Below are 238,273 nucleotides of genomic sequence, written 5' to 3'. Positions count from 1 at the left end.
CTTCATCCTGAAATCCCTGCCCACAACCCTAGCCAGAGCTCCCATCTTCTCTTGCACCTCAACCCCCTGTCACAGCCCGGAGCACCACCTCACACCCTGAACCCCTCGTTTCTCGACCCACCTCCAAACCTCCCCGCCCTCCATCACCTGCGCAGCTGTGTGCCCCCCAATTGGATCACTGGCCCCTGACAGAAAAACAGTTCCCCTTTCCTGATTAAAAGGAGGCTCCTAATGAGCTTATTTAGCTCTTTCGTTCAGTCCTGGGGAGGAACGGCTTAAACCACACAAAGGCCCCTAGGGAGAGTCCACACACTTGTTAGCTGGGGCACCTGTCTTCACTCCTCTTATTGTCATAGGGCTCTGGCATCCAAGCTTGTGGCTTAAGCAGGTGCTTTCAGCTGAAGGTGACCCTCTCTCATTTGTGACAGGTTCCTGCTTCCCTGTATTCATACAATAATGAAAGCAACATTGAAAACGGCATTTCACTGCTTAGCATTCCGTACCACCCAACAGTGGCCGAAGTTAATCACTTTGAGCATCGCTGCTCTATCTGCTACATAGCTAGGCAGAGTAGGCATGCTCATATAAATACTGTTTGTTCCATATCCTCTCCACCTCTCAGCTAGCTGTCAGGAGAATGCATTCAGACCCTGCTTAAAACTCCATGAGACGTGAAGTTCCAATTTAACAAATAAGGCTGATTCTGAATCTTTTATTGTCTCTCTTATTATATGAGAGGAATGAACAGAGCTTTGCAAGTTATCCTGTACGGACCGTGTATACATGGTCTTATACATGGTTAACGAACTCAGGCTAATTTGGGAAACCCAAAACAGAGTTTGAGACACTTACGAAAAACTGAACTCCAAAAGCCTGAGTTGTCCTTAGCTTACCACTATTTTCATCTGCTTCAGATGCTTTCAGTGCTCCTGCAAATCAAGTGAAAAGTACTCAGTACTAGTCGTATCCTTTTTTGATCCAGTTTTATTGTCCTGACTTGCTAAAATATTTTTCCTTTCCTTCTTGGCAATGTCTACACCAGAGAGTTTTGTAGACAAAACGGGGGTTCCATCAACAAAACTCTCAGAGCATCTACACACAAAATGCATTTTGTCAACACAAACTGTCAACAAAAAAGCAACGTAACCATTCTGGGGGGCCCTTTTGTTGACAAAGAGGATCAAAAGATTGATCTGCTTTTCTGTGTAGACATGATCTGTTGACAGACGTTTTTCAGAACATCTCTTCCAATAGTAACTTCTGTAGACAGATGCTTCTAGTGTAGACATAGCCATAGTGTCATGTCAACAAATACATCTTGGCTGAGTCAACAATAGCAAGTTCTTTCAAAAGATTTTTCAAAAGAAGGAGGCTCTTTCGAAAGATCCCTTGAAACGTCTACACACAAAAAGCATTCTTTTGAAAGTAAATTGAAAGAATACGACGCTCCTTTTGAAAGCGTTCTTCCACTCCTGTTTCAGGAAGAGCACCCCTTTTTGAAAGCTGCTTTTGAAAGAAAATGTGTATAGATGCTCTGTGAACCCTTTTTTTCAAAAGAGCAGTCCTCATGGTGCCTGATTTTTCGATCCCTTGCCCATTCTTTTGAAAGAGCGGGGGCTGTGTGAATGCTCTCTTTGGAAAGAATAGATCACTCTTTTGATCTGCTTTTTTGTGTGTGGATGCACTCTTTCGAAAGAAGTTCTTTTGGAAGAGATCTTCTGGAAGGACTTATTTTCAAAGATCTCTGTATTGTGGATACGGTCCTCCAGCCAGTACTACGTGATATGTTAATTCTCTGACTCTTTAAATACATATTGCTGACTATTGGTGAAAGCAGTGCAGAAACATACATGCACACAGGAAAAAAAATGTGATTATGTATTATAAAGGAATCCAGTTTTGTATCATGCAGTGAACTACATACTCTAACTTCTCCTGAACTGATACAGCAAAATTCAGGTCGATGATTCTGATGTCACTTATTGTACCTGGGTGTAAATCAGAAGGAACTCTCTCTGCTAGTTGAGCTGTACTCGTACGAGACAGGTGAAAGTGATATCACAGGCAGGCCCTGGAAGTGTCTAACTTTCTGTAAAGCAAAGAATATAGTTTTGTGTGTTGCATTCATTTTAATTTTTCCCTTCAAGTGGTGGATAATCCTACCAAAGCAGTTGAAGCACAAAAGGGTGATGGTAACCAGGTATGACTCTTCACCATGGCACCTCCTGCTGGTCACTTGGGAATTAGCTCCTCCAGTCTCCTCTTCTGTTCAGTGTCTTGCCCACCATTCCCTGTCTGGTTGGTTCTCCGCTCGCTTTCATCAGACCCCGTGTCCCGCCCAGCCCATGGTGCCCTTTCCTCAGGCTACTGCCCTACCTCAGTGCCCCACACTCTGGGGTCATTCCCTCCCAGGGAGCCCCAAGCTCCCTATACGTACCTTGTCTCAGTGACCCAATGCCAGTTAGCATCTAGTACCTCACCTTGGGAGCAAACTGCAGTGTGAAATGGTCACTCATCATTGGGAAGGGATCAGAACTGCTGCCTTATCCTACCCTGGCTGCTTCCTTGCAGCCCTAGAACCATCAGGCCTTGTCTCGGGCCCTGCAGCCTGGGAACCTGCCTGGCCAGAGCTCCCCCAGCTCTGCCTGCCCTTCCATGCAGACCTGCTCTGCTAAGAAGCCTTTAGCTTTTTGGCAGGTGGGACTCCTGCTCCACACCCAGAGCACACACTGTGCCTCTCCTCCCCGCCAGGAGCCCTCTTTTACACAGCCCTCAGCTGGGCCCTAATTAGCTGCTATACATTGCAGCTGCTTGCTCTTCAGCCCAAGCCCTCTCCCAGGGCTGGCTTTAATCCTTGCAGGGCCAGAGTGGGGCAGATGCCTCATCACAATGACTTATAGCTGCAGCAATAATCTTGCCCCTAGATTCTTGTTCCCTTTTGAAATTGATGTAAACCCTGACATGTAAAGGTACTGGGTATAATTTCATTTGGGGTGTGAAGCAATTCTATCTAAAGACCATCCTTATAGCTGTCTGCAAAATGAACCTGAGGAGCAGGAAAACATGTACAGTAATACCAAACCTAACAGAGTCTCCCTTTGAGTCCTCCAGAGCATTTAAGCAGGGTTACCATATTCCACCTTTCAAAAAGGAGGATGCCCCCATGAGAGAATACATATGTATCCATATCTACCAACTCACTTTATATTAATGTACTAGAGATGCCATAACACATTAATACAAGGTGAGTTCATAGGCACCTATACAGATACACTTCCTTATGAAGTGTCCTCTTTAAACTCTCTTAGACAAAGAGTTAATGGGCACAAAACAGACATAAAAACACTCCTGATCCACAAACCGGTCAGCCAACATCTTAATGGAGTGGGCCATTCCGTTAATGACTTAAGACTTTGCGTCTTACTGAAGAGGAATTTTCACACTACTTTGGAAAGAGAGGCTGCTGAACTCTCTCTCATATTCAAATTCAATGCATTAACACGTGGTTTGAACCAGGATGTGAATTTTCTGAGTCATGATAGGGGCTCTTTTGCATACTTGGCTTAATCTAATTCTTGACTCCTCCCCCCGCCCCTCTACTCTCTGATTTGCTCACCTTGATAATTTTTTTTCTGATTTGTCCTCCTTGATTACTGTTTTTGGTTCTCTGTAACTTACATATTGAGTCTGTTCTGGTCTGGCTATGGTCCGAAGAAGTGGGTCTGTCCCACGAAAGCTCACCTAATAAATTATTTTGTTAGTCTTTAAAGTGCTACTTTACTGCTTTTTTCTTTTTGATATGGTAATCCTAATTTACGTCTTCATACATCCAGCACATCTGAAGTTTACGTTTGCTTTTGTTGTTGGTTTTTGGAGCATTGTATCAGGTCTGAGGATCCTTTCATCTTTATATACATGTCCATTGGCTCTTCTGTCCTAGGTTCACATTAATCCATATTACACCTGGTATTCCAGAGCTGATATTAAAATATAGTGTCTCTTCACTCTTAAGTATTTTAATGCTTTTGCAGACTCTTTATTACAATATTCAGGATCCACTTAGATCCAATCCCTGTATCTGAATTATCTTCCTTTCCTGAAGGATATAAAATAATACATGATTTTCTGTAATTAGAACATTATGCTGGGTTGTCTTCTATTTTGGGGCATACACTACTGCCTTTAGCTTAGCTTCCTTACCAAGCAAATCGGCCAGTTTTGTCTAGTCTAGAGACCTTACTTTTCCATTTCTTGGCTATCATTTCTCTGAGTGATTTAGCCGGAATCTCTAAACACAGTTAATTTGGTCATTTTCCCACCAGTTATTGAAATTTCCGGTCATGTTTGTTAATTCTTCCATTACCTTGAGAAAATAAGTCCAGGCAGATTTTAAGGTTGGGCTTTCCCAGCGGCTGTGGCTATGGACACCAGTACTGTGACTACATCCTTCAACAGTTAGTTAGAATATTGCACGCTCTTCAACGGTAAGAAATATAAATGCCTGAAGTGCAAGATTGTGACGTTCTCAGACACTATGACCAAGAGGGCAATATAAGTACCTACCATCAGTTGGAATAGATTGTTGGAATAAGGATGAGACAGAATAAATAAAGGAAAGTGGCATAAAAGGGAAAGGAAAGTGACAAGACAGGATGTGTTGTGGTAGGAATGGTGGGATGAGTAAAGGGGGACCAAGAAACAATGACACCACAACAAGTGGGGTGGGATGTTTGTTGTCGTTGTGCAATATTGGAGGCTGCCAGCAAATGGTACCACAGTTTGGCCATTGTCATAAGCATGAGGGTTAGCCAGCAGCCTGGGAGTAAAAGGGTTAACCTCCTTAGCCAGGTGGGGTTGGCCTACAGGAATGTGGGTAAGAGTTAAATTTTGGCTCCTCCTTCTTCTGTTCTCTGTTCCTTCTTTTTTTTTCCAGCCATGAGGGAGGGAGACACAAAATATCTCTCTCCAAGAACAGCCCTTCCAATCTTCTGTAAGTAGGGTAAAGTTTAGATAGATCCGTTAGGCTTTATTGTTTTATGGTTTGGGAAGTGGGATCTAATGTTTGTGCACTTTTTAGACATGTTCTTTTACTCTCCTTCTAACTAAGTTCTAGGCCCATGGTGGACACTCCCCATGTGTTTTACTTTGTGACTCTTCCATCTAGTTATGAGGCTTGCAACACAAATATTGTTTTAATAATAAAAGTTCTCTTTTTCTTTTTATTAACCTGGTATTGGTTAATGTTTGTGTCCTGGTTTTTACTTTTGGGCTAAAATTTCCCAAGTAGTCTCTCCCTGGTTTCCTTATTATTACTTGGGTGGTGGCAGCGAATTTTATCCCCAAAATCTAAGGTTTTTAAAATTTTTAAGGGGAAGTTTATACCAAAACCTGGTAAATAAGGTTTTGAAGGTACTTTTGCTGGCCCCCACTTCTGCATTTATTTTGCTAAAGTGGGGAAGGAGCCATAACAGCCATGTATTAAATTTTAAGAAGGTGGTTCCTGTAGCTACACTGAAAAGAGAGTTAGAAAGAAAATGGTTTAGAAATGGAACAGCTGTCGCCTGCTTAGGGCACTTTTTATATAACCAAGAAACAGAGCTCTTCACCTCAGCATTTGTGAGTCCTGTTTACTCTCCACAGCTTGTTAGAACAAAACTCAGTCAAGTAGCACTTTAAAGACTAGCAAAATAGTTTATTAGGTGAGCTTTCATGGGACAGACCCACTTCATCAGACCATAGCCAGACCAGAACAGAAGTGGGTCTGTCCCATGAAAGCTCACCTAATAAACTATTTTGCTAGTCTTTAAAGTGCTACTTGACTGCTTTTTGTTTTGACAGTGTATAAACTAGCACGGCACCCTCTCTGTTACCTTGTTAGAAGCCGATGATAAAGTTTCAATAAGCACATGTCCGCTTGAACTCCCATCCTTTTGTAATGGAAAATGGCTCAAAGGTTGGGCTTTGCAGTGTGCCAAATAGCTTTCCTAAAATCATTCGTTGTAAAGAAGCTATCAGAAACAGGAAGAGCTTTTTAAAACACTCAGTAGCTAAAAACTTGCTTAACTGATTAAAAAACACAAAACCTCCTTAGAATATAGTTGGGCACAAAAGGCAGCAAATGCTAAACAATCTGATAGATAGCTATCACTGCTGTCGAGTAAAATCCACACACTGACCTCATTCAGAACAGATAACTGTCACATGCAGATACAGGGCAGCATAAGGCCATGAGATTCTTGTTGAAGTTTGACAAATTGTGTTTCTGATTCAGCTGTGTTTCAACCAATGTTTGCAATAGAGAGCTCTCCAGAGAACGAGGCTTATCATGTTAATATTGATGAAGACTCAGCAAGGAAGGTTCGGATTAACTGTGCAATAATATTGACATCTAAGTAGGAAAAGTCACATCCCCTTTTAATGGTGCACATTAAGGAAAGTACATTAGCACTGTCTGATTCTTTGTGTGCCATAGAATCACGGCTTGGAAGAGACCTCAGAAGGTCTTCTCATCCAGCCTTCTGCTCAATGAAGGACCTATCCCAACCCAATTATTCCAACCAGGGCTTTGTCAAGCCTCACCTTAAAAATCTCTTCCAACACCTTCCTAGGTAACCCATTGCAGTGCTTCACTACCCTCCAAGTGAAATATTTTATCTTCATATCCAACCTAGACCTCCCACATTGCAACTTGAAACTATCGCTCCTTGTTCTGTCATCTGCCATCACTGAGTGTAACCTGTCTCCAGCCTCTTTGGAACGCCCTTTCAGGTAGTTGAAGGCTGGTCTCAAGTCCCCTTTCATTCTTCTATTTTGCAGACTAAATAATTCCACATTCCCTTAAACTTTGGCCGTAAGTTGTTTGCCTCCGCCCCCCTAATCATTCTTGTTGTCCTCTGCTGGACCCTCTTCAGTGTGTCCACATCCTTTCCATAGTGCAGAGCCCAAAACTGAACACAATGCTACAGATGAGTCTTCACCAGTGCTGAAGAGGGGAATAATCACTTGCCTAGATCTGTTGGTGCTGCTGCTACTAATGCAGCCCAATATGCTGTTAGCCTTCTTGGCTATAAGGGCACACTGTTGACTCCTATCCCACTTCTCATCTACTATAATCCCTGGGTCCTTTTCTGCACACCTGCTGCCTAATCAATTGGTCCCCAACCTATAGCAATGCATGGAATTCTTCTGCCCTACCTGTAGGACTCTGTGTTTGTCCTTGTTGCAGCTCATCAGATTTCTTTCGGCCCAATCTTCAAATTTATCTAGGTCACTCTGGACGCTATCTCTACCCTCAAGCAGATCTACCTCTCTCCCCAGCTTAGCGTCATCTGTAGGATGAAATCCCAAATTCCTGATGCATATTATGGTTTCTGTTAAGACCTTTCACTTTATGCCCAAATTTCACAGTCTGGTATAAGACGTAACTAACTCATAACATGTACCATGATTTACAAATACAGCTAAGGTGAGAAGGAACTTACAAGCAAGGCCATAGCTTTCTCATAGTCTGGAAAAAGAGATAATAATCACAGCAACTGTGCTCCAAGGCCAAGTCCAGGGGCTGTAAGACAAGCGTCAGCTACCAGGGATGAGAGACCCTCCTTCCTTTCAGTATTCTCTACTTTTCCTAGTTCACTAACCCAGGGGCTCCAAACACGAGAACAATGTGTTATAAATAAATGATGTTTGTTATGTACTCTCATTGTTTTATTTTAACTCCTTCAGATATGGACCTCTGGATCATACCCAATCGAACAAAGGCATCATTACTCCCATGGATACATAAGCAGGAATAGAATCAATGTATATGTTATTTAAACAGATGACTAAAGAAAAAAAAAACCTGTGTATTGTCTAAAATGTTACATGTAAATTACAGGCAGAGTCATTGTGTAACTTTTTAGCTTATTGGCTTATTGTGCTCTTCATGTCTTGCTGCCAGCACCCATCCAGGGGCTTGGGACCTGTCACCCCATCGTTTCTCAGCACCCATTGATACCCTGTATAATCTGTTGTAACCTATTGCTTGACAGTGCTTCACATAGCTTGGTCTCACAGGCAAGGTGGCGCTCCACCAGTGCTGTGTGTAATAAACCCTCCTGCTTGATTGTGCACGGTGTCCAGACTTTGTTCCTACAATTTGGGGGCAGCTCGTCTGGGATTCAAGCTTGTGAGCTGCATGGGAGCCAGAAAATGATATCCAAGAGAAGTGAGTATGTTTACTTTCTTCTTTGAGTGGTCCCCGTGGGTGCTCCACAGTAGGTGTCGGGCTCGCCCTGGCGCCGCAGATCGGAAATTTCCAGCAGTCTCTATCGGATCACGCATGCGCCGATGCATGTCGGTCCTTCGCGCACTTTTGGTCACGTGCGTGATCCAGTCCCCACCAGTTCCTTCTCAACCGCCAACGGCTGCAGATGGAATCCGCTCTGGCTCCAACGCCTGAGAAAGATAAAACTTTGTTTTTCTATTGTTAATAGTTATTAGTTGATAGTTTAGTTATTACTCTTGAAGTTGTTCTGTGTTAGATGTGTATATAGTTTAAAAAAAAAAAAAGAAAGAAAAGGAGAGAAGAGCAGAGGCGGCTGCCTCAGGCGGTCCGCTATCTTAAGGCTGCGAACGTTATCTGTTCCAGGACTGATTAGCTGTTAAGTGCTTTATTAACATTCAAAGACTTAAATGCCTGGGCAGAGGTGTCTTTGCCGGGGTTTAAGAAATGTGAGTCATGCTGTGAGGCCATGCCTGCCTCAGATGGGCATAGCAAGTGTATCCGTTGCCTCGGGGAGACCCACGTTCCACAAAAGTGTCCTCATTGCTCTAAGCTTACAGCCAGAGCCAGAAAGGACAGGGAAATGAGGCTGAAGATCATTCTATTTGATAAGGCCCTCCAACCTGGACCATCAGAGAAGCCCCATAAAGAGGGGCCCTCAGGTTCGCACAAGAGGAAGGTGGTTTCCCTAACCTCCTCTGTGCAAAAGAAAAAGAAGCTGTCCCCAGCTCGATCCTTGCTGGTGACATCCGCAAGCGGGACGAGTGGAGCACAGGGCCCTGACCCGCTGGCTGTTCATAGTGGGAAGACCACAGCACACACAGCTGCGCAAGGGCCTCCGACCATTAAGCAGTCGGCACCGAGGGCCCCGCAGGTGCCGGAATCGGCGGCACCGACTCCCATGGCACCAAGCATTGCGGCACTGATGGCACCGGAGTGAGGGTACCCGGCACGAGACCTAACGGTGCTGGAGGAAGCTACCCGCGTGGCACCGTGCACAGCAGCACCAAGTGCGGCACTGAGTATGGTGCCGAGGTCCCTGGCACCAGAGGGGGTGGCACCTGCTACTCAGGGATGGGGAAAAGCAAAGGCCAAAACCCGGCATCTCAGCCCATCTCCGGACATCATCGCGTTGCTGTTATCACCTAGCTCCCCCACCCCCGAGATACACCGGGCAGCAACTCCAACAGCCTGCTTCAGACCTCCATCCCCGTTCCTTCAACCACCATCCCCCTGGCTCAAACAACTTTCACCAGTCTCCAGCAGGGATCCCTATGAATACTATCACAGAACATCTCTGCCATTGTCAACGTCATCATGGAGGTCACGCCCTTCTAGGCACCATATGTACACGTTACGGTCGTGGTCCAGATCTCTATCACCGGGCCCTTGCCCCTGTTGTTATGGCCGTCCTTACTATACTGAACACCGGCACAGGGGGTCCAGATCTGGGGGTAGATTCCCATCCACACCTCGCCAACACCCCTTCACACAGTCTCACTCTGCGGGAAGATCACAGCTTTCCCAGCTGGAAATTGGTCCAAAGGCCCTGGACCCCCTCCAGAACCCTCAAAAAAGCAAGCATACGAACAGAGTCAGGAACCTGAGGAATTAGAGGAGGTACATCATAGCGATGCCTCCTCGTCCTCCCCAGATGAGGCGGTTGTCCCCGGGGATATCTCTCCCCCGGACGACCTTAAGCAATTCCAAGAACTGTTCAAGAGGGTAGCACAAACACAGGACATTCAAATAGCAGAGGTGCAGGAAAAACATCATAAACTCCCAAAAAATTTGAGACCCCTGGCTTCATCCAAGATCGCCATCCCACCAGATGAAGCAATTATGGAATCAGCCACCAACATATGGCAGACTCCGGCCTCCATCCCACCCACAAATAAGAGGGCGGATAAGAAATACTTTGTTCCAACCAAGGGCATGGAATTCCTGTTTAGCCACCCACAGCCAAATTCCCTGATGGTCAAATCATCACAGCATAGATCCAAGACACCCCAATATAAGTCAGGAGGGACAGATAAAGATGCAAGGAAATTAAACCTGTTTGGCAGGAAGGTCTATTCCTCCTCTACCTTGCTACTGCGAATGGCAAATTATGCCGCACACCTGTCAAACCACAACTTCGACAATTATTCCAGACTTACCTCCCTCATGGATTTCCTTCCAGAGGACAAAAAACCAGTGCTGAAAACGATCGTCCAGGAGGGCTACGCAGCCTCACGAGCAGGAGTTCAGATTGCCCTGTATGTGGCGGACACAGCAGCATGTTCCACAGCCACAGCAGTGGTAATGCGGAGGGAATCGTGGCTCCAGACGTCCGGTATTCCCAGAGATCTGCAAACAAAAATCGTAGATCTTCCATTTGATAGACAAAGGTTATTCGCAGATTCAACTGACTCGGTCCTGCACTCCAGCAAGGACTCGAGAGCCACACTTAGGACCCTGGGTATGTGCACTCCCCCGTACAGGAGGAAGACGTTTACCCACAGCAAAGGCATTATGCTTATCAACCACAGCGTACACAATATCAATGGGGTTATGACCAGGGGCACCACCAACAGCAGCAGCAGTATAGGGCCCCTAGACGTCACCCCCAGCAGGGTCACGCACCCTCCGGGCAAGCCCTGAGACAGCAAGTTTGACGGGTATGTCGAGGACTGCAATATCAAGACCACCTCTCAATACCAATCTCAGCACATGTTCCACCATCGGCTCAAACTGTTCTACTCTCAATGGCAAAACATTACTACAGACAAATGGGTATCCCGTGGCTATAATCTCCAGTACACGATCCCCTTCCAATCACTACCACCACTGAAACCTCCCACCTGGTCCTTCTTCAAGGACCCCTGTCACGAGACAAGGTTAAAACAGGAGGTAGACCATCTCATGTTTTTAGGGGCAGTGGAGAGAGTACTGGAACAATTCCAAGGGAAAGGCTTCTACTCACGATACTTCCTAACAGAGAAGAAGACAGGAGGCTGGAGGCCAATCCTGGGCTTACAGGCCCTCAACCAGCATTTGTGCAAACAGCATTTCAGGATGACTACAATTGCCTCCATAATCACGGCACTGGACGATGGAGACTGGTTTGCAGCCCTCGACTTACAGGATGCGTATTTTCATATAATAATTCACCCGGCATACAGACGTTTTCTCTGATTCACAGTACACAGGGAGCATTTCCAATACAGAGTTCTTCCATTTGGTCTCTCTTCGGTGCCCAGAGCTTTTACCAAAACGCTGGCGGTAGTATCAGCTTGCCTACACAAGCAGGGTGTGTTCATTTTTCCATACCTGGACGACTGCCTGCTGAAAGGGGTTTCGAAGGCAGAGGTCCTACGCATGATACGCATCACTACAAACACATTCGCCTCGTTGGGCCTAGTTATCAACCTTTCGAAATCAAAGATCGAGCCCACGCAAAATATAGAGTTCATAGGGGCACACACAGACTCTATTACATCAAGAGTATACCTGCCCGATGCCCGTTTCCGCGCCATGAAATCCCTGGTACAAGTAACGACGTACAGCCCCACAGTGCCAATCCTAACATGTCTACAGCTGTTGGGGCACATGGCGACCACCACGTATGTGGTACAGAATGCCAGGCTGCATATGCGAGGCCTGCAGCATTGGGTTGGCGAGCGTTTACAAACCAATAGTCCATACCATCCACAGGGCAGTATCGCCCTCAACAGAGGTATGAAGGTCACTGGCATGGTGGGCAGATCCAAAGAACTTACTAGTAGGGGTGCCCTTCCACCAACCACAAATTACGATTTTTCTTACGACAGACGCATCCCACATAGGATGGGAAGTGCACATCAGCAACAAAGTAACTCAAGGGCTATGGTCCCCTGCGGAAAAGACATTGCACATAAACATACTAGAGCTCAGAGCAGTGTTCAATGCGTGCAGACGTTTTCGAAAATACCTGCACGGCAAAGTAGTCGGGATAAATACCGACAACACCTCCACCATGTTTTATATCAACCGACAAGGAGGGGCCAGATCTCACACACTCTGCGCAGAGGTGGTCTGGTTGTGGAACTGGTGCATTGTCAACAGTATAACACTAAAAGCCTCATACTTACCGGGTGTCCACAACACGAAGGCAGACCAACTCAACAGACATTTTGTGCTCACGCACAAGTGGCAGATCCGTTCCGATCTGCTCCGACAAGTGTTTCACAAATGGGGGTTTCCCCAAATCAATTTGTTTGCCACTCACAACAACAAGAAATGCCCTCAGTACTGCTCCAGAGCAGGCATAGGACAGGGATCCTTGGGGGAATGCCTTCATGGTGCCATGGAAGGGCCCTCTACTCTATGCATTCCCTCCCACAACACTCATTCACAAGGTTCTAGAGAAAGCCAGAAGGGAGAGAGCACACACAATGCTTATAGTCCCAACCTGGGACCGACAGCACTGGTTCCCTCTGCTTCTGCACATAGCATGCCGCCCGCCACTCCCCCTACTGGTAGTGCCGGGCCTTCTCATGCAGGCTCAGGGGTCCAAAGTGCACCCACATCCTCAAGGACTCTGCCTACAGGTGTGGCTAATCCATGGCTCAGCACCTTAGCGAGCACATGTTCGGAGGGAGTGAAACAAGTTTTGGAGTTCAGTCGAAGGAATTCCACTAGAAGGACTTACGCGCAGAAGTGGAAACGATTTATCTCCTGGTGCTCTTCCAAGCAGTTAGCTCCTTTGGACATCCCTATAACTGTAATTCTAGAATACCTGCTGGAGCTAAAACGAGACGGGCTCTCCCTATCCTCACTGAAGGTCCATCTCACAGCTATATCAACGTTTCAACACAAAGAGGAAGGGCCAACCATATTCGCCCATCCTATTGTCACTCAGTTCCTAAAGGGGCTGGCAAACCTGTACCCGCCTCGGAAACCTCTACCACCGTCATGGAGCTTGGACTTGGTCCTCCACACTCTGTCGGGACCACCCTTTGAACCATTGGCCATGCTACCCCTCCGGTTACTCACCATGAAAACAACCTTCCTTCTCGCAATTATGTCAGCCCGTAGGGTGAGCAAACTTGCAGCAATTATGGCAATGCTGCCCTGCACAGTATTCTCAAAGGAAGCAGTGATCTTACGATTACACCCAGCCTTCGTTCCAAAGGTTTCCTCAGAGTTCCACATTAACGAAACAATAGTATTGCCCTCATTTTATCCTAAACCTCACAACTCCAGCAAGGAGGCGTGGCTGCACCTACTAGATGTGAGAAGGGCGTTGGCCTTTTACATAGATAGAACTAAGTCCTTCTGGAAAACGGACAGACTCCTGGTGTCCCTTGCACCCAGGTTGAAAGGGGAAGGCCTATCCTCACAAAGGATTTCAAATCACATCGTATCCTGCATAAGACTGTGTTATGAGCTTCGTAAGACCCCTTTGCTAGTTCCGCCCAGGGCTCACTCCACCAGAGCGATGGCGGCATCGACGGCCTTCTTCAAGGGAATAGCGCTGAGACATCTGCAGAGCGGCGACTTGGTCATCTTACGACACCTTCACCAAGCATTATGCCATGCACTGGGTGTTTGATGAGGATACACACCTGTCAACAGCAGTCCTCTCAAGGGTAAGCTGCACATAAATCGGGTACCCACCTCCTTTTTTGAGGTCACTGCTGGGTAGTCACCTACCGTGGAGCACCCACGGGGACCACTCGAAGAAGAAAGAGAAGTTACTCACCTGTGTAGTAACGATGGTTCTTCGAGATGTGTCCCTGTGGGTGCTCCACTACCTGCCCATCCTCCCCGCTTTGGAGCTCTGTTTCGTGTTTTTCAGAAGCATCCGGGGCAGTTGGTCAAGGAACTGGCGGGGACCAGATCGCACACATGACCGAAAGCACACAAAGGACCGATGCACATCGGCACATGCGCGACCCGATGGAGACTGCTGGAAATTTTCTGATCTGCAGCGCCGGGGTGAGCCTGACACCTACTGTGGAGCACCCACGGGGACACATCTTGAAGAACCATCGTTACTACACAGGTGAGTAACTTCTCTTTACCACCTCACTAGGTTAGGGATAGAAGTCTCTCTTTCCCTTCTGACACATCTTGGTTCTACTTTCCAAATTTAAATTAAGAGGAACCTGGATGTGAGGATCCAAGCACAGGGGTCAGAAAGGCTATCCATGGAAAGGGGCCGAGTACAAGAGAGATATACTGCTTAAGCTAAGGGGTGTGTTATGGAGGGACTGGACAAACCATCAGGGAGTAATTAAGCTGTACGCTAAACCCAGGACTGCCTGGGTACCCAAGGCTGCAAGCAGTGCGAACGGATGGTCCCACTTCCCCATTGCACCTAACGTTTTAAGTCCTAATGGAGCACCCTCTGTCAGGCACGTAACATGTGTAGCCTCAAATAGTACATGTCCCCGCTGAAGCTGACATTGTGAGATTGTGGATAGTAAGACTGCAGCATAACCTGTATACAGGAGGAAAAGAAAAGAGACGGAAAGGGGCCCTAAAGGAAAAAGGGAATAAGCACTTTCCCTAAAAAGAAAGCAGAAAAGGAAGAGACATACATCCTCAGGTTGCAACCAGGGCAATTAGACATCATGGCATCTAAGGGGGAAGCGAAAGCCGACCCACAAGAGTATTTGGAGTACAAGCTCATAAGGATTTGTCAGGCGGCAGTTAAAAAGGCAGGCTACGCCACAGGCAGACCAGAGGAGGAACTAATTAAATGGTGACATAACCAGAAAAGTGACAAAGCAGATAAGGCAGCGATAATTTTATTGGATATCCTCAAATCAAAGGAGAAAGAAAATAAAGCCTTAAGAGATGAGAACAATGCTTTGAACAGTAAATGCTTGCCCCAGAATGAGAAAAACAAACCCCAAGAATCACAACCTCTGTGCCAGGAGAACTCCCCAAAGACAGGAGAGAAGGAATTCTTAGCCAAAACATGCCCACCAACTGCACCACCGCTCCATTATCCCTGGGAAGAGCTGGCAGCCAGAGCCAACTCTCTCCCTCCATACCCAGCTCTATACGGGCCAGGAGGTATTCCAAACCCCATCAGAAATAATGGAGAGGAGGCACAGAATGTAACAATCATGGGGGGGCCCCAGTTAAAATCCAAACTCACCCAGGCTGCCCTGGGCTGTGCCACTTGAGCTTTAAAAACTTGTGAGCCATGTACTCTTGTGGGCACCCTGGTGCTGCATACCCCGCACACGCTTATTGACCTCCTCACTACCGAGCAGTTAAAATCAGTAACAGATGCCTGCAGGAGTCAATGGGAGTCAACAATGCATATGCAAAGCCCCAGTTTTTCCATACTAAGAGACAAAGGAATCAGTGTGGCTGTATATATAAACATAGAGAGGTACACAAATGTCTGGTAGATAAGGAAGAGGAAGTGATGGGAAGAGTTAAGGAAGAGCCTTTAGAAAAACCAGACATGGTCATGTATGTCGATGGATTGAGGAAATTTGAAAATAGGGTGCCAGCCACCAGCTGGGCAGTGGTAATCAGAGACAGGATAGCAGTAGCATCAGGTCAGCTGGAAAGCTCAAAATCAGCCCAGGAGGGGGAGTTAACTGCTCTCATGGAAGCTGTCTGAGCAGGGGAGGGGAAAAGAATTACATTTCACACAGACAGCAGATACGCATTTGGGGTAGGGCACGACTACATGGATGTGTAACAACTGCCAGCAAGCCCATTAATAAGTTAGATGCAGTGAAGAAGCTAGCAGAAGCTGTCAAGTTGACCTCAGAATTGGCCGTGGCTAAAATAAAGGCACGTCACAGAATTACAAGTGAGGAACAGAAGGCGACCTATTGAGCAGATAAGCGAGCTAAGGAAGCTGCACAGTTGACACCACTCGGGATTAGTGCGGCTACAGTAGCAGAAGGGGCGGTGAATCTAAAGAAGCTATGCACAGCTATGAGTACAGAGGAAGAAAACAGATTAGAGCGGCAAGGTTGCGTGTATAAAAATCATCTTTGGTGTGCACCTGGGGGTAAACAGCTGGTAGGTAGCATATATGTGGTGTGCCGCTCCACATCATCCACTCCCCAGCTCACTAGGATGGAGACAAATGAAAGCCGCTCTGGAGTACTGGTGGTGGACATCCTTGACAAAGGACATTGGTGTATAATGTGTGCACAAGCAATGTGGGGAAAAGGAAGAAAATACCCCAAAACCACCAGCCACGACCAGAAGGTCCATGGCTGAATTTGCAAAGTGATTTTACTAGGCCCCTGCCACCAAACCGGGGATACAAGTACATCTTGGTGACACATTTACCAGATGGGCAGACACTTTCCCTACTGAAAACTGCACTGCTACCACAGCAGCTTGTATCCTAGCAGAAGACATAATACCCGGCTGGGGCCTGCCCTTGTCAGTAGATTCAGATCAAGATGCCCACTTTACTGGGAGTGAGATGAGGGGGGCATGTAAAGCACTAGGAAGAAAACAGAGGTTTCTTATACCACGCCACCCTGAAAGCTCAGGAATGGTAGAAAGAATGAACCGGCTGATGAACGCAGCTCTAACATGGGCAGTGCTGGAGACGGATGGGCACGCATACTGCCGGCTGTGCTGTACCGAATCTGAGGCAGCCCAAACAGACTAACTCAGCTCGCTCCCTTTGAACTAATGCCAGGGAGGGCAATGAGAATGCCCAGTGACACAGTCTTACCTGCTGACAGGTCAGGACCATTCGTACCCAGAGCACAGAACTACATTAATGCACTGGACGAGGAACTAAAGAGTTTATACAGCCAAGCAAAATAAAATCAAACCCAACTAGACAATAACAACAGCCCGGATAAACCGGGATTTCAAGGTGGGGAATCTGGTAACGTGCCGCATTTATCTAGAAGTTAAAGGGACCCTAAACCACAGTGGCAAGGGCTCATGAGGGGCCTGCTAACTGCAAACCCCTCTGCAAAAACTGGGGGCATTTTTGGAGGCCCCAAAATCAGTTGAAAATGTTTGAATCGGCAGCTGCAAATACTAACAATGTCTGTCAGGTACTCAGGAAGGATCAACAAAGGATCGTGACGTCGTTCCTGCTGAAACTGCTGCTATCCCTGTGGTGCGTGACAGGGAAAGGGGAAAGTGTGCCACGTGAAAAGGAGGACTGGAACTGGGTTACCAGCCCCCCTCCCTCAGGGCTACTTGGTTTAGGTGTTATACCAGCAAAACGCTTAGCTTTTGTAGAACACGCGCCCCGACCATCACAAGGGCTTGGCCAGCGGTAAGGGTCAGCCTGTGGCTGGAACACGGCTCAGTAGATCATCAAAGGCTCCACATAAAGCTATATACTGATACCCACTTAAACAGGCAGACTAATAATGTCACCATTTGCGTAACGGCCGAATGCCCAGTTACTCGCTGGTGTCAGGTGCCAGACGTTACGGGACCTGATGGGAGCATTTGGGAGGAGCTATGGCACTGCACTGGCTCTCCACTTTCAGGGAAGGATATTCCTGAACCCTGTTGTGGCCCTGTCAGGGGAACAGTGACCACAATTAATGCAAGCGGCATTCAGATCACTCATACAGGGAAGCAACTGTGCACTAACAGTAATGGAGAGTACAAAGCCTTGTGCTATCCCTCATTTAAACGTAATTATTTTGCATATTGTGGTAAAGGAGGCCATGGTAAGAAACACACAACCCTCAGTGCCAGAATTCATGTGGGGCATTGTGGGGAAAAAGCCAGATACCAGTACCAGGTCATGTGTCAGCTGTACCAGCAGGGTACTGATAGAAGTCGGGCTGTTGATTCTCGCTGGGGGTCTACCTACCACTTAAGGCCCAGACAGAGGTGACCCCAGAGGCCTGGCACTTATTTGTTAAACAATGGCCAAACCTGAAATGCCCTTGGCTGGAAACCAAGTGGTAAAAAACAGGGTGGAACCCCAGACTGTATGTCATGTCCTGAGCAAACCCCCGTTCCAGAACCAGGATTAGTGATGATAGGACCTGTTTTGCTGGTCCTCACCTCAGTGGTATGCCATACCTACAAAGTCAAGGTGTGTATTGCTCTAGAGCAGAGGTTGCCAAACTTTTCAGCATCATGCCCCCCTTTTGATTTTTGAGAAACCTTCAAGCCCTCCTCTTCTTTACCATCATCCAACCTCCCTTTAACAAAAAATGGGGAGAAGTGGGGTGCCTCCCTCACAGGACCGCAGCCCTGAGCCCAGTGCCTGGAGCAGCCAGGGAGGTCCCCAACAAGGCAGCAGCCCTGTTCCTGGTGCCCAGCATCACGGATCATCTGGCAACCCTATCCTGCTTCCACAGGACAACCACCCCTGCAACCATGGAGCTTCCCCCCGGCCCCCGGGTGGCAGCTCTGTGGCATGGGGCAGCCAGGACCTGCACTTGCTTGGGAGCCACAGCCAGGGAGTTGCCCCCAGCCAGGGTTTCCCATATTTGTCCTAGGGAAATATGGTCACCCTCCTCGGAAACCTACACCTTGTTTAGTAACTCATCACTGTGTTCATTTTGCAACAACTGTATTTTTTTCTTGATCACTAATGTATTACATGGGGGGGGGAATGATTTAAAGTATCTCTTCAACTAAGATGTCACTGAGCTTTAGAGTACCAGAATAGGGACATTATCTCAGTGTCTTGGCCAAACCTAGCTTCGATTACAATATTTCCTCTTTAGTTGCTAGTATACAGTATTATTTAGTACACAGGGTTATTAACTTCCTGTCCTAAACTGTTCTCTAGAGGCTGCATGATGTGAACAGCTGCCATTTTCCACGTCATTGATCTTGGAGTGTATTTCAGTTCAAAATAATTGTTTTTGGATCTTTTGGGGATGACCGATGGGCTAATGTAAATGAACGCTGTATTATTAATAATAAGCTTAAACTGCAATAAGAAACTAAGCCACTCCGCACTGGACAGGGAAAGATGGAAGGAAATAGTGAGGGAGGCATTAGAGACCAGCGGGCGCTGAGCCCGTGGTTAATGATGATGATGATGCAATAATAACCTCTGGTGAACAGTAAAAGAGCAGATGTGCTTTACAATAAACTCTTCCACCCACTCACCATATTGGCAACCCTCACCTTTCAATCCAGTCCCACAAACCCTGATCAGGTACTGATCAGCATGCTTACCACAGTCAATAGTCCCACTGAAGTCAATGCAGCTGAGGAAACTACCTGTAGCACTTCCCCCAGGAGCAAAATTGGGTCCATAGACTTTGCTTGGACTTAGCACGTGGGCAGGGATCCATTAATTGACATTTGCCAGTCTTTGGTATGCTTGTGAAGTCATTCCTGGAGCTGTTCTAATATTTCTAAGGAAATGGTGTACAGGCATAAGTGCTTCTAAATGATCATTACGTATTTATTTATGTTACAGCAGCTCTAAGAGCCCTGCTCAAGACTCAGGGCCCCACTGTGTTAAGCTCTGGGAAGGGCTAATATCAACACAAACAGGCCAAGCTTCAGAGAGTTGGCAAACTACAAGGGAGAGAGCACGACACATTTGTATGCAATGGGGTGGAGCTGGGGGATTTGGTAACACTAACACAATTTCCCATTAAAGGAGAAGTCTAGCAGAATTTCATTTGCCAAACTAATGCTAGATGGTAGCAATTTATTAGCATCACAACAGAGGCAGCTTTTGAGGAGGGATTTAAAGGAGCGCTGCACGTTTTAACAGACACATTTTTATCCCCTGCACACAGAAGGCTTGCTGGAGGAGACCACACAAAATTGCATAAGGTGGCGCAGTCAGATTGAGACTGGTATCACTGATGGAGCAAAGGAGAGGGCTGATGTCCCAATAAGCGAGTAGATCTGATCAATGTTGGGGGAATAAGTGGTGAAGTGCTTTCAAGGTAAATACAAGAGTATTGTGATGGATCAGGTAGAGCTTAATGGAGGGTGGGTACAAAGAAGAGGATAAGGAGGTCTAAGCAGTGAGCCAGGAAGATGAGCATGGCAGCAACAAGTTGAATGAATTTTAGGCAAGGAGGGGAATGCGGATGGTACCAATAGTGGATCGGGCAGATGATGAGGGCCTGAGCATGAGCCTTGTTGGCAATATGGACAGACAGGCACAATGATCTCTTAGATTGGTTCAGTGATCATCGATTAGGCAACGTATAATCAGAGTCAAACGTGACTGTTTCCAGTGCTGGCTAGGGGGATATGGCAAAGGCATAAAAGAAATGGGAGCAGAGAAACCACGAGGGTTTCTCTACATGAGAAAGTTCTACGGGTATAAGCTAAGGTGTGAATTTAAAGGGGTTTAAGCAAACCCAAAACAAACTAAAAAAACGTCTCTTGTTCCAGAATAAGAGTAGCCACGTGGGGTAGGGGTCTGCCCACTACAACTATCGCAGTGTAAGATATGAAATTTTCCTGTTGAAACAAATCCTAAAACACACATTAAGGGGGAGAGGAATTCTGGGAGTGAGAGTGGAGAAACTGGAGAGATGAGGGACTCTAAAAGAGATGTGTGACAGAAACAGATTCTGAGAGAGCCCTTTGGGGAGGAGGGATCAGTGAGAGGAAATGTTTTGAGCTACAAGCACTGAGAAAATGAAGCATTAAAGTAAGTGAAAGTGTTAAAAATATGGAAGAGTAAAAGCAGTAAGATCAGGCCCTGAGGGAAGCCTGGTGAAAGACCTGAGGCAGAGGCTTACAGCAGAAGATCAGAGATTGGAAAAAGGACACAAGCGAGGCAAAAGAAGGAAAATGAGAGGTGGAGATACAAAATAGGCTAGAAAATGTGCTGGATTTCTTTTTAATAACCTTCCTATATGTTATCCAGAGGGGTGGCTACATGACCTAATCCCAAGCACTATCTAAACTTCCTGACACAGTTGGTACAACTATGCTGAGACCAGGGTCTTGCCAATCATGCTTCTGGGCAGATAATTACACTTCTGTTTTCACTGTGCTCCCTGTCGCTCAATCTCTCCTTCAGGTGAAGCTTTAAAACTGCTACCCTGTCTCTTCCGCACGGGTGCTCACGAGCCCATGGCGCATTCCGTGAGTCCATGACAAAAGCGCCCTTTGCCTCCACCTCCCATATTGCTGGGCACCGCTCTGGCGCACTGGACGCTTGAACCCAGTGTCACAAAGTCTGGTCTACACTAGAAAATTCAGCTGGCCTGACCATGTCAGTCAGGGGTTTGAAAAATGCACACTTCTGACCAGTGCTTTTGAACTGACCTAGCATCCCTGTAGACTATGCTACGCTTGTAGAGAATCATTCCATCAACCTAGCTACAACCTCTCAGCTAGGTGGATCTCCTGTGCTGATGGGGCAATGGTGGCAGCTGGAGCTCCAGACCTCTTTGAATTGCTGTCAGAGCACCACTCCAGGCAGCTTTGAGGGCTGGGGGGAGCACACCATGGTCTGGGTGGTGCTAAGTGCTGATTGCTTTCTGCCCTTCTGCCTGAGGCCCTGACCCTTCTAGGGGCGTGAAGCCAGCCCCTTCCCCATGTCTTGCCCTGGGGACCTGTGGTGGCTGTCAGCCCCACTGATGAGGGCTGGGCTGCATAGAGGGGTGGGGAATCCTCAGCTGGCTACTCAGTTGCCAAGTGGGTAGTGAGCCTTCAGAGTTATTTTATTTTTGGTTTTGTTGTATTCTGTGCCTTTTAATTTAAAAATCGTTAGCCCACCTTGTGCTAGGAAGAGGTAGTGTTTTTCAATCTGAATGTTAACTATACAGATAAAGCTAGCACCAGGGACCTGACCCAATGGCCAAAAATTATTGGAGTCTCTCCATTGACTTCAATGGGTTTGGATTAGGCATCAAGGAAGGAGAGGGATTATTTAGGCTGGCACAAAAGGTTGCAACTAGAAGTGATGGGACACAGTTAAGAGTGGGAAAATTTAGGCAGAGTATTAGGAAGAAATTCATCATCTTGGAGATGCATTCAATAGGGGAATACTTCACCAAAGGAACTGATCCTTCAGTCCCGCATTTGGCACATTTAAAACTAGACTGAACGGAACAATACCAAAATGTACTTTTGGAGACAACCCTATATTGTCATGGAGATGGGCCCCTTATCTCTAATATTTGGGTCTCTTCCATCACTAATGGTTATGATTCACCAGTGTCTTAAGCAAATAACTTAGTGTGTAGGCTATTTGGATGATGACTGAATGCATCAAATGTCACTGGCAGTAAGAAGGAACTAGATGGGGAGTGAGTCAGCAGAGCCTTATATACCAAGCCATTAAGGCACCAATCCAGGAGGGGTCCACAGCCAACCTGACAGGTACCACTAGGGGCAAAAATTCCCACATATAGTGTTTACAACGCATGCAAACACTCACAGTAGAATTCATGGTGTAGCTACATAAACGATTGCAGGTGCAAAAATAGAAGGCAGGTAACAGTGAGGCTCACAGGTATTAGAAATACAACTGAAGCTGACTGAAGTTGCACACATGGACAGCATTGAATCTGAAATAGGAACTGGAGGAACTTTTTTACATTTTTCTGAATGTAAACCTAAGCACGTTCCGTTTGGCTGGGTGCTTGGCAGAGAGGGGTTCTCTCCAGCTCAAAGTGATTCAAAAACAACTGAGAACTGAAAAAAGTAGACAAACACAAAAGTGGGTGAGTGATATAATTAATGCTCAGGATTATTGATTAACTATATGGAGACACATGTGAGCCTCAGTAATAGAGTAATTTGCTATACAAATTAGCAAGGAGGGTGAAACATGTTGCTAAAATGTGTGTCATGTCCCTTCCCTCTAAGAGTTACATTAGACGGTATAAAGCCAACTACTGCTGCCATGCAATGAAGGTTTTCCTTTAGCTCAAGTGTTGGAGATCTATGGTTTGGCGCTAACTGGTTAGGATTCAAACCCTGATCCTGATCAGTCATGAAGTTTGTTACAAGAGAATTTAAAAAATCTGCTTATCTTCAACCCTCTTTTATAAGCTCATTGTAGATGTAAACTAAGAGTAAGCATGCTAATAAAAGTGGGTTACTAAACTCTGAGATCTTATAAAGAGCTCTTGGTCATCATTTATAAAGACTGTCTGCCTACTCTATTCGGGTTGTATTGATACAATTTTGGGTCTGAGCTGCATTTATTACTCAGGCAAACTCACAATAAAAGCCATGAGAGTTCTGCTTGAGTAAGGCCTGCAGGCTCTGACTCACTGCTCTGTGTCCATGGTCCTCTTCCTTAGTTACTTAGAACCCAATTCCAACATCCATACTGGGCAGTACCAGACTACATAAATCGCCCCATTAACATCATTTCGTGCAATATAAGGCCCTCCACATGTGTAAGAAAGACAGACTTGAGCCCTCAATGCAGTCACAGTTTTGTGTCTTCCATAGTTTCTCTCAGGCTGCCACACACAAAAAAGTCAGTGAGATATTTTATGATTCATTCAGCAGCAGAAGCACCAAAAGCCACAGAAAGCACTTAGAAATTAATGTATCCTAATGCACTTTTTCCAGCAGCACTGTCTGCCTGCAGCTTGCCTGATGTTGTCTGCCATGTGAAGTCAGAGGAATCACTGTCTTTGAAAGTATCTTCACGCTACTACAGAGAATTGCCAGCCTGTGTTCTTGTTTCCTGCAGACACTGACAATGCAAAACAAGGCAGACTTTCAGCAGCTGGTATTTGGAATTCACATAGAATCAAACAGCAAATGTATTCCTCCCTCCGGTTTTCAGACCGGTTTTCCAAATGTGGTATACAATTCCCAGAGCACTCAACATTTCCCTAACTACAGATTTCTTTTAAACACAGGAATTGTATTTGGGACATCACGCGATAGACATTTGTCTGTGGGTCTACATTTTATTACTATAACTCTTTCTTGCCCATCTTATGCCTATCCAATGATAACAGAGGTGGCATATAAATGTAGCGGCTTAGTTTTAGCTGGGTCAGTCCCAGGTCTGGCTACATGGTGTTTTTAAATGTGCCAGGACTCAGTACAGCTGGGAGTCTGTCATACTTCTTTAAAATGAATAGAGGCAACTGAAAGGATAGATATTAGTTGATTGTTCTGTTTCCATTTCACCATAAAAACAAATGACGCTGGCTGCAGTCTAATGTAGAGGATTCTCCCAGCGATAACTGGTACTTTGTCTTGTGTGTTGAAAGCGACTAATCAAGTCCTGCTCGCCAGTACAGCGTAACAGATTGATTGCCCGCAGGCTCCCAGCTCTGAAGTCAAAGGGGGTTGCTATGGGAATGAGGAGGGCACTAAACGGCAGGATCTGGAGCCAGTCTTTCCCTGTCCAAGGCAGCTGGAGTCAGAGAGAAGGAAAAACTCAGAGGAGGTGGCACACATACACACACACACAGAGCCACCGCAAAATGCATGTATGCTAGAGGAGGGACCATCGCAGCATGAGACTGTGGTACACGGAGGAAGAGCTAAGACACTGAAGGGACAGGCAGTGGTGGCTCAGGATTATTTGGCTAATCCCTTTTTCCTGCTATACAGCTGACACAGGGAAAGTACAGTAAAAGTCCAGCTATAGCAAGATGGGATCTGCCTCTTCAACCTACCGGCCCAAGTGTATCTATTTGGATATTGACGGAAGAATTCAAAAGGTACTTCTATTTTTCACAGGCTGGTATCTCTTTCAGTAAGCAACAGCAGCGATGATGTCACACTGTATTATGTGACCTAAAGCTTTAAATGTGTTTATATTCAGCACTGGCATGGAGCTTTACTCTTTATAAAATGCTTTTGAGTTACTTCTGCTTTGGGAACAAATACAGTTGGTTTGTTTTTAAAGTGCAATTAAGACTCTCTATGCTCCAGGACTTCCGTGTATGTGTGTGAAATGCTGATTTAATAGTCTTCCAGGACTGCTCTACAGAAGCAACCCTTTCAGGGTTTGCAAAGTTTTGCGTGTGGAAAGGTGCTGTCCTGGTTTTCACATGATGAACAGTAACTGAAAAGGAAGCTATGATGCATTATTTTAAGATTGTCTGGCACATGGATATTAACGGGAAGAAGACATTTTAAAATATACTCTAAGTGCTAGGAAGCTGTTTAATTAATATGCATTTGTATCTCAGTTGCTGGTAGTGGGTAGTGGCCAACAATAACACTGACCGAGTTCTTCTTCACTGAAGTTTTATCAGAACTTCAGGTATTATTTATTGTGCATTCAGTGCTATACAGAACATAAAGGAATATGCAATCCATGCTCTGAGGAGTATGTATGCTAACTATAAGAAACATACAGCTCAGAATATGTGAAATATGCTAGGTATGCATTTTACACCTAAATACCCTACTGTTTCACTTCCTAATTTAGCCTAGATCATCTTTTGGACACAAGTCAAGTACCTTACACAGCAAATAGATGACACTCAGCTATTAAAAAGACATCTCGTTCTGGCTTGCAAAATTCAAGGATCAAGCCTAAATTATTTTACATGCCCTCAACTTTTCCTTTGGAAAGATGTAGCATTTCTGCTGCTTTGTTTTGTTGGCATACAGGCTAACATGTCTACGTCTCTGTTACTCTTCATTTATTAGATAACCATAAATAACAGGTAACTGAGTAGTAACACAGAGGTAGCCGTGTTACTCTGCACTCCAGGAAACCAAAGCAGCAGAAATGTAGCAATTTAAAGACTAACAAAATGATTTATTTGGAGATGAGTTTTTGTGGGACAGACCCACTTCTTCAGATCAAGTTTTTATTGAAATTTTTTCTTTTCTTTTCTTTTTCTTTTGTCCTCTGTACTTATAAATGTCAGTCTGGATTGGAAATGAAATTGATCTGATGAAGTGGGTCTGTCCCATGAAAGCTCATCACTGAATAAATCATTAGGTAACTAAGTAGTTGCCTACTGTCATCCCAAAGTGTGTCTTCTTTGCCTATGGGCCCTTACCAGACTGCACTTGTCACCCAAGAGACTGAACAAATTCCCCTGGATATGGCAAGCTCACAGGAGTATGCAAATAGCAAATGAGGAATGTATTCAAAATAAGACCTTGGATAATAAAGAGCTGCACAAGTTTCCTCAGCAGAATATTATCACCTCATCAGTTTTGGGGCTTTGAGTTGAATGTGAAATCTCTGTTGCTGTCAGCTTTTCATCACGAGCAGAAAGGAGCATTCAAACACAGTTACACAGGAAGAAGGATTTATGGTTTGCCACAGCTTGGCAGAGCTAGTTGCCTAATAATCCAAAGAAATGACACTTGCTGTGTGAAATTCCATAACTCCTTCAGAAATATAAAAAACAAAGGTTTTAATTTTTATTTAAAAAGTTGGAGACTATAGTTACTAAACAATATTTTGTCACTTCCTCCTGCTAAGAAATTGAGTGTTTCCCAGGATTAGTCTCTGAAGAGCAATTATATTGCAGAAGAACACACCAGAGGCATGACTGCATGAAACAGCAATGCAAACGCAAGCAATATAAATGTTGCTCAGTAAATGTTATCTGCTTCTTTTGTCAGATGTGAAATTCCATCTGTGAAATGTTGGGAAGGATTACTGCAGTAAAAATATGGAGTAAATGGGGGCTCATTCAGGGGCAAGCAGAGCATAGTGCAAAGCCTCATGCCTCCCAAGTAAAAACTTAATTATATGAAAGGAATCCATAATCTTCCAAGGAATGAAGTATTTGTGATTTCTGGAGGCAGCTCTTTAAAGTAATGCGAAGCAGCTCCTTGTTTGACCCACTACTGAAATATGGTCATAATAAAATTGTTTGAGTTTGAAAGCCCCCGAATTTGACTGTGTTTATGAACATTTCATAATATTGTGTTGGAGATGGGCACCTGATTGATGATGATGATGATAAATACTTTTTCATTTAAATGGCCTGATTCTTGTCTTACACCAGTTTTGCACTTTGGTGCACCGTTGACTTCTGTGGAGTTAATCCTCATTTACAAGATTTTAAGTGAGATGACTGTCAGGCTCATTGAGTATTATGCCTGAAGATCTAGTATGTAGCACATTACACTTAAGGATCTGTTAATGAAAACATTAACATTTAATTAAGCATTACATCCTAACAGATAGCTGTTACTTACTACTTACTTAATCCCTTGTACTCCGAGTGGAGTATAGGTCATCTACAAGCCTCTTCCACTTCTCTCTGCCTTGGGACAAAGCTTCTAGCTGACCCCAGGAGTACCCCAGTTATTGTCCTTCAGTTTCAGTAGATCTCCTCCACACTGTCCAAGATTGTCCTCTTTTGTGTTTTCCTTGTGGATTTCATTTGAGAGCTTGAGAACCTATGCTGGATGATGGTCTCTGAGAGAGTGGCCTAGCCATCCCCATGTTCTTCTCTCGATTTGAACATCAAGTGGTTCTTGTCCTGCTCTGTTCCAAAGCTCCTCATTTGTGACAAAGTCTTGCCATTTGATGTGAAGCATTGATATCCTTATCAGTCCCTCCAGCTCTGCCTACAATACTCCCCAAAAAGATGACCTGCTGGACTGTGACTCTCAATATGTTGGGCTTTGAAACCCTTCTGGGTGATCTGCACAATGCAAGGGTAAAAGACCCCATCAGTAGAATCACAGAATTGTAGGAGTGAAGGGACCTCAAGATGTCATCTGGTCTAATCCCCTGCACTCCTCGCAGAGCTAAGTATTACCTATATCACTCCAAAAGGCATTTGTCTAAACTGCTCTTGAAAATCTCCAACAATGGAGATTCCACAAACTCCCTAGGTAATTTATTCAGGCGTTTAAGCTCTTGACAGTCAAGTTTTTTTTTTTCCAAAAGTCCAACCTATACTGTCCTTGCTTCAATTTAAGCCCATTCCTTCTCCTTCTGTCCTCGGAGGAGGAGAATATTTGTGTCTCTTTGCTCATTGTAACCACTTTCTATCCACTTGAAAATTGTTACGTTCCATCTCACCCTTCTGTTTTCCACACTAAACAAACCCAATTTTTTCAGTCTTCCCTCACAGGTCTTGTTTTCTAGCCAGTTAGTCATCTTTAGTGCTCTATTCTGGACTTTCTCCAATTTGTTCAATTCTTTCCTGAGATGTGGTGTCACGAACTGCACACAGTTTTCCAATTGAGGCCTAACAAGCATGAAGTAAAATGAAAGAATTACTTCTCGTGTCTTGTTACAACACTCCTGCTACTACATCCCGGAATGGCGTTTGCTTTTTTACAACCCTGTTGCACTGTTGACCCACAGTTAGCTTGTGGTCCACTGTGACCCTAAGACCTCTTTCTGCAGGGCTGCTGCCTAGGCTGTCATTTCCCATTGTGTATCTCTGCAGCTGATGGTTCCTTCCTAAGGGGAGTTCTTTGCATTTGTCCGTATTGAATTTCATCTCATTTATCTCAGACCATTTTTCCATCTATGAATTTTGAGACGTTTGACCTCTGGGCCTGGAGGCAAATATTGCCACTCTCTCATCTCTTCAAACAAGAGGGATTTTTTAAAAAGAAATCTTAAATGTGGTTCTATTGAAGGCACAGCCATGCAGCCATCCAGGCACAGCATGTTTATGAGGGTGATTTTTTTTTTCCACTTGGAGGTCAAGGCTCAGTATGCATGTCAGTAGATTAACTCTGTGGAGTAAATGGCTACAGAGCTTAACTGCCAAACAGCAATAATTCCAGTTGGGGTGGCTCTCAGGCGGTGTCATTTTTAAATATCTCAGTGGAGTGATTTCACTCCAAGTATTATGAGCAGTGACAGTGGGTGAGGCAAATCATTTAATCTGAGGGGTTTTTTAAATGTCTTAATTAATGTCCCATTGTAGCTACACCCTAGGATGGAAAGATGGGAGGGCAAGAAAAGTAATTTAAATGGAAAAAGAAAAGAGAACTGGCCCTGTCCAAGTTTTGAGGAAATCATCCAGTTTCATATTTTCCTAACGCTCAGGAAATAAGTGATGGATTTGGAGTCATTTTACCAGCTAAATCAAAGGCACCTATTAAATGTCAAAAAGAAAAACAGCCTTAAAACTAATCAAATCCTAAACAAACCTTCCTATGCAATTCAACCTCCTTGACCTACGCTACAGGATACTGGAGTGGAGCAACTAGCAGACGCTAGCAGCAGTCAATCCTGCTCACACAGTGGCATGTTGGGTTCTGGTCCTGTAAAACGAGCACAGACTGGTGGGGGCCACATAGTTATGCAGCTATGGGACAAGCATCAGTTGCTACAAAGCTTCCAAGTGCGTAAGGCCACTTTCATGGAGCTTTGTGAATTGCTTTCTTCTCTCCTGACATGCAAAAATACCAAAATAAGACCCGCTCTGACCATTGAAAAGGAAGTGGCAATAGCCTTGAGGAGGCTTGCAACACCAAAAGCTACCGGTCATTTGGAAATTACTTTGGAGCTGGGGGCTTCTGTGATCCAGGTAGCCAAAGCAATCAATACCCTTCTGCGAGGAAGCACAGTGACTGTGGGAAATGTGGAGGACGTAGTGGATGGTTTTGTTGTGATGTGGTTCCCTAACTGCCGTGGGGCAAGAGAAGGAACTCACATCCCTGTCTTGACACCAAACCACTTTGCCACAAAGTGCATAAAGTACAAAGGGTAATCATCCATGGTACTGAAGGCTTTGGTGGATCACAAGAGCTATTTCACTGACATCAACATGGGGTGGTTGAGAAAGACGCATTATACGTGCATCTTTAGGAACTCTGATCTCTTCAGAAAGTTGCAAGATGGAACTTTTTTCCCAGACCAGAAAATTGCCATTGGAGACATGAAGATGCAGACAATTACCCTTGGAGACCCTGCCCACCCCTTGCTCCTGTGGCTTATGAAGCTTATGCTGGCAGCCTACTGCAGTAAGTAGTTCAACTATAGGCTGAGCAAGTGTAGAAGGGTAGTAAGATGTGCTTTCAGCCATTCAAAGGCTAGGTTTCTGGGTTTGTTAACTCAGTTAGATCACAGTGAAAGCAACATTCCCATCATTATGACAGCCTGCTGTGTGACCCATAATGCTTGTGAAAGTAGGGGGAGCATATTTAATGCCAGGGTGGAGGCAGATCACCTGGCCAGTAATGATGAATGGCCAAACACTAGGACAATAAAAAGAGCACAGTGAGGGACACTGCTAATCAGGGAGGCTTTGAAAACAGCTTTATGACTGACCGGGCAGTGAAATTACAGTCAAGTATGTTGCTGGTAATGAGCTACCCCCTGTATTGTGTGTGGTGGCCCGTAAACCCTGCTACCCTCCCTTTCCCATACAATTCAAGCACTAAAGATTCTGGTTTTGAGAAATGATGCACTTTTTATTTAGGGTCTGAAAGGAAATGGGACAGTAAAGGAGTTCAGGGCAGGCGGTTCAGTAGGATAGGAGTGCGCAAGGGCTAGCGGTGTTTTGCAATGCCCTGGTTCAGCAGTCACTGGTGTGGGAACGTCAGCCTTCTCTTCCGGTAGACATCCCTGGGACTTGATTGGAAGGGTGCCCTTGACTTCCCTCCTGCATCCCAGCGTGCCTGGGAGAGGGAGCTATGAAATATGGTGAAGAGAGCGTGAGACTCAGCATGAGGTAGAGGGAGGCTCTGTGCTCTATCTGCCCCTCTTGTGCCTCTATCAGGTACCTCAGCAGCTCTGTTTGCTGTTCCACAAGCCTCAGTATCAGCTTCTGAATCTTGGCTTCACGTTCCTTGTATGCTCTCCTTTCCTCACGCTCCATCCTCCTTACCTCCATGCATTTAATGGTGCCCTGTCTGTGTGGGTGGATTTCATTTGCTCAAGGAACATGTCATTCCTAGTCTATTTTCACCATCGGATCTCTGCTAGTCTAACAGCTGCAGGAGCTGGAAGAGTGGGCAATGGGCTCACGGTTGCACTAGCTGTAACAAAAAACTGAGTGGCAGACTTTAGAAGAGATACATTGTAGAACACGAACAATAAGCTCACAAAAGAGCATCTGTCCAACACAATAAGGGCGTGTTATGTATAAGGCCAAAGTTATGTTTTTATGTGGCCACTCTGCGGCAGGTACAGCACAGAGCTCTTAAGGGAGTAGCTTGACTTGGTTTGCTGGAAGCCCTGGTAAGGGGTAGACTGGGACTCCCTATTTTGCATCTGCTTTGAAACCAGGTACAAGACAGTGGCTGCAAATACCAGCTTCTGCAGCTGTGCAAGCTTCTATGTTGCAAAGGTGGGGGCACGGTGGCATGGCAGCAGTCCAGGTCAGGGCAAGACGGGGGCTCTGGTGGTCGCCACGTGCTTGGCACCCCTCCTTTGCCAGGAGATTGCAACTTTCCCTTCCCACTGGAGCCTGAGAATGGGAGGAAAGAGGAGCTGGTTGTAGTGGGATGACAGAGGCTCACACCAGGCCTCGTGGGGAACAAACAAACAGAGGTAGATTGCCTCAGGGGTATAGGTTCCATAGCTTCCCCCACTTCATCCAGGTTTCCAGGTGCAATATCACTCTTCTCCAAATCACACAGAAACATAAGGAACAGATGCTGACTGAATATGACCAGAAACCTGGACCTTTTGCTTTGTACAACAACGATGCCAGATCACTTACTGCTGACTGGGCCTGGAAAGGTGTCCATTCCATTCCTCCCTCACATAGAGTTACTCCAGCGTAAGCTAAGAATCAGGCATAACATTTTGAATGGAATAGTTAAAACTTTAGTAGGATAGGAGCAAATACAAAATGAGCACAGTGTTATATCCTGGCCTCACTCGACAGGAGTTAAAATCATATAGAAAAGACCACTAATAACAATCGTACCCAGTTCTTATGACTTTAAAATCACTGGCTCCCAGAACACTTTACAAAGGATGTGGCAAGTATCATTATCTCAGGGTCAGCGACCCTCAGTACACGGTGGGAAGTGGCAGCCAGCATGTCTCTGCAGCCCATGCCGCTACTTTGAACTCCATTAATAGTCCATTAATAATAATTAATTAATAATTAATAATCCATTAACCATGAACAGTGAACCATGGTCCCTGGGAGCTGTGGGAAACCATGCTTGTGGATGGTCATTGTGAACAAAATGTATCGTGGCCCACCAGCAGATTACCCTAAGGGCTGTGCGCCAGAGGTTGCCAATCCCTGCATTAGCCTCATTATAGGTGGGGAAACTGAGGAATGGAGAGTTGACATTTCTGGCCCAACCACTAATTAGGCTGGGCCATAAAGGAGAATAAACCTGATGCTTTGGACAGGTAATGAATCAAGTTTCGCTACTTGGATCTAAATTTCAAACTTCTAAACTCAGCTGGGATTTAGAAGTGAAGTTTTATTTGAGGCTTATCTCTATGTTTTGGAAATATAACTGACAAGATAGGTAGTCTTATCAGTACTTTCTCAGCTTCTCAACAAGACTGTGATTACAATTTTTTTTCTTTCTTTTTTTAAAAAGCAAGTTTCTCCTTTCCCTGTGGATTCCACACAGTGATATTTAAGTGGTCCGAAGCCTGTTTCACATTGATATAGCCAGGGGTGGCTGTTGGGAAGGAAAGCATAACCATGATGAGAGAAATTTCACATCAGACTTCTTGTACAGAAGTTCAAAATTCTTCTGTGCAAATCATTGTTGAAGCCATTCAAGAACACCTTTAGCACCCTGGACAAGAAACTTTCCACAATAAAGCATAATGGTTTTGTGTCGACCTTCTCTGCGTTGGACACAGGTGCTGGCAGATGTCTTAAGATAGCACACTTCTGAACCTATTTCTCTTTGCTTTTGGTATAGACTCCTTTTGATTGCATGGATCCAGAGAGCCTATTGCACAGAGCAACATTCTGCGAGCATTTATAGAAAGGAATATACAAGTAGGGGAATAGGAACAGAAAAACGGGCCTAAAGGGGACTGAAGAGAATTCAGCTGTGATGTTGAAATAGTTATACCATCCCAGTGGGGCCAACAGCTGCCACGGGCCCTGGGGCAGGGTGGGAGGGGCATGGCCAGGGTTGGATGGGGTGGAGCCTCGTGCATTTGGCCTCCACACTGCCTGAACCACAGTGCTGAGTGTCCCCCAACACAGCCATACGCATGGGTGCAGTAACACTCCCTCAGCAATTCAAAGGGGCCCAGGGGCAAAAGTCCCCTTTGCTCCCACTCTCCATTGCTGGGTCTGTACCACCCCCTGCCTTCCCGCCCCTCCCCAAAGGTACCCAAAATCTTCACACACACACACACACACACACACCTCCCCCTCAGATCATGCCAGTGGCGCACATGACGCTGAGATGTGCACCCCACTGCTTGGTGGCTGGCCAGTCTGGGCTTCTGACCTGGCAGGAGACCTTGCTTCTTGGCTACTCAACCTTCACCTGCCCTTGTGGCATGTGTGAGTCTGAAGCTAAACTGTTCGTCACCAGCTGCAGCCTAGCAGCCTTCATTACGGGCCTGTTGGCTGGGCAAACTCTCAACGCAGCACGGTCCTTCTCCCTGACCACTGGAGTGCGTCTCGTCCCTGGCTCTGCACCTACTCCTTGCAATGGTTCTGATGTCCTTCAGCGTCTTACCCCTCTTAGTCACTGGTTCACCAAAACTTGGCTGCTTGCCCTTAGGGGAGCCATCTGCTAACATATTACCATATGTTGTACCATGAGCTAGGCTTATTCTACAGACACTAGCCTTTTACATCAATTTAAAAAGATCACCTGTACAGCTTGACAGTGATCCTGAACACAGCTTAGTTTACTGGCTGAAAACATACATCACCTAAGGACTACAGATGTCAGAGCCAACAGGTTGATGCTGTCATGCAAAGGGCTGGAAGCCGAGAACAGGCTGGCTTGAGAAGCATTTTTTGGAACTACTCCATTAGGAATTTTACAAAGAAAAAATAATATCAGCTGCTTGTTGGAACAAAATTGGAACCAAATTCAATTATCAACAAAAATGAAGAAGGGGCAGAATTCTGGACATGTGGAGGATGAGATACTCTGAACCTAGATATAGAACAGAATTTGGGTTTACACACCCTTCCCTGCTTGTGGTACCCAAAACCCAAAGTGACATACAAAGTTAATAGTTATAAATCAACAGGGCAGAGACTACATGTAATCAGAGCCTTTATTGTATCTTGAGGAGTAGCTCCTGTTCAGCATAGAATATGAAAATATGTCCAATTGAGTGAGAATATTGGGCTAGACCAGGCATGGGCAAGACATAGCCACTGGGCCAGATTGAGCCTACCAAGCCTTTTAATCTGGCCTGTGGCCAGCCCCTGCGTCAGGGAGCAGCACCGCTCAAAGCAGCCAGCTGGCCCCTGTGGTTCTCTGCACTGCAGAGGGGGGAGAGGTTCACATGCTGCCCCGTCCTCCAGCAAAATCTCTCAGCTCCTATTGGTTGGAAACCAGACACCTTATGGACCCTGCACCCCAATCCCCAGCTCCAGGTCACCACACATATCCTCTGCACCCTACTGCTCCCCACCCCAGATCACCCTGCAGGTGCTCCTTCAGCCTTCCCCAGGCTGGAATCCTCTCCTGCACCCATATCCCATTCTGGACCCTGCACCCCAATCCCTTGCTCCAGGTCACATGCCCCTGCTTCCCCCAACCTCCCTCTCATACCCCACATCCTCTCCTGCACCCCAGTCCCCTATCCCAAGCTCCCTTCTGCATCCAAGCTCCATCCCAGACCCTTCACCTGCTCCATAGAAAATTGTGGCTGTCAACCCCTTACCCAAAATCTTGGAGTTCCTCCCCCATCAAAAATTATTGCTCACCCCTGGGCTAGACACTAGGGTTGTAAATCTCTTCCCTCTCTGCAAAGTACCATGAGATTTTTAACACACACGAGAGCCATACAAAAAGGACTAAGGCCAAAAGGATGTTTGCCAAAACAGTCACTGACATTAGCATTGTGGATATGACCCAAAGCCCAGTCAATAAGCATTAGCACTGACTCAGTGGCCTGTTTCACACTCTTTGCACACTTAATCCAACTATTATTCCCACTCCAGCAAGCCTCAGTCATCCCATTAGCTACGCTGCTTTCTTTCCTGGCTTTCTGTTGCCCTCAGAAGCAATCAGAGCATACTCTGTGCTTCAGTCAAATGGGGACACGATGATTTTGTTGGAGGCTTCTGAAGATGATTGTGTAAAATACTAAATGATGACAAGTTTCATGGTCCTTTTTTTCCACACCTGTTGGAAATTCCTCTAAAGGCAAGAGGGACTGAAATGTGGCAAATTTAATCTTAAAACAGGGAAACCAACTTAAGTGTGGTGGCTATAGTGCTTTTGAGGATTATGTTCCTTCCATTGCCATCTGGCTCATACACAAGGGAGAAGCAATAAACTAGATTTATATGTGGTTGGGAATCTTGAAGGAGTTAGCAACAGGGAAGTGCAGAGAGAACCCTCTAACGCTTTCTCCTCCACCTTTAGTGTTCCCTAAAAACAACTAAATTCAAAATGGCTAAATTAATCTTGATTTGCTGGTTCAGGAAAGAGAACTTTCTAACAGGAATAGTAACATACAAAAACCTGTAGGAAAACACTTCAGTCTCCCTGGACACTCAGTAGCAGATTTAAAAGTAGCAGTTCTACACCAAAAAAAGTTTCAGAAATAAAATGGAGAGAGAAATCTCTGAGCTGCCATTCATTTGCAAATTTGACTCCATCAACCAAGGATTGAACAGAGACTGGGAGTGGTTGGCCCATTGCAAAAGCAGCTTCTCTGCTCTTCATGTTCACACCTCCACATTAGAATCTGACAATGGGCCACATCTCCTGTGACTGATCTGACTGGTTTTCTCTTCTCTTGATGTACACTACTAATTATGGGCCATTTCCACCCTGACTGAATAGACCTTGTCAGTTCTGGCCCTCCCTTTACTGACACCCCCCTCTTTAAATCCTTCTCTGAACCCCCCCACCCCCCCCACTCATGCATCTGATGAAGCGGGTCTTTGCCCATGAAAGCTTATGTTCCAAACTATCTGTTAGTCTATGAGGTGCCACAGGCCTTCTTGTTGTTTTTGAAGATACAGACTAACACAGCTACCTCTCTGTGACAGCATTTCTTCAGGGAAGTGGTCAGAGAAGGAAACAGCTGGTGAATAACAGAGTCTTCTGTCGGAAGGTGGTGAGGTCAAGTCCAGCCCAAAAGTATAGTTACTGAAAGTCGCTACAAGATGAGATCTATTTGAAATTAACTTTAGGGGTGCCAGTCCAGTTCCCAACAGATAAGAATCCATGCAATCATAATGGCCCTAACTGTCACCCTTACCAGTGGAGATAACAAAGAAACCAAGGATTGAATGGCCATTATAGCCTAAACCCTAAATGTGAATTCTCCGGGACAAGCAGAAGCGTATTGCTGGGGCAGAATTTTCCAGCTCCGAAGAAGTGGGTCTGTCCCATGAGAGCTCATCGCCTAATAAATAATTTTGTTACTCTTTAAAGTGCTACAGGACTGCTTTTTTGTTTTGCTGGGGCAGTACACGGCAACCTGAATTGCTGCTGCCTGCATGATATCTCTTCTATGAACAACGAGAAGGATTCATCCAGAGCATCAATCCGATGCCCTTCACAACACTCGCATCACTTTGGGTATGTTCTTGCTAACTCCCAGCTTGGCCTAACCACGGTGTGAGTGTCCATACTGCAAAGCCAAAGTGGAATTGTTGCGTCCACTTTCATACTGTACTCACGCCTGTCCGGCTGTAGGATTTCTGGGAATACATCCAATAGTTCTCAGTCCTGCTCAATGATTTTTTGTTTTTGGAAGCATATTCTGAGAAAACTTGTTTTTTCTTCCCAGGCACCTGTGTGGAAGTGGTCTTAGCTTGCCAGTTCAAAGAAGTGCTACTTGTTTGGCATGCTATAAATATCTGTCCAGGGTGGACCTCTATCCCACTCTGTAGCAAACCTTGGCTTCTACCCTGAGATATTGGCATTAATGCGGCTCAGGATGGATACAGGACAGCAGATGCCTGAGAGGGCACTTCTTCAGCCACTTACCTTCCAGAGAAAGCAATGGCAAGAGGCTTCACGTGCAGACTTCATGCAGAGATGCAGTAGTGGAGACAGCCAACATAGCTTTCAATCACTGTGGAGTCCCAGGAAGCTGATTGGAAATTCTGGAGCAGGCCCACAAGCACTGAGTGATGGCCCTGCATCATCATGCAGACCTAAGATGGCTGGCAGTGGTTCTAGAACTTCTGTGTGAGGATGGATGCCTTTCTGGAGAGTGCTGTAAGCTTCTTTTGGCCCATAAGTACCTGGACATGTAGTTAAGAGAGACCAGAAGTGAGCTGCAATTACCATCGGAAGTGGGTGATGACAGACTCCAACAGGCTGTTGGCTAATCATTTTGCCATTGGCCACTAGGTCGACCAGATGCCCTGATTTTCTTGGGACAGTTCTGCTATTAAAAGCCAGTTGCATCTCTCCCCTGTAGTTATTTTTCACACTTGCTGTTTGGTCACCCTATTGGTACCCCAATGGCTGGTACTGTGGCGATGGATGTTTGCAAGCTAATTATTGCAGAGTGTCACCCACAGATGATGAAAATTGCTAATGTCTCTGAGATAAAAGCGGGCTCTGAGAGAATGCGCTGTGCTGGAGCTATCAACGGTGCACATGTGCCCAAAGCACCTTCCCCCACGCACACACAAGTTGTGCATGATGTAAAATAAGAAGGGTACTGCAGCCCATGAAGCAGTTTTTAGAGCAGTGGTTCTTAACCTGGGGTGCACGCACCCGCTGGAGGTGTGTGATGACCTTTCTGGGGGTGCGAGACTTGCCAGATTGTTTTAGAAGGTAAATCTTCAAAAACCCAAATTAAGCCCAGGCACGTAAGTACAATTGCTTTGTTTCATCAGCTCTATGTATTTATTAACATTATCCATTTTTAACAATTACGGTAATATACAAACAAAAAATTTACTCGCAAGTTTTTCAGCTAATTGTGGTGAAATTGTCTTGCTACAAAATGTAGCGTACCGCCACATTGCAGGGTATTTCTTGACGCATGTGCGGATGGTGATGTGGCAGTGCCAGCGGCTTTGTTTGAAGTCAGTTAGCCATGAAGTGTTAGCACGCCAGTTACCGTTTACTTCCACAGCAAAACTCTGCAACGTCTCTGGGTAGTACTTGCTTATTTCTCTATGCTCACTATACTATTATTTGTGGTGAGTAATAATATACAACTATTTTGCATATATTTAACATGCATTTAAAAGTGTATAAGGCCCCCCCATCTCCATTTTGATATTTGATAAAGGGGTGCAAGAACATATTTTGAGAACCTAAGGTGTGCAGGCTGCAGTAAAGGTTAAGAACTTCTGTTTTAGAGCAAAATAACTCAGCACCTGAGTCTCAACTAAGGATCCAGCTCTAGAAGTCACCAGGAAAACTCTCATTTACTTCATTGGGAGTAAGAATGTACAGGCAATCACAGAAAACTTTACATTTGCTAGGAAATGATTGCTTGCTGGCTGGCTGCTTTGCTTGAAAATAGAAGGAAACCAGTCAGAATTATCCACCATCTGACAAGTGAAAAAAAATAGTTTTATAACATAAAATCACAGGTTAAAACCCCCCTAAAGACAATCATTTCAAATCTTGATCTCCTTATCAAAAGGCAGCAAGTGATTTATGAATCACAGTTTCTATCGAACTTTGTAAAAGACCAAGAGCATTAGGAATCTAGCCCACTGTCCACTTAGACTTAAATACAAAGTAATATTTTATTGCCCAGCTTTGCACTTTTTCATTATTCTCCGAAACTTTGAAAAAAGTCATGCTGGCTTTATTAAAATCCTGGTGCTTTCCTTCATGAAACTGGCTGGCTTTCTGACCTTTAGTGCTTCCTGAATATTTTTTATCTTATCCCGCTCTTATCCTCTCTGGTCACTAATAATTGATTTCCAGAATGAGAACCCAGCTTGTCACAAAAGTTCATTGTAAGTTCAGCTGCAGTTACAAGCGTCTCCTAAATTATTGCATTTGTCAGTTGTTTGTACAATAATGAGCTTGTGATACCAAGTCAGACAGTTTTAGTAGCCAGCTCTCAGAAAGATGCTGTGTTGCTAAGAGCAGGATTTAGTCATATCTAAATCTGATTAAAAATATATTTAAAACCTCATTTTACTGCTTTGATTGCAGCTGGATTGTAATAAACTAAGGTCCATCACTGTGGTGATTATCAAAATAGTCGCATAGGATAAATTGGGTCTTGATGCCAATTACTTTCCAAATAATGTGTAATAACTGGTAATTGTCTCATGTTTTTCATGATCTAATTGTTCAATTCCATAAAATTTAATCTAGACATCCCAATGAGTGGAGCAATGTACTAACAGTTATGCCCTTCTCTTGCTATTAAAAAGAACACCACCAGCAAAACTTTCATACCACAACCACTGTAATGGGTTTTTTTAATTTCTCCCAGGGAACAGGATATGAAATATTTGTTTAATACCTCATCTAACTCACCTAGCATGTCTGGCACAGTCACACATCCAGACAGTGCTGCCAACTCTAAAAATTCTGTTATGGCTTTGTGATAGTTGGGGTGTTTTCTTAAATCCCCAGCTCCTAGAATCATTTTATTGTGTGACAATCTCAACTTTCACTGTCTGGAAGGAAAGTATTAAGTTTCTGTCCCCAGGGTGGTATAGAAAAGCTTGCCAATGTGACACCTAAAAGTTCAAAGACCAGATGGGAAATAAGATCTCAATATCAATATGGCCGTGTCTACACGTGCACGCTACTTCAAAGTAGCGGCGCCAACTTCGAAATAGCACCCGTCACGGCTACACGTGTTGGGCGCTATTTCGAAGTTGAAATTGACATTAGGCGGCGAGACGTCGAAGCCGCTAACCCCATGAGGGGATGGGAATAGCGCCCTACTTTGAAGTTGAACGTCGAAGTAGGGCACGTGTAGACGATCTGCGTCCCGCACCATCGAAATAGCGGGGTCCTCCATGGCGGCCATCAGCTGAGGGGTTGAGAGACGCTCTCTCTCCAGCCCCTGCGGGGCTCTATGGTCACCGTGTGCAGCAGCCCTTAGCCCAGGGCTTCTGGCTGCTGCTGCGGCAGCTGGGGATCCATGCTGCATGCACAGGGTCTGCAACCAGTTGTCGGCTCTGTGGATCTTGTGCTGTTTAGTGCAAGTGTGTCTGGGAGGGGCCCTTTAAGGGAGCGGCTTGCTGTTGAGTCCGCCCTGTGACCCTGTCTGCAGCTGTTCCTGGCACCCTTATTTCGATGTGTGCTACTTTGGCGTGTAGACGTTCCCTCGCAGCGCCTATTTCGATGTGGTGCTGCCCGATGTCGAAGTTGAATGTCGACGTTGCCAGCCCCGGAGGACGTGTAGACGTTATTCATCGAAATAGACTATTTCGATGTCACTACATCTAAATAAGCTATTTCGATGTTGTGTGCACGTGTAGACGTAGCCTATGTATGTTAACTTCATGATTTTGAAACCAGTCTCAGTTTTGGCCTAATTTATGATTTCTGAATGCTTAGAGCTGCCCGTATCAATACAAGGTTGAATCCTGCTGTTATATCTGGGGCTGGTAACTCCACCTATTACTAAGGGTGCATAAAACCCAGTTTTCAGTACCTTTTAGTTTTGCTGAACTTTGACTGTATGGCTTTGTCTACACTACAGCAATCTGTTGATGGAAGTTTCTGTCAGAAGATTGCTTCTGACAAAACTGCCATTGACAGATGGCGGCCAGACTGCAAAGCAGATCAAAAGAGTGATCCACTCTGCCAGCAGAGAGCAACCGGACTGCTCAGCTGCTCTGTTGGCAAAACAGCCAACTAGAAACTCAGCAGACAAGGCTTCCCAGTGTCCTAGAAGCCCTGTCTGTCATCAAAGGCTCCCCCTGGAGCATCCAGACCCGCTTTCTGTCAACAGAATCTGTTGACAGAGATGTTCTGTCTCCCAGAGGAACAGCAGAACACCGTTGACAGAAGTGCAGCATTTTGTCGATGTACTGTTGACAGAACGCCTTGGGAATGCGGACACTCCATGGGATTTGTCAACAAAATACCGGTTTTGTCGACAAAACTCTCTAGCACAGACATAGCTGCAGAGTTTAAATGGTCTGTGTTGTATGTCTGCTTCAGGCTGAATTTATTAGGGCTGAACAGTTTTGACTGAAAGTAGACTATCTGAGAACAAGATTAGGGAAACAAGCTTTCCTCATGTTAAACAACTTCTGAGACTTTTTTAAACCGATTTAGTGGGAGGTGATGGCAACGTGCTTTGGAGCAGGGACTTTAAAGTTGGTCTTTGTGTCAGGGATGTGATTTTTGCCATTCATATGAAAACCTGCCCAAATTTGGCCAAGGTTTAAGCCTTGAAAAATTTTGGTTTGCTCATGCTCAGTGGAGACTTCTCAAATTTTAGTGTCTAATTCCATGAGCACTGGGTGCTTTACAGCCCAGATCTGAGCTGGACTTTGCCTGCAATTACAGCTCTGGGATGCTGCATGTCCAGCTGGAGCCCAGGCACTGAAACTGAAAGTAGACAGCCTGAGTACCCAGAGCTCTTAATGGCCATCTGCTGGGCCAAGGTAGGGAAGAGGAGGGTGCTGCATGGACAAGAGCCAAACCTGAGAGAGGATAGATTAGAACAAAGAGTTTGAGTGGGACTGCAGGCGGATGAGGAGTGGGGGAGGGAGGAAGAGACTTGAGCAAGCTGGGCGAGAAGAGTGGGACTGGTTGGATAAGCAGACTGGTATTATGAGGCAGGGAATGCAATGGGAATGGAGAGGTGGATCAAATGGCAGAGGCAGGGGTGGTTCAAGGAATGGGCAGGGATCACTGGAAGACCACGAGCGTGTCCTTTCTCTTCCTGCAAACCCCTTGCCATTATCTTCCACCTTCTGCAACAATGGAAGCAGGTTCCAGCAGAGAACAGCCTTCTTTACTACACACGCTATTCATCTCCTGAGCAGGTCTATCCTATGCGCTGATTGAGGTAGACATCCAATGGAAAAATAGTATGTGATAATGTGCTTAAAGACTTTTATCATAATGCAAATGCCTGAAGGGTTTGCATAAAAACCCGAGTTCCACCGTCTCCTGCCCTGAAGATTTTTAAACTGAGATTATTTAGGGCTATCTTTGCAACGTCAGTAGTGTTTTTAACACCTGTTGGGTGTGCAGAAGGACGAAGGGCATTCTTTGAGGGTCAGCAGCAGTGGCAAAAATTAGAATTTCTCTCGAGTGGATTCAGCTGCTAACTTAACATGACTGCAATGGTGCCATACCCTACAGTGGGAAGTGTGGAGCACTTGGAAAATGTTTAAATTACTAGTCCAGATTCATCGCTGATATAAATGAATTAACCAATTTAGATTAGCTGTGGTGATCTGTCCTGTTAAATAAACATATTTCAGGACTCTCAGTTGTTTCTTCGTGCAATACGTGGTCATGCGTGTTATATAGGGTAAGTGTATCATAAAGTGTGTTTTGTTGTCATTTCAGGTACCGTAGGCTATATTTGTAGCTAGTTGGGTTAGCATTGACAAGCCCCTTTCCTCTTCTGCTTTCTCACTGAAAATAAATGAATCACAAAAGGGGAAAGAGAAGAAAGAGAGGAAAGAATTCCAGTGTCCAGGGCAAATCAGATATTTCAAAAGCAAGAATGAGCATCCACTTTGGGGACCCCCAGTATAGAAAGGATGTAGATGCATTGGGGAAGGTCCAGCAGAGGGCTACAAAAATGATTAGGGGGAGGGAGCACATGACCTATGAGGAGAGGCTGAGGGATTTGAGCTTCTTTAATTTGCAGAAGAGAAGAGTGAGGGGTGATTTGTTAACAGCTTTCAACTTCCTAAAGCAGAGGCTCTAAAAAGGATGGAGAGAGGCTGTTCTCAGTAGAGAGGGACGGCAGAACAAGGAGCAATAGTCTCAAGCTACAGTGAAGGAGGTCTAGGTTGGATTTTAGGAAAAACTATTCCACCAGGAGGGTGGTGAAGCACTGGAATGCTTTGCCTAGAGAGGTGGTGGAATCTCCACCCCTAGAGGTTTTTAAGTCCCAGCTTGACAAAGTCCTGGCTAGGATGATTTATTTAGGGTTGATCCTGCTTTGGGGGTGGGGACTGGACTCGATGATCTCCTGACGTTTCTCCCAGCCTTAAGAGTCTATGATTCTATAAAGAGAATACATGAGGTTAATGTCCCATGGAATTAAAATGTACCTTCTCTTGTTTTTCTTTGCTGCTGCTGTTTTGCTGGGAAGGTGGTCTTCAGTAAATACTGCAATTCCAGAGATATTGTGGACCTCTTCTGCATCGCAACTGGTTTACCAAGGTAGGTATCAATTGATATTTTTGAGAAGGGCTAACACATCTTTAATCTTGGTTCCTTCCTTCTTCAGAACAATTCATCGATGAGCCCAAAATGGAACCTCACACCCAACTCATGTCTGAGTTTTGGGAAGAGGAGAAAATATTTTAAAAATCCAGACAAAAGCCCTGATTTGAATTTTGCATCTCAGGCATCAAACTACAGTATATGGGAAGCAGAAACTGGGGTAACAGTAATTCATGCATAATTCATAAATTGAAGAGAACTTCATGCACTTTTGGAAGGTGCTCAGATATCACAGTATTGATTTGGTGAAGAGAACAGAACACAATAGAAGGTGTTTTGAGAAATTATGCACAGAAAAACCCACTGAAGGATGCTGGTTTTACATGTGGGGCACCTGTCAAATAAACTTGTACCAGCCTTGTTCAAAGCTCCATCCATTCACATAGTATCTGCTGGAATTTTGCATAAAAGGAATAAATAAAAATGTTACTAGGTTCTTTGTTCCAGACCATGTCCTCACTTAATTGGGTTATTTCTGGGGGAAGGAGGGGTCCTATAAATGTCATGAGTTTCCACTTGTGCACCACCTTGTTAATTCTTTCATTTGGGACAGAGTTTGATGTTCCAGTCCTCCACAGACCAAACTGGCTGGAGGCTGGAGGTTTCACTCATGAAGCTAGGGGAATCAGCCAGAAGCCCCTTGTCCATGCACTGAAGACTAGTTCCCACTGCTCTCTGGATGTCACAGAACCCTCTAATAAGGGGTCTGTAGAGAGGAGTATGATGTCCCTTAGATGTACACGTTCACAGTAATAAAGCCTATGAAAATAACAACACAGGATTATTGAGTGTGGCTAACTCTGTGGGTAGCTGGAGAACCCACTGACCATTATTTACATAAAATTCTGGGACGGAATCCAATAGGCTTTGGTGTTTCCTTTTGCTATACCCTTCCTTTGATATTGGAGAGATCGATAAGTGTCATGTGCCGGTGATGTCTAATTCTTCCACTGTCACCCAGAAAACCTGTTCAATGAGATAAGCCATTCATGAGCAATAACAGGAGGGTCTGTTAAACAAGCTGGGTTACGGTTTGTTTTAAACAGGGCTTTACAAAGGAATGCTGAGATTTCACTAATTTCAAACACGTTCACTAAGTCTGTGATGCGCCAAAAATAAATATTCAAAAACTTTGCCCTCCTTTCAATACTTTCCATTGCTCTTGATGTTTGGCTTTGGGGTTTGTTTGTTTGCTTGTTTGTTTTGTGCCGGCACTTGTTTAACAATTTTAGAATTCTCTTTTTGTAAAAGAAGTGAAAAGCAGCACTGCCAATCACTTGTGTAGCTGGGAGGGAGTTGGATTTTGTATGCATTTTCTCAGGGTAAATATTTATACTGGTTTTTAACTCAGTCTAAATATCTAAACTCTACCAAGTCAATAAATCATGATAGCTCCTCAGTGGAAGGATTAGTATGTGGTTATTCAGTAGTGCAGCAGATGTGATTTTATAGGGAGAAAAGTTCCTCTGGGGACAAACAAGACCGCAGATGAGTTTTAATCACACGTGTCTCTTGTGGTCGAACTGTGCAGACCATAGTTATTAAGGACCCAATTTTCTACTGTGTTGTCCCTTGTGTAGTCATCTACATCAGGGCAGAGAGTGTGTGACATGGCACCTGGTCAGAATGGGAGTGTTCAATCCCACTTGATCAGTTACGTCGGGGCAAGAAAGGTGTGAACGCAGAACCAGCACCCTCATTTTCTAAGTTAAATAACCCTCTTTGACTCATGTCTTTCAGGAACACAACTATCTCACTTTTGACAGTTGATAATTGCCTGGTATCCATCGATCCAACAATGCCAGCAAACACGGAGAGGTAAGCCTGAAGAGGGCCCAACCCTGTAAAATAGAGTCAAGCCAGAAAAGGGGGTCAGGAGCCCCTGCACTGTGAGAAGTAACTGTCAGCAGAAGCTGGGCACAAGATGATAACATTAATGTCTCCTTGGATTGTAACTTTATCTGTTAGTAAAATAGGAGAAGACATTGGAGGAAAAACTACTGCACATACGTATTTAATGTAGAACATCTGTTTGCAACCCACTGTGTTTACTTCAAAGGCTGCCAGCTCCTGTAATTCACAGGCTTCTATATTTCTCAGTTAAAACTCAGGCATGTTTGCAAATGGGTGGTCCAGCTTTTTCTGGGGTGTGGATTCATAGAGAGGCTGCTCCAAGCCCTACAGTGGTCTAAACCCAATTCACTTTCTGTTCCCTGGCTTTTCACAGCTTGCTCTGCTTGCTTTTTATGCCCACTGTGGTCACTCTCATTATCTCTGTAGTTATCTGTGCATGCCTAGGCCCCCGACTCATAGGCCAGGACCCCACTGTGATGGGCACTGTGTAAACAGAGAACAAAAAGACTGTCCCTGCCCCCACAGAACTTTCTTCTCCCCAGTGACAATTTCTTTGACACCTCTATTTCCAAGCTGACTCTCCTCAGAAGGGAGAGATTTCTGCTGTGCTTGCTATCTGACAAGGGCATATTCTGGTGGCACTAGAGTAACTTGACCACGTCCTTTACTACAGTGCTGCAAATTTAAAGGTGATAATTTCACAAAAGGTGCATGTTCTTTATTTCCATGGATAAATTTTCAACCTACACATTTCAAGCCAGCTCAGAATGCATTGATATGTTTCCTCCCACTCTCAGGGCAAACTAGGAGGGGGCTTGGCTCCGCACCCCCAAAAGGGGCAGGGACAAATACCCCCCTCACAGCTGCACAGAGTGGCAGAGCAGCAATGTCGCGGGTCTTCAAAGGGGCCCAGACCTCCAGCCGCCACTGCTGACAAAGTTGCAGTGGTGGCAGCTGAAGCTCCAGGTCACTTTGAAAGGCCGGGCCCTGGGGCGACTGCCCCCTTTGTTCCTCACCCACCCCCAGTGAGCAGGCCTGCCCACTCTTCATGGCATGTGCACCAGTCCTATATAGGAAATGCAAGGTGTCCTTGTAACAAGCCTTTTCTGATATTTTACAGTACTCCATATAAAGTGAGACCTGTGGCTACTGGACAGTTGTCAGGTAAAACACCTTTATTTCAGCCATATTTACTGAAACACCTTTGACTGAGCTGGCAGTCTTAGAGTAAAAAAAAATCTGGAAAAAGTATTACTTGTACATTCTCTGGTTATAATGCAAAAAAACTATTGATCTGAGGTGGCTGAAGCTATGCCATAATCAAGAACTGTGCAAAATATTTGAACTTCAACTAATGAGTGTTTCAAATCAGCTGCTATTCAAGTTAGAGACTTATCTGTGAACCTGTAGCATGGAATTTTCAACTCTGCTCATCATTGGTCTAACTCTGCTTCCATAGAGGTCAATGCTACAAGTTTAAGGATATGTCCGTGTAGCAACCAGACACATAAGGCTGGACTATGCCAGCCCCTCAGGTTCACAGGGCTCAGGCTGTGGGGTTGTTTCATTACTGTGTAGCAGTGTGAGCTCACTCTGGATCCCAGGATCTAGTACCCTGCAATGTGGGCAAATTATAAGTCCACCGAGCCATGAAAGAGACCTGCAGCAGGGGTGTCTAACTGCTCTGTAGGCCTATCCTTGTTGACTTCAGTGGGAGTCATTGCTGAGCACTTTTGAAAATCCTACCTGTAGTGGTTTTGTTTTGTTTTGTTTAATTTCTACAAACATCTCATCAAAGTTGGGCCCGGCATTTGTATCTTAGATAGCACTTACAGACTGAGGAAAGGGTGTCTTATTCACTGAAACATTTATCAGGCGTGGATTCAGTAGCATTAATAAAAGTGACATGACTGAAAAAGGTCTGGATGGGTAACAACATTGCATATCCCATGTGTGCTTTCAGGGCCTGTTCTCTGAAACAGCTGAGTTGTCCCCTCTCTAGTCTAAAGGGAACAGAAATAGCACTTCCATTTCAGTCCAATCTGCCTCACATTTTCTTGCTGGTTTTTAGCAACATGCTTAGTCCAGTATCTCCCTGATTTTGGTGTAAGGCAGACCAGATGCCCACAGAGCACTAGCTTGTGTTCAGCAGAGAACTAGCTCGTCATGCGTGGCTGCTTCTCTCTAGCTGGTGCTGGAGGAATATCAGCTTTGCACTGAAAAGAAATGTGCAAAGGCTTGTAAAAGCAGCCGGAAACAAGGAAGAATAGTCTGGCCCTAGCTGCATTGGCTTCAGCCTATGGTATATAGATTATGAAGAGGAGGAACCAGAAGCCATTGGCCCAGTTGCCAGCATCCACTGGGAGAGGAATGTCCAGAGGAAAAGGAAATGAGGCTGCCTAGCCATATGTCCAGGAAGACGGGAGGGCCAGGCTGTGGGAAAGCACGTCAGTTGAGAGGGAACAGATGACAGAGAGGCTAGTTCAGGGGAGTAAGACAAGAGAAAGGAATAGAAAAAATGGGAAGGGGGAAAGGGTTTTATCAGAGTAGAATGACATAGCAGTGATTGCTGAAGGCTGAGGAAGGCTGTCCAAAGGAGAGAAGAGGATCCATGTGATAGCAAATGGGGAGGGAAGTAGCCCTTAAGACACTTCTCTTATTAAAATGTGTTCCACATTGAAAGACGTGAGAACTCTTGGCCTAGGAGAGAAATAGCTGCATTATCAAGTGTGGCTACACCCACACTATAGCAGAAAGTCATCTTAAGATGTGCAACTCCAACTATATAAACATGGCACCTGGAGTAGATCTACCTTAAGATGAGTTACTGCCGGCTCTACACTTTAGGAGGGTTGATCAGAGAAACTCTCATGTTGACTTCCCTTACTCTCATATCTGGAGTACTGTAACATGTCTGACCAGAGAGTGGTCTGCAGTCAATTTCAGAGGTCTTCCCTTGACCCACTAAATCGACCATTGGTGGATTGATCTCGAGTGTTGATCTGGGTGGTAGTGTAGATGTAGCCTCGAGAAGGAAAGGGACTTTAGGAGGTGTGACCTTCCTCACATACAGACTAGCATGTGTAACACTGGTTGCTTGCCTCATCTACAAGAAAGGACAGATCCTTGTTTGGTGTCTCTGAGTGTGGCTCTGCAGTCAAGTTATATTGATTTTCACTGGATAAGAATCTGACCCAATGGCTTCAGGCAGTTTGGCTTTATTTGAACAAAGCCCACTTCATATTTTCCAAGAGCAATTTTGCCTTTTCACACTTTCTGATAGTCCTGACTTTTTGGTCAGCTGAGTTTGGGGGAAGGGTGGATTGCTTTGTTTAGCATATGGTTGGCCATTTTAATCATGTCTGTGGTTTCCTGTTTCCTGTTATGAAGTAGGGATTCCCAAAGATCTAAGATGAAAAGCGCTGCAAATTCCTGTTGTCTTATTAGCCAAAGCAGGTAAACAGCTTCTGTTAAGGAAAAAGGAAATCATTTGGACTGTAGGCAAGAAAATTACTGTTTCTTCAGTTTCTGTTTCTCATTTATGTTGGTTGCCATTAATTTTAAACTTTCCTGACCTTTTACAGAAGATCGAAGAAAGTAAATGGTTCTTTTTTGTAAAAATGTTCGGTTCTACTTTCTTTATAAACAAACCAGGGAGGCCGACAGTGGATCTGGTGCCAAACCACCAGCATGCTGCTTTTAGATTGCACTACATGCCATACTTAGAGGAGAACCCATCACTCAAGATACTTCCAAGGAGCCTGAGTCATAGGTCCTTGACCTGAACAGCAAGGAAGAAGAGAATGGGAGACAAGTGACTGGGTGAGGGTCCAGCTATGTTATTAGCCAGGACCTGTTTGAGACTCCACCACATCTAGTCAGTACTAGCAATCACAAATGAGAAAGCCCAGTGGAAAGGAAGGCTCTGTGTTTAAGTGTGTAAATTTATTTCCAGTTGCAGTGATGGCGCCCCTGACTTAAGAGGGCACAAGTATTGATTTTCCATTATTTTACTCGTACGAGAAGACGTAACAGTACAAAAGAAAGAAGTAATGGTATTACCTACTTTTCGTTCCCATGTAGGGCTAGGCAAGAGTGGGGGAGCCATAAGGGGAACTATATGAACACTGGGATGTCCCCTAGATCTCAAGGACACTTTACTGGAGGTACTTTGCAGTCCTTTCCTGAAGGTTTCTAAGGATGACAACCTTACTGCTTCCTCCGCAGTAGGACACTTTTGCACATCAGTCAGTGGTAACTTCATCAGGCCAATGCAGTTCATAGGGTAGCAGCCTGCAGGCCTAGCCAACACTGGATTACCAGCAGCAGCAGGGTTCTCTGTTCCTTTGTTACTTTCAGGAGTGAGATATCAGCTACAATCACCACAGACTGTGGAAAATGGTGCCAGTTTGAGTGCCACTGCCCAAAGCTCATATTTTCATACTATTTTAATACAACTGAGCCATTCCCACCTAATTTCCCTCTCCCCTAGTAAGCCTTATTCACCACAGCCTGCTCTGTAACCGGTGCCATATACAAGCACTCCAAAGCAGAAGTACGAGTCAATGGACGTTGCTTGTTGAACACTCTGGGGGAGCAAAGGAAGTGAGTTGTGAACCTTAACTTTTGCCTTCTGTTGTGATTGGACTGATGGGTGCCTCTGTGTTTCAACTGTACTTGCTGCCATTGCAGCCTTGATAAGTTCCCCCTTCGCACCCATGGAATGTGGGAGCCGGATAAGGAGGAGGAAGAAGAGGATTTGGGATGACATAATCAGTGAGATCCTTCAAGCCAGCACTGCATCAGATTGGGAGCAGGGGGTCTGGAAGGTGAATATTGCAGGTATTTTGAGAAAGAAAGCATGGACAGAAGAAGGGTCTAGGATTCCCAGCAGGAAAAAGGGAGAGAGAGGTGCATCAGGACATAATAGGGATTTTCCTTCAGTGAACAGAGAGGCTGCAAACTCTTGTGGGCCTATGGGTTCAAAGGTCCTGTGGTCATCTCCCTTTGCAGTCCAGGGCGAGCTCCATTACAGCACCTTCCTACAGATCCCTTCTCCCCTCGCAAACACCTCAACTCTCAACATTCCACATGGCAACACAGGGACCACAGCCCTATGACTTTGGAAGACATTAGGACAACCACAGCTTCACATGTGCGGATCTGTGAAAGTCACGATAGCTGTATATGTAGTACAACTGTACATGGATGACTTTTCCTCTTGATACATTCTGGTCTATTAATTTATTAAAGTTTTGAGTGTATTTTCTTTTCAATTGCGCAGATTTTTCGCTGTACTGGTTTTGTTACTGAATATAATTCAATTATTTGGAACATTGCTATCAGTTTGTAACATAGGCCGTAGAGTGCTTTGCAATTCTGAAAGCACGCACTTACTTGTTCCTGCACATTGTAAGACAACTCACAGATTTAATGACAAACATGCACAGTACAATAATCATAAATGTGAAGCAAACAGTACAAAATTAATAGGTACATTGACAGTGTTGTATGCATAGATGTGTACCCAGCATCACACAATTTCTAACAGGCCACCCACATAACAGGGCCAGGTAGTGCACAGCACACCACACTACATTAATGTGGCTCACTGTTGAAGTGCTCTTCCGAAGACTTCCTGAGCCATTAAGCTCCATCTTAATATCGTTTACAAGCCCTAGTGTCTGATTCTTGACTCTCCACACCAGCAGCAGCTTTCCACCCCTCCTGGCCCCAGCCACTTGTTTTGCAGCTATTATGCAGGGCACAGCAGGCAGCTCTAAATATTGGGATATTTTTAACTGAAATCCAATCTTGTGAGTAAACACCACCTCAGTCTACCAAAAGCAAGTTCAACAGTCATTCTGTACCTGCTGAGCCAGTATTTATGCACGCGCTCTTGGTGATTACCACACAGTGCTGACCCAAGAGACAAGTATATATGCACAAGCATAGACTAACTGCAGCAGCTTTACTTTAACATTACTTGCATCAAGCCAAGTTTGCAATATAGATACGATGTAAAGGTGTGATGCACAGGAGCAGTGGTAAGAGGACAGTCTTTATGCCCTGGCCATAATGACATGAATCAGGATTGCACAAAATTATTACCCTAGTCACATGATAAGGGCATCCACCTTTAGTTCCAGTGAATACTGTTATATCACAACCAATACAGATTTCAGTAGCGTGAAGGCAGAGATCTCATTCCTGAAGTTAAAATGATCTTGGGACTCACAGATTCACGTCCCTCGGCTTGCAGCAACTAAAGATCTAGTACTCTGTAATACAGTAGATGCCAGTTAAATTATGCTGCCAATCAACTGCAGAATTCCCGCCTTTGAGGAAAATAATAACAATTCCTCACTAGCATTGTCTCCTTCGGACCTCTGTCATTCCTTAGATGCACTGAATTCTTTGCTCTGAGCTTTTCCTAATGCCACCATCACTAGCTCAGATGGACCCTTTAGAAATGTGTAACCGCGTAACCTCACATGACCAAATTTGAACTGCGTGTTGAAAGGCAAAGAGGTCAGGAGCTTCTTTGTCTTATCAAATGAGAGGAAATCTAGACCAAAGCACAGGGGAATCAATATATTTACCACTTCTTTCTACAGAACCTCAGCATTGGGAACAGCTACCAGTGCATTTCATTGTCTGTTGACCAGACAAAAGGTGAACAATTCATCTTTGCCTCTGACTTCCATTGCCTTTTACTTGCCCATTCAATTATCTAGTTATCAACTCATATGGAAGAAAGCCCATGATTCTTGCCTAGAGATGTCAGTGGCTGTGTCTACAACACAGAGATCTTTTGAAAGGTGATCTTCTGGAAGATCTTCTTTTGGAAGAGCGCATCCACACGCACAAAAAGCAGGTTGAAAGATCGATACGCTCTTTCAATAGAGAGCTTCCACACAGTCTCCACTCTTTCAAAAGAACGGGCCAGGGATTGAAAAATCCATCACCATGAGGACTGCTCTTCCGAAAAAAGGGCCTGTAGTGAGTCAGTATGGCCTCCTGCAGACCCGGAAGCAGGGGAGACTATGCAGAGGCCCTGGTGGGTGGGGCCGGAGCCAGGAGACCAGAGGCCCGCCCCTCAGAGGGCGGGGCCAAGGGCTAGAAGAGCCAAAGGCAGGACTCAGGACCCATTCGGACCTGGACCTCCGGGCAGGGAGGACGTGCCTGCACGAGCTCCTCGGCACCAAAGGGAGAGGGCCTGCGGCCGCCCAGCCAGGCCGGAGGAGCAAGCCCCCAGAGGCTCCAAGCAATCCCGGGTCCATATGCCCCAAGGGGACTACCCGGACTTCCCAGACCTACCAGGACCTTCCCGCCGGCAGAGACCCCCCGCCTTGGAAGAGGCCCCAGGAGCGGGCTGCCCCAGAGTCCCAGCGGATCCTTTCAGCACTCAGACCCAGGATCGCCTCGCGTCTCCTGCATTACCGCCGCCCGACTACCCTAACGACATTGTTATGGACGACTGGCCGGAGCCCCCGAAGGTGGATGACCTGGAGGAGACTGACCTAGGGAGACCCCTTGACCAGATGGACTGGGACCTCCCGCCAGCAGAGGGTGAGGTAGGAAGTGGCCCGGGGAACGACGCTCACGAACCAATGGCAGTGTGTTGTGGTCTGGATCCCCACTGCCGGGGTTGCGTGTGAGCGACCCCCAGGGCCCCGGGCCAGGTCGCAGTGGAGTGGGAGGGCCTGCGACCCCCTACCCCCCTCTCCTTGACAGGGCCAGCCTGTGCTGGGCCTGCATTTAGACCCTTGTGTTGCTGCCCCGCCCCAAACTGAGGGCTGGGCTTTGTGGTTAAACCTTGTGCTGCTGCCCTGCCCTGGACTGAGGGCTGGGCCCAGAACTGTGCTAGTACTTGGGACTGCTGCCCTACCCTGGACTGAGGGCCGGGCCTAGAACTGTACTATTACCTGTGAACTGCTGCCCTGCCCTGGACTGAGGGCTGGGCCCAGAACTATACTACTCTTGTGAACTGCGGCCCCTCCCTAGGTTGAGGGCTGGGGCCTGTATGGTGTTGTAGCGGTGAGCCGCTGACCACCCGAACTGAGTATGGGCTGGTGCTCTAACCCCTTTTTGCTGCCGCCCGCCCTAGGCCAAGGGGCTGGGCGTTTCTGGACGTGTTACAGGGCCCATGAAGGCATCTACACATTTTTTTTTCAAAAGAAGCTTTCAAAAGGAGGCACTCTTCCTGATCCAGGAGCAGAAGAGGGCTTCTGGGGGAAGAATCATATTCTTTGATTTTGGATCGAAAGAGCGAATTTTGTGGGTGGACTCTCCATATGTTCTTTCAGAAAGGGCCTGATTTTCCGAAAGAACTTGCTAGTGTAGACACAGCCAGCGTGAATTGGAAGAATTGGGTCCGCACAATTAATGTAGCTACCAGGTAGGAGACCTGTGTGCAAATTTATTTATATATCTGCCATGCTGATCGATGAGCCACTGGTGATATCGAAGTCTCCAACTAAGACCCATAGATTTTTTGACTGGTTATGTATGTATTATCTTCTTTGTACCTATTCATTATTTGTGAAATGACAGCAACTTGTCACAATGCCTAATCTACACATATGATGATCTAGGAGCCAAAATAACCCTTAATACTTATGAAAGAGTATGACATGTCCATTCTAAACAATGTCATCAGGAAAAAGGTCTCCACCTGAAAAGCTGTTTCTGACATAACTTACTCACACAAGCAGCCCCTAGGGTGGAAGCTGATCACAGGTACCCAAGTGTAAATGGAACAGCAGCTAATGTAACTGGAAAAGGGATGACGTATCTGAATAAGGATTTGCAGGTTTCAGTCGTAGTTAATCTGTGCACCAATCTTAGATGATTAACTGCAATGGATAGGGGTCAGAATTAGAGTAAGAATTCCATTTTGTGAAAAATTTCAAGGTTTCAGAATTTTTTTTCTATAGTGGAACAAAACTATGATATAAAATCTTTCATGGTGTACAACAGACCCCAGAATAGCCTACTAGTTAAGGCTCGCTCCAGGAATGTGGGAGATGCAAGTTTAAACCTGCACTCTGCCTGAACCCTCTAGTCCTCTGATTACTTATACAAAGTCTAATAACAGAATTTAAGACTGACTGTCCAGTCTAGTGGTTGGGACTCTTTGCTAGGACATGGGAAGCATGCTTCAGAATAGGCATTTGAGCCTGGGCCTTCCTCATCCCAGGCGAGGGCTCTAATGCATCGTCTATTGTGTCAAAGGACTGTTGGCCCCTGAAATTCCAGGTGAAACCTCAGGAATATGATCAGCCAAAGGTCTGCAAAACAAACACATTTCCCTGGAACCCCTTGGTTTTGTGGAATCTGCATTTTCCAATGAAAATCATTTTATCAGAACAATTCTCAACCAGCTCTCTTCGTGCCCAATTCTAACACTTTTGTTCTTATCTCTAACATTTGGAAGGACTATCCTCCTATTCAAAACAAAATGCTTTGCAGTAAATCCAGGCTGTGAGCTGGGCAGAGGTACATGCTTGGGTATGTGTGTGATGATAGGCCCATTGGGCCGAAATTATCCAGCCTGATTCTGGTCCGTAGGGTGAAATTATCACAGGCCTGGCGGGGCTACCTAGGAAAGTGCGTGCAGTAAGGTGAGCCAGCCCATCCCACCCCACAGCTTTGAGCTGCTCAGATTGCAATTCTGAATGTTTTTTAGGGGAACAGGTCCAAATTGCCTGCTACTCCCCCCATCTTCCTGGGAGCAGGCCAGTGGGAAGGGGTGGGGAATGGGAGTATCCCACTTCTGCCTTCCCATACTTGCTGTAATAGCTCTCTGGGCCCAAACGGCCAAGTAAAGTCCTCCACAGAAGGAGCACAGCAACTTGCTTATTCCTCCTTCACCACAGCAAGGAGCTGAGAGGGGAGGGATGGTGACTCTGGCCATTCTAAGGAAGGCACCTAAGGATTATGGGCAGTGGGGCTGACAGACATTGTGGGCCGTGGGGCAAGATGTGGGGGGCAGGATCTTGAAGGGGAGGGCCAAGGGCAGTCAGCCCATAGCACTGCCCAGACCATGGGACCCCCAGATCTCAGAGCCACACTGAGCAGTGCTGCAGTGGCAATTCAAAGGGGCCCAATGTTCTAGCTACTCCTGCTGCCACAGTAGCAAAAGCTCTGGGACCCTTTGAATCACTGGTGCTGGGGGCAACAGTCCCCTTTGTCCACCCCCTTTGGCGGCCCTGGGTATGGGATGTGCGCCCACCTGTCTGAGAGAGAGAAAGAGAAATCCCCTACTCTGATTTCTGCTGATTCTGGCAGGAAAAATATGTGCATGGTGGCAGTCTGACTTTAGCAGCATTAATAGACATTCGTTTTCTGGTCAAACCTGAAGACTGCTGGAATTTGGCCTTTAAAGAAAAGGGGCAAGAATCCTACTCTCTGATCCTATATTGCAGCTCTCATGTCCACCGTGTGGAACATCATGCCCTCATTGGGGGATGAATCCCTTTGCGGCCATGCAGAAAACCTTGGCGAGAGTTCCACACACGCAGAGCAAGTGCCGAATAAGCAACCAATAGCTGCAGGAAGAGTTGAATTTTGCCTGGAGGCTGTGCACTATGAATTTTCTGCAGTCTCATTGAGTGGGTGTAAGTCTTCGCATTTCTCAGTTCTAAAATGTTTGAGAGCAAAACAGGAGTCCTTTGCAAATTGGGTAACAACTTTGTCTTGCAAAGCCACATCCACTTTTGTGAAATGAATTTCAGAATGAAGGTGACAATTATCTTTTATGTTTGTGTTCCAGTAGAGATAGAGGCCCTGAGGAAGCCTGGGGCACTACTGTCTTGTGAATTGTGCATACACCTGCGGTCAGATTCTGATACCATGTTGTACACTGAGTAGACCCCTCTTACCCAAGGGGTTGCAGTGAATCAGTGAGATTACTGTTGGCATATGGCAGTACTCAGCTTGAGCGGGGAGATCACAGTCTGGCTCATAGACCCATTCCCCCACCCCAAAAGAGCTAAATGGACACAATAGACAAGGGATAGGAGAATGGGAGGATTATTATTACCCTCATTTTCCAGATAAGAAACCAAGGCATAGACCTAACCAGGTATTGAGGCACCTAAGTTTCACTGATTTCAATGGGAACCAGGGTCCTAAATGTCTTTGAGGGTATAAGCCAGAGAGACAAACGCTAGGTGCATAATTCCCTATTGCTGTAACATTTTTGTTTATTTATTTTTTGCAATAAGCAATTGTAGCAGTCTTGACTGAAATGGTTTGAAGGAATTGTGCTATGTCTCTTTAAGATGAGAGCAATTGCCATTGTTGGTCATATATCTTTCCTGCACTCTAGGGTTATAAAAACATGGTTTTATGTTTTGAAAGTCATTTATTACTTCTATAAACGTCACATGACAGTTACCTGTTCCCTGGATTAGACTGTCCTGGTATTCTTAGTCAGCTCTAAGAGGCAAAAGGAGTGATAGTAGAACATCTAGTTTAGTTACTGGGTTGGGTTGGTTTTTGAAAGCAACTTGTTACTCTCCTGTGTGCTACAGCTACTGAGACAGATGTGAGAGGCACTGAATTCAGGTGTACATATTGGATGCCGGGGGAGTGGGCAGGCATAGCCTGCCCACGGCTACAAGGCCCCTCTCATGATGAGAGAGGACCCATTAAAAACAGCCCGGTCCCAAATAAATACGGGGGACAACAAAAGAAAAACCAGGAACGGGAGTGAGGGTCAAAGGTTTGAAATAAGGGAGCCGGAGGGGGACACTGAGCAGAGGACCCCGGACAGCGCCCACCGTTCCTCAAAGGCGTCCAGGGAGTTGGTGGACGCCGCCCAGAGGAACTCTGCTCAGATTCGTGAGCGGAGGGAGGAACGGAAGTAGACCCCACAGTCGCAGGTCCCGTCCCCCCCCCCGCCAGCCTCCTCTCCTTGGTTTTGTAAATGGCCATTTTGGCCGTGGCCAGGAGGAGGCTGACGAGGAGGTCCCGCGACTTTGTGAGGCCACGGATAGGGTGTGAGAGGATGAGAAGGTGTGGGGAGAAGTGCAGCCAGAACCTCAAGAGGAGGTTCTGGACGAGCCGGAAGAGGGGCTGCAGCCTGGCGCACTCGATGTAGATGTGCGCCAGGTTCTCCCTCGTGCCGCAAAAGGTACAGGTGTCCAGGATGGGGGTGAACCGCGCCAGGTACACGCCCGTGCTCACCGCTCCATGGAGGATTCTCCAGCTGATGTCCCCGGTGGGCCGCGGGACCAAGGTGGAGTAGAGGCCGGCCCACCGGGGCTCCCCACCCTCCGATGACGGCAAGAGGTCCCGCCATTTGTGATCGGGGCGGGACACGAGGGTGGGGAAGTGGAGCGTGTGAAGCACGAGTGCGTACAGAAGATGTCGAGGTGCGGTTTGGAAGGGGACCGGCTGGAAAGTGTGCAGCCGGCTAAGGTGATGGGGGAGAGGGGGGCGGGCAGGATCGCGAAGCTGGGGGCCCACAAAGAGGTCCGGAGGGCTAGGTGTGGGAGGGGGGCAGGGTGTACCCTCTCGCAGGACCCGGTAACTGTGAGCGGTGGAGGGCAGGGCAGCCTTCACCTCCCGGAGTAAGAGACGGGGGGAGCGTAGGTCGGAGAGCCCCATGCGCCAGGCGAGCGCCGGGGCCTCCATCCAGTCCCCCCGCTCATAGTCCAGGAGGTCTCCGACCCTGGTGATTCCACCTAGGACCAGCCTCCGGCACACCGTGCGAGACTCCGCTGCCTGCACACGAAGGTGGGGGTTGTGTAGAAGGGGCTCCGCGAGGAGGTCTTCTCCCACGGTGGCCCCTAAGGACCTGGAGGCTGCGAGCAGCCGCCAAGTGCGGAGGAGGTCCTGGTAGAAGGCCGGCAGCTCCGTGAGGCCTCGCGGACGGTCTCTGCAGGATAAATAGAGGAACTGCCGGTCGCATCGGAGCCCTTGGTAACGGCGGAGGAAAGCGTGCGCCAGCGTGCTCCACGCCGGACTATCTGCACTGTTGGTGTTGAGAAGCCTCTGCAAGGCCCGGAGGCGGAAGACATGGACCTGAGTGCGCGTGCAGGTCAGGTCCTGTCCCCCCTCCTCCGGGGGAAGATGGAGTACCCCTGCAGGGACCCAGTGCAGTCCTGGCCAGAAGAACTCCAGGATTAACCTCTGAAGCTGGTCCAGGAACCCGGGGGGTGGGACCAGGGTGCTGAGGTGGTGCCAGAGCATGGACAGGACTAGTTGGTTCAACACCAGCGCTCTCCCTCGGAGGGAGAGACACTGGAGTAGCCCTGTCCACCTCTGCAACCGCTCAGTGACCCTGCTCTCTAGGCCTTGCCAGTTTTCCGGCGGAGAGGGATGCGTGGCGGATAGAAAGACGCCTAGATAGAGCAGCGGACCCGCGCTCCACCGGATGGCCTGAAGCGCGGGTGGGAGGCAGCTCGTCTGCCATCCGGTCCCGACCACCAGGCCAGAGCTCTTGACCCAGTTGACCCGGGCGGAGGAGGCTGCCGAGTAGATAGCTTGGCAAGCCTCCAGACACGCCAGGTCTCCCGGGTCCTGGACCACGAGGAGCACGTCGTCGGCGTACGCCGACAGGACTAGCCTCAGCCCTCCCTCTGGAAGCGCCAACCCCGTCAACCTTCGCCGGAGGAGGCAGAGGAAGGGCTTGATGGCCAGGGCGTACAGCTGTCCTGAGAGCGGGCAGCCTTGTCGTACTCCCCGTCCGAAGCTGACCGGAGCGGTCAGGGTCCAGTTGAGCTTGACCATGCACTCCGAGGCAGCGTACAGCACCCGGAGAAACCCAACGAAGCGGGGTCCGAAGCCGAAGGCCTGCAGGGTGCCCAGGAGATACCCGTGGTCCACCCTGTCGAATGCCTTCTCCTGGTCCAAGGACAGGAGGGTGAACGACAGGCCGTCCCTACACCCAAGCTCTAAGAGATCCCGGACCAGGGACAAATTGTGCAGGATGGTGCGGCCCGGGATGGTGTAGGTCTGGTCGGGGTGGACCACGTCCTGCAGCACGGACCCCAAGCTACGGGAGATGGCTTTGGCAATGATCTTGTAGTCCGTGCTGAGGAGCGAGATGGGACGCCAGTTCTTGAGGTCGCGGGGGTCCCCCTTCTTGGGTAGCAGGCTGAGGACTGCACGCCTGCACGAGAGGGGGAGCACCCTGCTTTGCAGGGCCTCGGCCCAGACGCCAAGCAGGTCTGGGCCGAGGACGTCCCAAAACACGCAGTAAAACTCCACGGTCAGCCCGTCCATGCCCGGGGATTTATTGGTGGGCATGAGATGGAGGGCTTCCGAGAGCTCGGCCAGAGTGAGAGGAAGCTCCAGCCGGTCCCGGTCACCCGTGCTGACCGATGGGAGTTGGTCCCAGAGCGCCCTGAGGGCGTCAGCGTCGGTCGGATCCGGGGAGAAAAGGGCGGCGTAGAAGGCGCGAGCCCTCTCGCGCATCTCCACCGGATCCGTAAGAGGGGTGCCATCCTCCGCCAGAAGGCAGAGGATATGTTTTTGGGCGCCCCTCTTTTTCTCCAGGGCGTAGAAGAAGCGGGAGCCGCGGTCCATCTCCCGGAGGAGTTGGATTCGCGACCTCACCAAGGCCCCCTGTGCCCGATGGGCGTCGAGGGTCCTGAGCTCGTCCCGCTTCTACCGGTACGTGCCGCAGAGGGATGGATCTCCGGGGCTGGCGGCTAGACGCCTCTCCAGCTCAAGGACCTCCCATTCCAGCTGCCCTATCAGTGCATCCTGCTGCCGGCTGGCCCCCCCGAGTATAGTCGCGGCAGAAGAGCCGCGCGCGCACCTTTCCCAGGTCCCACCACCGCCGCGCCGAGGGAAAGGTGTGCCGCTGCTCGCGCCAGGCCAGCCAGAACTCCCAGAAGGACGCCACGAAGCCCACGTCCTCCAGCAGGCTGTTGTTAAAATGCCAGTAGGCCGACCCCCGCTTCCCCGGCAAGAGGGAAGCCTTCACGGCCACCAGATGGTGGTCCGAGAAGGGGGCCGGCCGGACGCTGGAGGCGTGGGCCTGGGAGAGATGGTGCCGTGAGATGTAAATGCGGTCCAACCGGGAGTGTGCAGGTTTATGGCCCACCACCCGGACGTAGGTGAAACCGGCATCCTCGTCCAGGTGGTGGCTGCGCCAGATGTCCACCAGAGAGCGATGGTTAATGAGCTCCCTGAGGACGTCTGCAGCGGCCTGGCACTTCTCGGTCCCCATGCGGTCCCGCTCCTCGAGGGTGCAGTTGAAATCCCCGCCACAGCAGCTGCTGCAGAGCCTTCAAGAAACCAGGGGGAGAAGGAAGGGGCAGCTGGTTAGAAGGGGGCCTAGGTGGAGGAGGGGCCCCCAGCGGTGGCTGGGTGTGGGTGGGGGGGCAGTAAGGGAGAGGGTGGCTGCAGGGGTGGGGCAGGGCCATACCCTAACACCCCACCCCTGGCTACGTAGCCACCCCTCTGGAGCCCCGGTGGAGAAGAAGGGCTCTGCCCAAACTCACCCCTCCCAGGCCACTCCACAGGAGGAGGCCTGTGGAGGGGGCCCAACCGCTGCTTTAAGAAGCCCCTTACCTTTCCTGCTGGGGGCGGGGAGGATGCAGCAGCTGCTGGATGAGGAGGTGGGCTGCTCAAGTGGGGGGCAGCAGCAGTTCCCCCGCCCCAGAAGATGGAAGGAGGAGGGGACAGGTAGCTGCTTCCACAGGCAGGAGAGCAAATGAGCCTGCTCTCGTCTTTGCTTCTGTGGGCAATGGGGCAGAAGGAATGCAGTGCTGCTGAAGGCCGGGAGGAATGAGTCTCCCAGAGGTCATCTGCATGAGAATGCAAAAGGTGTGCATGTGTGATACCTTTTCAGGCAAAGCCTAATGGGTAGCAAGTAAGCCATGAGATTTGGTCTATTGTAAACGTAGTTGTAAAATCACAATTTAAGCTGACACTTAAGGTGGGAGTTGTGAGATCTCACCGATGCTCTGGGTTGTTGTGGGGGACAGGGCAGTCGCCTTAGCTGTGTAAGACATTGATTACACAGGGCTCCCTGGTTTAAAGCATTGTGAGAGAGCAAGGGGAGGGGTATGGGTTGAGCCAGCTTGCTGAGTGCCTTGGCCCTCCCTATGCCTTAGCTATAAGCCTGGCTTGACTAACCCTCCCCACCTGTTAAAAGATAGAGCTGGATACTAGGGTGTTTGTGAAACCCCACACTAGAGATACCAAGAGCTGAAATCACAGAGTGGCAGCTGAGGCCACACAGAGCTGAAATCACTGGGTTCTGCCTTAGGGCAGTCCCAAGCAGTGGGGTTAGGACTGGCGGACAACAGCAGGACCAGCGGGCGGCCGGTAGGAGCGGCGGCGGTGGTAGACGATGGCGACCGGCAGACAGCTGGTGACAGCAAGGGGAGGCTACAGACAAGTGGACAGCTAGTATTGCCCTGGTGATGTATCTGTGGGCTTTGAGTTTGGGACTGCACCGCAGAGGGTACACCCTGTAACTGTGTGTGTGTGGAAAAGGGCCAAGAGCCCCAGCAAGAGACTGGGTTCTACTGCATATGGGGATGGTATCTGGGTAAAGGGGGTTTGTCTCTTCTGTGCTGAGATATGCTGCATCTGTCGCTGTAACCTTGGGGTAGGTTACGGTCATTAAACAAGCCATTTCTATCTCAGACTCTGTGCTTGCGAGGTGGGGAGAACCGCCTTACAGGCACCCAGCACGGGGGTGAAATTGTCCCAGGCCACTGGGTGGGGACTCGAGCCAGTTGATTGTATCCTTGATAGGAAAACCCCACAAGAGTTGAACCCGGCCCTTCTGGCAGGCATCTGGCGTTAACAGAAGGGTTACACAGGGTACAAAGGTTTCTGTGTTTATTGTTACTTTTGGAGTCCGTAGTATTCTAGGCACTGTGCACGGTAAGCAAAGATGAAGCTTTCCTGGTAATTTTTAAATGAGAGGTATTTGGGTTTTTTGTTTTTGGTTTATTTTCCAGCTCTTTGATTTTCAATGGCAGCTTAAAACCCTTTCTGAGATAACTGAAAACTATTCTTAGTAATGGAACTAATCTTTTTATTTGCTTGTTGGGTCACGGTACCTGGGGATCAAATAAACTAAAAACACAAAAGAATGTGAATTAGATCCTGGACCTTCAGAAAAGTACTATGCACTTGTCCCATTTTAGAGGCATAATTGTGTAATAAGCAAATCATTTGGGAACTAAAAGCAAATGTCCCTGACAATCCGTTGCTGATCTCTCTCTTAATTAACTGTGATATTATGAAGAGTAGACTAGTGGTAATGAATGCTCTCAAAGGAAACAAGCAGTCTCAAAGGAATGCATTTTAAATGTTAGGTAGCTGTTTCTTGTGTACTGTACACAACTGATTGTTTTCCAAAACGTATTCTGTACTATATGTGTTGTATTCATGATATATGTTGATATATCGGAAGAGTACAGGAGACAGGTGTTAGAAATGTTTTTATGCTGTCAATATACATGTGTGTGCCAATAAATTAAAAATTATGCTTAAAACATATGAGCGAATGTAGAAGTCAAAATGTTTATCTTGCATTTCCAGGACAGACAGAGAGAAATATTGCCATTGTACTTCATTTGTGGAGGACAGTGGATTATATTAGCGCCATTTTGTTGTTTTTTTAACAAAAAAAACCTATTCCTTAAAATCTAGGGTCTTGTTAAAGACGAACTTGCCTTTTCAAGCCCTGTTTGCATGGTTTTGTTGCCAATCTTGGCAAATAGCCTGGGGATTTACTAGAGAAAGGGGACCTGACCTACACTACTGAGCAGGTTTAATTGATATGGCTGCTGGAGACAATCTACACTAGGACTTCTCATGTTGCTAACAGCTGTGCAGCTGAACCAGTGCAGGCAATGGTGGGATTCTTACATTTTAATTCCTTGCTGTAATGATGGATTAGGTTTCATTTTCAGGGGAAGTGCTCGGGTAGTTTGTACTGCAAATGCCAATGTTCTCCCTTCCTATTAGCACTTCAAGCACTTAGATTTTTTAAAGATTAGCAACTCCTTAACGTATACTAAGGTTTGGTTTAAGAAATTCTGGATTTAAAAAAAAATGATGACCATAGACTATAAATGCAGTGACCCGATCCTGCCATCCTTATGCAGGCAAGATTCCCCTTACCCCATTAGAAGCTTTTTCTGTGTAGAGCCTATTCCTGAGGAATTCTGCACCACTGTGCACGTCCAGAATTCATGTGAGGCACATAGCTCACCCTGTCCCCATGTGTCTCTGAACTCAGCCAGCCCCATTGAGCCCCCACCCAATCGGTGCCCTCCACTAGCCCTTCTGAACCTCAATCTTTGGCCCCAGCCCCCCAGCAGCCCCTTTGTGCCACACACTGCCCACCCCCCTCATCTCATGCCTCCTGACCTCGCATATGTTTTTCCTGGCAGAAAATATATCCTGCCGACAAGCACTGCCTTTCACCCACTAGGGGCTGCTGTGCTTCAGAACAGAATGCAACCCCTCCAGGGTGGGAGCAGCCCCAGCTGTGAATAGGAAAGAGAAGATGCTACATTCCTCCCAGTGCCCTTGCAATGGGGCCAGGTCAGGAGGCATGGGATGAGGGGGGTGGGCAGTGTGTGGCACATAGGGGCTGCTGGAGGGCTGGGGCCACAGATTGAGGTTCAGAAGGGCTAGTGGAGGGCACCAATTGGGTGGGGACTCAATGGGGCTGGCTGAGTGCAGGGACACATGGGGATGGGGTGAGCTATGCCTGACTGAATGAGAGAGAGATGGGATCAGCCAGGGTCTTCATGGGGGAAGTCTCCCTAACCATCCAGCCCTCCCCACAAAAAATAACCTGTTCCATACTTCTTCCAGCCACACCGACAACCCTCCAAGTCCACACCCAGCAATTACTTCCCTCTCCCTTACCTCCTCCTACCTTCCCTAACTCCCCCATGCCAGGGGCAGCAGATGGACCCCTATGTCGAAAGGGGGGCTAGTTCCCTGGCTCTGCCCTATCACGGACAGAGCCCTGAGCCTCCCCTTCCCTGACAACCAGAGAAGGCTCGGGGTGGCCAGAACCCTAAGCCCCCACCCTGCTGCTGGAGTTGCCTCAGGCCAGTCCCCACCATGCTGGCCAACTAACCACCTCAAGCAGCCCCAGCCGTGTAGGTGGACAGGTAGGCCAGGTGGAGCAGACACAGCTGCACCAGCCAACCGCAGCACGCAGCCCCAGCAACTTGAGCCATCTGAGCCACAGAGCAGCCCGAGCTGTCCCTCCCAGAGAATGACAAATGCATGTGCCTTGCCTTCCCAACTCCTCCGCCACTCCCCGCTCTGCCACTGAGCACTATTGCCATGTAGGGTCCTGGACAGCTGAGGCTTCCTGGGTTCATCAATAATCTCCCAGGACTCTAGAGAGATTACTGATGAACCCCAGGTAAACTGAATAGCAAATACCATCTCCTCAGCTGCCCCTGAACCCGCGCAGCATATAACACTAAATAAAAACACACACAACCCAGACTCCTGCAGTAGCAGGTGCACTCGCCTGGCCTATTATACACACCGCCTATGCACCAAGCCTTTGCACTGCTTCTGGGGTGTGGGAAATACAGTTCTGTATTGTAGTTTAAATGGATTGTTACTCAGAGTTCTGTGGTAACAGGCCTAATGAGGAAACTATTTGTCAAAAACATTTTGTGAATCTCAGAGGGGTAGCTGTGTTAGTCTGTAGCGTCACAAAAAATACCCAGTTCTGTAGCACCTTAAAGACTAACAAATGTATTTATTAGGTAATGACCTTTCGTGGGTAAGATCCAGGGTTACATTACGTTTGGCTAAATAGCACCCAGAAGAGTTTGGGACTGATCGTCGATTGTGGTTAAGTGTGATGGGTCCATTAATATCTTTCCCTTACGCATTTCTATCATGTATATACATGTGCATGTGTCTCTGTGTGTACATACAGATGATAGCTCAGTGTGTGTAGATATAGGTGACAGCTATAGCATTTGCAGCTGGACTGGAGAGGATATCATTTTTAAAGGCACTGTAACTTTTAACGTTTCAAGGCATAAGCATAAATAAAAAATAAAGTCGCTGTAGTGCAGTATGTCACATACACTGTCAGGAATAAAAAGGGTCCTAGACAAGATCAATGAAGGGCCTTCCCCAGTATGGTAGTTATTACATTTTTATTGCAAAAACTGTTTTACTGGAGATTGTCAAAGGCAATTATATCCTGACTATCTTTCATTCCATTAAACAGAAGTGTTCTGGAAAATTGCTTCTTGCTTATCTGTCTTATGGTTTATTGTACCAACCACCACAATACTAAACATTGTAAAGACAGGGGATAGCTTGAACCTTTCCTGTGTGTCTAAACAAGTACGCTTGCTGTAGCTGTCTTGTCAGAAGGAATCATACAGGGTTAGAATTCTGTCCCGTAGTAAGCATTGGTCTCGACGTTTGGTGTATTGCTTTCCTCCCATTGCATAACAGCAATGGCTATGGTTTACACAATGGCGAGCTGTTGACAGAAGTCATCTGTCGGAAGAGATTTCCCAACAAAACTTCTGTTGACAGAGTGCTGCCACACACAAAATCCAATCAGGAGAGCGCTCCGCTTTGTCAACAGAGTGGCGGGACAGCTCAGCTGCTCTCTTGACAAAACAGGCACCCGGAAGCATAGCAGATAGGGCTGCCCGTTGTTCTGGATGCCCTGCCTCTCAAGAGAGAGCCCCCCAAAGCATCCACACAGCTTTTTTGTTGACAGAATCTGTGAACAGCAGCGTTATGTCTCACAGCTGAGAGGCAGAACGCTACCAGTGAAAGTGTCAACAAACTGTCCACAAACAGCATTTTGCATGTGGACGTTTCACCTGTTTTGTTGACCAAACCGGGGTTTTGTTGGCAAAACTTGCTAGTGTAACTGTAGCCAATGTGTTCTACTTGTGAATATGGATGCCACTTCTGTGGCTTTTCAGCTGTTGTTAATTTTTCCAGAATAAATTAACTTTACTTGTTGTTTTCTAGCTATCTGGTCAAATCATTCCAGTCTGTCCTGTTATTCATAGCTGGACTTCCATTTCAATTTGATGTGTCAGGCATAGGTGGGGAGTCATATGGGTTCTAGGTGCTCAGGAAGCATGAATATTCAAGCCTGGGAGCTCAGCTCCAGCAATGTTAACTGCAGTTTGAGTGTGACTGTGATGAATCTGGGAGCAGCACAGCCTTTGCAGGTAGGGAGATTAGCATAACAAAAGGCTTGTTATTAAAGTGAACTAAGGATCATTAGCAAAACAAAGCAAGCAGTTTTAAAGCACCTTAAAGCCTAATAATATTATTTATTAAAAAATAAAAAAGCAGTCTTGTAGCATTTTAAAAATTAACAAAATGATTTGTTCGGTGATGAGCTTTTGTGGGACAGACCCACGTCTTTAGATTCTGGAAGTTTCTGGAAACAGTTTCAAATCTGAAGAAGTGGGCGTTTCCGGTGAAAGCTCATTACCTAATAAATAATATTGTCAGTCTTTAAGGTGCTGCGGGACTGCTTGCTTTGTTTTGTAAAGATACAGACTAACACAGCTACTTCTCTGAGAAGGATCATTAGATTATCGCAGAAGCATTGCCAACTAATCCAGTCAAAAGATAAAGAAACAAAAGGTGGGCTAATGGGAGTTTTGCGATGGAGTTTTGAGGTAGAGTTTAGAGAGACATCACGGAAACTTGAAAAAAGAAGCGTAATCAATGGGACGAAGAAATACCAAGATGCAAAATATATTGGAAGGACAGAACAGGTCAGGCTGGTGTGGGTGTGGCACTGTATGTTAAAGAAAACATAGAATCAAATGAAAAAACTTGAATGAACTGAATTGTACCACAGAATCTCTACAGGTAGTAATTCCATGATATAATAATAAGAATATAACAGTGGGGATATATTATTGACCACCTGGCCAGTACGGTGATATTGACTGTGAAAAGCTGAGGGAGACTGACAGACTATAAAAATAAAAAATTCAAAAATAATGGGGGAATTTCAACTATCCCCATATTGGTACATGTGACCTCAGGACCAGATGCAGAGAAGGTTTATTTACACCGTCTGCTTCTTGGAACAACTGATTCTAGAACCTACAAAAGGAGAGACAATTCTTGATTTAATTCTAAATGGAGCACAGGATCTTGTCCAAGAAGTGAATATGGATGGACTGCTTGGAAATTGTGAATTAATTACATTTAACATCCTTGTGGTGGGAAAAACACCACAGCAGTCCAACAGCAGGGCATTTAATTTCAAAAAGGTGAACTACACAAAATAAGAAGGTTAGTGAAACAGAAATTAAAAGGTACAGTGTAAAAAGTGAACTCCCTGCAAGCTGCATGGAAACTTTTCAAAGACACCATAATAGACCCTCAGTTTAAGTGTATGCCCCAAATTAAAAAAGAAAAAATAGTAAAAGACCCAAAAAAGTGCAACCATAGCTTAACAATCTATTAAAAGAAATAGAAAAAACCAAAAAGGCATTGTTTAACAAATGGAAGTTAAATCCTAGCAAGGAAAATACGAAGGAGCATAATCTCTGTCAAATGAAGTGTAAAAATGTAATTAGAAGGGCCAAAAAACAATTTGAAGAACAAAAACTCAAAAAGTAATACCAACATTTTTAAGAATGTCAGAAACAGGAAGCCTGATGAACAAACTCCCTCCCAGAATCTTAATCAGGTTTGGCGGGTGAGTGTGCAGTTTGGATGAGGGAGGGGCTTGAGCTCTGGTGGCCTGGGCACCACCAGCATTTCTGCAAACCTTCCACCCCTGGTGTCAGGGGTGCGCTAGAAAATGAAAGAAGTGGAATTCTTGTAGCAAAGGAAATGGAGTAAGTTCATACACTGGCCTTTCTTGTTTAGGGACCTGAATTTTAATCCTAGTTTGGATTACAATTAGGAAAATGAATATGGCGGTCTCCTCCTGAGCACATGTTTATGAACAAAACCAATGCAGAACTGGCAAGTTTCTACGGAAGGACGTAAAAGGGGTTTGCAGGGCAGGGATCAGGTACGTTTGCTGTGTGGTGTGTGGGTGGGGGTGTGGGCTTTCACAATGCCTGCTTGCATTGTACCTGATTTAAACTCATTCTGCTAGTCCAGGGGTCGGCAACCTGTGGCTCCAGAGCCTCATGCAGCTCTTTTAGAAGTCATTGGCGGCTCCAGATCTGCCACTGCTGACTCGTCTGCATCTCCCTGTCCTGCCACTGCTGAAACAGTGGAACTAAATTTAATTGGTTTAATGGCTGGCACGGCAGCAGAAGGGATCCATCTGGTTATTAAATTGATGTAATTGGTTTCCACTGTTTCAGTGGCAGCAGGGCGTGGAGCTGCAGTGAGACCCTCTCTCACCTTGCTACTAGCATCTCCAAGCTGCGTGGCTGCTGCACATGAAGCTGCCATAGCTTCTGCTCCCCGGCAGCTCCATGCTGCGCCAGTTCTGCCTTTCCTCAGCCCCAGCACAGGGCCAGATTCAGAGATGGGCTTTGGGGCTGTGGCCCCAGGCTGCAGGGGCTCTGGGCTGTAGCTGGTACAGCCCCTTTATTCTGGGCCAGCCCTTCTGTGGGTGGGGGGAGGCAGCTGGGCACGCTGCTGTTCCCTGCCCCTCAGTGGAGCTGTGTCCCTAAGGTGGGAAGCCCTGCTGCCTGAGCAGCCACACCTCTCTAGTGGGCGTGGCTTGGCTCACCCCTGCCAGTGGAACACCTCTGCGCCAGCCTTCCTCCTGCTGGGCGCATGTGGCCTCCCGGCTTCCACGCCTCAGCCAGCGCCATGGATGGGCTAGTCCCAGGGGCTGGTTTGGGGCTGAGGAGGGTTAATCCTAGGGATGGTGGGAGCAGGTTTGGGGCTAAGAGGGGTTAAGCCAGAGGATGGAGGGGTGGGTTGGGGGTGAGAGGAGTAAAGCCTGAGAATGGAGGGGCATAGAGGGTTGATGCAAACATTTCTCCTTCCTGCTTAAGAGCCCATCTCCAGGCGCAGCATTTTCCTTGCCCTCGTTTGCTCTCCAATCCGGGGTGAAAGTAACTCAAACTTTCTAACTGGTACAAATCATTGTGTGTGCACTGTTCTTAAAACAGGGGTGACAAAAAGTATGGTTTGCCGTTATTCATTAGGGACTATCTCATATTCACACTCATTGCGACTCTTGAAGGATTGGTTTTGTAACTGAATTTGGAAAAATGGCTCTTCTCCCTGTTTTGGTTGCAGACCCCTGTACTAGTCTCTAACTTTCATCAGCGCTACATTTTTAAGAAAGAATAAACTAGTGGATCAAATGGTTGCCTAGGGCTTCTCCCTGTTTTGGTTGCAGACCCCTGTACTAGTCTCTAACTTTCATCAGTGCTACATTTTTAAGAAAGAATAAACTAGTGGATCAAATGGTTACCTAGGGCTCCAAAAAGGTCATGATTTTATATTTCCTGTAATACGATGTATTTCCACATTGTAGTTAAGTATCAGAGAGGTAGCCGAGTTAATCAGTAGTTAAGGACAATCAAGTATGAGAAGTAGGCTGATATCTGGGGATTGTTTTTGCAGACAATGGGTGAAATGCACTGCAGGCTTCCCAATCATCCAACCAGCTCCGACACTGCAGAATCAGCTTACATAGCAATGGTGTGCTATGCCCTTGCAAAGCAGACCCTTCTGATAATATTCCTACGCTAGAATACAACATGCTCGTGGAATGACACTTCCTAGACATAAGATGTTACTGAATTTTTCTGCTTTTTATGGTCATCACCAATGTTAAGAGGACTACAGCATGATTCCAAACAGTGCTTTAGCCACATTGAGGTATGTCATTACTAGATTCTTCAGGCAGCGTGTTTATAGTCTGAGTGCAATCTTTGGCTACGTCTACACGTGCACCCAACTTCGAAATAGCTTATTTCGATGTTGCGACATCGAAATAGGCTATTTCGATGAATAACGTCTACACGTCCTCCAGGGCTGGCAACGTCGATGTTCAACTTCGACGTTGCTCAGCCCAACATCGAAATAGGCACAGCGAGGGAACGTCTACACGCCAAAGTAGCACACATCGAAATAAGGGAGCCAGGCACAGCTGCAGACAGGGTCACGGGGCGGACTCAACAGCAAGTCGCTCCCTTAAAGGGCCCCTCCCAGACACACTTTCATTAAACAGTGCAAGATACACAGAGCCAACAACTAGTTGCAGACCCTGTATATGCAGCACGGACCCCCAGCTGCAGCAGCAGCAGCCAGAAGCCCTGGGCTAAGGGCTGCTGCCCACGGTGACCACAGAGCCCCGCAAGGGCTGGAGAGAGAGTATCTCTCAACCCCCCAGCTGATGGCTGCCATGGAGGACCCCGCTATTTCGATGTTGCGGGACGCGGATCGTCTACACGTCCCTACTTCGATGTTGAACGTCGAAGTAGGGCGCTATTCCCATCCCCTCATGGGGTTAGCGACTTCGACGTCTCGCCGCCTAACGTCGATTTCAACTTCGAAATAGCGCCCAACACGTGTAGACGTGACGGGCGCTATTTCGAAGTTACTGCCGCTACTTCGAAGTAGCGTGCACGTGTAGACGCAGCCTTTGTGAGCCAGAAAGAGGGAACTAGGATTTTCAGAAGTAAATGGTGGTTTTAGGTGCCTCCAGTTTTGGGCCTGCACCCTGAGGCACCTGCTAGGGGCCTGATTGTCAGAGCATAGGTGCAGAATACTTTAAGAAAATCAGATATTTTTCAGATACCACAAGTTAGGCAGCCAAAATTACCAGCCTCTTTTGGAAACCTTGGCTGTAATCTGTAGCCAGGGGACACGAGACTGTGGCAGAACCAAGGAAATAGCAAATACAATGGAAGAGGGAAGATACAGCTTAGCATAGATGTTTCTTCAATGCAGACTCACACCAGAAACAAGACAGACATCAACACATAGATGAATGTAAAGCCAAAGGCCACACATTTTAATAAACTGTAACACCAAGGTGGATGCTACCCACCATCACCCCTGTACCAAGCATTTAGCTGGTTCCAGTGCAAAACTTACAGGGCTACAATCTCATAACTCATAACTCAGTGTAGGTGCTTCTCAGCCAACCCCATCAGAACTCAGCTCATTCTGAGTCTCAGAAGAATGTTCCCCCACAAAGGGAACAAAGGTTGCAGCGGAGGATTGGGGGAGGGACTCTGTTCACGAAAGCGTCACGGTCTCACTTTGACCCAAAACCACTAAGCCCATCACCAAAATCCTAGGCCTCTTGTCTCTGGGAATTGCTTGCTTGTTTCCTTCTAACTGTGCCGGAACCTAATTACAATTTGTGACGCATTAACAGCCCAGTCAGGTGCCCCAGTTAGGTACCAAATGCATCCCTGCTTAACCCTCTGTCCTTGAAGGTTCTGTGATCAAGGGAAAAAGCTCTCTGGCTCTCTGCTAGTTGGCCTGGGGAAGAAAAATTCTTTCCTGAGCTCCTTATAAAGAGGACAGCTAGGTCTGCAGCCTCTGTCAGGCCAGGTTTCCATTTCTGGTTCCAAGGATGAGTAGGGTGGGGCAGTGTGAATGAAGTCCAAAGAGGCTCCACATGGCTCTCCATTCCATGTTGAATCGTGAGGGCCCAGCAGGCCCACTGACAGGAAGTGGGGCCAAGCGGGCAGTTGTTTTGCGTCCCCTTGAAATGTCACAGCAGCATCGCTCCACCACTCCGCACAGCTCTGGTTGGAGGAGTAGCACCGCAATCTGAGTGGCACTAAGGGTTGACTAGCCTAGGCCCCATCCTTTCTGCCCTTGGCCACACCCCTTCTGGGGCACAGAGCCACACTCCCCTCCCACCTTGCCCCGGGGCATGTGGTGACTGTCGGCCCCACTGAAGCTAGAGTGTGCTGAGCAATGGGTGCCCAAGACCCACAGAAGAGGACCTTCAGCAAGTAGCTCCTTACTCACTGCTGGAATGCCCCCTTCACTGATGGCTGCACTAAGCTCCCCTCCGCCTGTTGCAGCAGAGGGCTGGCATTTACCAGTCCCTTCACTACCATCTAGTCTGTGCCGTGTACTATGCTGTCCCGTTATTTTGTTTTTTAGAGAAAGAGGAATTGCTCCAGAGTGTATTGACACAGATTGCTGAACAATTCTCAAGGTAAGAATGTTACCTCACTGTTATGAACTCGAAGGTCTGTTGCTTTTCTTGACACAGGCTTTCAAAGGAGGCTAAAGAAATGAGGCACCAAACTCCCACTGGGGCTACATCTACGCTACCATGTTTTGTCGGCATAACTTAGTTTGCCACCCAAAGGTTGACAAAACAAAATCGCCAAAGGGGGTGCTCAGACTCGCTCCCTCTGTTGCCAGATCATGCCCACGCTGGGGACTCCATCATCGACAGTGTGAGCAATGCACGGTGGGTAGGTATCCCTCAGAGCAGTGTTGTAGAAGGCAGAGCTGATCCCTGCACATCCTGGGATTCCCTTGGAGGTCTCCCACAGCCTCCTCAGCTGTTGGGAGTGGCATCATGAGTAGCTCGCTGAGGTCTCTGTGTTGAAGAGTGACAAAGCAACACAGTCTCTGTTCCCCTCCCCCTGCCACTGTGTTCCTAGGGCAGAGCAAACAGGAGCACTCCAAAGATTTGTTCTTTTATTTGTTCCCCAAATGGAGCAGCTCATTCAGTGGTCAGATGCTTCCCAGAGCTTTGAAAGGAGGCGCGTGCAAGCCAGCAGAGAGCAAAACGCTAAGCAGACCGATCAGTGCTGGTATGTTTGACACTGGCAGAAGCGAGTGCTGTTGACAAAACAAACTGCAGGGTCCGCTTCGGGCTCTTCATCAACAATAAAGAGAGGGGAAAAGAAAAGTCTGTGTCCCAAGGGTGGAATATTTTAGCTGCCAAAACTGGGTGTTCTTCCAGACAAAGAACAACGAGACTAAAGCTAGGTCTACATTGCAAAGTTCTGTCTACAGAAGTCACTGTCCGACAGAGTTTTGCCAACAGAACCTCTGTCTACAGAACACATCCCCACCTAATAGGAGCTCCCCCGGCGACGCCCTCTGGCGACGGAGAGCAGCCAGGCTGCCCAGCCCTCCGTCGACAGAACAGCCAACTGGAAGCTCTGCAAACAGGGCAGCCTAGTGAAACAGAAGCTCTCTCTGTCAATAGAGGGCCCTCCAGAGCACCAACGCTATTTTTCTATTGACAGAATCTGTCTACAGAGGTGCTATGCCTCAAACTTTCAAGACATAACTCTGCTGGGAAAAAGGCCATGTTCTGTTGATAGATTCTAGACAGAACGCATTTGTAGTGCGGACATTCCCCAGTTTTGTCAACAGAGGGCCTCCTCTGTAGACAAAACTTTGTAGTGTAGACGCGGCTCAACAGATACATTGGAGCATAAGCTTTTGTGGGAAAAGACCCATTTCGTCAGACGTAATGTCTTTGTGGGTCTTTGCCCATGAAAGCTTATGCTCAAAAATATCTGTTAATCAATAAGGTGCCACAGGACTTCTTGTTGTTTTTGTGGATGCAGAGTAACACAGCTACACCTCTGATATACGTTTCCAGACAAAAGTTGCACTGCAATTTGTGTGCTCTCACTGTTTTGTCGCCAAAAGGCTGTTTTTGGTGACCAAAGTTAGTAGTGTAGACAAAGTCTGGGATTCAAAAGGAAGGTAGGCACCTCGTGCCCTCAGTACTCCTGGCAATTCCACCTTCACTGCCAGACTCAGCTCATACAAATACCATGTACCGGGAGATGCACAAGGCTTATGCCAGAGGAATTTGGCTGACATTTGCACAAGAAAGGCTGGTTGATTTAATTGTGCTCCCAACGTGTTATTGGGAAAAAAAAAAGTGCTGCTTTGTCGAGCTCCGTAGGCTCAGCATTTGTTCATCAATTTAATATGCACATTTTCACCCCTCCGATAATAATTTTGAATGTTTTTACAAAACTTATTTTATCTTCACTGTCTTCAGTGGGAGGGATCAGTTCTGCTACGTCTGTGCAGGCCTCCAATGTGACCGAAAGAAAAAAGAGCTTCAAAGCTCTAAAAATGCCTGTGTGCTGGTTTTGAAGTGCTCTCTGTTTAATTTTGCTTCCCTAAGGGGTGTGTTAGCAAGTATCTTCTGGAACGTTGGATGGTGGCTTCATTTTCTCAGAGCAGTAACTAGAGTATTCTCTTTTCATTTCCATGGATTGTCGAACGTGCACATAGCTTTCTTCAAGGTTGCATAGTCGGTACAGATTTAGCTATGCTTTACATTAAATGTCATACATTAGCACCCTTTGAAACTGGTATGTGTTTTCCAGTACAATTTTTTTCCTTATTGTGTAGATTTAGAAGCACAGGCCTATGGACAGGAGGGGTGAAGGATTACCACATGTGGCAGACGGCAGCAGCAGGGGGGTCTCTCCCTCTCCCATTATTCCCCCACCCCACCCCTGCACTCATCATGCAGCATGAACAGCAGCCTGCTCCGCTCCACTGTGCCCTCCTGGCCTGCTGAGCCTTACTTCTCTGCAGCAGCGGGAAGCCACCTCTGCTCCCAGCCACCCAGGGAGAAGCAGGACTCAGTGTGCCGGCAGGGTGGAGCAGAGTGGAGCAGAGCGGGCTGCCACTCGCACTTGGGGTGGGGGGCAAAAAGAGGAAAGGTGAACTCCTGCTGCTGCTGCCACCTTCGGCCCTGCCCTAGGCAACCCCCCAGCCAAACTAGTTGGGGAGAGGGAAAGGGGGGAGCAGAGCCAGGGAGGGGCCTGTGGTATGAGGGCGTTGCTTGTAGCCTTGCAAAAGGGGCGCTGGAGTGGGAAAGCAGAGCTGCTTCATGCCTCGCCACCGTCCTCAGGACAGCCCTGCATTTCGATATAAATGTGTATTTCATATCTGATTCTTTCCCCTAGGGCGTTTAAAATCAATGAACTGAAAACTGAAGTAGCAAATCACTTGGCAATGCTGGAGAAAAAGGTTGAATGTGAGTGCCCTCTATTTTTTAACTAAATTAGGATTTATTAAATATTAAATCGACATCTAGCTGATTATTGTACAAGGGCTCAGTGGCATCTGTTATTAAAGTTTCCTGACATTTCTGATTATATCATCCTGTTTTCAGTTACTTGTAAATTTACCTGACTAGACTTTTTGGCTGAAATTTTCCATGCTGGGTCTTTGCTTAAGGTTGAATTATTGTGAAAAATGTCAACCAAAAGAATTTCAGACATTTCCATGAAGAAGGATAGCGGAATATATGGTGTTTTGTCCATGTTAAAAAATTCTGGTGACTTTTTTTTTTTTTACCGCCTCTAGCATCCATATGCTTTGAAAAAAGGACTTGAAAGTTGGCAGGGGAGGTGGTCTTTATGTCAGGATGTGCCTTTTTCTGTCCCTATGAATATTTGGCCAAATTTGTACCATTTATAAGCAGCGCTGCCCATAAGCTGAGCTTGGGTAGCTGCCCAGGAGAGATTCAGGTGCCACTCAGCTGGTGAGCAGAGCACCCCCAGCCAACAGCATGTGTTTCCATTGGTGGTGCACATCCGCACATGCCTTTGTCCATATAAAATTATTTCTGCCTAGGGATGGAAAAATGAGAGGGAACGCTGCTTATAAGCCTTTGAAAAATCACACTTTGTACATGCTCAGAAGAGACAGTTTCCTGACGAGTCTGTGCTAGCCTCAGGGAGCATGGTTTGTTCCCTCCCAAGGAAAGCGTGGAGCTGCTTGAAGTAGTGACACATCTTGGGGGATGACCCAGATCATAGAATCACTGGGCTGGAAGGGACCTCAGGAGGTCATCTAGCCCAGCCCCAGATCACCCATTGGCTTCTCTCACTTTCAGGTAATTCTGACTGAGCTCCCTTATTTTGACTGGGCATTGCTGAGTGTCCCGGACGTACCCTGTCTCCATCATGCCCCACAAAATTTTCTCATAGACGTCTGCATTTCGTTTGCTGGTTTGCAGTTTGCTCAGATTCTTCACCCCATACCTAAATGAGATCCTGGATCTCATTTTGGCTCTGTGCTGAAGTTCTTTTGTGAACCTAAGAACCCAGATAGAAGAGCTCTGAGTAGTCATGAAGGCTAGACATGGTGGATGGTTCCTGAGGTTTGATGTCCACACTGTTAGAAAGGAAATGAATTCAAATTCCCGGGCTTCCTGTTACCTACTTCCAGCGCACCTGGAGAGCAGCGAAGGTGAAAGCAGACAGAAGGGACACTAGTGAGGCGTTGTGGGATACCTCTGGAGGCCAATAAAATTGATTTAAAGTATGCTGTTTCCACACTCACATTAATTTGACCTTTTATATTTGAACTTGGCATTACGCCACATGAGAAGGTCAGGGCAAGAAGGTTGACCTTAGCGCCCCTTTAAATCGACCTAAAGGTATTTGCAATGAAAACAGTGACATTGTAAAATCAAGCTAAGTGCCTTAAAATTGACTTTATGCTATAATGGAGGCATAGCGCCACACACACACACACACACACACACACTCAGTGTAAATCGAAGAATATGAGGTTGCAAAGTCAAGCACTCAAAAGTTAGGAAACACCAAAATTAAGGTGGTGTATGTAACCTTAAATCAGTCTCTTTGTGTGTATGTTTCATGATACAGTCCTTAATTACGTGATCTCATATTATTTTTTCTGCATTTAGTACACAGACTAGACCTGCTCTGTGGAGGAATCAGGGCTGTGTAGTAAAAGAAAACATTTGTTGGACTTCTGCTTTATTTGTTAATACAAGTTGAGAGGTATGTAGTGAACGAAGCAGGAGACTGCAGGAAGGAGAAGGATGCTTTTGTGGTCACAGTAGCTGAATGCTGCCTGGGAGAATTTCAGTCTGTCACTTCCTTGGCCACTGAGCTCCTACAAGATGTTCAGGAAGTCACTAAAACCATACATTTCACGGGTCACTGATATTGTATCCCTCCTTTTCTGGATTCCTGCCTTGAGACCTTGGGATCTGATTTACAGAAGTGCTAAGAATTCAGAGCAGCAACTTCAGTCTAATGGGAGAAATAAGATGAACATATTAAGTGGCATATTCACAGAGAGGTATCCAGGTTCGTCTGAATCTTCACAAAAAAACAAAACAAAACAAAACAAAAAAAGCAGCTTTGTAGCACTTTAAAGACTAACAAAAATGTATTAGTAGATGAGCTTTCGTGGGACAGACCTACTTCTTCAGATTTTCCAGGTCTGAAGAAGTGGGTGTGTCCCACGAAAGCTCATCACCTAATAAATTATTTTATTAAAGTGCTACAGGAGTCCTTTTTTTTTGTTAAATAAAATGGTTTAGAATGCTCAACACTCTGAAAAATATGTCTGTAGACATCTGAGACTGGACACCAAAACCTAGTGCACCTTAATTAAACTTTTTCCCACAATCTTGTGTTGTATCCTTTCCTATCTGTGAAAGGAGCTAATGATATACCACTTTCTTATCTTAAGGGATTACTGACAAGAAACCATTGTGAACCACTCAGATAACTTAGGGATGAGTGTGAAAAAAAATGAGGAAATTAATCATTGTATATTCACAGCAGGATTTGAATAGTGGGCAGTAGATCAGGCCCAGAGGCACATACGGAGCAATGAAAGCTAAATATGGAATAGGTGTCCATGAAAGGAACACTGCCATCCTGTGCACTGAGGAACAGAGCTTGTGGAGAAAATAGTATGTGATCATGTAACTGAAGAATTCATCATAATGCATACGCTCAAGGGAGCAGAATGAAATTCTGGAATGTCCTGTCTTTTACGTGCTTGACTTTTCATCCTTGCTATTGTACTTTTAAAATGGAGCTGTGCAAATGGAAGTGATAGGTGTTTGTGCAAGAGGTTGACAATAAAGGGAGGGAATGCAAATAAATAACAAGGGTTCTGATTTGTGCAGTTGTCCAGCATATGCACATAAAAGTGAAGAAATTAGCTACATTTTCCTTGTGTAATTACATTTTTAAAGTGTTAAAAAATCTTAAGGAATGGGACTATATTTTAAAGGAGTATCCTCTTTTATTGAGTGTAGACACTTATCCTTTGGAACTGTAATAATAATAGTAATACACACACACAGAGTGATGTTTTCCCTTTTATATGAGTTACAGTCCCAAAGGATAAGTGCTTACACTCAATAAAAAGAGGATATTCTTGTAAAATATAGTCCCATTCATTGAGATTTTTTAATACTTTAAAAATGTAATTACACAACATAAGGTAGCTGACTTCTTCAGTTTTATATGCATATGCTCAACAACTGCACAAATCAGAAACCTTGTTATTTATTTGTACTTCCTCTCCTTATTGTCAACCTCTTTCATAAATACATTCACCATCTATTCCCATCTATTCTAACTCCCCATTATTAGCATAAAGTTTTAAAGATATTTCCTGTATATGTGAACATATCTAACTTTCTTTTTCCCTTTCTGTACTCTCACACTGGATGAAGTCTGTGTTTCACAGAAGTCAAACATCTGTGTGGTCAAGTTTTCACCCACTGTGTTTTCTATCCTAGCTGCAACAAACATATGATACTGAATAGCCGTGTCTACACGTGCACGCTACTTCGAAGTAGTGGCACTAACTTCGAAATAGCGCCCGTCACGGCTACACGTGTTGGGCACTATTTCGATGTTAACATCGACGTTAGGCGGCGAGACGTCGAAGCCGCTAACCCCATGAGGGGATGGGAATAGCGCCCTACTTCGACGTTCAACATCGAAGTAGGGACCGTGTAGTTGTTGCGTGTCCCGTAACTTCGAAATAGCGGGGTCCGCCATGGCAGCCATCAGCTGAGGGGTTGAGAGACGCTCTCTTTCCAGCCCCTGTGGGGCTCTATGGTCACCGTGTGCAGCAGCCCTTAGCCCAGGGCTTCTGGTTGCTGCTGCAGCAGCTGGGGATCCATGCTGCATGCACAGGGTCTGCAACCAGTTGTCGGCTCTGTGTATCTTGTGCTGTTTAGTGCAACTGTGTCTGGGAGGGGCCCTTTAAGGGAGCGGCTTGCTGTTGAGTCCGCCCTGTGACCCTGTCTGCAGCTGTGCCTGGCACCCTTATTTCGATGTGTGCTACTTTGGTGTGTAGACGTTCCCTCGCAGCGCCTATTTCGATGTGGAGCTGCGCAACGTCGATGTTGAACATCGACATTGCCAGCCCTGGAGGACGTGTAGACGTTATTCATCGAAATAGCCTATTTTGATGTTGCCACATCGAAATAGGCTACTTCGATGTAGGCTTCACGTGTAGACGTAGCCAATAAGTGACAGTAAAATATTGAGTAAGTAAAATACTAGATTGTCCATACCAATAAATGTACAGCATATGTATAATAGTCTGCACAGTGTGACCTCACATAGTTTAGACAACAGAGGCTGCCTGCGCCTTTTAATAAAGCAGCAGGCTTTAAATTATCTTGGCCAAAACTGGAACTGTAAACACAGAACACCCACACCTTTCAGCCTGTTTCCTGATTGCACATTAAGGCATTGTTTATATTTTTCCTTATTTGTTTTAACAGTGAAATTATTGTTTTCTTTTACCCTGCAGCAAGAAAGTAAAGTTTGAAGCGGCATTTTTCTGTATATCATACAATTTTTATTTTTTCACCTTGTGAAGTATATGAAATACAGCTATGGAAGAGAGGGCAAATGGGCAAATAAAGCGCTGCCATACAGCATAGTTTCGACAGGGTCAAGGTTTCTTTTGTGTGCTCCACAAGCATAGGTGCATTTAAGACCGAAATCGAAAGAACTTCTGCCGCACTGCAGGTATTGTTTTATTCTAGGCTAATACCAGCAGCTTGCCAGAATCCATGGACCAGAGCAGGTGAAACCAGCAGTTCTGTATGTCTCCCCATCAAACTGGTATAGAAAGAAGGCACCAAACTGAATGCCCAGTCCCAGTGGTTCTCAAATTGTGGCCTGTAGACCCCTGGGAGTTCACAAGTCGGCGATCCCAATGATCAACATTTTTCATTTTTTTCACTTTACTTGGAGATAACAAACTGCCTTGTTTATTCACACATAAAGGTGCCTTGTTTATGCCCTTTACATTAATTTGCAGCAACAAATAAGGTTTTAAAAGGCTCTGTGGAATAAAAAGGCATTGGGCCAAATCCTGAATTCTGCACTATAAATTGTCTCAAAAGAAATTTGCCTAAGTAAATTCAGGATCCAGCTTATTGCAATTATGCACGTAAGACATGAAGACCTGGTATTATTTCAAAACATTGCATACTTGGCACAGTTGCAAGATCTTGAAGTCATATTCTGAGCAGATATATTTTAATTAACTTTAGACAGGAAATAAAAAAGGGAGCACCTCTTCACCTACATTGGCTGTTGGAGGTGCATTCTTATCCTTATGGACAGAAATAGCCCTGGATAGCCACATCTCTTGTTAATTCTATCGGTAGTGGAAGGAGCCTTGTCGGGGAAATTTGTCAGCTCTGTAAATGTTGGCTTCCAGAATCCAGCTACCAAGCCTGATGTGGCAGATATGTAATTTATTTCAGCCTATAGCTCACATAACGATTTTGAGCTGACCTGACCAGTTCAGTGCGCCCTGGTTCATTAGAGTTAGGGTCCAGTGCAGAGTTCAGGATTTGGCCCTAAACCTTTTGTCAATGTCTTTCTCTCTGCTCAAAGACCAATCACATCACAGCAATTAGAGCAGCAACCAGAGCTGAAATTCATTATCTGAAAAGGACTTCTAAAGGAATCACATCTAAGGCGATTGTGAGCTCAACCCCATTCTATCTATCTATCTATCTATCTATCTATCACTGGCACATCATTGATGGCATGACATTCAAGGACCACAGAGTATTTCACAGACATGAAGTGAGGGCAGTACCCAGCTCTGCTTTTCAACTTAAACTGTTGGTGTATGAAAACGAAAAAGCAGTCAAGAAGCACTTTAAAGACTAATAAAATAGTTTATTAGGTGAGCTTTTGTGGGACAGACCCACTTCTTCAGACCATAGCCAGACCAGAACAGACTCAATATTTAAGGCACAGAGAACCAAAAACAGTAAGCAAGGAGAACAAATCAGAAAAAAATGATCCAGGTGAGCAAATCAGAGAGTAGAGGGGTAGAAGTGGGGGAGGTGAAGAATTAGATTAAGCCAAGTATGCAAACGAGCCCCTATAGTGACTCAGAAAATTCCCATCCCGGTTCAAACCACGTGTTAATGTGCCACATTTGAATATAAAAGATTCTATTGTGTCAAGTATTGGTTCTCTAAGCCTTAAATGTTGAGTCTGTTCTGATCTGGGTATGGTCTGAAGAAGTGGGTCTGTCCCACGGAAGCTCACCTAATAATACAGCACATTAACACATGGTTTGAACCGGGATGAGAATTTCCTGAGTCACTATGGCTACGTCTACACGTGAAGCCTACATCAAAGTAGCCTATTTCGATGTGGCAACATCGAAATGGGCTATTTCGATGAATAGCGTCTACACGTCCTCCAGGGCCGGCAACGTCGATGTTCAACTTCGACGTTGCGCAGCCCAACATCGAAATAGGCGCAGCGAGGGAACGTCTACACACCCAAGTAGCACACATCGAAATAGGGATGCCAGGCACAGCTGCAGACAGGGTCACAGGGCGGACTAGTGCTTCCGGGGCAACAGCTAGCCGCTCCCTTAAAGGGCCCCTCCCAGACACACTCAGCCTGCACAGCACGTGGTCTGAGGAGCCATAGGCACACAGACCCCGGGCGCCGCAGTCATGGACCCCCAGCAGCAGCAGCAGCAGCAGCAGCAGCAGCAGCAGCTAGAGGTCCACCCAGCCCTCCCGGCAGGAGCAGGGCTTGCCCTGACCCATGCCATGCGGGAGGCAGCTGAGCACCTCCTTGCCCCAGGGGAGGAGATGCCCCCAGGGCAGCAGGGCTCAACCCCTACCCCTGCAGCACCCCGCCCCACCCCCCGCCTCACACGCCGGCGTCTGTGGAGCTACCCCACCAGCACCGACTGGTGGGAGCGGCTGGTGCTTGGGGAGTGGGATGACGACCACTGGCTCGGGAACTTCAGGATGACCCGGCAGACATTCCTGGAGCTGTGCCAGTGGCTCACCCCCGCACTCAGGCACCAGGACACTGCCATGCAGCGTGCCCTCACAGTGCAGAAATGGGTCGGCATCGCTGTCTGGAAGCTGGCCACTCCGGACAGCTACCGATCCGTGGGCCAGCAGTTTGGTGTCGGCAAGGCCACCGTCGGGGCTGTCTTCATGGAGGTAAGCGAACCCACGGGGGGAGGGCAGGGCAGGGGAGGGGAGGCCAGGGCAGGGCAGAGCAGGGGGGCCAGGGCAGGGGGGCCACAGCAGGGCAGGGCAGGGGGGCCAGGGCAGGGGGGCCAGAGCAGGGCAGGGCAGGGCAGGGCCACGCACACCCTGCTCAACCCTCATTGGTGCTGTCCCATGTGCTTTCTCTGCAGGTTGTGTGTTCCATCAACGCCATGCTCCTGCACAGGCTCGTGAGGCTGGGGGACCCAGATGCCACCATCGTGGCCTTTGCCACCCTGGGCTTCCCCAACTGCTTCGGGGCTCTGGATGGGACTCACATCCCCATCCGCGCCCCGCATCACAGTGGAGGACGATACCTCAATCGAAAGGGCTACCATTCTGTCGTCCTCCAGGCCTTGGTGGACAGCCGGGGACATTTCCAGGACATTTACGTGGGCTGGCCTGGCAGCACCCACGACGCCCGGGTTTTCCGGAACTCGGGCCTGTGCCGCCGGCTGGAGGCGGGGACCTACATCCCCCAGCGGGAGATCCCTCTGGGGGACACCACCATGCCCTTCTGCGTCATCGCAGATGCGGCATACCCCCTCCGGCTGTGGCTCATGCACCCCTACACGGGCCATCTCTCCGCTAGCCAGGAGCGCTTCAACGAGCGCCTGAACCACGCGCGCCAGGTGGTGGAGCGCTCATTTGGCCGCCTGAAGGGACGCTGGAGATGTCTCCTGACCCGCCTGGATGCGGGCCCCAACAACATCCCCTAGATTGTGGGTGCCTGCTGCGCCCTGCACAATTTGGTCGAGAGCAAGGAGGAGACCTTTTTCCAGGGCTGGGCTGCGGAAGCCGCCAGGGCACACGTCCAGCCACCTGCTGCCCCCAGTCAGCAGGTGGACCCCGAGGGGACCCGGGTCCGGGAGGCCCTGCGGGCCCACTTTGATGAACAGGCCGTGGGGTGAACTCTGCCCAGGCCCCCTACTGCCCGCCCCTTCCTCCCCCACACTCCTGCCCCAACGCCCACACCATGGAGCACCCCACCGCCCCCGCCCCCACTTGTCCTGGACAAATGACAGCACGCACTTGTGGCTGAACATAAAATTTTTTTTTTCTTTCCGAAACTTTTTTTTTTTATGTAAATAAATATGTGAACCACAAACCAAAAACTAGGTAAAAACGTTCAACAAAAGCAATATGTACAAAAATAAAACAATACAAAGAAACAACTGTCTGCCATAATAAAAAGAAAACCAGGGAGGATAAAGGGGAGAACTATTTACATGGGGGGACGGGGCAAACGGGGGGCCGAAAACAACAGGGTCCAACTATATACAAGGTGGGGGGCACGTCCCGGGCCCCTCGCCCCTATAGCCGGCACTGGGCGTTGCCGGCCGGGAGCCCCGCCGCGCTCGCAGCCTGGTCCGTGGCTGGGTGGGAGCGGGCTGGACCGGAAGGTATGGTGGCCGGCGAGTGTCAGGTGGCTCCAGGGGTCCCTCGGCGCTCCGGCCCTCGCCGGTGGGTGGCGGGGCGACGGTGGACGGGACGGCGACGGGCGGAGCAGCTGGTGGTGGGGCTGCAGGAGCAGGCAGGGCGGGCGATGTTGCGGCCGGCGTGGCATGGGGGGCCAGGTAGTCCACCAGGCTATTAAATGTGTCCATGTAGGCCCCCCATGCCTCCTGGCGCCAGGCCAGAGCCCGCTCCTGCAGCTGGAGGTGCTGCTCCGTGACCTCCAGCTGCTGACGGTGGATGGCCAGCAGCTGGGGGTCCGTCGCCGTCGGCGGATGGAGGCGCGGGGTCCGCCGTCTAGCCCGCCGTGGGGCCGGTCGGTCCTCGGTCGAGGGGCTGCCCTGGAGCGATGGTCCCGGAGGGCTCTCCGGGACGACTGACGCCTCGCCGGTGCTCTCTTCCAGTCCTTCTGATGGTGCAGGTGCAGGACACAGGAGAGGAGGGGGGGAAGAAGAATGGAGACAGGCGTTAGTGTGGGCCCCGAGCCGTGGCCTTTGTCCCCCCAGCCCTGTGCTGCAGGTTCCCCATCCCCGTCCCCGGGAGATGCTGCTGTGATGGATGGGGTTCAGGGGTCCCCCTGCCCTGCACCCCGTCCCCTGGTGGGAGCGACTCTCACTTCACCCCACAGGGTCTGAGAGCAGGAGAGGTTTCTTAGGCCACAGATGCCCAGTTTCTGCCAGGAGTGACAGCACCAGCTGTCGGAAGAGACAGTCCTTCCAACCCGTCGTGGGGAGAAGACCCCAAGGGGTGCCCCTCTGGGATGCAGCTTTCCCCCTCCTCAGGCTGGCTGCCTTCCAGCTCTCCCTTCCCCTAGCCTCTACCTGTGGCCCCCATCCTCCCCCCCCAATTCCAAGCCATCTCGGCTCCTCCCTCCTGTTTGTTCAGGGCAGAGGTGTCACCTGCCAGCTGTAGCCCCAGGATCCTCCTTTGCCCCTGGGAGCTATTCGGCTCTTGTTGCTCATATGTAGCCTGAGTCTCCCTTTGGCACTCCCCCCACTCCATCACATGCAGCTGCTGCGGGGTGTCCCACCCCCTCCTCCCGGGGGCCCCTCGAGGTTCCGCTCCCCCCTGGCCCAGGGATGGGGCATGGCACTGTCATGCGGGATGGGCGGGGGCAGGGGCTGATGGATGCAGAGCTGTGAGGGCCATGGCCCTGATGTCCTTGGGGCCATGGCCATGTGAGCATGTGGGGGGCCCTGGACACATATCTCTTACCCCCGCCCCTCAAGCCCAGAGGTGTACACCAGAGGGGGGTACCTACCTGTCGGTCCGCTCCCACGGTCCGGAGATCCCCGGGGGTTGGAGGCCCTGCTGCTGCTCCGGGATGGCAGGAGGAGGATCTGCAGGCTGGATTCTGCGGAGGAGGAGCCCCCCTCCTCCTCCTCCTCCTCCTGCTGCGATGTCCCGGGGGTGGCCTCCGGGGGGGCCCCCGGGGTGCGGGGCTTGCCTCTGGGGCGGACTCCGTCTGCAGGGCCTGCTGGGGCTCGTCAGCCGAGGTGTCAAGGGTGGCCGGAGGGGAGGAGGTGTGCCGGGAGCCCAGGATGTCCCTGAGCTCCCTGTAAAAGGTGCAAGTGACGGGGGCGGCCCCAGATCAGCTGGCCGCATCCCGGGCCCAGGAGTAACCCTGCCGCAGCTCCTTGACCTTACTCCTGACGTGGTCAGGAGTGCGGGCAGGGTAACCCCGGGCAGCCAGGCCGTCAGCCAGCCGAGCGAACGCATCCACGTTCCGCCTCTTGCTCCCCATTACCTGGAGCACCTCCTCCTCGCTCCAGAGCCCCAGCAGGTCCCGCAGCTCGGCCTCCGTCCAGGAGGGGCCCCGCTGCCGCTTCCCAGCCTGGCTGCCCTTCTGGCTGGGCTGGCTGCCCTGGCTCCCCTTGGGGGGGGGTCCCCTGGGGGCGCTGGGGGGGCTGCCGGGCAGCCATCGCAGCTCTGTGGGTCTGAGGGTGGTGCAGGCTGGCCGCGTGTGCAGGCTGCAGCCTGCATGTTCCCTCAGCTTCCTGCAGAGGAAGGGAGGGGGAGGGGACCTTTAAGGGGCCGCTCCACGCGGCCACCAGTGAGCTGAGGGGCTGGAGAGAGCGTCTCTCAACCCCCCAGCTGATGGCCGCCATGGAGGACCCGGCAATTTCGACGGTGCGGGACGCGGATCGTCTACACGGTCCCTACTTCGACATTGAACGTCGAAGTAGGGCGCTATTCCGATCCCCTCATGAGGTTAGGGACTTTGACGTCTCGCCGCCTAATGTCGAAGTTAACTTCGAAATAGCGCCCGACGCGTGTAGCCGCGATGGGCGCTATTTCGAAGTTAGTGCCGCCACTTCGAAGTAGCGTGCACGTGTAGACACAGCTTCTAGGGGCTCGTTTGCACTACAGAGGAATCTGAGGTCGCCATTCCCCTGTAGGAGGCAGGAAGTGCATCTGACTACTGACAAAGCTGTGAAATTTAGCACATACCAAGTGCTGTCAAAAGCACGCACACACAAACCACTGAATATATAAACCTTTTTTCTCTTGTCCCTTTCAGCTCTCATCATCTTAAGGGTGACTCCTAACAATATTAGTTGCAAAATGTTCAGAGGGAAATCTGATTTCCAGGTCCCTTTCTTCATATGTTCAGAACCCTCTGCTTTTCCTCTTTTTCCATGTAAGAATTTGGAGTGAGCTTGTGTAGCTCGTGTGTTTTTCCCATTTCCTCACCCTACACCCAAAAGCAGTAACGGTAGTTAATCGCAGTTAGATGACAAATGAGTTTTCTGCTGAGCTGCAGTGTTATGTCCATCCCAAGCAGTTTTTCATCACTTCCATGGGTGGGTAGGAAAATGACTAGTGTGAAAGAGAGTGAATGAATTCTGATCTTACAGCTAAAAGTTCCCCTGAGGTTCCTACCCATCAACTTGTCTACATAAGCAGTGAGCACAGTAAACAAATGAGTTGCAGTAGGATCCCACTGTGAACGACATGCACTTAATAAACTGTTTGGTATTATGTCCTTGAGTGCTTTGGTCGCCTGAGAGTGGGAAGGGAGGCATAGCCATGCCTTGGAACTGCACGAGGCTCTTAAGGCGGCGCAGAATGAAACAAGCTGCAACATAACCACAAACTTTCTGCCTTGTGGCACCAATAATATATACAAATGAGAGCCCAGTATTTCCTGTGCTGCATGCAACAATAACCCTGGATTGCACAACAATTTATCTGCAAAGAATTCTGACATATTTTAGGTACTTAACTGAAATAAAATTAATTCTAAGTGCCAAGACATTTTTTTAAATATCTATTTTTGGTTTCTCTGTATCCAGGCATGCTTCTCACAGTCTCTGATTGCTCCTTGGGGAACTTTTAAAATTATACCCTTTTATCTCAATGGGAATTTGAGTTCTAGCAGGAAATATTCGTGACTGTGTAGTCTGGCAATCTTCTCACTTCACTGGAACATTTCTTTGTCGAACGGTTCCTTTGATTAATGTTGGTAACTATTCTGAGATGATCAGATGCTTGTGGCTGTTTCATGAATTAAAACACTTGAGCTGATTTTGAAAACTAGCAACAGAAAATTCCTGTGGATTTTGAAGATATTATTTGGTGTTGGCAGCACCTGCCCATCTGCGAACTGGCGCAGCTTGCAAGAACCTGTTGACTCCTGGGATAACCCCAGTGGGACAAGCCTTTTGAAATTCTGCACAATTAATGAAATAAGATCCTTCATGTTTCTCCATGGTAACACCCCTGTTGTTTTTCTTTGTTGACAGTGGAAGGACTGAAAGTAGTAGAGATCGAGAAATGCAAGAGTGACATTAAAAAGATGAGGGAGGAAATGGCAGCAAGAAGCACCAGGTAAGTTCTGCTTGAGGTACCCCTGGGGTCAGAGGAGAAGCCAGTGGGATTTCTGCATTCACTCTGATGAAGTAATTGCGCTGACTTTAATCCTTCTGGGTTGTTTTTTTAAAACGGGAGCAAAGAAGCAGCTCAGTGCTGCACAGGGCATTGGCTTCATTTGCAAACTGTTGTTTTATTTAAAGAATTTAGGGCAATTCAGGAGTTCAAGCTTGTTCCAGAGGACTGAAGGAAAAATCTGCTCACAGACAGAGATTAACGTCTCGGTTTTTTCCATGCTCAATCTTCCAGTCAGGGGAATTTTGCACCAACTTTTATGAAGAGAGAGAAACTTCTGTCAAAGAAAACTTTTATTTTGTAAAAGGCTAGTGTTCCTATTAGCTTGTTAGATTTAAAGTAGATTTTAAAAATCTCACAATAAATGCACAACAGTTCTTATAATTATATTCTCCCATTACTGCAGAGTGTTGACTTCCAATTTCAACTAGCAATGAGAGATTTCCTTCTAAATTCAAGGAGTCACCCAACTAATCAGCTATTACCAAGTTTAGATTTGCTGTAATTAAAACAGCAGAGAGAATTGTATCTTGTTGCAGTAAACTGCATCAGCAGGAGTGCTGGACCTTTAGGTCTCTGGAATACATCATTAAGATAAACATATCAGCAACTAAGAGATTGTTAACACTGCTGGCATGGTTATTAAAGAGAAATACACCAGGCAATTCAGACTCTTGTAAAAAGGATATTTCCTAAGCAAAGTTAACTCTGGGTGTTTGCTTGAAAGCTTTTCGCTTTCCTTCTATATATTTAAGGTCAAATCTTTTGGTCCTTAAACAGATAAATATTTAATTAAAGTAGATGGGAGATTTGTTCAAAGAACCTCGGAACCTGGGAATATAATAATTTGGTTTTATAATGCTAGGACTATCTGGATGAACATGATACAATAGTTAAAAAAACACATTTGTATTAGATACAGTCTTAGTTTCAATTTTGGTCCTTTTCTATTGGTGTGATCTGGAGTAATCCATTAACCTTAATGAAACTACACTAGAGTTACAGCAGTGTAACAAATATAAATTAGCCTCGCGGACTACATAGTCTGAGAGAATTTCATTAGCATAGCTAGGAATGAATGTGGCAGCAAAAGCAAAAATATCTATTCTAATATACATTAAATTAAATAGTAACAGAGAGGTAGCCACGTTAGTCTGTTAGACTGTCTCCAGATCTGAAGCAGTGGGTCTGCCCCACGAAAGCTCATCACCTAACAAATTATTTTGTTACTCTTTAAAGGGCGGGGGGCGGAAAAAAGCTGCTTGATTCCTGACTTTCTGTAGAATATGTGCATGTGTGAATGCAGGCATACCTAGAAAGATACCGAACAAAAAATTGTGTCAGTGCTAAATTAAGGTTGCACAGTTAACATCATATCAAAATTAAGAAATGCATAACTTACTGCTCCAACCTCCATCTGGACTCATTCATGCTGCCCATTCTGTTGCTTTGTGGTCTATACTTTGCGATATGTGCAGCAATATAGTGTAGCATGAAAACTGGGAATAGAAAGTACTACATATATTCAATGCAGTCAAGTTAGCGTTGTTGTGGGAATGAAATGTTTTACTTATTGATTTTTGCAGTTGTACCTGGGCCATCATAAGGTTGACTTAATGAAGGTTTTTGCATTTAGGTAATGAGGCTTCAGAAGATAGATCAAACTTGCCTGTGCTTAATCATGTGAGCATTTAAAGGCATCCGGTTAGAATGTGGAGTTCGCACCTCTTTGAGGTCCGTGGGGCACTGGAGAGATGAGGTCCCATCTTTGCTGGTGCTCTTGTTTGGATAGGCAGTTTTCTGCAAGGCTGTGGACCTGTTTACACTGAAACAGCTGCATCTTTGCAGTGGAAAAAGATAGAAACTTGGGGCCTGCCTCACCACTGAAAAATTCCAGCCTTAGGTTGAGGTGATGCTGTTGAAATCCATGGGTTAAAGAGTGTGAAAGGCAAAAAAAAAATCAAATTGTCTTTTTAGTTTTTTGCAGAATGTGGTTGGTCAAGCACACTGCTTTCCCTACGGACAGGGACCTGTTCCAGGCAGGGCCATTGTCAAGTGGCTGTGGTAACGACAGGCAGTGACTGTTACTCTTAAGCCAGCTGACCGGGAGGCAAGGGGACAATTGCACATGAGCCCAGTGTGTCAAAAGGGCCCAGAATTCCTGGCCACCACCATAGCTAGTGCAGCAGCTGGAGCCCTGGACCCCTTTCAAATATCAGGGAAGCCCCACTCCGATGTTCTGCATGCCTCGGAGGACTGGAGGGGAAGGCACAGCACCATTGGTGCTAAGAGCCCTCAGCCCTGCCCCTTCTGCCTGAGGTGTTGCCCCTTCTGGCTGGGGGGGAACCGCTCACACCTGCCTCTGGGGTCTGTGGTGACTGTTGGCCCCACTGGTTACTCATCTTGGGTTCTTTTGGGTCAAACTTGGGCTAACCCCAGCTATTTCTTGTTAATCCCACTTGAGTACAGAGGTCTTTTTCCCAATGAGTTATAGGCAGCAGCTTTAATTATCTAGTTATTTTTAAACCCCAGTTACATTTAAATTTTAAGGCCTCCGCTTCAAAGGCATGGGCCCCGAGCCATTTCACTGAACCGTTATCCCCATTTCATGGACGAGGAAGATGAGGTTCAGAGACAATCTGTGTGTAAATCTGAGTCAGTCTGCACAGCAAAGAAAAACCCATGGCTGGCCTCTATTCAGGCAGGTAGGGCTGGGGCTGCAAGACTGACTGACTGCTGTGTAGACTGCTGGGCTCTGGCTGAAGCCCATGCTCTAGAGCACCAACCCACCATGCAGGGTTCAAGAAGCAGAAAGCCTATGCAGCAATGAAGCAGCCCAAGCTGTGCAAGTCTGTGTCAGCTGGCATGGGCCAGCCATGGGTTTTCTTTGCAGCGTTGACAGGCTCCAGCGGCAGGGCCAGGATCAGAACGCAGATTGCGTGATTCTCCATCTTGTACTTTAACCAACAGATCATCCTTCCTTCTATATTGTGCAAGACATGTAAGTCCTTCCTAATTTACATGTGTATTATCAGACTTGATGAGTGGAGTTGACCACGTTGACGTCTGCAGGAGAAAAGCACTGTAAATGTGCAAAATGAATTACTTTTCTTAATTAATTGATTTGTTCTTTCATTGAAACCGTTTACATCTCAAATCCTCCATTAAACTTACAACTGCAGACAGGAATTCCACAAACACACACAATCTCTCTCACATCATCCAGGTAAAGTATCAGTTTACTCATTCTTATTTTTAAGCTGAAGACTGAGGTCCTACCCAAACAATGGAAAAGCTTGCATAATAAACCACCCACTGTAGTCATCAGCTTAAACAGATGGCTCTTGCATCAGCAACTGGACCTTAGCCCTGCAGAATATAATCAAAGATCCCAGTGCACTGCGTGTATTTTCTAAAGCAAGGGAAGGCTGCGCCTTGTGTGGTATTGTCCTTAAAGAGGACCCCCACTGAAGCTGGTGAGTAATTACAAGCAGCTACCGGTTTCCCTAGCAACCATGGCTCAGCCTGAGCAATGACAAGAGGAGCTTCATCCTGAAGTTGCTAAGCAAACAAACCCTCCCCGCTGTCAGAGGGGTCTAAAAAAGGCATCCCAGAGCAAAGTAGTGGCTTTCTCTGCACATCATCCAGCCTTCTTAACTCACTGTTTCATTCACTGCATGTTGTAAATACAGTGCCTGTAGACATACTGTGACATATTACTTGTACAGAATAGAACATGAGGATTGCTCAATGTATATGTTTATAAAATGCCCCTCCTGGAACGTCCTCATGTGCAGTTTAAGAGCAAATCAGCTTCTTCAAAGAGGAGCAAGGCTCTCATTCCCTCGCCTGCACTTTAAGGGCCAGATTGTTAATTCTGGCCTCTATTTTTGCACCCAGAGCTGTCCCGTCCGCAGGACGCAGTGGAGCAGCCGCCTCAAATCCTGGCTTTTGGGTGCCGCATGGCAGCTACTGCACCCATCCTATGGACTGGGTTTCAGGGGCAACCGGACACAGCATCAGCCACAGAGGGTCGCCTCTCCCTGACCCCCTCTACTCTGCACTCATGCCCCTGAGCAAGCAGCAGCCGGCTCTGCTCTGCAGCTGCCTCCCATCCCGCTGAGCCACGTTTCTCTGCTCTCAGCCACCCATGGAGAAGCGGCGCTCAGTTGGCCAGGAGGGAGTGGTGAAGCGCTGCATGGTAAGTGCGACAGTGGGGAGGTGACTCCCTGAGGCTGCTTCTGGCATCTGCTGCCCTCCCCCTGCTCCAGGTAACCCCCAGGAGCCTGGCTGGGGCGGGGGCCAGATATCAGAGTGGAGGCAGAGCAGGGAAGGGGTGGGGCACACAGCACGGTGAGGGTGCCTGGGGCCAAGCACCTGGAGTATTGGAAGGGGTTGTCCTGCCCCAACCCTCCCAGGATGGCCCTATTTGCACCTGCAGTTTGCAGACGCTAATAACATGAGAGTGCTTCTTACGCACATACTGCACACATATAAGTGCTTGATTATGTCCTAACACCGGTGCAAGTTCAGCAGCATGAAGGCTGCCCCATGCTGATCCGCCCTATACCTGCACAAGGTAGTTTCAACCAGATGCAAAGATGGTCAGGCCATACCACCTTTTCTCCAGTCATACCCTTAGCACTGGAGCTGGAAGGAATGTGCCTTAGGCAGCTGTCATAAAACGTAAGAACAGTTATTCCGGGTCAGACCAAAGGTCCGTCAAGCCCAGTATCCTGTCTACCGACAGAAACCAGTGCCTGATGCCCCAGAACGAATGAACAGAACAGGTAATCGTTGAGTGTGTTGTTCATTATCAGCTTCTGGTAAACAGAAGCTACAGACACTACCGGTGCCCTGCCATTCTGGCTCTTGATAAACCTGTCCTCCAGATAGTTAGCTAGTTCTTTTTTTTTAAACTCTGTTGTAGTCTTGGCCTTCACAACAGCCTCTGACAAAGAGTTCTGTGTGTTGACTGTGCATTTTTTAAAGAAATTTTTCCTTGTTTGTTTTAAACATGCTTCCTGTTAATATAATTTCCTGACCCCCTGGTTCTTGTGTTCTGAGAAGTAATTAACCGACCGTATTTACTTTTCCCATACTAGCCATGAGTTTATGGACCTCTGCCGTATCTCCCCCTTGGTCATTGCTTTCGCAGGCTGAAAAGTCCAAGTCGTACACATCTCCGCTCATATAGCAGTCTTTCTAAATCCCCGATCATTTTTGTTGCCCTTTTCTGAATCCTTTCCAATTCCAATACATCTCTTTTTGAGATGGGGCAACCACATCTGCACATGGTATTCAAGTTGTGTGTGTACCATGGATTTATAGAGCAGCAATATGATAATTTCTGTTTTACCATCTCTCTTTTTCTTGATGATCCACAGCATTCTGATAGCTTTTCTAATTCCCACTATCTACTGAGTGGATGTTTTCAGAGAACTATCCACAATGGCTCCAAGATCTCTTTCTTCAGTGCTAACAGCTAAGTTAGACCCCCTCATTTTATATTTATAGTTGAGATGTTTTCCACGGTGTGGTTCTTTGTCTTCATCTTGCACCTGGGGATTCTACCTACCCTACACAGAAGAAACTAACTAGTTAAGCTGAGTTTCCCACCCACCCCTCTGCCACCAAACAACACAAATCAGTTCTGCCACCCTGATGAATCTGGCCTAGAGATTCCCTGTTTACTAGTGGGGGGCTCTGCCTGTTTAATAGCCCAGCGGGTGGGGGGAGAGGGAGCAGTTGTCTCTAACCCACACACAAGCACAATAGACAGATGGCAGCTGACACAGCTGATCAGCCCCTTATGACTGACCCATACTCTTGACTGGAATATAAAGGTGATCTCAGCCAGGAGCAAGGAGCGGTATGAGCCTGGAGAGATAGGATAGTCTCTGGCAAACAAATTAGATGGGGCTGCTGGCCCTATGGTGTCCTCCTGGGGTCAGAAAGGGCCCTACACAATAGCCAGTGCAGGCCAGAGGACCCCAGTCTGAACCCTTATGCAGGTTGTTATTGGTGTTGCTTTTTGTAATCAGTTCTTGCTTTTTGGGGAAAACAATGTGTGTAATTATAATGTGTCTGTCTATCTCCAGCTGGTGACTACGACCTCCGGCTACAACTCTAAAGCCCAAGCTAACTGGGTAGAAGGGGACTGGTAGAATGTCCTTCTCAGTTTTTTTCAAGAAAGGGTGATCTGGCTTAGGTACCGAGCTCTAGAAGCAGGATCACAGCTGTGAATTCCAAATGGAGTTAGGCACTGAAGTCCCTGAGACCACACCCCTTTCCTTGGCATTTCCTATTTGCCAACTTAGGCATCTCCCTATTCAATGGGCTGGCTCTTTTAGATCCCATTCTCAGGCACCTGATTCTCCACAGGCATTTTATAGGAAGTCAGAGCACCTGACTTTGGGGCCGTGGGTTCTAGGAAGAGGCAGAGAGCCTGAAGTGAGGTAGTACAATGCTAAGCCTAACTTAGTTTGTGCAGTGCAATCATCATGGAGTCCCTGTCTCAGCTAGGGACCCCAGGAGCTGCTGCAACACAAAGAGTAATACTGTTGTAACAGCAACAGACCCATGTTGCTGGCCTTAGGGATAGAACCTGTGAGCATAGGGGTTAAAGCTGTGTACTCTACCCCATGAGCTGAAGGCCCACTGGGTCTCAGCTAAAGCTGTAGAGCACAGACTTCACTCACTCCAGATGAGGTCTCAGTGCCCCTGAGTACTACACTATTACAAGTCATGAACTTATTCTTTTCTTAGTACTGTTTTGGAAAGTTTACAACCTCACCAGTGGTGCTGCTAATGCCTAAAGCCCTGGTGAGATGATGTTTAGTACTGATTACCATGAACCAAAAGCCAAAGTTGTTTTGCAAAGGATACAAAAAACAGCAACAGAGATGACAGCAAACATAAGAGGCAGAAGGAAAAAAATAGAGGGTTGGGATATTGACAGTGGAATAGGGGAAATAGGGTGGCATGCTAGAAATTTCCAAATTTATGAAAGGGGGAAATAAAAGTTCATAGGTTGTTCTGATTTTGTTTGGTTTGAGTGTTTTAGTTTTTTGGGTTGTGTTTTTTAAATTGTCTCAGGGTTTTTGTTTGTTTTTTGTTTTACTCTTGATATTTGAAAGTGTTTTTAAAATAAAAATGGAGAATCCAAACTTTGGGAATCTAGGAATGAAGGTTAAACTCAAGCAGAACTATTTTACACAAAAATAATAAACATACTGAATCAATTGAATGGAAAGATGATAAAATTAAAGAATATGAACAAATTTCCAATACATCTACATTTGTTTCTAGAAAGGTTTGTGGATATTATGGTGGCCTCAATTATGTTTTTCTTCATACAGCAGCAAGAATGACTTAGCCATGGTTGTTTCTTATAGTAAAAAAATGAGAATGTTATGAGAGATTGAAAAGCAATATAACTATCTAGGGGGATGTCTACACTGCATTGTAAACCCAAGTTGAGGCTTGTGGGACCTCGGCTTGTGGACTTGGTGTTTCCAAACCTACACTTCAGATTCCACACTGTGTTATAAACCTGAGTTTACAACTGCTGGCCCCAGGTCTCACAGTCATTCTAACACATCCATAGGGTCCCACACAGATCTTCTGATTTGGTGTGCAGCTTGAGCTTAATCTATGGTACAAAATCATAGGTCTTGGACCTCAGTCACAGAAGGACTTGCGCTTGGAACCACCCCCTAGCAGGTCTTGAGACACAGGCCCTGAGTGCTTGTTGACACTAGTTAGGCTGATGTGTGTGTGAACAGAAGTGGGGCCTGGGCTCAAAGCTGAGTTAGAACCCAGGCTTAAGATGCAATATTGACATACCCTCTATGTGACCACATGCCAAGATATTTTAATATACTCAGTGCTACTTAAGAGAATGCACCCACAGTTATCTCAATATTGAGGGCTGATTTTTTCATTTGCAGAACCAGCTGTCCCTGTAAGTACAGCTTCTTAGATGAAAACAAGAAGCTGAGACCCCGAAGGGACATACCATCCTATCCAAAGGTACCGTAAGATGCACTTCATTAGTGTATTAATTTATAGACCATACCCCAACTCCCAGGAGGAACTGGAATAAAAAGCATAACTTCACCTCACTCTACAGTTTAATTGTTTGGATCAGTGATTCTCAAACATTTTCCCTGAAGACGCCTTTGGCATCTGACTAAGTCTCCGGGACCTCTTTCATTTCTTGTACTGTGAGACCAACCCTGCCAGTGTGGGAACACCCCTGCCAGCCTGACCTCTTGTGTACAGCGTGTGAAAGGCCATGTTATGTTGAGCATGCCATTTTGTTCTCATATTGGCATCCTCCGTTCAGCAAAAGTACCAGAATACTGTTGCAGTGTGGTTCGGCCATGGCTCAAGGGACAGACTCACACGTGACCCACCGCAAGCCCCCAGAGTCAGTGGACACCACTTTGAGAATCACTAGATCAAGGGCCTGACCAGAAGACCCTGGAAGCCAATAGAAAGTTTTGCATTGATTTCAATGGATTGGAAATCCGACCCTCAGTAACTTTTAGTATTCTGAATCCCATTAATACTTAACATGTTACAAATTTGTCGAACATTTAGTGTTCTGTTTTGTCAAACGACACTTAGTCTGCAGGCTCAATGCAAGATTTATGATAATCTGTGATTTTATTCTCTGTGCTGTAATGGCGTGTTTCCTTTTTTTCCTTTCAGTGATTTTTTTTTCAATTAAAGTAATTTATGTAGTCCTGGCATCTGCCTCTTGAAAAGAGGTTTAATGAGTTGTAAAATGTCACTTCCATTTTTGCTTTGCTTAAATTAGTATGGTTGTTGACACAATTAACACATGCTTTCTCACACTGCTGTACATTACTTTCTTCATGATATGTAGATGAAAACTATTCCCTAACCTTTTATGCATTGCTAGAATGCTTGGCTTCTGAGACTATTATTGTACTAACTGAATACAGTGGCAAACTGTTGTTCATTTTTACCTAGAGTCAAAGGCTTTTAATTGCTCAGTTTCAGGAGAAACTTAGGTTTTGTCTGCTCTATGCATGACATTTGTTATGGCTTTAAATACTGGATCTGTGAATCCCCCGGCAATTCACTAGAAACAGATTTGGTAATTACAATATTAGTATTAATTAATACATCAATATTACTAATTTACAACTGTCTAGCAAAACTCTATACTGGAAATAAAGCATCACATATATTAAAGATTAGTGCTTTCCAGAGATGGAGAATTAATCCTCAAATGTAATTCTTGCTTGAATTAAATAACAATGTAGTGTCTCATATAATTTCATTCATAGTCTCAAAATAGTATACCCAAACTAATTATAGGCAGCTGAGGGAAGTGGACCAGTTAAGCTTATTAGGTATACATGTTCCAAGGATATTTTGATCAGTGTCTCAAAAACATAGTTCACCAGTGGTTAGATACCTTCCACATCTTCTATCACTCTAGGTTCTTTTCAATAAATTAGCAGCCATTGGTACCAATCCTGTAACAACCGAGAACATCAGAGGTCATTGCCTAAAGTGCTGTGAAAACAATGGAGGGGGAGATTTGTCATCACATTCACATGTGCCCTTCTATTGTCCCCCAACCTCCAAATCAGTCCTGTCTCTTTAGGCCCTTCTCCCAGTCAGTTCTACCCCCAGATCTTTTCTGCCCCATCAGCCTCACTTCTGCTCTGCTGGGTTTTTCACCTCCCTTTAGGCCAGGGATTGTGGGGAGGTGGTTGCAGTGAGGTACGTACTATCTACCCATTCCTGTGCCAGATGTTGCAGAGAGGAGGGCGGGGGAGCAGAGGAGCCATCCCATTGCTCCCAGAAAGGGTGGAAGGCTGAGGGGGACAGAGCATCCCTGAGCTGCTGGTCTCCTTCTACTCCCTCCTACCTTTCCCTTTCGGTAAGAATTGTGTCAGCTCCTGAGGGGAGGGGGAAAGAGCTTTGTCGGCTTCCTGCAGCAGCTCTGATTGGCTGCACTTCCGCAGGAGGCAGACAAGCAGGGAGAGCAAGCAATCAGAGTGGCTTTCCCTGCACAGGGTATCATAAATGCACACCTTCTGGGACCCACCTCATTTTTTAGAAATGAAATGTTGTTTCAGGGCTCTATGGCCTGTGCTAGCCAGACACACCTTAAGTCCCACCAAAAGTTGAGCTGGACTTTTTAAAAAAAAAAAAAAAAACTCTGAGCACACAATAAACAGCCATGTTAACTTTGTTGCCTGGTACCTGATTAAAATCTGGAAGCCCTTCAGAAAAAACAACTGTCCAAAATGAGAATATAAATCACCTGAAGTTAAATATTTAACTACCACCACCCCCACCCCAAATAGATAGAATTTAAGTTTAAAACCAATAAGAGATAAAAACATTTTACCCAGTCACAGCTGAGACAAGAAATTTTGGAAAATGGATTAATGGTATGCTGGAAAACTCCTGACGAGGGCAGAAGGCAGCTCCCATGGTGACAGGAGGAGAGCTCAGCTGTAGTTAATAATAGACACTTCTTTTTGTCTACAGTACATGCTGTCCCAAGAGACCATAGAAGCACTTCGGAAACCAACGTTTGATGTCTGGCTGTGGGAGCCCAATGAGGTAATGAGGCAATGAGCGGACAAGTTATTGATGTTTGTAGCTTATCGCATGACAGCACTGACAGTGTCATGAAAGCCACGCAAACCTAATGAAGGCAACGCTGAACAAAGACCTGGCCTACACTCAGGAATACCCTCTGTTTACCAACTGGTGCCTAGAAGTAAATGTAGCCCCCTGTGTGCCGACCCCAAAGTGCAGAAAAGAACATACAAGGAACTGGACTGACTGACTGATTTCATTGTCCTTTAACCCACTTACAAGGGATTGTACAGTGAAATCATCATGGTGTTCCAATCTCAGCCACAAAGGTACCAGGACCTCACACCAGGTACATAACAGAATAATAATGCTCAGTGTGTATATTTTTAAATGCTCCTCCCAGAATGTCACCATGTACAGTTAGGAGCAAATCAGCTTCTTCAAAGAGGAGCAAAGCTCTCATTCCCTCACCCACGTATTAAGGGCCAGATTGTTAATGCTGGCCTCTATTTTTGCACAGCAGAGCTGTCCCCCATCCATAGGATGAGATGGGGTGGCCACCCCAAGCCCTGTGCTTTTGGGGGCCCCGTGGCAACTATTTGAGCCATCATATGGAGAGGTTGCTGGGAGCATCTGGAGGCAGCAGCACCCACAGAGAGTCATCTCCTTCTGAGCCCCTTCCTCCGCCCTGCACTCATGCCACAGACTGAGCAGCAGGTTGTTCTGCTCTGCCGCTTTTGCCCATCCCCCTGAGCCCTGCTTTTCTGCTTCCAGCTGCCTATGGAGAAGCAGGGCTCAACTGGCCAAGAGGGAGTGGTGGAGCACTGAGTGTACCTCGTTAGCTCAACTGGTACAAACCCCAGCCTGCAACTCTATACAATGAGCCATACCTTCGCTGCTGAAAAGGGAGTGGTTTTGCGTGGAGATGGCTAATTTGAACTAGCTACAGTCCTAGTGGAGACAAGGCACTGTCACTCCTGCTGAGATGCAGCTAGTCAAGATAAACCCCAGGTGGAGGGCACAGGGATGACCTCACCTAGCTAGAGAGAGGTTAAAGCTGCGAGCGCCTTCACCCCGCTAGGATTTTACAGCAAAGTAAACGCACCTTTTTTGCAATGAAGACATAGCCTTTTAGCACGTCTCCTCTGCAGTTCAAAACCCCTGATGGGTCCAAGCCAGCTGACTCGGGATGACAGGACTCATGTTGGGAGCTGTGTAACTCCAATGTAGGCATTCAAGCTTGGGCAGGAGCCCAGCCTCTAGGACCCGGTGAGGTGGGAGGCTCCCAGAGCTCTGGTTCTAGCCTGAGCCTGAATGTCTGTGCCAGAGTTACACAGCCCCTTAGCCTGAGCCCTGTGGGCCCAAGTCACCTGATACTGGCCACCCAGGGGCAGCTAACCGCAGTGCAGACGTGTCTGTAGTGGCAGCACATGGATGACACCACCAATTGCCGGATCAGTGCTTTTCCCAAAGGACGATGAGGCCAAAAATATCCATTCAGGAAAATTTTGTTTTTTTTTCCTTTTCAGATCCCCTTAATTAATTCATGACTCCTCAGTTTTTCAGTTGAAATTTCCTGTTTCAATCATGGAATTGGTGGACCTAGAGAATATGCCTAAAGTCTTTTCTTTACCAAGTAAAACAAACCAGCAGTCACGTAGCACTTTACAGACTAACAAAATCATTTATCAGGTGATGAGCTTTCATGGGACAGACAGACCCACTTCTTCAGATCATCCTGGAGTGCAATAATTTTTGTTCCCTGGAGATGCCAAATAGATTGTTTTTATTACAGAACTTTATTACTGCATAGGCCAAATACTGGCAATGTCATAAAAGGACATGTGCAACAAAGCCTGTGGTCTTTCATGCCTTCTAGTGTATTGACTTTATCCCTGTTCAGCAAACCACTTCTGCACATGCTTAGTTTGAACCAGGTAGCCAGTGGGAACTACTTACCTGCTTAATGTTAAACAAGTATTCAGGTGCTTTGCTGAACCCCGGGCCATGTGGCTACATTGATTTGTATGCACCTGTGCAGGCATGTTGAGGTGCAATACATTCAGAGAAGTTGCAGATCTAAATAGACCTCATATTATTTATTGTTATTTATTAATAATCATCTACAGTATGGAAGCTTCCAGAGGCCTCATTGTGCCAGCTGCTGTGGAAACACAAAGAAAGAGGGTGCCCCTTTTGTGTGCAGTTATTATGTGAAACCAAACTGAACGAATGGATGTAACAAATGATGGAGAAGGAGGAGGACATAACTAGATCAGTACAATGGCAAAAAATGCAATTTATTCTGCAAAGTAGTAACACACATTGCATCTTCAAAGTAGTGTTATGTGAACAAAAACTGTTCGGCTTCAGATTCACTAGATGAATATATTCCACGGCAAACCAAATTCCAAAGATTAAAAAAATCCTAACATGAATCATGTTTTTCATTCATTTTCTTTGTTAACCTACTTCCAGCTGGTAGGGGTAATAGGAGGCCCTTTATGTGGGTCAGAGTTCAGTCTTCCATTGGCTGTTAGTATGTGGTCACGCATGTTCACACAGAAGATAATAGAATGTTCTCTATGCATCTTGCCAGTTTGGGAGAGATACTTTCATGTACAAGTCAGGGAAAACAACTTACTCACCATCTTTCAAATACCTAGTCTGTGATGTCTTTCCTGCCCTAAGAATTACAATGTGCCAGGTAGACCATAAAAATGTTGGCAGATTGTTTAGCAGAAAATTAATAAAGAGTAGGAATAGGGGGAAAGGGCATTATCCACAGATGTTTGTACCCTGAGGCTTAGATTTTTTAACAGCAAAACTCATTCATAGTAATGGGAACCATTTCATTGTGGCATGCACACAGATAACATGAGGGTATGGAAATTAGAAACATACCATATGTGGCCTTCCTGCTTAGGCCACTTCAGTGTGGGAAAAATGAATGAAAACGGACAGCGTCTTCTCGAACTTTGCACATACCACAATCTGTGCATCACAAACACATTTTTCCAAACCAAGCCACAGCACAAAGTGTCATGGAGACACCCAAGCTCGAAACACTGGCATCAACTAGACATGTTCATCACTAGACGTGATAACCTCAAAAACGTCCTTCTGACATGCAGCTATCATAGTGCCGACTGTGATACAGATCACTCGCTAGTTTGCTCCAAACCCAAGGTGAGACCCAAGAAGCTGTACCACTCTAAACCAAGTGGAAGGCCCCACATTGATGCCAGAAAGACAGAAAACTCAGAGAGAGCCAAAAAGTTCAGAGAGACCCTCAACGAGAATCTGCGCAGCAGCCCTGGGGGTGCCAATGTGACATCCAGATGGCAACATCTGAGGGATACAATTTACAACACGGCCTTGTCGGTGTTTGGAAGAAGAGCTAGCAACACAAATGACTGGTTCAAAGCTAACTCCGATAAGATGATTCCAGCCATCGAAAAGAAGTGCGCTGCACCCCTGGAGTACAAACGCTCACCGGCCAGAGTCCCCTGCAAGTACTCAGAACAGCCAGAAAAACAGTACCAAAGACAGCCAGGCGCTGTGCCAACAGCTACTGGCTCAAGCTATGCAGCAGCATCCAGACCAGTGCTGACTCTGGTAATCTTAGGGGAATGTATGAGGGCATCGAGAAGGCATTAGGACCCTCCCAGAACAAGATGGCACCTCTGAAATCCAAATCTGGTGAAGTCATCACTGACAAAGCCAAACAGATGGAGCGTTGGGTGGAGCACTGCTCCGAGCTGTACTCACGCAAGAGCATTGTGGTTGATACAGCCCTCAATGCCATCGAGCTCCTACCAGTAATGGATGAACAGGATCAGGAGCCACCTGTGGACGAACTGAAGAAAGCCATTGACAACATTGCAGTAGGAAAGGCCCCGGGCCAGGATGGTATACCGCCAGAAGTAATCAATTGTGCCACGGGCACCCTCCTGGAACCCCTACATGAGCTACTGTGCCTGTGCTGGAGAGAGAGAGAGGTTCCACAGGATATGCGCGAAGCTAACATTGTAATCTTGTATAAGAACAAAGGAGACAGAAGCGACTGCAACAATTACCGTGGAATCTCCCTCCTAAGCATCACTGGTAAACTGTTCGCTTGCATCATCCTCGGCAGACTCCAGAAGATTGCTGAGAGGGTGTATCCCAAATCACAGTGTGGATTCCACACAGAGAGATCTACCGTTGACATGGTGTTCTCTCTGAGGCAGCTGCAGGAGAAATGCAGGGAGCAGAGGAAGCCACTCTACATTGCCTTCATCGACCTGACCAAAGCCTTTGACTTGGTCAGCAGGGATGGACTGTTCAAACTGCTCCACCGGATAGGCTTTCGTCCACGGTTGCTCAAGAGCTGTGTCTACACGTGCACGCTACTTCGAAGTAGCGGCACTAACTTCGAAATAGTGCCCGTCGCGGCTACACGCGTCGGGCGCTATTTCGAAGTTAACTTCGACGTTAGGCGGCGAGACGTCGAAGTCCCTAACCTCATGAGGGGATCGGAATAGCGCCCTACTTCGACATTCAACGTCGAAGTAGGGACTGTGTAGACGATCTGCGTCCCGCAACGTTGAAATTGCCGGGTCCTCCATGGCAGCCATCAGCTGAGGGGTTGAGAGATGCTCTCTCTCCAGCCCCTGCGGGGCTCTATGGTCACTGTGTGCAGCAGCCCTTAGCCCAGGGCTTCTGGCTGCTGCTGCCGCAGCTGGGGATCCATGCTGCAGGCACAGGGTCTGCAACCAGTTGTCGGCTCTGTGTATCTTGTGTTGTTTAGTACAACTGTGTCTGGGAGGGGCCCTTTAAGGGAGCGGCTTGCTGTTGAGTCCGCCCTGTGACCCTGTCTGCAGCTGTGCCTGGCACCCTTATTTCGATGTGTGCTACTTTGGCGTGTAGACGTTCCCTCGCAGCGCCTATTTCGATGTGGTGCTGCGCAACGTCGAAGTTGAACATCGACGTTGCCAGCCCTGGAGGATGTGTAGACGTTATTCTTCGAAATAGCCTATTTCGATGTTGCTACATCGAAATAATCTATTTCGATGTAGGCTTCACGTGTAGACGTAGCCAAGATGATCCAGTCTTTCCACGAAGACATGAGAGGAACCATCCAATATGATGGCACATTATCGGATGTTTTCAGCATCAGGAGCAGCGTCAAACAAGGATGCATCTTAGCTCCGACATTGTTCGGGATCTTCTTCACCCTCCTCCTGAAGCATGCCTTTGGGTCTTCCACAGAGGGCACCTTTTTGCACGCAAGATCTGATGGGAAACTGTTTAATCTTGCAAGGCTGAAAGCTAAATCTAAGGTGCGGGAAGTCCTCATCAGAGATATGCTGTTTGCAGATGATGATGCTGTAGTGTCACACACAGAAGACCAGCTTCAGAAACTGCTGGATCAGTTCTCCAAAGCATGCAAGGACTTCGGGCTTTCCATCAGCCTAAAAAAGACAAAGGTACTTCGTCAGGATTTTGCTGAACCTCCATCAATCAGCACTGACAACTATACGTTAGAGGTCGTCCACAAGTTTGTTTACCTCGGGTCCACCATCACTGACACCCTGTCATTGGAGACTGAGCTAAATAGGAGGATTGGAAAAGCAACCACAACTCTGTCCAGACTCAGCAAGAGAGCGTGGAATAACATCAAGTTGTACACCCACACCAAAATGCAAGTCTACAGAGCCTGCATCCTCAGCACCCTCCTTTACGGCAGCGAGTCTTGGACCCTATACGCCTGCCAGGAAAAGAGGCTGAACGTCTTCCACTTGCGCTGCCTCAGGTGCATCCTTGAAATATCGTGGAAGGACAGAGTGTCCAACACAGCCGTCCTTAAGCAAGCTGGAATCCCAGCCATGCACACCCTCCTCAGGCAGCGGCGGCTCCGCTGGCTTGGCCGCGTCCACAGGATGAATGGTGGAAGGATCCCAAAAGACATCCTGTATGGCGAGCTAGCCTCTGGCAAAAGACCTCCCGGATGCCCCCAGTTGCGCTACGAAGATGTTTGCAAGAGGGACCTCAGGGAGGTAGACATCGAGCCGGACAGCTGGGAGGAGCTGGCAGACGATCGCAGCAGATGGGGGCAGGAACTATACAAGGGCCTTCAGGAGGGTGAGATGAGGATCAGACAGCTAGAAGAGGAGAAGCAAGCCCACAGAAAGCACAGTAAGGACCTGCCAGACACCCATTACACATGCAACAGATGCAGCAAGGACTGTCACTCTCATGTGGGCCTTCACAGTCACAGTCGATGCTGTGAATGATGATCCCAAATGGAACTACGAAGGGCGCGATCCATAGTCTACGTAGACTGAAGGATGCCTACTACTACTACTACTACCATATGTGGGACTTATGCTCAGAAATAATTATACAAGCCATTCTGAGCACAATGCCCTATGGCAACGTCTGGTGATGTTTTCACCCTTTTGACTCTGTTTTATGCCTACGTGAACAATTCAGTTATATTAACTCTAACTTAACAGTAAGCAGTGTTTGTGTGACTGATTTTGAGCAAGTGGTTACAAACCACCATGCTGGAGTATTACCAGTACATAAGGCAGTAAAGTAATGGTTTGCTAAGTGGTAATTCATAAACAAGACTATTTCAACAATGTTGCATCACTTTTCCAAACCTCCTGGAGAATCTTGCCCTTGCTCCTGAGAAATGTGTGATAACGTAACTCTATTTCATTCTCTTGGGACTAAAACTTAAGCTGCTCTTACCAGGGATGTTAGACCTTTGTTCCCTTCTAAAGCAGCTCACCTGGTCACTCCTGAGGACAGCTGAGCAGTAGCTGGATTAGGAAGATTACATTGCTATGAAAAATCAGGCTAGGGGCGGGGAAGGCAACTCTATAAGACACAGCCCCCGCAAACATAGGGACTCTCCCCATAATATCAGGATAATATCTGCTCACCCAAGGCTTTATGATAAACTCCAAATATTGGGAGATTCACAATAAAATCTCAAAGACCGGTCAATGTTGTATTGTAGTGTTTCCTTCTCCCCATCTTTGGTTTGACACTGAGATCCCAATCCTGCAAGCTACTCCATGCTGGCAAACCAGTGTGCCCAATGACTGTAGTAGAGCTCTATGCTGGCAAAAGTCCATCCCTGCCACCACCACCACCACCACCAATTTACCAGCTGGCAGAATCAGGGCCTTAGGCTGTAAATGCTGCAGGGATATATGTGTCTGCATCTGTGTTTATACAGTGCCTTGCACAGTGGAGCCCTGACCCTTATTGAGCTTTTGGGTACTCTCATAATATGAGTAGTTAAATTATGTGCCAGCTTTTCGAAAGCACGTGGCAGCTGCCATTATGCTGAAGGGAGTTTGTCATTAAGCTTTATGGAAGCTGCAGTGTGTACATTTGCAAATCTGGCCACTTCACTTAGATGCCTTAATTGAAGATGAGCACTTGAAAATCTGGTTCAACTATAATAATCTGTAAATTAGCAAATTGATTAGATGGGGAGTGGATAAAGGTTGTTTAACATCTCCACATCTTCCAAGCCCCATATGTGAAAGACACATAAAATATAGATTAGATGTGCTGTATTTCTCAATTACAATTTTTTGAGGGGGCTAAAACTTTGAACTTTTGGGGGGGGGGGTTTGTGTCTGCAGAATATTTATCATAATGTTGTCATTTTGCATTATATTTCCCTTTTTATGATTATTCAAAAGAAATAGACAAAGCAATGTAAGAAAAATTATGGAGAACCAAAGGATGTAATTTACCAAGATCCAAATATATGCCTGTTGGCTGAATTTCACTAGGTGCGTAGTTGAATCAGTAAGGAAAATGAAGCTCAGCAGATAGGAGGTATGCTTCTTGTTTCATTGGCAAAGAGTGAAGTGGAACGCAGATCAAGTTGAGTAAATGGCACTTTGTTAAACCTTGTTCCCTGCTCTGTACATGTGGCTGAGTAGCTTCCAGCCAACCTCCCTGCATTGCCTGTCCTACTGGTGTCTGGGTAATGGAACAATTGTGGTTTTGATAACTAGGTGTCTACAGGTAAACTAGACAATTAGGTCCATCAGTGGCTATTAGCCAGGGTGGGCAGGGATAGTGTCTTTAGCCTCTGTTTGCCAGAAGCTGGGAATGGGCAACAGGGGATGGAGCACTTGAAGATTAGCTGTCCTGTTCACTCCCTCTGGGGCACCTAGCATTGGCCACTGTCAAACGACACGATGCTGGGCTAGATGGACCTTACGTCATCTATAACAGGAACACGGACCCTCCAGCTCCTATTCCACTGAGAATGATATACCTCTTTCAATTTCTTGTAGGGCTTGTGTTTGCTTAAAACGTTTTACCACATTAACTAAAACCCTGGCATGGGTGCAGTCATATTGTTAAAAGCTCATTTACACTGTTACAGCAGAATGGGAAGGATTTACACTATAGTGGCACATTGTATACGCTCATCCCTCATTAAACAAGTACTTTAATTACAAGTACTTGCTTAAATGAGGGATACATACACTCGCCTTTGTTCATTAGCTGAGTGAACTCTGAACTCCCCCCCCAATACGAGCCTTACCCTCCTCCCCGCGGCCCCAACCCACCACAGGCTGACCCCCCCCCGTCCCACAGCTCCGCCCACACACCCCACAGCCTGGCCTGATCCCCTAACCCACCCCTCCAGGTAAGTTAAGGACTTACTTACCACTGGTGCAGCCCAGAGGAGTTGCCAGTACCTCCAGCTGCACACGTCAAAGCGGCTCCGGCCACACAGCGGGGTGCACGCAGCCATGCAGTCAGGCACCTCCAGCCATGCTCTGAAGCTCCCCCCAACACCCGCCAGCCCTGCCTGCTCCCCGTACATCCCTCAGCCCAGCCCCAGCCCGCTCCCAACACTCCCTTGGTCCACAGCTCCCCACACACCCACCACCAAGCCTGCTCCTAACACCCACCACAGCCCAGCCCCCCACACCCCTCCCCCCGGTACTGCTGGTGCAGCCCAGTTGAACGAGCTGCCACTTCCTCCACCAGAGCCGCCACCAGGTTTTAACCCTACCTCCCGCTCATGGCCCCAAACTGCCCCCCAGCCTTTAAACCTCCCCAACCCTCTCCCGCCCCCTACCCAAGGTTCACTTACCTTTCAAAAGCAGCACCACATGCTGTTATTCCCTTGCCCAGTTAAGAGCACTAGGAACCAATCAGAGACTTTAACATGTATTTAATGGCAATTTAAAGTCCCTCTTACGAGTTTTTGCCTACGAGCAGAAAGTCGGGAACCAATTGTGTTCGTATAGCAAGGAATGAGTGTAATTATAACTGCATCCATGCAAGTAGTTTAACCAATATAACTATTTTGTTATTAGTGACAGAGAGGCAGCTGTGTTAAGCTGTATCAGAGAGGTAGCTGTGTTAGCCTACATATTCAAAAACAACAAGAAGTCCTGTGGCACCTTATAGACTAACAGATATTTTGGAGCATAAGCTTTCGTGGGCAAAGAACTTCTTCATCTGATGAAGTAGGCCTTTGCCCACTGTGTTAATCTGTATTCTATCAAAACAAAAAAGCAGTCAAGTCGCACTTTAAAGACTAACAAAATAATTTATTAGGTGATGAGCTTTTGTGGGACAGACCGCTACACTTACGTACATGCTTCTAGTTTCCCTCCTGCATGCATGAGATGATCGATTGTTTACAGTCAAGCCCTGAGAAGCAATCCCATCTGCTCTGATCCTACTGACAGAGATCAAAACCTACAAGATCTCTACCAAACATTCATAAACCTTCAATTACCCACTGGGAGAACTGAAAAAACAAATCTACAGGGCCAGACAAATACTCAGAAGATAGGCCCCAAAAAGCCAATAACAGAACACCACTTGTTATTACCTACAGCCCCCACATCAAACCACTGCAATGCATCATTAAAGGCCTACAATCTATCCTTAATCAGGATGCCACACTCCAGAAGGCCCTGGGTGACAGGCCTGTTCTTTCCTATAGACAACCTCCCAACCTTATGAGGGTTCTCACTAGCAACCACAGGCTATACCACAATAATACTAACAGAGAGAAAGCTGTGCTAGTCTATACACTATCAAAACAAAAATCAGTCAAGTAGCACTTTAAAGACTAGCAAAATAGTTTATTAGGTGAGCTTTCATGGGACAGACCCACTTCTTCAGACCATAGCCAGACCAGAACAGACTGTGTCTTAAATATTGAGTCTGTTCTGGTCTGGCTATGGTCTGAAGAAGTGGGTCTGTCCCACGAAAGCTCACCTAATAAACTATTTTGCTAGTCTTTAAAGTGCTACTTGACTGATTTTTGTTTTCACAATAATACTAATCCTGGAACTTTTCCTTGCAACAAGCCTCATTGCCAGCTTTGTCCACATATCTATTCTGGAGATACCATCACTGGACCTAACCACATTAATTAGAGAATCACAGGCTCATTTTCCTGTTCCTCAACTAACATCATATAAGTCATCATGTGCCAGCGATGCCCACACACCATGTATATAGGACCGACTGCAAACAGTCTTCCCAAAGAAGGAATGGGCATACAACAGACATCAAAAATCTACAAATACACAAACCTGTCAGCCAACACTTTAATGGAGTGGGCCGTTCTGCTAAAGACCTGAAAATTTGTTTTCTACTGAAAAGGGACTTTAACAACCGTCTACAAAGGGAATGCTCAGAACTAACATTCATATTCAAATTTGACACATTAACACATGGTTTGAACAGGGACAGCAATTACTTGACCCATTATAAAGACTTTTTTACATACTTTAATGTTTTAAGTCTTAATTTCCCCACCCCATACCTCTCACCCCATCCCTCTGCTCTTCTGATTTTCCAACCTTGGTAACAATTTTTCTGATTTCCCAACCTTGATAACAATTTTTTGGACCTCTGTGCTTTGTATCTTGAGTCTGTTCTGGTATGGCTATGATCTGAAGAAGTGGGTCTGTCCCACGAAAGCTCATCACCTAATAATTTTGTTAATCTTTAAAGTGCTACATGACTGTTTTTTTGTTTTGATATTTTGCTATTAAATCACAACCCTAAATGACAAAATTATACCAATATGACTTTTCAGTGTAGAGCAGACCAAAATTTTAATTCTTGTAAAAGTGTTTATTTTGTATGTTTGTTTTTAATGTATTGTACAATATTCTTGGGTTTCAGGGAACCAAGCATGATGCTGGATAGCAAAATTGTGAATGCTGGTGTTATCTGAATAACCATTCGTCCTATGACATTTTTCCTGTTGTTTTGTGGGAAAGCCTTTTTCATTCACATTTAAATGACCCCATATCAACCATAATGGAATTTAACGAAACATGTTATTACGTTAAATATGGGCTGACAAATGTAGCAGATTTCACCACAGAAAGCAATTTTTCTGGGAAGCAATAAGTACTCAAAATAGGACTTTTAAATGGAAATACTTCTTAGGGCTTATTTATAACTTTATTCCAATGTGAGTATAATTGAGATTCAAAAATTGGGTCAGGTAGTCTTAAACCAAGAGCTAAGTAGCATATAAATGCTTTTCATTTTCTATAATATTTCCAGATACAGCAAAATCTAGACTTGGGGTGGCATAGTTAAATTAGTTGTATTTCTTTCTGAAAACTAGAATTAATGTGAAACTGCTGTTGTCTTAACAAATATTGTGCCTTTGTGTTTTGGTTTGTTAATATTCATAGATACACAGTTATGAGTCAGAATATGCACAAACCTTCCCATTTTTGGTTTGATTTTATAGCCTGAAGGGGTTTTTAAAATCTGTTTAGTTTAGTTTAGTGAAAATAATTGATTTTTTTAAAAATTCTGGGAAGTTGTACAGGAATCAGGTGTACCCAGTTATCTTGAATGCACTGTACTGTCAGCAACTGTTGTCTTCTGCAGTCATATTTCTATATACCTCAGTCCCAATGCAAAGTCCATGGAAGTCAATGCAAAGACCACTTACTGACTTCAGTGGGCTTTGGATCAGGCCCATAAACCAGCTCCATTAACAAAATCAAATTACTTCTTCGTGAGATGATGTAATTTTGATTTTCATGAGCTGTGGTCACTGAGGAGCTCTGGGGTGAATTAGCTCCCAATCCAAATCACATAGACAAACTTCTGTTGACTTCATTTGTCTTCAGTGAGCTTTGGATCAGGACCTCAATAAACTAGTTTTAATTCTGCAATCTTTGAGCGGCTTGTTTCGTGATTAGCAAGAGGGCTCTACTACACGTCGGTGCTTATAACATGAAGATTTACATTACCTTGTACATGGTGCTTTATAAATCACAGTGATTAAAAGAATAATCTGTCTATTCATCAATACAGATGCTGAGTTGTTTGGAGCATATGTACCATGACCTCGGCTTGGTGAAAGACTTTAATATCAACCCCACAACTCTGAAGCGGTGGTTGGTAAGGATTTATTTAAAGTTCCCAGTATTTGTGATTTTTCAAGCAGAGCTCTAAGTCCTGTGTACGCTTCCTCCTGGCAGTAGGTCCATGCACACGAGTAACCCCATTAAAGGCAGTGGGAAGTTTAAAGTTAAGCACTTGTGCCAGTGATTGCATTATCAGGCTCATGGGGGACATGTTGGCTACGTCTAAACTTGCCCAAAACTTCGAAATGGCCATGCAAATGGACATTTCGAAGTTTACTAATGAAGCGCTGAAATACATATTCAGCACCTCATTAGCATGCGGGCAGCCGCGGTGCTTTGAAATTGACACGGCTCGCCACCGCGCGGCTCGTTCAGACCGGGCTCCTTTTCGAAAGGACCCCGGCTACTTCCAAGTCCCCTTATTCCCATCTGCTCATAGGAATAAGGGGACTTCGAAGTAGCTGGGTCCTTTCGAAAAGGAGCCCCGTCTGGATGAGCCGCACAGCTGTCAGCTGTGTCAATTTCGAAGTGCCGCGGCTGCCCGCGTGCTAATGAGGCTCTGAATATGTATTTCAGCGCTTCATTAGTAAACTTCGAAATGGCCATTTGCGTGGCCATTTCAAAGTTTTGGGCTAGTGTAGACACGGCCGTTGTATAATAGCTTTGTATTTGTTTACTTCATTTTCGATTCTGAGCTTTCTGTGGACTCACTGTGACCAAATTTATTCCTCTCAGGCCTGCTGACAAGAGGGGACAAAGGGGGCAACTGGCCTGGGCCTGGCGATTCAAAAGGGCCTGGGGCTACCAGCATCTGTCATGCTAAAGCGGCAGCAGCAGCAGCTGGCACCGGGGTCCCTTTAAATCACCACCCAAGCCCCGCTTGGTGCACTCCAGACAGTACTGATGGCAGACGGCCTCAACCTTGCCCTTTCTTGAGGCCCTGTCATTTCTAAGAGCTCATGTCCCCCTACGCGCACACAAACACGTACACACACACCTTGCCCGTCAAGACTGGGGAGACTGGAGAAAGACTGGCTTCTGCGTGTGTTTGTAGATGAAATGACTATCACTTTCTTGCCTTTCACGATCTCAGAGTTGACCATACAAATTATGTCCAAAATGAGCTTTGTGCCCTCTGTGTGTTCCTAAGTGGGCCTCTGTCCCCAGCCTAGTGTGGCAGACTTGGTGTTGTCTGCTCAGTAGAGATGCAAAACTAAAGCACGGATGGTGCATCAGGAAAGGAAAAGCCAACTATTGCCTGCCTACGCTACTGGGTGAGGCAGATAATGCTTATCAGGAAGAGAGGGACAGCTCACAATCTCCGCCCTCAGATTGCTGTCACTCATGTGGCTGGAGAAGAATCCCCTCCCTGCTTTTCAGTGACCTCAGTGCTTGTCAGGAATTCTGTTGATAAATTCTTTACAGGGAGCCATATCTAGGCTTGTCTGCACTGGGTTTTTTTTTTTTCAGGAAAACCCCTTTTTTTCTTTAAAAAAAAACCAAAAACAAAGTGTTCACACAGCCAAGCAGGATAATTTGAGATAAGGTAATCCCTCAAAATTATTACTCCAGCTCTGCAAATGGCTTCTTCTGGCAATCCCTCCTTCCCCCGCGTTCAAGGTCAAAAAGGAATGTGTGTGAACAAAGCAGATTTATTATTAGCCCCTGTGAAGGTTCCTTTTGCAATGCTGTGGCTGTGGTCTGTGGCTGTAAATGAGAATGCTCCACGTTGTACTGCTGTGTCTGTGTGAATGCAATTTTCCAACACTGCTTATTAGCACATGGAGATAAGCAGTGGGGTTTTTTTGTGCCAGTACTTGCCAGTACTGAGTACTGGCGCCTCGACAGCTCCAGCCATGGGAATGGCTGAGGGAAAGGGGCAGGGAGCTGGTTGAGTACCAGCTCCACTTTTTTTTTTTCTTTTTTTTTGAAAAAAGGCTCTGGAAATGTTGAAAAAAAAGCCTGCAGTGTAGACATAGCCTAGTTCTCCTCACATAAAAGGCGTTGCTGGCCTTCGTGTTCTGATTTTCGAAGAAGCAAAAATGGAGAAAGATGTGGGGCTCCTTATGTCTCACATGCTGACATGGAATGCCTTGAGGGAGAGAGGGAAGTGATCTTCCCATTTAGAAACAGCTCTATAGCCCTTAACTGTTTTTTTCCCTCTTTTGTAGCTCTGCATTCATGACAACTACAGAAACAACCCATTTCATAATTTCCGACACTGCTTCTGTGTGACCCAGATGATGTACAGTATGATCTCACTCTGCAATCTCCAGGTGTGTCTCTTATTTGTTCACATAGCTGTCTGCATTTCTACCTCTATCACTAGATGAATACTCACCCACTAGGCATCATGAAACCCAGGACATTTTCCTTACAAAAAGGACCATCATTGTATTTGCTCCTGGTTCATTAATTTATTGAAAACAAGCAAACAGGAAAGCAAACAAAAATGAGGAAACTCTATGATAATTAGTTACAGTGGAAAGAAAGGCTGTCCAATGGTTGGGAAACTAGCCTAGGGCTTAGGAGACCTGGGTTAAAGTCCCTTTTCTACTGCACATTTCCTGTGTGACCTTTAACAAGTTACTTAGCCTCTCTGTGCCTCAGTTCTCCATCTGTAAAATGGGTATGATAACACTGCCCTATATCCCAAGGGTGTTATGAAAATAAGTACATTAAGATTGTGAGATGTTTAAATGTAACAATAATGGGCACCACGTAAGTGCTTAAGATAGGTAGGGTAGGCCTGAGAAGTTTAAATGAATATCTGTAACCACACGCGCTTCACCAAAAATTTATCTGAAACTCTGAACCTTGGATAGTCCCTTTCTAGCTCGCTCCCCATGAAATGACTCCCTGAAAAAGCCCCAGCCCCTCTATTTCTGCCGATCAGTACTCCTTCTGCTTTGCTCCGCCTCAGGAGAAAAGGACTTCCCCACTCCGCCTCTGTGATACTCTCTCCAGAAGAAAGTCATGCAGCAGTTCTGCTTTCTTTCTCTTTCTCCAGAGGCAGCAGCTAAAGACAGAACTCACTAGTGTCTCTGCTGAGCGTTCCTTCAAACTCCACTCAGTCTGGCTCTTCCCAAGTATTCCCACCATCTCCTAAAGCTGCTGAGCTAATTAACCCTTTTGCCCTCTTGTGCTCCTGCAGGGCTTGATGCACCAGGGAAACGTTAGGTTCTCCGGAAGTTTGAGAGGATCTGCAGTGGAGACTATGCCCATTCTGATGGGAGGGTCGGCATGCCGTAACTGATCTTCCAGAGATTGATTTTGACACATGTGAAGACATGGCAAAGTCGATCTCTCTAGGCTCAGCCATCAACTCCAGGCTGACACATAGAATAAGGGATGTCGGCACGAGACCAAAGATCCCTGATCTACACTAGGGAAGAAAGTCGATCTTGATGCACCCATTCTAGCTATACAAATGACATGGCTCGAATTGCTGATCTAGGATTGACTTTGATCCCTGGTGTAGGCCAGGCCTAAGCGAGTTCCATCACCTATCAGCCACCCAAAGAAGGCAGGAATTCTACCATCTTCCTCAAAAGAATCTGCCACTGCAGATCAGTGGTTGGGGTGTTCATGGGACAGGGTGAAGAGACTTTGGCTATGTCTACACTACAGAGATCTTCTGGCAAAACTTCTGTCAACAGATCATGTTCACATACAAAGTGGATCAAAAAAGCGATCCATTCCATCAACAGAGAGCAGACAGACTCCCCAGCTGTCTTCACTTTCCTCCCATCTCTAGTCAGTGTCAAAGATAATGTCAACCCACCCTCAGTTAATGTAGATACTGGCGCTATTTCTAAAGATCTGAGTCTTAACCTCTATGTCTGAGACAAGAGTAAATCTGGGACAAAATTCCATTTGCCTCCTCCAAACTGCTTCTATTTCATGTGTCAAAGCCAAATCTGAGTCATTTATTGCTGCAATGAAGAGTGGAATCTTATTTCTTGTCTGCAATCAATGTAATTAATGAATAATGGTTAATTTTACACAAAAGGTCTGCTTTTCTGAAAACTGAATGTGTTAGGGAAAAAAAGTATGGTAAGACACTACATTATTGTGTTTCTTTTCTATTTCAGGAGAAACTTCCCCAAATTGATATCTTAATTCTAATGACTGCTGCAATATGCCATGATTTAGATCATCCAGGATACAACAACACGTATGTGCCCCCTTTGTTACATGCAGATCAGCATTTTCTTCTCCTGTCTGGAGCAGAGAGTAGAGCAGTTGTTGGATCTACCCACATTGTTCTATTGTTATGGTCAAACAGACAGAGACACTATCGGTTAGACTATATGCAACAACAGCCATTAGCTCACTCAGTCCTGAGCTAAGACTGATAAATGCTTGGAAGGAAAATGGCTCCCTCCAATTTTCTCAGAAAAAAGTATTTCCATTAAAGAACACTGGCAGCTAGAAAGCATCTCAGGTCAAATTCTGTAGGTAATTATCCTGTGTAGCAGAAGGACGGTCATATGGTTGAGGCTCAATTGTATGTGAAGAGGTTTTGGTTCTTTTCCCAGCTCTGCCCAACACTTCTTGCCTGACCTGAAACAAAGCACTTAACCCCTGTGTATTTCCATTTGGCCATCTGTACAATGGAGATAATACCAGCTAGCTGGCAGGGGTGATCTGAAGGCCATTCCATAAATGTGAAGCACAGTGCGAGCCTCAGGTGGAAGGAGCTCTCGAAGTGTGTAGTGTTATTACTTGTGTGTGCTTGTATGAAGTATACAGAAATTCTAATTCACTTGTATTGAGCTAATTACATAAGAGCCTGGTCCAATCTGCATGGAGATCCTTGAGACTTTTTTCTCTGACTTTCCTGGGAGTTAGCGGGAATCAAGCCAATAAGCTTCAAAATCTAGACAATTCCTCCCTGTTCTCCCCTATATGTTTCAAGTGATTGATAGAAGTTCTGTAATAAAAAAGTAAAGAATGAGAGTTTATGTAGAAGTATCATCATTTTCTCAAGTTTTCACATTTAATATTTCCTGTTGCAATAATTTATTAACTAATGAGTTATTCAGAACAACGTACAAAAACAAGCAAACAAAACCAATGTCTAACATGTAATGTGTGATTTTAAATACTGGGTGCAGGTCACATGTGAGACCTCACTCTTTTCCTTCCCAACAGCTACCAGATCAATGCCCGAACTGAGCTTGCAGTGCGCTACAATGACATCTCCCCACTGGAGAACCATCACTGTGCTGTGGCTTTCCAGATCGTTGCCCAGCCAGAATGCAACATTTTCTCCAGTGTCACCCAGGAACAATTCAAGCAGATAAGGCAGGTATGAAGCAAGAGAAAGAGGCTGTGGCATGCAACGTGCTCTTGAAAATGCAATGTGCACAAATCTACCTTCTGCACAGTCCAACAGAATGATCCCATCAAGAGGCTAGAAGTGTATCATCTCAGACTGGAAGAGTTTCTACCCCACTGCCAGCGTTCCCACTAATTTCTTCCATTGGGGAGTCAGTTTTGCTATGTTCACCAAGGCCTGTGTGGATGTGCACCTCCATTAGACACACATGCTGCTGGCTGTGGCACACTGCTAATCAGCTGGGCAACGTCTAAATCTCTCTTGGGTGGCTGCCCAAGAGCTCATCTTACAGGGAACGCTGCCTACTGCAGTGAGTCGACCTCAGCTGTGCAACTCCAGCTACATGAATAATGTCGCTGGAGTGTGGAGTTGATACACCATAGGTAAATTTACTGTGGTTTCTACACCACACGGGACACTCTTCCGTCATCTTACCTTACTCTTCTCATTTGAGGTTGAGTACAGGGGTTGACTGGGGAATGGCTTGCGGTCAGTTTGGTGGCTCCTCACTAGACCTGCTAAATTGACCACCACCCTCTAATGGGCCATCAGTACAGATCCTGTCTAGAGTTTAGAGGTAGCCTCAGGTTACGTCTTGACGACAGGGAAGAGCAACCCTGCCACAGTGGATCTTCCAGAGCTGGATTAAGCATGCCTACTGAGGAGGCGCTAAATCAAACTTACAGGGCACCCCCATTGACCATGGTACTCCTGCTCCCCGTTAGGAGTAAGGGAAGACCTCCCTTAGTGGAGACAGTGTAGAAGCCCGAATTAAGGTATGTTGAATCTAGCTATGTAATTCATGTAGCCAGAATTGCATGGCTTCATTCCACCTTTCTCTGTACTGTAGACCTGCCCTCAGAGGTTGTTTCTGCACATGCCACTTTCTCTGAAAATTTTTGGGAAGAAGGGGCCTCCAGAAGGAGGACTTCCTTCAGGAAGAACCCCCCAGGCGGCCGCACTTCTAATCACGCCATTTTGGAGTCCGGAAGAGTATCTTCCGGACTCCAAATCACATGTCCTTATGCTAATGAGTTGTCAGGAATTTACATGTGCACCTCATTAGCATATTTTGGGCTGTTTATTAGCATGACACTTTCAGAGAAAGTGATTTCTGAGAGAGAGAGATTTCTAGGCTATTTTTCTAGCAACTCTTGTTGGGCTGCTGAGTTCACCTTTCTTGGGTACTAATGGGCAAAGTTTGACAACTAAACATATACTCTCTGTGTAGAAATTACATTATGAAAGGAGTTGTTAGGGTGTGACTGTAAAACAGCCAACTTGCTCAGATGCTGGTAACAGCTAAATTATTAGAAGAGCATTTTGGAGTTCAAACTGGAGAAAATTTGTCAATACATAAGCAAATTCACTTCCTGCATATTTTATTATCTTTTAAAAAAATCATTGCTGTTAAAAATATTTGAGTTTACACAAAGTTTCAGCCTTTGGAACTCATCTCTTCTTCTGTTTTGTATAGTAATGAAGCCCTAATGATAAATCTTCTGCCATCACAATATTTTCCATGACAGTGAACTTAGGTGTAATTCCCATATCATTATGGTTAAAATTCTTCCCTTCACTCCATGGATGCAACTCCCATCCATGATAAATGAAAATGAAGAAATGAAAAAGCTTTGGCCTCAGTATCAAGAACTGACCTTTTAGTTTATTTCTTTGTCCATTTTGTGTTCATATTAAAAATCAAACAAAGCTCAGAGTAAGTAGCAGCAATTTCTTCAAGATATACACAAACCTGTACATGGTTTTTGTTCTTTTATGTCACTGTGAATTCTTTAAATAAATGGTTTAGTTTGTCAAGTGGCCACAAGTATGAAAGTGCTTCATTCACTGGTGCTGATGTGATACACCTGTTCTTCTTGTGTTATATTATAAGGGACGGGTGTTAATTTAAGCATGTTTGCTTACACAGCACTTGCTAGGCCTTATGTGATGTTACATTGGTTTATTGTTATGTGTGTTTTCATAGGGGATGATTACGTTAATCCTGGCAACAGACATGGCAAGACATGCAGAAATAGTGGAGTCTTTCAAGGAAAAAATGGATAATTTTGATTTCTCAGATGAGGAACACATGACCTGTGTAAGATCATGTTAATCATTTTGCATTAGTGTGCATGCTTTATGGTGATCTCACTCCATTCTGAAGTACACTGAAGTTTGGGCTGCTCGTGCAAGTTACTGAGTAGAAGTAGTCAGAATTTTTCTGTCAAAATGGTTTTTTTTCCCAGCAGAAGAGGCATTCTCTGCACATTTGAAATGTTCGGTGTGGGGAAATTTTTGGTTTTAACAAGAAGAAATCCAAATGAAATAGTTTGGTTCAAATTCTGAGCTAGGGCCCCTCAGCATAGTACATAAGTGCCTCACAACACTCCTGTGAAGTGAGACTCAGGGAGCCTAAGTGACTTGCCCCAGGTCTCACAGGATACCCTTAGCGGAGCAGAGTATTGAAACCAGCTGTCCTTAGTCCCAGCCTAGCTACCTTGCTATGGAACCATCCTTCCTCCCCGTTTTGGGTGGCACCGCAAGTGGGTACCAAATACTGCAGGGGTATGTGTGTCCCAAAACAACGGTTTCCATCAGCCCATTAACAAAAACATGAGTATTTCTGTAGGGCTTTATCAAAGCTTTGGGGTGTTTTGGGAAAAACAAAAAAACTTTGCTCCATCGCAGGAGCAGCGAGCACTTGATATAAAAATAGTCTAGATCCTCTTTCAGATTTTGACATCCTAGAGTCATCGGAGCAAGACATAATCACTGAATCTGTCCAGATGTAAATTCTTAGTTTCATTCTTGTCTCCATGGAAAGCCTCACAACCTTACTTTGCGCTAGACCCAGTCTAGTTGCTATTAACTCAGTGTCAATCTTTCCATTAATGAGTGAGAGATCCAGCCTCTACAGTTTCTTCCCTCCAAGAATGTCAAAGCACTTTACAGTCATTCATGAGGCCTCCCAAGCCTCCCATGGAAAACCAAGGCACAGAGGGGTTAAATTACTTGCGAAAGGTCATATAGGAAGTGTGTGGCAGGCAGGACCAGGAAGAGAACATGTCTAGATAGGAGAATGAGGCAGCAGATCAACCTTGTGCCTTAGCCATAAGACTATGATTCCTGTCTGAGATCACTCCCCTCTGCCTCTCTGAAAATGGAAGACTCGTGGCTTACAGACAGACAAAGAGGCAGACTTCTATATTACTAGAGTGTAAAAGTATTTTCATCTTTCAGTTGAAGATGATACTGATCAAATGCTGTGATATCTCAAATGAAGTCCGCCCAATGGAAATCGCGGAACCCTGGGTAGACTGCTTATTAGAGGAATATTTTATGCAGGTAAGAATGAGACACAGATATATAATAATAATAATAAATAACTAATAATTAGTATTATAATAATTTTTATTTTAATTATAGCTGCAGCTGCCTGATGATCTTATAGGGCATTACAGTGCCACGAGAATGAGGAGGTTTCTTTTGCCTGAGGTGACAGAAGCATGGCATAAAACAGTTTCTCCAGAATAAAAGTGACTGTAATTTGTAAGACAAATGACAATAACAAAGTAGAAATGCTAGTGTCATTGGTATGCAGCTTGTTATCACTAACAGGACGGCCTTGTGAGTTTATTTGGCATGTGAACACTTGTCAAGCTAAAAGGACAAGACAGGTGGGTATTGAAAAAAATCAAGTAAAAGGTAGAATTAAATGGAACAAGTTTAAATTAAATCTGTGATGATATGAAATGACCAAATCTGCACAGGATGAACTTTTGATTTAAAAATGAAAATATCTGAGTTTTTTGCAAAGGACACCATCACATTAGTTAATCCTGTAAAATCAATTTATATTCTCCAAACAGGTGCTTCTGTCTGCATTCCCATCCCTCTCTAGAGTGGTTTCTTGTAGTATAAAGCAATGTTAAAAGTAACAGCAATCCTCCCCTCCAAGCTATCCATGCACAATGCAGCAGCTGGCAGCGTGCAAAAGCATGGCTTTACTGTGATTAGAGGAACAAAACTCCAGTGTTTTCTTCTCTCTTTTTTTAAACATTTTCCCTGCACTGAAGGAAACAATTTGACCAAAAAAAAAAAAATTAGGTTTATCCAAAGCAAAAGGCTTGACAATAGGGAATCTTAATGACAAAGAGTTAGAGGCATCTTCAGCATCTTTATGTAAGGTAAAATCAGTGCTTTTAGTGAAGGTATGCCCTGGTACAGCATACCACCAGTGTTTTTCAGAGCGGGGCCAGAGCCAGAGTCCCTGCACCATTCAGCAGAGGGGGGCTGGAAGCCAGACCCCCTATCACCCCTCCAGCAGCCGCAGTCATGGGAAGGGAGTCTGAGGGGCAAGGATCCATACCAGCTTCTCTTTAAAAAAAAAACTGAATAAAATAATCTGTATATGCAGTTTATTGTGTTCCTTGCCCTAACAGATGACACACAGTATTAGAGCAAGTTTGACAGATGAGAACAAATGCTGATAATGAAGTTAAAGGGGTGTCACTTATTGGCAATTTCTGTACCCCTTTTAATATCTATGCACTTACAGAAATAAAGGCTCAGACAGTCAGCTGATTGCAATTACTGTAGACCCATTTAACTTAATGGCGCTATGCTAATTAAAAGGTACAGGTTGAATCTCCCTAGTCCAGCATTTTTCTCATCCGTCAACATCCATAATCTGGCATGATTTCAATTAGCTAGATGACCACTTATCATGGGTGTGGCAGAGTTTCCAATGGTTCCCTAAAGTGGGTTTACACCCACCAGCCCCGGCTCTCAGTGTTCTGTGCTGTTATTTAGCTGTAATTTACCCCTAAAGGTCTTCTAAGAGCCCATTAAGCAATGGAAGCATTGGTAGTGCTGTTAGACAATATTGACCTCTCATGGTCTACCATCTAGCTAACTAAAGTCATGCCAGATTACAGATGTTGCTGGACAAGAGACTGCCGGAGTAGAGAGGTTCAACTGGTAGCAGAGACCTGAGCTCAAACCTGCCCTGCATCCTGGCTTTGAGGTGGGGTGTCTAGCCTGTTCCCATGCTGAAACATCCATGCTGCTATTTTTAGTGCTCTAGCGCAAGTCACGTCAATGTGAGTCACTGTGAGGTTGGCTCCTGACTACATGCATACCTTATGGTCTTGTTACAAAATGATACTTTTCTATACATGCAACATTTGTGAAAATCCAAAAGAAACAACAATAAAGAGGGCATTAAAACAATAAGGTTCAGCTTCTAACATATATGACACACATTTTCCCGTTCAATTGCTGTTGTGTCAGACCCCACCGAGGCGTAAGTATGCAGTATGGGTGATCTAGTTACCAATCTGAAAACTATTTGTGTTCTGCAGCTCTCACAGTCTCCCTGTTGATAATGACATTTGTTACTGTTGAATCTATTCTAGAGCGATCGAGAAAAGTCTGAGGGACTTCCAGTGGCCCCTTTCATGGACCGAGATAAAGTGACCAAACCAACAGCACAAATTGGGTTCCTTAAATTTGTTCTGATCCCAATGTTTGAAACAGTAACAAAGGTAAGTTACCAAGGTTCTGGGAGGCCTCCTGGAGCTGAGAATTTTGATTTTGATCAACGTTTCATAAGCCAGTGACACCTCTTATTACTCCATTTCTGCCACTTACAGGTAAATAGATATTCAAAGAAATAAGATCTTGACTTTCCTTACTTTTGTTTAGCTTTTTCCAGAAGTTGAAGAAGTGATGCTCCAACCTCTTTGGGAATCCAGGGACCACTACGAAGAATTAAAACAACTAGATGATGCTATGAAAGAGGCAAGCGATGCCTACCTAAAACTGGGTGACATTTTTCAGTCAAATATTTAATTAAATTTGCTCAGAAATGCAGAAAGGAGTGACCAAAACTATTGGTGAATATGGGTTGAATTCAGCAAATAGTATGGGCCAAATAAAAAAATGTTTAAAACTTGAAAAAAGTCCAAACATTTTATTTTGGATTTTTAAAGGCAAACTGTTTTGACTTTTCATGGCAAAACATTTCTTTTTGAAATCAATCTCCACTTGTTTAAAATTTTATTGAAAAGGGTAAAACACCTGAAAAAGTAACAAAATGGAAAAAAATAGTTTCACTCACATATATTTTTTGACACAAAATGATTTTTCACTCTATTTGTTTCAAGAGGTAAAACCAAAAATCAGTTCCAGTTCAAAACAAACTGATTTTGTGGATTTGAACTGAAAAAAAAAATTATCCTCTAAACTCTTAACATACACTTTTGGATGGTACTAAAACGTGAAAAGGACAATTTGAGTTCTTCATTGTGATTATATTTGTGTCCTTTGATGACATACACCTGTAGTCACCTTTTCTTCATATATATTTGTAAAGCACCCTGCATATCTATGGTACAGGATAAACCATCATCAACAACATGAGAACGAGCAAGAGAAGCAGTCACAATACCTAACTGTAGAAAAGAAAATGGGGGGGAAAGGGTCTGGGTGCACAGAATGAATAATTAAAAAGAGCCTGCAGAAATATTATCAGGTGACGTTGGCATTGCATGGGGAATTGCTCCTTCTGCTATATGCCTACCATACAATACAATTAAAAAGATGACCACATTCACTCCTTGTATGGCCCAGGTTAAACAGGTACATCTGTCAATAGTATTTCCCAGCTGTCTCTCCCTATGGCATGGAAGATCAATGGGAGCTTTGATGATATCCAGGCCTCAGGTCTTTCAGCTCTCTCTGACCTGCGCCAAGTCCTTTTCAACACTGCGGGCAGGAGGATCACAGCGCTGTAGTGCTTGACTCTGTTTCCATTGACTTCAGTGACACCAAATGATGCCCTTAGTGCTCACCCTGTAACCTCTACTCCTGAGTTATCTCCCTCTGAGGTCAGAGTTAAAGTTCCTGTTTGTCTCGTCAGGATGCCCAACAGCAAGTAACCCAAATTCACTACCTCCAACCAAATCCAGCTTCCTTAAACAAAAGCAGTTGATGGACACAGGAGAGAAAACTGAGAACAATCAGAAAATAAATTAGGAGTGTGAGTAAACTCATCTAGGTGGGTAAAAGCACTGATGGGGAGCACGGTGCCGGTACAATAGAAGCACGGGTGGTGGATAATTAAGGCAAGGGATGCCACTGCCTTCCCAAATAGACCAGAGAGGCCCCACCCACAGCTCGCTGGGAAGGCTGGGGCACCGGCTGCGGTGTGGCTGCCTCTCAACCAGTCTTCTGGGCAGCTGGGAAGGCCGGGGCTGCTGGGCAGCTGCCCAGCTGCTCCCCATTTGGGGCTGGGGCCAGGGCCAAGGCCAGGGCCCCAGCTATGCAGCTGCCCAGCTGCTCCCACGGCTAGCGGAACAGATGTGCAGCTGCCCAGCTGCTTTTGGGGTCAGGGCTGGGGCCACGCAAATGCCTGGCATATCCTGGGGCCAGGACCAGGCATGTTGACCAAGCTTTCACTGTGTTTTAAAAACTATGGAAATGTTACTTAGAGTATAGTTAGAAAAATGTTCCTCAGTCTGCCTTAAGATGCTCCCTGGCCGTGTCTACACTAGCCAAAAACTTCAAAATGGCCATGCAAATGGCCATTTCAAAGTTTACTAATGAAGCACTGAAATACATATTCAGCACCTCATTAGCATGCAGGCGGCTGCGGCACTTCGAAATTGACGCGGCTCGTCCAGACGGGGCCCGTTTTGGAAAGGACCCCACCTACTTCGAAGTCCCCTTATTCCCATCTGCTCATAGGAATAAGGGGACTTCAAAGTAGCTGGGGTCCTTTCGAAAAGGAGCCCCATCTGGACGAGCCGCATGTCGGCGAGCCGCGTCAATTTCTAAGTGCCGCGGCCGCCCACATGCTAATGAGGTGCTGAATATGTATTTCATCTCCTCATTAGTAAACTTTGAAATGGCCATTTCAAAGTTTTTGGCAAGTGTAGACATAGCCCCTATGATTTAGATCAATAGCAACCAATTTCTGGAAGTGTGTGTGTGTGTGTGTGTGTGTTTTATCTCAAAGTCCTTTTACCTTTCCACGCTCTCCAATTTTAATGATCTTGCTGTTAGCAGAGTAATTCTTCCCTTTGGATGTGAAGGTGAAGAGGGTATCCAACTCTAGACACCATTGTCTCAGCCAGTATCCAGTAATACAGTGTAATTCTTCCTGTTGCACAACCTGAGCTAACTTTTCATGTAACAGCAATGAACCTCCTTCGTGGTTATACACTAGCTCTTCTATTTTGTTTTGGCTTTTCCTTTCTCAATAGTAGGCATCCTTCAGTCTACGATCGCGCCCTTCATAGTTCCATTTGGGATCATCATTTGCAGCGTCGACTGTGACTGTGAAGGCCCACATGAGAGTGACAGTCCTTGCTGCATCTGTTGCATGCGTAGTGGGTGGCTGGCAGGTCCTTACTGTGCTTTCTGTGGGCTCACTTCTCCTCTGCTAGCTGTCTGATCCTCATCTCACCCTTCTGAAGGCCCTTGTGTAGTTCCTGCCTCCATCTGCTGCGAGGTCCCTCTTACAAACATCATCGTAGCACAATTGGGGGTGTCTGGGAAGTCTTTTGCCAGAGGCTAGCGTCATCTGCGAACAGCATATCTCTGATGAGGACTTCCCGCACCTTAGACTTAGCTTTCAGCCTTGCACGATTAAACAGTTTCCCATCAGATCTTGTGTGCAAAAAGATGCCCTCTGTTGAAGATCCAAAGGCATCCTTCAGGAGGAGGGCAAAGAGATCCCGAACAATGTCGGAGCAAGGACGCATCCTTGTTTGACACCGCTCCTGATGCTGAAAACATCCGATAATGTGCCATCATATTGGATGGTTCCTCTCATGTCTTCATGGAAAGACTGGATCATCTTAAGTAACCGTGGTGGACAGCCTATCTTGTGGAGCAGTTTGAACAGTCCATCCCTGCTGACCAAGTCGAAGGCCTTGGTCAGGTCGATGAAGGCAATGTAGAGTGGCTTCCTCTGCTCCCTGCATTTCTCCTGCAGCTGCCTCAGAGAGAAGACCATGTCAATGGTAGATCTCTCTGCACCGAATCCACACTGTGATTCGGATACACCCTCTCAGCAATCTTCTGGAGTCTGCCGAGGATGACACGATCGAACAGTTTACCAGTGATGCTTAGGAGGCAAATTCCACGGTAATTGTTGCAGTCGCTTCTGTCTCCTTTGTTCTTATACAATGTTGCAATGTTAGCTTTGCGCATATCCTGTGGAACCTCTCCCTCTCTCCAGCACAGGCACAGTAGCTCATGTAGGGGTTCCACAAGGGTGTCCGTGGCACACTTGATTACCTCTGGTGATATACCATCCTGGCCCGGGGACTTTCCTACCACAATGCTGTCGATGGCTTCTTCAGTTCATCCACAGTTGGTTCCTGATCCAGTTCATCCATTACTGGTAGGAGCTCAATGGCATTGAGGGCTGTATCAACCACAATGTTCTCGCATGAGTACAGCTCGGAGTAGTGCTCAACCCAGCGCTCCATCTATTTGGCTTTGTCAGTGATGACTTCACCAGATTTGGATTTCAGAGGTGCCATCTTCTTCTGGGTGGGTCCTAATGCCTTCTCGATGCCCTCATACATTCCCCTGAGATTACCAGAGTCAGCACTGGTCTGGATCCTGCTGCATAGCTCGAGCCAGTAGCTGTTGGCACAGTGCCTGGCTGTCTGCTGTACTGTTTTTCTGGCTGCTCTGAGTGCTTTCAGGGGACTCTGGCTCGGTGAGCGTTTGTACTCCAGGAGTGCAGCATGCTTCTTTTCGATGGCTGGAATCATCTCATCGGAGTTAGCTTTGAACCAGGCATTTGTGTTGCTAGCTCTTCTTCCAAACACCGACAAGGTCATGTTGTAAATTGTATCCCTCAGATGCTGTCATCTGGATGTCACATCGGCACCCCCAGGGCTGCTGCTCAGATTTTCCTCAAGGGTCTCTCTGAACTTTTCAGCTCTCTCTGAGTTTTCTGTCTTTCTGGCATCAATGTGGAGCCTTCCACTTGGTTTAGAGTGGTACAGCTTCTTAGGTCTCACCTTGAGTTTGGAGCAAACTAGCGAGTGGTCTGTATCACAGTCGGCACTATGATAGCTGCGTGTCAGAGGGATGTTATCATGTCTAGCGACGACCACGTCTAGTTCATGCCAGTGTTTCGAGCGTGGGTGTCTCCATGACACTTTGTGCTGTGTCTTGGTTTGGAAAAATGTGTTTGTGATGCACAGATTGTGGCACGTGCAAAGTTCAAGAAGACGCTGTCCGTTTTCATTCATTTTTCCCACACCGAAGTGGCCTAAGCAGGAAGGCCATGAGTCACGATCAGCTCCAACTCTTGCATTGAAGTCACCCAAAATGTACAGTTGTTTGCGAGCAGGTATTTGCGCTACGGCAGCACTAAGCACATCATAGAACTTGTCTTTTACTTCTGGTGTGGCGTACAGGGTTGGAGCGTAAGCGCTGATGAGGTGGACAGGACCAGCGCAAGTTTGAAGTATGATCTGAAGGAGTCTTTCTGATCCACCCATGACTAATTCCACCATTTGTAGAAGGGTGTTTCTGATGGCAAAGCCAACACCATGCTCCCAGGGTTCTTCTTGGGCTTCACCCTGCCAGAAAAAGATGTAGTCCTTTTCCTTTAGAGATCCCGAATCTGCGAGTCACGTCTCTTGCAGAGCAGCAGTGTCAGCTTGGATCTTCTTTAGTTCCTCATTGATGACAGCGGTCTTTCGGATGTCGCTGATGTCCTGAAGATCTTCAGTCAAACCTGTCAGCATGGTCCGCACATTCTAGCATGCAAGCTTAAAACTTTGATGGTTTCCTTTTCTTGTTGATTTTCTTATTGGTTTGCCTGGTGCTCAAATTTCAGTCACTTGTCAGGTTTGGGAACCTTAAGCCTCATGCACCCAGTGCGGCAGGTGAACTGTGGCGGGACAGTACCCTACTGGCTGGGGGCTGCCCAGCTTGAGGCGGGCGGTGTCTGTCCAGTGAGATGCGATGATCTTTCCCACCGTCGAAGGCAACCCCCTGGCGCTCGTTCTCTATGCCAATCGAGCAAGAGCTTATAACCGGTATGTCTTACCTCCCATGTTGGTTCAATGCTGTTAAGTGATGCTGGAGTACCTCTCCAGGCACGAGCCTGGGCAGGTTTTTTTTTGGGACCTTGGGCTGCCCAGACACCAGTGTCCCCCTTTCGGCTTTACTGATACAGTCCAAAGGAGAGGATAACCTCTACGTCTGGTACCAGCTCAGCTGCAGGAGTTGCCGGGTCAATGCCAGAAGTTGGCACAGAGCTGCCTTAGGACTCCCCTCCGGATTTTCTGTCAGGGTTTACTCCCTCAGCCTTGCTCCTTCTCAGGATAACCCACAAGGCAGTCGGGTTTCTCAATAATTGTAAGAAAACTGATCTGCATTTAATACAAAAAATATCTAATTTCCTCCAGAGACATTGGATCCACAGGCTTGTCTGCACTGGGGAGTTTTGCACTGATGTAATTTGCACTACTTTTGCACTGGTGAAAACCTGTTCTGTACCTCCTCTGCACTGGGGTAGAAAGAGGATTGCATTACTGTAGCTTTCTTGGATTTGTCAACAAGGTTCATTACACTAGTGCAAATTGCTTGTTTACCATAGAGTAGCATGTCTGCCTTGGGTGCAGTTATAGCCTTGTAGTTACATTAGTACAAAATACCCCTGTGTAGACAAACCTCAGAAAGAAACCTAACCAACAGGAATTCCCCATACATCTTGTTAGCTTATTGATTCCATTTCACACCTCTTTGAGAGACTGTTTGTCATGCAAGTGAAAATTAGTTTCCAAGCAGGCTCATCATTTCACAGCAAAATATACAGAGCACAGTATTCCCCTGTGTACCGCACATGCAGTTTATGTCACATGCCCAGGGTGCTCGCCCTCACATGGTTACTAACAGAAAGTGAAAGTTTGCCTCTGGTGGCCTAGGAGTGTTGATATGGGAGAAGCAGATTTGTTTACCAGAGCTAGGCCCTCACTCCGTGAGCAGTGGTGGTTGTTGTTTGCCGTAGCACCACTGTGTGCCAGGGACTTTCCAAACGTTTAGGAAGACCAGATCGTTCTCCAGGATTCTAATTGCGGTGGGAAATGGACAGGACCAGTGCACAGGCGTTGCGTGGGGAGCGAGGGGTTATAGAATAGAAAAGAACAGCTTGTGGAAATTCCCAAGCCTATCACAGAAACATGACGTGTGATTTAGTTGGGGCTTGTTGATACTTTGGGTAGGGTGACCATCCATCCCGTATTAGGGTTGGCATCCCTACTTATTTTTTAAAAGGGACTCATTGTCCCATATTGGGCCCTCCCTGCCGCTGACCTTTCTCTGAGCCTTGGCGAAACAGGCGAGCCTTGGCAGCTGCCTCATCCCTGCCGCTTCCCTGGGGATCAGGGAGTGCCTGTGGTGCGGCTTTCCCGGGGCTGGGTTGGTCGGGGAGAGGTGTGGTGACTGTGGGCTCCCACCAGCTGGGACTTCCCCAGGGCTGGGAGGGTGGGGGGCGGTGGCTGCTGCTGCTGTGTTCCTGGGGCTCGGGGAGCACTGGCGGCTGCTGCTTCCCTGAGGCTGGGCGGGGGGGTGGCTTCCCTGGGGCTGTGGGGGGAAGGTGACAGCTGCTTTCCTGGGGCTCGGGGAGCACCGGCGGCTGCTTTCCTGGGGCAGTCGGGGAGGGCCAGTGGCTTCCACCTCATTCCCAGCTCCCCGGGGTTGGTGGAGCTGGGAGGAGCCACCTCTCCCCCTCATATCTCCCTGTCCTGTACTGGGGACATGGAGATCTGGTGGCCCTAACTTTGGGATATTTCAAACTGAAGTGAAATTTTATACTTAAAATGTAAAGCTGTCAAAAACCGTTTCTATGGAAACTGATCGAGCCATCATTACAGTATATCAGCACAAGGAGTTATGGTATAATGAAAACTGTAAACTCAGAAATGCCATCAAAGAACAGCAAGTAGCTAATGATCTCAGACATTAACTCAACAGATAACAAGAAATACTGAGATGCACTCCCTGCAGACCTCATAGCTGGGCTGGCTGCAGCAGAGCCTGTGATGAAGCAAATTGGTGCATCTTATTGCATTAGAAATTCAGCTGTCACTTTCTGAAGGATTAGTGATCGGCTATCTGGGGCCATCTGCCCATGCTGTGTTGATGGTGATGTTTGTTCTGCTTTCCTCCTTTTCCTAGTTGCAAAAGACAAAGTGTGAGAGTTTGGCAACTGAAAACACAAAGAAGTGAATCGAAAAACATGCCGAGCTAAACAAAAGTCACAAGGTGTGTTTGTTTTTTTAAAAAATATTTTTAAAGTAGACACACATGGACATAAGATGGCGCAGCTCAGCTGACTTCAGTGAACTCGTCCTTTCTTGTGCCCATAGAGAATTTAACTGGAAGTCCATAGACATAAAATGGAGTTTTAACAACTGTCCTGTGCTGGAAATTGATTCACAAGATCACAAAAAAGTCATTCTGATTAAAGTACCAGATACCTTTAGGCAGCCATACAACAATTACAGAATAGTCTAATTAATCTTTGTATCCTAATTTTTATGGGTCAGTGGGTCTAGTAGCACATGCTTTGTTTCCCTAGTGACATTTCAGAGATTATGACCTAACGTAGTGTATTATCTATATAATCTTCTGAATTTTGTTGTGTTTAGTTGATATTTAATATATTTGATCTGATTTTCCCTTCTGTCTCTGAACAGACCTGATGAGGCCTTAAAGGTTGGTTGTGTTCATGGAATGGCCTGATGCCACTAAGTATCATGGGAACCTTCAGCCCAGAGAAAAGATGGCAGAAAGCAGCTGCAACCACGCCAAGAGTGTATTTTCTAGGAGTTGTAGCTCTCTCATGGATGCAAAAATGGGAAACTTTGTACAGGACTTTTTTTTTTTAATTTTTCCACTGGTCTTCTAAATAATATATTCTTATACAAAACTGGGTGCTGTGATTATTTGCTTTCAGAGCTGTGTATATAAAGAACTGCTCCCCTACAAAAACTGTTTTAATAATATGTATGTGGAGGGAGGGGTGCGGTACTGAATTTTTTAGCGGAGCTATTTTATAAACATTTTTGTGTGATGTAGCATGTGTCAAAACAGCAGGAACGGAAAGATGCTTTATTGTTCATGTATGGTCATGGAAACATTAGGAGCCAAATCCTAACACACACACTCAGGACACTAACACTGACATTGCTACTAAAGAAAAGTGAGCAAAAAGTGTGACTGTGGTGCTCTGGCACTGTTGAAACACACGACCGTATCTGAGAAGCAATGTATTTACTTGGCCTAGTCCCTCACACCCCATTAACTCTGCTGAGGGTCAGACTGTGCTTGATCCCTGTGCAAGAGCGCATGAGAGGATAAGAGATAAGCAGGGGGCCCAAACAACTTGCTGGGCCCTGAACAAGGTGTGTGTGGGCGGGGGGGCGGGGGTGAGCTCCATGCCCCTAGAAGGGTTGGAGCCTCAAGTGGAAGGGGCAGGCCTAGGGCACCCAGCCCTCAGCACAGCAAGGGGAATCTCGTGGTGTGCCATGCCACAGCCCCATCTCCCACCCTTCAACCCGGCAGCCCTCAGAGCCCTCTGGAGCGTGCTGTGCAGCATTCCGCCAGCAATTTAAAGGGCCTGGGCTCTGGCCACCACCTGCAGCAGTGGCAACCAGGAGCCACAGGCCTTTCTGAATCATCAGCCCTGGGGCAGTTGCCCCCTTTGCTTCTCCCACTCCCACATCAGCAAGGCTGGAGGTAAGGAACCTTTATTTCTTGTGTCCCCTCTGCAGGGTGCAGCCACCGTCGCAGTCCTGGAGCCACCTGCTAGCAATGGCACCTGCTAGCGGTGGCAAGGACCCCAGCCGCTCAGTTTGGCTAGCTGCACAGCAGGGTTCTCTCTAAGCTGCGCGTCTAGGCAACAGCCAGGGAGAGATTCCAGTGCTGCCCAGCTGATTAGCAGAGCGCCCATAGTCACCCACAGCCGGCCGCATCTGTTTCTACTGGCAGTGCACATTTGCATATGTCTCTGTGCACATAACAAAACGTGTTCCATACGGGATGGAAATAACGAGAGGGAACACTGCCGCGCAGTGGAGTCCCCCGACCGGGGGTTATGTACAGAAGCGTTTTGTCTGTGTGACAGCTGCCCTCTCTCTTGGCTGACACCTGGGAAACTGAATGGGAGACGGCCAATGCTAAAAATTTGGGCTGCCACTGCTTGAGCTAAATAGCCGAAATTCTGTAGCTTGGCGCTTCAACAGCTCCTCTCCTCTGTGTTGAGACACAGAGGGGCAGAGGCAAGACATGCTCACCCAGGGATGCAGCTGCACACGCAGGAATGCCAAGAGACATGCACAATGCTGCCAGAGCTGGAGCGGTGCTGCTCTGTTCCATCCCCAATGAACGGGGGTGGCTAGAATCCCCGTAGTGCCTGAATGGGATTTTATGTGTATTGCAGGGGGCAGAATTTGGCCTTACGGTTTTAAATCTGCAGGAGACGTATTTATTGCACAGCAGCTTTCACACAGGTATGCTTTTATTCCGACTCTCTTGGTGGAAGAAAACAGGCTGCCATTGCTGCGCTTTGTCTCCTGGGCTATTCTCTGGCTGTGCTATAAATTCGCAGAGGAGCAGATATGGAAGGCACAGTGCCCAAGAATGCTCATGTTTCTATCTGAAGGGCACGTGCACCAAAGTCATATGTCTGCAAGCTCCGGAGCTGCATGTGAAGTCTTAGCTCGTTTAAAAAGAAAGGCGAAGGTGGCCAGCTAGTCCTTCTTGCTCCTGATACAGGCAACACTTGGGGGACTCGCAGGCTTTCCTTTCCAGCAGTACCAAGTGACTATTTGCTCTTTTGAGCGCTGACTAATAACCCTTACATCCTTTTTGTGCGATGTGCTGGCCTGTCAAAGCCTTTATTCTCCTCTAGTGTGTTTCTTAACTCTCTGTTCAAAATTGTTGAACTCTCTTGTTGGCTATCCCAGTAGTGTAATCTGCTCTCCAGTCCTCCACAGACTGGACACCTCCTTGAGATCTTGGCCTCTTTGCCGTCTTCCTGCTTGGCTGCCCCAGTGAGCGACCCACAGTGGGCGGTACTTTCTGACCTGTTACCTCTTTGTAAACAGTGAAATGCCTCAGGCAAGTATTTAAGCCTTTTTTTTCCTTTTCTGTTGTAAATTGGATGATCACCTGAACTGAAGCCTGGCTTTGAACACCCCGCCAAAAAAGGGTTCTAACCCCAGACTCATATGCAAGTTACTCAAATACCTTCATAATACAATCATCCGAATACCCTTGACTTTTGTGATACTTGAGAACTGAATCTCAATTTTGCAGCTACCTGTTTCTAATAGATCTTATATTACAAAGTTTATGATAAACCAGATTCATTTTGCTGTGGAGTTTCTGTTTTTTGTTTTTTTTTTCATAAGGGAAACAAATTTACCATCTCCAGTTAAATGGGTTTCCTCTACAACTCAGCCCCCAAAAGCACATTTGTTGTGTGGTAATTATGGGCAATTGTTTTGGGATAGACCAAAGTCTTGCATTCAAGCACCACATTAAAATGAGAAAAATCTCTTGTGAGAAGACCACCTCACTCCACTCATAACAAAGAATTCTAAGTGTTTATTATTCTGCTATGTTATTTCTGAGGTTTCATTGCAACTGAAAAGTTCTTCAGCAAACTAGAGCTCTGATTCTCCAAGTACTTGCTTAACTTGACACTGATCATAGTCTCTCAGACGTTAATGGCACTACGCATATGCATGTGCATTATGAGTGTTTTCAGGATCAGGGATTATCACGGAGCTCGAGCTTGAAATCAATGAGCATTTGTAATTGACAAATGGGAACAAGCTATTTCCCCATCATGTGAAGAGTAGCCTGAAATCTCTGATTTACTTCTGAAGGGAGATCGCTATAGAGGACACTAGTGAAACCCGTCAGGTTTGAAGGGCTTCAGAATTATTCAGAGCAGACTTTGACTCTTACATGCTCTAGCATATACTAGTACCTGTCTGGCTCTTGTCTCACACACTGCAGTTTACCAAAGGAACAGAGAAACTGCAGGCAACTGCTTAAATGAAATGAAAACAAGACTATGTGTTTTAACAGCCAGCTACTGATATAAACTGGACTGTCCCCTTCGCCTATTTTTGCCCCCTCTATGTTTGTAGTGTTTTCCAAGCAGTGCACTGTCCAATTTAGGTTTAAACTCGAGGGTTGGAAGGCAGCCTCTCTTAATTCTAGTTTTCACCCATCTTTCCACAATATTTGATATAGTTATTCATATGTAAACGGGTGGATTTGATAAATCCTGGCAATCAGCCCTTTCAATTTTCATGCATTTTCAGGCTAACATTTCAAATCTATACTTAGATTAAAAGTTGAGCTTTTTGAGACATCCAGACAGACAGCTGAAGCATGACTTAATCATTTTTTCTGGCCCAGTCAAATATCTATCTATAAATGTTATATTTTAATTTTATTTTTGACTCCATGCTACGTGCCTCACAAAATGTTACACTGTCTGCTGCTCATATACGTTGAGCATCATTATTATCCTGGATGCATTCCAGACCAGTATTTTTACCATTATCACATGCAAATATCTGTTCCATATATTTGGCTTGGGAAACCAAGCGAGGGCTCTGGATTTTGTTTTGTTTTTCAGGAGAGAGAGTTCCTCTGAGTCCTGTACAAACTTCACTCTTGAGCAGAGCATTTCTAATCAGATTAAAGTAAGGTCATGTGTCATAACTAGATAGCTGGGAAAAGAGACAGCCTTAAAAACGTGCATAATCCACATCAGCCAATTTTAAAGGATACTTTAGTGTGTGTTAAATATATGCCAAATAAGAAATATCTGTATGTGGAAATAGTGGATATCAGAACTGCGTCTGCAGTGTAGTAATAATAGCAGCTGTTCCTGATGGGCCGTGAAGCACAATGCTGTTACTGAGGATGAACCTACCATGAGAAGAAGTGTCAAGCAGTATTTAATTTTCCCATTTAAATTGTGGGTTATTGTTCCAACCTGCCTCTCTGCTCCTGGAACATTTGGACCTAGAGAAAGTCTTTGTGCCTAAGTGGTAAGATTAAAAATGCCAATACTGTTGATTACTTTCCCAATCACATTGGTTAAAAATAATAATAATAATAATAATAATAATAATAATAATAATAATAAAAGGTTTCCAAAGAAATACATTCATTTGGGAACAAATTTTCTGCATGCTTGGGCAAATCCTTCCTAGCTTGCTTATATCCCATGTCATTTTATTAAGTTCTTGAGGCATGAGGCTGGAGGGAGAGTGCAAGAATTTTATCTTTCTGAATCTGGGGCGTTTGTGTGTAGTCTGGTCTTCAAAATAAACAGTTTCTAGAGGCTGGTAGGGGCTGTTCTAGCAGCTGGGAATCATACAGGAATAAGGTAACTGAGCTACCCTGTGTTCCCACCCTGGTTGTCTAGCCATGTCCAGAAGGAATGGCATATAAGGCTTTATATTACCCAAAGATTCCTCTGACCATAGGGAATACTCCAGTGCCTAGATCTGTTGGATAGGGCTATTTTTTCTAGCAAAGTGGTGCAAAGCCATCTGCACATACAGGTGAATCAAGGCCTGCTGTGTTTAAAACACAGTTGATGTTTTTACAGGTAACAAAGAAGAGGGTGGGCAGGTCCATTCTTATCAATCCCCCAGGGAAGCTCTGAGTAACAAATCAGTGTCTGGGCTCTGAAGACCTGTGCTAGAAAGCAGGCAATAAATGCAGCTATGGCAGAAGAAAGGCCAAATGCCATGAATGCGGTGGCCCCAAATGTGCGCCACTTTCTTTAAAATATGGTTAGATTTATACCATTCCTCTGCCCCACCCCATTTAACACGAATAAAAACCTTACCAACCTTCAAAATCGTAGCTGTGGAGGCATCGAAGTAGTGTCCCGTCACATTGCAGGCTGTCCCTCCTCAGCTGAATGCAGGACACTAGGGATGGCCTGTCTGGGGTGCAATTGTGTGCAGGAGTCTGACTTACAGTCTCACTTTGCTGTCTTGCTACGTGGTTTTATTTGTATGGGATGGCTTGGGAATGAAATTCTCCCTGACTAGTGTCTAGTAACAGAGAGAGAGCCGTGCTAGTCTATATATTATCAAAACAAAAAAGCGGTCCAGTAGCACTTCAAAGACTAACAAAATAATTTATTAGATGATGATTTTCTGTCCCACGAAAGCTCATCATCTAATAAATTATTTGGCAGTCTTTAAAGTGCTACTGGACTGCTTTTTTGTTTTGACTAGTGTCTAGTAATTGTTACAGGCTTTGGTCTCAGTTGCTAAGTCCTGATCCCCCGGCTCATGGAAACTACGGGAAGGAAGCACCTCGCTACACAGGGACAGAGGAGAATGCACCATCCCTTCTGCAGGCTCAAGTTATCTTGGCCAATTGGCTCAGTGAGCCAGTGCACTGGGAGGGAGGAGAGGAGACCATGCTCCTGTCTCCTCCCTGGCATTTCTGGGATGTCCTGTGATTCCAGAAGCAGTCCCTGTAGTGCCCTACCATCTGGAATGTCCTTGAGCACCACAGCTGAGTTATACATTCCATGGGAAAAAATGCTATATTTAACCTTTTTTTTCTGCCTCTTGGTTTCATTGATTGGCCCCTCATTCTTGTAGCGTGATAGAGGGTAAAGCACAATGCCTAGTCTACAATTCTGATACCTGTTGTTATTGTCATGTTTTATTTTATTTGTAATTTTTCTAACTATATAACACATAACTATTAATAATATTTTAATGTATGTATGCTATTTATAATTAAAAATAACCTAATAATGCTATGACATATCTGAAAAAAAAAGTTTAAGTGAAGAGGCGTAATCCCTAGGCAGGAGTTTGTGGGTCTGGCTGGGGCTAAATATCAGGATCCCTAAATTATATTCCCAGCTGGACTACTGGCTTGCATCTGGCTTTCAGCAAATTGCTGTGTTTTGGTTTCCCCAATATAGAGTTGTGATAGGTCTGGGTCTGCTTTTATGTTACACTTTGCTTTCTCACTACTCTATAAACCAATGTCATTAGAAACACTCTTCTGCAAATGCTGGAATTAGTCATGGGCGGATCAGAAAGACTCCTTCAGGTCATACTTCAAACTTGCGCCACTCCTGTCCACCCGAGCAGCACTTATGCTCCAACCCTGTACGCCACACCAGAAGTAAAAGACAAGTTCTATGACGTGCTTAGTGCTGCCATAGCGCAAATACCTGCTCGCAAACAACTGTGCATTTTGGGTGACTTCAATGAGAGAGCTGGAGCCAGTCATGACTCATGGCCTGCCTGCTTAGGCCACTTCGGTGTGGGAAAAAAGAATGAAAACAGACAGCGTCTTCTCGAACTTTGCGCGTGCCATAATCTGTGCATCACAAACACATTTTTCCAAACCAAGACACAGCACAGAGTGTCATGGAGACACCCAAGCTCGAAACACTGGCATCAACTAGACGTGGTCATCGCTAGATGTGATAACCTCAGAAACGTCCTACTGACACGCACCTATCATAGTGCCGACTGCGATACAGATCACTCGCTAGTTTGCTCCAAACTCAAGGTGAGACCCGAGAAGCTGTACCACTCTAAACCAAGTGGAAGGCCCCACATTGATGCCAGAAAGACAGCAAACTCAGAGAGAGCCGAAAAGTTGAGAGAGACCCTCGATGAGAATCTGCACAGCAGCCCTGGGGGTGCCGATGTGACATCCAGATGGCAGCATCTGAGGGATACAATTTACAACATGGCCTTGTCAGTGTTTGGAAGAAGAGCTAGAAACACAAATGACTGGTTCGAAGCTAACTCCGATGAGATGATTCCAGCCATCGAAAAGAAGCGCGCTACACTCCTGGAGCACAAACGCTCACCGAGCCAGAGTCCCCTGCAAGCACTCAGAGCAGCCAGAAAAACAGTACAGCAGACAGCCAGGCGCTGTGCCAACAACTACTGGCTCGAGCTATGCAGCAGCATCCAGACCAGTCCTGACTCTGGTAATCTCAGGGGAAAGTACGAGAGCATCAAGAAGGCATTAGGACCCACCCAGAACAAGATGGCACCTCAAATTCAAATCTGCTGAAGTCATCATTGACAAAGCCAAACAGATGGAGCGCTGGGTCGAGCACTACTCCTACCTGTACTCACGTGAGAACATTGTGATTGACACAGCCCTCAATGCCATTGAGCTCCTACCAGTAATGGACGAACTGGATCAGGAACCAACTGTGGATGAACTGAAGAAAGCCATCGACAGCATTGCAGTAGGAAAGGCCCCAGGCCAGGATGGTATACCACCAGAGGTAATCAAGTGTGCCACAGACACCCTCCTGGAACCCCTACATGAGCTACTGTGCCTGTGCTGGAGAGAGGGAGAGGTTCCACAGGATATGTGCGACGCTAACATTGTAACCTTGTATAAGGACAAAGGAGACAGAAGGGACTGCAACAATTACCATAGAATCTCCCTCCTAAGCATCACTGGTAAACTGTTCACTCGCGTCATCCTCGGCAGACTCCAGAAGATTGCTGAGAGGGTGTATCCCGAATCGCAGTGCGGATTCCGCGCAGAGAGATCTACCATTGACATGGTCTTCTCTCTAAGGCAGCTGCAGGAGAAATGCAGGAAGCAGAGGAAGCCACTCTACATTGCCTTCATCGACCTGACCAAGGCCTTTGACTTGGTCAGCAGGGATGGACTGTTCAAACTGCTCCACAAGATAGGCTGTCCACCACAGTTACTCAAGATGAACCAGTCTTTCCACGAAGACATGAGAGGAACCATCCAATATGACGGCACATTATCGGATGCTTTCAGCATCAAGAGCGGTGTCAAACAAGGATGCGTCCTTGCTCCGACATTGTTCGGGATCTTCTTCGCACTCCTCCTGAAGCACACCTTTGGATCTTCAACAGAGGGCATCTTTTTGCACACAAGATCTGATGGGAAACTGTTTAACCTTGCAAGGCTGAAAGCTAAATCTAAGGTGCGGGAAGTCCTCATCAGAGATATGCTGTTCGCAGATGACACTGCTGTAGTGTCACACACAGAAGACCAGCTTCAGAAACTGCTGGATCAGTTCTCCAAAGCATGCAAGGACTTCGGGCTTTCCATCAGCCTAAAGAAGACAAAGGTACTTGGTCAGGACATTGCTGAACCTCCCTCAATCAGAATTCACAACTATTCGTTAGAGGTCGTCCACAAGTTCGTTTACCTCGGGTCCACCATCACTGACACCCTGTCATTGGAGACTGAGCTAAATAGGAGGATCGGAAAAGCAACCACAACTCTGTCCAGACTCAGCAAGAGAGTGTGGAATAACATCAAGTTGTACACCCACACCAAAATGCAAGTGTACAGAGCCTGCATCCTCAGCACCCTCCTTTACGGCAGTGAGTCTTGGACCCTGTATGCCCGCCAGGAAAAGAGGCTGAACGTCTTCCACTTGCGCTGCCTCAGGTGCATCCTTGGAATATCATGGAAGGACAGAGTGTCCAACACTGCTGTCCTTGAGCAAGCTGGAATCCCAACCATGCACACCCTCCTCAGGCAGCATCGACTCTGCTGGCTTGGCCACGTCCACAAGATGAATGATGGAAGGATCCCAAAAGACATCCTGTATGGTGAGCTAGCCTCTGGCAAAAGACCTCCCGGACACCCCCAGTTGTGCTACAAAGATGTCTGCAAGAGAGACCTCAGGGAGGTAGACGTCGAGCCAGACAGCTGGGAGTAGCTGGCAGATGATCGCAGCAGATACAAGGGCCTTCAGGAGGGTGAGTTGAGGATCAGACAGCTAGCAGAGGAGAAGCGAGCCCACAGAAAGCACAGTACGGACCTGCCAGACACCCATTACACATGCAACAGATGCAGCAAGGACTGTCACTCTCATGTGGGTCTTCACAGTCACAGTCGACGCTGCAAATGATGATTCCAAATGGAAATACGAAGGGCACGATCCATAGTCTACGTAGACTGAAGGAAGCCTACTACTACTACTCTATAAACAGGGTCCTGTGTCCTGTGTTCTGTTTTCCTGTACTGTAAATCAATTTGCTGTTCGGCCACCATTGGTTATTCTGCTGTCGAGGTAGAGGAAGCATTTCCACAGTCATAAAAATGCAAAAAATAAAATCAAAGTGAAATATATGTATCCTAGTCTGTGTGCTCAGAGCCCAGCTGCTAACAACAGAATACTTTCCCAGGCAACCAGTCTATATGGGGGCAGCTGCTCCAGCCATATGTGCTCCACACCACAGAGTTCATTCCAGGAGAGCTGCAAGGCCTGCCAGCCGCCGCAGAGGAGTGAGAGTACTTTCAAAGTGCCCTTAACTAATGGTGCGCTAAGGTGCCCAGTTAGACACACATCTTCCACCTGACAAGCTGACCCACTCTGCACCACAGATGCTGGGTTATGGGTAGTTCATAGCCTGCCACCTGGGACAAATGTTCACTTACGGTCAGCCTGCCTAACATTTCCTGTTTGGACTTAGCTGACGTTAGTTAGAGAACAGTCAAAAAGTCCCACATGATGAAAAGTAACATAGTAAACACCTGGTGGCCAAGTTGAGGTCACTCTGGCTGGTGCATTCAGTTGATATCATTCTGCTGAACAGCAGTCAGTAGGAAAGGTACTAAGCACATGCGACTAGTCTGCCTAATCTGCACAGTGGGGAAGCCATCAACATTTTCCCTTTCCCATCATGGGTCTTCAGCTTGTTTTGCTCATTTCAGTTTTTCCAGATCTTTTGCCGAGTTTTAAACAAATCGCCATTGGCTCTCGAAAGAGCTCAGTCTGCTTCTGAAAGCAGTGTGCTACCAGGCCAAGAGAGTGGCGGGGTTTGGCTTCTGGGCGAGTGAGCGCTGGAGGGTCTGTCAGCCAGGCCATTGTAAAATGCCTTGTAGCTGAGGCTCTAGAACCCTAGCTGGCTACATCTACACGTGAAGCCAACATCGAAATAGCTTATTTCGATGAGTAACGTCTACACGTCCTCCAGGGCTGGCAACGTCGATGTTCAACTTCGACGTTGCGCGGCACCACATCGAAATAGGCGCTGCGAGGGAACGTCTACACGCCAAAGTAGCACACATCGAAATAAGGGTGCCAGGCACAGCTGCAGACAGGGTCACAGGGCGGACTCAACAGCAAGCCGCTCCCTTAAAGGGCCCCTCCCAGACACAGTTGCACTAAACAGCACAAGATCCACAGAGCCGACAACTGGTTGCAGACCCTGTGCCTGCAGCATTGATCCCCAGCTGCCGCAGCAGCAGCCAGAAGCCCTGGGCTAAGGGCTGCTGCACACAGTGACCATAGAGCCCCGCAGGGGCTGGAGAGAGAGCATCTCTCAACCCCTCAGCTGATGGCCGCCATGGCGGACCCTGCTATTTCGAAGTTGCAGGACGTGCAACGACTACGCGGTCCCTACTTCGACATTGAACGTCGAAGTAGGGCGCTATTCCTATCCCCTCATGGGGTTAGCGACTTCGACGTCTCGCCGCCTAACGTCAAAGTTAACTTCGAAATAGCGCCCGGCGCGTGTAGCCGTGACGGGCACTATTTCGAAGTTAGTGCCGCTACTTCGAAGTAGCGTGCATGTGTAGACACGGCTGCTGTGGCACATATTGCTGAAGGCTGCCATTCGTTCTTAAATTTTGAATTCAATGAACCAGAAAGCCTTAGACTAATTGCTTTTTTTAAACAATCAGATTTGTTTCCTATGGACCCCTTCCCACTCCACAAAACATAAGAATGGCCACACTGGGTCAGACCAAAGGTCCGGCTAGACCAGTTTCCTTTCTTCTGACAGAGACCAGTGCCTGATGGAAGTGAAGAGAACAGGTGATCACAAAAGCAATCCCTCTCCTGACATCCATTTCCACCAGTGACAAACAGAGGTTAGGGACACTGTTCTTACCTACCCTGGCTATTATCCACCGATGGAGCTGACCTCCATGAATTTATCTAGTTTTGTTTTTAACCCTGTTAAAGTCTTGGTCTTCACAACCTCCCCTGGCCAGGAGTTCCACAGGCCTGCTATGAGATATGTGAAGAAAAGCTTCTTTTTGTTAGTTTTAAACCATCTACCCATTAATTTCATGTGGTGACCCCTAGTTCTGTTGTTACAGGAGCAGGTAAATAACTTTTCCTTAATTCACTTTTTCCACACCAGTCATGAGCTGCGTCTGCACGTGCACGCTACTTCGAAGTAGCGGCACTAACTTCGAAATAGCGCCCGTCGCGGCTACACGCGTCGGGCGCTATTTCGAAGTTAACTTCGATGTTAGGCGGCGAGACGTCGAAGTCGCTAACCTCATGAGGGGATCGGAATAGTGCCCTACTTCGACGTTCAACGTCGAAGTAGGGACCATGTAGACGATCCGTGTCCTGCAACGTCGAAATTGCCAGGGCCTCCATGGCGGCCATCAGCTGGGGGGTTGAGAGATGCTCTCTCTCCAGCCCCTGCGGGGCTCTATGGTCACCGTGTGCAGCAGCCCTTAGCCCAGGGCTTCTGGCTGCTGCTGTGGCAGCTCGGGATCCATGCTGCAGGCACAGGGTCTGCAACCAGTTGTCGGCTCTGTGGATCTTGTGTTGTTTAGTGCAACTGTGTCTGGGAGGGGCCCTTTAAGGGAGCGGCTGGCTGTTGAGTCCGCCCTGTGACCCTGTCTGCAGCTGTGCCTGGCACCCTTATTTCGATGTGTGCTACTTTGGCGTGTAGACGTTCCCTCGCAGCGCCTATTTCGATGTGGTGCCGCGCAACGTCGAAGTTGAACATCGACGTTGCCAGCCCTGGAGGACGTGTAGACGTTATTCATCGAAATAGCCTATTTCGATGTTGGCTTCACGTGTAGACGTAGCCATGATGTTATATACCTCTAATCATATCCCCCCTTAGTCTCCTTTTTTCTAAGCTGAAAAGTCCCAGCCTTTTAAATCTTTCTGCATATGGGACCTGTTCCAAACCCCTAATCATTTTTGTTTCCCTTTTCTGAACCTCAAGTCCTAGGGTCTTTCAGTCTGTCTCATATGTAGGGTGACCATCCATCCCATATTAGGTGGGATGATCCTGTATTTGGGATGTCAAAAAGGTATCCCTCCTTATTTTGTAGAAGGGATGAATATTCCTGTGTTTAGGTTCTTGGGGGTGGAGGGGTGGGAGTGGGAACACCCGCAGCTGCCACTTCCCCAGGCCTCTGGAGCCAGGAGCACCTGCAGCTGCTGCTTCCCCAGGGCTTGATGCAGCCAGGAGGATCTGCCCCTCCCCGCTTCTCTCTATTCCATATTTGGGCCTGGGAGCTATGGTTGCCCTACTTCTATACCTAGGCTTTACCTCAGTTAGCCATCTCTATAGCTGCAGTGCTTCACCATTGCTGCTCCACCAGCATTAGGAATGGAGCCCTCAGGCATTTTTATTTTCTGTCATCTGACCCTGATCAACTGATGCATTCTGCTTCTTGTGTTTGTTATCATATGTTTTTTTCTGTTTTGGTTCATTAGGCTTGTTTTACTAGGCGCTGTCTTTCTAGACTGAGGTTTGGAAATTTCACCAAAGTGTCCTTGCAAAGTGAAAGAAATCTGTGTCACTGAAGAAAAGATGGGGAAAGACAGGTCTGGACATGGCTGCCCCAAGGGTTCATGGTTAAAAGGACCTGGACTACAGTTCTCTCTGACCACAGCTATTGTAGACAGAGGTGTGGGCTTCCGGATGTATAGAAAACATCTGTTGACTGGGGATCAGATTTGTAGTGCTGCTCAGCTGTTGTAGCTCTCAACATTGCAACACCTAACTGATGCAAGAGCCGAAATCAAATGTTCAGAGAGGATTTAGGCACTTAGGAATCAAAATGCCATGGACAGTTTCAAATTCCCTTTTGAAAATGAGATTGAGACTTCTAAATCGCTGTCACACTGAGCAGCTCAAAGCCAAAATGCCTTTAAAAGTCTGGGCCTTAGAGCTTGATCCTGCTGTTGCTGAACTTAATGGCAAAAGTTCCATTTACTCCCATAGGGCTTGTCTGCAGTTTCCTCCAACTTTGAAGGGAGCATGTTAATCAGGGTGATGGGAGATTACTAATGAAGTGCTGCGGTGAATTTGCCATGGGGGAGAATTAAACTAATGAAGTGCTGCATATTCACCACAGCACTTCGTTAGTAATCTCCCATCACCTTGATGTAGACAAGCCCATAGTGTAGGAGCCTCTAAAGAACAAGGTTTGTCACCTGTAAGGTAAGAACCCTCTGGGATGTTACTGTTTGTTTAGTACAGGTCCATTACTGTAAACAGGCACCATATAGTGCTACTGAGCTAACAAATAAAAGTCTAGTAGCCAGGAAAGTGGTGACGACGAGCTGGAATGGGGCATAGCAGCTGCGTCTACACGTGCACGCTACTTCGAAGTAGCGGCAGTAACTTCGAAATAGCGCCCGTCACGTCTACACGTGTTGGGCGCTATTTCGAAGTTGAAATTGACGTTAGGCGGCGAGACGTCGAAGTCGCTAACCCCATGAGGGGATGGGAATAGCGCCCTACTTCGACGTTCAACATCGAAGTAGGGACGTGTAGACGATCCGCGTCCCGCAACATCGAAATAGCGGGGTCCTCCATGGCGGCCATCAGCTGGGGGGTTGAGAGATGCTCTCTCTCCAGCCCTTGCGGGGCTCTGTGGTCACCGTGGGCAGCAGCCCTTAGCCCAGGGCTTCTGGCTGCTGCTGCTGCAGCTGGGGGTCCGTGCTGCATATACAGGGTCTGCAACTAGTTGTTGGCTCTGTGTATCTTGCACTGTTTAATGAAAGTGTGTCTGGGAGGGGCCCTTTAAGGGAGCGACTTGCTGTTGAGTCTGCCCCGTGACCCTGTCTGCAGCTGTGCCTGGCTCCCTTATTTCGATGTGTGCTACTTTGGCGTGTAGACGTTCCCTCGCAGCGCCTATTTCGATGTGGTGCCGCGCAACGTCGAAGTTGAACATCGACGTTGCCAGCCCTGGAGGACGTGTAGACGTTATTCATCGAAATAGCCTATTTCGATGTCGCAACATCGAAATAAGCTATTTCGAAGTTGGGTGCACGTGTAGACGTAGCCAGCATGAGCAGCTGTTATAAATGCTTCCCCACACAGATCTGCCTGTACTACTTAATCCCACCCTCCAAACCCCTCTGCTACTCAAGTCCTAAACCTACCAACTTCATCCTCATGAGACTAGGTCTCCCTAGTTCCCAGTGGCAAAACCAGCCTCCTAGAGCAGTTTCCCATTGGACTTGGTCTTGAAGAGTTCACCCACAGTATAGCTTTAGAGCTGTGGTTCTCACGCTGCCAATGTTTTCTTGCACTGGCTCACAGCAGATGCTGCTGCCTCTTCTGGATTGTTGACAAGTACAGGAAGCCCAACAACAGGGTGATTAGAGGGAAGGCAGCAGAATTAAGACTTTTATAAATTAACGGGAAAAAAATCAGCAGAGAGCCTGAGAGCTAGCTACCTCTAGTCTGCACCCAATGCTTCGCACTGGGGCTGCTGCCAGAGGGCCTGGTCTTCAGAGGAGATGAATTGAAGTCAGAAAGAGCCGAGGATTTTGAGCAGCTAAAATTTGCTCAGGGAGGCTCAATTGGGTCCTGACCCTGCCAGCCCCCCGCCTCTGTTCAGAACTCCCATTGCCTGATTAGGAGTTTGGCTTACAGAAGGCTGGCAAGATCTTGCCTTTGCTCTCAGCCATTTTTTCAGAACAGTGGGAAGAAATGGCGCATTCTTCACTTCCGGAAGGAGGCTGCGCTGACCATGATCAGCATTCAGGCTCCAATGAAGTTACAACAGTCTCGTCACGATGCCAAGGCAATAACTACTTCATATTTTCATGGGTGATTCAACTGTTGACAAATTAAGACCTCACGGTGATGAAGTGTGTCTTGCTGTAAGCTGACAGGTGTTTACACAGTATGTTCCTGTTGAGATTGTCCACGGAAAACTAATCTCAGATTTAATTCTCCCCCCACCCCCAGCAATTTACAAATTCCGTTTGCTGTGTTGTTTTTCACACACATACTTTGCCCTTGCACAGCCCTTTCAGCAGAGCTGACAGCCTTGCCAGACTCTGGGCAAGGCGGAGAGGGACCTTGCTCAGAGCCTGCCCAGAAAGGGTGGAGCCTTGAGCAGAAGTGGCAGGGCTGGGGCTTGGTGCCACTCGGACCGTGGTGTTCTTCCTCATCCCCAGCCTTCAGTGCTCTCCAGAGCATGCTGCATGGTGGTCCAGCAGTGACTGATAGGGCCACAGGCTCTGGCTGCCACTGCTGCTGCAGTAGCAGTGGTGGGGGCTGGAGCTCCAGCCTCTTTTGTGTCACTGAGCCCTGGGGCAGTTACCCCCTCCCCGTCAGTGGGCCCAAGCCCTTTCTATCGCAGAGTGTTCCACAAACGTCGAGTGAAACTCACAATACCCTGTGAGTTAGGGGACGATTATCCCCCTCTTTTACAGCCTGGTAACATGATGCTCAGAAAAATTAAGGGCCTTCACCAAGGTGGCACAGACATTCATGTGCAGAGCCTGGAATAGAAGCCAGGAGCCTGAGCGCTCAGTTCCTTGCACTAGCCGCTATAGAAAACACGTGAACCTAACAATCCCCACCAGACTCGCCAATGGGGTGGGGCGAAGGGGGCAGTTGCCCCAGGGCTCAGCAATTCAAAAGTCCTGGAGCGCCTGGCTGCCGCTGCTACCACATCAGAGTGGCAGCTGGAGCCCCATGCAAAGCGAAGGGCTGGATGGGGGATGGGGCAGCGCGGCGTGGTCGAGGCGATGCTGAAGGACGGCTGCCCCTAGCTCTGCCCCTCCTGGGAGCACAGAGCTCCACCCCCTTGCCCAGGGGCCCAGCAAGTCTGTTGCCCCCCACACACATTCCCAGTCCTCATCAATCTTCTCATCCTCCCTCCCCCTCGGCTGTGGATCCCAAAGCCCAGTCCATGGGCCACTTGCCGTCTGAGACGGGCTTGCAGGTGTGCTGTGGGCTGGGGCCACAAGACTCAGGGCTCCTGCCTTCCTTCCCCCCAACAGCAGGGACCCTGAGCTGGCACTCCAGCCCCACAGTGGCCCCACACACGTGGACCACCAGCACCATCTTCCTGTTGAGGGGCTGGGAGAGCTCCGAGCCTCGCAGGCCAGATCCCGGCAAGCCAGGACGTGGGAGGAAACAGCTCCGCGTGCTGCCTCTCCTTCATCCCCCCCGAGGGGGCAGCAGCACAGGGAACTACTTGCCCAGGGGCTTTTCCTCCGCTACTCCCATTGGCCAGAATCTTAGCCAATGGCAGCCGCAGGAGGTGGTGCCTGGGAAGGGCAGAGAGCACGGAGCCACATCCGCCCCGGGGGAGCTGTGCTGCGTGAGCACCACTCATCCCTCAAGTCCAGACTCGCAACCCCATCCCCCTCCCACACACACCCTCCGACGGAGACCCCACGCCCCCCAGCCCACTCCTGTGCCCTCCGTCCCACCCAGGCCTCCCACACCCACCTGCACCCCACCTCCCAGGCACCACCACTCCACCCCTCCTGCACCCTCCCTCTCGCCCAGACCAGGCTCAGAGCTAAGCAAATGCATGTTATCATCATGAGTGGTTGGCTGGTGGCCTGCAGAAAGGTTTCCATTGAGCAGGGTGGGCCACAGGCCACAACATTTGAGAGCCACTTCCAGGCCCTGCAACAGGGAGGCAAAGAGGGCAGTTGTTCCCAGGTCCGGTGTTTTAAAAGGACCCAGAGCTCTGGCCACCGCTGCTGCCAAAGTATCAGCGGTGGCAGCTGGAATTCCAGGCCCCTCTGAAACGCTGTGAAATGCTGTGCCACTGCTATCCACGTGGCTTCGAGGGAAGGTGGGTGGGACCCAGGGCTGACTGCTCTGAGCCCCACCCCTTCCATCTTTGGCCCCTCCTTTTCGACGACGAGGACCTGGCCCCCTCCCACTTTGCCCTAAGGCCTGAGGCAACTCTCGACACTGCTGACCACTGCCCTAGGCCCATTGTTTCCTTTTGACTCTACTCATGTAGGATCTTACTCATAACTAGTGACCAGCACTAAGGGGACTCGGCAACCTTTTGCTCAGATCTCCCGGATGTGGCAAGCTCCAGCATTAAGCTCCCAGGCCCCCCACTCAGGTCATTAGAACAAATATCGAAATATAAGGTTAACTAAGGTGGAGAAACAGTTCCAGATAAGCACACCTTTGTGACTGTAACTGCTTCGTACCTGACCCAGGAGGTAATAAGAGGCCAATGTAAACCATCCAGAGCTAGAGAAATATTTTCCCAGAGCTTCAAACACAAAAAGTAGAAAACATGAAGTTCCAGCAGGAAGGTAATTAGCGTTAGATGCACGTGTTGTAAGCTACAATGTTCCTTCTTCCCAGCTGTTTTAAGGCCTCTGTTCTTCCTAGTCACAGACTCCTGTTGCTACTCCCTATATAGTAATGGGTGGGGCCTCACATGCTATGAATAGGCCTAGCTCTGGTATATGCTGGTGTGCGTTTGCTAAGGATCAAGCCGCTTGATTTTTTTTCCCAAGATAACTTGATTAAATGAAAAGGTTTTCTTTTATTTAAGATTTTGCTCCTCCTTTCCCTTGTCTCCTCCTTTTTCAGTGGCAAAATGGCAGAGGAACAAGGGACACAAAATTTGGTTAAAAAATCATGAAAAAATTAGGAAACACACAAAAAGAGTTGTTCCTTTTTTCAAAAGTTCAGAATAAAATTTACAGTAGCTGTGTAACCTCCAGCACATCTCTCGTTCACTCTGCCACAACTGACACGTGGCCGGCTCTACTGCGTCTAAAAAACTATTTCATTCTGCGTGCCCGTTCAGTCCTGAGCCCCTCTCCAGAGACTGTCAAACAAGGTGGCAATTGTGTGGTGGTGATATTTTTTGCGATGTGGACTGGGGTTCAATTCAGGATTTGAACCAAGCTCACCAGGTCAGTTTAAGATACAAACTGATCTTGCTGAGGTGTTCAGGGTGACTGTTGCAGCATTTCAAATAAGGTATGATTCGTTGTCACAGCTTTTGTCAGGGATGGAATGTGAAAGTGGGGCCGGATTATGAGAGAATCCCTCAGTTTATAGCACCCGCTTTAGTCATCTGGAAAGTTCAGGTATTCCCCTTTGTTTACTCTTTCACACATTATGCAACTAGTCATTTCACATATAGGTTGCTTAACTGATTTATTTTATGGGAAAAATGTTGCCCCCTCAAATAATGACCCCCACCATTTTGCATCTGCAATGAATTGCAGGCAATTGGGTATCTGCACTGAGTCCCTGTACAGCGATCAAGCCCAGTGTATGTCCTGGACAGAAATACACACCAATAAAGTAAATGCTTTATGTTATATTTTATGATTATATTTTATATATTATGTTTTAGTAATATTTTAGCATTGTATTTTTATATTATTTTATATGCTACAGACATGCTAATGTATTAGAATTTGATGAAAATAAATTCTAGTTTATTCTTTCCTCTTTGTATCAAAGTGGTTGTGGGAGAAGGGTCTTGTTTTTCTGTAACAACAATCCACCGCAGCAAAGGAGACCCGGGAATGCTTGCTTTTTTCCTCTTCTATAAATGAGGTTAAATACATTATTCACAATGTAATAAGGTTATAACACCTACAAATTTATCTCTGGGGCAAAGGTCTTTTCTTATCCCTAGTTGTTAACATTTAACCGGGGAGATAATAGTTATCTTTGAAGACACATTGCACACAAAGTGGGATTCTGTGGCGTGCCCTGTAATAGGAATTCAGAGTTTGCAGAGTAAGAATGGTGCTTACAGGCTGTAAAGCAACCAACTGTGTCTTCTTGCAAAAGAGGGGGAATTCTTCATAATATTACATGAGTTGATTCAGTCCATGTGTTGTGTAGGCAAGTTCTAAGCTTATGGGTTGGGAGCAGGTTGATGATGCACTAATCTGAGTCCATGTCATTTTAGGGTTATGTAAAATGCCACCAACAAAAACAACAGTCTCTTTGATACGAACCAATGCAATGCAGCCTTTCTGAGAGACAACAGAGCGACAATCACCCTGAAAGAGTGGGTGAGCTGGCCCCATTCATTTCAATAGAGTGTTAGGTCTGAAGGCTAATGGTAATGATATAAGCATCAACACAATAACTGTTTAACTGGTGATCATTTTAACAGAAACACACAGCTAATTTGCTTATCTCTGTAACACCATCTTTTTCTGTCCCATCCCGTCCCGCCAAGATCATTAAAGGGATTTAGGCACCTAACTCCCGCTGAAGTTAGGCACTTCAAAAACCTTTGAGGACCTGGACTTCGGTGCCTGTGCCTTCCTTCTGACTCAATCCCCATCTAAAGGATGCATGGGAGTGGGGTGGGGAGAGAAATTAACTATTGTTGGACTTCCACACTCCGGCTGCGTCTACACGTGCACGCTACTTCGAAGTAGCGGCAGTAACTTCGAAATAGTGCCCGTCGCGGCTACACGTGTTGGGCGCTATTTCGAAGTTGAAATCGACGTTAGGCGGCGAGACGTCGAAGTCGCTAACCCCATGAGGGGATGGGAATAGCGCCCTACTTCGACGTTCAACATCGAAGTAGGGACGTGTAGACGATCCGCGTCCCGCAACATCGAAATAGCGGGGTCCTCCATGGCGGCCATCAGCTGGGGGGTTGAGAGATACTCTCTCTCCAGCCCTTGCGGGGCTCTGTGGTCACCGTGGGCAGCAGCCCTTAGCCCAGGGCTTCTGGCTGCTGCTGCTGCAGCTGGGGGTCCGTGCTGCATATACAGGGTCTGCAACTAGTTGTTGGCTCTGTGTATCTTGCACTGTTTAATGAAAGTGTGTCTGGGAGGGGCCCTTTAAGGGAGCGACTTGCTGTTGAGTCCGCCCCATGACCCTGTCTGCAGCTGTGCCTGGCTCCCTTATTTCGATGTGTGCTACTTTGGCGTGTAGACGTTCCCTTGCTGCGCCTATTTCGATGTTGGGCTGAGCAACGTCGAAGTTGAACATCGACGTTGCCAGCCCTGGAGGACGTGTAGACGTTATTCATCGAAATAGGCTATTTCGATGTGGCTACTTCGAAATTAGCTATTTCGATGTAGCGTGCACGTGTAGACGTAGCCTCCATGTCCAGAAGAAGGCAAAAAATAAATACAGCATCTTTTTCCCATAGTTCGGCCTCCCGATGTCAGAAATGTCACTATCTGTTTCTGAGCTACTGATAACTCAATAAATTGATCTTGACTGTTTATGGATCAATGTGCTAACAAATGAAGCACAATGTGGAGTGTTAGTTGGTGTCTGGTACAAAGAGAACATGATAACAGGTTCCTTCCTATCTATAATCTGTAGGGGGAAAAAAAAAGCCAGCATGACCGTGGGGGATTTCAATTTGAGTGACATGTGCTGAAAGATCTCACGCTGCCAGCACTACATCTTTGGAATTTCTAAACATTATAGATGACAATTCCTTAACTTTAAAAGTGTTGCAGCCAACACCAGGGAATTCTTCATTTGACCTTGTCATGAGCGCTACAAAGGAACTGATCACAGAATTAAAAATTAATGATAGCTTACCTGTGAGTGACCATGACTTGATCACACTTATACTGTGCAAACAAAATAAAATCCAGAGCAGTGATATATATTCTTGGTGTTTAAAAGGACCGTTTCACAAAGCAGCAAGCAATTATGAGCTAAGTCAGCTGAGAGAAAGAATTTAATCAGAAAAATGTGAAACATAATTACAAATCTTTGAAAAACACCTGACCAAATGGCCAAAGATCTACAATCCCACCACTGATGAATAAGGCTATGTTGGTTAAAAAAACAACTTGATTAAGCATAAAGGGAAGGCACTTATTACAAATAACAAAATAATATATAACAGATGGAAGAAAGCAGAAGCTGAGAGTGGTGAATATAAATCAGAAGTCAGGAATTGTAGAACATTGACAAGGGAAGCAAAGGAACATCAGGAGAAATCTATGGCCAGCTGAGCTAAGAAGAATCCTGACAATGATATTGGTCCCTTCCTAGTTGGAAATGGCAGAATTATCAATAACTGTGAAGGAAAGGTAGAAGAGCTCAATAAATTATTCTTTTATGTATTGGAGGGGGGAACAGATGATATAGTACCATCACAATGTGATGGCAATGCTCTTTTCATTCCATTTTAGTATCATTAGTGGATGTTAAATAGCTGCTGAAGTTGCACTTTTTAAAATCTGTGGCTCTATATAATTTGCATCCAATTGGTTTAAAACAGCTGGCAGAGCTGCTCGCTGGACCATTAATGCTGATTTTCAGTAAGTATTAGAATACTGGAGAAGTTCCAGAAGACGGGGAAAGATCAAATGTTATGCCAAATTTTAAAGGGGTTAAATGGAATGACCTATATAATTTCTTGTTTGTCAGCCAAATATCACTCCAAGGCAAGATCATGAAGCAGCTGATATGGGAATCAATTAATAAAGAATTAAAGAAGAATAATTTAGTTAATGGAAATCAACATGGGCTTACAGAAAATAGTTTCTGTCAAACTAACTTGATACCTATTTTGATAAAATTACAAATTTAGTTCATAAACATAATAGCCTTGTGCTAATATACTTGAACTTTTGTAAGATACTACACAACTGATTAAAAATTATCATGATAAAAATTAACATGGCATACATTAAATTGATTAAAAATTGGCTAACTCACAGTCGCCACCTTGTAACGGAAAGAGATATTGTCAGTGAGTGACTGTTTTTCCAATAGGGTCATTGGGGTTTGGTTCTTGCTATTTAATATTGGTATAAGTGACCAGGAAGAAAACATAAAATCATCACTGACAAAATTTGCAGCTGACACAAAAATTTAGGTAGTTGTACACAATTAAGATGATAGGTTATTGACACAAAGCTCTCTGGATTGCATGGCAAAATGGGCACAAGCAAGCAGTATGCATTTTACAATAATTAAATGTAAATACATACGTATAGGAACAAAGGGTGTGGGCCAGGCTTACAGGATTGGCTCTTTTTCTAAAAGCTATTGTCTCCATAATATTTTTTGCCTGTGTTGAACAAGACACGAGAGTGAATTACCACAATTGTCCTTTGGGCCTTGCTGGTGCAGCTGCTGAGTACCATCTGTCTCTGAATCACCTCCCTTTCAACAGCTCCACTTGGCAGTGCTCTAAGGCCAGGTCTACACTAGGGAAAGTAAGTCGATTGCAGACACGCAATTCCAGCTACGGCAATTGCACAGCTCGAATCAGCGTATCAGCAATCAACATACTTGGCCATCATCACTGAAGAAGATCATTGGGAGAGTTTGCAAGAAGTACAGAGGTCAATACCAGCCCCTGATAGGTTGATTTCACACTTCCCCAACAGATGCATGAAATCAATCCCCCAAAGATTGACCCTGAGTGGAGCAATTTTCCGAGCTAGTGTAGACACAGCCTAAGGAAGGTGGTGGGGGAGAAAAATATTTATTATGGTAGAGCCACCTCAGTCTGGACAGCTGTCTGTGGAGGATTTCCCTTTGGAGTCTGCACTGAGATGAGACTGGGGAGGAGTACTCTTCCTTGGCCCTGTGAGGGTGTATGGTTTGTGAGCCCAGAGGGATTACACCCAAAAATCTTCTTGCACCCTCTCATTTCAGCACCCACTCAGAGCCCACTGTATAAAAACTACAGCAACTATATAAAGACCACATTCTGCCCTCTGTCCTTGTGCAAAGTTCTGTTTGACAGCCTTGAGTTCTGGTGCACTGGGAGTCATACCTTATGCTAAACTTGTAGCCATGGTAACAGCCCACTTTTTAAAATATGGACTTCCTGTTGAATGCATCTGATGCCCCTGCCCTGTAATTAGTCTCACCTAGGATTGTAAAGCCTTCCAGAAGTAAACCAGGTTCTCTCAGTCACACGCACGCTCTGGGATGCCTGCAAGAACCAGGTGACAGGAGGCTGACCTGCTGGACAACGTCAAAAGATCCTACATCACCCACATGGCGCCATGTACATGGCGGAGGCCTGGTTTCTACAGCTGTGTCCCAGAAAAGGGAGGTGTGACTGAGTGCCCCCATACACTCTAGTTTGCCACAATGTGGCAACAGGATTATCAGCTTTGTAGAGTGTGACTGTGTGTTCAAGTGGGAGTTTGTGCGGACATACATACCCTTCCTTCCCTGTTCACCAAGTTAACAGAGTCCATGGTAGACAAGGAGTGACAGGAAATTGGTGTCAGTCACTGAGCATTGCATCTTAAACGTAGCAATCAAAAGAGTGAATGTAAGGAACATATTGCACCTAATTAAGGAACAGAGACTAATATCATGGAACCAATCCAAAAACAAGGAACAGTTGGTCGTTCTAACTCTTGGCTAAATGCTATTTTGAAGTTACAATACAGTAGCTGAGAAATACTCTTGGCTGTTAAAATTGCATCCAAACTTTTTGCCTTTAAAATTCATTCTCCAGGTCTAAAGGGCATTATATATGTCAATTGGCATGGAACAGAAATGAAGAAAAAGAAAACACGTAACTGGCAAACTTGCTTGTTCCCTTGGCCAATGCTACTTGCTAAGAAAGGATTCCAATTAACTATTCAGTGTACACAAAGAGCAAATACATAGCCCTGACAAACATATATGCTGTTTTAGGCAATGTAGCAACTACAATGTCTATTCTTCTCTCTTCAGAGTTGGTAATGTCCTGTACATAGCTCTTCCTGCTTGTGTGTGCCCTGTCCGTTCCCAAAGCTGTGACAGTGCAACACATCTGAAAGCCTTTCATCCTCCTCAATTTTATGTCTTGTCAAGGTTCTTTTATCTCTGTTACACAACACCCGAGGATCCTTTTTAACCAAATATCATGACTGAATGCATTAAGTTTTATGTAAAAAGCACAGCTATTAGCAAGCAAAATGTGGGCCCTACCATTCTTTTTATGCCTGTTACTCACTGTTTAAAATGTCATGGAAAAGTGCTATTTAGGTATCTTACTTGTCATGAATACAAAGGAATAATACCTCACAAAGGATGTAAACTTATATAAGAAGTCTAGTGCATTAAGTCCAGGTCATTACATCATCATCGAACAAGGGATATGGAAATCCCTATTGGATATTGCCTACAGCCTGTTACCTCACAGCAAGAGAAGGAAGCCATACAAAACTGTCATACTTCCTGGTTCAAATTACCTTGGGTTGTGGGGATTTTAATTTTTGTCATAAAATAGGGGTTAACTACCTGCTACTGGATTATGTTTACAATAAAAAGCTTTTGCAGGTATTTGACAATCCAAAGCTACTTATCACCTCATCTACTCCTTTGCCAAGAATATTTTCTCATCGATAATGCAAGTCATCAGTCATTAGAATTCAACTATTAGTGGTTTTGCAGTCACAGCTCCCCTCAAAACCATGCAAAATGTATTACAATCATCACTACTGCTGATGGGCCTAGTTTTTAAATCGTTGGATCAAAGTCTAATGTCCATTTTGGTTCTGGAATGAATCTCACACCAGATGATGCCTATCTTCTGAACCCAGCACAGAGTCAGATGAAGATGGCAACAATTTCACTAAAATGGCAAATCACAGGAGATTTCACCTTGAATTCAAATGTCAGAGGCCAAAGCCTCAAACTTTAGACTAAAAGGATTATAGATCCAAACACTGTCTCTTTGGCCTGTCTTTAATATGAACAGTCCTATAGTATTTACTTAAATAAACATGTAGAATAGTAGTGTTTCATTAGAAGCCTATTGTATCAGCCTTGCCTTGCCCAGGAACGATTGAACTTCATCTAGATGGCAGAGAGTCTGAGGGTAAAAGCAAAAGTTGTTAGACAGTTGACACTAAATAGATTTGTCTTGGACTCCAAGTGGAAAATTCTGATAGATTTCATTAGAGCCCCTTGGCAGGTCTCTTGGTGTCTACGTGTCTCTGAACCTTTCTAGTGGAGGAACAGCATTGTTAGATGAATTTATAATAACATCTATGGTCCTCAGTTGGGACTGCAGATGTGAGAAGTAAAAGGGATGTTTTGTTAGGCACTGTGAAAACACATTGAAAACCACCATCCCTATGGCCGAGAGCTTGCAGCTTTGCTGGATATGGCGTGTAAATAAGTTCAACAAACAATAGCAGGAGAGAGAGGACAAGAGCAGCCCTAAATGAGTATGTGGTTTCCTAACTAGGCAAGCATTTTGATGATGCTGAATTGGTAAATTTGGTTTTCTTCCTCCAGTCTTAATACAAATTGTGTCTGTTTACATCTGGATGTGGAGAGAAGGGGTTGTGTGGTCTTTGTTTATTTGGTGTGAAGGACAGAAGTGGTGGCAGTTACTGGAGCTGATATTTAAGGAACCCTAGATTACAAAATCTATTGCATTGTTCCAAAATTTAGCTGCAGGTTGGAACCAACTGAAATCTTTCGGCTGGAATTTCCGTTAGGGTCTCGCTTTAATGAATGTCACAACATGTTCCACCTGGTTGCAGGAGCAGTTGCCTGAATAATAGTTCAGTCTGAAGCACTGGCTGGATTAAGTGTCAGAGAGGGAGCCGTGTTAATCTGTATCTTCAGAAACAACAAGTCCTGTGATACCTTATAGACTCACAGGTATTTTGGAGCATAAGTTTTCATGGGCAAAGACCCACTTTGTCAGATGCATGCAGCATGCATGCATCTGACAAAGTGGGTCTTTGCCCATGAAAGCTTATGCTCCAAAATATCAGTGAATCTATAAGGGGCCATGGGACTTCTTGTTGTTTTTGGCTTGATTAAGTAATTGATGGAGCTGCCTACTGGTCTGTTGAGCTCTGCTAGAGAAATTGGCAGACATTGGCTGTGTCTACACGTGCACGCTACTTCGAAGTAGCGGCACTAACTTCGAAATAGCACCCGTCGCGGCTACACGCGTCGGGCACTATTTCGAAGTTAACTTCGATGTTAGGCGGCGAGACGTCGAAGTCGCTAACCTCATGAGGGGATCGGAATAGCGCCCTACTTCGACGTTCAACGTCGAAGTAGGGACCGTGTAGACGATCCGCGTCCCGCAACGTCGAAATTGTGGGGTCCTCCATGGCAGCCATCAGCTGGGGGGTTGAGAGACGCTGTCTTTCCAGCCCGTGCGGGGCTCTATGGTCACCGTGTGCAGCAGCCTTTAGCCCAGGGCTTCTGGCTGCTGCTGCTGCAGCGGGGGATTCATGCTGCATGCACAGGGTCTGCAACTCGTTGTCGGCTCTGTGGATCTTGTGCTGTTTAGTGCAAGTGTGTCTGGGAGGGGCCCTTTAAGGGAGCGGCTGGCTGTTGAGTCCGCCCTGTGACCCTGTCTGCAGCTGTGCCTGGCACCCTTATTTCGATGTGTGCTACTGTGGCGTGTAGACGTTCCCTCGCAGCGCCTATTTCGATGTGGTGCTGTGCAACGTCGATGTTGAACATCGACGTTGCCAGCCCTGGAGGACGTGTAGACGTTATTCATCGAAATAGCCTATTTCGATGTCGCCACATCGAAATAGGCTACTTCGATGTAGGCTTCACGTGTAGACGTAGCCATTGTGGCATAGATTGGTGGTTTGCTGCTCCAATGGCCAAAACCTCTAATCCAAATACCTCCACTGGATCCAGCACCAATTTTGTACCTTGGACTTAACTATTTTCAAGAACACTTTTCATAATATTTTGTACTGAATTTTGTAGGATCATGAGAAGTCCAGCCTCTAAGCTTTTTATTGTCATGCTCAGTTCAATAAGCTGCCCAGAGAACACTGAACTAATAATGAAACAGAACAAAGTGCAGCTAAGTGAAAATGGGTTCCTTTATTCTACCCAACAAAGGATTCTCCTGGAGTTTGCCTGGGAGCGTGGGTGTAACTATCTAGACAGTGAGCAGATGACCTAGAAATCAGTGATTACGATACCAATAGCAACAAGGATGAGAGAGTCACAATGGCATTGTAACAGGGAAATGCTTTTGCTCTTTGTCAGGTCTTTCACACTGTAATTTATGTGCTCATTAAAATACAGCCCACACATGGAGTTCAGGCAGGTATTCTCCGCTCCAGCAGGAGCTCTGGGAAAGCTGGGGCCAGATTCTTCCCTGCCTGCATCCTGCGACTGATTGTACCTACTCACTTCTGGGTCTAAATTACCCAATCCCACTTCACGCAGGTTAGAACTTGTGCCTCCGCTGCCTGCGGTCCCAAGTGCTGGAATTAGGTGAGAGCTGGGGATGTGTCAGCAGTGTTTAACGCTTTCCGTTCAGCTCTCGGTTATGCAGGTTGTCCCAGCACCTGTCCCCTGGGCCCTTAAGGGCTTTCTGCACCGGTGAACAGCCAGGACATAGACACAAGTTGTTCTCATTCTGCCAGCCTTAGAATGTGCTCCGCACTGCGGGCTTCAGGGGCAGCGCTGGGCACTGGGGTGAGCAGCTGACAAACATGATGATGAGGAACCCTACTGTCAGCGATCCCTTTCCAAGGCGGGTTTTCTAGCTGGCACAAAGAGCCTGCAATGCAGAGGCAAATACCTGCCAATTGTGTAATCACAACAACCCTTAAGGAGGTGAGGGGTGCACCCAGCCTCCTCCAGCCATGGCACCAACTTCACCTAGCCTTTTTTGAGTAGCTATCAGTGGTCCTTCTATTTCAGAGAGCATAAGAATTGCAATAACAATCACCTTCTTGCATCCTTCTCAGGGGCTGGCCGCAATCTACCCTTTTGCCTTTATTACTTTAAATCAGTATCGTGTTAGACAGGAATCTCAACTCAATTCTTGGTGCGTAAACCAGGAGGCTGCATCACAAATATGCCCCAGAGTAATTGGCAGGCTGGCTGACTGCTTCTGCAGAAGGCCCAGGATAGAGTAGGTATGGAGAATTAAATACCTTCTCAGCTCAGAACTGGCCCCTCTAGCTCAGGCGCGACAGAGAGAGCTGGTGAAAGCTTACACTGCTGCTGTTTGCTTTCTGTTTGTCCAATAGGCAGAGACTGTCATTTACTTTTTTCACTGAGCAAATTCCCCCCCCACGGCAACTCTGAAGTTTTAAACTTCGAAGTACCGGCACATGTCTAGCCTATGCACAGCAGCACTTCATTAGTAAACTCTCAACACGCTAATTACCGTCCTTCCTTTGAAGGAAGGTGGTAGTGTAGACAAGCCCAGAGAGGAGGACAGCTGTGAGGGATGATTCATGTTCTGCATTGATTGCCAGATAAATTTTATACCTATCTCATCAGTGACATTTTCAGTGAAACAAGGTCTTGAGAGGGAGGGATTGGTTATAAGAAAAATTGATTGTTGTTGATTTTGCTAGGGAGGTATACATTTTATTGGCACATGGGCAAGTTTTATCAATATAGATTATAATTGCATTAAATATTTTAACATTGCGGAGTTCGTATTGATGCTAGGATTCTTATGTAAAAATTAAATTCTTTTTATATTATTTAACATTTTGGAGGCATAGCTTGCGGCCTGGAATTTTGTGTTATGGTTTTGATTTAGCTTTCTTTTTTTTTCTTTTATTTAACAAGTTGAATCTCTCTATTCCAGCACTATCTTATCCGGCAACATCCGTAATCCATAATTTTAGTTAGTTGGATGACCACTGATCACAGGTGTGGCTGAATTTTCCATGTTCCATAAAGTTTGTTTCCAGCCACCAGTCCTGGCTCTCAGTGTTCTATGCAGTTATTTAGCTGTAATTTACCCCTAAATGTCTTCTAAGAGCCCAGTAAGCAGTGGCAGCATTGGAAATGTGCTAGACAATATTGACCTCCTGTTGCCCAGTAAATTCAGTCATTTGGGACTGGTGAGGTCCCAAGGGTGCTGCACTACAGATGTTCAACCTGTTAGGGCTGGGGTTTGAGCTAAAATTTGCTTTAATTGCCGTATGGTATTTTGTTTTATTTAAAGTTTGTGTAGTGAGGGTGGTTCTTCTAAAAAGTTTTTAATAAATTTTTGGAAAGATTATTTTTATTAATGATGTGAAAAAGGACACAGTTATGAGAGTTGAAAGTTAGAGGACTGCTTTTTTGTAAATTCAAATTAGTTTATTTGTTGTGAGTGTACTTATTTTTTGAAGAGATATTTTAAATGTTTGTTCTGAATATTTTTGTAATTTTGTTTAGGATTTTTAAATTAGGTTTGGGTATAAATTATTTGTGTAGGAATTTATATTGTTTCAGTTATTCTGATTATATAATAGGGGTGTAATGGTCCCCCCCATGCTTTATAAAAATCCTGATGCACATGAATATGCTTTGGAGATGCTTTGGATAAAATTAACTTAACCAATTTTAATGTTCCAATCTGCTGGATTTGTATATTCCATTTTGGTGCATGTATCATTCTTCTGTGTGAAGTTAGAAGTATAAATTGTAGGTCCATTTATAGTTTTAAATGTGTTAATGAGAACCATTATTGGTGCCCTCCCCTGGGATTCTATCAACTTAACGACTTCTAAGCCACCCTGTTTATCCTGTAAGTCTAGAAGGTGTTTGGTGCCAGAAAGACGTGATCAAATTCACCACCCTCTGTCACTCTCTGCCACTGGGAACTCTGGAAAGTGGTTGTGATGGAGTGGGGGGAGTGCCTGTGTGAGCCAGGCTGGATGTCTGAGGCAAGCAGCAGCTCCCAGTGGTTAAGGATGACCCTGGGGCTACAACTGGCAGGTAACACCTCTGCCCTGAACAAAGAGGAGGGAGGTGCCGAGCTGGGTTTTTGAATCGGGGGCGGCAGTTACAGGCTAGGGGAAGAGGAGCTGGAAGGCAGCCAGCCTGAGGAGGGGGAAAGCTACACCCCAGAGGGGCACCCCTCGGGGTCTTCTCCCCAGGACGGGTTGGAAGGACTGTCTCTGGCTGCTGTACTGTCGCTTCTGTGAGAAACTGGGCATCTGTTGCCTAATAAACCTCCTGTTGTACCTGCTGAGTGAGAGTCACTCCTGCCAGCGGACAGGGTGCAGTGCAGGGGGACCCCTGAACCCCATCACAGTGGTCCACGGTGCGCGAAGGAGGGTAATGCAGTTGTCTCCTTCCCGTGGGCTTCCTACTGCATTTCATGCAGTTTTTCAAGAGGCCTTGTAAGTTGTGCACCCACCGTCTCTGCCTGAGAGCATGGATCCTGACCGTTCTGGGGATGAATGTTATGAACACAACATGGCAGGTCTTGCAGTATTTCATGAGCTGTGAAAGAGAGAACTGTCTGCCATGGAAACAAATAACTGAAGGTTGCTGTTGGCGTTCATGGACCGTTGGTACAGGGCTCAGGAAACAAGCACTGAATGGTAGAATTGAATTGTGATGTACATGTGGAATGACTAGAGGTGGCTGCAGACTTTTTGGGTGCACACGTCTACCTGCCTGTAACTCTGTGGGAGCTCGCCCTAGCACTGTGGTGTAAGGACTCCAGAACAGAGAGCTGCCAATCACTGCAGAAAAGTAAGCAACAATTGCTGTGTGGAAGCTGGCAACTCCAGACTGCTACCAGTGTCCATAAAATCTGTATTGATTCTTTGCTTCTTCTTCTTCCATATAATTTCTGACATTCTCCATATTCCTGCTATGATCTTGGAAAGCTTTTGCAATAAGAAAAAACATCCTTGCTAAAATGTTAGTTTTTACTGTCGCTATTCGTGCCAGCCAAGAATTTGCGTACATGCCCCCAGCATGCAAGGTCTCTTTTTCATTGGCTGAATTAGTAGTTTGACATTTGAATCATAGAGCTCCTCTAAGTTTTCTGAGATCTGAATGCCCAGATATCTTATAACATTTGTTGCCAACTGTACCCAGTGACTTCACAGAGCTGGCAAATTTGCTTTCCCAGAGTCCTTAGATACTATTTTTAGGACAATGGTTGGTTTTAGCTATATATCCATCATTGTGATGAATATTACATTTACTGATAAAACCATTTTCAGATATACTCCTTCAAGTTTTATTTCTGTGAATCATTCATTGTTTCCAGGCCCACCGACAAGGATGAGAAAGGGGCCCTTTTGAAACACCGTGGCAGCCTTGCTCTGGCTGCACACGACTTCATGGAATGGGGCGGGCGGTGCTGAGGTATGACTGCCCACAGCCCCGCCCCTTTCCCTCTGGGCCCTGCCCTTTCTGGGGTGCAGGGCTGGGCCCTCTTCCCACCTTTCCCCAGGGCCTGCAGCAGCTGTCGGTGCTTCCGACTGTTTCTTTTCCTGCGTGAAAGGCTCCAGGGCCAGCGCAAACTGTAAAGAAGACCAAAGACATCCTTTTGTAGTCCCTCTGAGTGATTCAAAAGGAGCTGTAACTCCATTAACTCATACAGCTGCTCTTGGGCTGGTGCAGAGAGCTGTTGTCCATTTAAGGAACTGGGGACCACAGTTCAGAAGGGACAGCACTCGACATGAGAAATTTCCACTTTATCTTTGTCGAGTGGTGATAAAAGAAATTGTTTGGTTTTGATCTGGCATTATGGAGGATTCCAAGTACTCCCCAAATACTGTCTGATTTAACTAGCTTTAATTAATTTTAGTTTAAGCCAGATTTATACAGACTGAGATCATGAACTGCAATTAGCTAGCTAGTGTTTTTGTTAAAATCTTTGTCATGATTCAGCAGTGAAAATCTATGGAAAGCAATCATTGTCATGCCCATAATTGGATGCTTTTCTGTTTCTTAGAGTGGAACAGTCTGAGAGTGGGGGATTTTAAGGGCTCCTATGTTGTTGTTTTGTTTCCTGTTGATAACATTATTTTGCTCTTTGTCATTCCAAGATGGCATTTTAAAGTAGACTTGGCGGAATTAATTTTTTCTGATGTTGATGGATATTTTTGGGCATTTTTAATTTTTAACTGTTTAACTTTTCATGGTTACAGGAAATTGGGGGAAGGGGGCTTCAGGCAATAATTATTCCAGTACAGATGCTGTGATTCAAAGCTTTAAAGATTTGTGACCTTTAAAAATGTCAATATACAAAGTTTTTTTTAACATCAAACTCTTTAGTTCTCAAGCAGCATTTGCTTTCCTTTCCTATCTGTAAATGTCAAGTATCACAGTGTAAATAATTTGTCATGGGTTCCTAGCCCGTTGTGAAAAGGACAATGACTGATAAAAATCTAACTGCCAAACCTATTTAACAGGAGGAGCCATTAAGAATAACTACATATCTTGTTAAAAACTCAAAATTATTGTGAGTTTTTAGTGGTGTGAGGGCATGAACCTCTCTGTGCCCAATGTCTACCTTATTTCTAACTACATTTCATCCTTGAGTATGGCTTGGCTTCTCTTTGTAAGCTTCCACTGTGATAAACTAGCAACTGTACTTGGCATTGCTTGGGTCCGTGTGGGGACTCAGGGCAGAAGTCCCTGGGGTGGTGGAGGAATCAGGGCAAGTGGTACTGTGGGGGGGCTCATGGCAGAAACATGGAGGGCACAGGAGTCCAGGCAGAAGGTTGGATGGGGGGGCTCAAGGCAGGGGATTGGGCTTTGAGGGGCTCATGGCTGGGAATATGGCCGCCAAGCTGCCCAGGCGGTGGATCCCTGCAGCTGGCTGGGGTGACGGGGCTCACAGTGCCCAGCCACCCGAGCTTCGATGCTGCAGCATGGGTGTGCTGTGGCCAGGAGCTGAGAGCGTTGCCTCGGGCTCACCAGGGCTGGGGCCTCATTTCCCCAGCCCCAGCTGTCCAGCATGGGGTCTGAGAGTCATTGGGGCTGTTTGGGCTCCATCTGTGGGAGATGGGGGCCAGAATGGGAGTGGTGGGCTCACCATGCCCAGTGCCAGCATGGGAACCCTACTCCTGTATGGTGGCCAGCTGCATCCAGAGCCCCATCCACCCACCCTTAGCCAGGGGCCCTCTTACCAACACTGCACCAGGGCAGAGTCGAGTTGTCCCAGTCCGTATCTCTGACTGTTACTGCCTCTCCCCCATGGTTATAGAGCAGGGGTGGCCAACCAGTTAGGGACGAAGAGCCATGGACAGAGTGCAAAGCACCACATATGATTGATAGATAGATAGATAGATAATATGGGGCTCAATACCCTCCTTCTCCCACAGAGCCAGGCACCTCTAGCCCACCCCACCCCACACTCTAACTTGGTGCCTGTGACTCACCAGAGCCACCACCACCATTAACAGCACAAACGCTGCCCCAGAGCCTCCGCCACCACCAACACCATGTGCTTCTCCTGCCCAGCACTGGGGCATGTGTGTGGAGTAGCAGTGGTACTCCTGGATCCTGGCTCTGAGGAGGGGCCACATTTAATGACTCATCTGCACTAGCTCCCTCCTTCAAAGGGGGCATGTAAATGAGCCTGGTTGGTGCATAGCAATAAGGTGCTGCGCTGTATATGCAGCACCTCATTAGCATAATTCCCGCCGCATGATCTTCGAAGTTGCTAACTTCAAAGCGCTGTCAAGCCACGTAGCTGCGGGCACTTCCAAGTCCCTTACTCCCAAAACGTACCCACCAGGAAGCCCCAGGTTGAGTGTAGATGGACCCACCCTGAGAGTGATGCACACCTCCCCAAGAGCCCCCACTGGCTGGCCTGAGCAGAGGCTGCTGCTATGAGTGTGGCCAGGAAGGCCACTTCAAGTGGGATTGCCCATTCATGGACTGTAGTTTCAGGCAGGTACTGGTGGCCAGGTCCCAAGCTCAGAGGAGGGATAACTCTTGGATAATGGTTCCGATTAGGGTGGATGGGATGGAGACCCTGGCTCTGGTGGATTCCGGGTGCAGTCAAACCCTGATCCGTGAGGAACTGACCGCAGGGCCTGCCCAGGGGAACGCAATGGTGCAGTTGCAGTGCATACACGGGGATGTGCGGGTGTGTCCCACAACTGAGGTCCAGTTATCAGTGGGGGCCCACAAGCAATGCTGGACAGGGGTAGTGGTTGCGAAGCTAGCATACCTGGTGGTGCTAGGCTGGGACTGGCCCCACTTCGCAGATCTCCTGCAAAGTGAAGCCCTGAGGATCCGCCAAGGAAGGAAGCCCTGCCCTATGCAAACAGGGTTGGCTGGTCAGGAGTCAGAGGAAGACCCAGGAGAGGGAACCTGGGGGGTGGGATTGATGCGGGGGAAGACCCCAGGCCCAGGGGACAGCCCTGCCTGTTTATGTCCGGCAGATGGGCAATGACCTAGAAGGGGATTTCCTGGGAGAAAAATGGACTGACACAACCCTCAGCCAGGCCTGGGAGCAGGCTGGGGAATTTAGGCTGGAGGAGGCTCAGCCACAGCACAAGACTCAGGGATGAGTTCAAGATCTGGGATGACCTGCTGTATCAGCTGGTGAAGGAGCCACAGATAAAGGATGACATTTGCCAGCTACTGCTATCCCTGCAGTGCTGGCAAGCACTGCTTCAGCTAGGTCACGCGGTACCTGGGCTGGGGAAAAACACGACACGATGTGGCCCAGTGACTTTTCTGGCCAGGGATTCATTGGGACATTGGTGACTAGTGTGCCTTGTGCCCAGAGTGTCAGAAGACCAGCCTAACCAGAGCCCCACAGGAGCCCCTGGTACACCTACCAGTGGTAGGAACACCGGTCAAGTACATTGGCCTAGACCTGGTGGGTCCACTCAAGTGGAACATGAACAAGAACAAATAATTTTGGTTATTATGGACTATGCCACCCACTATCCAGAGGCCATTCCATTATGAACCACAACAGACAGGGTTATCATAGATGAGCTCCTCAAGGTGTTTGCGAGGGTCAGGCTTCTTAAGGAGAGCCTAACAGACCAAGGGACCAGAGTAACTTCCAAGCTCCTGGCTGAGCTGTGCCGTCTACTAAATATTCGCGCCCTGAAGATGTCTGTATACCACCCACAAACAGATGGGTTGGTTGAGTGTTTTAACAGGACTGTCAAAGCCGTGCTATGTAAGTTCATGTAAGACGATCCATGACTGTGGAACTAATGCTTACTGGCACTACTTTTTGCCATGAGAGAGGTGCCTCAGCCTCCACTGGGTTCTCCCACTTCAAACTATTGTATGGGCACTGCCCACAGGGAATCCTGGTCTTAGTGAGGGAGACATTGGAAAAGCAGGAAACCTGCACTCAGGAGTCAGTCCATTACATGCTGCAGCTTTGGGAGCAGCTGAAGGAGCTGGGCCATCTGGCCTGTGACAATCTACAGAAGGCACAGGAGGATCAAGCATGAAACTATAACCAGGGGGCAAAGATGAGGACCTTTCTACCTGGAGATCGGGTGTTACTCTTACTACCCTCAGCCGAGTCCAAGCTGCTAGCCAGATGGCAGATCCCTTTTGAAGTGACCCGCAGATTGGAACCTGTGGATTATGAAATAAGCCTGCCGGGGTGGCGTAATGAGACTCGTATGTACCATGTGAACTTCCTAAGGGCGTGGAAGGAACGGGAGGCCATGATGATTGCCCCTTCCCCTCTAGAGGTGGAGCTCAAACCTCAGGCCGGGGAGACCCAGGGTCCCCAGTCGGTGGACCTCAGACCTGAGTTGAGGGTGAAACAGCTGCAAGGAGTGACTGCCCGGTTCCCATAGGTCCTGTCAGATAAGCCACGGAGGACCAAGTTAACCAGCCACAACATCGCTACTACTCCAGGTCAAAAGGTGAGAGATCACCATCAACCCCTACCCAGGAAGATGTGGACACATAAGGGAGGATCTGGGCAAGATGCTGGCACTGGGCATGGTTGAGGGGTCAAGAAGTGAGTGGCACAGCCCTATCATGTTAGTCCCAAAGCCCAGTAGAACAGTGTGATTCTGTATCAACTTCCAAAAAGTGAATGTCATCTCAAGGTTTGACGTGTACCCCATGCACCGGGTGGATGAATTGCTAGAGCAACTAGGGTGTGCCAAGTTCATCTTGACACTAAATCTCACGAAGGGATACTGGCAGATCCCTTTGACCCCCACGGCACAGGAAAACATGGCATACCTGACTCCATTCGGGCTGTATCAATTTACAATGATGCCAGTTGGTCTTCACGGGGCAGCAGCTGCATTTCAGCACTTTATGAACCACATGCTGGGCCTGCATGAAGGGTGTGCAGCTGCATACATTGATGATATCATTGTATATAGCCGGACATGGGAAGAACACCTACGACACCTGGAGAAGGTGCTACAGGCGCGACAAACCCTGCCAAATGCCATATGAGTCAGGGAGAGGTGAAGTACCTGGGCTATACTGTAGGAAAGGGGAAGGTGTAACCACTAATTGATAAAGTGTAGGCCCTCGGGGACTACCTCACACCCACTACAAAACACCAGGTATGAGAATTCCTGGATTTAGTGGGGTATTATCGGTGGTTTTTCACTATAGCTGCCCCACTGATGGACTTGGCTAAGAACCAACAATCCTGGACAGTGGAGTGGTCAGAGAAATGTGAGAAAGCGTTTCAAATACTACAAGTTCACCTAACCCGAGAGCCTGTCCTTGCCCAGCCAGACTTCAACAAGCCATTCATCCTACAAATAGATGCCTCCGAGGTGGGCCTGGGTCCGGTACTGTCCCAGGAGGTGGGCGGAGTGGAGCACCCAATCCTTTTCTTAAGCTGCAACTTGTTTCCTCAGAAGACCAGGTACTCCACATGTGGTGTAGTGGGGGATGTGTGTGTGTACGTGTGTGGCTCACAGAGGGTGCGGGGATTCTGCTGAGGGTAACCTAGGCGACCAGGTGACACCTCTGGACTGCAGACAAAGGGGGAGTTGGAGCCTGAGGGGTTAGAGTTGGAACTGGGAGTTGGAAAGCCATTAGTCTGGGCTGGGAGAGAGAGAGACAAAGGAGGGGGCAAGGCCCCGGCGCCAGGGGCCCCTTGCGGCCTCCTCTCCCCAACATGGATTGGACTGGCTGCCTCTGCCGGCTGTACTGACACCTCTGTACGACACTGTGCCCTGTCAGCTAACGAACCCGCTGTTCTCCTGCTGAGTGAGAGTCACTCCTGCCTGCGGACGGGGTGCAGAGCTTGGGGACCCCTGAACCCCATCACACCACAATAAAAAGGGATAGCCATGTTAGCCTGGATCTGTAACAGCAACGAAGGGTCCTGATGAAGGCATGAAGGAAGCAACGAAGGCACCTGATGAAGTGAGTCCGTGCTCACGAAAGCTCATGCTCAAAACTTTTCTGTTAGTCTATAAGGTGCCACAGGACCCTTCGTTGCTGTAATAAAAAGGGAGGCATTGCCAGTAAAATGGGCCATCAAAGCCCTTCCATATAACCTGCTGGGCAATACTTTTACCCTGGTAACAGACCGTGCACCACTTAAATGGCTGCAAACAATGAAAGACTCAAACAAGTGAATTATGCGCTGGTATTTGTCCCTGCAGCCATACACATTTCAAATGGCACCCCGGCCAGGAAAGGCACACGTAAGTGCTGACTTTTTTTCCCGCCTCAACCCTGACAAAGGGCGGGAGGAGCAATCTGAGGACCCTTTCTTAATGAGGAGGGTGTGTGACGGGTCGTACCAACCCCTGCTGAGTGGGGGGGAGCCCTATTGGAAGGAAAAGGCCCCCACCTCCAAGACCTCGCTGGACATGGTCCGGCTGTAGCCCAAGTTTAGAGGCTGGGGAAGCCTGGCAGCTGGGTCTGGCCAGCGAGGGAGAAGGAGCTCCTGCTGGAGCCTGGGAGCTACAGCTGCCTGAGGAACAGCCACAGCAAGCGCCTGAGCAGCTGCAGCAGCAGCAGGGGCAGCGGCGGCGGCAGTAGTCATTGCCACATGAGCCGTCTGCAGCAGGAATGGCTACAGGAAGCACGGTCAGAATGCAGACGGTGGACCACACCAGGAACAGGGTAGGAAGTAGCCCAGGGTGGGGGAACCAGGAAGGTAACCCGTGAGCTTGGCGTGTTGCCGTGGGGATCCCTGCTGAGCTGGTCGCTGAGGTCGCACACCCACCACCAACAGGGCCCTGGGCTGGAGCTTGGTGGAGCGGGAGGGCCCAAGCTCCCCTATCGCCACCTCCCTGTGAGCCTAAGGTGGGGAGAACCTAGGCTGCTGAGGACTGACTGGACAACAGGGCCTGCGAACTGGGACTAGACACTGAGGTCTGACTGGGCTGTGAAGCTCTGAGAGTAACACAGGAGCCCTCAGGAGTGAGGTGGGGCAGGAGACTGTCCCACAATGTCCCTTCCAGCAGAGCCCTCCCTTTCCATTTTATGAGAAACAATCACATCCCGGGCACAGCCCCCATTGCCCTGCCACAACCAACCCCTGACCTTGCTTTAAGCTGTAATACCAAATTTGGTGGGCCCAGCTCTTGCCTTTAGTGGATGTTCTTGAACAAACAGACACACAGACAGACAGGCGTGCTCACAGACAGACAAACTCAAATACACAGTAGGCTGTAGTCACTTCCACCAGCCCTCACGCCTCCCTCCCCTTTCTGGCAGCTGCTTGCCGCGTGTTTAAATCCAAAAATAAAATACCAGCGTAGTTCATAAATCAATCCCCAAACTCCCATACTCTCCTCATGAGCACTTGCAATCCAAAGGAGGCAAGTTTTCCACCTGAGAGACATCAAGCCTCACCCTCAGGGACAGACAATGATCTGATCCTTTGAATGGGTAGTCCTGTGGCACCTGGTAGACTAACAGATATTTTGGAGCATAAGCTTCTGGCAGACGAAGCAGGTCTTTGCCCACAGAAGCTTATGCTCCAAAATATCTGTTAGTCTATAAGGTGCCACAGGGTTTCTTATTTTTGACGATACAGACTAAGTCGGCTACCCCTCTGATATGTGAATGGGAAGGATTTACACAGACCCTCTGATGGACCTTCCCCGTCCCCCCTCTATTTTCTCCAATCTCATTTCCAAACTTGTCTTGGCCACTCCTGCCCGTCACGCAAACGCACACACAACCCCTCCCCTGCTTGTCCTCGATTTCTGTGCGTTGACGTTCTTTTCCTCGACAAAACTGGGCAGCTTAGATATACCCGAGGTATTCAAGAAAGTGATTGTGTGAATGTTGTTCCTGCGTAGTAGAACATACAGAAAATAAGGGATATATTTCAAAGGATATTTGGTTACTTTTAAAAAAAATTGAAAAAATTACATGACAGAGTTCCTGGACGGGGTACGGATGGATCATCGTTGTAGGTTACACAGGAGATACCATAAACTGCTGGCTTGATCAGTAATTTGAATATCAGTCCAGTATTTTTAAATGTAAAAAAAAAAAATAGATGCAAGTCCACATACTTGCCTTAAATTTCTGCTGTTGTGGAACATCACCAGGCCCTTCCCCTTTAATGTAAAAGATTTGAGTCACAAAGGAGAGTTAAGGTGCTGAAGGAAGGTATTACACGCTAATAAATTAACCAAACCTCAGCTGGGGAGTTGCTATCTTGCTAACATGGTGATGTAAGATTCTGGGACTGCAATTTCTGTTTAAAAGCAGGACAAAAAGTAGGTTTGCATTGTATTGACAAAAACAAGTGGGTTTCAACTCTGATACTGGGTTAGTTTAACTTATACCATACTCCTAGTAAGGCTGCAGAATGTAATGCTGAAATGGATAGATTAATACGACTGTTCAGATTAGATGCTTTGCTGTTTCATGTCTGCCTTCCCTGGGTATGTCTAAACTGCAGTTAAACCCCGCAGCTGGCCTTTGCCAACCAACTCAGGCTCATCAAGGTTGGGCTCAGAGGCTGTTTATTGCAGCGTAGATATTTGAGCTTGGGTTGGAGGACCCTGTGGGGAGGGCAGGTTCCAGAGCTCAGGCTGCAACTTGAGTTTAGATACATACATACACACCTCATAGAACTGGAAGAGACCTCAGGAGGTCATGGAGATCTACACTGCAATTTAAAGCCCCCACAGCCCTTGCCCCATGAACCCAAATCTGATGGTACAGGCTGGCTACAGGTAACTAACTGCAGTGTAAGCATACACTTAGGTGTGCAACTTTTGAAGAGACAGCAGTGATGAATTTCTTACATAACACTCCCCCTTTTTACAAAAGACACAGGAAATCTCTTCAGTGAAAACGTATAGTTGGATATCTTTCAACTACATACAGCTCTTTCCATATACATCTCTGAGGCCAAAGCTGTTTTGAAAATTGTTGATGTTCCCAGATCAAAGTTACATGAAGATGGAATTCTGGTTGAAAGTGAAGAATAGGAATTTAGGGTACAGCATATTACTCAGCTGTGAGTTTATTCAAAATTTACGCCTAGGAACATAATCAGGAAAATCCACATTATTAATACTCCCTATTGTGACAACATGAAATACCTAAGTGCAATTTATTAAGGCATGCTAGTATTTATGGCCCCAAATTAGACAGATCTTTTATAAGACATGTGATTTTTTTCTCCTCACAAAGCAACTGTCCACCCTGGAAGAAGAATATTATTCAGCAGTGTTGGAAGACAATACATTCAATTACGTAAAAGGACAAAGTGACTATTGATCCTGAAAAACAGCTTTTTTTAAATTCAGCCAACACATAAGTGTTCAGTGAGCTTTACTAAATGGGACTTGTGAGGCATTTGCATTTTTGTTATGATAATGTGAAATAACAACCAAAAAAAAAAAGAAAACAAAAAGAAAAGTCTGACATGAATGGGTACTGCCTTTACTAAAGAAACCATTAAAATAAAAACAAACCAAACAAAATAAATAACCTACCAGCTTTGCTAATCTGTCTCAATGATTAACTACTCTTGCTGTTAACAATTTATGTCTTGTTTACAGTCTGAATTTGTCTAGCTTCAACTTCCAGCCATTTGATTTGTTCTCTGTTACGGTGGAGAGCCCATTAACTATTTCTTCTTAAACACGTAATCAAGTCATACTTTAGCCTTTGCTTTGTTAAACTAAACAGATTAAGCTCCTGAGTCCAGCAGTATATTGCATATTTTCTAATCCTTTAATCATTCTCGCAGCTCTCTGAACCCTTTCTAATTTATCACTTATTAGGCCTCAACTGGAGTACTGCGTCCAGTTCTGGTGCGACATTTCAGGAAAGATGTGGACAAACTGGAGAAGGCCAGAGAAGAGCAAAAAAAATGAATAAAGGTCTAGAAAACATGACCTATGAGAGACAATTGAAAGAACTGGGCTTGTTTAGTCTGGAAAAAAGAAGACTGAGAAGGTACATGACAACAGCTTTCAATTACCTAAAAGGTTGTTACAAGAAGGAGGGAGGAAAACTTATTCTCTTTAACCTGTGAGGGCGGGACAAGAAGCATTGGGCTTAAATTGCAGCCCTTGGTTTAGGTTGGAAATTAGGAAAACTTTTCAGTCAGGGTGGTTAAGTACTGGAATAAATTGCCCAAGAAAGTTGTGAAATCTCCATCATTGGAATTGTTTAAGATCCAGTTAAACAAACACCTATCCAGGATGGTCTAGAGGGTGCTTGTTCCTGCCATGAATGGACTTGATAATGTTTTGAAGTTCCTTTCAATTCTGTGATTCTATGAGGAACATTCTGTTTTTAATTGTGACCACCAGAACTGGGCAAAGTAGTTCAAGAACACTAGTGCCAAACACAGAGGTAAAATAGCCTTTCTAATCCTATTTAAGAGCTAGGTATGGCAACATTTAAGTTCCATTGTAGATTTGGGAGTTATCTTCACTATCTATATTAACCCAGTTCAGTAAAGTTTTATCTTAAAATTTCATTCAGGGTGTTTGAATATATTGTCAATCTGTCACACCCACCTCTGGTCAAATCCTTATTGCCTTGCACATACCAGTCATCATGCTGACAGCAGTGAAACCACATGCATGATTTGTTCCTTCAAGTCAGACTCTCACATTCAGGCTTGCACGGAAAAGTGAGTAAAATGGGTAGCTAAAATGACTTTTTGTCACCTGTTTTAGAACAAGTAGGCTGCTTCTGGTGGTTTTTTTTTAAAGGCATTATTAATTTTAATTTTTCTAAACTTCATTATAAAAAAATACAGATATTCTAAACTGGGTTACTAAAAACGTCTGCTTGATCTAGCAGCAAGGAATCACATTTACATGTGTATTTTGAAAGGCCACAATTCCAGGAACTGATACATAGTATGGGACTGTGGTACATGTATCCCCGGGATTGGTCAAGCTATCTCAGAGTGGGAGGAAAGCAGGGGGAGAAATCTGATATTTCTTCAGGTTTTACCTCCCAGATAGTAACAACTCATGGAGTATTGATAAATGTAAACATTTTTTGTAACTTGAAGACAGATAAATCGTGGCTCCATACATGTGAATGGTACAGAAAATCCAAGTTTCCCCTATAAGCCACGTCTACATGAGCCGGCTACTTCGAAGTAGCCATGCCAGCTCCGAAATAGCGCCCGCCACGTCTACACGTGGCGAGCGCTATTTCGAAGTTGAAATCGACATAAGGCGGCGAGACGTCGAAGTCACTATCCCCAACAGGAGACGGGAATAGTGCCCTACTTCGACGTTGAACGTCGAAGTAGGGCACGTGTAGACGATCCACGTCCTGCAACATCGAAATAGCGGGGTCCGCCATGGCAGCCATCAGCTGAGGGGTTGAGAGATGCTCTCTCCAGCCCCTGCGGGGCTCTATGGTCACCGTGTGCAGCAGCCCTTAGCCCAGGGCTTCTGGCTGCTGCTGCTGCAGCTGGGGATCCATGCTGCATGCATAGGGTCTGCAACCAGTTGTTGGCTCTGTGGATCTTGTGCTGTTTAGTGCAAGTGTGTCTGGGAGGGGCCCTTTAAGGGAGCAGCTTGCTGTTGCCCTGGAAGTGCTAGTCCGCCCTGTGACCCTGTCTGCAGCTGTTCCTGGCACCCTTATTTCGATGTGGGCTGCTTTGGTGTGTAGATGCTCCCCTGCAGTGCTTACTTCGATGTAGTGCTGCCCAACGTCGACGTTGAATGTCGACGACACCAGCCCTGGAGGACGTGTAGACTCTATTCATCGAAATAGCTTATTTCGATTTCGCTACATCGAAATAAGCTATTTCAATGTAGCATCCCCATGTAGACGTAGCGATAGTGTCAGGGACCAGCCAAGAACAGGACCCCGGTGTTAAATCTTGCACAAACTGAGGCCAGGTCAACACTAAAGAGAAAGGTCAAATTAAGATATGCAAATCTGGCTACGTTAATTACATAGCTGGAGCCAACGTAACTTAGTTTGAACTTTCACACCATCTCCACTGTGAGAGGTCAACAGGAGCAAACACTCCCATTGGTTTCCTTTCTCCTAACGAGGAGCCAGGGTACCGGCACCGAGTGGGGAGGGTGCACCCTGAAAGTTTGATTTAGGCATCTCTGCCGATACAGTAGCGTCCATCTTCCTAGTAGCAATGATATACCTTGAGTAATAAGGAGTCCCTGCCCCACAGAACTTACAAAGGAGGACGACAGGGAAGGAGATGTACAAGCAGAGTGATGGCCAGCAACCATCAGCTCAGTGCCACTGTTTATTTGGGTGAGACTTTGTTAGGAGGATATGCGTGAGTGAAACAGAATGGAAATGGAGATGGGACAGAAAAAGGGAGGAACAGGAGGCGGGACACACAGAAGAGTCAGGTGAAGTGAAGCTGAGCCAAAGAGACTGATGGAGGAGAGAATAGGTGGGGCCAACAGCCATTCTTCACTGAAGAAGGGATGTCCCATCAAAATTTTCAGAAACACTTGACGTCCGCCTGTAGGTCTCTCCTTTAGCTGCAGCTGCTGTGCCAGCTTCAGCTGCTCACTGGCTTCTCTGTGCAGTTTTTGCACCAAGGTCATGTGGAGGAGTGGGGGAAGGCATCACACACTGCACAGTCCCCACTAACTCTGGTGTGGGAGAAAGCGGGGTCACCAGTGTGGGTCTGCCTGGGCCCCATTCTACCACCGTCTGCAAAGCTGGCATCAATCAGGATATTGACAAATATGTTGTTAGTATTTAAACTAGCTGATGAAATCAGGGGCTTATGCCTTTGGGTAAATATGGCAGACACATTGATGACTAAATTTTTGAGTCTTTAGCGTCCCCTACTGCACTCATTGAGGGCTGGTAGAAAAACACTTGAACATCTGGCCAGGGATGTACAGTAAGATATTTTAGATGTGAAACTTGGACCTCAATTTCAAACTCTGCACAGGTTGGTATTCAGTTCAGGGCTGCCTTTAACATGTTGAAATTAGTCCTGTAACCTTCTGCTAAAAAAGCAACGAGAGGTCCGGTGTCACCTTATAGACTAACAGAAACGTATGAGCATGAGCTTTTGTGGGCAAAGACCCGCTCACCTGCATCTGACGAAGTGGGTCTTTGCCCATGAAAGCTCATGCTCATACCTTTCTGTTAGTCTATAAGGTGCCACAGGACCCCTCGTTGCTTTTGGAGATCCAGACTAACATGGCTACCTTCCACTGACGTCAATCTTCTGTATTTGATTTTATTCTACTTACTAGAGAACAGTGATCCATACTACAGTCAGGCCTTTAATGTTGTACAGTATAAATACAGGAACTGAACTACAGTTTTACGAGAAAGCTTCTGGTCAAGCACAGCAAAGCAATAAACCACTATCCTAACTATCAGCATGATCCAAGGACTGAGGGGCTGGTATACACAAAGCAGTGCAGTCCTGGTCTATTTAACTGTAAAAATGTTTCTTGGGATAAATGGTTCTGTTAGAAAACTCTGCCACACGTCACATGCCCCTGTTTATTTTGGACATTAAGTTACGCTTTAGTCCCAGCATTCCAAGCCAAGATGTAAACCAAAGCAATCACCCACATTTACCACCCTGAAGTAGTTTAAAAGCCCACGTGCTAAGTGTGGTCTAGATAACTACACAGAGAGAAACAAACAAGAAAGAGGAGAAGACAGAAAATATGCAGACCTATCAAACACTTGTGTAGTGGAATAATCTGCCGTTAGTCACTACAACTATCAAGTATCCCAATGCGGCCTTTTCATTAATCTCTCCCTGCAGTGACCCATATTACATTCCAGCTATTGGAAAAGCTGTTTGCACCAGGATCTCTGATAGAACTACAGTAACTTGGACACGTTACAAAAACTGAAATAGACGGTTTGGAATGTTAAAGTTGAATCCCTTTATGTTAAATAGGGGGGAAAGAAGCTGTCCTCCCTTCTGATGTTAAAAACTCCTTGTGCAACCAAATCTTCAGCCCTTTAGAAGATGCATGACTGTAGCAACCAGGATGGAACTTGGAAGGAGAACGTGGGGCAGGAGTGAAGAGAGTGAACTTTGGAGGAGGCAGCAGGAAGAGACACTGTCACGTAGAGCTAAAATGCTCACTGCAGTTGCAGCATCTCTGTAAATAGTTTTCTTACTAGCCAGTTCAGTTATACAAGCACGGAATGTTTTCATGTTATTACGCAGTATACAGTACATGAAACAATACCATGTATGGCACCTCTCCAGAGCTTCAGTTCCCAGAATTTCTCCACAATTCTGTAATATTCAGTCTCTAGTTTCTGCTCCAAAAATTTGCATCCTCCTGAAAGTACCAATCGTTTGAGTTCATGCTGGAGACATTGAGAAAATCTTTGACAAAAGGAACTTCAGATAAGCCAGAGGAGCGAATAAAAGCCAGAGTCAGACACACTGTGGGGTCAGTTGCTGGATATATTGCTCCACTGACACCAACTGATATGGCATATCCTGGGCCTTTCACCACCAACTGGCTGCAAGGGGGAAAATCCACCACAACCTTCTCATAGAGTACAGGAAGCCTGAAGTAGATTTGGTTCAGGCTTAGACCTTGCAGTTCTGTTCCTTGTCAGAACAATGACAGTGGTTAATTTAGTAACAGAGAGGTACTAGTCTGTATTCTAACAAAACAAACCGGCGGTCATGTAGCAGTTTAAAGACTAACAAAATAATTTATTAGGTGAGGAAGATTTGAGGAAGTGGGTCTGCCCCAAGAAAGCTCACCACCTAATAAAGTATTGTTAGTCTTTAAAGTGGTTAATTTAGAAAAAAAGACAACCTCCTTTAGCACAAAAGCATTGAAGAGAAAATACCCAAACAGACTGAATGCACTGGGGGACCATTCCCAGAGCCTGGGAAAGCCTCCTTTTGACACTCCAAGGAACATCTCTCTGTCAATCTGTCTCACTAGACACATCTTCCTGCCTCAGAAGCACTTAACTCTTTAGTAGCTTTGATCTCCAGGCTCTTAGCTTGGCTAAACAAGCTTGAATCTTCTTTGAAGACAGGATCCTTGAAGCCAACAGTTTATTCCACTCCCTTTCACTTTTGTTCTGGGCAGACCCTCTCAGAGAATGACAGAGGCTTGAGCCATTTTGCATTTAGAGACCCCAGCCCAGACCCAAATGCCTGACATATCCAGCTTCTCATCCACAGGGTCATACTAAAATCAAAAGAATATATGAAAACAAACACTTGAGACATGTATTTATTAACAATTAAGTCATTACAGTACTAGAACGTATATTAAAAATTTAACTTGGTGAGTTTTCACTGCAAGCAAAACTCTTCATTTTAGGAATGCTTTTCTGGCTTCACTGTGTGCAAATTCATTTATAATTGAAGAAAAATCTAATTTATGTTGAAGATCACTTAACATTAAGCACTGTGAGCCATTCAAACATTATTGTCCCATTGTAGATAGTTCTTTACTCATTTTAAGACGTTGACTGTTCACCCACCTGAAGCCACTGATGCAGGGAGACTGAAAAATATGTAATGCAAGAGTGATGTTACAAAATAGTCAACAGGTTGATATTGAATATTTCTAGAAGCAGTTCTTTTGGCTTGTAGTCCATTTTAAAGGCGGTGGAATGTATACATTTTAGGAAGACAATCTTGTCACAGATATCTCTTGAAATGTCATTGTTGTACCTTTGTTGAAACTGTTTAGCTGCTAAATATAGATCTTCATCACTTAATTCTCTAATCCAAAAGGGATACATAGTTGTCACAGTAACTCAAACTCATATGTAAGACCAGATTTGATGGAGTCAATACTAAAAAATAAAACATTGACCTGACAGTGCCTTTCTCCATGAGATTTATTAGGATGTGATTGGTGAAAAACTCGGATGGACACATCAATACCCCGTGCTACTGATCTGGACTCTTTCAGTCATCATTCAGTGTTATCCCTCTCGACACCTAGTGTAGCACTGAATGCTTCAGTTACAAGATTGGTTTTGGGGACCATTTTTAGGAACTTTATCCACATGGACAACTTTAAAATGCATTCAAATTTGGATGTATACTTCTGAATTGACTTAAGCTCAGTGAGAGACTGTGCTGTAAGAATAAGAGAATCAAGCTCACTTAAAACTTTTCTCAGACTCCAAATGCTGTGCAACTGGTTTAATGCCATCAATTCATGCTAATCATCTCGTTGATGACGTGCTGTGAAGGGAAACAGGCAGATGCTTCTTCAGAATTTCCCACGTTTAAGGACTGCTGTTGAAGAGACTGTACAATTGGTGGATTGCTCCAAAGTACGTGACTGCTTCCTTCCATGATTCAGCACAATCAACCCCAACAAGATTTAGTGTGTGATTGCCGCAACTGGGGAAAGTACCTTTTGGATTTTGCTCAAGAAGGACTGCTTTGTACTGTGTTGTACTTCCCAGCCATATAGGATCCATTGTCACAAGCTAGGCCAATGGAGGCTTGAAAACTTGAAGCCTTCCAGTGATTCCTTTTCCAGTTTTTCTCTTTCGTGAAATTATCAAACAAAATTAATCATTCTTCAATTGAAATCTTTGAACTTTCTGCAATTGTAACATATTGAACAACCAATATCGAACAGCATAGTTGCATCAATATTAATTGAGAAGTATTTCATTACATCATATCTCTTCAAGAATTGTTGTTTGCACAAACGTCCCACACAGCTCAATAAACTCGTTTTGTATTCTAGTAGACAGATAACAGATTTGCATGTGTTTTCCCCTCTCTTGTGATTCACAAAGGCTACGTCTACACGTGCCCCAAACTTCGAAATGGCCACGCAAATGGCCATTTCGAAGTTTACTAATGAAGCGCTGAAATGCATATTCAGCGCTTCGTTAGCATGCGGGCGGCCGCGGCGCTTCGAAATTGATGTGCCTCGCCGCCATGCGGCTTGTCCCGACAGGGCACCTTTTCGAAAGAACCCCGCCTACTTCGAAGTCCCCTTATTCCTATGAGCTCATGGGAATAAGGGGACTTCGAAGTAGGCGGGGTCCTTTCGAAAAGGAGCCCCGTTGGGACGAGCCGCGCGGCGGCGAGGCACATCAATTTCGAAGCGCCGCAGCCGCCCGCATGCTAATGAAGCACTGAATATGCATTTCAGCGCTTCATTAGTAAACTTCGAAATGGCCATTTGCATGGCCATTTCGAAGTTTGGGGCACGTGTAGACATGGCTAAAGACACTTAAGTGGCCTGATAAAAGTGGGTCGTACTTGCTAACAAGTTCAGGTATACCAAGAAAGGTTCCATTTGTAGGGTCATAGATATATTGACTGGAACCAAACAAACTCCATACCTGTTCAGAAAGAAAAAAAATGACATTCAATATGCATTCATGGAGGTTCCCCCTCAGTTATCAGTTTCTGTATTTATTTCACTCAAGAGTAAGTTTTCAACTGAACTGTCAGTTAATGCCAACGTAAGTTATCTTTATGCGATACTGAAGTTACATGCAAAAGTATTCGACTTTTCAACTTCCTCCAACCTGTACTGATGCTCCAGCTGCATGGATCAGACAGTACTGATGCATTTGAGGTATTACCATTAAAAATGAAACAAGGTGCACAGACCAGTCTCTTGCATAGCTCTCTATTTGGAGAATTTTTGTCGCTGCTGAGTGGGAAAGCACGATTTTCAGCATCTTTCAGTATGTTATTTGGAATCTGAAAGCTAACTTTAAGAAATGACAGCATCAGGTTCTGAAGTCACTGTCACATTGTGTCCTATGCTAGTCATAAGTTCTTGCTCAACTCAACTGCACATTGATTCTGCATTTATCGCTCCTGTTGGCATTTCTGTGTCTTGATTAAGGACTTCCTCATTTTGAGGCAGTGGCACTGAAATATTTGTGGGTACGAAGTTTTCATTGGCAGAACTGGAAGTGTCACTGTCAGTATGGTCACCATCTAATGGCTGACGCATCTTTCCTATAAGAAATGATGTTATGGGCTTTAAACTCTCAACTGCTGTTTTGCTCTTGCTTTCACCCTCTCTTATTTGCACCATTTTCAAATCTTAGCTTCATTTTCATAAAGAGGTTCTTTTAAAACCAACAGTGACACATAATACATTAATTTGCTAAAGGTTATTCGTTATACAAAATTTTAATTGTATATATTTCACAATGAATATTATATAACAGTATGGGGGTGTTATTTACTACGGCCCGCATAGCCTTACTTCGAAGTCTTGAAATTTTGTATGCTAACATGTTCCCATTATTAAATTCCTCGAATAACTGGTGCATTGTTATGAATATGCACATGGGGCAATTGCCAGATGAGAAATAACATGAGTAGAATTAAAAGTTTATTGTCACAAAAAAGCCTTTAAAAGTGAATCTAAAACTGGATGAAGAGGTAGCCTACAGCTGAGCATGGTATGGTTATTGTATACAAAGACAGAAAAAAAAAAGGAATACAAAAATCTATTATGCAGAGTTAAATCTCTAATTTAAAGGTTAAACTCACCCTCAGACCAAGCAAAATCACTTTACAGTAACAGAATTAACTACCACTTTCAAAATCTCTAAACTACACAAAGATTATAAACAGTGTTTCATAACATAGAATCGCTAATCACAGAAGCTACGTCTCCAACCACACAGATGAAAACTTGGATGTGACCACAAAATTGGCAAAGGCCTGATGTTCCATAATGATTTTAATCAATTTTTGCAGGTATATAGAGCTTCTTTTGTTGTCTGTTAAAACTGCAAGGTGTATAATAAATGAAAATGACTTGATAAAAAAATGTCAAAATTTTAGGCCCCTTTGTCACCTGAGGGCCAGGCAAAATGGCCCTTCTGGTCCCCACACTGATAGGGCCTGGTGCTGGGAGAAACCTCCTTACCTAGATCTATTCTCATGTTGCTTTCCTGGTAGTTCTTCCCATAGCCTTTGTTATGTTAGCTCAATAATCCCTCAAGAAATTCCAATAAACTACCAGAGTTTTTCAGTATCTTTACCTCACTGAACCCCCTGCAGCATCCACACAGCTCTTTTGTGAACAGAAACTCTCAACAAAGGCGTTATTCCTCTTCCCAGAAAGGCAGAATGCTGTTGGTGGAAGTGCCAAGTTTTGTTGACACACTCTGGTGTAGACATAGTCAGTGTAACATATGCTGTCCCTGTATCATATGGGTTCCATAAGACTGACACTTAGGTTGATAGCAGACATTCTGCTGTTCCCACCCCCACAAACTGCTATGCAGTTTGTTGAGCACCAACTGCTGCCAACCCTCCCTTACAGATATGACTACTTCAGTGGCCCTGGACAGTTAGTTAACACAATACTTAAAATCCTGTCATATAGAAACTACTTAATCGTAACATCTGTAGTTTTGTTCAAATTCTTTTCTGATTATCTGCTACATTTTTAATCCCAAAGTTTTTTTCCGCACGTTTGGAGAATTCAAGTATTTTAGCTGTTTGCTAGTTCTCCAGTGGAAATGGTCTGTGCCCTCAAATGTGTGCACTACTTCCCCAAGAGAACATGTGGGGCTTGGTAAGGTCTGTAGAGCTACAGCGTTTGTCATGCTAGGCAGGCTTTAGTACCCCAGTCAGCGGACCATGATCTTATTGGTTTTACCTTGAGGCACCAGCAGGGGGCTAAAGGAGGTTATCCCCACCACACTTTTAATTTCCCATTCTTGTACATTACCACTGAATGTATTCCCCATGCTAAACAGCTTAAAACTGTGGTGGGAAACCCCCGGCCTGCCATCCAGATCTCCTCCATGGCATCTGGCCCATGGTGGGGTGGAGGGTGCAGAGCCCTGAGCCTTGTGGGTCTGATCAGGCAAGCCGTGGTCTGGATCCAGACCAAGGGCTCTGCTGGGGGCCAGGAAGCAGCTCCGGGCTCCATTGCCAGTCGCTGCTGTTCTCCCAGACAGGGGTGGGGAGCAGCAGAGACCTAAGCAGCCTGACTGGAGGCTTCCTACTGCTGCTCTCATTGGCCAGAATTTTGTATCAGGATGGTATCCAAAAGTTACCCAGGGTAAGTGCCACATTCTGTACGACACTGAACAAACAAGTCAACAATCCTTCCCTGACTGCCCAACACATGACAATGATCCATCACACTCCAACACTAATGGAAGCTTTTTCATAACAAAATGCGGACTCTTAAAGCAATATGGAAAGAAACCCAAATTAGACCATTAAGATAAATTTAGCGTATTTGCTGGTTCCGTAGTAGTGCATCTAATACTGCCACCTTAAGTGGGACTTTCAAACATGGTGATCTTGAAAAGTCAATTTTTAAAGAAGTCTGAACAGCAACAAGCACAAAAGGGCCCCACTGATCCTGATTGTGGCTCCTATGATAAAAACAAGAGGATAATGCAGTTTTAAGCATAAGGACATAAGCACTGCGTTCTGTTTTGTTAATGATCAACAGCTAATACTCCAGAAATAAATGGAAGTGGTTTTGCATGGTAGGTCATCAATCTCTTGCATTTTGGTTACATGACAAGTTTTAGTACTTAAAACTAAAAAGGCTTGGACCCCTACTGTAAGTCATGTAAGAAACTGGATAGGTGTTCAGTTCAGTTTCTCATGTTTTTAATGGATCACATGGATTTTATATACCCAGCTTTACAATCCCCTTTGAAGTACAGTATGTTCCATGAAGACAAGTTGTGTTGATACAGATAGTTTTCCTCTACCACTAAATAAATGTATGATGAAGTCATAATGGATGCCACAAGATTTCTTCAACTGTTAGTCAAGATTTTTATTTCTTAGCTGGTGTCAAATGAAAGCTTTTGTCGCAAAAAAGCAGAACACACAAGATAGGACTGCACTGGGTCCTCGGAAACCACTTCTATGGATAGGCAGAATGCAGCAAACCAGTCTTCGTCAAATGGAGCTGGGATTTGGTTGACAACTTTTGTTGCTTTACAGTATGTAGAATCTATTCTTGCACTGCTTCCAATGTGAGTTTCCTCTGTGTAAGAGTATTGGATTACATACTAAAGCAGAATTCATAACAAAATCTGTAGTTTAAGCATAAAAATAAATGTGACAAAAGCCTTTTAGTTACAGCCTTATATATACACATATTTAAAATATTTTTTTCAAAAGATTAATTCTTCATGATTATCCTTTTATAGGCTGCCATATTAAATGAACTGTCTAAAACAAAACTAAAATATTTGGTATTAACTTCTAATTACACACTTTTTTCCTTGGGAAACCAGCCCCAATTAAGTGTTATGTGGAGTACAGTAAGACAGACAAATCCCATTCTCCAAGAACTGCACTCAGTACAAAGATATTCTGAGTTGGACTGTTAACACTGCATTACCAGCACTCAGTTTTCCAACAGCCGGGACAGAAAAAAATGGCAGGGACTAATATATACCGCTAAAGTATCTGTTGCGAGCAGGATAATGTCATGACAAGAAAGTGAACCTGATTCATTAAAACTATCCTGTATCTGACATACAAACTGCTTGTTGTTCACTTTGCTTTAAACAAAATAAAATAAAATAAAATAAAAAAATTCAGTGCCTAGATCAATTTCTCTCACTCTTGCATAAGTTTCAAGTAAATAGTGCAGTTAATGTTTAGTAATGATTAGGAGGAGTCTCTTATTTTGATCTTTTTAGTTTGTCTCTTAGATTCATGCTGCAACTCTTTTCTTTTATTCTGCTGCTGCTGCTGTATTCTTTCCTCCTTCTTTTGTAGATAAGTAGCCATGTTGTCGAATGAGGCCTTGTAAAGACTGCTGTAGCAGCTTTCTGTCCCAACAGAACCTGTGGCAGGAAAAAACACAAAACAAGACAAGACAATATGAGTACGCCAAGCACTGTTTCCAACTACCTCTTGCACTGAAATTTAAACAAACAATTCCTAACTCTTGCACTGTACACAGCATTTTTATTGTGTACATGTGGTGAGGCACTCATAAGTATCACCACTACACTTTTATACACAGAGCCCAAAAATTTTAACAGCAGCCTGAGGTTAGAATTCAAAATCCATATTTAGGCTTACCCGATTTTTCAAGAGTACTGAGCACCCAACAGTTCACACAGACATCAGAGGGTCAAGGAGCACATAAAAATTTTTAACTTTAGGCTTGTACTCTTGAAAATCTTGGTCTTGGTAATACCATTAAAGACCCCCTTCAACTGTATTAAAGAATCTGAATTACTCCACAACCGCCAAACACTGCATGGGCTCCAGTTAGTGATGTGTTCAGTTTGATATTCCCTGCATTTTTTAAACATTAGAATAGTCAGACAGAAGGCTATGAAATAAACATCCAACAAACTTCCCAGAACTGATCACTTAAGGGTCCACCGCTTTTCTGTGAGGCTATTACAATACAACCTTCTGTTTCAACGTACTCTAACAACATGACACATCTGACTTTTCTGTAAAATGCCTGAGCCGTTAAGGAAGATAACTGGGGAAATACAGACTAAAACTGGTGGTTAGGATTATTGTGCTTCTACAAAGATTTAGTGGGAATGATCTAGTTTCCATCTGGGCTCTTTTTTACTCTCCCTACGTTCCAATCTCTTCCACCACCTCAAAAAAATCCCTAACATTTAAGTAAAAAGAGAAACAGGACTGGGTAGAAAAAAGACGGACATTTCTGAGTAAACAATCAAGATACACATCAACTGTATTTTCCACCAGACTGGACTATGTCAGGGATTTGCACAATCTCTTTTTGAGGGCAATAATTTATTCAACTTATTGTTTAAGTATTCAGCTTCTGATTCTATCATTTTAGCTTACAAGAAGTCTTGCAGACTCTGTGATCCCCAGGTGTCTCAGGGAGAAAACAACACCAGCCATCTCATTGTCTTATCAAGTATGGTAAGTACCTTTTTTCATAATCTGTAAAAGCACTAATTACACAGCTGGAATAGGTGCTCATCAACTGAGCTGCCTCTTGTTTAATTAGCTATAATAATCACTATGCTCTGAATAGTCCTCCTTTCCCAGCTGCAGATACCCAAAGATTACAATAATACATTATGGTAGTTTGCTATGCAGGAAAGTAACTCAGAATAGACTTGTTTTCTGCTAGATTTCTGTATTATTCATTCTCACTCAGGACCCTGCTTCTAACATGGATATACCTTGAAGTATCTGAGCTGTGTGAAATACGCATGAAAAACACACTCCCTTCTAATGGATGCAGCAATCTACTTTTACAGACTGTGCCCAATTTTAACAGAAATGGCTTACAGAAAATACTCCCCAGATTTGATGTTAATGGGAAGGTATTAACTTTCATCTTCCACAACTCTGCCAAATTACTTAGTCTGACAATTTTTCTCCATATAGAATGGCTCTTCAAGGATGGAAGTTAAGGTTTATTTTCCTTGTTTTAAAACAAGCTTCATAACTTCCTAGCACGAGGCCTCAGTCATGCACAGGATTAAACCACACTTGACTCTATAACAAGGTAGCCACTGACTCCTACCCCACTCACCTTTGAGATTCTAATTAAATTTTGTTTAAAATTGGCTGGTTCCTGCAGGCTAAGTAGAAAAAAATGACATTTTTCTAGAAAAAAAATCATGGGCAAAAACCAAAAACTAAACCTCCACCAGAACAGGTATTTAATATTTTCATTGTCAGGTACAGTAAAGAGTGACAGGACAAGAAGCCCTGTTTGTCTTCCTGAAGTGTTTCAACCTGGACAGGAAGAGGCTGCCTTTAAGCTGAAGGAAAACAATCAGCATCGGTTGCTACTCCATCCTTGCTATCTCCACTGAATTTGCCAATCCAGGTGTCAATTGTGTATTCAGTTTTTCTCTTAGTTTCACATTCAAGAAAGAGACAAGAGAGATCATCATCCTGTGTCAGTGCAATAAGACAGCTGCTATCACGGTTCCTTATTAATGTATCTGCATGTCCAAAACATCTAACTTCATTTAAATGCGCTATTTATAACACACTAATGCTCAAATGTGAGCAACCATGTTACAAACACTGACCTTTCAGACCACTGCGATGTAGCCATGTATAGGTTGAATCTCTCTCATCTGGCACCCTCGGCACCTGACCAGTGCCAAACAAAAGAATTTGCTGTCCCATGAGAGGTTGATATTGTCTAACAGCATTACCAACACCTCCTCTGATTAGTGGGTTCTTAGAAGAGATTTAGGGTAAATTACAGCACAGAACACTGAGAACCTAGACTGATGGCTGTAAACAAACTTTATGGGACCACAGGAAACTTGGCCACACCCATAAATGGCTGTCAGCTATCTAAAATCATGCCAAATTACAGATGTTGCCGGACAAGAAAGTTCTGGATTACAGGGGTTCAACCTGTATGAGTGCCAAATGGAGAGGGAAACTGAGTCAGAACTTAGTGGTACACCTGCATTGCAGCTTGGAGTGAGCCTACCAGCTGAGGTGGTGAAGACTCATTCTAAGGGCTCAAGCTAGTGTAATAAAAAACAGCAGCGTAGATAGTGTGACGAGGATGCTGCTTAGGCTGTCATGTCTATGTGACCCTCTAGGGTTGAGCTCAGTCTCAGCTAGAACATCTACACAGCTAATTTTGGTGCATAAACTCAAGCCCTACCAGCACAAGTCTGTCTATCCAGTCTGGTAAGCTCTCTCCCAGCTTCAGGATAGATATGCCCAAAGAGATTTGTCCATAGCCAGAAGGAGAGCCATGAACAGAACTCTGATCTGATTTCCCCTCTGCTTCACCCCTGTAAAGACATCCCCTGGCCCTTTCAACAAAGCTGCTCACCTTCAAACATTGTCCAGTTGTCATGTAGGTATTTTGACATTTTCATTAATCCTTTGTCATCAGCAACAGGCTGGGAAAGGAAAGAACACTCTGAATGATGCTCGTGAGGAGCACAGCGAATTACACAGCATGTACATTAACCAGCACGGTAAGAAATGCAAATGAAGAGAGGGAGATTTAACAGAACACCTTTCCTTCCCACATACTCATCCCTGAGGCCCAGCATGGGAACACCATGTTCTGCCTAAGGCAACTTAAAAAACAGAGCTTGCCTGAGGAGGTAAAGGAAAAGAGGGAATCAGTGGGGTAAAGAAATAGCTCAGGGAAGAAGAGAAGGTCCAATAATGCCCTCATGAAAATGAATTTCAAATGAAAACTTTCCAACCATAAACCACTCCTTAGATTTACAAAGCTGATGGATTTATTGCCTGGATGTCTAATGGCTACTACAGTAAACCCTTGAAATATGCTGCTTGAAGTTGCATGTAACTCACTTTAACCTGAATTAAGCACAAGTTGAAGCTGTTCTGTGGCTGTCAACCTGCCAAGCTGCCCACAGGCCAAGAGCCCCTTCTCCCTGTCTTCCCCCAGCCACGTGACGGTCAGCTTGACAGCCGAGTGGCTGGGGTAAGGCAGGGAGAAGCAGCCAGGAAACTGATTGGCCCTAGTGGGGCTGGTCAGTTTCCCGGGTCCTGCAAGGCAGGGAGCTGGGAACCAAGTAGTACCCAGGCTCCTGGCTCCTCTCTGCTTGCAGAGCTGGGGAACTGAGCAGGGGAGAAGCCTTGGTTGGTTTCCGGCTCCAAGGAATGGAAGGGAGCGAGGCTGCCACTCGTTCAGCTCCCCTTCACTGGCTGGAGCCAGGAAAATGACCAAGGCAGCTACCCTGGTCGGTTTCCCAGCTCTGCTAGGGGAGGGGAGCCAGGAGCCAGACTGCTGCCTGCTTCCCAGCTCCCCATGAGGTGGGGGACCTAGGAAACGGACCAGCTCATGGCTGGTCAGTTTTCCGGGCCCCCACCCCTGCAAGCAGCAGGGAGCTGGGAACCAAGCAGTAGCCATAAGCCATTAGCTGGTCTGTTTCCCAGGTCCCAGAAGCAGTGGGAAGCTGGGAACCAGGCGGCCTCCCGGTTCCCAGCTCCCCCACCATTCTGGGAGCCTGGAAACTGACCAGCCCTGGGTCAGTTTTCCGGCTCCTGAAGCCTGTTTCCTGTCTCCCTCCTGACTTGCGCAAAAATGTGAGTTACGTGGGAGTTGCAGGAATGCAATCCCCGCATAACTTGAGGATTTACTGTATAGGGAATCTGACTTTGATCTCAATGGAACTATAACAAATACTAAAGGGGGGGGGGGGTGCACCATTGTTTGTCCTCTCCTCACAGACACTCCTTTTAAGATAGGTGCAGAAAAGGGTGGGCAGGAAGCACTTTTTCTTAAAGCCTTTTTTTCCAGTCCAGCTCTCTCTTCTTGAAGGCCACTAGCAGAATCTAAATTTACCACCGGGCTTGAAGGCAAAAGCACTTTAAAAAGTGAGTTAGTGATCCATCTCACTGGGATGGATCAAGGGCTGACAGTTTTCCTGGGCTGCAGCCCTATGCCAGTGTGTCATGCTCTCCCGTGTGGAAGCTGACCCTTGTCTTGTAAAAATAGTTAGCTGCTGGGACAAGGTGAGGGTGGTCGACTATGACCGAGAAACTAGTGCTGCTGCACAGCCTACTGGTAGGAAGCTATAGAGTCTTGTTCTTCAAGCAGACAGCTCCTCTGACTGCTCGCATGTGACATCCGCCCCCTCAGCAAGCCTTCATCACCAGCCAGTTAGGAGAGGAGCAGTTTTTCAAATCCATGGAAGAACAGGAGCTCTCACTGGGATTTTGGGAAGAGAAGGAGCTGTGCGCCCCCATGCTCCTTTTTTAGCTTAACCACTGGGTTGAGGTAAGAAGATGGTCTGAGGAGCTGCAGCAGCTCCTCCTTACCAAGGACAAAAAGCCTGAGAAGGTACAAACTGGATAAGAGCACAGTGGGGTTGTTTTGAACAGAGTGAAATGAATGTTTAAGAGAAGAGATACTAGTGTAAGGCCGCTAGCTATTGGGGAGGCACCTCAATCCTAAGCCTTCTATGCCAGTCCTGGGGGGCCTCTTGAGCTGAGACTGCACAAATTAGGGAAACTCAGTTAAGTCCATTTTGATCAGATGCAGGTCTGACCTCAACTCAGAACCATAATGCATTAAAGTAATTGTGCCGTTTAATTTTCACTCAATTATTCTGCCTTATGGTGCGGGGACTGGAGAAGACATAAGATATTGGCAATTGTATCAGGGTATATCTAACCTCCCACTGTCCATCCACAGGCCTGTAGAGTAAAAGTGGTGCTTCTTTGTCCTCCTGGAGTATCCAGAGCCCACCCGATTCCTCAAATGCAATGTCCCAGCCTTTATGCTTCAAACAGATCTGGTGTTTGTAGTCTAATAGCTGGGTAGCAGCATCAAACTGGAAGATGTAAACTGTAGGAATACTTTAAAGACAAAGAAAATGTTCTTACCATTATCACAGACTCTGCCTGGAGCTCTCACTTGAACACAGTAAATTATACCTACACACTCCAAAATTTGTATTGGAGCGAGATCAGCAGCATTTTAAGTACAACCAAAAAACAAACAAACAAAAAAAACCAAAAAAGCCTGATTCCCCAACACAAACTACTTTATTTACACCCTCAGAGGCCAAAGTAAATAGCAGATGCTATAGAATTTAGTATTTTTCCCCAAATGTTACACTAGTTTAAAAAAAAAACCACACACACACACACGCTGAATTCCTTTTTCGCAAGTCAGACATTATTTTAAGAGGAAGGTTACCAAAAACAGTAAGCCACATGCTACCAAAGATTTTTTTTCATACTAAGATGTATTGTTGCACAGTGCAATTTCCCATAGAGTTCACAGATTGAAAAGTAATTAAAGAGCAGCAGCAAAAACAAGGTGAGGGAGGGGAAGGAGACAGAACACTACTAAAAAGGGCCAAGAAAATGGGCTCTGCTTGGGGGGCTGGGTGTGCGACAGGGAAGCTCAATACCTATTCCCCAGCATCCACAACCTCTACATACAAAGCTTCCTGAGACCTGTTAAGCCCAACAGTAGGTATCTCAGTTCAGTTCACCGGAACCAGGCTCCCATGCTGGGAAATGAGAGGTTCACAAAAGGGGAAAGTACCTTCCTGGTGGAGCTGACAACTTCACACACAGGCAACTTCAGACGCCATTCTCTTTTTCACCATGCCCAAGCCTGTGCGTTGCATGGAGCTCAACCTGCTAGGCTTCACAGGGAATGACAGTCTGGGATCTGGTGCAGGGTTCTTCAGCAATGCCCTGGCCTCATTGCTCACTAGTACTCTGCTGCATGGCAGAGCCCTTATCCCTGGGCCCAATGGGAAGCTCAGCCCCTTAGCTGTGGCCCTTAATGCTGTTTCATGTTGGTATTTCTGTTAGCTTGCATTTACTCCCACCATACAGAACAGTACAGAGAGACTTGACTCAGGCCCAAAGACCCTGGCCTTTGAGAGCTTTTCTACTCTTCTCTGAACTCAGGAGTAGCTAGACTATATAAGGACTATAAAAAGTACTCCGAGAAAATAGTAAAGCAAGAACTTTCGAGCTGATATTGAGTACAGTAAGTTCCCTCATGATACTCATGCTAAAGCCACTGACATGCTCATGATGAAGCCCACCTCTTTAAGAGCTCAAAACAGGACAGCCCCTTTATATTCAGAGTCTGAAATGCCAAGCAACGGTTGTCTTATAGCCCCTGCCCTTGTTTAAATAGCTATAATTTTAACAACTGCTCCTTTTTATTCTTACCAGTCGCATAAAACGGCAACGGAATTTCCTTGACAACAATAGGCAATTTTCGACACGGTGTATTTCTGACAGGAGGGAAAAAAGATGTAATTATAACCTTACACAATTGGGGGGGAACATTTCATTTAGGATCTCAACCTCTGGAATTTAATGCGGAGCTCCATTTAAAGAAATAATTTAGTCAAGTGTAAGATGGTAGCGGGAAAGTAGGCCTAGCCCCCACCCAGTATAGAACAGTTTTGCCTCTGTACATGCCCACCAAGTGTTCAGCATAACTATTTGAATAAATTAGCCACACATGAAGTCAGCAGAGAGCCTAATGAGAGAGCCACAGCAAATAAACCAGCAGGTGCCGCGTAAAGGAGACCATAACTTTTTTTTTTATCCTTTAAGGGCTATGAATTACAGCCCAAATATTCACATATTTAAGTGTCCTTAATCAGAATGCCACACTGTTGGTTTGTAGGTTACATACAACAGGAAGGCAGTAGTCACCAGGTCTGACGTGAAAAGCAAATGCAGTGATGGGTAGACATTCTTTTTGTAAAGTGGGCTCTATTTTACTCTTCAACAAACCAGTTTGCAGCGGAATGTGTGCTGTAAGAAAGAAGGTGAGAGTAACATGGCCCACTTCAGCAGAAGTGCTAATAACCAAAGCTATTAAATGCCTTTGCTGCATACAGTGCTACTTCCCACCCAAAAGCTATCCTGAATATACTGCCTGTGGAGCACAGCATTAAAGTGCATGTAACTTGATCTGAGGGTGGGTGGTAATTAAGCTGTTTAAAAAAAAAAAAAAAAAGCAAGAATTCTGCCAGGGGTACTGAACACCCATGACTGCAAAGGTAGCTTATTCTCTTGTATTTTTAAAAGTCCTGGAGACATCTCTGGAAGGAATGGAAGCAGTACAGCAGAAAGGGATCTAGGGGTTCTAGTAGATGACAAGTTAAATATGAGTCAACAGTGTGATGCTGTTGCAAAAAAAGCAAACATGATTCTGGGATGCATTAGCAGGTGTGTTGTGAACAAGACACGAAAAATCATTCTTCCGCTCTACTCTGCGCTGGTTAGGCCTCAGCTGGAATATTGTGTCCAGTTCTGGGCACCCCAATTCAAGAAAGATGTGGAGAAATTAGAGAAGGTCCAGAGAAGAGCAACTAGAATGATAAAAGGTCTGGAGAACATGACTTATGAAGAAAGGCTGAAAGAATTGGGCTTGTTTAGCTTGGAAAAGAGAAGATTGAGGGGGGACATGACAGCGGTTTTCAGGTATCTAAAAGGGAGTCATAAGGAGGAGGGAGAAAACTTGTTCTTCTTGGCCTCTGAGGAGAGAACAAGAGGCAATGGACTTAAGCTGCAGCAAGGGAAGTTTAGGTTGGACATTAGGAAAAAGTTCCTAACTGTCAGGGTGGTCAAGTACTGGAATAAGTTGCCAAGGGAGGTTGTGGAATCTCCCTTGCTGGAGATATTTAAGAACAGATTAGATAGATGTCTATCAGGGATGGTGTAGATAGTGGTCGGTCCTGCCGTCGGGGCAGGGGACTGGACTCGATGGCCTCTCGAGGCCCCTTCCGGTCCTAGTGTTCAATGATTCTATGAATAACTCAGCTCCAGCAGGAGGAGGAAATGATTCTACTTCTTCCTTTATTATGGTGGCAACATTTTTAAAGGGGCTTTTGAGCATCTTTGCTGGCGCAACACTGGCTGAATGAATGGTGAGATACTGCACACAGCCCCTGGTTAGCCATTGCTCCTGACTTGAGTTCGCAGCCATCACAGGCTTCCTACTTTGTGAGCTGGCTATTGGAGTGCAGGCAGTGTCCTGAGATTTACGTCTGGACATGCAATCTGGAGGAGCAAACAAGGGCTGAATTGCTTTTCAACATCAAGCAAGTGACTTCCCCACCATCCCTACCCAGAGAACCACATTCATCCAGGACTGTTTAAAGCTACAAAAATACAGACACACAAGCAGCAAGATAAAAAAGATTATACAGCAGCTCCCATCCATATCTGCCTTCCATTAGTGATGTAAAACATCTTAATTACAGAGAAGGAAAGAATGCATTCTGCGATGTCATCTCTAAGCTGAAAATAAAAATCAGGCAGCACGTACTTCCCTCCTCTAATCATCTATTTGGACATGAGGGGAACATTTTCTAAAGGTCACTATAAACAGAGAAATAAATTTCAGAGCACTCGAGAACAGATGGGATTGGTTTGTTGCTGCTCTGTGGAAACAATTATTCCACGTTTACAGATGGGATCCAGTCCTTCCACATAATGCGTGGATACTACATCACTTCAGGTTTAAGACAGCGGAAGGAGGTGAGGGTGAAGAGCTTTGGTGAGAGAGTTTACTGCAGTTACCGTGAATAGCTCCACAGCTGGCTAAGCAGAATAGTTACACTGCGATTTTGTAGACATGGCTCCTTCTCTACTTTGCAAACAATAGCAGTGAGCTAGCTAGACTTCAAAAAAAAAAAAAAAGAAAAAAAGTTGTATGCTGCATCTGCTTCAGCACCAACGCCTATCAGACAATGTGTGGCACAAGTGATGCTGATAGACAAGATAGGCATACGCTGGACATATCTATAGAAAAAACACTTATTACATGCCCAACTGCACAGTGAAATTGTCAGTTTGATAGGGTGTTTTACTGATGTGAAATCAGATCTAGTAACTTATTTAATTGTGAAAAAGTTCAAACACTATTTTGTTCATTAGACAAGCCCATGGGAGCACTGAACCAAGTAAAAAGATATCTGTACAAAACCATCCACAGTAAACAGGTGTCACTCTTGTTACTTCAGCCAGTTAGAAGCAGTGATTCTGTGAAGCACACTAGAAGTATCTACTAGGTATAAATGCACAATTTCGCTTTTGACTTTTAGACAAGCTTCTCAAAACAAATGAATCCGATCAGGTGAACGTTTGGACTATCTAGTCCATGCCCACATGACTGTGGGATTTGTCCCCTATCATCAGCTAAAATGACTCTGCCTGAGAATAGTTCTACATCACTTCTGGACAACCATACATTTCCCAAGACAAGCATACTGTGCTTGATGGAAGGTGAAAACAAATCAATTCTTCTGCTCATATGCATGGTTATTACAACAAAGCACAATTATAACAAAGAAACAAATGCAAGCCATTCATCTCACAGGCTTCACTGAACTCACAATGGGTACAAATAGCAAAAGTCATAAAATGCCAACGGAAGCAGCAGAAAAAACAAGGACATCCCGTCTGATCTCTCTGGTAATCAGACACACTGGTAGCTAATGCACCATTTGCACTTTGCAGAGAACAAGGCAACAGTAAGTCAATAAGAATAAGATAGTCTCTGTCTTCCTCCATTTGCCTTCATGAGAGAGGGCAGTAACACAAAGTTATAGCAGTGACTTCTTCAGTATTTCTGCCACTGAACGCAACATCAGACTTCTGCAGAGTAGGCTCTCTTCTGGTCCTCAGGCATGGGCTAACTACAGAGAACATGTTGACTATGAGACTGAATTGGTTGGATGCTAACAATCTGAAGTTGAGGAATTTAATCACCGACAGCCATGCACACACAAAAAACAAAGGTCTGATATGTGAGCAACATGGCATATTGAAGGCTGTGCTGTGCTTCTAAAAGAAGCAGACAAACAGTGATGTCTGGTTTGATCAGTATATTAGTATACATAATTAAAGCAACAGTGTTTGAAGCCACTGGCTTTGAAAGCTAATTGATAGATTCCATCATCCCACAAGCCTGGAGTCAATCCAAGGACAGCTTTTTAGAGGAGATGGAAAAAAGCTACTTTGTTTGTGAGAATTTGCAAAAAGCAAAGGTCTCACGGATTCAAGAATAGTCAACCTGAAATGATACTGGCTTCCAAGAAACCCATCTGGATACAGATACTAATAATTTTTCTTTGGAGCTGTATAGAAGAAGAGTTGTAAAATAATGCTGGCTTGCAGAGATATAGCTGACATGTTGCAGATAAGATTTCTGGGGCTTTTTTCTTGGTGGGAAAGAAACTGAGTATAGGTTCCTGGTACCATAAAAAAAGTGTAAATGTTCTCCATTCCACGCTTCTCTCAGCCCAGGAGGAGCAATTTACTCATGTGGCATCACATAAGGTGACAGCAAGAGGCTGTTACATTATTTCTGAAAATCACCAGGCGTAGCAGTAAATGAATGATAGGCTCCAGGGCTGTATATACAGTTCTGAAAAAGAATGTTTCTTCAAACCGGGTATGGGATTTTTATCAGTCTACAGGAGTATGCATTAGTTCGAGAACAGTCTGTAATGGCTCCTCTCATTAGTATTTCATGACAGTTTAATAACATCAACCTGCTAGTTTCTTACTGTGCAGGGAGCAAAAGAGCTCTCTCAGGTTTGAAATGCAAACAAAAGCAAACTCTAGGTTCAGGAGGACACTAGATTCAGCAGTACAGAAGACCACTCTGAGGTGCTTACCTGTGGATTTGAGAAGCACTTGCATGCTATTCTATTCCTCTGACACAAAGGAACTTGTTAATGACCTTTTCATAATATTGAGAAAGCACTTTTCAAATGTAGATCCCAAAGTTCTTGACAAGTTTTGGCCTCATCCTACAGTCCTTCCACCTGCTCAACTCCCGGTTAAGTAGATAAGAACGTGCAGCTGGGCCTGTAAGATCAGGCCATACATAGCCCACTTTAAGTGGCAAACTTTTAAAGCACGCTTACCACTCAGCTGTGGGAGGAGAGTCTCTCCAACTCAAACTACAGGACACCATCAGCATGCAGAATCACTTCACTTGGATTCTCGCCTGGACACTGGAGTAAGAGTGCCCATGAGTGATCAGTCCCTCGAGTTTTATCCTACAGTCACTATCCTGAAACCCGTAACTAACACTGGGTTGGGATATTGACTAACTCAGAGGGAAAGTGTCACCTACCAAACTCGTATGGAAGGCGATCCAGCACTGCAGTCTCAATGGAAGCTAGACACCCACATAGAAAAAACCCTTAACCTACCAAGGAAAGGATGGCTTCCCACAGATACGTAACACATGGATGACTGAGCAGGCAAAGTGGTAGGTAGCACAGACGCAACGCAAATGGAAAGGACAACTCTGTGCTGTTCCAACTGCTAGTATGGAACAAATCGCATGTGGAGGCAAGAGTGGGTACTACCAGAGCCATGAGTTTTCAGTACAAATTAAAATATACTCCCGAGTTTCAATTCAGTAAGGCAATACTTCTGGTAACTTGTTTTGAGGAGTAAATTTTGAGGAGTAAAGGCACTTGGAAGTACCCAGGCACTTCAAAGTACTGGCAGGTGAGCCGCTGCTCGACGCATGCTGGTACTTCAAAGTTTAACACTTCAGGGTTGCCGCGAGGGGGAATTTGCTTAAGGAAGTGCTGCGTATGCAGCACAGCACTTCATTAATAAACTCCCTACACCCTACTTACCATCCTCCCTTTGAAGTAGGGAGGTAGTATAGACACAGCCCAGATGTTTCTGTTTAATAATTTTGGGTTTAAGGGCAAGCTTTGCATACAACAGACAAATTAAAAGCTTCATTTTACTTTCTAACTCCAAGTATGGGAGAACTACACAAAGTTCTTTTTAAATGCAGGGTGGCATTTTCAGAAGTGCCTCCAAGCTGGTCCACACAGCAATTTAGTGCCCAGAAAGCGGGCGTTCTTGCCTGCGGCATGTTAACCAGTTGCACAAACCCTACTAAGTTGTGCAGTGCACTTCGAACTGTAGTTTGCCTTTGCCAGTCAAAGTGCACTACGAAACTTTTCGTGCACAGTGGCAGGCTTCATACAGACAGCTAGTGCACAGCAAACTAGAAGGCTGCATATTAAGCACTCAGTTGATGCATGGACCAGCCCCTTATGACTCATGAGTACAAATTCTGTTCAGTCTCAGTGGGATTTATGTTTTCAAATCACTTCAGCACTGAAAATCCCATTCTAAAAACTGTGGTGTTAGAATTTTCATGGGGTCTCCTACCCACCACCATAAAGAGGAGCTGGTTTTAATACTAAAATAGTAAGAGAACATGTTTTTAAACCACAGGGTTCAGCAGTACAATGAATGTATAACAGGTACAACTCATCACACATCCATACCTTGTCATGTTTGGTTGCCTCGGTCTTATTCAAACTGTTTAGATAACAGCACTGTACTTCTTTTCCACTTCTGTATTCCCAAAGCCTTAAAGTACAATCCTGAAAAAGTTCAATGGACAAGTTGATTATTAAAACAAACCCTGGCACACAGACACCAGTTGCAGTCTTCAGAAGCGAGCTGAATCATACTTCCCCTTAGGATGCTTCATGGAAGAGATTCTAAACTCTCAAAAACTGGTTTAAATGTTCTCAAATTGCAGATAAGGCACTTTAAAGAATACATAATTTGGCTCAACTTATTCAATCACACAAAATTATTTTTCCTTTGTAGTGGAAATTAAGTTGCTGGGTGAGTGGATTTTGAGAGTCTTGTAAATAGGATAACAGTAAATTTGCTATGCACACAGCATCTTAATGATGCTCCTCTTTAGTAGTTCTTTCACCCACCTACCCTTGTACGAAACAGTGAGGGAGAAAAACCTCATTTAATTTGGTTACCTCTGAGACTAAACTCTGTCCTAGGAAATACCACTGAAGCTCTCTGAGACTACTAAAGCCATGGACAGAGCAATCAGTGAAATTGCTCAGGGCAAGTCTACGCTGGACCTTAAAGTTGATCTTAGATACACCTTTCCATCTATGGCAACTGCATGGCAATGATCAATTTATCTGGCTGTCCTCACGGAGGGAGGATGACAGGAAAAACTCTCCTACTGACCTCCCTTATGCCTTCTAAGCATGAAGAGTACAGGGGTCGACTGTTGACCTCTGATGGTTTGATTTTACACCTCCTCATTAGGTGTGCGAAATCAAACTACAAAAGATCTTAAGGAAGGGTGGAAGATCGAACCTGACCAACCTCCAAGTAAGTGTAGACGAACGCTCAGGGAGGTACCATGTGAGAACAAAATAAAAGCCCTTTGGGCATACAATAGGAAGAAATCAAATCAAAAAAGATAGAACAGTTATCGCAACATTGCAGACTTCCATTCTAGAGTGTGTTCTGCCCAGCTGTGCAGTTTCATTAGTATCAGTTATACCAGAGTTCAATCGCAAGGATAACAAAATTAAATGAGAATTTCTCTCCCTTGCTGAATACACATTACAGAATATTGTTTCCTCCCTTCGAGATCATTTGAGATTACCTCCAATTGCTCATTCTTTCAGGGTCTGGAATTGCCATGTAGTTCTGCTGATTAAACAACTCTTGCTTTACCTACAACCATATGTCATACAGCTCAGACGGTGTTGCATGGAGGAAAGGATTTATTAAGACTTAAAACACATTAGTTCATCTTAAATGAACTAAAGAAAAATATGTGGGATTCTGGTGCTTATTAACTGACAGAGGGACATTGGCGGTCACGGCTGCTCCACCCAATGTTTAATCTATCTCAATAATTCCTTTTGAATTAATTTGTCAGTGCTCTAAAGCATCAGTTTATCCTGAAGAGATGATGGGTGAGAGCTATGTGATCTCCACATCCCAAGGAACTAGAAAAAAAGAGTGCACGGATTTAGCTGACCCCATATCCTCGTGGAAAGAAGCCTTGTAACAAAGAATCCTGAGGTGTGAAGAATGAGGGACACACAAATACAGTACAGCTATTTGTTAGGTATCTTTAGAAGGAAGGAAGGAATCAGAAGTGGACAGAAAACAAAGAAGCGTCAACCTAAAAGTGGAGACCGTTGGCAAGACAAAAGTACAGTAATTAAATTTTAAAATCAAAATTTAAGATGCATGCAGCCATAAATTAACATTCAACTTCAAAACAGGCTCAACATGTTCTAGTGGACCTTCTATACATGGCCATTTAGCATTTCAGCATACTCTGTGCTCATCTTCAAACGCATTCCCTATACATCTTATGAGACAGGAACACTTAATAAAGAGCCATCTAACCATAACTGCAAACAACTACATATAGATCAATATTTCCTCCATCCCAAACTTCAGTACTACACTGAGATCAGCACTACACTACATTTTAGAGCACTACACTGTGAGCAGCGTTCAGTAACTTGCAGAGCATTCCAGAGATTTCTACGAGTTAGTAGAGGTCATGTTAAACCAAAAAAAAAATATGGTGAAAGTGCTTCCATTATTTATAGAAATGTCAATTTCAGTCCTTATCTGTGGACTAAGAACTAAATATTTTCCCTAATAAGCAACTGGCATGGCTAAACAATAGAAAACTCAGAGTAGAATGTCAGTAGGAGTGGAATTCAAGTGCAAGCCTTCCACCTCTACAGAAACAAGCAGAAAACTGTGAAATCTGACTCACAAGAGAGACACTTTTTTCAGCGGATTAAAATACATACCCCAGAAGCTGATAGCATAAGATCTGGATAGTTTGGTATTACAAATATTCTGCTTACAAACCTAAAGGGAAAGATGGTAACAGTTCAACATTTACATAGCATGAGTGTAAACAAAATACCAAAATAATAGTAAGAGCATCTTTTAAGGTTATACTGTCATCTACTACATACACTTTCAGAAGGCAACAGAAAGACATAAGTTACAGAAAAACAGTAGCTTATCACTTCAAACTAACTGGCAGACAACGTCACTATCTATTAGTCCTGGAAAGATATTCCACATAGAGTAGACCCTCGAGTTACGCGAGGGTTCCGTTCCATGCTCCCTCACGTAACCCGGATTTCGCGTAAGTGGGGGTCCGGCTTTTTCCCTGGGGGAACACATGTTCCGCAGCTGGGGAAGCAGCAGAAAGGTAAGTCTTGGGGTAGTGGGGGCAGCTGGGGAGAGTTAAGCCTGGCAGTGGGTTGGGGCCGTGGGAGGTGGGCAGGGGGCTAAGCCTTGGGGGGATTAGAGCTGCAGGGGGGTGAGGGATGGAGTTGAACTGGAGCTGTGCGTGGGGGTGGTGAGCCAGAGCCCTGTTCAAGTGGTGAGCCAGGCTGCAGGCAGTTTGAACCAGGGCCGCATGCGGGGGGTTTGAACTGGAGCTGTGTACGGGAGCGGTTTGAACCAGGGTGGGGTGTTGAATCAAAGCCTTGCACGAGAATGGTGGGGCCCTGAACCAGTGCTGCACGTTGGGGGTTCAAACTGGGGTGGGAGGATTGAACTGGGGCTGTGCGTGAGGGGTCTGAAACAGAGCGGGGTATTGAGCCAAAGCCACGCGTGAGGGGTGGTAAGCTAGAGCCAGAAGCTGGGGTGAGGCGGGTGAGCAGGAGGTACACGCGGATGGTGAGGGGAGCTGAAGGGGAGGGGGAGAGCCAGGGCTGTGCGGAGCTGGGGGGCGGGGGTTGAGCCAGGGCCAGTGGGGAGCAAGTTAAGCGCAACTGGAAATGGCACATTTCCAGGGTTTACTGTAGGAATCAGGGTCAGTGACATAAGAGCGGAGTCGCACACTCTGGGTTCGCGTACTCCTTACTGTAACACAGGAAGTGCTTACGTTCTTGTATTATAGGAATGCTACTGATGATCACGTTCTGACTAGGGAAGACAGTGTTGTTTGTATGAATGTTTAGTCACTTACATTAGAATGTGCACACAGAATTGGATTTACAAATGGATCTGTATCTCACTCATGGATCAATTATCAACATAAAATTTAAAAATCCCTCAAATACATCAGCGTAGAGTTTGTTTTAATTAGTGATGATATAGTATCAGTGCATGACAGCTCCCCCGCAGCATCTGGGGGCCACCTAAGGCACCAACTATAGGATGAACCTCTCTAATCTAGAACACTCATCTGGCAACACACACAATCCGGCATGATTTTAGTTAGCTGAATGACCACTTATGGATGTGGCCAAGTTTGTTTACAGCCACCAGTCCTGGTTCTCAGTGTTCTGTGCTGTTATGTAGCTGTAACTTACCCCTACGTGTCTTCTAAGAGCACAGTAAGCAGCAGAAGTGTTGGTAATGCTGCTAGACAATATTGACCTCACCTGGTCTGGCAAATTCTCTTGTCCAGCACCAATCAGGTCCCAAGGGTGCCAGATTAGAGAGGTTCAAGCTGAACTCAGTTTTAGGGCAACATTTCATTATTCCTTCACTTTCCTTTCTAGGATAAGCTGCATCCAGCTGGGAACTGCAATAATGTCAAGGAGCGTATAATACTGCAACTTCCACCACGATAGCCTCAGGGTTCTTTTAAAAGAACAAGAACTTCAAAAGTTCCACACCAACCCAGGGGACATGTGCACTAACATAAAATGCTGCCATCAATGCACTGCAAAGGTTAGAACACACGTTTGAATTTTGGTTTTGGTTTGTTTAAAAGGAGGATTCTTTCTTCTGAAAAGGAACAATTTAAAGCCAATTAAAATATCAAGTGAATTTTGCTGATTACGAAGCAGTCACGGCAGGTGCATGGAGATGTAATGCTGCAATTTCAATTATAAAAATAAATTTAAATTAAAATACATGCCCTCCAAAAACAGGAGAACTCAAATGAGAAACAAGCCAGTAAAATTATAAATGCACTGAGTCCCCAAATGAGTTACTATCATAATTAAAAATGAATTTTTAAAAGTGTTTGTGCCAGTTGTATTAAGTGCCATTTTATTGTGGAATTGTTAACGAGTGGTTTGTCCAGGCACAATAGCCCCCACTTATAGCCAATGTTTTTCTTGAACATCAAAACTCTCTGTTCATTATAGATACAACTGTTAATGCAATAAGCAGAGATCAAACACAGCAATGTAAATACACAACAGAAGCCTTGAGTTCAAAGGCTATTTAGAGCTTTGCCAATCTAAAAAGTATGCAGCTTTTAGAGGATGTCTAAAATGTATGCAAATAATTGCTGGCAGTCAAAAGTTATATTAATTAATATTAGTATTGATAAGATATTGAATATCTTATTTAACAGTGTTCTTAGCACTTTGTTAAAACTTTTCAGTAGTTAAATTAGACTGGGCGAAGGTGTGTACAACATATCCAATACAGCACCACTCCCCTGACTCTCTTTCTAAGTCCTGTTCCCAATGACATGCGTTGATACGCTCAACTGCAGGTGAATAGGAACAAGTGAAGAAATAGATCCGAAAGATCATGTGTGTCCCCAAGTAGCGCCACAGCCAGAAAAACAGAAACATGTTTGTGTACAGCAATGTGCAACCCTAGGCAGGGGCATTTCACTGGTGCTCTTCGTGATATGCCTCTAAGGCTAGAATAACGAACAACCTCTGACTATGAGGACGAACGCATACTAATATCAAAACCAAGCTAAATGGAAAGGCAGTGCCCCCTACAGGCAGCTTTGAAACACCAATGCTATTTCCTGCATTTCAGAAGATTTCCATAAAATGTGTCAGATACTTGTCCTCCCTCCTGATTGAAGAGGGGATGCTGGGGCAGGGCAGAAAAACCCTCTTCTGAGCCAGAGATGATAGGTGATTTCCAATTAGGGTACTCTTTTCCCATAGCTCAGGGATCGGCAACCTGCAACTCTGGAGCCGCATGCGGCTCTTTAAGGAGCCATTTGCAGCTCTGAGTGCTGCCACCCGACTCCTCTTGCAGATCTGGAGGCTACTGCCGCTTAAACAAAGCCTGCAGTTAAAACGAAATTTAGTTTTTTTGTTTACGTGGCAGCAGCCTCAGGAGCCCCTGAGCAGTCAGCCACAGCGGGGGGGAAGCTGGCAGGGCAGGCACGTGCTCCACATGGAGAGAGTCAGCCTGTAGGAGAGCTGGTGGGAGGGCCAGCTCAGCCTGCCCCTATCGGAGCCACGCTGAGAAGGAGATGGCAGTGGAGACGAGCAGCAACATATGGAGCTTGTCAGCTGAGGCAGGCTTGGAGCTGAGAGAGGTTAAACCCGGGGTGGGGGGCATGGTTTGAAGGAGTTAAACCTGGGGATGGGGGGCAGGTTTGGGGGTTGAGGTGGGTAAAGCCTGGAGATGGGGTAACAACTTTCTAACTGCTACAAATCATTGTATCTGCACTGTTCTTAAAACAGGGGTGACAAAAAGTACGGTTTGCTGTTATTCATTAAGGACTGTCTCGTATTCACATGCATTGCAACTCTTGAAGGATTGCTTTTGTACCTGAATTTGAAAAAATGGCTCTTCTCGCTATTTCGGTTGCAGGCCCCTGCCCTAACTAATGCTACTGTTGCGATACCAATGAACAGAAAGGCATGGAGCTTTTCCATTCTCTCCAACTATGCACCATTTCCTTCTACTGCTCTCCTCTTTAGCTATCCATGACTTGCAAGCCTCTAACCTCAACACCCAAAGAAGAGAGCAGGGAATGAAAAGGGCACTCTCTTTCTGTTTGAAATTAGGGAGAGGGAGCTCTCTGCTCCCTGTAATCTCCTTTCCTTTGAGCTTTCCCCATGATCTCCCTTGCTTTAAGCTCTGCTCATATCCTCTTCTCCCTACAGTGAGCTCCCCTATATTCTGGCTCACATATTGATTTAGTTATTTATTATGTGTAGCTCCTTAAGAGCCCTAGTCATGGCCCCATTGTGCCAGATGCTGCACAATCACAGGACACAAAGGTGTCCTTTGCTGCAGGCTAAGCTACACCCTGAACTAAAGCACCACAATGTAGGCAGTTTCTTTCACCCAGAATGTAGATTTTGCTCCACGAACAGGAACAACTCTCTCTGGCCAGCCGCTAAACAGGTCTGCAAACTTACTCTCTGTGACCAAGGCAGAAAGATACGATGTTATGCGGTGCTCTAGTCAAACTGACTCGAATCTTTTCATCTCTGTCCGCAGTTAGGATATACTGGTCATCAGGACTCAGTGCCTGTTGATGCAAAACAAGCCCAAATAGCTCTGGATATCCATTGATGCACTGCTTTCAAACAAGTGATTAAACAATAAATCCAAATATGCCAGTTCATGATTTCGAATGTGCCATGCAAGCAATAAGCCACAATTTATGTTTAGAATGAAAGCGCCACGCCTTTTTCATAACAAATAAAGAATTAGTAGCAGAAGGCAGGAATACTGTTGACTTTATCAAAGCCAATAACTTGCAAAAGGAACACAATGAAAGCATTGTATTTAAAAATGGACAAAGCACTAAAATATTGTACTGCCATATTGACAGGTCAGACAGGATGAGCTCATAAACAAATTTCATCTCTAAGTTTTATGATTAATTAAAAAAAAAACAGCTCTTAAAAGTTATGCTATGAGAAGATCTATTCACTGCATCCCCTCTGCAAACTGTTCTCCCTGCCTCTTGCATTTTTGTTCTTATAAGGCCTCAGAAGGGAAGAGAGGCTGATCTTTAGTCTATCTTATCTAAAGCAACTAGAGGGGATTTTTTGAAAGTCATATGAACTGGGCTTAGGAATAACATAATGTTAAAAATCTTCTTTAAGTGGATGGGGAAAGTTTACAGGGAAGCTTCATTCATAAACATACATACCACATCCAAGAGCAGGGATAGGTGCCCAAGCTCAACCTTTCCGGCTTTTTGTGGTTCTGTTATCGAATAAGAAAAGACATCACCAGACTTGTCTGCAACCAGAATCTTATCCTCTGCAGCTGTAATAATCAGAGACGTGCATCTTCTAACAACAGACCTGAAAGGGGGAAGAAAAGGGGGACACAATTAGAGATACTCTAATTAGAGATTCTGACACGGCCATTGAGTCCCTGTTTAGGGCAGGTACCTCTTCTTCCTGAATCATAAGCATGGCCACCTACTCAGATTTCTTCTGACCAAAAAAGTCAGCTCCTGCTATACACACTTTCTCAGAACCTGATCTTTCTGCAGCTGTACACAACTCTTTCTTGTCACTTTTTTCACTATTCGTTTCCTGTAATACTTGTTTTGTGACTCTCGCCAGTTCACATTGCCATAGATCACACACACTGTCACCGCATCAGTTTCAAGGTAACAGTCCCTCTCTGCATTCTGCTCCAGAAATTCCACCCCCCAAGTCTTAGGCCACTAGCTTTACTTGTTTCTGGGCAGAAGCCCAAGTCCCTCCTCTTTCCAAATCAAAGTTCTGGGCTCTAGTATACAGTAGACCCCTGAGATAAGGCACTTGAGTTGCATGTATCTCGGGTTAACATGGCCTGGCACCAGCTCCCTGCCACTCAGAGGACCAGGGAAACTGACCAGCACTGCTGTGCTGGTCAGTTTCCTGGCTCCTGTCAGGGGCGGCAGCTGACTCAGTCACCACTGACAGGAGAGGTTTCCTTGCTCCTGTCAGTGGAGATAGCTGAGATGCTGCCCCTGACAGGAGAGGCTGCCACCCCAACAGGAACGGGGAAACTGATGAGCTTTGCTGCCCTGGTGAGTTTCCTGTCTCTGCAAGTGGAGGGGAGTGGAAAGTCAGGCTGCCACAAGGTTTCCCTAATCCAGTCAGGGGCAGCAGCTGAAAGCCTGACTCTCGGCTGCCACCACTGACAGTGCCGCCCCTGACATGAGCAGGGAACCCTGTCAGAGGCACAGCTTCACCCACTCCTGTCAGGGGAAGCAGCCAAGAGTCAGACTGCTGCCCTTTACAGGAGAGGGGTGGCAGAGCTAAGAGTTAGGCTGCCGCCCCTGACAGGAGCAGGGAAACTGACCAGCACATTAGCACCAGTCAGTTTTCCCTACCTGTGAGCAGCAAGCATCCCAGAGCCAGGCTCTTGGCTGCCCCCTCACTCATGGGAGACAGGAAATTGACCAGCTCTGCTGCGCTGGTCAGTTTCCTGGCTCCCTGAGTTGCATGAATTTTGACTTAACGTGGGGTTGTGTAAGACGGGGGTCTACTGTACTGCAGATCCCCCCAGCAAAGACATCTGACTGAGGCCTGGTCTACATGGCTGACCTATATTTGTATAACTACACTGCACAGATGTGTGAGAAATCCACATCATGGAGCGATGTAGTTATACTGACCTAACTTCCATACAGACAGTGCTATATCAGCAGGAGAGTTTCTCCCCCTGACATAGCTACCACCTGTCATAGAGATGGAAAAAACACCTAAATGCCCCCACAGAGGTGGCCCCCAACTGAGAAGCAGGGGAAAAAAGAGACATTCACCTCACTCCCCTCAAGCCCTACCCCAGAGCCCCACAAAATCTACGAGCCTAGCTCTCGGCAGAAATTCATCCAAAATAATGACAAGAGACAAGCAGACTCTATGGTGAGACTGAACAAAATTCATGAAGAAAAATATAATTTAAACTGTGCCAGCCATAGGGTCACACGTTCTGAAGGTTTGCTTGCACTACAGTTAAGAACTCATGGGTGGCCCATGCCAGCTGACTTGGGCTCACAGAGCTCAGGCTAAGGGGCTGTTTAATTGCAGCATAGAGGTTTGGACTCAGGTTGAAGCCTGGACGCTAGACCTTGTTAACTTGGAGGGACCCAGAGCTCAGGCTGCAGGCGGAGCCCAACTGTTTACTCCACAACGTAACAGAACCTTAGCCCAAAGCCCCTTGAGGCTGAGTCAGTTAGCACAGGGTTTTCAATTGCAGACATATGCTGAGCTGCTAATTAGGCTTCTGTGACCATAATTTTTCCCACAGCCAAAGGAGGACTGATCAGAGAGCGATGATGGGCTCCACCAAGTTACCACTTATCTCAATCGTTAAATTTACTTTTTGCCAGCCTGACCAAAAGAGATTAGAGCACCATGAGATTACCTGTGCACTTGATTGCACCGAGGAATTATGTCATTTCTCCTTCTCTTTGTAGAGGTCACCAGTACAGCAAGAGGCAACAAACACTTTAAAATGGGAAAATGGGTTTGTTGGATGACAACAAGTTGGGCTCCTGGGGAACTAAAGGTCACACAATGGCAGGGGACTCAAGGGCAGAGGTAGTCCTTGAAAGTACTTCAATGCAGTCTTAAGTTTGGTTTTGTGCATGTGGATGTTTGTTTCATTTATGAGGCTATGTTCAACACTAATCACAGGAAAAGGAGAATGACCTTGAGTTAAAGCAATAAAATGGGCGTTCTTTTCTATTTCTAGATCTGCCAAAGGCTTCCTGTGTGCCACTGGGCGAGACACTATAAGTCCATCATCTAAGTCACAGGCAGAAATGATAGGGGGAGAGAGGAATACAATACTATAATACAATTCATCTTTGTATAGGTCGAAACTCTCTTGTCCTGCAAAATCCCTTGTCCAGCAGGACAACGGATGCTGCTGGAGGAGAGAGCATCTGGACCACAGAGCTCCTGGTGTGCAGGGCACAGCAGAGCCCTGCTAGTGGCAGCGATCCCCACTGGCTGCTCACTCTGGGAGCCCCAGGGCAGGGAGCCAGGTTGGGGAACCAAACTACTGGGAACCTGGCTGGGGTTGGGGGGTCTTACTGTGTGGAGCCCAGCCCCAGTCAGGAGCCCCACAGAGGGGCATCAGCTGATGCATGGAGCTCCACCAGCAGCCCCGCAGCAGTGGGGAAACTGGCCAGGGTGGGGGAGCCCAGCAGGAGTGGGGACCCTGTCCAGACAGCCTAGGGGCCTGACATCCGCTTGTCTGGCAAATCCTCTCATTCAAGACCACTCAGGTCCTGGGGGTGCCAGAAGACGGAAGTACACCCTGTAGATGGGACAAGTATCTTCAGCAATCAATATAAGTGGAAACTTCATTTGACACAACTTTGCTTTTGAAAAGCCCTGGGTGTATCACAAACTATCACAAGCAGCAGATAGATTTATTACACGAGGACCTCTAGTGGACAAGCAAGAGATTGTACTTCTTTCAAAGGGGGTCAGGGGATTGGAGAATAGAGCTAATGTAATGCCGGACTTGTATGTAAAGACAGATTTTTAGGGAACTGATGGAGGTTGTTCCAAGATCTTCTCTCCCACAAAACTATCTTGGATTATGTTGGCAATGGTGTTCATTAATAGATGTGTGGTTCTTTAAGTGTTAGTGTTCACACAGAGCAGAGAGGGTGCTGTTTATAAATATCCAAAAGATAATTTTTGTAATAAGTAAATAGATATTGTTCCCCTACATCCTTGGCCAAAAACTTGACTTTCCAATGATAGTTTGCTTAACATCTAAATGGGTTTCTGCAGGAAAGAAAGGATGTGAATCAAAATGAAGTAAAATTGAAAATTTTGAAAGAAGCTTGTAAAGTACAAACATAACTTCTAGATTAACCTCTTAAGATTGATCCTCCCTTCCACTAAAAATAAATTCACTCAAGCAAGTTCGAGGTAAGAGACAGAAGCCAGTAGTAATAAACACCTGTGTCCCAAATCCTGCCATTTTAAAACTGTAAATATCAGCAATTACTCTAATTTATTATACATCAACACTCATTATCCTGTGTCCCTACCTGACACTAAGGCATTCCCAGCAAGGCTTAGTCCGAAAAAGAATCAGACGTTTATTGTCATCAGTCAAAGCAAAATAATTTCCTGATGAGGAGAAGGCAAAAGCAAGAATACAATCACTTGCTTTAACTGCTGGCTGTCCATCCTGTCTAAAATACAGAAAGGAGAAAATGGTTTATTCGTGAACAGACAACTTTAAGCATATTTATTTAAATGGCTTATAAGAGAAACTTGTAATTAAAATGCCACCAGCAAGCAGTACAAAGTAACATTTTAAAAATATATCATGTTTCACTGATGAAAATTACTAGCTTAATGTGAATATTAATGCAGAAAAAAGCATGGTAAAGATTTGTTTTGTGAGCAATTATGCATTTCACACCTAAAACGACTGCATCCATATCCCATTAAAGTTAATTGTAAAACAAATTAATTCCAAAAAGTGACAGGCAAGATCTTGCATCTAGATCTACCAAAGCAGATTCTGACATCCTTTCAGCCATTCTGATGAAATCAATGGACATCTGAAAAGTGATCCAATGTTTTTAATGGCATAATATTATTAATTAAATCCTATATATGAGGATTTATCTAAATTTGGTATGAACCATGCTTTTGAATTTAAAGAGAAAATTTTACCCTAACTAAATTTACAATGTTAGATGTAAATTACACTTATTCAAAAGAAAATAATTAAAACCATATCTAGAGGGGTATAGTCAACTTCAAACCTAGCTTCAGAATATGAAGTTCAAGTACTATTCGCGTGCGTACATACGCATGGAACCCTTGTGAATGCTGAGACCCTACTGTGTCTGTGTGTGTGGGGAAGCGGCCGCTTGAGACTAATTGAGTTTGCAAACATTAAGTTTGTGAATGCTGAGACCCTACTGCATACATGTATGTTTTTGTAGCTTTACTATTAGCCTTTCTTATTGTGAAAGATTGTCTCTCCCGCTACTGTGGAAAGAACGTAAATCAATTATAGGAAAGACATCAATATGGTCATGTCTACACTAGCAAGCTCTTTTGAAATATCCAGGAGAGCTTTTACACACAAAAAGCATTATTTCAAAATTAAATCAAAAGAACATGATGCTTCTTTCTAAAGACGACGTGTAGATGCTCCTCAGGCCCTTTTATTCGAAAAAGCAGTCCTCATGGCCCCTGATTTTTCAACCCCTGGCCTATTCTTTTGAAATAGCAGGGACTATATGGACACTGTCTTTCAAAAGAGCAGATCACTCTTTTGTTCCGCTTTTTTGTGTGAGGATGCTCTCTTTTGAAATAAGTTCTTTTGGAAGAGATCTTGCAGAAGGATTTATTTTGAAAGATCGCTGTAGTGTAGACATAGCCAATCTGATTACAAGTGTGCTGAGATCTGTGCTTACAGCCCTGGATATAGAATCAAAATCTAAGTGTCCAGTGGAAACACAGAGACTGACTATGGATAAAGTACTGTCCAGTGTTTAAAGTAAAACTAAAAGATAGCTTTCTCCACACACACACACACACACACACACACACACTTTTAAATTCTTGTAAGTTTAGATAATAAAAATCACATAGAAATGTTAACTTTCCATGTTCCTTTTAACTATCCACTGTCATACCCTCCAAGCAAGAGTAAAGCTAAAAATACATAAGTTAGTAAAAAAGAGGACAACACAATGAGAAATTAAGCCACTTGTCTCATATTATTATGCACTCCTAATTTATGCATTTTATTCTATTTGACACCACATGAGAGGAAGTAATGTATTCTCTGAAACAGGAGTAAAGAATTGATACAAATTCTCTCACCCTGTGCCTTCTTGAGACTTCTTGCCTGCAGTGATGCAGTCATACGTGAAGAGATCATCAGCACTGGAAAGAAAAAGGTTAACAAAACAAAATCACTCTTTTCCCATGGAGAGTGCAGATTTATCTGTAATGCACCAGACTATATACCTTACCATGTTTCCTTCCCTCTCCTGCTTCAACTCCCCCTTGGTACCCCAAAGACCTTTCCAGATTACTTAACAGTTGTTGAAGTTTGGCACCTCATATCCCAGATGCAAACCAACCAGAAGCTGTTAGTTGAAAGGAAAGCAACTGTGATTCTTTCCAGTGAAAAACTGAGAAATTTATTTCCACTAGTTTCTCAATCATATTTGCCATCTGCACTTGAATCTCTGTTTTGGCATTTACTGTGACTACAGGAAAAAATGTGACAAGCACAAACTAGCTCTGTGCAAGCTGCCAGGAAGCATAAAGACTGGTAAGTTTAAAATTGTGCTCTCTGTATGTGAACAATTTGTGTAACAAACGTGACTGGAGATTGAGAAATCAAGGCCTTGCTTAGGATCACACATGAATGCTTATTTACCTCATCTTCCATACTCTCTACCTAGCCCTTGGAAGAAGCTCCTTCTCAGGTTGAACCTCTCATCCATCACTCTCAGGATGTGATCGGTGCTGAACAAGAGAATTTGCTGGACCATGGGAGGATAATATTGTCTAGCAGCATCAACACTTCCACTGCTTACCGGGCTCTTAAAAGATATTTAGGGGGAAATTATAAATAAATAACAGCACAGACAAGACTGGTGACTAAACAAACTTTATGGGAACATAGGAAACTTGGCCCCTCCCATGATAAGTGGTCCTCCAGCTAACTAAAATCATGCCAGATTACACGTTGCTGGTCAAGAGTGTTCTGGACTAGAGAGGTTCAACCTGTACTCAAGTAAAATGCAATAAGAACACAAAGTAAGCATACTGGTTCACCCAGTGGTGTAGTTATTGCAAGAGTGTAATGTGGAAACAAAAAAGCAGTCAAGTAGGTAAAGACTAACAAAATAATTTATTAGTTGATGAGCTTTCATAAGACAGATCCACTTCCTCAGATCATAGCCATACCAGAGCAGACTCAATATACGAAGCACAGAGGTCCAAAAATTATTAAGGCTGACAGATCAGAAAAATTGTTATCAAGGTTGGCAAAACAGATAGAAGAGCAGAAAGAGTGGGATGAGGGGTGGGGAAGTTAAGTGTTAAGTCAAACATCAAAGTACATGAAAGAGTCCTTATAATGGGTCAGGTGGTTGCTGTCCCTGTTCAAACCCTGTGTTAATGTGTTGAATTTGAATATGAATATCAGTTCCAAACATTCTCTTTGTAGACGGTTGTTAAAGTCTCTCTTCTTCAGAACACAAACTCTCAGGTCTGTCAAAACAAAAAGCAGTCAAGTAGCACTTTAAAGACTAGCAAAATAGTTTATCAGGTGAGCTTTCGTGGGACAGACCCACTTCTTCAGACCATAGCCATGCCAGAACAGACTCAATATTTACGGCACAGAGAACCAAAAACAGTACTGGACACTACAGTACTAATCAAGGATGGCCTGATCAGTACCACACTACTGAAAACCTACTGATCGTTATACTTACCTACACCCTTCTAGCTTCCATCCTGCACACATAACTAGGTCCATTGTTTACAGTCAAGCTCTTAGATACAATCGCATTTGCTCTGATCCAACTGACAGAGACCAAAAACTACAAGATCTTTACCAAATATTCATAAATCTGAATTACCCACCAAGAGAAGTAAAAAAGCAAATCAACAGGGCCAGAGGAATAGCCAGAGACCAGCTACTCCAAAAAAGCCAAGAACAGAACACCATTGGTCATCACTTACAGCCCCCAGCTCAAACCACTGCAACAAATTATTAAAGACCTACAACCTATCCTTAATCAGGATGCCACACTCCAGAAGGCCCTAGGTGACATGCCTGTTCTCTCCTACAGACAACCTCCAAACCTTATGAGGATCCTCACAAACAGCCAGAGTCTATACCCCAGGAACACCAGTCCTGAAACCTTTCCCTGCAACAAAGCCCGCTGCCAGCTTTGTCCACATATCTTCTCTGGAAATACCATCACTGGACCTAACCAGGTTACTCACAGAATCATGGGCACTTTCTCATGCTCCTCAGCTAACATCATATATGCCATCACATGCCAACAATGCCCAGATGCTTTGTATTTTGGACAGACTTCTAACTCCCTTAGACAAAGGGTTAATGGGCACAAAACAGACATCAAAACACTCCAGATCCACAAACCAGTTAGTCAACATTTTAATGGAATGGGGCATTCTGTTAATGACTTAAGAGTATGTGTGCTACTGAAAAAAAATTTTCCCACCACTATTCAAAGAGAAACAGACGAGCTATGTTTTATATTCAAATTTGGCACATTAACACGTGGTTTGAACCGGGATGGGAATTTTCTGAGTCAGTATAGGGGCCCATCTACATACTTGGCTTAATCTAATTCTTGACCTTTCCCCCCGACACCCCTCCACTCTCTGATTTGATCCCCTTGATCATCTTTTTCTGATTTGTCCTCCTTGCTGACTGTTTTTGGTTCTCTGTGCCTTCAATATTGAGTCTGTTCTGATATGGCTATGGTCTAAAGAAGTGGGTCTGTCCCACAAAAGCTCACCTAAAATTATTTTGCTAGTCTTTAAAGTGCTACTTGACTGCTTTTTGTTTTGATAGTATATAGACTAGCACGGCTCCTTCTCAGGTCTGTGTTTGTCTCAGGTTTGTGTTCTGGAGAAAAGAGACTTTAACCACCATCTACAGACCCCAGAATGGCCCCTGGGGGACAGCACTATTTACTTTTCCTCATTCTGAAAACTGACTGTTTATATCTACCCTTTGTTTCCTGTCTTTTATTAGTTACCAGTCCATAAGAAGGCCTTCCTTCTTATCCCTTGACAGCTTACTTTGCTTAGGAGTTTTTGGTGCGGGACCTTATGAAAGGCTTTCTGGAAATCTAAGTACACTATATTCACTGGATCCTCTTTGCTATATGGTCATTAGCGTTCTCAAAGAATACTTGTAGAGTGGCGAGGCATGAGTTTCCTTTACAAAAATAGTGCGCGCTCTTCTTCAACGATTTGTGTTTATCTATGGGATCACCCTCTGTAGAGCCCTTTTAAATAACTGGCATCACAATATTTTCCAGTTATTTAGTACAGTAGGGGTGCGTCTACACTAGCCGGCTACTTCGAAGTAGCTGGCACAATGTCGAAATACCACGCGTTGCGTCTACATGCGGCATGTGCTATTTCGACGTTGAAATTGAAGTTAGGCGGTGAGACGTCGAAATCGCTATTCCCATTCGAAGATGGGAATAGCACCCTACTTCGATGTTCAAGGTCGAAGTAGGACATGTGTAGACGATCCACGTCCTGCTACTTCAAAACAGCGGGGTCCTCCATGGTGGCCATCAGCTGAGGGGTTGAGAGACGCTCTGTCCAGTCCCTGTGAGTCTCTATGGTCACCGCATGCAGCAGCCCTTAGCCCAGGGCTTCTCGCTGCTGCTGCTGCAGCTGGGGGTCCATGCTGCATGCACAGGGTCTGCAACCGGTTGTCAGCCCTGTGGATCTTGTGCTGTGCAGGGCAAGTGTGTCTGGGAGGGGCCTTTTAAGGGAGCGGCTTGGGGCTTTGCTGGCCCCTTATTTCAACAGGGAGCGCTTGTGCGTGTGGGCGCTCCACATTTCCTTCCGGGGTGGCTCCTTTTGATATTCCCCGTCGCTACTTCTATGTTGAACATTGATGGCACCAGCCCTGGAGGATGTGTAGACAATATGCTTCGAAGTAGCCAATTTCGATGTCCTTACTTCGAAATCGGCTACTTCGATGTAGTGTGCTAGTGTAGATGTAGCCCCACTGATTTAAATGATAGATTGCAGACTATAATAAGTAGTTCTGCAATTTCACATTTGGGTTCTTCCTAACCTTAAGTGAATACCATCTAGTCCTGGTGACTTACTACTGTTTCTCAATTAGTTCCAAAACCATTTCTTGTGAGAGTTCATTCTGGGCCAGTTCCTCAGATCTGTCACTGAGAAAAAATGGCTCAGGTTTGGGAATCTCCCTCACATCCACAGCAATAATAATCCTGCAAACAATTCATTTAATTTCTCTGCAATGGCCTTACTGTCCGTGAGTGCTCCTTGAGCACCTTGATCATCCAGTGGCTTGCACTGGTTGTTTAGCAGGATTCCCGCTTCTGGTCTACTCGAGAAAAAAAGTACTATTGCTTTTTGTGTCTCTGGCTAGCTGTTGTTCAAGTTCTTTTCGGCCTCCCTTATATTTCGAACTTCATTTGCCAGAGCGTATGCTCCTTTATATTTTGCTCACTAGGATTTAATTTTTACTTTCTAAACAATACATTTTTGCCTCTCACTGAGGCTATGTCTACACTAGAAGCATCTGTCCACAGAAGTGTCTGTCGGAAGAGATGTTCCAACAAAACTTCTGTCGACAGATCGTGTCTACATATAAATGTGGATCCATCTATGGATCCAACTCTGTCGACAAAGGCCGCCCCCGCCCCGGTGCACCTACATGGCTTTTTTGTTGACAGTTTGTGTCAACAAAATGCATTTTGTGTGCAGACACTTCAAAGGTTTTGTAGACAAAACCTGAGTTTTATAGACAAAACTCTCTAGAGTAAACATAGCCTGATTTTTTTACTTTGTTGTTTAGCCACAGTTTTAGGCCCCAATCCTTTAAACACTTGAGTTCAGCTGTAATTGGACAGACATGAGCAATGCCCACTAGTTCTACTAGTTAAATTAGTTATAGCCATATAGTTAAGCATCAGTGGCTACGGTTACACTACAGTGCTCTGTCAGCAGAAGTCACTGTTGGGAGACTTTTCCTGACAAAATTTCTGTTGACACAGTGCAGCCACACACAAACGCCAATTGGGAGAGGTCACCGCTCTGTCAACAGCTACGCTGTCGACAAAACAGGCACCTGGAAGCACAGCATACAAGGCTGCCCATTTTTGTGGATGTCTGGTCTGTTGAAAGAAGACACCCCACCCACCCCCAAGCAACCAGTTTTTTGCCAACAGAATCTGCTAACAGCAGTGTTATGCCTCAAAGCTTTGAGGCAGAATGCTGCCAGCGAAAATGCTGAGTTTTGTCCAGATATCAATGACAAACGCATTTTGTGTGTGCATGTGCCACAAGTTTTGTTGACAAAACCGGGGTTTTGCCCACAAAACATGCTAGTGTAGCTGCAGCCAGTGTGCATTCATTTGCTAGATACAGGATGAACCTGAGTAGAGTGTATTATCAGTTGTACTATCTTCTCTGTTGTCAGAGTTCCTCTCTCTCACCATGAGAGAAAAACACTTAAGATGCAGCAACGGAGGGTCCTGTGACACCTTATAGACTAACAGAAAAGTTTAGAGCATGAGCTTTCGTGAGTTAACTCACTTCTTCAGATGCTGGTCCTGGAAATCTGCAAGATCCAGACTAACACGGCTACCCCTCTGATATTTAAGATGCAGTGTGACAGAAAATTACAAACAAGTGTAGCAGACTCAGAGGATACTTTGGCACATGAGGGTACTTACCACTAACTTTTTAAAGTTTTGAGTTTCAAGGACAAGGTGTCTCTTTTGGTTTGTCACTATCCCTTCAAAAGTATCCAGACATATTTTGCATTAGCAAGGTGCAAGAACAAGCAGCACGTAGCCCTAGTCTGATACAGTTACGCAGTCCATAGGGATACACTCAGCTTGGGTCGGGAACTTGCCTTGAAAACATTACTGGCTTTAAAGGGACCGAAATGCCCATGGAGCCAAGGGGGCAGGGCAGAGCTCAAGCAGTGGGGAGCTCCCTACGCAGCCAGCTCACTGGACAGCGTGGGAGTTAAGGCTTCAGGGTTAGGGTTAGGGTTAGGGTTAGGGTCAGGGTCAGGGTCAGACTCTCGCGCTGCCGTGACCCGGGACACGCACTGACCTGGGCTCCTGATAGCGAGCTGCTAGAAAGCTGCTCCCGCCGCTGGCGGCCATCAAGGCCCCGCAGAGCGCCAGCCCCGGCCCGCGGCCTCCAGCCCCCGCCGCTTCCATGCGGACAGCCGCCCACGTTCACAACCGCCAGCCGCGATGTACAGAGCCGGTACAGAATCGGCGCGGATTGTAGACGTCACAACATAGCGAGCGCTGATCAATGACGTAAAGGGTGCCGCACGCCCAGCACCCAGAGGACCTGCGCCTGCGCGGTAACACAGGACGTGACGGGCCGCTGATGGCTGGAGAAGCAGCGCGCCCTAGGCATACGTGGGCTAGGCTGCTCGAGGATTCGGCCCTGGTCTCCCGGGGGGGGGGGCGGGGGGTCATTTCCCAGCGCGCACGCGTGTGCGAAGTGCGGCGGTGGCGGTGGCGGGGGGGTCTTGCTGTAGCACCTATTGGAGGCCGGGGTATAACGGGGCGGGAGGTGTCAGATACTTTCTGTCTATCGCTAGAGTGGCTGCGGGTCCTCCCCGGCCCTGAGCCTCTTCATGGCGGCAGGTGCCAAGGGGTTGGCTGGGCGGGGGATCCTGGAGGTCTCCTGCGAAGGGGCAAGTGAGCGGCGATGCTCTGCGTGCTGCAGGGACGCAGCGCACTCAGACCCCAGCCCTGGTGCACGGACAGCTAGACAGCAGGATCATCGTCAGCCCTTGGGATCTTGCACCAGTTGGCTGCACTTGCAGCCCTGAGCTCCCCTTCCACCTGTAACTCTGTGCCCTGACTCCTGCATCCCCACACCCTGCCCTGAACTCCCCAACGTGGCTTGACTCTTGCACCCGCTACCCTGTGCCCCCCACACCTCCCAACTCCTTGCTTTGACTCTTGCAACACCCACAACCCAGCTCCTTTCCCTGATTTCTGCATCCCCCACATCCTGTAGCCCTTCTGCCATGAAGTGCCTATGATGGGTGTTGTCACAAAAGATCCCTTGTAATGTTCCCTGGTGTGCTGATCACCCACCTTATTGCTCTTTGGGGCTTCATGAATCCTCTTTCCAGCTGAGTCAGATACTATGGTCTCCCCCAGCTAAAGTACAGAGTTGGGGTTACCACCCCCCTACAGAACAATGCAGACACTGTTTAACCACAGCTCTGGGTGGAAGCAGTTCTAGGGCACAGCATCCACTCAGGGAATCAACCCCCCAGAAGGAATCAAAACCCCAAATAAATGTGTGTCTCTCTGGCTACGTCTACATGTGTACGCTACTTCGATGAATAACGTCTACACGTCCTCCAGGGCTGGCAACGTCGACGTTCAACTTTGACGTTGGGCAGCACCACATCGAAATAGGCGCTGCGAGGGAACGTCTACACGCCAAAGTAGCACACATCGAAATAAGGGTGCCAGGAACAGCTGCAGACAGGGTCACAGGGCGGACTCAACAGCAAGCCGCTCCCTTAAAGGGCCCCTCCCAGACACAGTTGCACTAAACAACACAAGATCCACAGAGCCGACAACTGGTTGCAGACCCTGTGCATGCAGCATGGATCCCCAGCTGCAGCAGCAGCAGCCAGAAGCCCTGGGCTAAGGGCTGCTGCACACGATGACCATAGAGCCCCGCAGGGGCTGGAGAGAGAGCGTCAACCCCTCAGCTGATGGCCGCCATGGCGGACCCTGCTATTTCGATGGTGCGGGACGCAGATCGTTTACACGTGCCCTACTTCGACATTCAACTTCGAAGTAGGGCGCTATTCCCATCCCCTCATGGGGTTAGCGACTTCGACGTCTCACCACCTAATGTCGATTTCAACTTCGAAATAGCGCCCAACACGTGTAGCCGTGACGGGCACTATTTCGAAGTTGGCGCCGCTACTTTGAAGTAGCGTGCACGTGTAGACACGGCCTTTGTGCAAAAGATTTCCATGGGGAGGGCTAATTAGGTAAGCTCCCTTTAGCAATGAAAGGGAGATATGCACAGTGGTAGCTCTCCCTAGGTAACTACACTGGGTTTGATTATAAAAAGTTTATTAAACAAAACAGTACCATTTACAAAACAAAAAAACAGTCAAGTAGCACTTTAAAGACTAACAAAATAATTTATTAGGTGAGCTTTTGTGGGACAGACCCACTTCTTCAGACCATAGCCATACCAGAATAGACTCAATATTTAAGGCATAGAGAACCAAAAATAGTAATCAAGGTTGACAAATCAGAAAAAAAAATATCAAGGTGAGCAAATCAGAGAGCAGAGGGGCGGGGCGGGGGGAGTCAAGAATTAGATTAAGCCAAATATGCAAAAGAGCCCCTATAGTGTCCCAGAAAATTTGCATCCCACTGTGTCAAATTTGAATATGAAAGAGAGTTCAGCAGTCTCTCCAAAGCAGTGTGAAAATTCTTCTTCAATAAGATGCAAACTCTTAAGTCATTAACAGAATGGCCCACTCCATTAAAATGTAGACTAACTGGTTTGTGGATCAGGAGTGTTTTGATGTCTGTTTTGTGCCCACTAACTCTTTGTCTGAGAGAGTTTGAAGTCTGTCCAATATACAAAGCATCTGGGCATTGTTGGCACATGGTGGCATATATGATGTTAGTTGAGGAACATGAGAACGCGGTTACAGATAATGACAAGCGGATCAAAATGAGTTACCCAATCAATAGAGGAAAAACAGCTAATTCTGTTCTCCTAAAAATCTAATTACTTGTAAGATCTTACCCTAAAGAATTACTTTATATCAGGTGAAATCTTCAGATCAGAAATGATCATAATCAGACCTGGGCCGCCTGTAAAGTTCTCAGTATTCCTTAGGGCACCAGGCAATTTCCCAGGCAGGCTCAAGACAAAGATAGAGCTGGCTGAAGACCAAAGATGAAGGAACCCGCAGAGCCCCTTTAGGGAATTCCATTGTTCCCTTGGTGCAACATTATACTCCAAGATGGAGACTGTCACGTGGTTGCTCATCCACCTAAGTCTTGTCTAGGCAATCAGCCATTGCCTGTGTGTTGGAATCCATGTTCACAGACAAGATCCTTGGATGTGAATTGACACCCATTACTGCTATCCCCTCCCAAGCCATACTGTCACTATAGGGAGTTACTCCGTCCTCACAGAAGTCCAGGAGAGCCACTATGCCACCTAGATTCATGTTCTCACCTACAAAGAACTGGTAATGTTTGAAGTTTGCAAGAATGTGTTTGTCTTATTCTGCAGCCCCTGTCCTAAAAGCCTTTACTCTGTCTGGCTTGTGTTCCTCAAGTTTGGCTTTGATTTCTTCATGTAGTCCTTGATGTACGTCTTGTAGGACTCTTTTGTAAAGCTGTTGCCTGAAGATGATGATTCATTACTATATCAACACCAGTGATAACTGTGGGATCTACTCATTCTTCAGTGCTTTTAGAGGAGGCATTGCCACCATTTAAAGAATCAGCAATCTGACCCTCTCTTCTGGTAACCATCTTCCCCTCCATGTCCAAGCACAGCCCATCAGACATCTCCTACATATTGCAGATATTGGAGAATATCTCATCCTGGCTGAAGCAGTCCAGGTGGGCGATCATGGTAGCGGCACAACTGGATCGTTGCGCAGGGAGCAACCCGAGAGTGGGAGGGAGCAAAGCAGAAAGGGCAATAGGGTAGTCACGCTGCCTATTGACGTGTGTACAGAGACCAACGTTTGGAATGCATATATGCCAACAATACTTAGAATTTCAACTACAAAAATTACACATGCATAAAAATAGGATTTACAGATCCAGGAGGTTACAACATTTAAAATGGCCGGCCACAAGCCACCTTTCATTCAAAGTAGTTCTGAGTTACACATATTTACGTTCATAACCCATTTTCCATGAAGCATGGGGATGGGGGTCTGTTACACACACACACCAACCCCCTGCTCTGAGGCCCTCCTGCACTCCATCCCACACTTAAAATTTCTCACAGGTTCTATCATGTCATAACAACCCCAGCTGTGGACAATACTGGTAAGAAATTTGTGACTCTCACCCTGGAACAATCTAATATTTTAAAACTTCATCTTTTGTTTTTGGAGACCAAGCCAAACCTGGAGAGCTGGTAACCTTATTTGCTATCTCCCAGTGGAGACTTTTTTCCCCTTATTATTTCCCCTGTTCAGTATAGTGCAACTTTAAGCCTCAGTCCTACAATAAATTGCAGGTAGTTTGGGTAGCATATACCAATGGTAAATTCCTAAGAGGCTTTATGGAATAAGAGCAGAGGTGACGGTAAGGAGGCACAATCCAGTGGCAGCTCCAGCAATAGTTGGCTGAGTTGTGGCAAAAGTCAGCCGTGGGCTATTTAAAGAATTGGTAGGGACCTGGGTTGCAATAGGGCCGTGCCTGTAAGAAATGTAAGTTACTTTCACCCCAAGTAAGAGCTAAATAATGACAGAAATTATAGTGCTGGGGTCATTCATTTCTGTGCCAAAGATTTCAAAATTCTACATGTTTTGGCAAAATATTGCAGTAACACACTACTTGCAACTATTTTGGTAAATTATGTACACTGTAAGTCAGAATAACTACTTCCAGATCTGAAGAAGTGAGTCTGCCCCTTGAATGCTCATCACCTAAAAATTTATTTTGTTAGTCTTTAAAGTGATTTTTTTGTTTTGTGAAGATACAGACTCACATGGCCACCCCTCTGTAACTAATAACTATTAAGCATTTCCTAAACACATGAAAATTAAGTTATAAACACTTGGTAACTGCGACCCTCAATTCTAGTTAAAATAATGATTTTTGTTTAAATTACATTCCAGAACACCAAACAGCCAAAAAAAAAGTAGAATGTCATTTTAAATTGCTCAGACTTTCACACATGGAAGCTGTACAGTTTTGCATTGTCATATACATTGTTCTGGACCTGGCTGAGTACTTGGAGAAGTGCTTGGTTGCAATTATCCTGACATTTTATTGGCTGCTTGGTAAATGTTTTATTTGCTCTTAACTCTTCTTATTTTTAAAATGGGTAAGCAAAATAATTCCTGAGCTGCATGCCGCTCAGACACAGGAAAAAAGAGAGAAAGTACATAGATGAACATCATGCTGGTAATGTAGGGGCCTGAAAAGGTTTGCAGATATTATACTCCTGGGGAAATTTTAAAAATGGGAACAGTTAACTAACAGGAACTGGAGGCACTGAGATCAATTAACTAGCAATATCAATTCTAAAATGTTTACTAGACAGGGTTGCTTCATTTGTGCCTCTAGTCTGCCTCATGTATTATCAAAGAGCCCTTCTCTTACATGCCAGAATGCTCCAGGGAAACAGACAGTCTTTCTCTCTTACTTGTAGGAATGCACATTTGTACGCTCCAACCTCCTTCCCCGCATCTCAGTAGCTGCTTGTGTCCCCGGCTCCAGCAGATTATTTCCCCCCCTTTTTACTGCATGCAGGGAGGAGGTAAAGAAAAGTGTAGGCCTAATGAATTATGTGTCCCGACAGCAATGCAGAATGCTCTCAGGAGTAAAATTATAAAGAGATAAGCAAGGGAAGAAAAATATTAGTTAGTCAACATTTTAATGGAGTGGACCATTCTGTTAATGACTTTAGAGTTTGTGTGTTACTGAAGAAAAATTTTCGCACTGCTATTCAAAAGGAAACAGCTGAGCTGTCTTTTAGATTCAAATTCGGCACATTAACATGTGGTTTGAACCGGGATGGGAATTTTCTGAGCCACTATAGGGGCTTGTTTGCATACTTGGCTTAATCTAATTCTAGACCTTCACCCAACCCCACTCCTCTACCCTCTGATTTGCTCACCTTGTTAATTTTTTTCTGATTTGTCAACCTTGATTACTGTTTTTGGTTCTCTGTGCCTTACATATTGTGTCTGTTCTGGTCTGGCTATGGTCTGAAGAAGTGGGTCTGTCCCAGGAAAGCTCATCACCTAATAAGTTATTTTGTTAGTCTTTAAATTGCTACTTGACTGCTTTTTTGTTTTAAGAAAATGATTTATTTGGTGATGAACTTTTGTTGGACAGACTCAAATAAATCATTTTGTTACTCTTGTAAGGTGTCCTGTGCCTCACATGCACACACACACACATCCATTGTCCTTTCTGTGTCACACACCTCCCAACACCTACTTGTATGGTTGTTTGTATAGTCTGTAATTGTATTCTTGCACAGTGGACTCTTACGGTGTATTGATTAGTCCGTGTATTTCTCAGTTGTTCCTTCTGATGGTGCACATTTGCATATACTCCCATGCACATAACACAAAGTTAGAGGGACCCCGCCAGCAGCGCAGGAGCAGCAGCACCCGAGCGTCAGGCGGACTGGCTAAAGGGGGGGCGGGTTATTGTCTGCTCTGCGCTGGCCCGGGACTGCTGCCGTGAGCCAGTCTGTTTAGAGAATCGGTCCTCGCAGAAGATCGCAGCTAATGTTCCCTCCCGTCCTTGGGACGCTTCAGGGCTGCACTCTACCCGGGACAGGAGACCACGTGGCTGTAGCGCAGGGATGTGCGGACCGCAGCGCGCAGACAGCGGTACCACCCCTCCGGCACCAGGCGCGTGCAGCTTCTCGGCTGCCGGTCTCAAAGCTCTGCCGGCTGTCGGGCAGCGCCTTGCACTGCGCGCTCCGGCCTCCCGCGCTGCCGCGGCGCGCGCCCCCGCACAAGAAGCGCGGGAGGGGTTTGAGAGGTGGTGAGGCAAACCCCGCCCCCAGAAGCACCAGAGAGGGACCAAGACGAGGCTCCTCCAGCGGTGGGCGGGGTCTGTGCGCCGAGGCCCCGCCCACGGGCACCCCCTCCCAAGGGTTCGGCACTTTTGCTGCTGGCGCGGTGTTTCTCCGAGGCGTAGGTGCGGGGGCCTGGTTTGGGGGACACAGACATGGCCGCCGTCTCGCTGCTGGGCTGCGGCCGGGCCGTTACTCGCAAGGTAAGTGGCGGGGCTCTCCTGGGGGTGGGCATGGGCGAGGCGTGAGCACCTGACCTCCCCCTTTCCCCTGCCCCCAATAGGGGCTGGCTCGCGCTCCCTTTCTAATCGACGCGGGGGGGGCTGTGGCTCTTGCTGGGGTGTACGGAGCCACGCCCCCCCCCGCTCTGTCTCCGGGGGTGGGGAAGACCAGGCCGGTGGTAACTGCGCATGTGTCAGGGTTCCGTTGATATCCCCCAATTCAATTTGCGGGGTGAGGGCTGGGAAGGGAAGTGAGCCTAGTGCGCATGAGGTGGCCGTGTCAGCTGCTCAATTTTCCCTGAAGGAGCCTGCGCCCAAGGTACGGCGCATGCGCACTTGGGGCCGAGAGGTTGGGCGTGTGGCGCGTGCCACTGGGCAGGACTTTGGCGGATGGGAGGATTGAGAGGCTGGTCAGGGCGCTGCACCCCGCGCGGTGCAGGCTGTGGCAAGGGGCCTCTCCGCTCTGGAGCTCTGCCTGGCTGCAGTGCCGAGGCAGGGGCACAAAGCTGCATTGGCCCTCCCTCACCCCAGTCCCCGCTGTGCACAAGCCTCACTCCCCATCTAAGCCTGCCTGGACAACGTGTTGTTGCCAGTCTCTACTGAAACCTCCCATTTTCAAAATAATTCAGCTGGCAGCTGAGTCAGTAGCCAGGGCTGCTGTTGTCTCCCTTGGTAATACCTGGTCTCTGTGCCTGCTCATGCCTGGGGAGAAAGGTGTGTCCAACACTTGTTAGTCTTCCTAGCGAAGACAAGGCCCAGGCATACAGTCTGTTAGAATAGTGCTTGAACATTTGTTTCAAACATGGATATAAGAAGGCTTATATTTGTGTCTGTTTTCCACTGACAATTTAAAAAAAAATCACAGGAGAACTCAGAGAAATGCTGCCTGAGAACCAGAAGTGCCTGGTGACGGGAGTCTCAGGAGCGTGAACATTCAAGCCCCTCCTCCCCAGCCTGGGGAGGGGCTGGGACAATCACCTTTCGCTCCTGGCCCTGCCCTTTCCATACCTCTGCTCTGCCCCACTTCTTCCCGCAACCGAGGCTGGCAGGGGCACTAGCAGAGCTGCATGGCAGGCACCAGCAGCAGAAGTCTACACCATGCCCTGTGCGCCTCCACTCCCACAGCCATGCTGTCCCACTGGAGGGACAGGACCACCCTCACAATTCCAACAGGAAGGAGCATGGCTGGAAAACAGCATGAGCTGGAACCTCATTGCTGTGCCTTCCCAGCTGCTGGTGAGTGTGGTGGGACAAGGCAGCGTGCAGCTGCACTTGTGCCCCGGTTCCAGTCCATATTCCCAACTCACCAATCCCCTGCACTCTCCAGCAATGGCAGAGAAGGCATAGCAAGACAGCCTCAGCATGCACTGCTTCATTTCTTTCGCAGAGCAGTGCAGCTAGAAAGTAGTGTGAGCTGGAGGCAACTTACTGTGCCTTCCCTGTTGCTGCTGGTGAGTCATGGGCACAGACTTCTGCTGATAGCACTGGCCCTTAGGCCTTGCTAGTCCCCCTGCCCTGCTGCTGGCTGGTTCTTCCCACCTTGGGGAGGAGACATTCCTCATTCTCACCTCTCCACACATTACCCCTGCTGAGAACATATTTCAGTCAAAAATCCAATGATTTAGACTTTTAAATTAGGCTTGTTACAAAAGGACTAATGAATGAATAGTAAACAGGTACGATTTATTGATTTAAGGATATTGCTTCTCTGCCATTCAGTAAAATGAAGTATACATGAGGACAATTTGTCTTTTAATGGTTATAAAACTTTACATTTCTGCACTCAGTATCTGTAGTCATTGTTTCTTGCAACTGAAAAATTAAACCAATACAAAATAGTTTTGTACTACTGCAAAATTAAATCAATAATAAAAATAAATAGTGCTTATTTATAAACATCAGTCATTTCTAAATTTTATTAAAAAAAATTGTCAAGCCTAATTAGAAGCTCTAATATGTGAGGGCTTCTGTGCAATGAGTCTTCAGTATCTCTGCAGAATAATCCAAGAAACAGATAAAGGGATGAAAACATATCTCATACTTTATAAAATTGGCATTAGGAGGGAAATCCTACATATGCATAATGTGGCTCATTTTGTATTTGTGTGTATATTTAAAGTGATTTTTGCCTCTCTCTAGCAGGTAATGGCTACTGCCTGATGCTGGCCATTCCCAGATCTCAAATTCCATGTTCCTCAGAGATAGAGGTGACCCCCCCTACAACCCCCAAAAAAACCTGTGTAAATTTAGGCTTGGAAAGATTGGATTTTTATCAGTGAATGTCAGTTTTAGTGTGCCTGCATGAACTGATAAAATATTTCCTATGTAATAGAAATGTACAGATAGGCAAAGTAAAAAAAAAAAAAAAAAGTTAAATGCTTTATTAGTTTAAGGAAATATTTTGTGTATTTTGGTGTGCAATGTTGACAATTTGTGTTCTGAAAATTATAATGTTTTAACTTTCTGAATACTATACTTAAATATTTATTGTTTGACATCCCTCACAATTTCCATTACCATGACAATTTAAATAGATAAAAATGGAAAAAAAGTTTAACAATAATATGTCAAAATTATTTTTTTTAAAATGTTTTCTGCTAAGCCAGGGCAGGATTGTTCAACACTGCATACTTTAAGAATATAGTCCCGTGTGCCAACAGATATTTTCACCTTTCTTGCTGTTTGCTTTTGCTTTGTTTTTTCTTTAGCACAGGATAATATGAACCAGGACACAGTATGGCAGAATATACAGCATGAACCAGCATGACCTAAAATGTCATTCTGGAAGGAAATAGTGTAAATAACAAATAATTGCTCTACAGACTAAGACTAGATTGCTTGTTTTCATACTGGGCAGCATTACTCTGACTCTTCTGGAAAAACAGTTTAATTGGTAGGGTAACTGTATTTTCCTGTGATGAATTTGGAACACCTGGTAAAATTACTTATAATCAAGCAGGTTCATTAGTAATCAATGAGATCTATGTAGTACAAATATTCAAATAAATATCAGGTTGACTGAGACCCCATTTAAAAAAAAACTGAGTGGCTTGTGTCTAATTTAACTTCTCATTTTTAATATTTGCATAGGGAGAGGTAACACATACTCCCACATGAGGATGGGGTGGCTGACTGACTTGACCCAGTCCTCCCTGCCCAGGGCTCTTCACCGTCCGTGCTTGGCTGGGCCCTGGGGATGGACCCCCTTCTCCTGGGATCTGGTGCTGCATCTTTGAGAGGCAACATGGTGGCTGGGGGGGTCCATACCCCTGTTCCCAAGTTTTTTATCAGAGTTCACACCAGAACCTGGCTAGCAGAAACCTTTCTGCACTGTGCAGGGGGGAAAGGATGGGAACTGCTTCTAACCACTGGGGTTGGGGTGGGCAGTAGGGATGACTTGACCCATGTCTTTGCAGAGTTTGCACGCCCTTTCTCACCTGCCCATCTCCCCTCTAGCTAGGAGCATCTTATCCCTTCCTGCCCATAGAAAGTCAGCTAACACCTTGAAGCTGGCCACGAATCTATAACCCAGCCACCTCCTGTCATCTGACTACAGTGTGGACAGGACGAGGTTAATCCCTAAGGATGCCTTGTGCACCAGCGCACCTCACTGCAGGGGCTTCAGTTTATCAGGCCAGAGAGGTGGCCCAGCAGTGGGGGGGGGGGGGCTCTAGGGGAGGAACAGAGAAGCCCTGCCATGCCTGGGGGCAGGGTCTAGGGCTGGGGCAGAATATACAGAGGGGTGCTAAACTACTGTCTGGGGGCTGCTATGGAGCCTGCAGGGTTGGGGTTCAGCCAGTTTGGAAGAAGCTTCCTCTGCACCACTGCAGAGCTTAGGTGAGTGGCAGAGAAGCTTTCCTGTGTTAGCACGGTGAGGAGCTTTGGCATATGCAGGACTTGCCTCCTGGCCAGCATGCTGGGCCAGAGGCTCTTGAGCTTTCCTTCACTGCCAGCCCAGCCAGAGGCAGGAAAGAACATGTGAGCCAGGCTGTTGATGAGCTGAATGATCGGAGCAGGACACACCCTGCTGAGGGTACTATGGAGGAGCAGCACAGCTGATGGGGTAAAGGGGCACAGTTGGGAGAGGACAGTGAGGGTGTGAGCATATAAAGGGACGATGGGTGCACAGCAGACATGACGTAACCAGCCACTCCCTGCCTGTACTCACCAACCTCTGCAGCAAACAGCCAGTACTGGTTGGAAATGGGATGTGGGGTGAGATGAGCCTGCTCTCAAATGTGGGGCACGCAGCAGGGACTGCACTGATAGATCAGCAGGGGATCTGACTGGTTCTGCGTACTGTTGCTTTGCCTAACCACCAGCCTTGCATACCCACTCTATTGTCCAGGCTGTTGATGTGCTGGAACTGGACCTGTGCTGAACCCACACCACTCATTGCTGGTGGGTAGGCAGCTGGTGAACAAGGATCCAGCCAGCAGCAGGACCTACCATTTCTGATGGGAGGGCAGAGACAGAAAATACAGGAAAATTTTCCCATTTTTAAGAAGTTGGAACACCTGCAGAAGGGGTTAAATATGGGACTGTCCCTTTAACAACTGGATATCTGGTGACCCAATTAGTTAGTTGGTTGCAGGGAGTGGGGAAAGCCCTTGCAAACTTTCTAGCACAGACTGTTTAGTTTAGCGTAAACTAGAAAAAAATCAGTACCTGTGTTACAGCAGCTGCCCCAAGCAGCTTCAGTTTTGTACTCACAAGGCATTTTTATCAGCGTTTAATGAAACTTGTTTCTAAGCGTTGTTGGCCAGCTGCTACAGTATGGTTACAATATAAGCTTTATTGTCCAAAACTAGGGATGCCAGATAATAAATTTGCTGGTTATTTGAGCTTAGACCAGCAGCCCTCCTTTTCTCCCCACCTCAGCCAGGCAAGCAGGCAGCTGGCCCCAGCTTAACTGGCTCCTCAGCAACTGGCTCCTCAGCATGCCAGTCAGCCAAATATGCTGGTTATCGGGGTGATGAATAACCAGGCTTTTACTGGATTACTATTTTTCTGATATACTCACCTGAAGTGTAAGTGCAAAAGGTTGTGTTTTTTGCATGCTTTGCTTTTTGATCAGAAAAGGAGTAGAACTTAGAGGTGTTTTCTTTGGCCTCACAACTGGGGTTAATGCCAATAATGTTAGTTTTGGAAGAGCATTTTAGCTCTGTCTGTGATACATACGTGAGTCAGAGATTCTGGTAATAAAATAGTTGCCCTGGTTTTACAACAGGATTTAAAATTTGCAGAGTGAGCTATAGGAACCCATGAACATAGGAATTTTTTCAATTTTAAGTGTTCTATAACTGTTTACTTTTTAAAGAAAATGAAGCTTTCTACTGTGTAAGACAAGGAACTCTACCAGCTTTTTAAAATTCCTAGTTCACCATCAGCCTCACACCCTAAAATTCCTATATATTTTAAAAGGAAAGAAGCAAACAGCAAAGGGTAAGTAACTACATACTTAAATGCGTTCACAGTTCATGGAGTCTTAAATATAAATGTGTAAAATCACATTGCCCTGCCTCAGAACAGTCATAACTGCCTGTATCCAGTTTTGATACACGTATTTCATAATCATAACTTCTGAGAAATTTTTGCAATAGTTGTTTACAAATGGAAAATATAGTACGTTTTACGGATACGTTGGAAAAACTCTTCTATTCTGAGAGTAATATTCTGGATGGATGGTTGGGATGTTTGTATAGAGTTGCTTGGATGTGCACATTTGCCTTGGGGTCCAGAGCGAATGTCAGGCCCAGGTGTGGGCAGGCAGCTCCGTGCCCTGGAAGGGCGGGGCCAAGGGTGGAAAGAGGGGGGCCTCGGGCAGTTCAGCTCTCAGCACCTCCCAGACTGTGATGCTGCCTCCCCAACTCACTCACAGCTGTGCACAGCTGCAGAGCAGCACTGCCGCAGTGCTTCAAAGGGGCCTGCAACAACTGTCCCTTTGCTTCCTTCTCCCTGTCTGTAGGCCTGCGTGTGTATGAGTGATAGGTATGGGTCTCCAGTTCAAAATGGGGATGATGCAATGGGATTTGTAATTCTTATAAAAAGCATCAATTGATTGGGGGAGGAGTTCAATTTTCCCTACACTAATTCCATCTAATATTCTATACAGTGTTTCTAGTATGTGTATTGAGAATAACCAGTAAAATGTGAGTGGGATGGAGGAATGTTTTCAGGCCTATATAATGTGGGCGGGGGGAAGCAATTTTGTTGTGTTTGGCTAATAATGTTGTGGGGGCTGAAGGGGACTTCAGACTGTGTGAAGCAGGAGATTTGAGTCTTAATAGTAGAGTTTGTAGCCTGCATTGGTACTTCATGAGAGGGAGCTGGTAGAAACCCCTATATTTAAGTTGCCTAATGCTTTTCATTATAGAAAATGTAAATGGATCCTTCTTGGCAACCTACTAGAAATCCCCACTATTATGAAGTACCTGGCCTGAGTTCTGAAGAAGCAGCAGATAATAACTGCTCTGGCAGCAAAGTATCAGAGCAGGAGGAAATAGCTGGATTTGGCTGCTTTTCCTACCAAACCCTCAGTTCCAGAGCTTGCACCTCTCCCACCCCTGTTTTGGGGCACCATGCCAGACAGGATCTCGCTGTACTGTCACAGCAATGGAGAGAGAGTTGAGCTGGGTTTCCTCCATAAATCCTCTCCAGAACCAGCTTGTGGTTCCAGTGTCTCATCCCGCATAGTCTGTTAGGGACACCGTGGCTACATCTGCACTAGCCAAAAACTTCGAAATGGCCATGCAAATGGCCATTTTGAAGTTTACTAATAAAGCGCTGAAATACATATTCAGCGCCTCATTAGCATGCGGGTGGCCACAGCACTTCGAAATTGACGCAGCTCGTCCAGACGGGGCTCCTTTTTGAAAGGACCCCAGCTACCTCGAAGTCCCCTTATTCCTATGAGCAGATGGGAATAAGGGGACTTCGAGGTAGCCGGGGTCCTTTAAAAAAGGAGCCCCGTCTGGATGAGCCGCGCAGTGGCGAGCCGCGTCAATTTCGAAGTGCCGCGGCCGCCCGCATGCTAATGAGGCGCTGAATATGTATTTCAGCGCTTCATTGGTAAACTTCAAAATGGCCATTTGCATGGCCATTTCGAAGTTTTTGGCTAGTGTAGACACGGCCCATGTGTTAAAGGAGCCTCTTTACCTCCAAGGTGAGGAAAAAGAGCCAGACTTGGCTCCGTTCAAACCATTAACCGTATGCGGGGCTTCTGTGAAGAAGAGCTCTCCCTAGTTTGAAAGCGTATCTCACCAGCAAAAGCTGGACCAATAAAAGATATTAGCTTACCTACCTTGCCTCTCTAAAATCATTGGATCAACATGGCTTCAACACTGCATAAAGATTTATGGTTCTTCCTGCAACCTTAACTTGGCTTCCTTGTCCATATGTCTTCGGATCTTGCAGGTGCATGTTTGCCCAATGTCTTTTCTTTCGGCCCTTGTCTCTTCAGTGTACAGCTTGAATGTGCAAGGAGGCTAGATAACAGGAAAATCTAGCCGTTCCCAAAGTTTGAGTGTTTGGCTTCGTAACCTAACTAATGTTCTTTTAATATTTTTTTTGTGTAGGGTGAGTAGGTGACATGAGGGTTTCTGGTCTAAAAAAACATATGAATCCAGTGTGTTTGTTTAAATTTATCTCTTTCCTTCCACACAGCCATGTTTGTTTACTTTAACTGTATAATTCCATGATATAAATGGTATACATAGCAACAGTATTTTATCTGTATAATTAAGGAACAGAAATTTCTGATTCTAATTTCTGCTCTTGTATAGACAATAAGTTTGAGAGAAATCCCAATAAAATAACAATGCCATCATCATAGTTGTACTGCTTCCAGGGAATTCATACCAGTCTCCCTGCTTCCACCTTATGCAAATCAGTAGTTAACAGTAAATTAACACTGCAGGTGAAAAGGTTTAGCTAATCAAAAAGTAAGATTTGTTTGATCTTAATTTTTCAGAGTTTGCAGCTAGAAACATGGGGACTCCGAAGCCTCTCTCCATCTGTTTCTCTCTGTACCAAATCAGACAGCTCTGCAAAAGGTAAAAAGACTAAGACATCTATTTTTCTTATATTGATGGTTTTGTTCATTTGTTAGATATATAGGCACATTAAAATAGGTCCACAGCTAACAGCAGCATCGTTTATCATTTGGTATTTAACAAGAAAAAAATGGCTTTTTAGTTGTTTTGACTGTCCAGACAAATTTGAACCTAAATTAAATTTGTGGTATATGTCTTTTATGTCGAATAGCTACTTATATGCCTTTAGGGACAGGGCAATTTTATTGATTTTGATTTTCAGCTTAAATATGATCCACACCAAAGGGGTCCCTCACTCTGGACACCTTTGACATACATTTAAAAACACAGCAATTTAAGAGCTTATGAAACAGACTGTCCAAAACAACAGCTTCCCACCACACTTCGTTTTATTGTCAATCAGTAAATCAATAAAACTTAAACCCCTCACCGTGTGGAAATTCAACTCTCAACTGTCTCCACCTGCACCAGTGCTTATCAAACAGATTCGGCTTTGACACGTGTCCATGTTAGCAAAGACTAATGACAATTAATTTATACCAGACAAAATGTAGAATTAAGTAATGTTGCTAAACATTTCTTTCCTGCGACTCCAGTGTAGCCAATACACCTTACTTTTCTCCTACAATAGCTATGTGGTTAGACTTTTTGGCCTCCATTTAGCAGGTACCAGTGGTCTCGGTATGAAGTGGCTTTGTCAAGTGAACAAAAGTGACTGGGGTAAGTCTCCCACATTCACTTTTCATATGTAACTTGGATCTGTACTTCAGACATTCCCATCATAGCCCTGGACGTTGGCCTCTGGTGGTTTAGTGTAGCCCATTACAAAGAAACATACTATGTGCAAGATAATATAGGTATTTTGCTAACACCATGAGTCCCTAGTTGTGGGTCAGGGTCCTGTTTTGCTGGATGCTGTAGAAACAAGGAACAAAAAGCAGTTCTTCTTCCCTCCCCCTAAAGAGCTTGCAAATCAAGTAGAGTACAGATCTGGGTGGGGATTTTGAAATACTCAAAAGCCTCAGAAGGTATTCAGATCATTTGTGATGTGTTTCTTAAATTATTATTTTTTAGTTTTGATTTGTATTTGGAAGGAAATTAAAATTAAATTAAAAATTCTCAAAACTTTTCAGTAGTTTTTATTCCATAAAACTGTATCTGATAAACTTTTCCCCTTGTGTATCAAAACATGTTTTACAAGTAAAACTAACTTCCTTATTAAACAAAGGATGCATTATCTGTAGTTGCTGTATTCAGTTGATTATTTCCAAGGGTATCAGTCATCCAAGATTTTAGAACTAGTAGTTCTCATCCCCTCACACCTTGTTTTTGGATTAGAAGAGAGAAACAACCCTCCCTATTTTTCAAACTCCTAATTGGTGTGTTAGCATTGAATGAATTAATCACTTAACTGAATTATCTGAATAAACTGAAACAAATATGTTCTCTCTGCACTTGCAGAAGAGGTTACTGCTGTCAAAAGTTGGTTTAGCTCTTCAAATTCTTTCCTAGCCAGTAACTTCCACCAATTCAGTAGTTTGGCTTTCTTTAAAACTTGGCAGCAAATGTACAACTTAATATTATTTAAATGATTTTATAGATTATAGACAGTTGAGCTTTTAATGTAGGTTGGCACAATATCAAATTTAATTTTAAATCCTTTTTAAAATAAACCTGTATTGAAATTAAACAAAAATGGTTTGTTTTTTTAAATGAAACATTAGCCATTGTGGAATAAAAAAAAATAAACTCCTGTAATGCCTAGATTGTGTCATATTTTAATCACTTGAATTAGTTAATTAGTTCTAATTAGTTGTTGCTTAATTAGAAATTTAAGCAACAACTTTTGATATATGTTTGTAAATAGACATTGATCAGACTAAAGAAGGCCCTAATACTATAAAAATCATTCAAAATCTTGAGCCTTTACTCCAAAGCATTTTGGCCTTGACTTCAAGAGTGAGTGCTAGTGTGTCGTCTTCAAAGAGTTAGAGCTGAACCTATCTTGTTAGAAAATAACAGATTGTTATTTGTTCATACTTGTACGTTGTATCTGTAAGTTATTTTCTAGGGTATGCAAAATTTAAATAAGTTACTAATCAAATATGTCACAGGTTTTTAAACAAGCTGTTTGAAAAGATTTCTCCAAAACAAACTCTCCCGATCTCTTAACGTTGGTCTCTGGAAAAAGTTGGGGAAAAGGTTGGATATCCTTCTTTTGGGTCTTTGCTGCCCTCTAGTCATTATTGATAATATTCAGAGAAATACAAACTTAAAATATTTTAAACCAATAGCTGCTGCCAGTTACTGGTTTGTATGGTATGTTTGTTTTAATGCATGGTTTTGGTAAAAATATGCATAAAACAATTATCTAGTGCACGTTTAGGGCTGTCATCACTATAGTATCTTGGCGTCAGTTTCTGGAATCTCTTTAACATTTGTAGTTCTCTGGATTGCGTAGAATAGACCAATGAGGACATCATCTTCTGAGTACATGATTATTCCATCTAGTGTTGTATTTTATTGATAGTAAAGTACATAGAACATGGCCTGACTTTTCAAATTCCAGACTGAGGAGACTGTGAAAATCTTCTTTGCTTTGATGAAATTATCTAATTTGTTGTGGGACTCAGGGACCAGGAACAGAAATGGTATTTCTGTAGTCTACGGTTCTGACAATGAACCCACTTTAAACTGGTTCTACCAGTCCTTCTAGTTGCTGTTTTTTATCAGTGTTAGAACCTTTGTGAATGATACCACTTTTGTTGGGCCTTCGCAAAAGCTTATGCTCCAAAATAGCTGTTAGTGTATAAGGTTCCACAGGACTTCTTGTTGTTTTTGAAGATACAGACTAACTCCGCTACCCCGCTGCCACTTTTGATATGTTTCTCTTTTAAGTCACTCTGCTACTGAAAGGGACTTGCTATTGTTCCAGCAGGGTCTACTCATTTCAATGTTAGTTGAGTGCATCCTGTATTTCAAAGCACTTCAGTGTTGCTGGTCAAAAAAGTTTAATATAACCTCTGATGTTGAGAAAATGCTCTTCTTCTCAGTGCCCCTTACTAAACTTTGCATGGCTGACGAATGTAATATTCCACTAGTCATGGAATTTTGTCATATTCTTTTTCCAGTCTTTGATTCCCAGTATTAATGTTCCATTTGAGTGATTTCAGTATTGCTACTGCCTTCTTTTCTTCAGTTTCTAAAGACTTCCCAGCATGAACACAACTCCTGCTTGTGCTGTTGGTATCACCCCTCCCTGACACTTGTGTTGATCTTGCCACTTGCTGTGTATTCAGTAAAGCTCTTTTTAGATTTAAATAAACTTTCTCTCTCTGATTATAGTCACCAATGTCTGTTGACCTTGGTGTCTAGGTTGATGACCCATTATTTTATTTTTATTGTGGCTTACATAAATTTTGTATCTCTGAAATTATTTTAAGTAAATAGTACCCGTATAATAAATCAGTGTTTACCTTACACTACTGTTTTCAAGATATAAATACAAGAAGCATTTTTCTCTGCATGACATATTTTTAATTTCATGCATCTGTGACTTCACTGATGGCTTAACTTACATGTTGCTAAAGGCTTAACTGTGCTCAGAATCACTTGTTTTTCATACTGCCTAATTAATCTCCATAATTATGAAACTGGCGGAAAAAGTATATGAGGAGACAGTACCCTGTGAACTACGTGGTACGTTAGTTCCAAGTTATGCAGCGTGGGTTTCAAAGTTTTGTGGCAGAGCTGCACTAAACACCGAAGTGGGACTTATGCGGCTGTTTATGGGAATAGTTGCACACTTTAGTAGTGCTGCGTGGCAGCTGCCACCTCTTGTATCTCCCTGTCCTCAAAAGAATATAGTCTCTCTCCCTGGTCTTCCACTCCTCCAGCAGGCCACACAATCAGCCTTGAATATTTAAGGCCCGCCGCTGAGTAGCAGCTTAGAGACCTGTAAAGAGAGCAACAACACCTAATCTGGACAGTAAAGTTTAGTGGCGGTAGTTAGAGGGCAGGCAAGCTGGCGGTTTCTCTTTGCTTTCTACTGTCTTCAGAATGGAATAATCGGAGAGCCTATGGCAGGGTCAGTAAAACCACTGAAATGTTCATGTGGAGAAAACCCAGAACAGAAAAACAGACAGAGAAAGAAGGCAAAATAGTAAGTGGAGAAGCTCAAGGACAGGATGGGGCAACATTTGTGGCTGTGTATCATACAAACAAGGGTTTTATGTAACAATTCACAAGATAAATTATGGGGACATTTATACAATCAATTACTATATAATGTATATGAAGCCTTAAACAAGGGCATATCCTTGTTGTCTTGGATTTAGGCTTACGAATAATATTTATCGCTATCGCTGAGCTCCTTACATGAAGTAATGGATTTATTCTAATTCTCGTGTGAAATAAGAGGATCTTTTTGTCCCCTTTTTCACTGATGGGGACCTGAAGCACTAAGGAAATTATATTGCAAAGCTCTCATAAGAATTCAGACACAATATGGAACGAAAGCTAGATCACTCAAGTTCCAGCCTTAGCAGCAAAAATACGATACTAAGTAGAGCTCTTATGTTTACCACTTCAGATGTATGCACAATGTAGAAAATGTAGTTGTTTGAGGTTTATGTGATTAGTGAAATAGCAGTTCAGAAACTTGAAGTTGGGTGTTAGGAACTCCAACTTAAAAGAAGCGTCAGAATGATAATATGCCTCTTTATGCCATTTCCTAGATGTGGTGGCACCTCAGGAGAGCACCAAGCTGCTGGCCACCAAAACAGCAGTTGAATTTCCTAAAAAGTTGTTCACTAATTCTCACCTACCACCCGCAAATAAAGATGAGACCAAGACTGTAGCTAGTACTAGCCCTGATGAAGCTTTAAAACTAACAGATGAAGATGTGAGAAAATTCTTGTCAAGAAAAACATTGGTAGCATTTCCTGAACGAGTAACACGTCATTCACTTGCGGGAAAGGCTTCTGTCACAACAAAAAGTGGAGGCTTGAGCAAGAAGTTGGCAGAGGAAGAGTCGTCTTCCAGCTCTGAATCGGATTCTAGCTCTGATTCTGATGAAGAAGATAGTGCCTCAGAAGTTGCCTCTAAAACCAGAGTAGCATTTCCAAGACGAGATCCCTTCTTTTTGGAGAACAGAACCATGAAGATAAGGACATTGGCGGAAGAGAGCTTGTCTCAGGTAAGAGATGATGAATCTATACCTACGAAGAAGGCAGGAACTGAGATGCCTCACGTCAAGCACATGGAGTCTGGTAAAACACCAACAGCCAAAAGTAAAAAAATTAAATCAGAAAGAAGAGAGCCTTCCATAAAACAAAGCCCAAATGGGACAGATGTGCAGAAGTCTACAACAAAAACAGTGTCCGAAGAAAGCCAACATCTGGCAGCCATCACACTTAAGAAACCCAGGCACCTGGCAGAGGCGCCCATTGGAACCCCACAGGCAGCAGCAGCAGCACAGCCAAAAGTTCCACCAGGGCCCCAGCAAGAGGTGGAAAAAGAGCTGTTGAGATGGGAGGAAGCCAAGAAAAGGGAGGTGCAGGAGAGTGAGACAAAAGAAGGAACTGCTCCTAAACTTCAAGAGGAGTGTTTGAAGGACATGCCATTCAGGGTAAACACTACCACAGAGGAGGAGATCATTCAAGAGGCAGGAGCTCAGGCTGAACAGCAAGGCACTATACCGGGTACAGCTTTAAATTGTTTGAACTGTATTGATTCTTCTGGGGCTGGGGCTTGAGATAATGTTTTAGTTATATCTACACTATCAACCCCTTGTGGATTCTCCATATTCTATTCTAAAGGTAGCTGGTGTAGCATTCTGGAGGAAACAGTCACACTGTGGTGATTAAATTCTTGATGTCACGTACTTATGTTGAAAAACCTTACTTTTAAATGTGCAGCTTCTAATTACGATGGTGAAAGGAGACATATGATTTATTTCAATGTACTTACTTTTTTCTTAAATCGGCGTCATCTGAGCTTGTTCTTGTTTTCAGGGACTGTTCTAGTCATAGCCTGTTGTCATGAAATCAGGATGTTTTTTCATTTCAGTACGACCACATGGAAGATAACTGGACACCTCTGCCTAACCTTTGGATTCTTCCCCTTTTCTTCCTATCTAACTTCTGCCAACAAACCCCGTAGCTGTCTTGCTGCATGGGAGAATCTCATTCTGCTTGAGAGAGCATACTTATGAAGTTTAAAGTATGGGGAATGAGTTCAGGGATAAGGTCTTCTTTTGATTAACCAAGTGCAGTGTGTTGTGGGAAGGATGAAATGAGATTATCTGCACTTCTTCCTGAGCATCTGTTTCTTGCCTTGCAGGCTGACTGCACGATTTCCTAAGCTTGCTTATTCTTGGCACTCTTTCCACCAAAGATTGCAACACCTGGTTCAATTATATATGTAGTGGTTTCTGTTGTGAGATGAGTCCTGCTAGGGACTGAACAGAAGGCACTACATTGTTGGGCTCATAGTTCTACCTGTCATTTAAACAATATTGTGCTTTGTTACATTTGCAAGGGTCTCAGTTATCAAATGCCACAGATACATGTGTTGAAACACATGATACCACTGTACCAGTGTTGAAGGATAAAGAAGAAAACACAATATGCTATTGCTTGCTTATTTGTTTTTCTGGAAGACAGTTGCATTGCCCAAAAACATAATTGCAGAAGGTAAAGGTTTTGCTTTTATATAATATAAAATAAACCAGCACAAACCACTGCATACATGTGGCGCAAACTTTTATTGCTAGATGGCACTTAACTCTGTTGTCCCTTTTAAAATACAGACTAACATCAAAAGTACTGTTTAGCTTTTCTTTTCGCTCTAAAAATGTATTTCTCACAGTTGTCCTGTGTTGTGAAATGAATTGAACACTAATGTTACAAATGCTCTTAAATGATGTAGTTTTGAAGTACAGAAATTGTCAGCTTTGGTATATGTAATAACAGAAATTTATTTTATGATTCATTCAGAATTCTCTCAAGAAACAAGAGCCAGTGTGAGGTTTTGAAAAAAGGAATGGAAAGAAAGGGTACATAACTTCATAGTGTTGAAAAGCTGGTGTAATTAATATATAAAGGCCTTACTAGATTTTCTGGTACAGCTCCAGTTGAACATCAGCTTAACTTGATGTAATGTCCTTTATATTGTGGTCTGACATGATATACATGTGTAATTAAGGCTCTTTTTTTGTCTTGGCTTGCTGAGAGCATCACTACTGTTCCAGGAACACCAGGTAGTAAAGATAAATATATAAAGTACACACAAGGCAACATGCAAGAGAGACAGAGTCCTTTCCATCAGTAGTAAATCATTTGTGTGTTGAAATACAAACACTGTTGCTAATGTTTTCTGCTGTAAGGGAGCCATATATTTGTAATGCTGTGGTACTTGGTTCAAATAATCTCTTCAGTTTGTTTATTTACTTATTTATTCAGTTAAACATTTTTCCTTGTTATTGTCTAAGATAACAAAAGTTTACCAACTTTATCCTTACACTGTAGCTGCTGATTTCTCCTCCTCCCCCCCCCCCCCCCCATTAAATGAATGAGGAGCCTCCCAACTGTAGGGAACTGAGACAGTCAGACAGTTGCTGGTTTTCAGGCATCACTAGGTTCACTAGTCTTTTTTTTTTTTCCACAGAGACCAAAACAGCTGCTGAATCGGCACAGGAGGAATTTGATAATTCTACCTACAAGAACCTCCAGCATCATGAGTATAATATGTATACCTTTGTGGATTTTGATGTGGAGCTTTCAAAATTCAGACAGCCTCAGCCATCTTCTGGAAGGCTGTCACCAAGGCACTAAAAGACGATGAAAAGAAATGTTGAAGTCTGTTTGAATGAATTGCAGTGACACTGTTGCATTATCTGTACTGTAAAATAAATAAATAAATAAACTTGCAGTAATTTATGCTGATGGCTTTGATGCCTTCTTCTCTACCTGAGTCACTTAATGTTAGTCCTTTAGTGAGTTACAAATTTGTTACCCTGACTTTTCATAATTAACTCTTTTTAGATCTCAGTGCATATTGACAGGAAATATAGTCTAAGTAGACTACATATCAAAAGTTAGGTATCTGATTCTAAACTTTGCCCTTTATCCCACTCTCTCATT

General features: G+C 45.7%; 3 protein-coding genes and 1 pseudogene across 3 annotated transcripts; 2 read left to right on the top strand and 2 right to left on the bottom strand.

Moving 5' to 3' along the window:
* The first annotated feature begins 24,720 nt into the window (after positions 1 to 24,720).
* On the top strand, positions 24,721 to 130,226 carry PDE9A (phosphodiesterase 9A). Its single transcript, XM_074983411.1, has 19 exons — positions 24,721 to 24,846; positions 43,398 to 43,468; positions 45,272 to 45,349; positions 46,506 to 46,549; positions 72,413 to 72,467; positions 75,214 to 75,284; positions 87,800 to 87,884; positions 95,894 to 95,975; positions 98,484 to 98,558; positions 110,883 to 110,969; positions 113,107 to 113,211; positions 115,030 to 115,112; positions 116,093 to 116,249; positions 118,267 to 118,380; positions 119,523 to 119,627; positions 121,700 to 121,828; positions 121,989 to 122,084; positions 129,498 to 129,584; positions 130,019 to 130,226. Exons 1-18 carry the CDS (start codon positions 24,778 to 24,780, stop codon positions 129,546 to 129,548), a joined length of 1,557 nt encoding a protein of 518 aa, XP_074839512.1. The 5' UTR covers positions 24,721 to 24,777; the 3' UTR covers positions 129,549 to 129,584; positions 130,019 to 130,226.
* Positions 130,227 to 181,971: 51,745 nt separating this feature from the next.
* Positions 181,972 to 215,317, bottom strand: WDR4 (WDR4 tRNA N7-guanosine methyltransferase non-catalytic subunit). Its single transcript, XM_074983410.1, has 11 exons — positions 215,165 to 215,317; positions 209,153 to 209,215; positions 207,352 to 207,498; positions 203,485 to 203,641; positions 202,742 to 202,854; positions 198,452 to 198,512; positions 196,130 to 196,228; positions 190,008 to 190,072; positions 188,483 to 188,666; positions 186,160 to 186,229; positions 181,972 to 183,184 (listed from the first exon to the last, which is right to left on the bottom strand). The coding sequence occupies exons 1-11, from the start codon at positions 215,272 to 215,274 to the stop codon at positions 183,006 to 183,008; spliced, it is 1,248 nt and encodes a 415-aa protein (XP_074839511.1). The 5' UTR covers positions 215,275 to 215,317; the 3' UTR covers positions 181,972 to 183,005.
* A 2,803-nt stretch (positions 215,318 to 218,120) lies between these two features.
* LOC142010229 (translationally-controlled tumor protein homolog pseudogene) lies at positions 218,121 to 218,712 on the bottom strand (annotated as a pseudogene).
* Positions 218,713 to 221,563: 2,851 nt separating this feature from the next.
* On the top strand, positions 221,564 to 238,069 carry NDUFV3 (NADH:ubiquinone oxidoreductase subunit V3). Its single transcript, XM_074995650.1, has 4 exons — positions 221,564 to 222,057; positions 230,048 to 230,129; positions 234,866 to 235,831; positions 237,798 to 238,069. Exons 1-4 carry the CDS (start codon positions 222,010 to 222,012, stop codon positions 237,962 to 237,964), a joined length of 1,263 nt encoding a protein of 420 aa, XP_074851751.1. The 5' UTR covers positions 221,564 to 222,009; the 3' UTR covers positions 237,965 to 238,069.
* Positions 238,070 to 238,273: the final 204 nt, after the last annotated feature.

The sequence above is a fragment of the Carettochelys insculpta genome, chromosome 1, assembly GCF_033958435.1.
Source record: "Carettochelys insculpta isolate YL-2023 chromosome 1, ASM3395843v1, whole genome shotgun sequence".
In the NCBI taxonomy this organism is placed as follows: Eukaryota; Metazoa; Chordata; order Testudines; family Carettochelyidae; genus Carettochelys; species Carettochelys insculpta.
The sequence above is the reverse complement of the archived record's forward strand: the minus strand, read 5'-3'. Positions and strand labels throughout refer to the sequence as shown.

Coding starts and splice junctions, on each gene's coding strand:
- PDE9A (XM_074983411.1), top strand. CDS start 24,778: ATGGGATCTGCCTCTTCAACCTACCGGCCCAAGTGTATCTATTTGGAT. Junction 115,113..116,092: donor CATCCAGGATACAACAACAC/GTATGTGCCCCC, acceptor CCTTCCCAACAG/CTACCAGATCAATGCCCGAA. Junction 116,250..118,266: donor AATTCAAGCAGATAAGGCAG/GTATGAAGCAAG, acceptor GTGTTTTCATAG/GGGATGATTACGTTAATCCT.
- WDR4 (XM_074983410.1), bottom strand. CDS start 215,274: ATGGAAGCGGCGGGGGCTGGAGGCCGCGGGCCGGGGCTGGCGCTCTGC. Junction 207,499..209,152: donor AAGTCTCAAGAAGGCACAGG/GTGAGAGAATTT, acceptor TCTGTATTTTAG/ACAGGATGGACAGCCAGCAG. Junction 188,667..190,007: donor GTTGCCGTTTTATGCGACTG/GTAAGAATAAAA, acceptor TTGTCTTTAAAG/TATTCCTACAGTTTACATCT.
- NDUFV3 (XM_074995650.1), top strand. CDS start 222,010: ATGGCCGCCGTCTCGCTGCTGGGCTGCGGCCGGGCCGTTACTCGCAAG. Junction 222,058..230,047: donor GCCGGGCCGTTACTCGCAAG/GTAAGTGGCGGG, acceptor TTAATTTTTCAG/AGTTTGCAGCTAGAAACATG. Junction 235,832..237,797: donor ACAGCAAGGCACTATACCGG/GTACAGCTTTAA, acceptor TTTTTTCCACAG/AGACCAAAACAGCTGCTGAA.